This window comes from Cyphellophora europaea, assembly GCF_000365145.1.
Source record: "Cyphellophora europaea CBS 101466 unplaced genomic scaffold supercont1.4, whole genome shotgun sequence".
Taxonomy (NCBI): Eukaryota; Fungi; Ascomycota; class Eurotiomycetes; order Chaetothyriales; family Cyphellophoraceae; genus Cyphellophora; species Cyphellophora europaea.
Genome location: NW_008481810.1, coordinates 1,496,940 through 1,761,532, shown reverse-complemented (window position 1 = coordinate 1,761,532; position 264,593 = coordinate 1,496,940). Strand labels below are relative to the sequence as shown.

At 54.3% G+C, this 264,593-nt stretch overlaps 98 protein-coding genes across 98 annotated transcripts; 48 read left to right on the top strand and 50 right to left on the bottom strand.

Annotated features, from left to right (window-relative positions):
* Positions 1 to 298: 298 nt before the first annotated feature.
* On the top strand, positions 299 to 2,032 carry HMPREF1541_04895 (serine-tRNA ligase; the record flags this gene model as incomplete). The annotated part of the gene is made up of 6 exons (XM_008719239.1): positions 299 to 330; positions 381 to 407; positions 457 to 530; positions 584 to 654; positions 701 to 1,378; positions 1,427 to 2,032. The coding sequence occupies 6 exons, from the start codon at positions 299 to 301 to the stop codon at positions 2,030 to 2,032; spliced, it is 1,488 nt and encodes a 495-aa protein (XP_008717461.1).
* An 822-nt stretch (positions 2,033 to 2,854) lies between these two features.
* On the top strand, positions 2,855 to 3,934 carry HMPREF1541_04894 (uncharacterized protein; the record flags this gene model as incomplete). The annotated part of the gene is made up of 1 exon (XM_008719238.1): positions 2,855 to 3,934. One exon carries the CDS (start codon positions 2,855 to 2,857, stop codon positions 3,932 to 3,934), a length of 1,080 nt encoding a protein of 359 aa, XP_008717460.1.
* Positions 3,935 to 5,706: 1,772 nt separating this feature from the next.
* Positions 5,707 to 6,283, top strand: HMPREF1541_04893 (eukaryotic translation initiation factor 1A, Y-chromosomal; the record flags this gene model as incomplete). The annotated part of the gene is made up of 2 exons (XM_008719237.1): positions 5,707 to 5,714; positions 5,839 to 6,283. 2 exons carry the CDS (start codon positions 5,707 to 5,709, stop codon positions 6,281 to 6,283), a joined length of 453 nt encoding a protein of 150 aa, XP_008717459.1.
* A 588-nt stretch (positions 6,284 to 6,871) lies between these two features.
* On the bottom strand, positions 6,872 to 8,080 carry HMPREF1541_04892 (tryptophan-tRNA ligase; the record flags this gene model as incomplete). The annotated part of the gene is made up of 1 exon (XM_008719236.1): positions 6,872 to 8,080. The coding sequence occupies one exon, from the start codon at positions 8,078 to 8,080 to the stop codon at positions 6,872 to 6,874; it is 1,209 nt and encodes a 402-aa protein (XP_008717458.1).
* A 218-nt stretch (positions 8,081 to 8,298) lies between these two features.
* On the top strand, positions 8,299 to 9,292 carry HMPREF1541_04891 (uncharacterized protein; the record flags this gene model as incomplete). Its single annotated transcript, XM_008719235.1, has 2 exons — positions 8,299 to 8,498; positions 8,548 to 9,292. The coding sequence occupies 2 exons, from the start codon at positions 8,299 to 8,301 to the stop codon at positions 9,290 to 9,292; spliced, it is 945 nt and encodes a 314-aa protein (XP_008717457.1).
* A 714-nt stretch (positions 9,293 to 10,006) lies between these two features.
* Positions 10,007 to 10,888, bottom strand: HMPREF1541_04890 (40S ribosomal protein S1; the record flags this gene model as incomplete). Its single annotated transcript, XM_008719234.1, has 3 exons — positions 10,007 to 10,655; positions 10,712 to 10,822; positions 10,875 to 10,888. 3 exons carry the CDS (start codon positions 10,886 to 10,888, stop codon positions 10,007 to 10,009), a joined length of 774 nt encoding a protein of 257 aa, XP_008717456.1.
* A 417-nt stretch (positions 10,889 to 11,305) lies between these two features.
* On the top strand, positions 11,306 to 11,767 carry HMPREF1541_04889 (uncharacterized protein; the record flags this gene model as incomplete). The annotated part of the gene is made up of 2 exons (XM_008719233.1): positions 11,306 to 11,367; positions 11,416 to 11,767. 2 exons carry the CDS (start codon positions 11,306 to 11,308, stop codon positions 11,765 to 11,767), a joined length of 414 nt encoding a protein of 137 aa, XP_008717455.1.
* A 282-nt stretch (positions 11,768 to 12,049) lies between these two features.
* HMPREF1541_04888 (uncharacterized protein) lies at positions 12,050 to 13,295 on the top strand (the record flags this gene model as incomplete). The annotated part of the gene is made up of 2 exons (XM_008719232.1): positions 12,050 to 12,121; positions 12,168 to 13,295. 2 exons carry the CDS (start codon positions 12,050 to 12,052, stop codon positions 13,293 to 13,295), a joined length of 1,200 nt encoding a protein of 399 aa, XP_008717454.1.
* A 4,003-nt stretch (positions 13,296 to 17,298) lies between these two features.
* On the bottom strand, positions 17,299 to 19,854 carry HMPREF1541_04887 (uncharacterized protein; the record flags this gene model as incomplete). Its single annotated transcript, XM_008719231.1, has 2 exons — positions 17,299 to 18,278; positions 18,360 to 19,854. 2 exons carry the CDS (start codon positions 19,852 to 19,854, stop codon positions 17,299 to 17,301), a joined length of 2,475 nt encoding a protein of 824 aa, XP_008717453.1.
* A 361-nt stretch (positions 19,855 to 20,215) lies between these two features.
* HMPREF1541_04886 (uncharacterized protein) lies at positions 20,216 to 21,815 on the bottom strand (the record flags this gene model as incomplete). Its single annotated transcript, XM_008719230.1, has 3 exons — positions 20,216 to 21,450; positions 21,495 to 21,552; positions 21,606 to 21,815. 3 exons carry the CDS (start codon positions 21,813 to 21,815, stop codon positions 20,216 to 20,218), a joined length of 1,503 nt encoding a protein of 500 aa, XP_008717452.1.
* Positions 21,816 to 22,419: 604 nt separating this feature from the next.
* Positions 22,420 to 23,053, top strand: HMPREF1541_04885 (uncharacterized protein; the record flags this gene model as incomplete). Its single annotated transcript, XM_008719229.1, has 3 exons — positions 22,420 to 22,515; positions 22,572 to 22,850; positions 22,901 to 23,053. 3 exons carry the CDS (start codon positions 22,420 to 22,422, stop codon positions 23,051 to 23,053), a joined length of 528 nt encoding a protein of 175 aa, XP_008717451.1.
* Positions 23,054 to 24,933: 1,880 nt separating this feature from the next.
* Positions 24,934 to 28,068, top strand: HMPREF1541_04884 (uncharacterized protein; the record flags this gene model as incomplete). The annotated part of the gene is made up of 1 exon (XM_008719228.1): positions 24,934 to 28,068. The coding sequence occupies one exon, from the start codon at positions 24,934 to 24,936 to the stop codon at positions 28,066 to 28,068; it is 3,135 nt and encodes a 1,044-aa protein (XP_008717450.1).
* Positions 28,069 to 29,666: 1,598 nt separating this feature from the next.
* On the bottom strand, positions 29,667 to 30,578 carry HMPREF1541_04883 (uncharacterized protein; the record flags this gene model as incomplete). The annotated part of the gene is made up of 2 exons (XM_008719227.1): positions 29,667 to 30,041; positions 30,246 to 30,578. The coding sequence occupies 2 exons, from the start codon at positions 30,576 to 30,578 to the stop codon at positions 29,667 to 29,669; spliced, it is 708 nt and encodes a 235-aa protein (XP_008717449.1).
* Positions 30,579 to 32,246: 1,668 nt separating this feature from the next.
* On the top strand, positions 32,247 to 33,271 carry HMPREF1541_04882 (uncharacterized protein; the record flags this gene model as incomplete). The annotated part of the gene is made up of 2 exons (XM_008719226.1): positions 32,247 to 32,567; positions 32,612 to 33,271. The coding sequence occupies 2 exons, from the start codon at positions 32,247 to 32,249 to the stop codon at positions 33,269 to 33,271; spliced, it is 981 nt and encodes a 326-aa protein (XP_008717448.1).
* A 970-nt stretch (positions 33,272 to 34,241) lies between these two features.
* HMPREF1541_04881 (pyrroline-5-carboxylate reductase) lies at positions 34,242 to 35,243 on the top strand (the record flags this gene model as incomplete). Its single annotated transcript, XM_008719225.1, has 2 exons — positions 34,242 to 34,287; positions 34,372 to 35,243. The coding sequence occupies 2 exons, from the start codon at positions 34,242 to 34,244 to the stop codon at positions 35,241 to 35,243; spliced, it is 918 nt and encodes a 305-aa protein (XP_008717447.1).
* Positions 35,244 to 37,551: 2,308 nt separating this feature from the next.
* Positions 37,552 to 39,387, bottom strand: HMPREF1541_04880 (uncharacterized protein; the record flags this gene model as incomplete). The annotated part of the gene is made up of 1 exon (XM_008719224.1): positions 37,552 to 39,387. The coding sequence occupies one exon, from the start codon at positions 39,385 to 39,387 to the stop codon at positions 37,552 to 37,554; it is 1,836 nt and encodes a 611-aa protein (XP_008717446.1).
* Positions 39,388 to 40,184: 797 nt separating this feature from the next.
* On the top strand, positions 40,185 to 41,528 carry HMPREF1541_04879 (uncharacterized protein; the record flags this gene model as incomplete). The annotated part of the gene is made up of 1 exon (XM_008719223.1): positions 40,185 to 41,528. One exon carries the CDS (start codon positions 40,185 to 40,187, stop codon positions 41,526 to 41,528), a length of 1,344 nt encoding a protein of 447 aa, XP_008717445.1.
* A 736-nt stretch (positions 41,529 to 42,264) lies between these two features.
* On the bottom strand, positions 42,265 to 48,047 carry HMPREF1541_04878 (uncharacterized protein; the record flags this gene model as incomplete). Its single annotated transcript, XM_008719222.1, has 2 exons — positions 42,265 to 42,646; positions 42,703 to 48,047. 2 exons carry the CDS (start codon positions 48,045 to 48,047, stop codon positions 42,265 to 42,267), a joined length of 5,727 nt encoding a protein of 1,908 aa, XP_008717444.1.
* Positions 48,048 to 49,335: 1,288 nt separating this feature from the next.
* Positions 49,336 to 50,589, bottom strand: HMPREF1541_04877 (uncharacterized protein; the record flags this gene model as incomplete). Its single annotated transcript, XM_008719221.1, has 5 exons — positions 49,336 to 50,085; positions 50,135 to 50,165; positions 50,225 to 50,340; positions 50,441 to 50,479; positions 50,587 to 50,589. 5 exons carry the CDS (start codon positions 50,587 to 50,589, stop codon positions 49,336 to 49,338), a joined length of 939 nt encoding a protein of 312 aa, XP_008717443.1.
* A 565-nt stretch (positions 50,590 to 51,154) lies between these two features.
* Positions 51,155 to 53,034, bottom strand: HMPREF1541_04876 (uncharacterized protein; the record flags this gene model as incomplete). Its single annotated transcript, XM_008719220.1, has 2 exons — positions 51,155 to 51,244; positions 51,295 to 53,034. The coding sequence occupies 2 exons, from the start codon at positions 53,032 to 53,034 to the stop codon at positions 51,155 to 51,157; spliced, it is 1,830 nt and encodes a 609-aa protein (XP_008717442.1).
* A 447-nt stretch (positions 53,035 to 53,481) lies between these two features.
* Positions 53,482 to 54,651, bottom strand: HMPREF1541_04875 (uncharacterized protein; the record flags this gene model as incomplete). The annotated part of the gene is made up of 6 exons (XM_008719219.1): positions 53,482 to 53,502; positions 53,551 to 53,815; positions 53,863 to 54,218; positions 54,300 to 54,438; positions 54,482 to 54,524; positions 54,573 to 54,651. The coding sequence occupies 6 exons, from the start codon at positions 54,649 to 54,651 to the stop codon at positions 53,482 to 53,484; spliced, it is 903 nt and encodes a 300-aa protein (XP_008717441.1).
* A 3,358-nt stretch (positions 54,652 to 58,009) lies between these two features.
* Positions 58,010 to 58,720, top strand: HMPREF1541_04874 (uncharacterized protein; the record flags this gene model as incomplete). Its single annotated transcript, XM_008719218.1, has 1 exon — positions 58,010 to 58,720. One exon carries the CDS (start codon positions 58,010 to 58,012, stop codon positions 58,718 to 58,720), a length of 711 nt encoding a protein of 236 aa, XP_008717440.1.
* A 398-nt stretch (positions 58,721 to 59,118) lies between these two features.
* On the bottom strand, positions 59,119 to 60,624 carry HMPREF1541_04873 (uncharacterized protein; the record flags this gene model as incomplete). The annotated part of the gene is made up of 1 exon (XM_008719217.1): positions 59,119 to 60,624. The coding sequence occupies one exon, from the start codon at positions 60,622 to 60,624 to the stop codon at positions 59,119 to 59,121; it is 1,506 nt and encodes a 501-aa protein (XP_008717439.1).
* A 3,553-nt stretch (positions 60,625 to 64,177) lies between these two features.
* HMPREF1541_04872 (uncharacterized protein) lies at positions 64,178 to 65,386 on the bottom strand (the record flags this gene model as incomplete). The annotated part of the gene is made up of 1 exon (XM_008719216.1): positions 64,178 to 65,386. The coding sequence occupies one exon, from the start codon at positions 65,384 to 65,386 to the stop codon at positions 64,178 to 64,180; it is 1,209 nt and encodes a 402-aa protein (XP_008717438.1).
* A 691-nt stretch (positions 65,387 to 66,077) lies between these two features.
* HMPREF1541_04871 (uncharacterized protein) lies at positions 66,078 to 69,161 on the top strand (the record flags this gene model as incomplete). The annotated part of the gene is made up of 1 exon (XM_008719215.1): positions 66,078 to 69,161. One exon carries the CDS (start codon positions 66,078 to 66,080, stop codon positions 69,159 to 69,161), a length of 3,084 nt encoding a protein of 1,027 aa, XP_008717437.1.
* A 1,330-nt stretch (positions 69,162 to 70,491) lies between these two features.
* Positions 70,492 to 71,978, bottom strand: HMPREF1541_04870 (uncharacterized protein; the record flags this gene model as incomplete). The annotated part of the gene is made up of 2 exons (XM_008719214.1): positions 70,492 to 71,820; positions 71,868 to 71,978. The coding sequence occupies 2 exons, from the start codon at positions 71,976 to 71,978 to the stop codon at positions 70,492 to 70,494; spliced, it is 1,440 nt and encodes a 479-aa protein (XP_008717436.1).
* A 521-nt stretch (positions 71,979 to 72,499) lies between these two features.
* Positions 72,500 to 74,902, top strand: HMPREF1541_04869 (uncharacterized protein; the record flags this gene model as incomplete). Its single annotated transcript, XM_008719213.1, has 1 exon — positions 72,500 to 74,902. The coding sequence occupies one exon, from the start codon at positions 72,500 to 72,502 to the stop codon at positions 74,900 to 74,902; it is 2,403 nt and encodes an 800-aa protein (XP_008717435.1).
* Positions 74,903 to 75,566: 664 nt separating this feature from the next.
* On the bottom strand, positions 75,567 to 76,422 carry HMPREF1541_04868 (superoxide dismutase [Cu-Zn]; the record flags this gene model as incomplete). Its single annotated transcript, XM_008719212.1, has 4 exons — positions 75,567 to 75,686; positions 75,805 to 75,956; positions 76,044 to 76,223; positions 76,410 to 76,422. The coding sequence occupies 4 exons, from the start codon at positions 76,420 to 76,422 to the stop codon at positions 75,567 to 75,569; spliced, it is 465 nt and encodes a 154-aa protein (XP_008717434.1).
* Positions 76,423 to 77,073: 651 nt separating this feature from the next.
* Positions 77,074 to 78,239, bottom strand: HMPREF1541_04867 (transaldolase; the record flags this gene model as incomplete). Its single annotated transcript, XM_008719211.1, has 5 exons — positions 77,074 to 77,694; positions 77,742 to 77,906; positions 77,957 to 78,075; positions 78,122 to 78,152; positions 78,201 to 78,239. The coding sequence occupies 5 exons, from the start codon at positions 78,237 to 78,239 to the stop codon at positions 77,074 to 77,076; spliced, it is 975 nt and encodes a 324-aa protein (XP_008717433.1).
* A 926-nt stretch (positions 78,240 to 79,165) lies between these two features.
* HMPREF1541_04866 (uncharacterized protein) lies at positions 79,166 to 83,545 on the bottom strand (the record flags this gene model as incomplete). The annotated part of the gene is made up of 1 exon (XM_008719210.1): positions 79,166 to 83,545. The coding sequence occupies one exon, from the start codon at positions 83,543 to 83,545 to the stop codon at positions 79,166 to 79,168; it is 4,380 nt and encodes a 1,459-aa protein (XP_008717432.1).
* Positions 83,546 to 84,728: 1,183 nt separating this feature from the next.
* On the top strand, positions 84,729 to 85,982 carry HMPREF1541_04865 (uncharacterized protein; the record flags this gene model as incomplete). The annotated part of the gene is made up of 1 exon (XM_008719209.1): positions 84,729 to 85,982. The coding sequence occupies one exon, from the start codon at positions 84,729 to 84,731 to the stop codon at positions 85,980 to 85,982; it is 1,254 nt and encodes a 417-aa protein (XP_008717431.1).
* Positions 85,983 to 86,420: 438 nt separating this feature from the next.
* Positions 86,421 to 87,316, bottom strand: HMPREF1541_04864 (uncharacterized protein; the record flags this gene model as incomplete). The annotated part of the gene is made up of 3 exons (XM_008719208.1): positions 86,421 to 87,016; positions 87,067 to 87,193; positions 87,251 to 87,316. 3 exons carry the CDS (start codon positions 87,314 to 87,316, stop codon positions 86,421 to 86,423), a joined length of 789 nt encoding a protein of 262 aa, XP_008717430.1.
* An 883-nt stretch (positions 87,317 to 88,199) lies between these two features.
* Positions 88,200 to 93,314, top strand: HMPREF1541_04863 (uncharacterized protein; the record flags this gene model as incomplete). Its single annotated transcript, XM_008719207.1, has 2 exons — positions 88,200 to 88,264; positions 88,322 to 93,314. The coding sequence occupies 2 exons, from the start codon at positions 88,200 to 88,202 to the stop codon at positions 93,312 to 93,314; spliced, it is 5,058 nt and encodes a 1,685-aa protein (XP_008717429.1).
* Positions 93,315 to 93,962: 648 nt separating this feature from the next.
* Positions 93,963 to 95,412, top strand: HMPREF1541_04862 (uncharacterized protein; the record flags this gene model as incomplete). Its single annotated transcript, XM_008719206.1, has 3 exons — positions 93,963 to 94,292; positions 94,360 to 94,917; positions 94,972 to 95,412. The coding sequence occupies 3 exons, from the start codon at positions 93,963 to 93,965 to the stop codon at positions 95,410 to 95,412; spliced, it is 1,329 nt and encodes a 442-aa protein (XP_008717428.1).
* Positions 95,413 to 95,980: 568 nt separating this feature from the next.
* HMPREF1541_04861 (uncharacterized protein) lies at positions 95,981 to 98,332 on the bottom strand (the record flags this gene model as incomplete). The annotated part of the gene is made up of 6 exons (XM_008719205.1): positions 95,981 to 96,484; positions 96,637 to 97,266; positions 97,337 to 97,488; positions 97,543 to 97,780; positions 97,839 to 97,939; positions 97,990 to 98,332. 6 exons carry the CDS (start codon positions 98,330 to 98,332, stop codon positions 95,981 to 95,983), a joined length of 1,968 nt encoding a protein of 655 aa, XP_008717427.1.
* A 456-nt stretch (positions 98,333 to 98,788) lies between these two features.
* HMPREF1541_04860 (uncharacterized protein) lies at positions 98,789 to 101,632 on the bottom strand (the record flags this gene model as incomplete). The annotated part of the gene is made up of 1 exon (XM_008719204.1): positions 98,789 to 101,632. The coding sequence occupies one exon, from the start codon at positions 101,630 to 101,632 to the stop codon at positions 98,789 to 98,791; it is 2,844 nt and encodes a 947-aa protein (XP_008717426.1).
* A 3,603-nt stretch (positions 101,633 to 105,235) lies between these two features.
* Positions 105,236 to 106,284, bottom strand: HMPREF1541_04859 (uncharacterized protein; the record flags this gene model as incomplete). The annotated part of the gene is made up of 3 exons (XM_008719203.1): positions 105,236 to 105,976; positions 106,029 to 106,118; positions 106,168 to 106,284. 3 exons carry the CDS (start codon positions 106,282 to 106,284, stop codon positions 105,236 to 105,238), a joined length of 948 nt encoding a protein of 315 aa, XP_008717425.1.
* An 861-nt stretch (positions 106,285 to 107,145) lies between these two features.
* Positions 107,146 to 108,198, bottom strand: HMPREF1541_04858 (uncharacterized protein; the record flags this gene model as incomplete). The annotated part of the gene is made up of 1 exon (XM_008719202.1): positions 107,146 to 108,198. The coding sequence occupies one exon, from the start codon at positions 108,196 to 108,198 to the stop codon at positions 107,146 to 107,148; it is 1,053 nt and encodes a 350-aa protein (XP_008717424.1).
* Positions 108,199 to 109,013: 815 nt separating this feature from the next.
* On the top strand, positions 109,014 to 111,077 carry HMPREF1541_04857 (uncharacterized protein; the record flags this gene model as incomplete). The annotated part of the gene is made up of 2 exons (XM_008719201.1): positions 109,014 to 109,069; positions 109,118 to 111,077. The coding sequence occupies 2 exons, from the start codon at positions 109,014 to 109,016 to the stop codon at positions 111,075 to 111,077; spliced, it is 2,016 nt and encodes a 671-aa protein (XP_008717423.1).
* Positions 111,078 to 111,508: 431 nt separating this feature from the next.
* Positions 111,509 to 113,923, top strand: HMPREF1541_04856 (cysteine-tRNA ligase; the record flags this gene model as incomplete). Its single annotated transcript, XM_008719200.1, has 1 exon — positions 111,509 to 113,923. The coding sequence occupies one exon, from the start codon at positions 111,509 to 111,511 to the stop codon at positions 113,921 to 113,923; it is 2,415 nt and encodes an 804-aa protein (XP_008717422.1).
* Positions 113,924 to 115,593: 1,670 nt separating this feature from the next.
* HMPREF1541_04855 (uncharacterized protein) lies at positions 115,594 to 116,400 on the top strand (the record flags this gene model as incomplete). The annotated part of the gene is made up of 1 exon (XM_008719199.1): positions 115,594 to 116,400. The coding sequence occupies one exon, from the start codon at positions 115,594 to 115,596 to the stop codon at positions 116,398 to 116,400; it is 807 nt and encodes a 268-aa protein (XP_008717421.1).
* A 350-nt stretch (positions 116,401 to 116,750) lies between these two features.
* HMPREF1541_04854 (uncharacterized protein) lies at positions 116,751 to 117,559 on the bottom strand (the record flags this gene model as incomplete). The annotated part of the gene is made up of 2 exons (XM_008719198.1): positions 116,751 to 116,903; positions 117,089 to 117,559. The coding sequence occupies 2 exons, from the start codon at positions 117,557 to 117,559 to the stop codon at positions 116,751 to 116,753; spliced, it is 624 nt and encodes a 207-aa protein (XP_008717420.1).
* Positions 117,560 to 118,442: 883 nt separating this feature from the next.
* HMPREF1541_04853 (uncharacterized protein) lies at positions 118,443 to 120,254 on the top strand (the record flags this gene model as incomplete). Its single annotated transcript, XM_008719197.1, has 1 exon — positions 118,443 to 120,254. The coding sequence occupies one exon, from the start codon at positions 118,443 to 118,445 to the stop codon at positions 120,252 to 120,254; it is 1,812 nt and encodes a 603-aa protein (XP_008717419.1).
* A 2,461-nt stretch (positions 120,255 to 122,715) lies between these two features.
* Positions 122,716 to 123,393, bottom strand: HMPREF1541_04852 (uncharacterized protein; the record flags this gene model as incomplete). Its single annotated transcript, XM_008719196.1, has 1 exon — positions 122,716 to 123,393. The coding sequence occupies one exon, from the start codon at positions 123,391 to 123,393 to the stop codon at positions 122,716 to 122,718; it is 678 nt and encodes a 225-aa protein (XP_008717418.1).
* A 1,402-nt stretch (positions 123,394 to 124,795) lies between these two features.
* HMPREF1541_04851 (uncharacterized protein) lies at positions 124,796 to 126,076 on the top strand (the record flags this gene model as incomplete). Its single annotated transcript, XM_008719195.1, has 4 exons — positions 124,796 to 125,056; positions 125,105 to 125,232; positions 125,284 to 125,836; positions 125,900 to 126,076. 4 exons carry the CDS (start codon positions 124,796 to 124,798, stop codon positions 126,074 to 126,076), a joined length of 1,119 nt encoding a protein of 372 aa, XP_008717417.1.
* A 607-nt stretch (positions 126,077 to 126,683) lies between these two features.
* On the bottom strand, positions 126,684 to 128,387 carry HMPREF1541_04850 (uncharacterized protein; the record flags this gene model as incomplete). The annotated part of the gene is made up of 1 exon (XM_008719194.1): positions 126,684 to 128,387. One exon carries the CDS (start codon positions 128,385 to 128,387, stop codon positions 126,684 to 126,686), a length of 1,704 nt encoding a protein of 567 aa, XP_008717416.1.
* A 288-nt stretch (positions 128,388 to 128,675) lies between these two features.
* HMPREF1541_04849 (uncharacterized protein) lies at positions 128,676 to 129,974 on the bottom strand (the record flags this gene model as incomplete). Its single annotated transcript, XM_008719193.1, has 1 exon — positions 128,676 to 129,974. The coding sequence occupies one exon, from the start codon at positions 129,972 to 129,974 to the stop codon at positions 128,676 to 128,678; it is 1,299 nt and encodes a 432-aa protein (XP_008717415.1).
* A 288-nt stretch (positions 129,975 to 130,262) lies between these two features.
* On the top strand, positions 130,263 to 132,353 carry HMPREF1541_04848 (glycine-tRNA ligase; the record flags this gene model as incomplete). The annotated part of the gene is made up of 1 exon (XM_008719192.1): positions 130,263 to 132,353. One exon carries the CDS (start codon positions 130,263 to 130,265, stop codon positions 132,351 to 132,353), a length of 2,091 nt encoding a protein of 696 aa, XP_008717414.1.
* A 443-nt stretch (positions 132,354 to 132,796) lies between these two features.
* Positions 132,797 to 133,362, top strand: HMPREF1541_04847 (uncharacterized protein; the record flags this gene model as incomplete). Its single annotated transcript, XM_008719191.1, has 3 exons — positions 132,797 to 132,876; positions 132,963 to 133,127; positions 133,245 to 133,362. The coding sequence occupies 3 exons, from the start codon at positions 132,797 to 132,799 to the stop codon at positions 133,360 to 133,362; spliced, it is 363 nt and encodes a 120-aa protein (XP_008717413.1).
* A 159-nt stretch (positions 133,363 to 133,521) lies between these two features.
* On the bottom strand, positions 133,522 to 135,191 carry HMPREF1541_04846 (uncharacterized protein; the record flags this gene model as incomplete). Its single annotated transcript, XM_008719190.1, has 2 exons — positions 133,522 to 133,779; positions 133,824 to 135,191. 2 exons carry the CDS (start codon positions 135,189 to 135,191, stop codon positions 133,522 to 133,524), a joined length of 1,626 nt encoding a protein of 541 aa, XP_008717412.1.
* Positions 135,192 to 135,758: 567 nt separating this feature from the next.
* Positions 135,759 to 136,951, top strand: HMPREF1541_04845 (uncharacterized protein; the record flags this gene model as incomplete). The annotated part of the gene is made up of 3 exons (XM_008719189.1): positions 135,759 to 136,097; positions 136,150 to 136,797; positions 136,853 to 136,951. 3 exons carry the CDS (start codon positions 135,759 to 135,761, stop codon positions 136,949 to 136,951), a joined length of 1,086 nt encoding a protein of 361 aa, XP_008717411.1.
* Positions 136,952 to 140,892: 3,941 nt separating this feature from the next.
* On the top strand, positions 140,893 to 142,342 carry HMPREF1541_04844 (uncharacterized protein; the record flags this gene model as incomplete). The annotated part of the gene is made up of 6 exons (XM_008719188.1): positions 140,893 to 140,941; positions 140,999 to 141,171; positions 141,225 to 141,308; positions 141,363 to 141,711; positions 141,762 to 142,160; positions 142,209 to 142,342. The coding sequence occupies 6 exons, from the start codon at positions 140,893 to 140,895 to the stop codon at positions 142,340 to 142,342; spliced, it is 1,188 nt and encodes a 395-aa protein (XP_008717410.1).
* Positions 142,343 to 143,193: 851 nt separating this feature from the next.
* Positions 143,194 to 145,835, top strand: HMPREF1541_04843 (uncharacterized protein; the record flags this gene model as incomplete). Its single annotated transcript, XM_008719187.1, has 3 exons — positions 143,194 to 143,272; positions 143,323 to 143,530; positions 143,576 to 145,835. The coding sequence occupies 3 exons, from the start codon at positions 143,194 to 143,196 to the stop codon at positions 145,833 to 145,835; spliced, it is 2,547 nt and encodes an 848-aa protein (XP_008717409.1).
* A 760-nt stretch (positions 145,836 to 146,595) lies between these two features.
* On the bottom strand, positions 146,596 to 147,737 carry HMPREF1541_04842 (uncharacterized protein; the record flags this gene model as incomplete). The annotated part of the gene is made up of 2 exons (XM_008719186.1): positions 146,596 to 147,279; positions 147,342 to 147,737. 2 exons carry the CDS (start codon positions 147,735 to 147,737, stop codon positions 146,596 to 146,598), a joined length of 1,080 nt encoding a protein of 359 aa, XP_008717408.1.
* Positions 147,738 to 148,035: 298 nt separating this feature from the next.
* On the top strand, positions 148,036 to 148,358 carry HMPREF1541_04841 (uncharacterized protein; the record flags this gene model as incomplete). The annotated part of the gene is made up of 4 exons (XM_008719185.1): positions 148,036 to 148,071; positions 148,126 to 148,201; positions 148,249 to 148,285; positions 148,334 to 148,358. 4 exons carry the CDS (start codon positions 148,036 to 148,038, stop codon positions 148,356 to 148,358), a joined length of 174 nt encoding a protein of 57 aa, XP_008717407.1.
* Positions 148,359 to 149,782: 1,424 nt separating this feature from the next.
* Positions 149,783 to 151,685, top strand: HMPREF1541_04840 (uncharacterized protein; the record flags this gene model as incomplete). Its single annotated transcript, XM_008719184.1, has 2 exons — positions 149,783 to 151,393; positions 151,452 to 151,685. The coding sequence occupies 2 exons, from the start codon at positions 149,783 to 149,785 to the stop codon at positions 151,683 to 151,685; spliced, it is 1,845 nt and encodes a 614-aa protein (XP_008717406.1).
* Positions 151,686 to 155,991: 4,306 nt separating this feature from the next.
* Positions 155,992 to 157,185, top strand: HMPREF1541_04839 (uncharacterized protein; the record flags this gene model as incomplete). Its single annotated transcript, XM_008719183.1, has 1 exon — positions 155,992 to 157,185. The coding sequence occupies one exon, from the start codon at positions 155,992 to 155,994 to the stop codon at positions 157,183 to 157,185; it is 1,194 nt and encodes a 397-aa protein (XP_008717405.1).
* A 2,084-nt stretch (positions 157,186 to 159,269) lies between these two features.
* On the bottom strand, positions 159,270 to 160,311 carry HMPREF1541_04838 (uncharacterized protein; the record flags this gene model as incomplete). The annotated part of the gene is made up of 2 exons (XM_008719182.1): positions 159,270 to 160,120; positions 160,167 to 160,311. 2 exons carry the CDS (start codon positions 160,309 to 160,311, stop codon positions 159,270 to 159,272), a joined length of 996 nt encoding a protein of 331 aa, XP_008717404.1.
* A 669-nt stretch (positions 160,312 to 160,980) lies between these two features.
* HMPREF1541_04837 (uncharacterized protein) lies at positions 160,981 to 162,217 on the top strand (the record flags this gene model as incomplete). The annotated part of the gene is made up of 4 exons (XM_008719181.1): positions 160,981 to 161,270; positions 161,321 to 161,897; positions 161,951 to 161,960; positions 162,015 to 162,217. 4 exons carry the CDS (start codon positions 160,981 to 160,983, stop codon positions 162,215 to 162,217), a joined length of 1,080 nt encoding a protein of 359 aa, XP_008717403.1.
* Positions 162,218 to 162,785: 568 nt separating this feature from the next.
* On the bottom strand, positions 162,786 to 163,208 carry HMPREF1541_04836 (uncharacterized protein; the record flags this gene model as incomplete). Its single annotated transcript, XM_008719180.1, has 2 exons — positions 162,786 to 163,111; positions 163,157 to 163,208. 2 exons carry the CDS (start codon positions 163,206 to 163,208, stop codon positions 162,786 to 162,788), a joined length of 378 nt encoding a protein of 125 aa, XP_008717402.1.
* Positions 163,209 to 163,593: 385 nt separating this feature from the next.
* Positions 163,594 to 164,163, top strand: HMPREF1541_04835 (uncharacterized protein; the record flags this gene model as incomplete). Its single annotated transcript, XM_008719179.1, has 3 exons — positions 163,594 to 163,633; positions 163,695 to 163,938; positions 163,992 to 164,163. 3 exons carry the CDS (start codon positions 163,594 to 163,596, stop codon positions 164,161 to 164,163), a joined length of 456 nt encoding a protein of 151 aa, XP_008717401.1.
* An 851-nt stretch (positions 164,164 to 165,014) lies between these two features.
* HMPREF1541_04834 (malate dehydrogenase, NAD-dependent) lies at positions 165,015 to 166,233 on the top strand (the record flags this gene model as incomplete). The annotated part of the gene is made up of 5 exons (XM_008719178.1): positions 165,015 to 165,059; positions 165,103 to 165,216; positions 165,269 to 165,389; positions 165,439 to 166,046; positions 166,096 to 166,233. 5 exons carry the CDS (start codon positions 165,015 to 165,017, stop codon positions 166,231 to 166,233), a joined length of 1,026 nt encoding a protein of 341 aa, XP_008717400.1.
* Positions 166,234 to 166,518: 285 nt separating this feature from the next.
* Positions 166,519 to 167,217, bottom strand: HMPREF1541_04833 (uncharacterized protein; the record flags this gene model as incomplete). Its single annotated transcript, XM_008719177.1, has 2 exons — positions 166,519 to 166,740; positions 166,792 to 167,217. The coding sequence occupies 2 exons, from the start codon at positions 167,215 to 167,217 to the stop codon at positions 166,519 to 166,521; spliced, it is 648 nt and encodes a 215-aa protein (XP_008717399.1).
* A 315-nt stretch (positions 167,218 to 167,532) lies between these two features.
* On the top strand, positions 167,533 to 168,919 carry HMPREF1541_04832 (uncharacterized protein; the record flags this gene model as incomplete). The annotated part of the gene is made up of 2 exons (XM_008719176.1): positions 167,533 to 167,869; positions 167,916 to 168,919. 2 exons carry the CDS (start codon positions 167,533 to 167,535, stop codon positions 168,917 to 168,919), a joined length of 1,341 nt encoding a protein of 446 aa, XP_008717398.1.
* Positions 168,920 to 169,299: 380 nt separating this feature from the next.
* Positions 169,300 to 171,834, bottom strand: HMPREF1541_04831 (uncharacterized protein; the record flags this gene model as incomplete). The annotated part of the gene is made up of 1 exon (XM_008719175.1): positions 169,300 to 171,834. One exon carries the CDS (start codon positions 171,832 to 171,834, stop codon positions 169,300 to 169,302), a length of 2,535 nt encoding a protein of 844 aa, XP_008717397.1.
* Positions 171,835 to 172,506: 672 nt separating this feature from the next.
* HMPREF1541_04830 (uncharacterized protein) lies at positions 172,507 to 177,569 on the bottom strand (the record flags this gene model as incomplete). The annotated part of the gene is made up of 3 exons (XM_008719174.1): positions 172,507 to 172,703; positions 172,751 to 177,026; positions 177,078 to 177,569. The coding sequence occupies 3 exons, from the start codon at positions 177,567 to 177,569 to the stop codon at positions 172,507 to 172,509; spliced, it is 4,965 nt and encodes a 1,654-aa protein (XP_008717396.1).
* Positions 177,570 to 178,637: 1,068 nt separating this feature from the next.
* HMPREF1541_04829 (uncharacterized protein) lies at positions 178,638 to 179,270 on the top strand (the record flags this gene model as incomplete). Its single annotated transcript, XM_008719173.1, has 4 exons — positions 178,638 to 178,754; positions 178,807 to 178,873; positions 179,024 to 179,071; positions 179,140 to 179,270. The coding sequence occupies 4 exons, from the start codon at positions 178,638 to 178,640 to the stop codon at positions 179,268 to 179,270; spliced, it is 363 nt and encodes a 120-aa protein (XP_008717395.1).
* Positions 179,271 to 179,521: 251 nt separating this feature from the next.
* On the bottom strand, positions 179,522 to 180,682 carry HMPREF1541_04828 (uncharacterized protein; the record flags this gene model as incomplete). Its single annotated transcript, XM_008719172.1, has 2 exons — positions 179,522 to 180,402; positions 180,583 to 180,682. 2 exons carry the CDS (start codon positions 180,680 to 180,682, stop codon positions 179,522 to 179,524), a joined length of 981 nt encoding a protein of 326 aa, XP_008717394.1.
* Positions 180,683 to 184,235: 3,553 nt separating this feature from the next.
* Positions 184,236 to 185,297, bottom strand: HMPREF1541_04827 (uncharacterized protein; the record flags this gene model as incomplete). Its single annotated transcript, XM_008719171.1, has 1 exon — positions 184,236 to 185,297. The coding sequence occupies one exon, from the start codon at positions 185,295 to 185,297 to the stop codon at positions 184,236 to 184,238; it is 1,062 nt and encodes a 353-aa protein (XP_008717393.1).
* Positions 185,298 to 186,378: 1,081 nt separating this feature from the next.
* HMPREF1541_04826 (homoaconitase, mitochondrial) lies at positions 186,379 to 188,778 on the bottom strand (the record flags this gene model as incomplete). The annotated part of the gene is made up of 1 exon (XM_008719170.1): positions 186,379 to 188,778. One exon carries the CDS (start codon positions 188,776 to 188,778, stop codon positions 186,379 to 186,381), a length of 2,400 nt encoding a protein of 799 aa, XP_008717392.1.
* A 410-nt stretch (positions 188,779 to 189,188) lies between these two features.
* HMPREF1541_04825 (uncharacterized protein) lies at positions 189,189 to 190,218 on the bottom strand (the record flags this gene model as incomplete). Its single annotated transcript, XM_008719169.1, has 2 exons — positions 189,189 to 189,998; positions 190,099 to 190,218. The coding sequence occupies 2 exons, from the start codon at positions 190,216 to 190,218 to the stop codon at positions 189,189 to 189,191; spliced, it is 930 nt and encodes a 309-aa protein (XP_008717391.1).
* Positions 190,219 to 190,700: 482 nt separating this feature from the next.
* Positions 190,701 to 191,631, bottom strand: HMPREF1541_04824 (L-xylulose reductase; the record flags this gene model as incomplete). Its single annotated transcript, XM_008719168.1, has 3 exons — positions 190,701 to 190,988; positions 191,037 to 191,544; positions 191,603 to 191,631. 3 exons carry the CDS (start codon positions 191,629 to 191,631, stop codon positions 190,701 to 190,703), a joined length of 825 nt encoding a protein of 274 aa, XP_008717390.1.
* Positions 191,632 to 192,411: 780 nt separating this feature from the next.
* HMPREF1541_04823 (uncharacterized protein) lies at positions 192,412 to 195,518 on the bottom strand (the record flags this gene model as incomplete). The annotated part of the gene is made up of 2 exons (XM_008719167.1): positions 192,412 to 195,316; positions 195,364 to 195,518. The coding sequence occupies 2 exons, from the start codon at positions 195,516 to 195,518 to the stop codon at positions 192,412 to 192,414; spliced, it is 3,060 nt and encodes a 1,019-aa protein (XP_008717389.1).
* A 335-nt stretch (positions 195,519 to 195,853) lies between these two features.
* HMPREF1541_04822 (uncharacterized protein) lies at positions 195,854 to 196,798 on the top strand (the record flags this gene model as incomplete). The annotated part of the gene is made up of 1 exon (XM_008719166.1): positions 195,854 to 196,798. One exon carries the CDS (start codon positions 195,854 to 195,856, stop codon positions 196,796 to 196,798), a length of 945 nt encoding a protein of 314 aa, XP_008717388.1.
* A 1,648-nt stretch (positions 196,799 to 198,446) lies between these two features.
* Positions 198,447 to 200,283, bottom strand: HMPREF1541_04821 (uncharacterized protein; the record flags this gene model as incomplete). Its single annotated transcript, XM_008719165.1, has 3 exons — positions 198,447 to 198,890; positions 198,947 to 199,617; positions 199,671 to 200,283. 3 exons carry the CDS (start codon positions 200,281 to 200,283, stop codon positions 198,447 to 198,449), a joined length of 1,728 nt encoding a protein of 575 aa, XP_008717387.1.
* Positions 200,284 to 201,654: 1,371 nt separating this feature from the next.
* HMPREF1541_04820 (uncharacterized protein) lies at positions 201,655 to 203,118 on the bottom strand (the record flags this gene model as incomplete). Its single annotated transcript, XM_008719164.1, has 1 exon — positions 201,655 to 203,118. The coding sequence occupies one exon, from the start codon at positions 203,116 to 203,118 to the stop codon at positions 201,655 to 201,657; it is 1,464 nt and encodes a 487-aa protein (XP_008717386.1).
* Positions 203,119 to 205,722: 2,604 nt separating this feature from the next.
* Positions 205,723 to 208,140, bottom strand: HMPREF1541_04819 (uncharacterized protein; the record flags this gene model as incomplete). Its single annotated transcript, XM_008719163.1, has 1 exon — positions 205,723 to 208,140. The coding sequence occupies one exon, from the start codon at positions 208,138 to 208,140 to the stop codon at positions 205,723 to 205,725; it is 2,418 nt and encodes an 805-aa protein (XP_008717385.1).
* Positions 208,141 to 208,584: 444 nt separating this feature from the next.
* Positions 208,585 to 209,364, top strand: HMPREF1541_04818 (uncharacterized protein; the record flags this gene model as incomplete). Its single annotated transcript, XM_008719162.1, has 1 exon — positions 208,585 to 209,364. The coding sequence occupies one exon, from the start codon at positions 208,585 to 208,587 to the stop codon at positions 209,362 to 209,364; it is 780 nt and encodes a 259-aa protein (XP_008717384.1).
* Positions 209,365 to 209,485: 121 nt separating this feature from the next.
* Positions 209,486 to 210,259, bottom strand: HMPREF1541_04817 (uncharacterized protein; the record flags this gene model as incomplete). The annotated part of the gene is made up of 1 exon (XM_008719161.1): positions 209,486 to 210,259. One exon carries the CDS (start codon positions 210,257 to 210,259, stop codon positions 209,486 to 209,488), a length of 774 nt encoding a protein of 257 aa, XP_008717383.1.
* A 582-nt stretch (positions 210,260 to 210,841) lies between these two features.
* Positions 210,842 to 214,090, bottom strand: HMPREF1541_04816 (uncharacterized protein; the record flags this gene model as incomplete). The annotated part of the gene is made up of 1 exon (XM_008719160.1): positions 210,842 to 214,090. One exon carries the CDS (start codon positions 214,088 to 214,090, stop codon positions 210,842 to 210,844), a length of 3,249 nt encoding a protein of 1,082 aa, XP_008717382.1.
* Positions 214,091 to 214,612: 522 nt separating this feature from the next.
* On the bottom strand, positions 214,613 to 216,396 carry HMPREF1541_04815 (uncharacterized protein; the record flags this gene model as incomplete). Its single annotated transcript, XM_008719159.1, has 2 exons — positions 214,613 to 216,064; positions 216,112 to 216,396. 2 exons carry the CDS (start codon positions 216,394 to 216,396, stop codon positions 214,613 to 214,615), a joined length of 1,737 nt encoding a protein of 578 aa, XP_008717381.1.
* A 441-nt stretch (positions 216,397 to 216,837) lies between these two features.
* HMPREF1541_04814 (ferrochelatase) lies at positions 216,838 to 218,115 on the bottom strand (the record flags this gene model as incomplete). The annotated part of the gene is made up of 1 exon (XM_008719158.1): positions 216,838 to 218,115. One exon carries the CDS (start codon positions 218,113 to 218,115, stop codon positions 216,838 to 216,840), a length of 1,278 nt encoding a protein of 425 aa, XP_008717380.1.
* A 342-nt stretch (positions 218,116 to 218,457) lies between these two features.
* Positions 218,458 to 220,553, top strand: HMPREF1541_04813 (uncharacterized protein; the record flags this gene model as incomplete). The annotated part of the gene is made up of 2 exons (XM_008719157.1): positions 218,458 to 220,009; positions 220,060 to 220,553. 2 exons carry the CDS (start codon positions 218,458 to 218,460, stop codon positions 220,551 to 220,553), a joined length of 2,046 nt encoding a protein of 681 aa, XP_008717379.1.
* Positions 220,554 to 221,070: 517 nt separating this feature from the next.
* HMPREF1541_04812 (uncharacterized protein) lies at positions 221,071 to 223,026 on the top strand (the record flags this gene model as incomplete). Its single annotated transcript, XM_008719156.1, has 1 exon — positions 221,071 to 223,026. One exon carries the CDS (start codon positions 221,071 to 221,073, stop codon positions 223,024 to 223,026), a length of 1,956 nt encoding a protein of 651 aa, XP_008717378.1.
* Positions 223,027 to 223,893: 867 nt separating this feature from the next.
* On the bottom strand, positions 223,894 to 225,700 carry HMPREF1541_04811 (uncharacterized protein; the record flags this gene model as incomplete). The annotated part of the gene is made up of 2 exons (XM_008719155.1): positions 223,894 to 224,229; positions 224,294 to 225,700. 2 exons carry the CDS (start codon positions 225,698 to 225,700, stop codon positions 223,894 to 223,896), a joined length of 1,743 nt encoding a protein of 580 aa, XP_008717377.1.
* Positions 225,701 to 229,061: 3,361 nt separating this feature from the next.
* Positions 229,062 to 229,381, bottom strand: HMPREF1541_04810 (uncharacterized protein; the record flags this gene model as incomplete). The annotated part of the gene is made up of 2 exons (XM_008719154.1): positions 229,062 to 229,091; positions 229,145 to 229,381. The coding sequence occupies 2 exons, from the start codon at positions 229,379 to 229,381 to the stop codon at positions 229,062 to 229,064; spliced, it is 267 nt and encodes an 88-aa protein (XP_008717376.1).
* A 27-nt stretch (positions 229,382 to 229,408) lies between these two features.
* On the top strand, positions 229,409 to 230,099 carry HMPREF1541_04809 (uncharacterized protein; the record flags this gene model as incomplete). The annotated part of the gene is made up of 2 exons (XM_008719153.1): positions 229,409 to 229,444; positions 229,485 to 230,099. The coding sequence occupies 2 exons, from the start codon at positions 229,409 to 229,411 to the stop codon at positions 230,097 to 230,099; spliced, it is 651 nt and encodes a 216-aa protein (XP_008717375.1).
* A 1,173-nt stretch (positions 230,100 to 231,272) lies between these two features.
* On the top strand, positions 231,273 to 233,124 carry HMPREF1541_04808 (uncharacterized protein; the record flags this gene model as incomplete). Its single annotated transcript, XM_008719152.1, has 2 exons — positions 231,273 to 232,835; positions 232,882 to 233,124. The coding sequence occupies 2 exons, from the start codon at positions 231,273 to 231,275 to the stop codon at positions 233,122 to 233,124; spliced, it is 1,806 nt and encodes a 601-aa protein (XP_008717374.1).
* Positions 233,125 to 233,964: 840 nt separating this feature from the next.
* On the top strand, positions 233,965 to 235,538 carry HMPREF1541_04807 (uncharacterized protein; the record flags this gene model as incomplete). Its single annotated transcript, XM_008719151.1, has 3 exons — positions 233,965 to 234,286; positions 234,442 to 235,397; positions 235,461 to 235,538. The coding sequence occupies 3 exons, from the start codon at positions 233,965 to 233,967 to the stop codon at positions 235,536 to 235,538; spliced, it is 1,356 nt and encodes a 451-aa protein (XP_008717373.1).
* A 749-nt stretch (positions 235,539 to 236,287) lies between these two features.
* Positions 236,288 to 237,143, bottom strand: HMPREF1541_04806 (uncharacterized protein; the record flags this gene model as incomplete). Its single annotated transcript, XM_008719150.1, has 2 exons — positions 236,288 to 236,472; positions 236,531 to 237,143. The coding sequence occupies 2 exons, from the start codon at positions 237,141 to 237,143 to the stop codon at positions 236,288 to 236,290; spliced, it is 798 nt and encodes a 265-aa protein (XP_008717372.1).
* A 1,387-nt stretch (positions 237,144 to 238,530) lies between these two features.
* Positions 238,531 to 239,288, top strand: HMPREF1541_04805 (uncharacterized protein; the record flags this gene model as incomplete). The annotated part of the gene is made up of 2 exons (XM_008719149.1): positions 238,531 to 238,723; positions 238,774 to 239,288. The coding sequence occupies 2 exons, from the start codon at positions 238,531 to 238,533 to the stop codon at positions 239,286 to 239,288; spliced, it is 708 nt and encodes a 235-aa protein (XP_008717371.1).
* Positions 239,289 to 239,875: 587 nt separating this feature from the next.
* HMPREF1541_04804 (uncharacterized protein) lies at positions 239,876 to 240,958 on the top strand (the record flags this gene model as incomplete). Its single annotated transcript, XM_008719148.1, has 1 exon — positions 239,876 to 240,958. The coding sequence occupies one exon, from the start codon at positions 239,876 to 239,878 to the stop codon at positions 240,956 to 240,958; it is 1,083 nt and encodes a 360-aa protein (XP_008717370.1).
* A 190-nt stretch (positions 240,959 to 241,148) lies between these two features.
* On the bottom strand, positions 241,149 to 242,032 carry HMPREF1541_04803 (uncharacterized protein; the record flags this gene model as incomplete). Its single annotated transcript, XM_008719147.1, has 2 exons — positions 241,149 to 241,650; positions 241,962 to 242,032. 2 exons carry the CDS (start codon positions 242,030 to 242,032, stop codon positions 241,149 to 241,151), a joined length of 573 nt encoding a protein of 190 aa, XP_008717369.1.
* Positions 242,033 to 242,800: 768 nt separating this feature from the next.
* HMPREF1541_04802 (uncharacterized protein) lies at positions 242,801 to 246,867 on the bottom strand (the record flags this gene model as incomplete). The annotated part of the gene is made up of 3 exons (XM_008719146.1): positions 242,801 to 246,465; positions 246,630 to 246,686; positions 246,771 to 246,867. 3 exons carry the CDS (start codon positions 246,865 to 246,867, stop codon positions 242,801 to 242,803), a joined length of 3,819 nt encoding a protein of 1,272 aa, XP_008717368.1.
* Positions 246,868 to 247,504: 637 nt separating this feature from the next.
* HMPREF1541_04801 (uncharacterized protein) lies at positions 247,505 to 249,487 on the top strand (the record flags this gene model as incomplete). The annotated part of the gene is made up of 1 exon (XM_008719145.1): positions 247,505 to 249,487. The coding sequence occupies one exon, from the start codon at positions 247,505 to 247,507 to the stop codon at positions 249,485 to 249,487; it is 1,983 nt and encodes a 660-aa protein (XP_008717367.1).
* An 817-nt stretch (positions 249,488 to 250,304) lies between these two features.
* On the top strand, positions 250,305 to 251,597 carry HMPREF1541_04800 (uncharacterized protein; the record flags this gene model as incomplete). Its single annotated transcript, XM_008719144.1, has 1 exon — positions 250,305 to 251,597. One exon carries the CDS (start codon positions 250,305 to 250,307, stop codon positions 251,595 to 251,597), a length of 1,293 nt encoding a protein of 430 aa, XP_008717366.1.
* A 710-nt stretch (positions 251,598 to 252,307) lies between these two features.
* Positions 252,308 to 254,566, top strand: HMPREF1541_04799 (uncharacterized protein; the record flags this gene model as incomplete). Its single annotated transcript, XM_008719143.1, has 2 exons — positions 252,308 to 254,337; positions 254,392 to 254,566. The coding sequence occupies 2 exons, from the start codon at positions 252,308 to 252,310 to the stop codon at positions 254,564 to 254,566; spliced, it is 2,205 nt and encodes a 734-aa protein (XP_008717365.1).
* A 4,293-nt stretch (positions 254,567 to 258,859) lies between these two features.
* HMPREF1541_04798 (uncharacterized protein) lies at positions 258,860 to 261,301 on the top strand (the record flags this gene model as incomplete). The annotated part of the gene is made up of 2 exons (XM_008719142.1): positions 258,860 to 260,996; positions 261,048 to 261,301. 2 exons carry the CDS (start codon positions 258,860 to 258,862, stop codon positions 261,299 to 261,301), a joined length of 2,391 nt encoding a protein of 796 aa, XP_008717364.1.
* Positions 261,302 to 264,593: the final 3,292 nt, after the last annotated feature.

The following is a 264,593-nucleotide window of genomic DNA, read 5'->3' as shown; positions in this document are numbered from 1 at the left end:
TGCCAGCTGCATGATGCCCCTCACTTGCTGCTTTCGGGCGCTGATCAGGAACGCCGCAGCGCCGCAACAGCTATCGATAAGCTTCATAGGCGCCTCGCGTTCAGCAGTGCCCCTGTTTTCCAGGCGTGCCCCTCTCCTTGCCTAACGAGGCTGCGCTAGCCAGGCAAAAGGCAACTTTGCATGTATGGGGAAATTATGACTGCACTTTGCGCAACATCGTGACTCTGCTCTGAACATTTGCACTTCTCTCATAGCTCCTTGATCACTGCAACCTCTCTTCCGACAGCGCCTACTCATCATGTTAGACGTTCTAGACTTCATTGCCGAGCGGTAGGCGCATCCCGCAAAATATCGTCCCGCATTTGTTGACTCCAATGCAGCGGCGGTGACCCCAAGAAAGTTATAGAGTACGTCTTGACCGGCCCACGAGCGGAGCAGAATTCCTGACGCAAATAGATCCCAGCGCCGAAGATATGCTAGCGCGGACATCGTCGAAGAGGTCACCAACCTATGGCAAGATGCTCACAAGAGTTCGTGCCCCGCGCGCACAGCCATCGCCTCACACCTACTGACTCACGTGCAGCAAGATACAAGGTCACCCAAGTCGGAGCCGAGATCAACAAGATCCAGAAAGAAATTGGTCAGCTGAAGAAGGTCTGTGGTCCACGATTTTTCCTGACATGCCGCTCATTCCTCTCAGAACAAGCAAGATGCTACCGAGCTACTCCAAAAGAAGGTCGATCTTGAGAAGGAGAAGAAGACAATTGAAGACGAGGCGACCGAGAAGGAAAAACTGCGCGACCGTCGGTGCAAAACTATTGGCAACTACGTCCATGATTCCGTCCCCGTCAACGACAACGAAGACTTCAACGAAGTGGTTAAGAAATGGGCTCCAGAAGGCATGACTGTGGAGAAGAAGGACTGTCTTTCCCACCACGAGGTCATGACCCGTGCCGAAGTGTATGACCCTGATCGCGGCACCAAGCTCGTCGGCCACCGCGGGTACTTCCTACGCAAATGGGGTGTTCTTCTCAACCAAGCCATCATCAACTACGGCCTACACTTCCTGACCGAACGCGAGTACGAGCCCATCCAGCCACCCTTCTTCATGAAGGCTGACTACATGGGTAAGACTGCGCAGCTCGAACAGTTTGACGAGGAGCTCTATAAGGTTGTCGAAGGCAAGGATGCAGAGGACAAGTACCTGATCGCTACCTCGGAACAACCACTCTCCGCCATGTTTGCCGATGAGTGGATGACGGAGAAGGACCTGGAGAAGCCACTGAAGTTCGCCGGTTACTCAACGTGCTTCCGGAAAGAGGCTGGTGCCCACGGCCGCGATGCTTGGGGTCTGTACCGTGTGCATCAGTTTGAGAAGGTAAGCATTCTCATCTTGGCCCTCCGCAACCACTAACTCTGCGCACAGATCGAGCAATTCCTCTTCACCAAACCTTCCGACTCTTGGGCTGCTCTAGAACACATGCTGGAGACTGCTGAAGCGTTCTACCAGTCACTCGGCCTTGCCTACCGGGTGGTGGTCATCGTCTCGGGAGCCCTCAACAACGCGGCCGCGAAGAAATACGACCTCGAAGCGTGGTTCCCTCATCAGGGCGAGTATAAAGAGCTTGTCTCCTGCTCCAACTGTACTGACTATCAGACTCGCGAGCTCGAGGTCCGCTATGGCCAGAAGAAGGGTGCCATCGACAGCCGCAAGACCTATGCGCACGCGCTCAATGGAACCTTGTGCGCTACGTCGCGAACACTGTGCTGCTTGCTCGAAAACTATCAGACCGACGAGGGCTTCAGAGTGCCGGAGGCGCTCAAGTCGTACATGCCCAAGGGCACGCCGGACGTGATTCCTTACACGAAGGAACTGCCGAAGGATACGGTGAGCAGCAAGACCAAGGGCGGCAAGGGCGAGCCAAAGAAGGAGAACAAGAAGCCCGAGGCTCCCGAAGGTGGGGCGAAGAGAGATATGCCGAGTGCGGATGCGGTGGCGGACAAGCTGAAGGATGCCGATATTAAGTCGTGAGCGGGGTTGAACAGGCAATTCTTCCAACGTGGAGGGCTAGTTGCGAGACGCACTTTGAGATGCAGGTCCTCTGCCATATGTGACGACGAGATCAAGAGACGATCACGATAGACAAGATGTGATGACCAGAAAAATAAGCGTGCGGATGTGCAGATTAGAAAAGTTGAAATCTCCAGGGAACCTGAGCAAGTTCAACTTGCCATGGACCTACGACGAGAGACTTTAAGTTGTCTACTCCCAGGGTGGTTGTTCAATCGAGTTACTCGACTTCAGTCTCCGGTCTATAGCTAAACAGAGGAGTGAATCTCTCAATCCGCCCTTTCCTCGACTCCTTCCATCATTCAGGCAATCCGCTGCATCTCTTCGGAAGTAGCCCGAGGGAGTCATGCCGTGGAAACTCGTTGAGCTAGCATATTAGCAACACGATCCCCAAGTAAGAGTCTGCTAAGCTTGTATCGGTGAAAGGTCTGAGGACCGAGAATGCGCGATTTCAGGCCTCGCGGTACCATAACAACTCCGCGGGCTCGTCAATTGGGCTCTATCAGGCCTCTCATCACGCAAAACGACACACCCGTAGTTTCGGTACCGAACAAAATGATTACATATCCCCCAGCGCGGGATGTTGCTGCTGACCCGAAGATTAATGTAGGCCAAAAGCTTATGACAACGACCTCAGTCTTCTCCTCGGGATCCTGCGGGGTTCTTCCCGCATCGTCACAGCGTATAGGTATTTCTTGTTGACGACTGTTCCCAGTGCTGTTGTACACATTGTCCAAAACATGTTCTCTCACATCCACAGCTGGGAATCGTGCAGCAGCTATTATGGCCTTCCTCTCACGTCTACCGTGGATCACGAAACCACTGGTCGTTGGTGCGCCGATGCGCGTCTTCGCAAGCCCTGAACTGGCCGTCGCCGTCTCCGCCGCTGGCGGCCTCGGCTTCATCGGTCCGGGGGCGAAGACGGAGCATATGCAACCTGACCTGGAAAGAGCGCGCGAGCTGATACGCACCAAGTATCAGAGTCTTGACTCGGTCAGCTCGACCAAAGCCTCGGGTGCAACGTCGTCGGTGCTGCCGGTCGGTGTCGGCTTTCAGCTCTGGTCGGATCACCTCGAGACGGCGACGCGACTCATTGAGCAGTACCGTCCGTGTGCGGTCTGGCTTTTTGCGCCGCGGGACGAACGCAAGGACATCGACTTGTGGTCTCGAAGCGTCCGCGAAGCTTACTCTGATGCGCAGGTCTGGGTCCAGATTGGCACAGTCGCCGAGGTAGAACGCCTCTTGGAGCTCTCGCGGCCTCCAGATGTTATTGTCGCCCAGGGCGCCGAGGCTGGTGGGCATGGCCGAGCCGAGGACGGAACAGGCATCATCACCTTGGTGCCCGAGATCGCAGACCTCCTCAGCCAGCGTGGCAGCAACATACCCATCATCGCCGCCGGTGGGATCGCCGACGGTCGAGGGGCTGCTGCAGCACATTGCTTGGGTGCAAAGGGTGTCGCCTTAGGCTCACGTTTCCTTGCAGCCAGCGAAGCACGCATCAGCAAAGGCTATCAGCAGGAGGTTGTGCGAGCCAGCGACGGCGGGCCCAGCACCACGCGGACGCTGTTGTATAACCATCTGCGAGGCACCTTCGGATGGCCGAAAGAGTACGCACCCCGTACAATCATCAATCGATCGTTCATCGATCACAGAGCCGGTGCGAGTTTCGAGAGCCTGCAAGTGCTCCATGACGAGGCCACTGCGAAAGGAGACGATGGCTGGGGCCCCGAGGGACGGTTGGCTACGTACGCTGGCGCCTCGGTGGGCCTGATCAGGGACGTCAAACCTGCGGGCCAAATTGTGCAAGATCTTCAACGCGAGATGCAATCGATTCTGTCACGCGGTTTGGATGCGAAGATCTGAATGCAGTTCGGATCTTTGGGATTAATCATTCCGGCGTCTGCTATGTATAGCCTTCCTACGTACTGCTTGAGGGACTTGGATGGAGTTCAGAGTAACTCCTGCAGTCCCCTTTCGATATCGTTGTACCTCCCGCAGTCAATGCCTTTTTGGTCAACCAGGCCGTCTATTTCGAGCTTACTCTAGCTTTGCACAGCTCAATACAATTCGGGCGTATGCTACTGCAGGGGTGCATCGCCAATCCCTTGCGGTGTAGAGGCGAACACAGACGGATCCCAGTGCACGTTCGGACTCGTAAGGATCAATCATACATAACGCTTGTAGCACTTGGACCTTCAACTCAAGGCTGATCCGTCCAACGGCGAGGACCCAATATACACCATCCACCCCAGATCAGATCCCTCCAGTGCATGATCTTCGAACGCAAGAGACACAAGACACGCTGGGGGGCGGGTAACAAGGAGCCGCTGACTCGAGGCACATCACCGCCCAGACCGCTGATGCCCAGGATTGTTACTCCTGGCTCTTCGAGCATCTCGTATACCCTACTTACTTGGGCATACGCTCTGATCCAAAGTCAGCAAGGCGATGGTGGAGAATAAAGCTGACCTGACGTATGAGTGTGTTGCTACCAGTCCATGAATGCTTTTCAGAAACCTTTGACCGCTGGAAAGTCTCAGTAATGGCTACACGATACGAACACTTGTTGGGTGTTGTTTGGGAGTCATTTGTGCAAGGAAAAGCTAGGCGTATGACAGGCTGCAAGCATGCTGGCATGTTTGATCTAATCCATTGCATGCCATAATATGAATATTTTTCGCGGTTCGAGACAATCTTCGAGCAATTCCGCGTCCGTCCTAACTTGCTACTCGAAACGGTAAGGTAACATTTTCTGACGACGAGTGTGATGATCCCACCAGGCTTGATACACACTCTCTCTCCCACAAAATGTGTTCCCCGTGTCGAGGCTTCGCTTCAAGGACAGATGCAGTGAGTAGTGTGCATTCAGAGTCTGACCAATTTGGGGCACTATCATCGTCACCTTGGGACTAGTTTGTTGCCTTGTCACTTGCCTTGTCAGGGATAGAGCGAAGCCGCTGGCAGCGGTCGTTGGAGACTCCTGGTCCACCGTTCAAGCGATACTTTCTCGAGCTCGCAACGAGGCTGGACCCCGGACACCATGAAGGCCCTGGATTTGGCATTTGGCAATATGAGATAAGTTTACCTTGGAAAGACATGGGTGGTCCACGCGGAATCCGAACCAATCCTAGGTGATTGCTTTGGCAACAGATCAGCTCTGGAAAGTCGTGTCTGCCTTCATGGTCACGCGGAGAGCCCAGCTCTCGGCCAGCGGATTCTGACAACTTCATTGACAGCCAGCGTCGCATTTCAGGTCAGACCAATGACCAACGTGCTGCAATCAACGGAGGGCGAAGGTGGAACATTTTGGACAGTCAGTTTGTTCGTGGAGCAGGTAGAGAGCTGACTCATCCGGATCACAATGATAGCCAGCGAAATTTTGACGCAGCGCTCCGTTGGTAGCATGGTGAGTCACGACAACAAAGGAACCCGTTGGGAAGAAGGTACTCAAGTCGCTGTCACGTGATGGGAGGCAGTGGCGGGGTCACCGGAGATAAAAAGACTGCGCCTGCCTTAGTTCAAGTCTTCTGACTCTTCCAACGCACCAAATTATCCCCCACTAACGCCACCAACAAAGACATCCACAACACAACACTTCATCCACCACCACTACAGACCCTCAGAAGACTCTCAATATGCCCAAGTAAGTTCCCTGGAACAGTCGCGATGGATTTGACTTGCATTTTGTTGTTTCATCATGAACGTCGCCCGTTTTCGCCCCGCCTTCCCGGCGACCGGTCGGTGCAAGTTCACTAACCTTTCAACAGGAACAAGGGAAAGGGAGGCAAGAATAGGCGTCGTGGCAAGAACGAGAACGACAACGAGAAGCGCGAACTCACCTTCAAAGAAGAGGGTCAAGAATATGCCCAAGTCATCAAGATGCTCGGCAACGGCCGCCTAGAAGCCTCGTGCTTTGATGGCGAGAAACGGCTTGCTCACATCCGCGGTAAATTGCGCAAGAAGGTCTGGATCAACCAAGGAGACATCATCTTACTCTCACTTCGCGATTATCAAGACGCCAAGGGCGATGTTATCCTCAAGTACAACGCCGATGAAGCTCGCTCCCTAAAAGCCTACGGCGAACTACCCGAAAGTGCGAAGATCAACGAGACAGATACATACGGCCACGAGGAGGGCAATGTCGACAACGTTGAGTTCGACGAAGATCGTGACAGTGATTCCGACAAGGAGGTCGACATTGACGACATCTGAACGTTCGTTGTGGGAGCATCTTGGTCAAACTTTCTGGACGACCTCTACCGAATCATGACCCAACCAACAAACAAATTTGCACTGCAGGGAGTCTCACAGACCATGACGCAACGATGCGGACACGAATCGTGTCCACATTACACAACGACGGCATGGGCTGGACACGACCTACGAACAATGACATGACCATTCTCGAGCCCCGACAAAGGCTTCAAACCACCGGTTCTAACGATGACGACGCATCAGTGGGCAGCGAGGAGCATGCACAGGGCTTCTCTCCCGCTTAGCGAGGATGCGGCCGACGCATCCGTGGTTGGTGAAAAGGGAACTTGCAAGACCACGTACTGGTTAGGCTTTTTTGGTAGACCAAGTCGAACACTTTCGCCCTATTATTCTGCAAGGCCTTCTCTTCGAGCGCTAGTTGAACTATTCTTCCTTCTGCCGCTTAAACGAGCCCAAAGTGTCGAAGTGATTATTAGCTCAAGGCCGTTATGTAGATCTTCTTTGACTACCTTCCCTACTGTTTGTACAGTCTTTTACTATTTTACAGTCTATGGACTTTTATGACACGCTTACAGCTCTTCGTGCTCATCTCCATTCAACCAGGCCCAGCCTCTCCTTGACCAATTTCATTGTCTCCTCCGCCTTCCTCGTGGCTCGCTCCAAGCCCCCTTCATATGCCTCCTTCACCTCCGCGTTCCCCTCAGCCATTAGTTGTAGATACCGGTCCCGCACGGGCGCCAACTCCTCTACCACCGCATCCGCCACCAACACCTTGAAATCCTTCTTCGACAAACACTGCACCTCGCCCGCCAACATCTCTGGCGCCCGCTCATCCCGCTTCACGAACCGCAATATATCCAGCAGATTCGCCACGCCGGGCCTCCGTGCAGGCTCATAGCTGATGCCCTCCTCGCTATCCGTCACCGCGCCCTTTACCTTGGCGTGGATCTCCTCCGCGCTGTCCGTGATGAGGATCCTCGACTTCGGATCCACATCACTCTTGCTCATCTTCTGCGCGGGGCGCCTCAGGCTCATGATGCGGCGCGCCTCGCTGATTTGCACTTCGGGTGGCGTGAACAGCGGCTCGCCATCCTCACAGTACGCGGAGTTGAAGCTGCGCGCGAGTGTGCGTGCAAATTCGATGTGCTGCGCCTGATCTTCGCCGACGGGCACCACGGCCGGGCGGTAGAGGAGGATGTCGGCCGCCTGCAGGACCGGGTAGGAGAAGAGGCCCAGGCGCAGCTTCTCGATGGCGGTGCTGTCGGTCAGGGTCGCGGTGTCGGGGAGTGAGAGTTTGGATTTCCACTGCGTCATGCGGTTGAGGTAGCCGGTTGAGGCGACGGTGCTGAGGATCCAGTGCAGAGAGGCGTGGTGTGGGACATCGGATTGTAGGAAGAGGGTGCTGTGTTGAGGGGTGAGGCCGATGGCGAGCAGGGAGACGAAGGATTCCTTGCGGTGTTGTGCGAGGAGGGCGGAAGACCGGTGACCGGTCAGGGCGTGGAGGTCGACGATGCTGAAGATGAGGGAAGAGGGGTCATGAGTTGGGTTGGTTAGGGCCTGGGATTGCAGGTCGACCCATTGACGGAGGGCACCGAGATAGTTGCCCAGGTGAGGTACGCCAGTCGGTTGGATGCCGGAAAAGACGCTGGGGTAGGTGGTGGAAGGGATGCCTGAGGAGGTGCTATATGTCTTGGCTGGTGGTGCAAGATGGCACCTCTTAGAAGTGATCTCGAGTCTAGTCGGAAGCTGCCATCGTGATGACCGAAGTAGCACCCGCTGGATACAGCGGCTCATCTCCCGAATAGAACGAGCGGACGAGTACGAGGAGACTCAAAATGTTTAAATTATAAGTGATGAAGAAGAACATCGCCATTGCTCGTCGTGCTCGACGAGGCTACGCAAGGCTGAGAGCTGCATATGACGTGCCGAACTTCGAGAAAGCTTTCTAGACGGTCCCAAATGCACTGCTTCATGCTGACTGTAGCTATCGCTTAAGCACCGCCCTGCCAGTCATGCCACCTCGAATACCAACCCGTGCGGCCCTGCGCTGTCCTTCTGGTCGTCTCTTCTCGACTTCGTACTCCCGTCTCAGCAAGGTTGAGCTGGCATACACCCGCCATGACCCTCACCACCCCACGACCGAGCCACACTCGCCCATCCTTCTTATGCACGGTCTCTTCGGCTCCCAGCGGAATAATCGCACGATGAGTAAGTATGCTGAGCTCTAGCCCTTTACTCTAGCAACTTCTGACCCCAAGCAGGGTCTTAGCTCGAGACCTTTCTCGCCCAGTCTACACACTCGACCTGCGCAACCATGGTGATAGCCCCCATGCTGCGACCCATACCTACACCTCCATGGCTGAGGACGTCGAGGCGTTCATCAGCACGCACTCGATCCCCACGCCTATCCTCATCGGGCACAGTATGGGCGCAAAAGTCGCCATGACAATGGCCCTCCGCCACCCAACCGCCTACTCAGCCCTCATTCCCGTGGACAACGCACCCATCGACGCGGCCCTCAAGTCCGACTTCGGCGCCTACGTCACGGCCATGAAGAAGATCGAAGACGCCCGCCCGCCGATCACAAAACAGTCGGAAGCCGACGCCATCCTCGCCGAGTACGAGAAGGAAGTCTCGATCCGCCAGTTCCTGCTCACGAACCTGGTCAAAGGCCCTGTGGCGACAGCCGAGGGCAACGGGCAGACCAAGCCGCAGACGGCGCTGCGGTGGCGCATCCCGCTGCAGACGCTGGCAAAGAGCCTGCCGGACATGGCGGACTTTCCGTTTCGGCAGACAGGGGAAGCGAGGTATGAGGGTCCCACCCTGATAGTGAGGGGCACGAAGAGCCACTATGTGAGTGATGAGAGTTTGCCGGTTATTGGGTCCTTCTTCCCCCGCTTTGAGCTGCTGGATATTGAGGCCGGCCACTGGGTGATGAGTGAGAAGTTTGAGGAATTCAGGGCCGGGGCGGTGGAGTGGATTAAGAGAGTGGTCGATCGGGAGTAAAAGCATTCGGAGGTATTGACAGGTCCGAGAACACCTCTGAAGGTATCACACCTGGGTCGTTCGCGAGGGTTGCTCGTCCTGAGTATGCCCTTTGCTCGCTATTCGGATCGGCCCTCACGTCTATTCACTCTCGAGTGGTGTCGTAGTGCGACATTCTTGGCCCTTGCCAGAAAGATGATGGAAAGGTGCTAGAAACGGGGACGTCCAGCAAATAGAGTTGAAGATTGTCAGTACTCGTGGTGTGGGCTGCAGCCGTGCTGCTTGTTGCGGAAGGGGCAACGGCGCAAACCTTTCGCCTGATGGGGTAGGAGATCAGTCGAGTGGCCCAGATGCTAGACGGTGATGTACTATTGGAATCAGTTTAGGAAGGACTGCCTAGCATCATTGTAGTACTAGCACGCAGGTGTTTGTAAAATCAGAGAACAAGACGATTGAATTTCTGAAGATCTCGATTTTTTGATGCTACCGGCTATCAAGTAAGCATCCCATTGCCATGGCTTTAGAAGCGGAGCAGATCCTTTGGGATATCAAAAGCTGACAACGCCCTGAATGAGTTTCATTGCCTCGTCAATGCTTCATCTCGAGGCTCGTGCTGCTCGTGCTGCATTTGCGCAACATCTTCGAGGCGAGTACGATCGTCCCCTAGCATGACCTATGCTTCCGGCCATGCATCATCAACAACAACAACTGCCACCACGCTCGTCCATCACGATTTTACACGCTTTCCAGAGGAGCAGGCTCCTTGAACTCCCGGTCGACCTTCGCACCACTGTCATCCTGAGCACTCTCACCGTGCAGACCCAACAGCGCTCCCAGGTCGAACTTGGGTGCCTTGAGTAGCTTGACTTTCCGGATGTGGACGTTCTGCAGCGGGTAGATACCCTGTGTAGCCTTCTCGATCTCACGGCCAATGGCCTCAGGGATGAGCTTACCAGTCAGGCCGGCGAGGGTCTGGCTGGTGGCTTCCCGCTGGATGATCTCGGTCATCTTCTTGCGGATGGCGCGGATCTGGGAGCTGGCAGCGTAGGTAGTCTTCTTGATCTGATTGGGCCGGCGCTTAGTGAAGGCGATGGCAAAGAGGCGTAGTAGATAGTCATCGGTAGTCTTAACGGTAACGTTGGCCTCGATCAAGGTCTGCCACTTGCGGACGAGGGATCGGAGTTTGTCGGAGGTGAAGTCGAGACCGTGGAAGTTGGTGAGGCAGTTCTTGCCCTGAACTTCGTCGACGCGCAGCTTGACCTTGCGGAAAGCGTGGTCCTCATCGTTCTGGAGATCGGCGAGGGAGACCTCGAAGATACGGCCCTTGAGAGCATCGTTGGCGTTCTTCAGACCGGTCGTGCGGTTGACCAGAGTCTTGCCGACACTGATGATTTGTTAGATTTCTTGATCCCTTTCAGGCTTTCGTGGGTGGCCACATACTCTCGGACTTGGAAGGTGGAAGGTGCCTTGACTGAGTACCAGTCCTTGCGGGTGAAGGGATCCTGGGTTCTCTTCTTGAGACCCTTCTTGCCCTTAGACAATCTCTTGTTCCTACATTCGTGTGAGCACAGGCTTGGTCGCATTGTGGCAGGATCGCACGTACTTGCCAACAGCCATGATTACGACCTTCTATCTGTGGATGATAGGCAGTCGAATCGAAGATTGTAAGCGGGGAGAGAACAGGTGAGGTCGTTAAAGTGGGAGGCTGCGCAGGACGAATTGCCGACTACCTCGAAATATTCCAAGTGCGCTCGATCCAAAATCTTGGCGAGCAGACGCGGGCGCTATACCAAGCTGGGATATGCCAAGACCCTTTTCTGGTACCCCGTCGTATGGCTCTCGCAACCATCTGAATTCGAAACTTCATCCCATCCAAAGACTCATCACAATGCCGTACGACCGAGATTGCAACTAGCCGCTGGCCAATCCAGGCACTCGTCGCTCTTTCGAAGTAGCCTCCTCCGATAATGTTGGACACCGGACACACGAGCTGACTACTGTCTCGGAGGACTGCTAGGCGTCACTTCTACCGCAATGAATGCTCGATTCAATGCGCGCTACTTACGCCACTCGGGTGGACTGAATGTCCAGGTGCGGTACGAGAAGGGAATTGTTCATTATCTTTACGACCAAAATTTGCTTAGGGACAATCCTTACTATCCTGGTCGTGCAAAGATGGACTCCTGGCTCGAAGTTGTCCCCAAAGATACTCTTCGCTGGCACGTAACAACACGCCCATCCGCGTCCGTTCTCAAGAAGACGGTGCAACGAAACGCGCTGCAAAGCAAATGGTATAAGTTGTTCTGCCAGGCTCTGTGGGATCATGGATATACGAGGGAAGGCCGGAAACAGAACACATGGGAAAAGGGTCTTGCGGGAACCCTGGAGCTCATCGTCATAAAGGGTGCTGGATGGGATGAGTCTGAAGAGGTCGTGCTAGGCCAGTGCTCCAAGATCGTGGCGGCCGTTGAGGCAGAACAGCGGAAGACTGGCTAGGACGGGCTCTCGCCAAAGCGATTGTGAGTCCGTGTCAGGCTGCTATCTGAGGGCTGTATGTTGTGTTCTTCCTAATACCCATGTACGAATAAAATCAATTGCTCTCTGAGTTAGTATAGACCTGATGACCCAGATGTCATGCGTGCCAAGCCGCGCTCCTGTCGCGAGGCCGACTCGACCTCGACTCCGGGCGCAACTCTCGTCTAGCCAGATCGCGCAGTTGACCACACCGTTCGCTACACCACCCTCGACAACCTCCAGTGCACGTCTCTGTCATCAAACATGCTGGTCTCTTTGACGGTCGGCAAAGTTGACGCTGGCGTCGCAGTCCTTCTGACTGAGGACAAACGCCTGGTACTCCTCCTTGATTCTGGCCGTAACTTGTCTAACCACCCCACAGATAGAGTTCCCTTCCATCTTACTCCCACCCTCAATCACTTCCGGCTCTATTGTCGACATTACAGTGTCCCAGAACTTTGACGCAGAACAGAAGTCGCAAGCTGCCTTTGAATCCCTCCAGTCACAGATCCTCAACACATATGGCCTTCAGACACCTGCGACGCCGGAGCTCAGACTACGCAATGCTACCCAAAGTACTATCGTTCTCGAATGGGATCCCATACAGCTTGCGACTACAACCCTGCGATCGTTGGCTTTGTACAGAAATGGACAGAAAGCAGGCAATATCCCAAGACCGATGGATATGCTGAGCACAAAGATCAGTGGCCTTCAGATGGATGCGGAATACTCCTTTTACTTGGTGCTGCGCACAAGTGGAGGTACATACACCAGCAATGTCCTCAACGTCAAGACACACGACATGAAGAACTTGACTGGCATTCGTGTCACACCTGGTGTCCTGCCGCCGCAGCTACGCGAGGCTCTCGAAACGGCAGTCGAGAGAATAGGCGCTAAGATTATCGATACGCCGCGGATAGACACGACGCACTTTGTTTGCACTGAAGGTCGTGGCAAAGATTGGGAAAGAGCAAATGAGATGAATATCCCGGTGGTACGGCCGGAATGGATCGAAGGGTGCGAACGAGAAGGGCACATAGTCCCTGTGAAGGGTTATTACCTGGACGCAAACCCCAAACACCGCAACATCGGCTCTAACCCATCCTTATCTGGCCCTCCGGCCATGTCTTCTCCAGCCAGCCAACAAGCTATGGCAGCAAGCCAGCAAGAGCTACCTCTGCGCGCCCAGGGGCCGAAGTCGCCAGATCGGGAGAGCACAGTCAGTGGAGAACCAGGTCCAGAGGTCAACGAGCCTCCGACGCCGCCGCCAAAGGATGAGCGAAACCGCCCAGAAACGATCGCTGAAGATACACATGATGAAAGTGAGGACGAAGGCGACGATCCGGAGAAGCCGCGTGTACCTGAGGAGAGGACAACGGCTGCTTCTGCCCAAGAAGTTGACGAGGATTCGGATGCGGACGAGGAAGCAGCATCAGCGAGCGCTTCGGAGGCAAAAGATCCAGACAATAAGAAGGACAAAGGCGGCGAGATGGAGGACGTTGCATTGTGAGGTACCACGACTAATGAAGACTAATATCAACTGTGCACCTCAACCTACTCCCACTCCGCTCATGCGATAGTCGTTACAGGCAAATTGGGCCTGGTTCCTACCACCCTCACTCGACCAACTGCGAGTCGATGACGGGTATCCTTAACTCCATGTTTCAGGCGCGTCTCGATGGCCACGAAAAGTCGAGTACAGGACGCACTGGCGTGCAGCTTTGTGCTTCCTGGCTCGAATGGCGTCACGGAGAGTGATCTGCGTGCGCGTCAATCTGAAGAGCACAACGACTAATATGCAGGCTAAACGGACAATTCAAGAAGGATACGGCAATTCTCAAGGCGCAGAAAGCATTGTTACTCGCACCATGGCTTCAACTCGGCCTTCCTTCGAGTACGTATTGAGTCAAGGATGGACATTATGTCCCACTGCTTCGTCACGAGGTAGGCGCCCAGACTGATTCTTGTGGCTTCTGAAGCCGCTTACAGAGTAGTGACAGACTACCACCCTGCTTCTTCCTCCAGGAGTGGTCTACCTTCATCCTCAGCATCAAGTTTTTTCCAGCTCGACCGCTGCCTGGAGTCTCTCCACTTCTGGACCTTTTCACAGAGCCTTCTGAGCATCGCAGGCCCAGACTTGTCCTGCTTCTGCTGCCACGGCCGATCAAGCAACACCGCCGTCACAGGTGTCAGGCTGTCGCCGTAGTAGTGCACAACATTGCTGGCCTCGATCTCGGCGAGGAAGTTCCTACAGGAGTCGTCAGCCAGGCGCAAACCCATCGCCGTTCGAAGACTCACCACCGTCTATTTGATCGCAGCGGAGACAGGCAGTAGTCTCTCATATGGGTCTCAACGAAGCGATCGTACTCCTTGGCTCGGTATCTATCAAGACGGAAGCCCTGCGGCAGGTCATGCTTAGAAATGGGCAGATATCCGGTGATGTTGGCCTGTCCGACAAGCACAATCCGTAGTCCATTAGTCGACTGTGCAACTGGCCGGAGGAAAAGCAGTCGGTATTGCCGGACCGAGCCCGTGGTCGCGGGCAGTTCAGGGATATAGCCTGCCATTTTTCGGGCGGTTTATGCGGCGACAGTTGAGGACGTAGTAAGTCAATACTATAGATCGTCACCAAAAGGTCGGAGTTGATTAAACAGATTACAATATATATGCTTCGTCGGTGGTGTCGCTGCCTAGTTGCCATAGTTTTGCTGTTGTTTGGTCCGCGTCGAGTACCTCAGCTCGTCCCAGACCATCGGGATCCAACCTCGTCTTTCGCAACCATCTTCCCTGAACTAAAGATTTCATGTTGTCACTGCATAAACAGAGTCTGCAAAGGTTGGCGGGGGGCGCGCCATCCATGCCCCAGGTGCATCGGAGGGTACTGGACTCACGGATACTCACACAGACGCAGCCTCTAGCCCATTTCGCAGCCACGGCTAATTGCGAGGACCTCAACTGCAGCCCCCTATACCGACCTGATAGATGCGATGCGGTATTCATCCAGCAAGAAAGGATGGTCTGCTCAACACCCTATCTTCGTGAGAATCGGTTGAAGGGCGTCTTGTCTTTTGAGTCGCATCTCGATCTTGCTGGTCAGTTCGCTGATTTTTTGCAAGGTGATATACTATGGAATGCCACACAGGCAGCCTTCTGCAAGGCCTTCTTGCAAGCGGACGCCCTACTTCACTCTAGTGGTTCGTCTCCGTTCTATTTGCAAGTCCGCCACCATTGGCGGTGGCATCAAAGCAGCGAGCTCTATCAGCGCACTCGCGCGCGGCGGGCAAGTGCACAGGGAGGTGCCTTTATATTCTCTTTTAGGCCCCTACCCTGCTGAGATACGATTGATCTATCTCCAGTTACTGGTGTCTGCGATTGCGTCGGCATGGGGCTCACCCTCGACTCCAGGGAGGGTTTCCTACAAGGCCAAGATGGCTTGATCGGGGACCAAGTCGTCTCATACACGCTTATCTTCGCCAACGGCACCCTCACAATCGTCTCTGCTGAGTCAAACCCCGACCTCTTGAGCCGTCAATGGGATGTTGGTGACCTCTGGCAGCATCACCGGAAAAGTTTGAATCAAGGACGATGAGCCACACGTTGGATTTTTTACCTGCCAAATACACATACTCCTGAAGCCACGTTCGTTGACCTGCAACCCGTGCTGTTGCACCATTCGACTGCAACGTCTTCGACTTGCTGCTTCTCGTCAGCTCAAAGGGCAATGTGGGCGGCAATACTCACCGACACCGTATGCTCATTGCGAAGAAGCCATCTCATGGCCAGGATCACCACCACTTGCTGTGCCGCAAAGAAAAGGACGTTTCGCTAGAGCGTAGGAGGGAGGCAACATACCTAATATTCGTATCATGCTTGCGCTAACGAAGCACCGGTGAAAGGGCTTCGAAGCTGCAATGCCGTGACTGCGCTTCAGACTTATGACGGTCTTCAGCATCCGAGAATGAGAGGGTTTGCGTGTCCATCGGACACACAGCTCCAGTAGCTACCAGCTGGAAGCTGGCAGATAAGAGGTAGGTGTGAGAGTCTTGCCGTTCCAAGACTATACCCCTAGATCTCTCGGCTTGGGTCTGACGTGACTGAACGACTGTTTCTACGCTCAAGCTGAAGTAGCAGGAGAACGCAGGACAGTGAGGCTTGACTCCTCAAGGTAGGCAGAGTTGGTCTACCGTGTCGACTGTGCCGTAACTGAACGATATGTAGCCTTGGGACGGAGGCTCGCATTCGAAGGCAACTAGACTAGCCTGTGACGGCTGTCTGTAACAAAGGATCTCTCGGTCTGCAACGTGGGTGAGGTAGACAAGCTAGTTGTCTGCTCAGGTTCGTTTTTGTGACTATTAAGAGTATCAGCATCTTTTGGAATGTTGCAGACTGGCGACAGGTTTACCTCGAATCAATCGTTGATCGAAGTCAGCAGAGCGTTTCCGTATCATGTTGAGACTCAGAAGCTTTAGGATTGTGTCCAGGGCCTCTGATGTCCCAATCAATCTTGGAGTAGACTCTTCTAGGCTCGCGGGCCGAGTGTCTGCTCGCGTCAATCGTCTCAATAAGTCGGCTCGGTGGCGTACAGGCTTGCTGCCAATGCCACCAGCTTCGCACTTGACCTGTCTTAAGCCAGGCTCAAGGCCCTTCATCTGGAGAATTTTGCGATCACTACGTGGTGTCAGCGTTGGAATAAAAGTTGTTGTGGGCACTTACAAGTCGCCTATCTCCAGATTTTCGTGAATATCTCGGTCAACAACTGTCCACTCCGGTAGACAGTCTGAGACCGTTCGTATTCGTATTGCAAGAGGCACATGGACATGTGCTCTCATCGTTGGCAGGTTACATCATTTGTCCACTCTGTCATTGCGTCGCACATAAGATGTGGCTCGTTCGTATCTGTAGTGATGTAAGTGTTTTGTGGTAGAAGCATCGCTCGAAGACAGACTCACCTGTGCATCTGCAAGCGTGCAGGTTTCGGCGACAGATGGACGCTTCGAGCGTTTAGTAGATCTTGAGCTAGCTCCTGCGGCTTAGAACTCCAGCAGAATTAGTCTCCTGACTTCTAAAGTGTTAGCAACCATCTCATATGAACCTGAAAACCAAAACAACCAAGCAGCAAGCGACACAGCAAGTCAGTCGTTAGCCCCACAAATAACGTTCAAAAGGCACAAGATGTCCAAACTCGATAGACTAGAATCGTAAAGAAGATTGCAAAGTTGCAAAGGTGCAAGTTGCGCAAGGTGCGGTCGCGGTCGAAATAGTTCTGGCGAACGCGCTAGCAGAAATTAGCGGGGCTTGGCGCAGGCAACGAGGCTTCCAGAAGGCAAACAAACGAAGCAAAGCCGGAGTGACAGATAAGGACAAACCGTTCTATATCAGAGTGACAGGAAGAAATACTGAACTGGAATTAAGTGGTGTATAAAAATTTTGGTTGCGTTCCAGTAGCAAAGCGCCAGACCATGCCGTCATGTCGTATTTCATACAATTCTAACAATAATAATGGGCCCGCTTGATCATTCCGGTGGGAACCAGAAGACTTTCCGCTCCATGAGCTGACGTAGCTGTTCGGTGATGACCTTTTGCTCTGCTTCGGTGGCTGGTTCTTTGCTGGCACGAGCTTTGGCTTTGCGTTCCTCCTCATTGCGGTCGATCAGTCGGCCCATCTCGCTCGTAGTTGCCTCGTCTTCCATGAGGCCCTTGCCTTTCCGGTTACGAAGGCCTTCGTTCGGCGCAGGGAGCGCAGTCTGTCTGTCCACCACGCCAACTGTCCTCTCAAAACGCTTGTACAGACCCTCTGCGCGTACGAGTGTCTCCCGAAGCTCAATGGTCCCAGAGAGCTCATTGATATACTTCAGCACCTCGTCAAATTGCTTTAGGTGCTCCATGATGACTTCCCGATGCTTCTCCAAGATAGCAACCGCGATGAAGAGGTGAAATTGAGAAGACAAGTAGTCGGTCCACAGCGTCTCCCATAATCGAAGAACGTCCGGCCAATCGAACTCTCTCTTGTACCATACCAATAACATCCGGAAAAAGAAGAAGAAATTCGTTGAATCAGCAGATTGTAGGTGAAGATACAATTTAGGGTCGAGCAACTGCACCAGCTGATCAAGAGTCGAGAGTTGTGACCTCATACCGCTCTGTGAGCGCACAAAGTTTCGGGACATACGCTGCATGAAGTTGACGAACGCCCAGAAAGCGACTGCATCGTCTTGAAAGACGGCGTAGAGAGGAGAGAGGAGATCAGACATGCCTTGGACATAGCCAAGGTTCTGAGGGTGAGGATTCGAAGTTTTGTACACATGCGCTGGATGTGATTCTGAGGGTGGAGTATCGTATTCAAGATAGGTGAGCAACATGTCTTTCAGCTGCTCCATGTGAACGTTCGTGCCTGGTCCGTCGGTGTTGTAGAAAGGGGAAGAAGGGTCGGGGTGAGGAATATCTTCTCCAGCGAACAACGGAATATGCCGATCGGTGCGGTGTACGTCCTTCTCTATATGGGCGGCAGCCAGGTCAGCGAATGGTTAGACGTCGAACGCAGATCTCGCGTCGAGGGAGAAGAGATAACACTTACCGATTCGGTTCTTCTGCTCCTTCCACCACTCTTCTTGCTCGGGGGTGGGGTGACCCTCGACCATGCGATCCCACCAAGCACCCTTGAGCTGAATATACTCATCTCGCTTGCGATTCATGAAGGAATGTCGTTCTTCCTTGGTGCTGTTCCAATCGTATACTCCAAGGAGGAAGAGCCATGCTTCCTTGCGTACCCCATCGTCCGGATCAAGTCCGCCATGGAAGATGCGTTCCTTGACTTCATCAGGTGTGACGAACAGTCTACCAGTGGAATCAAAGAAGGACTCCCACTCCTTCATATCAACGATCTTTCGCTTGCTCGCACCCAGAGACATCCGCCCTGCCTCCATGTCCAGAATTTCGAAGTCGCCCACGCCAGTTTCTTCCAATTCAAGCACATCCTTGGCCGTCCATATTCTCTGGTTCTTCTCTTTCTCACTCTGCTCTGCAATACCCATTGCCCATCTTGCAAGATAGAGCCGAGCACTGTCAAATTCATCCTGAATTGTCTGCACTTCCGGATTCTGAATGAGCCGTCGGACTTGAGGAGGAACATTCTTGTTGTTAACAATGTCCTCAGCAGTCCGTCTCGTAAAGGTGGTAACTTTCGACAGCTGCTCCAGTATTTTCCACCGTGTCTCCTTCAGCGTCTTTGTCAGTGGATCCATTTGCATCCCTTGTTGCTTCTGCTGGGGCTTCTTTTGGTTTGTGTTGGTAGGGCTGGTGGGCTCTTCAAGAGACTTTCGTCCTTGACCAAAGCCAAGTTTGTCCTCTTCAGAGGGGTCAATCAAGTACACGGAAGGCTCAGCGGTGCTCCGTTCAACGTCGACGTATCGTTTCAGCCACCTGACAACCTCATCGCCACCCCAGAACAGGCCGCCATGCTCTCCAAACGGATCAAATGATTCCTTCGCTAGCTTCTTCTTTTGTAAGATTGTACTTTCGCACTCCGAGTCATGAAAGAACAGCGCCGGGAGACTGGAACCGGAGCGTGTATTGATGACGATACTCCCAAACCACCAACCTAAGCTTGGGGGGCGGACTAGGATCGAGTATATGCTCGATAGAGGCAGAGAAAAGGCGTATGGTCCAACAGTGGCACCATCGAATGTAGCAAGAGGTATAGGAGGTACTAAGCTGGCCCGCTTCGGAGGAGATTCAGCGTCTGGCAAGTCAATCTTCTCATATGTACTCAGGTCATCTTGTCCAAGGGTTGACTCTGGCACCCAGGCTAGAAAGTAGCTAGAGGAGTTCTGTGACTTTTTGCTGCTATGAGAAGAGCTCGGACGAGCTTCGGTTGGAGAGGGCTTCTGCTGGACGAGGGCAATGAAACCAGCGATATTCCCTTTGGCTGACGAGGTGGGGTGAACATAGACCTTGCTTTTTGAGAAGAGGAGCTTTACGCCCTTCCCCGAGGTGGCTTCAGTAATGGTGTTGTAGTCGGCCTCCTCATCGTCTGAGAGGTCGTAGAAGCTTGCAGAGGGTGAGGGAGCCATCGTTTTGGACGCGTTAAAGGAGGAGTAGACGCGGTGGTGGTGCGCGTGGTTGTGCCACTCAGTTAAGTCGTGGCGGGCGCCTGGGGCAGGTGACGTAGGCGGGGTGGCGCACCCACTGCACTGCTGACATGAGGGCTCGCCGCATTTGGTCTGGCACAAGCTTTAGGCAGCGGCTTTGTCCTTGCCTTAAGACGCGTCCTCTTCTTCATCGACTGTTCCAACACGATCTTCTGTCTACGGAGTCAGGTATAGAGTTACTGGGTCCCACCAAGCGGTATAGTATCCAGACGGTGCAGAAGTGCGATGTATTTAGTGAATTGCGGTTATGCCCACAGATATGTCTTTCAGCTGTACGCGAACATCAAGACAAGCCTATTGCCTGTTTGATCAACATGACCTTCCGCTCTTCCAACATTTTGCCCAGTCCAGCTTCGTCGGGAACGTACAGCTGTCCCTGATAGGTGTCGTGTTTCTGAAAGGGACACTTGCCCTTTACCGAAGGACAGATGTGCGCTGAAATGTGGCTTGCCACCTTCAGATGTCCTGATTCTGCGAGCCGCCGAGTCCCTTGATCCGCAGTACTATCGCGTGTGAAGTCGGCCTCCGCCAGCCAACCGTCAGTGTCGATCCATGTTGTAGCCAGATCTCCTTGGTCTCTCAGCGTGCGGACAACATCCGATATGGCGCGGCCCAGCAAGCGCTGAAGGCGCCCTGTCGGTGTGAATGGCGTGAGAAGGAAGATCGGAAGCAGGATGGGCGCCGAGTTGTAGGCATAGCTAGCGTCTAGATCGACTCCATTCTGAGTATGCTCGGCGAAGACAGATTGATATTCATGTGTAGCGGAGCGGATAGTTCTTACCACTTTCACGTATGACTTCACAAAGCCGTCCACGAATTGGTCGATTCCATCCTCGGCGGAGTTGGCCTGCAGGAAATGATGGAAATCAATCGCTCCGATATCCATGAGGAGCGCCGCAGGCTCTGTGTGCCTGTGTGGAAGGCGGTAACGTGAGAGTCCCGGTTGTCCAGTGCGGAAATAGACGTCTTGGACCGATGGAGTGCCCAAGGAGCAGATATCGGTCAAACACGCATCGGCTACCGGAACAATTGAGTAAGACGTGTTGAGTTCCAACGCAAGCAGTGTAGGAAAGGAGGAAATCGTGTCTTTTGGGCTCGCGTAGGAAAGGGCACTGATGAATTCAATCACCGGTCGTTGTTGGGACGGCTCAGCAGGTAGCAGATACCCTCCTTTGCTCAACCAAATACCCTCGAGCTCAAGTGTGCTTGCTGTCATGCCCGCACCGGAGCCTAATATGGTGATGCGGGCTGCGTAGGTTGCTGTCTTGTTGAGATCCGACGCGATCCTCAGTGTACCACGACCTGTGTGGCTGAAATACAATGCGTGTTGGCCCTCAAGGACGACGAGTAAACTGATGTTGGGTGCGAGTAGCAGGTCTGGGCGACGAGAAGCGATAGTAGTGTGCTGGACATGCTCTGAGCGCTGTATCTCGTGGGCACTGTCTTTCGTGAGACGACCATTTCTCAAAGAGAGTAACAGAGATGTCGAGTTTGTGAAGGTAAAGTCGACGGTGGCGCCTTCAGTAATGAGCCCATGTTCCACGAGGTTGATGATGACCTACCCGGAACACTGGTGTCTCTTCTTGACTGATCTGCCGAGACCAACCAGCGACCTGCATACTGTAATGTCTTAGTACATACTCCCCCGTCTCAAGAACAATCTCTGGTCGTACCAAGAAGCCTTCGTCACTGGCGCAGATGAAGGTATGTTCTCGGCCTAACATGCGTTGAGCTAGGATGTGCCGTGCGGAATGACCGTGGATCAAGCCCTCGTTGTACAAGCTCGTGATGTTCAGAACAAGAAACAGCGAAAGCAATAAAATTGATAGGAGGACAAGGACAAGAATGCCCAAGAGGCGTTGGTGGGATGCCAGCACCATCATGATGGTTGCGGCGAATGGATGACCTGCAGTTCTCTGCAGTCCAGCAACGAGATCCGAGGCACAACCGACGCGAATAAATGAAATGTTATTGGAGAGGCTCGGCGTGGGAGCTTCGACTCACGGAGTAACCAGCATTGCCAGCTGGGAGAGGAACGCGTTTGTGTAACAAATATCAAGTTGTGCCATTTACTACCTTCGCGCCTGTTACCAGTATGTGCAGATACGGCGGGACCCCGCCCACTAGTACGCAGCAATCAAAGCTAAACACAACGATCTCCCTGATACATTTCCTTTGGACTCGTTCGTGCGAACAGTGCAGTGTTCTAGCGATGTGTCGATGTCGGGCAGGATGCTAAGAGGGAAAACCGACGGGACTGGGGAGAGGGGCAACAATGTCGGTAGTATTTTAGCCGGAACGTGCCAGGTAATAAATCTGGCCGCTTGCGCACCCTCGACTTCACCGCTGACACGGACGACTGATAACACTTATAGACTGCTTTCTGTGCTTGATTCGCTCGGCGGCGTTATTGTTATTAGGATATGATAATCCCTTTGCACCACATTTCAGACTGTACATCACGGCCAGAAGCCCGTCACCGCCGCTATGCCGTCGCCCTTGGTTAACGCGACCCTCCAAGCCGCTGTCCTGTCTGCGCTATCGAATCTCCTCGCGCAAGGCATAAAAGCATACCAGAAGGACGTGAGTGCTGCCGCCGCAATTTGACAAAGAAAGCGCTTCCACTCATCCACTGATAGGAACCACTTTCCCTCAACCTCGTCGCTCTCGGTCAATTTGTCTTCTTCACCCTCCTCACCTGTCCTCCGAACTTCCTCTGGCAGCAATACCTTGAAGAGACATTTCCAGGATATGTGACTGGCCTAGATGGATCTCAGTCTCTCCATAAGATCAATACTGCAAAGAAATTTGCTCTCGACCAGACAATCGGGGCTGTCGTCAACACTGTTGCATTTGTTGCATTCTTTGCTGCCCTAAGCGGCAAGGACAGCAACGCCATTCAACGGACTGTGCGAAGAGTAGGGCGCAAATCTGAGCTCATGTCGTGCTGACACTTACATTGTTTTAGGAGACTCTCCCGCTCATGATGGCGGGCTGGAAGTTGTGGCCAGCCGTGTCATTTCTCAACTTTACTGTTGTGCCTATGCACCGTAGAATCCTCGTAGGTTCTATCGTTGGACTCTTCTGGGGAATCTATCTCTCGCTGTTCGCAGTAAGCTGAGGCAGGGAAAGGCCGGTCTCAAGGCAAGACGCGCTCAAGATGGTACTGTAGTCAAACAGTCCGTCGCGTTAGACCATAGCAAGGATGTTGTGTGCGCCGGCAGAATGCTGCTCGTAAAAGCACAGCGGCAAGATTTCGAAGCAGCCATGATGGAGCTTCAGCCGTATGACAGCCTGTTTCGCCGTCCTGGATGCAGCAACTTGAATCAGGTGGACTTCGTACCCGGCTATTCATCCAGTCGACGGCAAAAAGGAAGACATCGCGCGTACAATAGCCGATGCGAGATTGTATAGACCAATGTAGGGGTATAGGGGCGCTCTCAGTCATAGCCGCTCAGACACGCATCGCTTCATCCCCTTTTCTCGTCGGCTCTTTGCACCCTTTCTCTCTTTTGCTTCGATTACGCCGGAGCCACGGTCGGCGATCTCCATTGTCACTTTCGTCATACTTGACGTCGACTTGGCGACATGTTTGTTGTACAGTCGGCACATGAAACACGACAACGGGAGGAATGTTGATCGGTAATCTTAGAGAATCACGAAGCAATCGCGATGGGCGGTGGTATTGGCCATTGTCACGTGCACGGCGCGTCCTTTAGCCGGGCCACACCACACAACCCTAGCCGCACCATGCACCTCTCCAACAGGTTTGATCAGCTTGGACAGCAGATCGTCGTCTCGTGTCTGAGACCAGCTCATTTTCGGCGAATCATCTTCGCAGGCACCTCGCTCCCGCCGTTGTCGCCTCAATCAGATCATGCGCGTGGTCACGGCTTCTCAGGCATGCAATGCACTGCTGCCCTGGTCGACCCAGCTCTGAGAGACCTGGGCGGCAACTTTCTGGCATGAAGTCCAGGTAGCGCGCCTGGATAAACCTGCCAGGGATGGAGAGTCGGCATTTTCCTGTTCGCATCGTTTGCAGACCGGTGCATTACTGATACGCTTCAGGATTACGGTCCTCGGAAGATCGGGTGCAGCAATAATCCCTACCTCGAAAGGACTGCATGGTCCATGAACAGCCACCCCAGCCCACGACCCATCACATTGCCCTGAAGCGAGCCACTCGCTGGACGGGTTGCCTGGACTAGCCGACTAGGGACGCTTGCCTCAAACGCACCACAGTCCACAGCCCCCAGGACGCCGACTCCGCCCCCAAGGATCGAGCTTCGAGGGTTAAACTTAGCCTCTAGGCAAGGCAGAGCCACCCCTCCGCCCATTTGCCTCCCGGGGCTGGCTCACCCAACCAGACCCTTGTTCCTGATCGTCCAGAGCCTCTCCACGTTCACCATTCCTGTTCTGGCTCCCTGCCCATTCAATTCACGTTTCCGCTATATCCTTGGAAGGTCTCCCCCAACCTCGTCGGCGACTTGATTTCGAACCCTCTTACAACCTCAAAGCTTCACGGCCTCACATCTCGCAGCAACCTACGACGATCTTCACTACTGCCCAACATCACGCAACGTTGGCATCTTCCCTCGCCGACAAACCTCGCATAATCCGTCTGGTTGTGTTACAACGAGCCATGCGACCCCTCCAATAGCCACCCAGGAACCCTGGATATCAGTACACCGTCCACGACAGTCACGGCTAACAGTCATCATGAGGTCAAGGATAAGATCAGCTTCCCGGGACTATATCCCAGTGACGCTGCGAAAGGCCGACAATCTCCCTGACGCTACCAACCATCAACTTCCTCAAATCTCGCACGTTGACACAAGCTCATTAACGAATCTCTTCGACCGCTTTGCCAGCCTCGATGCCGGAAACCGCGCCTCGAGCGACACAGCCTCGAGTACTTTCGTGAACGTATCATCGGTAGGCGCAAAGGACTTTGCCTGGCCCGCCTTGGCACCTACAAGGCAACAACACAAAGTCCCAACGATGCCTGCAGATAGCCATCCTGTCCCGGTGCGAAATGACTCGACTGGGTCGTCATCGATCACATCGTCTGGTCAGAGCTCTGTGACGCCTACCATCACAAGGAACTCGTCTTATTCGAGCGTAGATGATGCTTCACCTACTCCGCCGCCAAAGGACGACTCGCCTGAAGCAGGACCAACTGCTCTCCCAAAAGTTGCGAACGAAGCCGTCCTGGTTGAGTCTCCCGTTCATATCAATAAGCCTTCCAGATCCAGTACCTGGGGCTCCACCAATTCAAACACCTCTCAAAACCTCGACCTAGACAAGCCTCTACCCATTCGACCACGACGAGCAGGAGATGTCTCTAAAGTCGTCAACTTCTCACGACCCAACCCTTCACCCGTCAGAACAAGCCAGCGGTCGCCAAGTACTCAGGCACACATTGCCTCCATGCGGCAGCCATCTCGGTCGCATCATCGATCCGCCAGCATCAATGTACTCATGCCGCATTCACCGGCAACTTCGACACCTATGTCCCCTCCAAGCCATGGTCTCCGTATCCGCAGCAACTTCAACTCCTTCAAACCTCTTGGCTCCCATCCTAATGCCCGCTCCCGATCAAACACCGTCCCCGTCCCTGCTATGCTTCCCGAACTTCCAGGCTCATTGGTACCCGGTGTCCGTCCCCTAGCTGTTCGAAAGCCTGTTTCCCGAGCCCGCACTGTATCCAACCCGGCCAATAGACCTTGTACTATCACCACTTCGACCGCCGAATCAGTCATCTATCGCATCATGTCCCAAATACACAGTGTACAGGACCTCGAAACGGCAGCTTTGGTAAGCAAAGGATTTTACAACACCTTCGCCCGCAACGAGTCTCGCCTCGTTTCCCAACTCCTGTTCCGCACCTCGCCCGCAGCATGGGAGACGAGACGCTCGGTTTTGGCAGTGGAAGGCAGCCAGCAGTTCCGATTGCGCGAGTACTCGCGTGATGTGCGCACATTGGCAGCACTGAAGCGAGCTGTGTTGAGGAGCGAAAGGTGCGCCAGTGTGTGCCGCTTGCGCACGATCGCCGCGCTGAGAGGTGCCGATGAGGTGGCCGGGAGAGACATCGACGAGGCATTGTGGCGGGTCTGGACCTTCTGTGCCTGGTTCGGCGACAGCGCAGTCCAGCGAGCTGGCGAGGTTACCGCTGCGGAACTGGACTGGTTGAATGCCACCCGAAGCCCGGGCAGAGCCGAGGGCTTTGCGACCGGAAACAGCTCGGGACTGTCGGCAGGGCAGCTGGAGGATATGAACGAAATGTGGCAGTGTATGCAGCTTTTACTGGACGTTTACCAGGGAACAACGGACGAGGCGTTGCGCGCTGGGTGGTTAGATTTCTGGAACCCAAGCGATGGCGTATCCGAGGCGGCGTTTCTTCAAGAATGGACGTCGTACTTGCTTACGCTAGGTCCGCAGGTCGTCCTCACATTGGCCGGTGCCCCGAACGATACTGCGAAGAAGGTTGGCCTCACACGCTGGCCATTACCGCCTGCAGGTTACACAAGAGCTACATTTCTAACGGCGGCTCTCGGGCGTGTGTATCAGGAGCGACTGGTGGCCGAGGCTACAGCTAAAGCAGCCACAGTACCTCTGCCTAGACAGGCCTCAGCACGGCACCGCCATGCGAAATCCGTGGACAGTAGCTTCTCCAGCACCGTCCTGCGCGATCCGCAAGCAGCGGCTCAGACGCTCCGACTCGACACCAGCACACCCACGATCCGCCGCAGGCCCGTCTCCGTATCCGTCCACCGCCCCCCTCCCCTCGAGATCCGCCCGGACTGTGACCCAGCCTCTGCACACAGCCAGCAGCCATCGAAAGGCTCAGTCGCCATCACGGCGTTCCCGGCCTCTCCAACCACCGACCCCTCCTTCTTCCATACCCTGACCATGAATCGCACAGCCAGCACGCGCTTGGGACCCAATCTATTCCCCGTCAGCTACGTGACATCAACGCCGCGCGTCCCATTTCCGTCGCACACGTACAAGTCGCGGGCCCCACCACCAGTCGCTGCAGTCGTTGACCCCACGGATCGTGCGCTAAACTACCTGGTCTGCGACCTAGGATTCGCAGAGCAGAACGCGAAGCGCGCTCTGGCCATGACGGATACAGGCAGTGGCATCGATTTGCCGAGGGCGGAGGAGCTGCTGCGAATGGAGACTCGAATGCGCGAAGTGCGCGCGCCAGTAGAGCTTCCGACGCCAGACGACATCGTATCTCCGCTCCCCAAGCTGTCAAAACGCACCAGCGTGCGAGCCGAAGACCGCTGCAACGGCCACTGTCCGCGACCGGTGACCAGGTCGAGGGATAGCCTGACACCAACGCTAGCCACGATCCAGAAGCGGGCCTCGGTGATGAGCAAAGCGAGCAAGCAGCACGGGCGCAGCAAGTCTCTCGGCAACGCCACGGACTCGAGCGACGTGCCCATCAGCCCCATCACGGACATTTACGGTGGGCACTCGGACTCGGACTCCCCAGTGGGCCGCGACGATATGTCTCTTGAGTGGCGCCGCGAGGCCGGCGGTGGCGACACCATTGCGCCCCTCGTCACCATGACCGTGTCTACGCCCAACAAGTCTGCGTCGTCCCTCGGCCGTGTCATGAGCGGTCGCAGCGCGAAGGCGTGGCGCGTCCTTGGCGTGGAACAGGAACTGCAGCAGCGGCAGGGCGAGCAGCGCAAGCTTGCGGGCCTCGGCATCGGGCGCAGCAGCAGCAAGAGCAATGTCGTCGGCATGAATGAGTATCTGGAGAGGGTGGAGCGGAAGAAGAGCATGCGCACCATGGCCGAGCAGTGGAAGGCGCAGCAAGGCACGGGTGAGGTATTTGGCGTGCCTAAGAATCACAACGCGAGCGACGAGGCTGGTGCTGGTAGTGCCGGTGCTGCCGGTGCTTCTGGCACGTCGTCGCCAGCGACGCAGGGGTTTCCGTGCGGCAACAGCGGCGGTCTAGGCGGCTTGAGACCCGTGGTGGCAGCGGAGCGGGATGGCAGAGATGAGAGTGGCAGGGGCTGGCGTCGGAGTGTGCTGGGTGGGGCGGCGCAGGGGCTCAAGCGGGAGAAGACGGCGAGGGAGAAGGCCAGGTGCTTGCCCGGAGGGGAGCGGCTGGCTGCATGATTTTGGACTTGATGAACAACACATGAACGAGCGAACACAAAGGTATGGCTGGCTCAGCGGAAAGCAACGAATGAATGGTGCACCATTTTGTGATGGGAGGCGGAGCTTTTGGTCTTTTTTCTTCTGGGAAAGGCGAACAATAGCATGCGCATGACACGATATACCCCATGAGTTTGACGGGAGAGAAGCAGGAGGCGGGGGCAAGCAAGCGAGCAAGCATTGGGTCCCGAGAACGGTCAGAGACACAGACACGAGAGGTGGACAACATACGCGCTGCATCATGAAATTTCCACACAGCACTACGAACGACTTCTTTTTAGAGATACGTACACATCACATGAGGCATATGATTTGCGCTGCTTTTTCTTGGGGACGCGGGTGCTTGATGGGAGACATTGGAGAGAAAGAGAGGCGTTTCGTTTTTTCCTCTCGTGTTTTGAGGTTTGGCAACATATGATGGCATCAAGGGAGGGGAAAGGGGGGCCAATGTTCGATTACTACCACGTTTTTGCAAAGACAAGATGAGATACCACGAAAGAAACTTTTGGCGTGGATACGGAGGGGACATATCGGATCAGTTTGCTCATTTTGCGGGGGACGTTCATGCTCGGGGGACACTCAGGGCAGGTCCGAAGACATAGCAGATGAAGCAAGCAATGAATCTTTGTTCCGAAAGCTAGCTAGCGTGAAAGCGCGGAGCTTCCTGTAAGTGATTTTGAGGTATGCGCCATTGGCATACACGAGAGCTCGTCTGCGGACATCTCGTGTTTGGAGTTGCCTGCATTGCTCAGGCCGTAGTCGAAGTGAGGTGGCACACCAGACTCTCGACTGAGAGAACCACCCCGTACAGCTTTTTGGTCATCGGGCCCCCAAACCCAACGATGTTGCATGACCGATTTCACCATGTGGAACCGGCGGCAGAACGCAGATAAGATGGTGGCATGGGTCCAGAGTGCAGTATGCATTCGCGAGGCAATAGCGAGCTGTCCAGGCGTGCCAGGGCTGAGCGGCCCGACAAACTCGCGATACGGGTTGAAGCATTGCCTCCGACGATGCGAATGGACCGCTTTGGAACCCAGATGGACTGATTGAGTCTTACTTGAGAAGCTTTTGGGGGCGACAGTGTCCGAATCTAGTACTGCTCTGACCGGGCGGCTCAGCATCGGGAAGAATGGCATCCGCTTTGGGAGGCAACGCGGTCCAGAACGAGCCTTGGGCTGACATGCAGAACCAAATTCCCAGCTGAGGTTTGGGGGCCAACATCCCAGAAGATCCGTGGAACCCAAGTGTGGTTTTATGCCACTGATCGCCTCGCGGGATTGATGACCTTCCGGCAATGATCGAACGGGCCGTTCGTGCCTAGTCTCAGGCGCCCACTAGGTGGCGAGATGGCGTATAGTTGGAAGGAGGGGCCAGGCCATGAAGCATGGTTAATTCGTTTAGAGGCACGCAATTCGTGGTCGTGGATATCTGTCTCTCATCCCGAACGGGACGGTCTAGAACGACGGATCACGAGTGCTTCTTCGCCCCAGGAATCCCGACATGGATGGCTCGTAGTGAGGCCTGTAAGGTAAGTCATTGTACCACAGTGAATGCTTTCAGCTCTTCTTCCGTTTTGCCATCAGCTTCTTGTAGTGAGCTTTCTTCCCACTTGTCTTGACCGCTTGGATCTCCGCATACTTCCTCTTGAAACGACCAGAGTCCCGCTCTGTGGCCATAGCCTCCTCGACAAAGTTCTTTGCGCGGTCCTTCTTGTTGATGCGGGAGGAGTAGAACTCGGTAGGGCCTTCAACAATGGTACCGGTCTGCGAGAACTGTGGAATCTTGGGCTTCTTTGAGTTCATTTTCTTGTAGTGTCGGTGGGGATCAAGCACAGAGCGCATTTGAATGAGCTGGAGGTCGCGTTTGAGAGCTGGCGTCACAGTGGTTAGAGGCATATTGAACCACTCTTTGCCAGCATCGACGGGGCCATCCTGGAGAAGCTGGGTCAGCTGCGATGCGCGTATAGCGTTGAAGAACGGGTGAGAAATGGCGGTGCAAGTCAGAGTAACTATGAATTTCAAGATTGAAAGGCTCTCATGGGGGCAGGGCATGTCAGAATGAGATGCTGATCTGCGTCGAGAAAGATTGGGATAGATTTCCTCATGCAAACAGATGCGGTTTTGCGACAGACTCACCTCTTTCTTGGACTTGCCCTTGATATCGACGGGCCGCAGCTGATCTGCCAATTTCTGTTGATCTGTCGAAGCTAAGAGCTCGGGCCTAATCTGAGCAACACCTCCGTGGTCCTGGATGTAGGAGGTCTTGTCAAGCCCATGTTGTAGGCTTGGGATGGGCTGGCGCTTCGCGAACTCGGGCTTGTCTTCGTTGAGGGAGAGAGTGAGCTCGTCTTGAGAGTGAGTTGCCACACTCGTTCCGGTCTTCGATCGAAGTCTGGCTTCTGCTTCCTGCAACAACTGATCAATCTGATCTTCGGAAAGCGTGCTGCTCTCCATGACGTCCAGCGACATTCCGAGAGACAGACACCGCGGTTTTGTGGTAAAACGGAACCTCGAACTTTTTTCTCTGGATGACCGGGGCATCTTCGCTGATCGGATCTTGGCATCGTGTCACGTGTTATACGGAGCAGTCCCACTCGCTACGGTGGTTCTGGAAGACCTACCATGTCATCAACGATGGCGGCGCTTGCCAGCGCATCTCACACACATTGCAGCACATATGCAATGATGCCCAACCGATGAAGCAAAAGTCTCGTGTTGTTGCAGCTGTTCATGCAGGCATACTTCCGCGACCTCACGCTTCGACCTTGATGGTCCTGAAAATGAGGCTGCGGCGACGGCAGTCGAGATCGCAAATGCTGCTTGCGATCCATCAACGGCAGGTTCGGAAAGACTGGTAGCGGTGAGCTGACCGATGAAAGGTCCTTGAAGCCTCCTGAAGACAAAGCCGGTTTTACAAGTATAAGTCCAGTCACCTCGTCACGATCAGCAGGGGCAATATGATTTGAGTCCCGACAGCGTGGTCATTTGATGCGTGCTGCATGCAACACGAAGAGTCTGTTGTCGTGCCAGCGAGTTGGAGCACTTTGGTACCTGGCGAGCAGTCGATGCGGTCATGGGCCCGGTCTGTATATGGGCCTATCACTCGAATGAGGCGAAGAAGGCTCTTTTCTCGCGGAGCCAGTGGGATGAGCTCGTCGCCCGTGGACCTTGGGCGCCAACCAGAGACGACACTGCGGCCCTGGAGCCCCTCTGGGTCGTGCCTTATTGGAGCGTCTACAACGCCATTGTTTACATCCATGGCCGGGCTAGAAATACTTCAGTAGCATGAATGCAGTGCCTCCGTAATCCTTCAGCCTATATGACCCAGAGGCATTTCTGTCCTGGTTTTTGATGTGCAGAAGGTCAATCATTCCGAGCGTCACAGCCGCAAATCCAGGTGCCAGCCCCCCCATCTCCAGCGCAAAGAGGATACGCAGACCCCGCCTGGCTTGCTTCTTCCGCTAGAACGTATCCAAACTACGCCTCTCCCACGCCTGTCTTCCTTCTTCCCCTCCCACACCGCCAGTATCTCGTTCCCACATTGTATTACTCTAGTATCGCTGCTCTCCTGCTCGTCTTCGCCAGCTTCTGCGCCCCATTCTGGCCTGTCCAGCGCTCCGTACCACGCGACCGCGTTTCCTCGTCGAGCGCATCACGAACACGACCACCTATACCAGCCTCCCGCGCCTCGGGACGGCCACCGTGCCCCTCCACATAGTTCGCACACTGGTCGCAAATAATGGACCAACAGCAACAGCAGGCCGGCCAGCAGCCGCCGCGCCAACAGCCACTTTATGATATTAGTCAAGGCGGCCATTATGGTAAGTCGTCCTGCGAGCGTCTGGTGTGGGCGCATCTGCCCGAGACACACGTCGCAAACCGTGAATCTATCGCAAGAGAGAACGCAGCACTGACTTGGATCTATCGCAGGCGCCAGCGCAGCGGTACGTAGCTCTATCATCCGCGACTCACTTGGATGTCATCCACACCTCAGCTGCCCTTTCCCTCGCGTGCCCACTGAGCCACTGCTTGTTTTCTCTCTACACCAATCTTGATCTTCGCTCTGCATCGCGACACCGCAACGGAGCTCCACTGTGAGAACGACCACGTCCTATCGCAGCCAGTCGACGTCTAGCTATGCCGTCCCGCAAATCAGCCACTCCGCCTGTTCCAACTCTGCCGCAACGCTTATGGAAAAACTTTCTCCTGGGCAGCAATAGCGATCGCGTCAAGATAGAAACTCTCTCCGACTGCGCGACCAGGGCTGAAGACAAGCCCGAGGCTGAGGACGAATCGACAGTACCTGTGATCAACTCCCACGCGGCCGCAGAATGCATCCCCTCCGCTTCTCTTGCTGTCTACCTCCACAAGGGCTCTACTAATCACGATATTGATCCACAGCTGTCTGCGCAAGGCTACATTCCCCATACTGAGCTCTATTCAGGTCTCTGGTCAAATGTAAGCATGCTACTGTTCGCGCTGACTCAGACTAACTCGTCCAGATCAATCAAGGCCTGACTGGAGCCTCTCGAGATATCCTTGCTACCTACTGGCAACAAACCATCAACCACCTGGAGACAGATCAGCATGACTTCAAGATTCATCAGCTGCCCCTAGCTCGCATCAAGAAGGTTATGAAGGCTGATCCCGAAGTCAAGATGATTTCCGCCGAAGCTCCCATCCTGTTCGCCAAAGGCTGCGATATTTTCATCACCGAACTTACGATGCGAGCATGGATCCATGCTGAAGACAACAAACGCCGAACCCTTCAACGCTCCGACATCGCTGCAGCACTTGCCAAGTCTGACATGTTCGATTTCCTGATCGACATTGTGCCAAGGGAAGAGTCCAGTGGTCAGGCTAAGCGGCCCAACACGTCTGGCGGCCAGCAACCAGGCCAACAGACTGCCCAGGCTCAGCAGCCCAATCAGCCCCAACAGCAATTGGGCGCACCCGACTACGCTCAGTTGCAGCACGGCGGCATGGCTCCTCCTGATCAGCAGTACGGCCGCGGCCCGGCGCCAATGTATCCTGGTCCTCATATGGGTGGAGACGGTCAGCAGGATCCCACCCAGTACGGCCAGCCCGCGCAGATGTTTGCAGGTCAAGATATGTACAACCCTTATGCCCAAGGCGGCTTCGCCGGTGGCCAGCAGGTATGAGCGAACAAGTCTCTCACAGGCACACAAATACTGATATGACTAGTAGATGTACATGGCAGGTCAAAGACCCCAATCCCAAGGCTATGCAGGCCGCCCTGGTACAGCAGGGAACGAGTAGAACTCTATTCCTCTCATGATAGATCCCGAGACCGGTCTGGCAGGCAACCCTCATCCACTGCACCCAGATCTTGTTGAAGGCATTGTGAAAAGTCTCAAGGGGTCAAAGTCTCCAGCGCGGTCTGGAAGGGCGGCCATGAATCTGGACTAGATGAAGCAGCACAGACCAGTGTCAAGGTAGTCTGTGATCAGCGAGCAATCGACTTAGGTCAATGATCAACAAGTGAGGACGAGTCTTGAGGTTTCAGTTGTTGGGAATAGTAGGAAGGACCTGGCGTCAGTCCTGAGCGGGTTTAGAAGGTATTGCAACGCTGCACGGGTTACGAAATGGGTACGTAAAGTGAATGGGCTTATCATTGTTGTGCTATATTGATTCTTGCTCTTGCGATCTCACCGTGAAGACTCGGTGATTCGGCAAAAGGTGTACGAAGTAGAACGAAGTGAGGTTTCACTATCCAATATCCGTCAGTAAATGTGCTTCTCTCTGAGAGACTGCCTAATCCCAAGATCGCAGAGAAGTAGGGCCACAAAATGCTCGCCACTCTAGTACATCGTCTGGACTCCTTTCACGCTATGCCGCCACTGGTCGTCTATTTCTACTAAATGACCCTGGCCCAGACAACCGATGGGTAGGTATGGGGTGCGATTGGTCGACCGGAGAATATTGTAGATATATCACGCCAAGCTCTATTAGCGGCGGCCCACGACGTCTTGTGCTCAAAGGGCGCTGTTGGTTAGTAGAGAGGCACGATGATGGTCCAATCCAGACCAATGTCAGATCATATACTTGTCGACCCGGTACTTTCTTGAGTGCTATCCTCAATAGCAGGTCACTGCTACGGCCACCGACGCCATGGGATCTCTCAGCTCAGGCAAAAAGCTGGCGTTCATAGGATGTGGTGAGTCAAGATCTGGGGCCTCACGGTGAAAGATACGAAGGCCCTTTCTTCCTGCCTCTATACACATGCTGACCCAACAATCAGGCTCCATGGGCAGTGCAATCCTCAGCGGCCTGCTCGAAGCCTCCGCTGACGGCCACGCACCCATCTCATCCTTCTCGGCCTGCGTGCGCTCAGACCAGTCCGTCAAGAAGCTCCAGTCCATGTTCTCGTCATACCAGGACAGACTGAGCATCAGGAAAGGCGACTTGGTCGCCACGGCGCAGGACGCCGACGTCATCATCCTCGCCGTCAAGCCGTACATGCTCCGGGAGGTCCTCGGCGCGGCCGGCATGGGCGACGCCGTGCGCGGCAAGCTCGTCCTCAGCGTCCTCGCGGGCATCCCGCCGTCCCAGATCCTCGACGCGCTCTACAAGTCGACGTCGACCGACCCAGCCGAGCCCGAGCCCGAGCCCGAGCCCGAAGCCCCGCCCCCGTGCCACGTCGTGCAAGCGACGCTGAACCTCGCGGCCCGCATCCGGCAGTGCACGACGGTCCTCAACGACGCCACCCTGCTCCTCCCCCACGAGGAGCTGTCCATCACGCAATGGGTCTTCTCGCAGATCGGCTCGGTGCGTTATCTACCCGCAGCCATGATGCCCGTAGCGGCCACGCTGGCCGCGACGCCGGCGATCCTCTCGCTCGCGCTCGACGGCATGCTGGACGGCGCGGTGGCTCAGGGTGTCGTGCGCGCGCAAGCGCGGGAGATCGCGGCGCTGAATCTGCTGGGGTTGGCGAAGTTGCTGCTTGATGGGGGTGTGGGGACCGAGGAGTTGCGGGAGGCGACGAGCTCGCCTAGGGGGGTGACGATTCAGGCGTTGTTGGAGCTGGAGAGGAGGGGCGCGAGGGCCGCGTTTGCGGATGCGTTTATCAAGGCGTCGGAGCATGCGAGGGGGATGGCGGCCGTGCAGGATTAGGAAGGATAGTGCGTAGAAAGCTTCAATTGGATCGGACGAGACGATAGATTAGAACGCTTCGGGATGAAGTGGCTTTTGGCAACAAATTCTTTTTGGATTCCTTCTGCCTTACGTCAAGCCAGGTCAGAGTATTGGCAAGTCACCAGCTGTGAGCTCGCGCCCTCGGAGCCCATCTCGAGCAAACGTCAGATACGGGTTGTCGGTGTCCCATCGTGGTCCATAGAGTATCCCTCCATGCACCCTTTTGTGGCTCCTAGGTGTTTGATGCTGCGCGCGTCTCGTAGGAGCACACTCTCCGTGTCGAAGATCTCTTATCCTATCTTCATCCCCTCAGATTCCCCTGGCCACCTCCGCTTTGGACGTCGGCTTTTTTGTTTTTGTTATGATGGGTAGACTCTGATTGTCCCTGAAACCATGGATAATATCGACATGCACGTCTCACGACGCTCAGTCGACGTAAAGCATGGGCCAACTCCCCTCCACGATATCTAGTGTGGCCCAGTCGATCACTAGTCCAAGCCGCATGCCAAGGTACTTGCCATCGGATCGCCTTATACAGAAGCAGCACGGTTCCAACAGCACTCGAAAGGGTAGTTTGTACGACTAGGCTTCCATTCTCTTGCACAGCTGCTTGTAGTGGTTTGTCGAAGCAAGCTCAAGAGCATCGAGGACCATCAGTACTGCGGATGTTTCGAGACCTGCTTCGCTAGCGCCAGTCGCGGCTTGAAATTTCATCGGTACTGCGATGAGCAGCTCTTTCAGATTTGGTACAAGGCGGTCATCAATCCAAGGCCCCCCATCGAACTTTAAGGGACACCTTGGTGACGCTGGCAAAGTAGATTGACGGTATCTGCAAGGGGATGTTGGTATCAACTTGGATATGATCAATTGCCTGGGCATAAATCGGAGTCAACTCTTCGCGAATGAGTCTGCAAGTACGCATGATAGGTGGACCTAGGGGTCCCCGGTAGTCGTTGCCCTTTTTGTAGCAAAAGCTGATATGGAGAGTTGGGTCGAAGGTGCAGTGGCTGTAGACGAGAAGTCGAGCTTCGGTAGGAAGCTTGAGAAATGAGAACGCGGCGCCGAGGGATGGTGTCATGGTTGGGAGAGACATGGCAACTGTATTTTCTGGTCAGGTCGGTCCGCAGGTGCTGGTTGGAAATCGTCGAGTTGTGGTTCGTTGTCGTGGTGCTTCCGGCTCGCTAAGGTTCAGAGCATGGCGGGGATCTCGGCTCATAAGATGAAGGATTGTAATGAAAGCGAGGCGGTCGATCGCAGGAGACGGACGGATGAGGAAGTGCAAGTGTTGACAGAGAGAAGGCAGGCCTATTGAACGGGTTGTGGAATAGTCGTGCATGCCAAGCATGCAGCAGTCACGGCTGCCTCGTGCTGTTGCCTAGCAAAGTGGTTCGAAACGATATCATTATTTCCAAAATAAGCTTATGCCATGATGCAGGACTTGTCGTGTCTGCTGGCGATCCGTATCACTCCTTCAAGTTACAAGTTACAGACTAAGATGAGCGAAGCCCTCCACAACTGGCCACGGCTCATCACCTGCCTCCTAATGGACATGTAGAGCACAGATGAAACCTCCAACAAGTCTTGAGTGTATGCATAGACTAGATCTACTATCTGTCCTGCCTCGTCCGCAGCTTCGAGTGCTTCACCTCCCCGAGCAACCAAGATCTCAGATCAAGGAGCCTCGAATTAAGCTCACATTCACTGCCTCTTGGCGCAAGCCCAGCTACGGCAGACCTGTATCGACAGAACCACTCGAGACCGAGGCAGTGAGCATGAGACTCAGACAGAGCAACAAGCATGTTGTGACACTCTTGATCTAACTGCTTACCATAGCCGATGCCGGTAAAGGACTACCACGGTAGCTACAATGCAGGTACAATCCCGCATGTGGCAGTATATCGACGGTGAAACGACAGGCAGGTCCGCCGCCCTTTGGTGCATACAATGATCCCATGATTAGTGGCCATGGGAACGGTCTTCCGGGCGGCGGTACTAGTGCTTGTCTTTACACGGTCTCTGAATGGTAAGCCTAAGGGTGAACACAAAACTGTGACGGCGTAGAGGCATTTTCTCTCGCTTACCTGGCGGAATGGCTGTCGGTCAACGCTGAGATGGCTAGGCCGATTACTTTAGTGCGCGGTAGAGTAGGATGCGCCGCAAAATGAACGATGACGACAGGGAAGGCCAAGGGAAGTTTGGAATCATTTACATTAATATTTCAATCAACATTAGCTTCAGTTTGTGCCTGACATGCGCAAATATACAATCGTCCACTTGTTGTCTCTCGTCAGCTCCGGCCCCATCGCCGCCAGAACCTCCTCTCCCCGTCTCTTTGGCCCTTTGGACCATCCCGTCCTCGCACACGCCAATAGTATGCAGGGATGCCGCTCGCCACAAAGGCTATGACCACCAAGGTCTGCAGCGGCTGGTTGATAACCGCCCGCGTGACCAGAAACAAGCTGACGCAGCAGAAGATTATGGGTGTGGTAATCCACGTCCTGTACGGCCGTTCGAGGTTTGGCTCGCGGATGCGTAGCACGATTAATCCAAGCACGGTCAGGAAATAGAATGTGTAGCCGGCAACGCCGTAGAAGGTGATGAGGGTCTGAAATTCACCAACGGCAACGTAGACCGCGGTGAGCAGCGAGTTGAGGATCATAGCGTTAATGGGCGTATATCCAAATCCGGCGTCATCCCCAAAGATCTTGCTTATCTTCTTGGTAAACCAGGACCGCTTGCGAAACTTGTTCGGTGCACTTAGGTCGGTGGAGGTGCCGAAGCCAACTTTGCCGAAAAGTGCGGGCACGTAGCCTTCACGACCTGCTGCGTATACCAGGCGGCCAGAGGTGAAGGTTGTGGCATTGAGGGCGCCGAAGCAGGATCCAGAGACAATGAGGGCGAGGACCAAGGCACCGATGCCACCAAAGACTTGATTGCCGAATTGTACAGCCACCGTGTTTGATTTGTTGATGGTAGCCAGAGGGAGGACGAATACATAGGCGATGTTGGCAAGGATATAGCAGAAGATGACGAGAGGCATGCCCGTGTGGATCACACGCGGCAGATCCTTGGCTGCGTTCTTGAATTCGCCAGTCACGTAGTTGGTGTTGTCCCAGCCGTCGAAGGCCCACAGGCCAGCGTAGATAGCAACGGCCCAGTTAGAGATGTCGGTCGACGTGCCCTCAAACCAGCCCTTGGTCTTCCAGTCGGTATTGGCTGGGCCATTAAAGGACAGACCGGTAACAGCAACGATAATGCCAACCACAGTGATAGCAATCAGCGCAATGAACTTGAAGAACATGAAAAGATCACCGATGCGGGCGGCGAAACGGGTGGAGATGCAATTGAAGAAAGTGACAACCGCGAGCGCCAGGAAGGCTGGGGCTTTGTTGATCCAGGGGTTGACATCCTCTACATCGGCGCCGATGGCTGCTCTGATGACATACTCGCCGAAGATGATGGCGATAATGGCAGCGGAGCCGGGCTTGAGTACAAGGATGGCGGTCCAGGTGAAGAGGAAACCTGTTAGCTCTCCGAAGATTTTGGCCAGGTAGACTTGGGCGCCGCCGTTCAAGGGAATGGCTCCTCCCAGCTCAGCGTATGACGACGCACCCGTCCAGGTGAGAACGCCCGATATAGCCCATACTATTAGTGCCGCGCCGGGCGAGCCAGTGTGAGAGTTGACCTGGGCGGGCGAGGAGAAGATGCCAGACCCAATGACTAGTCCAACCACCAGCGACAGGCCGTTCAAGTATGTCAATGTCTTGTTCTTCTCTAGGTTTTCGATGGCGCCGGCACGTTCAAGAGTCAGCGAGACTTGACTTGGCGCGCCGAGCGCAGTGTATCCGCCGCTGGTGGAAGAAAGTGGGAAGAGGGCGGGAGTGAAGTCGAACGCAGATGAGACGGAATAGGAACGGCCACGCAAACGGCCACGACCGGCCGGATTTGCGCTGTCGAGTGGATCTTCATCCTCTAGGGAGAGGCGACGCGACGAGGAGATACCTGATGGAGAGGATGTTTCTGAGGGTAGATCGTCGTGTTCATCGGAATCGGCAAGCGAGGCAAGTTCGAGGGAGTCGCGTGCAGGTCCTCGCTGGGATTCGGTGAAGGCCAGTCGCGACATTGGGGAGAGGAGGGAGCTGCTATCGTAGTGTCATGCTGGAACTGCGGTCGAGCAGAGATATGACCCGGGGTGCCAGCTGTACGTGTCTGTCGCAAACTCCTATTCTCGAACCCTGGGGAAGACTAGGCTTGATGCTGAAATCTGAGGTGGAGCAGCGCTGCGGCGGGCGTCATTGCCGTTTTGCTGCGTTCAGCCTTGCCCCTAAAACGAGGCTTGGCGGATAAGATCGGAACTGATTATCTCCGCCGCCGGATCGAGCATTGCTTGCGGTGCTCTTCAGCAGAATGAGCCCATCACATTGATCGAATGTAATGAGCTGGTAGCCTGTTCAAACATCCCCTGCAGCAAGATAGCTCAATCTTCTCCACCATTGCTACTTGGATTAAAACGCCTATGACGTGGCATTTGAGTCTGCGGCAACGGTTACTCGACGATTCAATTCTCAGGCAGTGAATGAGGCCCGGAGTTCTCCCGACAGCCAAGCCCAGACGCGTGCCGCAGTTCGTCTTTCTTTTTGTCCAGGTTCCTTGACGTCTTGCATTTCTTCCTGCAGCTACGAGGCCTGGCATCCTCTCCTCCCTTCAAGGGCTCATCTACTCGCAGCCCTTATGCAGTCGATATGTGCCCGCTGCGCGTTTCGCTTAATCTCCAAGCCTCGGACATCGACGCTTCAGACTGCACGGCTCACTACACGATGGGCCTCGACATCCCCGTTTCCAAAGTCCGCTCAGGAAAACCCCCAAGCGAAGTTACGGTTCGAAGAGCGCCTCAGACAACTCGCAAAGGAGCGAGATGACATGCTCACCGAGGCGCGTCAAACGCACGATCATGCCTGGATGAAGAGCATTGAGCACGATTATGCGGGCGAGTTTGAAAACGCAAGGGCTCAGTTGGATTTCGACCTAGGAAAGACGAAAATACCACCGGGCCTGCGTGAGGACTTTATGCAGCGTAAGCGTGCGTCTCGGCAGCAACGGCAACACCACGAATACTTTGGGGACGCTGCTGCGACAGTCTCGAAACCACGTAGGTCAAGGTGGCGTGTCATCGGACTTTGGTTCCTCTTTGGAGGCGGAGCCCTGATGGGCCTTTACGGCATGATTGTTGTTGGACGTAGAAAGGTGTTGAATTCGGAGATTGACAGCCCGACGACGTTCCGTGGCTATAAGCTGATGAAGAAGGAAAGGGTATCCTCGACAGCATCCATCTTTCACCTCAACCCTATGTTTGGAAAAGACACCCAAAGCGCCATCAATAATCTGGCAGCTCGGGGGTTATCTAGCTTCGAGCTAAAGCAGCCACAAATTCAAGTGGTCAGAGCATATACGCCTTTACCAGAGAACCAGCCCTCAGATGAGACGGGTCTACGCTTCTTAGTACGGCACGAGCCCAATGGTGAAGTCTCTAGCTGGTTGCACCGTTTGCCACTGAATTCTCAGATCGAAATGAGAGGCCCGCAAGTCGAAGTCTCCATATCCGAAGGAACCCAGAGGATGATCTTCTTGGCTGGCGGCACTGGCATCGCGCCAGCGTTGCAGGCCGCTTCCCTGCTTTTGCGCCCGCCAGGATCTCCTGCCGCCCCGGAGGAGGGTCTCGCCAACGCCAAGACCATTCACATTCTGTGGGCGTGTCGCCGACGCGAGGACTGCGAGGGCGGCGTCAGCGACTTGAAGCCAGCATCATTGGCCGGCAGGCTGGGCTGGTTTGGCCCCAGCCGCACGCCCGGCAAGGTCAATCAAGGCCTGATAGTGCAGGAACTCGAGGCGTTCAAAACTCGCTTCCCGGGACAAGTCTCGGTCTCATACTTTGTGGACGAAGAGTCCACCTTCATCACTGAGGACAGCATCCGAGAGACATTTAAGCGCATCACTCCTGCGCCCCTCTCAACTTCGGCCGCGTCAACGCCACAAACACCATCCTCAACACCAGTATCGTGGCCTCAAGATCGCAACTCCTCAGCTCCACCGACCCAGGTCTTCGTTTCCGGTCCCGACGGCTTCGTCGGCGCGCTCGCCGGTCCCAAAGTATGGGCAGGTGGAAGAGAAGAGCAGGGCCCGCTGCGAGGTATTCTGGGCAAGCTTCTACTCCATGACAAGAGCTTCAAAGAGCAAGTCGGTCAAGTGGGCGTGTACAAAATATGAAATAAGCAAAAGCACCTCGTGTACGAATTATGAACTTTCTTGAGATCCGAATACCATTCAAGTGTAGAACATGGAATCGAGGAGAGCTGACAGCAACGGCGTCTGGTCATCTGGCAGACCAGCGCAGAAAATAGCAGTCCCTCATAGTCCGCAGAAACTTGATTGAACTGAGCTGCTAGTCATCTTTGATACAACACAAAGGCCCAAAGCAACATAACAAGTTCACCTCTGTCTGAACTTCAGCTTTCCTCCTTGCTGTCTCAGTATCAAGATCAGTCTATCCTGATCCAAAAGTTCATGTCGAGTTACAGACCCAAAGGTGCTAGTGCTCTCTCTCTCTCTCTCTCTCTCTCTTTTGTCTCATCGTTCCATCTTTCCATCTTTCCATCGTTCAGAACATTCTTCCCTTGGTCCCCTTCCCCCCTCAATCGAGTCTCACACCACACAGAGGCGCTAGAGTAGCGTCCCCGATCTCGCCACCATCAAAGCACCTCCTCCCAAAAAGATATACAGACCTTTACTGCTAGTGCTCTCAAATCTCCCCTACCTTCCTTCCTTCCCATCCAATCCAACTCAATGCCCCTGAATCCAACTCAATATCGCTTCCTCTTCCGCACAGGATCATCCTTATCCCTCCAATCCTCGTCATCCTCGATGTCAAACTGGTTCTCCAGCGTAAAGGGCGTGGAGCTGAATACTCCAACCTTGTTGGGCACGCTTCGCGGCCTCATCTGAGCTATTTCCTCCCATTCTCGATCGTGGAATTAGGAGCATTTGTGCCGTTGGTGTCATCAGCAGCAGTGGCTTCGCTCGACACGGGAGTGACTGTGTCTTTGCCCTCCAGCGCAGCCGTCTCAGTCTGCTCCGTAACGGCTTGCTCGTTCGTCCCCGAAGCAGTCGTTTCCTCAGACTGAGGGACCTCTGTCCCATTGCCCTCGACAACAGTCGACCGCGTCAGATCTAAAGTGCTCGTGTCAACGACCTTGACCGCGGACGGCGCATTGGCGTAGTCCGTCGGCGGTGATGGAGACCGGCGCTTCTGTGGCAAGCTGAAGGTGGCGGTAGGAGGAGGTGTAGGCAGTTGCTCGGCATTTGGAGGCGTTGAAGCAGTATCTGAGCTGTAAGAGATATGGTCAGCAGCGTTCACTGGTCGTCGGAGTAGAGGGTTTCGAACAATTGTGACATCTCCTTGTTATCATCGCCCTTGACTCGCGGTTTTCGAAGCTTGGGCACGCGGTACTTCCTCGGCGACTTCGGAGCGATTGGCTCAGGCGGTGGCTGCTCATCAGAGGTAGTAGCGTGCGGCTTCTCCTGTTGAGGCTGATTAGTCTGTGCCCAGCAGGAAGCATACATCAGGTTGAAGACGAGGTAGCGGGGGTCAGTTACATCGAAAGCTTCGCCCTTAGGCTCTTCCTTCTCGCTCGGACGATCAACCCGCTGCGGAACGTCAGACTTGCTGACCTTCTGGTCCTTCTGCGGAATCTGGCCACCTTCTTGCTCATCCGAGGCGCGTCGCTTCTTTGCCTGGCGAGCTTGCTGTTCAGCAATCTGCTCCTGAGATAGCTGCTGAACATCATCCAACGGAGCTGATGGTGGCACGGCGTCTTTAGCTTCCTCATCAGCGTTCTCACGCAACATGTCAGCGAAGATGGTGTAGTTGATTTCTGCACCGCCCGTCTTTTGCTGTCCAGCGCTTCCCTGTGGTCCATAGGCAGGTCCAATGCTGCTAGTCTGAGGCGCAGCATATGCAGCGTGATACACTTCGCCTTGCTGCTTAGCAGGGACTCGTCGACCCTGTTGATCGTAGACAAATCCGGGCGGCAAGGACCGAGGCAGGGGAGCGGCGGACTGTTGTTGCTTGACCGGGATCCGCGGTGCGCCAGTGTTCCGAGGGCTCGAATCAGACTCGTGGACATTGGCGAGAGCTCCGCGCAGGCCGCTTGGACTCGGCTTAGTGGCAAATAATGAATTCGGATCATTCGCCAGCTTCGCGGCCATAGCACCAGCAGACACAATGTTCTTGGACGGAGTCGCGGAATAGGCTAGCCCTGACAAAGACGACGAACCCTTGGTGAAAGCTTCCCAGCCATCAGTAGCCGCTAGAGGAGCTCGAGAGGAAAAAACAGAAGGTGTGACGGTAGAAGTGCCATTCTCTTGAGCTCTCAGTCGGTCGTCTTGCGCACGTCTCTGCTCTACTTCGGCCAGAAGCTGTTTTCTACTCTTGGCCGGCGGCTTTGAATTCGGGACTGGCTTCGATTGTGGCTTCGCGATGCTCTCTGGCTTCTTCTCGGGGCTCTTGTCCGAGATAGGAGGACCGTAGCTGGCGTCAGTAAGAACCGTCGACGGATCCATTGCGACCTTAGGCAATTTGCGCTCGGCCTCAGCTTCAGCCTTACTCTTGGCCACCGACACAACATTGGCATCAGCCTTTGCCTTAAGCTGTTCTCTCGTGACCAATTTTGGTCCCGGAAGCGCTCTCTTCACAGAGACTGGAATCCTCGGAGATCGAGCATCGTTCTTGGGCTGCGCATGAGCCGACAGAAGAGGTGTCCTTGATGGCTGTGCCTGCTGCAATGGTAGGACGGTGCCGAAAAGATGGCCGTCGCCCAATGGCTGAGGGTTGCTCATGTCAACATCATGAGCGTCGGTGGGAGGAGCAGGATCTCTAGGTGGCTTTGGAGTGCTTACGCCGGTGAAGCCACTGCCGCCAAACAGTGGGTGCACATTGCTGGGAACTTGACGAGCTGATGTTGGCTCGACCTCCATAGCAGCGTTTTGGTTCTCATCAAAGGGAGCCATTGGAGGCATTGTAGAACCAAGAGACGACAGATCGAAGCTGGTCATGGGCGCATTCGCCGACTCAGCAGGCGTCTCGGTAATGGGCTGAGAGGTTGATGTCATGTCATTGTTCGCCATGTTCGTGTCCACATTTGGCTGCGAGTCAGTGCCAAATCCGAAGACATTTGGTTCTGAAACAATGGCCATGGTCACAGAAGTGCCCGTATCAGGCATGTTCACATCAGTGTCTGCATCTTCCTCTTTGGGTTGAGGCTGAAGTCCAAGATTGAGACCGCTGAAGTTCCCATATAATGCTTCACCAGTAGTACTTGGCGCAGCCGCTTGATGCGACTGTGTCGGACTATTCTGTAAACTGGAATTGATCGGCGCAATCGCGCCTTTGGGACGAGCCGGAGCTTGCTGTGACTGTGAAGAAGCGTTGTGCAAGTTGAAATCGATTGGCGCGTTCGCGCCTGCAGGACGAGCCAGGACACTAGGGCTGAACGGTCTTGTAGGAGGTGATTGATTTACACCGTTCATCATGTCAGCATCATCATTTGGCTGCTCGCGCGTGAATGGTTCCGATGAGTCGTTGTCGTCAGTCCCGCCCAGTTTCACTTCCTGGGGGTCCTCAGAGTCTGACTCGAATAGGTAGCCTAGGCCATCATCCTGGTTAGGAGTCTGCGTGTAGCCAACCGGAGACTTCGTGAGCGGCGTAGGGCCGAAAGATGTGGACGACCCAGGCGAAGAAGGCAAAACCGAGGCAGTCGCAGGAGCTTCGGATGGAGCAGCTGAGGCAGACATGGGCAGAATGACCGGAGGAGGCGTGGCGGAATCCAGCTGCGGAGACTTGGGTAAGCTCGGCCGAGAGTAAGGAGAGTATCTCTGAGCAGGCTTGCTCGCGGCACTGCGTCTCTTGTTTCCGCCGCTATGAACGCCTCCGCGCATCTGCGCAGGTTCCCATCCAAGGTTGGCGGGATCAACGAGTTCGGATGGGCTAGAGACCGCCGCGGTGTGGATCTGTGCCACATCTGGAACTTCTTGAGCCATGCTGAGCGAGGCTGTCGTAGTGTTTGGCACATCGTTGACTGCTATCGAGGTAGTTTCGGTCACGGCTTCAGCCAGAGGCTCGACGTGTGATTCAATCAACGTAGCTTTGATAGCTGGCTCTGGCAGCAGCATCTCTTGCTTTGGTACATCGTCGTTGGTCGAAACAGGCGCGACAAGAGGATCTGATTCCAAGGTCCCTGAAACCGGAGCTGGAATGTTGGCTGGAACAGATGGAAGGACAACAGTTTCCTGATGTCTTTCGCTGTTTACAGTCTCGGTGGCCTCGGTCATGGGAGAAGCATCCTTAAGTACAGGCTCCGGTTTTGGAGCATCCGCAATCGGAGTTTGAGTCTGCTTACTAGAATCCTGCGAGGGTTCGGCCTTGCTCGAAACAACCTTGACAACAGGCTCTGCCTTTGGAGGTTCTGAAACCAGAGTCGCGCGGTCGGCTGAACGAGGCGGGAGTCCGACAGGCTCTTGAGATGCAAGTGCGAATTGCACATGCGTCTGGGTGTGCTTACTAGTATCCTCAGAGGTCGGCCCAGTGGCGGGCGTCTTCTTAATGCTTGGCTCGGGCTTTGGAACCTCTTCTAGCGGAGCCGCAAGCTTTGTCGGAAGGAGTGGGAGTGCGGTAGGCTTTTGTACGGCAGGAGGAACTTGCATAGGCTTCTGAGGGACCATAGCAGATCGCCGAGTCTTCTGAGTCCGGTTGAGACCGTCTTCCGCGGGATCAAGGAGGCTAGTCCGCTGAGTCGACTGTCTGGTGCACAGTCTCGAAGCAGTCCGGTCGATCTGACGCTCCATGGCCGATGGCTGTTCCACACGATGCGCAGCTTGCTGAGGAGGGAGGGCCACAACGGTGCGTTCGTGTTGCTGGGAAGGGAGAGTCTGAACGGGGTGTTCAGGCTGCTTGGAAGGAACTTGGTCGTTAGCAGGTTCCGTCGACGCGCCTTGCATGTCCGAGCTACGGCTCTCTCGTCGGCTAAGGACTTGAGCCAGAGCTAGCTGCATCGTATTCATTTCTTTGCGCATCTGCGCATTGTCCTCGGTGAGCTGATTTACTCTGAAATTCTGAGCTCGAGTGCTTTCCATAGTCCTCAGTGAGGCATTGATGGTCATAATTTCTTTGCTCATCTTCCTAATCTGCGTCCGAACTTGAATGGCACCGTCGTACTTAGGCCTAAATGAGTCGAAGCTGCGCTTGGTTTGGTCGCAGACTAGTTGCTCGAAGTTGGTGGTGAGTTTCTCGAAGGCGTCGGCAGACATGGCACCCAGCTGAGCATCGTCAACAACTTCGCGAGTGATGGCGCGCATCATGACAGGGCTGGGCCGGTACTCTTCAAAACGTGCATCGATGTATTCCTTGTGCGCAATCCGGTCTTTATTGGCATTCACCGCAATGAACCGCAGCATGAGGTCTTCGATGTTGTCGCCGTCCAGCAGATCCTCAGCCACGCCCGGAGCAGCTTGGCGCACAGCTTCTCGATTCTTGCGCCACGTCTTGTGCAGAGCATTGCGGGCTTCAGGAGCAATCGTACCTTCGCCAAACAGTTTCGCTTGCGCAAGATCCTCACGGAACGCACGACGAGCCACTTCGGCACCATTAGCCAGCAAGACTTGTTGGAATTCCTGCATCATGGATTTCTTTAGCTCATTGATCTGCTCCTGGGTCGGCGCTCTGCCACGGAAACGAGCCCAGGTGATGGTGGCTCGATCGATGTTCCACCAGAAGAGCTCCCATCCGGGGCGGAGAAGAGCTTGACACCAAAAGGTCAAGACCATATAGACACTGCCTACCACTCCGATGATGACGAATCCCGAAGCTAGAATAATGCCAATGACTCCGAGGAGGAGGATCATGAGGCAGTTCTGGATGTCTGGCATCACACGACTGTAGCATGAGGCCACCAGTGTGCTAATGACTTGAGCAAAGTAGGTGAGAGAGACCATGAGTGCATTGCTCGCGCCCGCCATCATGGGAATGGCCCAAGCTGGGAGCTGTAGCATACTGAGATAGAACGGACGAAGGCCTCGTGTAATGGTGCGGGCGTAGTTGAGGGTGACCTGTGTCACACAGAAGAGCACAAGGCCGAAGTCGTTCAACTGTAGTCCACATTTGAGCAGAGAACGTTGCAGTCCGGCGAGAAAGGCGACAAGAAAGATGACCGAGGCTACCGATTTGAGCCCATGCTTGATTATGGTGGCTAGAGTCCTATCGATGCAGGCTCGTAGCGTATGAAGAGAGAGGACTAGAATGGTGGAGAGGTGACTGAATGCAGTGTTCTTGTTGTTGGTAGACTCTTCATCCTCATCGACTAGGAGGAGCTCTTCGTCTGGGATATACACGCGTGGCCGGCAGACAGGATACTCGATTGAGGAGACAGGAGTAAAAGGTTGAAGCTGAGAGTAATCGATGACTGAAGCATCGTTCATCGGAGAATTGACGGCTGGGTAATTGGCGGAAGAGGGGGAGTTGAGGTCGAGGTCATTAGCCCAATAAGAGGCAACCGGAGCGCGAAGGTCTTCATTGGAGGTCGCAGGCTGGTTTCGGCGACTGATGAAGCTGGTCTTCATAATAAAGATACCGCCGCTGACAACCAAAGCAGCCCCCAGCTGAGGCTTCCAAGCGCAAGTCGAGGGCATGAGCGCCATAAAGGTGAGGAGGAGGAACAGCATCATCTTTGGCTCCATCTTGCTGTATGTGCAAGGGAGTTGAGGAGAGCTAGTGATGTGTAGTGCGGGTAGAGGAAAAGTTGGATTATGAGAAGAAGTGTCTTGCAACAGATATGTCCAGGAAGCGCAGCACCACAGGACCCGTCGTCGAACTTGTCTGTTGTCGAAAGCGGACAAGTAACGAGTAAAAGCACTGTCTGCAAATAACAGGAGGATGATTCGACAGGAACGAGGTAATCACAAAGGTGTGGTAGAAGGGATGAGATGCAAAGATCAGAGCACGCACTCGGAGGCCGCAGAGGAAGACAAACGCGAGGCTGTGCCTCCTTTCGCGACAGTGCCAAGAGCCGTTGTCTGCCGGGCAGGAAGATCTTTGTTTCGGTGTCATGTCACGCTAGCAACAAAGAAGGCAACAAGGCGGCATTGGTCGGGCCGTGGTAAACAAGGCTGGAGGTGACATATGGTGGAAGCTTTGAGGTGAGGCGCTTGTCACAGGCAGACGGAGACAATGACGAGAGAAAGGCTGGAATGAGAGAGAGACGTCAGGCGCCGAAGACTCGCTGGTAAGCTGCCTTCCCGGGGCCATACCACCTGTGAATGAGAAGGCAGTCAACCAAGTATCAGCTGCAGGTAATTTCCTCGAGGTCGAGAGTCATCTAACTTAGGCAGGTGAGTAAAAGTAGACATCGCTATAGAACTATACCGAACCATAATCGAAGACCGCTGCCGGTGGGGCACCGAGTCGAACGTTATCCTGCGTGCAAGGAAGCAGTCAGACCAGGTTGCAGGAGGCTATAGAAGTCTGACAGAAACGTAAACGTCGAGCCAAACAATGTACGCCAGTCAATCAGTTTAGAACCATACCATAAACATAGGAGAGAATGACATTCTGGGATGAACTCACCAGAGACTGATGGCATAGTAAATCTTGAAGGTAGGACCGCCCTGAGTAGTGGTTCTGAGCCGATCAGGTAATATTTCTTCCCAACATGGTCAGTTTGATGCTAAGCCGGTAAAACAAGTCTGGGACGGTAGGAGCAAGCCAAGTGTGTATAGGTGCAGCGAGTTAGTCTAGTCCAACAAAGACCAACAAAAGAATGGTTGTCCTGTACCCGAGTCAGCAAAGGGACATAGGATGCTCCAATAGCATTGCCAGGTTCAATCGCTCATTGTTGTTGTATTGCATGCTGAAAAACCTTCTCAACTTTTCGACTGACGTCTGAAAAAAGGGGCGAGTTGCCTTGCCAAGCAGCGCGAGGTTCTCGTCACGTGATCCTCTTCGTCTCGGCTTCATCCCTGGCCCCATTTATTCTGTGATTTCCTTGACCTGCGCCCATTCGCCCTTCAGGTCTTCTTTCCATAATGTCACCTTGTTGTCGCCACCAGACACCGCCAGGATATTTCCACTCAAACTCCAGCTAACCCTCCAGAGCACCGCATCGAACTGAAGAGTTTTGCCAAGAGTCCAAGTCGAAGGCTCAGCAGGGTTGACGCTTGTCCATATTCGTACCGTCTTATCCTGGCTGGCACTGGCGATGTAGCTCTTGGTGAGGAGAGTAGGACTCCATGCAACGTCTCTCACCCAATCCGAGTGGCCGTTTGGTAATGTGCCAACGTTCTCGTAGTTCTGAGTCTGGCTGCTGTACTCCCAGAGCTTGACTTGATTGTCGCTACCTCCTGTCGTAAACCGTCTGACGGGGCCTTGTTGTGCAGCAGCTCCACCGTCTTTCCTCATTGTCGCTCCAGGAACGCCGCTTGGTGCCCACGAGACTGCATTGACGCCAACGCCGTGCGCTTGGAATATGGTGTGACCCCATTGATTGTCACGGAACTCGAGTACTGAAACATTACCATCTGAGCTGGCACAGGCGAGGACACAACCAGCCTCCGGTGGCGCCCATGCCACCATATTGACCGAGGCGGTATGGATGGTAGAGGTGAAGACGAGCGACCATGTCGGTGCTTGCGAAGGTGTCTGACCTGGGGATTCTCGCCAAATATGTACTCGGCCGTCATAGGATGAGGATGCGAGCAGAGTGCCGAACTTGGGATGTGCCTTCGAACCCGTCAGATACGCCCACAGTAGTTGGAACGGACACACATACCCAGCTTACGCACCACACTGCTCCGTCGTGGCTGTGAGGCAATAGGTTCAGTATAACACTCTTCCCATCTCATGATGGCTCCAAACGCACCCTTTCAATGTTTCTGTTAGCCGATGCTGGTCACCGTCCACCTCGAAGATCTTGATTGTCTTGTCGCTAGAACAGGTCGCCAGCCGCCGGCCGTAGTAGTCGAGGACTGCATCGTGCTAGGAAGTAGTGTTAGCAAAGTAGCCCACATCGCGATCGGCGGTCCTGTGTCGACGAGCTGGGCTAGTCCAGAAGGGTTATGCTCGGAGCCACACTTACAATCATGTCATCATGACCGGAGTCTTTGATAGTTTGCGCCTGCAGACCTGTGTCAGTCGCTCTCTGCCCATCTCCTGTACACGGCTTCGTGGCCGTAGGTTCGCGACTCTGGAGGGTGGGGGGTTGACTGCCCGGCGAAGACTCACCATGGTAATCGCCGAAACGCGAAGCCGGGTACGGAGTGATAGACGCAATGAATTGAAGCCTGTACTCAGTCTGTGTTCACAACCACTGAGACGGGAGCAAGGTGGCTGTAACGGAGTATATCTGGCTTGATCCCATGCGCACCGAAAGTCGCGGTTGCCCTCGCCGCAGCCGCCAAGACGCTAGGGTTAGGGCAATCTGCGCATGTGAGAAGAAGGCTTCTTGAGGAAGAGGCAGTGGCACAAGAGCAAATTGAGAAATCCATAGTTGTTGATGGCTTGAGCCTCGCTCAATGTCTGCACGTCGCCTCACCCAGGTGTTGTACATCCCCCGACAGGCATCCCTACGTTTTCAATGTCCGGCACATCTCAGCCCAGATGTCATCTCGGAACGCCGTGCTACCTAAGATTCGAGAACATCGGGGCTTCAGGGATCACTGCAGATCTCTTGCAAAATCCTCTCAATAACAGCTCTTCAGAGCTCTCGGCCCATAAGTTCTATCACACCAAAATGCAATGCCCAAAGGATACCACTGACAGGCAAGAACTACTAACGGGGTGCCAACGAATGCTACCTGCCGAGGCCCTTGTGTAGATCTCTGGACCAAATCGGCAGCTTTTTGTCGCGCTCATAGAGCAAGCCACAGTTGTTACAGAGGGTCTGTCGCAGGTTAGCTTGGAGGAGAAGGCATTGTGGAAGAGGAAACTCACCCTAGGCCCAAGCGGGCCGTCTCTGACGGCCCATACAGCACCAGCAGGGATCCAGCAGTGTCGACAACGCCAGGTGCGCTTCTCGTCCTCAGTCAACTTGCTGTTCTCGCCGCCCCAGGCCGCCCCAGCTGAATTAGATACGTCGGGGGTACCGGCTTTAGCCAGCGGACTCAGCGACCGGAATCTCCTCTTCTTCTTGGCTCGTTCGCCCCTACCGAAGAGAGGTGTCTCGTCGCCGCCTATGTTGCCCAGGCCAGGCATATCGAAATAGCTGCCTCGAAGCTGCGCTTCTTGCTCTCGTGCTGTAGGCAACATGCCAGCGTTGGATGTGAGCTTGGCTGCGTCTCTTCGTAGCCTGCGCAACTGACGCTCTCTATCGCCTTCCTTCTTCTCAATCTCTTCTTTGGTGAGCTCTTCAAACTTTGGTTCCCATTCCGCCCCAAAGTCATCAATATCGTACCGCCAGCCGGCGCCCTCCTCCATTCGAACGGCCTGGTTGTCAATCTCGCCTGCCAAAATCATAGCACCTTCGCACGCTTCTTTCTTGAGTCTGAGCACAGCCTCGTAAATGGCGTGCGTAATGGCGAGCACCCACTCACCACCCAACCCCATATCAGCGCACGTTAATCTGGCGAAAGTTTCGGCGGCTCCCGGGGGATGGAGCAATGACCATTCGAACTTGTCCTGGTAAAGCTTCGAAGCAAGATAGATGGACAGAGTGACAATGCACCGATATGTGTCGTCAGGGTTTAACGAGGGGTCAGTCTCCACTGGTATATTCTGTTGCTCGGCCGGAACCAGTGATGCAGATGCTTCTACCAGCGCACCAGCAGGGAGCGCAGCAGGTTGAGGAGTTGATGGAGCAGGTGTATTGGTGGCGGGTGTTGCTGAAGCTGGCCTTGAGATCGACGCTCCAATCTGAGCTCTTGGTGTACCAACCTGCGAATCGCCGTTGAGCATCCGCCCATCCTGTAAGCTAGGCGCTCCATTCGCGCCATTGAGAAGACCCTGCTGAATCAGGGGCTGGGTGAAGAAGAGCGGATGCAGCGCGATACCGGCGTAGTCTTCCAACTGTCCCCGGATCTGTTTCGCCACCTCATCGATGTACTTCTTCTGCTCCGGAACATTCAAGTCGAGCTCTTTGACAAACGTAATAGCAAACTCTTCGGGCGTGATGAGGTTCTCATGCAGATTCCAGAGGAAGATATCACGGATCTTGTAACTGGGCACTTGCTCGGGTCTCTTGTACATGGGCAGCGCGAAATTGTAGTTGTTGGGATACTGTGTTTGAGGGAGCGTATATGGTGCATCTGGTACCCATGACTGGATGTCAAGATCGATGCGTATGGGGATCAAGGTAGTCGGCAGCTGGGCCTGAATATGCGCCTCTCTGTCGGTTGCAGGCTTAACCACTCGTCTGGTCATCCAGTCGCGTTGTATAGGCTGCAAATCGACAGGCGCAGAGATCTCTTTGCCGAATTTCTCGGCCTGCGGTTCTTTCTTCTCAAGATCCTCCCTTCGTATGGATCGCAGGCCCGTTGGCCGCCGTGGACCCTCACTATCATCGAAATCATCGTCATCATAGGCATCATCGGCGTAATTGATTATGGTCGTGCCACGCTTGGTTGTTCTACCGCCCTGTGCTAAACTTTGTGTCTGCGCGACAGGCTGTATCAGAGTATTGGCATACTGCCGCAGTCGAGGGGCATACGACGACACAAATGACTGCGCAGGCGCCATGATGGATCGCGAAACTTATCTCATCGCAAGGAGTGTGCTGTCCTGGAATTGCGATGCGATGCGATGAAATTGTTTGACGTAGAATGCGAAACGGGTTTGTCTGCACCAAAAGTCGCGTTGAAAGTCGCAGGAGCGCGACTGACTTCGACGTTCTCCTCCGCAGAATGCCAAGCCTTTTCGACGAGCCCGGCTGCATGGTGCATTCCAAGCTGCTCTACAGCTACCAGCAGCATGATCACAGGAAAACGGTATCATATTCAGGCATCCCGTGTCCACTCCTATTTTCAGTACACATATCTGACAAGTCTGTTTGGTACAGCTTAGGCCCCTAGCCTGTGTGATGGACAGCTCTCTCTCCCATTTGCCAGAAGAGCCACCGTTGGTCAACGCCCAGACACGTAGAACTCGCTCAAATGTAGACGCGGAAGCATGAAGAGAACACAAACACTACCGCAAGCCAATAACGCTCTGGGACGGGTTAGTACAGTGACCACAAGGGGCAAGAGCCGAACTCACCATTTCAAGCGTCCATACTCTCCGGATCCAGACCTTGACCTTACCCTCGACACCTTCTACATCCGTCAATTCGATACCCTCCCACCAACACCTACGAGCAGGCTTGCGCCAGAAAAGTAGCAGCTTCTGAGCCATGCCAACAACGTTGTTGTTAGCCATATCGCCCTTGATGTCTGTGCGTAGTCGAGCCAGGGCCAAGCTGCAGATGACAGCCTTGTTAGGCTCGCCAGCTCGATGGCCCCAGCGATCGTCGTGATCGAAACCGCTATATGTAGATTAGTGTTGGATTCTTCGCACGAACTGGAGACATACCCTGCTGTAAGCATTTCGATCAGATGCTGCTCTGTGGTGCCGTTTTCTTCGCTTCGCTTCAAGCCAGAAAAGATGCCATCCTGTCTAAGCAGAGAGTTCGCGGCAGCCCTCTTCACTTCAATCATTTCGGTTTGGTCGATGTCTTGCTTGGGAGGAATCACGTAGAAGTCCAGGTCTTCCCGCAGCACGATTATACCGGCACGGTCCTGGAGCATGTCGCGAGCTGAGCCTTGTAGAGGTTCGATGGATATGGGGTCGGTCTCGGGCGGAGCTGTTGGCGAAGGTGACGAAGAGGGAATAGATTGAGCCACTCCACGAAAGAACTCTAGCATATACTGAAGCGATGCCGGATCATACTGCGAGCAAAGTGTGAGATCTCCGAAATAGACATTGGGATTGCCAAGAGCAGAAAGCATATTGGGGTGGCTAAGACATACATCGACAGGGTAAACGTCGCCCTCATGGAAGGTATTCATGTGACCGTCAGGCAAAAGACCGTTGGGGAAAAGCGACAGTAGCACAAACTCGGGTAGAGTAAGTAGCTCATCTCGCGATAGTGTGAAGCGGGTGCCTCTGCTTTGTGTCAGTATCGTCCTCGGCTCCGGATAGACTGACGCACCTGAGGTCCAATGTAATCTGCTCGTCCGCACCAACATCGCCGGCTACGTCGTAGTGAGCTATCGACTCGTGGTCGAGCTATGTGGACTTACCTCCTAACGAGTTTATTGGGGCTCCAGGACTCTGCTGAACTTGTGTGATGATACTTGCGGGACCACCTGCGGAAGCCATGATGTAGGTGAATGAGTCAAGCGGGCTTGTTCCTTCGGTGTAGGGAGGAGGAGGTTCGCCGTCGTCGACGCCTTTGCCAGAAGACTCGCCCCTGGCGTCCTTGTCCTTGTCTTTGGCGGTCTGGTCAGCCTCGTCTTCGGCAAGAGCCTCCGCGAAGGAGGGTGCCGGAGCTGTGGCGAGAAAGGACCCAGCTGGTGCCTCAGAGACAACTGTTTTGAATCGATCAAGTTCGGCGTCGGTAGGAAAGTAGAGGGAAGAGAAGGGGGGTGGTCGCGGTGAAGGAGGGCTCGAGGAGGATGCTTCTGATAGAGGGAACTGAGGGGGCGCGAAGCAGATCTGGTCGTCTTGTTCGGGGAGATCGGACTGGCTTGGAAACGCCGTGATGGGCAACACGAGAGGGGGCAGTTGCAAGTTATCGAGTCGTTGGTAGTGCTGGTACAGAACAGCGCAACCGGGCGCTGCTTTGCACTACCGTGGTATGAGGCGCCGTAAAGCTCGAGGCCGCGTCGCCGGAATCAGTGGAACACAGACAAGCTCCAGATATTCAACTAGCGATGGTGCAATTATTTGCAAGATCAGATTGGATTTGTACGCGTAGAATTGTGATTTACCGGGAGATGTGTTGATGGCGTTGCAAGTGTAATCAAAGTTGGCGCCGACGATCGACCTGCATCCGCCCGCCGCGACCTCGGAAGGTCCTCCCCCGGCCTTGTCAACCCCAAGCACCCACCAGCATCTAGACTTCAAACAAACTTGCTTCTTGGATTGACAGTGTTCGTTGCTGGGTAGTATCATGCAGCGAGATGGCCTATAAGACCTAAAGACGTGCTGGCCGCCGCCTACGTGTGACAGCTGTTGGTTAAGTCACATCCTTGGCCAGCGCGTACGACCACACGCCGCTCTCGCGTAGCTCGTAACAAGCATTACATGGGACATATCACACATCTCTGGTCGGGAGTTTTCGTTCATTTATTCTCCAAGCCAGGATAGCCAGCGAGAAAAGCTATCTATTTGGTGGGATTGAGAATGTCCGCCGTAGAGTGTTGTTCGGGAGCGACTTCGCCAGATCCTTGGTTTGGCATCAGAGAACTACCAGCTCCGGGAACCGTGTTGTCCCCCGTTCCCTGCTTCATGCCCCCAACTGTACCCTCTTCTCCAGCTCGACCGGGATTATTCTCGTCAGCAACATTGTAGTTTTCGCCGCTTGAAGCATCGCCGGTTGGGTGTTTGGCACCTCCAAGTGTTCCAGCTCCTTCCCTGGCTCCGGTGACTTCCTTCGGAAACCCCGGCTCCTTCTGACCTTTAAGCCCAAATAGTTCAGAATGAGATGACATCTTCGATAGGCTGTCGTGTGGTGAGTTCACTTTCGTTTAGAATACAAGCTTGGGCGCGATATGCAAATCACTGCGTCTCAGCATTTCCATGTCGCTCTCCTTGGCCATATATGGGACCCCTCAAACTTACCAACAGCATGCTTGTCAGCATTTCTCCCTCAACCGCACGATGACTTCACGATCTTCTGCTGCCCCCTTCTCTCTGGCAAGTCATTCCCCGAGTATCCCGCGGTGACGCAACCCTCGATCACCATTCGCTCGTGATGCCCGTCCCCGCTACGGTTCGTTACACCCTTCGCTTCTTTATCCAGTAGATATGGATTATGCCCGCTATCCGGCTACAAACCCCACGACTGCTTGACAGTGGTCGCAGGGTGATAGGATCTGGCTTCTCAGTTGCATCGATCGCTCTCAGCGGCATGGAATGGCACCTCCGAGCCAATCAGCTCAGACTAAGCTTCACCATACCAAGTCCAAGGCTACAACCCCTAGCATGGCACCTAGATTGGAGGACCTCTAGCTACGGCTGCTTACCCGGCACGTCGTCGCAAGCAGAGCTCCGTGATCCTCTCCAGTGGTGTCTGTCGGCAGAACAGTTTCCAGTTGGATATCTATTGCGCAACCTTCCTGGCATTCGTGCTCACAAGCTATCTCAAGCGCGTTGTCCGGTGCGTTGCTCTTGCAGCTTTCTGGCAACGTGAGTTGCAGCTTCTCGCGCTCGGCAGTCACAAAACTTCGTGCTCGACTATGATCGTAGGAACCGACACGTCCATGAACCGTTGAGCCTCTGTCCTCCGCAGCATGATATGAGGTTTCCTGATGCTTGAGATCAGCTGGATGTTGTCTGTGCGCGATTCGATTTATATGGGTGGGAAGGAAACCTTCTTGATGGTGACTTGCGCTGGCGATCGGAGAGCCACATTGCTCGAGCTTCGGAATAGGGCTGGTTTCATTGCAAAGGAATCACTCCTTACTAAGCCATGGTAGCAATAGCAGGGAGCGCACAGGCAAGCCTCTTGGTATTCTAGCACGCTTCAGATCAGTTGGAGAGCATCAATCGAACCGGTTCGATTCAGCCTGGCTCCGGCACTTGCATCTGTATACAGTATAGATTGGATACCTAGAGGAAGCAGTAAAGTCTTGGCATTGACGCCTGCTATCCCCGGCAGCGGCACACCTGTCTCATTGGACAAGAAGCTGTTGGGAGATGTCTGTTCGAGGATCGTGGGATTGAACCTGTGTAATGCATGGTGTATAACGCATACAGATGTAGCTAGGGTGTAGGCTTCAATGCCAACACCCATAATTGGCGGCCCCCGGAATCGCCAAGTTTTGCGGGGCCATTAGGCGATGACTAGCCCACCACACGTTTTGTAAGCCGCACAGTGGCCTTCCAAAGCAAAAATAGAACGTTCTCGCTCCAGGACAGGATCGCTCTTGTGGCTTACAGAGAGCAAAACGACAAAAAGGAAAGTGTTTGCATCAGCCGTGAATCTTTGATCTGTTAGTACGGATCATCCCAGGAGGTGATCAGATAGACTTACCGAACACGGGGCCCGTCGATGGCAACGACGGATTTTACCACTAAACCACTGATGCATGAGATCGCTTGCTGTGGTTGCTTGTTGCGATTGTTGAAGAGCTTTTTCAAAAATACAATGTATATCCCACAGAAAATTCTAGCAGTGGAACCCTTCTGTACGGCACATGACGGCCAATTGGCCCCGAAGCTTTGAGTGGCTCGGTTGTAAGAAACTTCGCCTCCGAGTCCTGCAGTAGCGCTCGCGACTTTCGCGGAACTCACGCTGGATATACACGGTACCTACCGCAATGATACGGCACTAAGAACGATGTTGCAACCATTTTTGCAAATCGAGCGGCGACACATATTACGAGCCATCAAGTTGACCTTCGACATATGCCTGAATACGTGCTGCTCAAAGCCAATTCACAGCATCTAACAACTTCCTCCTTTCTATCTAAGTGTTCACCCTCAGATCCATCCTAAGTACCCCTTCCCGACCATGAACTCACAGACTCTCTCCGCTTCCGCATCTACCATCACCACCACCTCCACCTCCACCTCCTCCCCTTCCCCCTCCTCCTCCTCGAACGACATCCAAATAACGATCCACACCTCCGCCTCCCTCGACAGCAACCCCAAACTCCTCCACTCCCTCGTCTCCGCCATCAACACCGCCTTCGCGCGCCACTCCGCCTGGAACGGCACACCACGCTTCCACACCCCCTCGGAACTCCCCACGGAGCTAGGCCCCGACTCCGGCCTCTGCGCCATCGCCCACTCAGGCCCCACCATCCTCGGCAGCGCCAGCCTCCGGCAATGGCGCCCCCAAGCCAACGGCGCCGTCGACGCCGCTCTACGCTCCATGCCTCAAGACCTCAAACTCGCCGACGCCGGGCAGAGCTACGAAGTCAAAGCCGTCATCACGGTCGACACGCCGCGGGCGCGCGGCAAGGGACTCGCGGGCCTGATGATACAGGCGCTGCTGGAGAAGGTGCAGCGGGAGCGGCACGGGGGTAAGGAAGTGTTGCTGTGGATCCAGCTGGCCGAGGAGCAGAACGGCGAGTATTGGCGGCGGCGAGGCGGGTTTGAGCGCGTGGGACCCGTGGAGATGATGCCCAAGGGGACGTGGGGCTGTACGCATGAGTTTGAGTTTTTGACCATGGTTAGGAGGGTGCCTGCTATCGAGGCCGAGGCCGAGGCGGGTGGGTGAGTGAGTGTCGCTGTGGGTGGCTGGGTTGCGGCTCGTTCCTGCGTTTTTCATGCGCAAAGGCGGCATCAGTGCGAGCTTTGTCTACGCGTCAGCGTCTGGATACGAAAGATGAACCTGGGTGAGGACTTGGCAAGGCAGCACAGAGTCGTCTGCCGTAGGTCTGTCGTGGGACGGACCAGTACAGGGGTTCTAGATTCACTGGCAAGGCAACAAGTACGGTATATTGGCTAGAATAGATCAGGAAATGCCGAGACTTTCACTGCCTGTTTGACAACCACTCACGGGCGCCTTCAGGCTCAACCACCTCAGGCGCGACGTTCTGCTCGAGCTCATATTTCCAAGGCATCTCTCGCCCGGCTCGCAAGCCTCACTGATCATTCGCTAGCTACACGCTCTCCTCAAGCATTCTGATCCCTTCCTGACTCCGCGCGCCCGGTCGTCTCACCCTCAGCCTCAGCCTCTGTCTCAAGCGGAGCTTCCGCCTGGCCCACCAAACTCTGCTCCGCCCTCTCCTCCACGGTACGGTGCCCCAAGAACATGACCAGCATAAACACATCATACGTCACCTTCAACCCGCCAGCAACAACGAACGCGACCCAAAACAGCTTCTTCTCCGCCAGCGTGCCCGTGATCGACGGGCCGACGCTCTGACTCAGCGTCTTGCCCACGTTCAGCACGCCCATGACGGCGGTGCGCTCTTCGGGCAGCACGGCGGCAGAGATGAAAGCCTGCCGGGGCGCTTGATCCATGCTGTTGGTGCTGTAGCGCAAAGCAAGCAGAGCCATGGCGGCCAAGGCGTTGCTGGGCAGCGGCGTCAGGGCGAGGGCGATGGAGGCGGGGATGTGCGTGAAGACCATGGTCTTGATGAGGCCGATGCGGCGAGCCAAGGGTGTGGCGGCGAAGTTGGACATGGTGGAGAGCACGTTGCACACGAAGAACAGGGTCCCCAGCGTGCCTTGGCTCAGGTGGAATTTGAGGGCGAAGAAATAGGTCATCCAGCTGGAGCTGACGAGGCTGCTAGCCATCGAGTCCATGCAGAAGAGCAGGCAGAGCTTCCAGAGAATCCAGATGGATTCGTCGGAGATTTTGGGACGCAGTTTCTGGAGTGGTGATTCTTTCGAGGGAGGTGCTGGTTTTGCGGCATTGTTCTCCGAGTGTAGCGTACTCTCGTCATCTGCACTGGCCAGTAGGGGTTGGGTTTCGTCGCCGCTGGCGGGTATCGAGGTTACCTCGGCCTTCTCCTTGTTGCTTTCGCACCGCTCCGTCAAGAACAAGCACATGGAGAACTTCGCCGCCCCTAGAATCGCGTACACCCAGAAGACGAGGCGATAGCTCTCCAAAACCTCCCAGCCATGACTCTGCACCCCGGCCACCGCCCATCCACACACCAACACGCCAAGGCTAGCGCCCGTGTACCCAAAAATGGTATACCAAACCAGCAAGCCCGTTCGCTCCTCTCTCGCAGTCAAGCCCGCAATCACACTCTCTTCTATCGCCCTGAACGGTCCAATCTCATTCCCACTCGGGCTGATGACCCCAAATACTGCCGCGACCAACAACACCCAGAAATTGCTGCTCAACGCGAATGCGATGCCAGACACCACCATGCATAACGCGCCAAAGGCGAGCGTTACCCGCCGCCCAATTCCGTCGGCGAAGACGGTGAGTACCAGACTGATGACGACGTCGCCGAGCAGGGTGAGGGTCATGAACAGCCCAATGCGGGCCTCGGGAATGTCGAGAGCGCGCAGGAACAGAACGAGGACGAGAGTTGCAGAGCCAAAGGCCAAAAAGCGGACCAGCCGCTGCAGCAAGAGGAGTTTGGTGTCGCGTGGAGAGTGGAGGAGGGTCAGGAAGCCAATCTCGTCTGCGAAGACGCGCAGAGCGGTGGTGGCGCGGGTCATGCTGGCGGGAGAATGTTGTAAGAGGACTCTTTTCGTGCCGAGAGATGCGCTCAATTGTGCTCCCGGTGGAGTGTTGAGCTCTGTGCAGCGAGCAAGGCGTCGAAAAGCCGAGGCCCCTCGTACTCCGTAAGGCAACGCGTGGAGCGTGTGGGTTCGCGTTTGCTAAGTGCTTATCCTGTGCAGCTTGTCGAGTAGAAATTCGCTCGAGATTAAAAGCCTCAACGTACACGCACAACCTATGCAGAGGACCGCAGGGTATAGGGCATACGCGCGACTCGGTCTCGCTCTTACGTTCAAGCCTCACGGTAGCATTGCGTGAACGTTGTCGGTAGGGGTAGATGAGTCACCTACCGTCTCTGGCGGAAAACCCATATTGGCTGGTGCCTGGCAGACCCTTGGGGCCACGGGCAAACTGTGACTGGAAAAGTGGAACACAAACTGTAGACACGTCCAGGTGAGTGACGAGTTGTCGCTGTCGGCCGGACCGTTGAAGTCCATGGAGCAGCAAGCCCCGAGCCCTCGAGCAAGAATCAGTAACTCACCTCTGGAGGCAATGTCGTGTGTATCCTCGTCGAAAGGCACACAACGTTGATGAACAAGTATCACGCATAGTGGCGCGTCCCGAAGTACGGCCTAAAAAATGCGCCGACAGCAACACCGTAGTTGCCCAACTATATTTAAAACACAACAGCTCAAGCGTCCTTAAAGATGGCCTGTTCGGGCTGTTTGGCCCCAAGGCTAGCAGCGAGGGCAGTTTCAGGCGCCGGCAGCCGGCAGGGAAAGCATCGATAGGGCAGTATAACCCCGGAGGCCCCTTGGGCTGGTGCATTGTGGACAGGCAGGGTGCGCCCCGCCTGGGAAGTATGGCAAGTGGGCTTTCTTTTGGTGTTTCCACCCTTTTAGAACAGTGTTCGAATGTGTCGCTTACAGTACCATTTCATTCAGGCGCAATGATGAGCATGCAGGACGATGGTAGTAGTGCATGGTGATGGCCGGATGTGTTGTCAAGGTGGATGTACACCTACGGAGACGAGAGACAAGTGACAAGCGGTGAATGCGCTTGTTGAGGCATTGGAGAGACGAATTGGGCATTTTGCAGCGTCAGGGTCGTGTGCATTGGTTGGGTGGGTGGTTAAGACGCAGGGCAGCAGTACCCGTCGACTCCTGTGGAACAGGAACGAATACGGGTGACTCGCTTCGTGCAGCTTGTCATCGATCTGAAGCGCATCAACGAAATGGCTGCGAAGAATCGTGGTGTATTAATGGGTTACACTGGTAATACAGTAAAAGTTGTGGTTGCAATGCTCTATAGTCCGATATGCTGGATACGCGACTTCCTTGTATCGATCCCGTTGATCATGAACACATCCCTAATAGGTGTTGGGTGAAGCGAAGAAAAAGTTCGATGCAATGCGATGGTGCAGAACCCACGCAGCCATCTTCCTCCTCAATACTCGTATTCCATCTCACCATTCCGTCCTTGATGCATTGCATCAGTGGTGTGAAAGCCCCTGCTCTGGCATCCTCATGTCCGATGCATGCGCCCTGGTGCAGCCAAGAGCCTTTCCGTTCATCGCCCCGTTTGCTGCTCGATCTCCGGAAAGTTCTGAAGATAGGAAAGATGGAGATTCCGTAAAAAGGCCGTGTGAGGGGTGGGGTGCTTTGTCGACTTGGATAGCATGGCTAAACACAGGCCAAACTCCTTTGCGGCGAGATTGTTTCCCGAAGTGTCGCTTTCGATGTTTACGCATGAAACCGCTTGGATGTTGCTGTGTAAGTGCCGACACTCGTAGCCATTGGCTGGTGATTGTCTGCTGACTTGGCGTAATGTTCCGGGTTCGCTGAGCGTGGCTGCATCAGACTTTTGACGCAATGATGTAGCATCTATTACCCCCAGAGGATGGTCAGGGCGGAGCCCAAGAGTGAGAAACTGGGCATGTCGGGCAGCCTAAGCCAAGGCAGGCCGTAGACGCACCCTGCATGCAAGTCTCATCCATTCTCATCTCTCGTCCATGGCGCCCCGTCTCAGCACAATGACATCAGTGGCATCACGTTCGTGGTCCAGTGACGTGCCAAAGGGTCTCCGATAATTTTGAGGCTGAGAGAAGACTGATTTGTACGATGCTGGTTTGCGGAAGTTGTACATCTAGATAGAAGGGTCAATGTCAGCGGCTCAGGAGAAGATGGCAGTGAACATACTCGGCATTCACCACATTTGCCCCCTGCAATGTCGCAGCGCCCACGGCAGCCACGCGGCTGGTTGGAGCAGGAGAACATGTCGATTGACCGGTGGAGTAGTGTAGATCGTTGGAAGATCGTAAATGTTATCAGCCCAGATGTACTTGCTAGACACGTTGTATGTTGAATAGTCCAGTGGTAGTCGTGAAGTGGATGGTCGAGTTGGTACTAGTATATAAGGGGTCTGGAGTGCTGAAGGGCAAGAGGCTGAGACGCAAAGGAGGATGAGAAGCGGACTTGGAAGTATAAATGAACGACAGGTGAGGCAGCAACGCTGTTATGTTTAGCAATAGGACAAACAATCGTGCAGGGTCGCTGGTGCGGGTCAGCCAGGATCCTGCTCGCGCTCGCTGACTCTGCCTGCCAGGCGGTGCAAACCCCCGGCCCCCCAGGGAAAAAGTTCTCTAGGCTCCCGGCCCACCCGCAACGTCAAGGCTAAAGCCGGTCAGGCAAACTCTCCCGGCACGGGACTTTCCCAACCAGCACGATGCCTTCACATCCGACTGATCCCAGGCGCACATGAGCTACGCGTCGTGCCCAGAGGCCGCCTATGGTTTGCGTGAGAGTGTCTGTCGTGTCGTTCGTCGAGGTGCGGCACTGCACCGCTTCCACATGCTGTTCAAACATCGAGACCGGCCTCTCCATAACCCTGGTTTGATCCACGGTGTGGCGTCCGTCAATCGTTTCGGCTGCTGAAACGATGCCCATCACTCCGACTTGTGGGTGATAAATTGTGCAGTCCAGTTAGAAACGAGACTAGCTCTGATGACTGTGATTAAGGAGTATTCATCTTGGCAGGTCTGGAATGCAGCTAGAACATTTGCTGTCATTGGGCGCTTCCAACAGCATTGTCATCAAGACGCTCTTATTACCTCTCGATGACGGCGTAACAGTGGTCAGAGCGTGTGGCCAGCTCCTTCATCCATAACGACAAACGAGCGAGGAGAGTCTTGCGACGATTTCTAAGAGTTGGAGTGCGCTCATCACATTGCGCAATCATAGCTGATTCTTCGCTGCCATGTTTCAAGACAAGCTTACTAGACAGGGGTGTTCCCGATCGTGGCCTGATACCCAACTACAACGCCGGCATTGTTGCTTGTCTTCCCTTTCGACCCCGGCTCCCCTGAGCATGGTCGTAGCGTTGATGCCGCGATCGCAAAATAGTGAATGATCCGGCTGTGCTCGCCTGATCATCGTTCCGACAGACCATCCATGTAGATAGCACCACACGCGCCGCGCTCGGCAATCTGACTGTGCTACAATACAGAGGTGATATCGGCCGAACCTGCTTTGACCGACCTCTGCTTGCACATGTTCACGCCGTTATGGATCGAAGGATGTATCCTAGGCCACACGCAGCAATTGCGGTCGCCAGCAGCACACATTGACCTTCCGTCGTCCACGTCAAGTATGCCACAATGCCAACGGCGAGTTCTTTCCTTCTCGCCGCACTCCGCTTGGCTTTCCATTCTGGGTCAATCTTGAACGGCGCCTCTTGCCACGATGAACTGGAAACACTCTGGAGTGGGATCGACACAGACAAAGCTACCGGACGGTGGTCTGACGTGTCAAACAGCGGCAGAGCCTGGTATGTGTGAGGTTTGAGGTTGGTTGGCGAGTAAAAGATGCGATCGCACCAGCTCGGCCATCGATGAGTAGCCCATTGCCATGGTCGCTCCCCATCTTGGGTGACGTCCTCCTTGTTGCGGTACTTGTAGGTAGGCGGAAACTCTATGGGCGATTCGTGTAGACCATGAAGGGTCCTGCCTGCTTCGACTTCTTTGTGAAGTTGGTCCTGTTTCAGGAGATGCGACCAGTGATAAGGGTCTTTCGGGTCCGCTGTTGGCTGTGGAAACGACAAAGCATCCTCGGGTGTTGGCGGGCGCGATGAGGTGCGATAGTTGAGATCACCGGCAACAAAAAGATGCGTCGTTGGGTCATAAATGCCTTTGGCCCCTGTACCACGGGCGGGGCTTTGCAGCAGCGGTGTATCCTCGTCCCTTTCATCGCGGACCGAGTGTTTTTGTTCAGCAACGAATACGAGTCTCTCGGCAACGGCCTTGAAGTCTTGGTTTCTTCGCTGCGTGGCATCTTCCGCTGGGGCGAGATGGGCCGAAACAAAAGTGAGTACCGTCTCCCCGTAGCCTATTCGTACGCCGACCGCGCCCTTATGCCCTGTCTCCTGAACGCCGACCCCGGTGCTTCCAGTGTCCATCCAAGTGATGTTTGATGCAACGTCGACCTTGGCAAAAATCATAATGGATGTCAGACCAACATTCCGCGAAATAACGTTGACATAGCCTGCGTCTGTAATATTGACGGCCGTGGCGAACGCATTGTAGTAGGGGGTCAAGAATGAGCCACCGAGAAAAGCATAAGCAAGAGGAGCAATTTCTTGTAGGCAGAGGACGAGTAGGTCCGGTGTACTTGAGGTGACCGAGAGGAGGTGTGGAGCGAAGACATCCGGTCTGATCTGATTGCGTGCACAGTTGAAGGTGACAATACATGCGTCAAGTGTAGCCATGACATATACTAATTGTGATCCAACTGCACCTGTCCTTTGGAGATGTTCTTGGGCCAGCGAGCAAACCAAAGTAGTGTTGATCTTGAGCAAATATCCGTTGACGTCATCGCAATCTGGCGGATGTGCAGTTGTAGAAAACGCACAAGTTCCTATTCAGGGATACCTTTCATCCTTGCCAGATTCAATTGGGCTCTTGGAATCATGATGTGTGAGCATTTCATTCATTTCATCATCATCATCCGACCGAGCCAAATTATAGTCGGTCTATCATACTCAACCAGGCCCTGGCGAAGGGTCGTTTGAGATGATAGTCCAGAAAGTTGACTATTGGAAATGAAGAGCTTGCGACGAAAGCGAGTCGATAGGTACAGTGGCAGCGAGGAGACGTCTCCAAATCCTGCAACAGCCAGCCGACTATAGCTCCAATGCCGTGACCCGAGACTTCGAGAAGCGTATTGAAGGATATACCGTTGCGTCCGTCGCTCTTACCCTCACCCAACCTGCCATTTATTCCTCTCGAATCTTAGCTGCTTCGTTCTGACTGGCAAGCACGATGTTATCAGGCAAGTACAACTCTCGTTGGATTGACATCTCAACGGGCCAGACCCGTGATCCAACTAACGAGGGCCTCATACTTCCTTATCTCGTGGCCTGGAGCCATAGGTAGGGCTGCATTTTGGATACTGACAATATGCCATCCCAACTTGAGATCACTTCCAGCAGACTGCATCGATCCAAATCAGCTGCGTCTGTGAAAGAGCGACGCAAGCATCCCATCACATCCGAGCCACAAAACCCTGAGGCATCCCGCGTTCATGCCCTCATTGCCGCTCATCGAGCCATGGATCGATCCCAGTCTCATTCCTCGACCGACCTCTACCGTGCTCACAGCAACGCAAGCGGTCGAAGTAAGGCCACTGTCCAACATCACGTGCAGTTCTCCCCTGCTACACAGCTGCGGAATCAGAGATCGGTCCTTCAGGGCGGAGCCCCTCGCCTAAGTGCCGCATTACAAGTGCCTAACGAGCCAAGAAAGATACATGCCTACGCTGAGATCGAGCCATCGGAGTTCGGGCCTGTGAGCGAGACCTTTGGTGCAGAGCCGTCGTCTTATCGAAAAATTCGACGCTCTAAATCACTCCTAACGCCTCGACGTCGTTCGTTTACTCCCCGCAGCCCTCATACGCCACTCAGTCAGGCTCCAACATTGCGCCATGCAGTCAGCAACGCGAACATCAACATTGACGGCGCATCTGAGCCGACTCTGGGTCTTCGAATCAGGAAGTCATTCAATCTCCTCCGTCCTGCAAGCCGAGTTCCCATTGACAGAAGGGCCGAGACGAGCACAGGCTACCACGATGAAGCAGTCTCCTTAGCTCGCAACCAGTTCCTCGATGCTCCTGGGCCGCCACAGGCTGAGAGAAAGCCATCATTCATCCTTCAGAAAATCCGACGTCCAAATAAGGCTTTTCGAAAGAGCGTACGTTCTCAAGCCTTCACGGACGCCGTGAACACCACCAGCTCAGACCCGGCGGTTGTTGGCAACATGCTACCTGTGTCCGCCAAGCGTTCCTTCTCGGCGACGGTGAGGCACCGATTTATGAAAGCCTTTGGCAAGTCTGTTTCCAACAAGGCAACATTGCCACCTCAGCAGCTTGAAGCAACCCGCCGTCATTTCAGCACGGAACTTGAAGAGCCAGACCATTCCACAAGTTTCGACGATTATCACGTTGACGAAGACGATGAACGTCGCCAGAGTTTCTACGTCCCATCTCAGCCTAGTGCCGATATGGAGGAAGAGCTTGATCGTCTCTCGCCAACATTCAACCCATCGACGAGCCGGGAGAGTTTACACTCGGCAACCTCTCGCTCCCGTGTTACAAGCTGGACCAATTCATCGACCACCTCCAGTGCACTTCGTGCTGGTGGCCTCGAGCGCAACCGGCTGTCAATCATCAAGGAAGATGGCGGACCACATCAGCCCTCTTCGTCGGCAGGACGCCATATTGGTGGCATCGGCGTTTTTCAAGACCCACTTCCGAATGAGGATGAAAATGGACAGCCTATGCCTCCCGTGGACAGTCAGCGAATCTACTCGGCCTTGATGAGACGTATCGGCGGGGAGGAGGCCGAGATCGAGCACACTCGGACCGCTCTTGAAGAAATTCATAACAATCAAGAACTCAATCACGACAACAAAGCTCTTGACGCCGGAAAATCTACAATCAGAGCTGTGTCGATGACCACTCAAGCATCTTCGATGAGCGATGGTGGAGAGGGAAACTGCATTAATCCCGTCACTGGCGCGAGTGTAGACCCTGCACAGCACCAGGCTAACGTTGAGCGCCGGAGAGAAGAATTAGTCTCACAGGCAAAGCAGCAGAGCTTCTTTCCCTTTTCCGAGCAGCGTAAACGAGCGACGCCAAGTTCATTTCGCAAACTTCTCAATGAGAGAAAATCCGAAGACTTACTACGATCCAGTGGAGGTAGTCCGACGTCGAATACCATACTTGCCCACAAACACAAAAGTGATGCGCTGCAACGAAGTCACATCTGCCTAAGCAGTGAGAGTATCTACTCTCGCACCACAAATGGAGGTCCAAACGAAAGTTATGTGCCAGCTAACGTCGGCTCTGACGAGCTGGACTGCCCTCTTCAAGAGGTTGACGACGACATCGGAATGGCTACGATAATTCCGAACAGATATCAACCACGACTTCAAGTAGAGAATGAGGCCAAGCCATCCACTGCCAATAGCAGCGAGCGTGAATGGAAAGGCTGGATTCAGGGTCAGGTCGACACACTTACCCGGTTTGATTCTAAGACTGCCAGCCACTACCGCGAACATGCCCAGATCGACCCAGAGGACGTCGGTGTTGGCGGTGGCGGCTTTGGACGACCAACTTCTCGGGCTAGTACTGTCAAAAACTTTCCTCTTCTTGATCTGAAACAAGTTTCGAGCCACGTTACGCCGGTGCCGAAGCGGAATTCAAGCTTGACAAAGAGCCACAGCGGACTTCTGAAACAAGCAAGTGCTATCGATCTCAAAGCAGACTCTGACAAGAACGATGACACGCAGAAGTCGAGCGGAACACTTCGGAAGATCAGTCCTGGCAATATTGCTCGAATGCTGAAGGAACGCAAAAGTCAAATTCTACGCAGCAAGCACGAGGACGTAAGGAAGGAGAATAGACCGTCCCCAAGAAGCGAGTCTCCGCCCATGAGTACGCCTGGACGACTTGGACTTCAAATGCGCAGCGGCAATGGCAGGCTTCGCAAACGAGCCAGTGAGTCGGTGTTCAGCTCCAAAGACGACGACTACCCCACAATCAAGAAGTCTAGCACGCCCGGTCGTCTGAGAGCGCTAGAGAACGACGAGAGCCCTACAGACAGAGTCAAACAATCACTCTCGGCCAGACTCAGCCGACCTTTCAACATGGATGTGCCGGAGCCAAACCGCCCGTTCGACAGCATGTATCTTGGCAAGACTGCCGCGGATGATATGGCTTCTGGTAGGTTGAGTGTTGCGCCTCGCCCTTCCCAGCGCGGGCCTGGGGGATATGGTGGGCTTGGGGCGAACCCGTTTGACGGTGAATTGGATACCGCTCTTCCTGATATTGAGCTCAAACAGAAGTTGCCGAGTGGTGACAGCGGGAAGGGAGGTTTTGCTGGTTTGTGGAGTAGCAAGCGGATGGTAAGCGACTTCCTCAAGAAGAGACGGATGAACGGATCAGACGAGGAGCGGAATAGGGAGCTAAGTCCGGCATTTGTTTGATATGTGGTATATCAATAATGCTGTGTATTGGCTACTTGGGTCTGAATGGGTTCACCACTGCACGCACGGGTATAACAATAGGAGAGCACGGGCCTGTTATCCATAATATCGCACGTGTAGCAAGAGTGGTACAGGCGTATGTATCAACAGGGCAATTTATGTGGAGCGAGAGCTGAAACGAGGGTTAGTGTTACAGCGTCTCCGACGTATCCACCGCAAGGCAAACGAGGCGACCACATTTATATTCAAGCCTTGTCGAGTTTACGTCCACACGATCTCGTATCAATCAGCCGAATGCCTAAGTAGAGCGCCAATTCTTTGCCGCACGTCTGTCCCGGTCGCGTCACAAGGTCTTGCCCCTCTCTTCCAGTCAATGTCTGAGGACAGCACGCCTGTTGCCTGCCAGCTAATCATCAATGTTGAACAACATCTGTCTACCAATGCCCAGCACGAATCTCGCAATACGCTATTTTGGCATGAACCCCGACTGTTACCAGCATGAAGGAACGGAGATAGGTCTAGAAATGAAGGGCAGCGGGCACTCGGTGTCTTGCAACCGCTTTCGCTTTGATGGTTCTCTTTTGAGTCTTTCAACTCAAATTTTCGTTTCCCTTTCTCTCGCTAGTTCCCTGTGCTCGCCACGCGCGCGCGCGACCTATCAGAGGCAGTCACTCACTCTCACTGTATCACCCGCCAAGTATATGATATATCGCTGGAGGAAATCGCTACGCGATGCCATATATCACATGCCATACACGCACCAAATAAAGGGGGTGCGTTCGAGTTCCCCACACACAGAGACCCAGGACCCGCCAAAACGCCCGGCTTTGCTGGTGTCCCGTCCTCACGACTGGGTCTCTTTTTCGTCATTGTTGCACATCGAGAGCCGTAAGCGCGGTCCATGTATGCAGATTCGATGCGGCCTGTTTCCAGCCCGACCATTGTGGCGTGTCTGCTTGACCTGCTCGGCTATGCCTGCCGTTGCATCTACCATAATTATGCGTATCGTGTCCATGGTGCAAACCATGGATTGCAAGTCGTAATACTTTGCTTGATCCTCATTTGGCGTGTCCACCTTCTGCTTGGACCTTGGCCGGTCTGATCGACCCTTTTGCAGTAGACGAACATCGATTGGCTCTTGTTGATTGAAGCCAATTCGGGTCGTCGTCCGAATGAAATAGGTCGTCCCATGAGGAGACCGTCACAAGTAAATTTGCGAACTCGTCGTCGCTACCCTCGCTCAGTCAGCTCCGGCCATCGTCCATATATCCAGTAACCTTTTGGCACCAACTGCAGAACTCGTTCCGAATATCACTGAGAATCCTCAGCACTACTCACAGTAATTGGCTGGAAATGCCCCCTTTACCCCCCGCAACTCGCCTTGCCACCAATCGTCCTTGCTCTCTGTTTGCTTGATGACCCTTATTCGGTCTCCTTCGCGGAACACTAGATCGCCTTCTCCTTGCCCACCAAAATCGTACAATGCTGTCACGAACACCCAATTCTGTGAGTTCTGCCGTGGTGGTGGAGGTGGGGGAGGGGGCTTCTTTTTGCCAATCGCCAAGGTAGAGGTGGCTGAAGCCAGAGACGACATGGATGATGGAGTTGCGAGGGTTTGTGTGGCAGATGAGGGCTGTCGATCTCGACTAAAGTAATCGGTATTGGGACCTGCCGGTGAGAAGCTTGCGACGCCGGGGGTCTGATAGACGGAAGAACTGGCGGGCGAGGCACTGAGAGGGGTTTGCTCGGTTGGTGAGAGAAGGAAATTGGCAGAGGGCGAGGGTGTCGGCGACACTTTTGATTTGGTTTCGTATTCAGGCGACGGAGGAAGTTTGCGAGCTGGTGAAGGCGAATGACCCCGGTTCGAGAGGGTGGAGTGTGCAGAGGGCCGCCGTTGGCCGTTAGTCGGGTAGCCATTAGGCCTTTCGCTTTGGGACATTGGGAGGCGGACGGCTTTGCCAGAGGCGATAAGACAGAGCGACTCGACTTCCTTCTGCACAGGAAGAAAAGCGTCAGACCATGAGCGGATGACTTCGTCCATGGGAGGTGCAGGGTTGGGAAAGCCTTCTTGCGAGCAATAGGTATGCACAGAGGTGTAGTAGTGACCAAGGAGGCTGTTCTGAATCTCGATCTGAGCCGCAAGGATGTGTGGTAGGAGGGAGAAAACGGCGGCTAGTACAGGAGGAAGTACTTGTCGTAAGTGCTCGTCGGCATTGTTGTAGGCATCGGTGGCTTGGAGTAACTCTGTTTCCGCCTTGGTCAGGGTTGCCCTGTCTCGATCGGAGAGCTTTGTTTTGCTTTTGGTGTTGTCGACGCGACCCTGGTATCGCTCGAAATCGAGTTTCCGATCTTCTCGCTTTTTGATCGTCTTCCTTAAGAAACGCAGGCTCTCTCTGGCGGATTGGGCGACATGTATCATGCGGGTGTCGACCTGGCCCACGTCTTCCGATAGATCTCGTTTCAATTCCTCGCTCTCGGACATGTACCTCGAGGTGCGGGCTAGGGTCTCCGGGTCCGTCTCAACTGCGGTATGGCCATGATAATCGGCGCCAGCACCAAGTATTGGCTGGTACAAGGACTCGAGTTCGGTGAAGATGCGTGTTTGGTGAGTGAGGATAGCAATCCAGGCCTCTTTCCATGCCTTGGAAGAGTCAATAATCTGACAGGTGTTAGATGGCGGTTGTGCTACATGGTTAAGAGGCGCACCCTCGTGAGCAAGTGATCTGCTTCCTCAAAGTCCTTGAGCAGCACCGAGATGGTCTTCTCGTCTGCACTTCTCTTCATGTACTTGCCAAACTGCCGCTGGACGCTCTGCATGGTGACCAGACTGCTGGAGACAATATTATTAGGCTTAGTCTAGTGTGGTACGTTGACTTCTAATGGGTCAGGGTATAGCTTGAACGACGGGGGGCCGCTGAAGTGGATCGCGTAGGGGGGGCAGCTAAGGAGCGACAAGAACGGAATAAAGGGCTTGAATGGAAGGGACCCAAGCCCAAAGCAGACGCTGCAGCATTAAGCAAGAACAAGAGATGAGCAGCATGGATAGGGAGGGCAAGGTGTGTAGGAAGTAATGGAGATGAGGGTAAGGAACAGCAGTCGTGGCCTGTTGAGTGGTGGACGTTGTTCTGGATTCATCGCCTTCGTTGACGCGCGTTGGGTGCAGGTTTCAAACTTTGGCATATCCGGCCGCATTTCTGCCGATCAACGGTGCCCTTTTATTTACCCCGGACTGATCTGCTGTCAACTGATTCACATGTCTCAGGCGTCTTGATGTCGCCGTGAGGAAACCATGCTGACGCGAGCCCACGCCGCCGCCGCAGCCATCAATGTCCGCAGTCATGGCCCCCGCGACTGCGCAAGGCACGCGAGGCGCGCAAGTTACGCCCTCAAATCTTCCCGGCCCCCTCTCCCAGGCCACCGCCCCAGTTCTGGAGTTTCGCTGTCTCTACACGCGCGATGTCCGCAAGAAAGCAAAAAAGTGGCACGATGGCTCCCTCCGCTACCACACGTTCAACAAACGCGTCATGGTCTACGATGACAACAAATTCTACATCGGTGACGCTCACTATCGACAAGACGGCGAGGTGGGCGAAGGCACAGAGTTGTTGCTGGACAGCCATGTCATGGTTGAGGTTGGTGAGCCTATTGGCCAGACCGAGACCGATTTGAATCAGGTTGTGCATCAACGCCCGAGTCCACAGAGACCAGCAGTTCAGCGTCCTCCGGGTATACCTAGAATTGCTGCCTCTCAGAACAAGCTCAAATCAATAAAAGACGTCCTCGGTGCCAGTCAATGCTCTGTCGGGCGCGTCCGTACGCCCTATCAGTCGCCATACGACAGGCGTCAGGTCGAACAGGCTGTCCACTCGGCAGAGCCGCCCGCGAAGCGTCAAAAAACTGCCCTGGGAAAGGAGAATGTTCCACAGAGTGAGCTGGCGAAGCCACGTTCGCCGAAGGCTTCTGTCCCAGAACAACAACGAAGGCTGGTCTCGCCGAAGCCGTCGCGCCAGTTGCAACCACTCAAATCTACCCAGAACCTAGTTGGACGTGTGGAAGAGGTTTGCGATCTATCATCGGACGGTGAGCCAGTACAGCCCACCAGACCCAAGCCTGTTCTCCAGCGGTCACCGCAAGTACAGCAAGAAGCCAAGAAGCGCTTACGCAGTCCCGGTGCAGGACCAGACACGCGTCTTTCATCCCCCAAGCCCATGTCAGCTGTGCAGAAGCCGGCTGGAGGGTCTGGGAAGCCCAAAAAGCTGCTGAGCGATCGACTCCACAGTTTGTCTGCGCCGCGCTCTCATTCGGCTGCGTCCAACCATTCTCTGCCAGCGTTGAACGTTTATACAGCTCGGCTGGGGACGACCCAGCTCCAGTTTTCGAGGGAGAAGCCTCGACGTAAGCTGATGTCGCGAGCCTTACTGCCGGGTTCGGCCGTGCAAGATTCGGGAATACGTAGACACCCCCCGCCAGAATCCACGCGGCCGCCACGATTAAGCTCACGCACAGAATCCGGTCAGAATCCTGACGATGGGAATTCCGGTGAAGGAGAGTCCTTTGAATCCAGCATCCAGCCCCAGCGACCTCCCGGCCCCACCAACACACATAGGCAGCTCGAGGAGTCGCAAGCAGATGTGAATACTTGGTATAGAAATACGCGGGTGGAAAACCCGAACTCACCTATACAGCGGAGGACCTCAATCGATGAGGCGGACATCGCATCAAGAAGTAGGCGAGGCTCTGGCAATCAAATAATCGATCTGACGTCCTCCCCTTTGTTTGTCCCACAGGATGTCGACGCGCCAATGCCGCCGCCTTCAGCAGAGCAGCGCATAGAATCAAGTCAGGAGTTCGAAGTTCGCATGCTCGAAGGCACCAAGCCCCCGGGGGATACCGCCGATGAGCCCATCGACCTGAGTCCCAAGCCACAGTCTCCGTCACTGGTGGGGTTTAGCACCATCAACATCTCGCCCATCAAACACCAGCGTTCGCCATCGCCATACAGCAGTCGGTCGTCCTCGCCCGCATTTACCGACGGACCTTCACGGAAGACAATCCAAGAACGCATGCCTCCGCCTCCGTTGCCGACATTGCGCCCAACACCAGCACCAGCCCCCACGGAACTTGCACTTTATCCCTCCCCATCGCGATCGCGCCCCTTCCGCCGGACTCTCTCCGCTAACGATGCTCTGCAGGAGGACCTTGAGACCACCGTCTCTGCATCGTCATCGGACGATGAATTCGGTGGCCCCTCTGCGCTCCTCTCCGACTTCCCGCCCACCGCCGCCTTACTTCAACGTGACAGTCCAAGCGTCCGGCGCACGTCGCCCAGCAAGGCTCGTGTCCCCGCAAATATCCGCCGCACGCTGTCCGAACCCGTTCAGGTAGACTCCGCGGCCGCCACCACGCGGACCGTATCGATCAAGGATGTGCGGGGCGTGAATGTCGAGCCCATAGCCGAGGAGCCGGGCGAGGAAACAACCGGCCCCTGGACAGTCGACGAAGCCTGGCTACTCTTCGACGTCGATGCCTGGCCCGCTGCGAAGAAGTCGCTGCTGCCTGTCTGGGCAACGGCTGGAAATGGCCACAATGCTACTGCCCAGATGCGGATGGGATTAAGCACGGGCGCGGGCGTCAGTGCGGCGGGCCTCGGCGGCTTTGGCAGTGCGAGGGGGGTGCTGGAGAGAGAGCGGACGGCGCAGGGCATTGGCAGATTGAGGGACGAGGTTGCGGGCGTGTACTGATCAGATATTCAGGATCCCCGAGGCAGGAGCAGGGTGGCGGGAATGTCGTTTGTGTGTGTGTGTGTGGGTGTATGGCTACATTCATGTGTTATGATCAGGATTTGTGATACCCCAGCATGGCGAGGCACCATATGATTTGAACGCTTCTGCAGAGGAAGCCGTCTAGAACTTTCCAATGCTACATTGTACGTGCGTGTGATAAGATTCGTAAGAGACGTAACATTTTCGGGCCAGAGAGAAGTACCCAAGTACTAGGTGAGGCGGCGAGGACTTGTGGTACAGTGCAGTGGCAGTACATCAGGCAAGTGAATGGGCACCAGCGCGCGAAAAACAAAAAAAAACATCCTCCATGGTCAACGATGCGTCTGTTGGGAGAACGTGTGTAGATACACAGCTTTTGGGATTCATGAATTTCTTGCTATCATGTCGCAGCCTATCGATCAATCTCGAAATCTGGAATTTTAGAGGCTTCTCAAGCCATATCTGGCATGCATGCATGCTTGCTGCCAACGGTAGTGTGCTCGCAGGGTGCAGGGTCGCAACGGGTCATCAGAGACTGGCCAGTAGAGGATAGATAGCGGGGATTGACGCCCCCATTGCACCGGCAGCCTGCTCTGAAAGAGTCGCGGCGCTCTACAATCCAGTGACACATCGCATTGCGTTTTTACTGGGCAATGCCAATGACGCCGCAAGCGGGACGGGGACCGGCGTTGCCCGTCTTCTTGGACTCCTCGTTGCCGCCCTTGCCCAGGTCGTCGGTGCCGGCGTGGGTGACGACGGTGCGCTACATGAGAGGGAAATGCCATCGTCAGCTTCTTTGTACCTGTGGCGCGTGATGGTGATGGTGGCTCAGGAAGAGGTCATCAGGGTAGGTGGTAGTTGTAGGGAAAGGGGGGACCTACGCCCAGAACAGAGTGCTCGCCGATCAGCTTGATCTGCGAGTCGGTGATGGTGCCCTTAGCATTGCCTTGGCCGTCGGTCTTGATGTTGCCTAGGTCGCCGACGTGGCGGTCGTCGTCGCTGGGGCTACCGTGGCCTTTGCCGAAGGGGTTGACTGTATCTCATTGTCAGTTGTTTGCTATTTAGTTCAAAGCCCCGGCCGGTATGGCTTCCGGGGGCTCCGCGGTTCAGGAAAGCATACAGTGAGGGCCAGCGCTGGTGCAGCCATTGGTGTTGTCGCCAAACTGGTGGATGTGGAAGCCACGCTCGGCGTTAGGGTCGTGACCCTGGAGGTCGTAGGTGACGGTGGTGGGGCCGGATTCGGAGGTTTGCTCAAAGGTCACTGAGCCGGTGACCTTGGAATCACCACGGAGGACAGCCACTGCGTCACAAAACCAATGTCAGCATTGTGTAAGAGCTCATGCGTGTACTCTTGATGAGAGCGGGGATGAACCGTCCGTAGAAACGGCCGATGAAACGGCAAAGCAGGCTGTGGGATGATGACCAATGTCGTCCACCAAACTTCTCCCGCAGTACTTGGGCAGTCGGAGAGGGGCAGCAAACGTACCGGCCTTAACCATATTGACGGTGTTATTCACGTGAAAGAGTTATACGAGTTGATGGGGTTCTTGGACTACAGGATTTGAAATGTGAAGTAGGAGCAAGAGTAAGACTGCGGTGCCTCGGAAGTGGACGCTGCTCTTGTACTTGTAACTCGTTGCACCGATGTTGTCATGGCACAGCGCGCGATCATCATTGAGGGGCAGCCATTCACAGCGCTGCCCCGCATCAAAGACAAATTTTCAATGTCCGCTTATCAGCGAATGTTAGTCGGGTACTTTAAGCAAGGTACCTAAGTACCCTTCGAGCGTCAGACGGTCCGAGCCCATACTAGCCAGACCCGGAACTCCAACGATACCTAGAGATGTCTAGAAGAGCATTGCTACTCGGCATGTGGAAAGTATGAGGCCGAGCGAGGCTGCGATATCGGGGGGTGAGCCCTCAAGGCTCGGCCAAGCAGTAGTAGGTGCGGTATTTTCTGGTAGCTTAGCATGAATGTCATTCATTGGAGCGGCAGACTGTGGTCCGCGTTGAAACCGGGTTCAATTCTATGTTCATTTTGGGTCGTACTCATAGCATCGAGCCAGTCCGAGCGCCCACAGGCGATGTCAGGGTCTGGCTCGTCTGGACTCGCCGACATTCAGTAAAGAAGGCACATATTATCAATTTGCTTAAGCCTTCTCGAGCTTCTCCTTGAGGATGCCCTTGAGCGTGACGGCGTCGGCGGCGAATTTGCTGATGCCCTCCCGCAGCTTCTCAACAGCCATCTGCTCCTCGTTGAAGTCAAAGCGGAAGTCGGCCTCGTTCGTGATGTAGGACTTCTTGGCGATATCAAGCTGGGCCGCAGCTCCAGAGTCGAGCTTCTTGGGAACATCGTCCTTGGAGTTGTAGAGGTCCTCAAGCAGGTTGGGAGAGATGGTAAGGTAATCGCAGCCAGCAAGCTCGGTGATCTCGCCGACGTTGCGGAACGATGCACCCATAACAATGGTCTTGTAGCCATACTTCTTGTAGTAGTTGAAGATGGAACCCACGCTCTTGACACCTGGGTCTTCGTTGGCGGGGAAGTCCTTCTTCATTGCGGCCTTATACCAGTCGAGGATGCGGCCGACGAAGGGAGAGATGAGGAAGGCGCCGGCCTCGGCACAAGCGATGGCCTGGACAAGCGAGAACATCAGAGTCAGGTTGCAGTTGATACCCTCTTTCTGGAGGACCTCGGCCGCCTTAATACCCTCCCAGGTAGAAGCAAGCTTGATCAGAACGCGTTCTTTGCCGATACCTTCAGCCTTGTAGAGCTTTACGATGTTAGAAGATTTTACTCCACGATTCTTGTAGAGCTTACCTCGATAATGTGACGAGCCTTCTCAATGGAGCGCTCGGTATCGAAGGAGAGTCTGGCGTCAACCTCTGTTGAGACCTTGCCAGGGACGATCTTGAGGATTTCCTTGCCGAACTCAACCAGCAGGCGGTCTAGAGTGGCATCGACCTGGGCGTCAATATCTTTGGACTGGTTTAGTGTAAGCGCACGTCTCCTTGATGGTGGATTGCTGTCCGTACATGCTTCTTGCCGTACTCAACAGCAACATCCATGAGCTTGGCATATTCGGGCTTCTTGGAGGCGGCGAGGATGAGGGAGGGGTTGGTAGTGGCATCCTGAGGCTTGTACTTCTCAATGGCTGGACAAAATTAGCTCAAATCAGTTGTAAAAGCCGTCAAACTCACTGTTGAAGTCGCCGGAGTCGCAGACAACGACCTGTTCAACAATTTAGTAGGGGCATTGATGTCGGAGGGTTCAACATACCGTGCCGGTAGCCTTCAGCTGATCGAGGGACGACGACATATTTGCGAACTGGGTGGTTTTAACAAGAGTGAAATTGAGAATTGATTCGAGATGTGCAGTGGTCAAAGGTAGTATACTGAAGCAAGATTTAATCACAACAGGGCCTCGAACAACTTTTGTTCAGTTGGGGTGGCGCCGCGCGCGGATGGAGTGCCCCGCCATGACATCTGAAGCACCCTCATGCACTCTCAGTTTTACCCCCACCACCAACCATTCTCCTCACACATCTCCGTACTCTGCCGCTGCCCACCTGCTTCCTCATCGTCTCTGTAAGGGCGCAGGGGTAGCTTGCGGTGGCTAAATTATCCGTCCTTATCCCATTGCTCGATGGTTTCGCTTCCTCAACCGCCCACTCACGCTCCACGGAGAAGCAGTATGGTCTCAGAGGGCACATAATTGACGCATGGATGTGCTATCGGCTTACCTCAACAGTACATCCTGACTCAGCCACGCAAGCGCAGCCGTTTAGGAAAACATGCAGTTTTCCCCGAGAGGCACTTGCTCCTCTTGCCCAACGCCACTATGGTCGCCGTCAAATCTCGTTAGATGCCGGCAACTGGCTGCTTCGGCTGAAGTCTCTGCATTGTCCCAGGATCTAGTGCGGTACATTTGCCGTTTCTCAAAGTCGGACACTGCAACAGCCATGAAACTTGTCTCATCGTTTAGAATGAACGATATGATTAAGTATTAGTAGGAGACTATATCTGCTGTGCGCAGGACAACCGTGTATATGTGCTAATGCTAGCCGGGGGTATAACAAACATCAAATTACAATGCCTCCTTTGCCTTCTCTCATCTCCAGTCATATTTGAAGCACTTTTCGGAGATTTCGCTTGCTTCGAAAAATTCACAGGCCTTGCCAAACCTAGCACAAAATCACATATCACGAATGAGCAAATGACGCCGAGTAGCAATAGAAAGATGCCCTAGCTCTTTAGCCCAAAGGCCTTGCGCAACATAGGGAAGCGCTTCTTCTTGCTCTTACTACCTGTCAATGGGCTACCACCGTCGGTGCTGAGTGTTTCGTTGGTTGGCTTCCTTTCGTGGAGTGCCGGCCGCAAGCTCGACATGCCGTTCGTCTTGTAAGAGCCTGGACCGGCACTGGTAGATGGCCGATCTTCGCTTTCTTTTGCTTGGACATCAGGCAGTGGCCACGAGTCGCTCATTACACGTTCGGGCCGACGTCGTTGCAACTTGCCTGCAACTGGGGACGTAGGCCTTGGGACCTTGGACGATGCAGGAGAACCAACAGCCGAAGACGCCGGGCCAGGGTCAGCAGAGACAACATCAGGTGGGTTGCCATCCTGATCTTGTTTGGCAGCCTCCAATTTGGCCATTGTCTGACGAATCATGGCGTCTCTTTCAGCGCTTGAGCCGAAGCCCATGTTACCATCGAACGGTGTATCATCATCCTTCGTGCCTGGCCGGCTGTCAGGGATTGGATCGGCCGCAGTATTGACCTTCCGAGGTTTCGGGCTGCTGCCCTTGTCCTCTTTCTTGCTGCGAAAGCGGGAGAAGAGGCCCCTCTTCTTCATCGTAGTAGGAGATAGAGGAGCATCTGCTGCGGGTCCGGCTTGTTGAGCTGCAGTGGTATCAATCTTGATAGCAGGCTGCAACTGGCGTCGCGATTTTTTCTTCTCCTCGTCGGAGCTGTCATCCAGGTCGGTCGAGTCGCCCTCGTCATGCCTTCTTGGAATGCCTCGGACGGGCCGCAAAGGCTGAGGATCGCCCTCTTCATCGCTCGAGTCTTCGAATCTGGATCTGAAGGAAGTCGGTCTTGGACCGTCCTCGTCGTCTGAGTCACCGATTCTCGAACGTAGGCCCGCTGTCAGTGGCATGGGGCCGGCACGCATAGGGCTCTTAGCCTTTCGCTTTCCGAACAAAGACGAAGACCGCTTTTGCTCCTTGGGGCCTCTTAGCGTAGGTGCGGCTGCCTCAATTGACCCACGCATGCTGGTCCGCATCGGGCGCTGGTCCCCAGCCGGGGAAAACGGTCGTCGCACAGGTGGTGACAGAGATCGAACTGCCCCACGTCCGCCGGGTTGTGTGGGAGGAACCTGCGCAGCGCTGCGCATGCTGCGTCGCATGTTGTAGCTACCATCTGCGGACTTCTTTGACCTGCGAGCCTTCTTGAAGGAGCTGTCGGAGTCGCTGTTGTTAATTGTTGGCGGAGGGGGCGGCTTGTAGGCTGGCTTGGCCGTTGGAGCAGTGTTGGCCGGAGGAATGTACTTCTTCTGCAGAGCAGCCCGGCCGGGAGAAGCTGGTGCTGCAACGGGCTGGGGCGGTGGTTTTGGTCTCGTCGGTTCGGTAGCCCATTTAGAAGCTTGCAAGCCGCGAGGATTTGGAGCATTGCCAGTTTGTCGCATGGAAGTCCGCATTGCGCCAGCTTCGTTATTGCTAGCTTGAGGTGCAGCTGGCTGTCTCATCGAACTCCTCATGGATGTCGGTTGTGTCCTGTCGACTGGTGGCGGCCGGGCGACAGGCACGGCTGCAGCCAAAGCACCGGCTGTAGCGGTAGTGCTGCTCTTCTTTTTCTTCTTAGGTTTTGCAGGAGCAGTGACAGTCTGTAACCGCTGTGTGGCCTGCTGCGATGCCCGTTGCGGTGCTGGCTGTGGTAGCTGCTCTGTTGCCGGCTGGGGCGTCTTTTGAAGTGGAGCCGCTTTCACTTGCCGACTTTGCTGTGCAATACCGCTCCAGTGCTGCTGAGTATCATCCCACGATGCCGTGCGCTCAGCAGCCTGTGGTCGATCGGTCCTCTCGGCGAGCGGACTCTGCGGAGGCGTCTGAATTTTCTGCAGTCGGGGCGATTCGATAATCGGGCTCTCTACAATGGCATCAATCGAACCATAGCCTTCTCTGTCTGAAAGATCTTCTTCCGCATCGCTGTAAATGCTATCGCCATCAGATGCCGACTCTTCTTCCTCAGGTGCGGCTTGTGCTTTGCGGAGTTCTGCCTCAGAAGGGCCGAATTTTCGAGCTTCAGAACTAGGGTTGCTGGAGGCGTTGGTTGAAGGCGTGGTGGCCTGAGGCACAGCTTGGACCATCTCTTCTGGAGCAGAGGGGAAACCGCCAGGCACCTCTACCAACCATTGATCGGAAGGTTTCTCATCTTCAATGCCCGGGGTCGGAGGCTGCACAGACAATGCTGGAACATCTGTAGGGATGTTCGAAGTAGACAAATCTTTCTCTTCCGCAGCCTTGGTGTCACTGGGTTGATGCATCGTTTGAGGTGGCTGGGTGGTAGTCGATTGTACTTGCCCATTCGGCATCTCGGCGGAAACTGATGATTGCACCTGCGGCTGGATTTCTTCCACTGTAATGTCACTCTCGGTATCAGACATGTAACCACCGCCTTCTACAGAAGTGACTACCGGCGGCAGAGGCAAAAGTGGGTCTTGGGGCATGGACTTCTGAGCAGCGTTTCGGGACAGGATAGCACCAATCGCATGATCACTCGACGATCCTTGATCTTGTGCCGGAATATCTGGGCTCGATGAGCCATCCGACGAAGTCGAGGAGATCTGGCTGGGAGAGGAGAGCAGCTTGTCCGCCGTAGGGGCAACCTCAACAGAGTCCGAGGAATCGACCCGTCGTTGCCTATTTCTTATGCTGCCGAAGGAGGGCAGCTGCGGCCTTGGCTGCATGTGTTCATCCAAATTGTCTTCGGATGGTATCGTCGTAAGTGCCGGTTTACTGCTTCCTAAACCAAAGAAGCCTCGCTTCTTCGTTTCTTTGGCCTGAGGACTCTGAATCACCGGACTGTCGGTACTTTGTGGTTCAGCAGCAACGCCAACGACCTCTGGCTCCGGTTCAAAACTGACCCTCACGCTCTTTTGCCGCCGGACTGAACCATCGGCTGACCTGTTTGAGTCAGACGCATCGCTCGGAGTCGCACTCGATCCACGAGGCTTGCTGAGGCGGTCATCCACCGTCGAGGGGTGATGATGCTTCAGAGCCGATTTTACAGGCGACACCGACCGAGGCAGTGGTTCGTGCTTCCTCCCGGCCGCAAGATCCGATGGCTCTTCCGAGAACCGAGTCGATCTCGAAGGGCTGATGGAGCTGTTTCGGCTGACTTGTGGCTGTTGTACGGTCAGGTGGCTGGTGCCTGCCTCTGCAGGAGCTTCTGTCACATCCTGGTAGGCCTCCAGCGGTGATGGCTGGGATTTTGGTGTAGGCGTGATCGGCTCTTCAATTTTTCTGGACATATTCGCGGCCGTCAGCTTCTTACTTTGTACAGTAGCTGCTGGACTAGCCACAGGACTGAGCCCTTGTTGCTCCCTTTCCTGAGCTTCGGATAGCTGCTGCTCTTGCTCACCCTCCCAGTCCTCCCTCACAATCGACGGTTGTTTGGCAAGGTGTCCCGCCGCTCGCTGCGCACGGCGTGTATGCTCAGGGGACGAATCTGAATCCTGATTCGACGACGCTGCATCTGAAGACTGCGGGAAATGCGAATTCTGACCGGTCAACGCAACTTTCTTTTTCTTCTCCTTCGGCTCGACCGCAGCGGCTACGGGAGGCATTTCTGGATCGGGGGCGAGAGGTGTCGATACGGGCCTACTAGCCATACTGCCGCTTTGGAGATGACTCCCCTCAGAAGACCGGGGTGCGACCTTCTTTTTCTTTTTCTTCACGGGCTGCTGCGCTGCGGCCGTGACGCTGTACTGCACATTCTCTGCCTCCGGCCCAGAAATTCCGTTGCGGTTGGACCGTTGACCACCTACAGGACTGGCCGGTGATTGCGGCGAGGGCGAGAGAGGCCGTGAAAAGTTGACAGAGTTTCTGCTGTCGGCACGTTGAGCCACATTTCCATTTCCGACCTGTGCATGTTGTCCGACACTGATCGCTGCCGCGGCTTTTGATATGCTTTGAGGGTCGTTTGCAGGTGTATGCTGTGGGGTAGGATTCTGCTTTTTCGAGGCGTAGGTATCCAGGCTCAGAGAGCGTTTCGAAGACCTGTCCGGCAGTTTGGGAACAGGTGGGATGTCTGCCGGCAGTTGGGGAACAGGCGGAGCTACACCAGGACCAGAGGGCGTAGTGGGACGACCTGGTGATGGACTTCGAAAGGTCCTCTCTGTCATAGAGCCTGAACTTGATGTTCTATCTAGCCCACCTCTTGAACGACCTCTAGAGGCATTTGCCGGGGACCCGGAAGCACTCGATGACCGCCTCTGCATTCGCTTGGTCTGGACATCGGCGACAGGTGTTGGAGGCGGGGACATTGCTCGGAGGGCGGCGGCGGCGGCGGAGGCGGATAGGTTTCCTTGAGACACTCGATTGGCCAAAAAGGCCTGAGTAGCAGCCATGTGTGCTGAGTTACTGGTGGCCTGCTGCGGGCGCTGGGTAGTCACAGTCAGCAGGCTATCTAAGCAATCGGAAGGACATCATTACTTGAGCACTCGCGGACCGCGTCCGTCGATGAAAGAGGCTCGGCATCTTGGTGGCGTTGAGCGTTCACGCAAGGGAAAGAAACCACGGACGAGTCCCTTTATAGCGGGTTTTCAAAACCTAGGAGCTAGAATGTAATTCTAGTGCGACTGAAATGAGATGGCCAACGACTTTTATGGCGCGTTGGAGCTGGACTCGTGGGATGAATAGCTGTGAGATATCTCCATGATGCGCAGGCTCAGCCCGCACAGTGCAAAAGGGAAAGGTACATTCGAAGGCAGCGCGAAGGAGGCGCAAGGGGACGACGGGTAAGGAAAAGAGGCAGCAATGAACGTAATTATGAGGCAAGCAAGGAAGTGCCGGAGCGACAACAAGGACGATTCGATTAAGTTGCTGGAGTGGTGCCCTCCAGCTGAGATGATACGGTCACGGCAGAGGAGCCAGTTGCCCCCAGATCGACCAAGCACTCGCCTCTTTCTCGCCTTGCCCAATCTGCCAGAGGACCACCCGGCCAATAGCGGTGGCCTAGACCGAGCACTAGCCACCATTGCGTACAGCCACAACGTCACCAAAGATGACAGCATTCCACTGTCTCACCGTCTTCCGTTTCGTCCACATGTTCGCAACTCTGACACCATCCACTCTTGACTGTGCGACGAATAATGTTCTGTTCTGCAGCTGTCCATGTCTACCCGCAGATTCAGACGAATAAAATCATCCTTCAGGAGACAATTGTGGCCGACAGTATCCGTAGACCGAGGTCTGTTGTGCCAGGCCGTGCCCCGGACGACCATCAACACCTCAGCAAGCCCATCCTGTACAGACATCCATTGTACACGCCAGCGAGGTTCGTTCCACGCATACTTGCATCAGTAGACTTCCACACGTAACTTCTGATTCGAGTGATGCCGCCCGTCTGTGGGCTTCGCATCATCCTTTACCCGAGGTTGCGCGCGGTGACTCCCATCACATAGGTAACGGATGCCCCCCGCACGACCAAGCAATTTGCGCGGACGGCGATGAGTTGACTGGTATATAGTCGGGCTGTGCGCCCCCTCGATTCGCTTCGTCGTGAGACTCACCACGGCCACCTCGTTCAACATGGTCTACACCCACCAGGATTCCCCGGCCAATGCCGTCGACCCCAAGACCCTCCCGCCAGTCCCTCTTCCTCCGGGCCTCCAGTCTCGATACGTTGATTGCACTCCCACCTCTCTGATCTTCCACATCATTGAGTCCCTTCCCACCAACCCAAATCCCAATACCCCCCTCATCCTTGTCATCCACGGCTTTCCCGAACTTGCCTATTCTTGGCGCAAGATTCTCCCCCTTCTGTCCGCTGCCGGCTATCACGCCGTGGCTTTTGACCAGCGGGGCTATGGTCGGACCCATTCCCCCAACCCTCTGCCTCGAGACTCGTTCCGGCCGCTCAACCTCATCAAAGACGCCGTTTCCCTCGTCTCCGCCTTGGGCTACACCTCGGCCTCTGCAGTCGTGGGCCATGACTTCGGTGCCATGACCGCGTATCTCTGCGCACTATCGCGCCCGGACCTCTTCAAGTCCCTAGTCCTCATGTCGCACCCCAGCAAAGGCCCACCCACACTTCCGTTCTCCACTTCTCCCTCGCTCTCCACCGTCCAAACCACACAGCCGCGGCCTCCCAAGCCAATCGACATTCAGGCCGAGCTAGGCAAGCTGGCGCGCCCACGCCAGCACTACAAGTGGTACTACTGCACGCCGCCAGCGAACCAGGAGATGACGTACCCAACAGGGCAGCCGCTACACGACTTCCTGCGCGGATACTTCCACCTGAAGAGCGCGGATTGGCCGCAGCAACCACACCAGCTGAAGGCCTGGGCCGCCGAGGAGCTGCAGGTCATGCCGCGCTACTACATCATGGACCAAGACGCCGACATGCGTGAGAACGTGAACCGCGACATGCGCGTCCTCGACCCTACGGACGTCAAGCGGTTGAGCGCCCGCTGGCTGCCTGACGAGGAGCTGGCCGTGTACGTGGGCGAGTACGGCCGGACCGAGTTCCGTGGCGGATTGAATTGGTACGGTCTGCAGACCAGCCCGGAGATTGCGGCGGATGTGGCTGTGTGGGGGAACGGAGGCAAAGTCAGGGTGCCGACTGTCTTTGTGGCGGGCAAGAGTGATTGGGGAACGTATCAGGAGCCCGGGGCCGTGCAGGCGATGGAGAGTGGGAAGAGTGTGGCGGAGGAGTGCTATAGAGGAACGGTTTTGGTGGATGGGGCTGGGCACTGGGTGAATCAGGAGCAGCCGGAGAGGTGTGTTGAAGAGATCTTGAAGCTCGTTAGGGAAGTTGAGGGTGGCAGCGCTGTGAAGTCGTGAGCACCCAGCTTGCGTGGAGGATTCTCTGGTGTTGCGCTTGAGGGAGCTAGATTCAGGAGGGTGTAATGTCATGTGGAATGCTGGAAGGGAAACGACAAAGACGACCTTCATCAAATCTGGGTTGAATAGAGGTACAATGTGCAGCTTAACAGGACCTGCTCGGCTATGCCGTATGCGTGACCAAATATCTGGCTTCGGCTACCTAGCAGAACCTTTCCGATCCCAAGTAGCCTGGCGTAGACCGAGAATCCCTCGAAAAATGTCAAAGCCGTTAGCCTCTATCGTTGACTAAGAAATTACTCCACGCCAGACGCCGGTGCTAAAAAAGGACCACCCAGATGCTGGTGCTCTGCCAATGCTATGCATGAAGAAAAAACGCCGCTGCTGCGAGGTCTCCTATGAGGGCATCACGGTCATGAGTACGCTCATATCCCGAAATCACTCGACGTCGGTCATCTCGGCATCGTCTTCTTCTCTAGATTTGCCTTTGCTCTTAGCGGACGCGTTTCCAGCATTCGTATCAATGGTGTCTGTGTTGTTGTCATCGTCGAAATCATCATCATCCTCGGAATCGTTGTTGAGAGCCTCGTCCGATTCGCTGCCGTTGGCGGCATCATCGTCGAAGTCGAAGTCGTCGTCGAGATCCAACTCTTCGGCATCAGAATCAACCCAAAAGTCATCGTCGACTTTCTCTTCGATGGGAGGCTTGGTGGATTCATGGGTGGGCATCTCGAACGCCTCGGGAACATCCTTTTTCGAGGCCTCAACATCCTTTCTCACACGGTCTTTGAAGTCGTCCTTGTGGTCTCTGAACTGCACGCTAGCATCAACGTTGGCTGGAGAGGATACCTCTGCATCATCGAGCAGGGAGAGGATAGAGAGCAGTACGGTCTCAGCGCGTTGAGCGGGGGACCAACGTTCGCCAGCCTCCTCGCCGGACATGATGTCCTCGCCGGGAGCGTGCAGGATGGAGATGCAAAGACGACCATCCGGGTAGATGTTGGGGTGCCACAGGGGTCGTGTAAAGCGGAAATCTGTAGGAGTATTAGCCTGTGTGTGACTCTCGGACAGGAGATGTACGTACCCGGCGGCTTGTAAGGGTAATCTTTGGGAAACGTCATTTGGGCTTTGAAGTACCCTCCGTAGTAGTACGAGTCAGGGTTGGTAACCATGAGGGCGAGATCCCACAAGTAGACGTTGTCTTCGTGCAGCTATGTACCTTGTTAGCCTATATTTCACGTGCTAGAGACAGGTTCACCAGAACGTACCTCGACCGAGACCCATTTCTGTTTCGAGAGCTCTTTGTACTCTCTCATCAGCACCGCTTGAGACATGATGGGCAAGCCGATGGCCAGATGTGGTTTGTGACTGGGGAGGAACGGTGGATGAATTCGGGGGAGAAGGTCAAGTAAGTACTTGTCGGCAGCTGAGAATCTTCTTCAAGGTGCAATCCTGCAAGGTTCGTCGAGTGAATTGTCCAAGTGCTTATTCGGCGCTGTCACCCTCTGGCGATTGTTCGGCCTGAATGTATGAGTATCAAGTGACCAGGCGCGGTCCGGACAACAGCGCGAGCTGAAGATGAGATGATAACCCGCGTCGGTCGAGGCACAAAGCGGACTTGGACTTGTCTCTTGTCAGCAACAAAGGCCCGTGACTTGAGGCATGGTGGGTGACTGGAGCTGATGACAGATACCAGTAGTCAAGTCAGGGCAGGGTTGGGTGGCGGCTGTCAGAGTCCAGGCGTTTATCAATCACACACCCAGGCGAGACAGGCTGGACCTTCCAGCCGCGGGCGACGTAGTCGGAGCATCACGGGCATCATTTCCGCTGTCTGCACCACCGTTTGTTGGTCAGTGCCACCCCTCGAAGAGAAGCTTAATTGACACCCCTAGGCGAGTCGACAGGCTTGAAGCACGTCATGGCGGGCAAAAGAGTGGCACTCTGGTGACTCCAACTTTGCGGCACGAAGGTATGGAGTAAATTTGATCGGACTCCATTCATTCCTCGAACAACGTGTCGAGGTTTGTTTTCCAGCAATTCTCCTGCACCATTGTCCATCTGCCGCCTTCATAGCTCTGTGAATATCTATATGGCATGATCGTTGCTACCATCATTCTATCTGTAGCTCCGACATTGTGCCGCTACAGGTACAGCGATGCTCAAGTCTGCCAATCCAACCAGTGTTGAAGTGGGTTATTGGCCATAAATTCGAGGGCAATGTTGGGCACATGCAAGGGCCCGATATGGCGCAAAGATGATTTCAGCTATTGCTTCCAAGTCGAGTGAGTACCGACAACGAGAAGAAGCTCCGTCGGGCCAGAATACTGACCTTTCTACAGCTATCTTCAGATCCTCCTTCCTCTCTTGACATGCGCCCTGTCGCTTGTCGTGATCACGGCGAAAGGGACCCTGCGCACATGGCGGCAACGCAAGCAGAAACAAGCAGGTCCTTCGGCGAGGCAACAGCTAGTCGAAGTTGATGAAGACGAAGACAGTGCAGAAGATAGCATTTCCGATCTCACTCTCCAGAAGACTATCAGCCATGCTAGCCATGCTCGCCATTCTATTGTTGATGTCGACCGACCCAAAGGCGAGACTTATCTAGTCGCAGTCGAATTGATTGCGCTGTTGGCGCAGGTCGGCCTGTCAATTGCGGAACTGTCATCTGCACGAACATGGGACTCGAAGCATTGGGCGCACGCAGCGACTGCGAACTTGGCTGTCTGGATCTACATCACAGCCCTTGCCTGCCTGAGGTTCTTGCATTCCACAACCACATGGAAGTTATCGTTTTCGCGCTTGTGGAACCATACTGCTCTTCTATATGGAGCACAGTGGCTCCTGCACGTCTGGATCTTCCGCTCAACACTGATCCACCCTGGCGGCCGTCTCTATCGATCTGTTACCATCTCACATTTCGCACTAACTTCTCTCTTGATGATGATCGCCTTGTGCTCGCGAAAGGGCAATCAAAGCGTCTTCCAGGAATACGACGGCGACATCGAACCTTCAAAAGAGCCCCTCGCAAGTCCATTGTCCCTTGTGACCTTCAGCTGGGTTGATTCGATTGTCTGGAAAGGCTATAAGAGACCATTGGAACTCGCCGATGTCTGGAATGTCACAATCAAGGACAAGGCCGAGCCTGTACTTGCCAGCTTCCGACAGGTCAAGAAGACTCATAGCTTGGCTGTTCGATTGCTTTTGCACTTCAAGCGGAAGATTCTTATTCAGGGTGCATGGTCTATGATGGCAAGTTTCTTCCTTTTCATGCCCACCCTGTTGCTCAGAGCGATCTTGCAATACCTCGAGGACTCCAAATCTACGCCCGTCACAGCGGCGTGGCTATATGTTGTCCTACTCTTCGTGACTGGGCTTATTCCCGCTATCGGTGACGGTCAGTCGCTATGGATTGGGCGGAAGATTACTATTCAGCTTCGCGCCATCATCGTTGGCGAAATCTACTCCAAGACGCTTCGGAGACAAGCTGCGTCGACGGCAGATGCAGAGTCGAGCGCAGAGAACCCAACACCTAAGCTGGGTCTATGGAAACGCTTGACTTCCAAATGGCATACGCCCCAAACCAAGACACACGATCATGTCATCACACCAGAAGACTCGAAAGTGAAAACTCCTGATGCGATGGCCAGCAATGGCACCATCATCAATCTGATGTCCATTGACTCGTTCAAAGTGGCCGAGATCTGCGCTTATCTCCATTTTCTGTGGGCTGCCGTACCTGTTCAGCTTGTCATGGCTGTCTTACTTCTTTATACCGTGCTTGGACTCAGCTCCCTGGCAGGCATCGCACTGATGGGTCTAGTGCTTCCGCTTAATCTTTACATCGCAAAGTCATTCCAGGCAGCGCAGAAGCGGATCATGGCAGCCACTGATAAGCGCATTCACTCAACGAACGAGGTCCTCCAAAACATCAGAATTATCAAATACTTTGCCTGGGAGCAACGATTCAAGGCCAATGTTGATAAAAAAAGAGCAGTCGAACTCTCGGCCTTGTGGAGGAAATATGTCCTGTGGTCACTCGCAGCTACCATCTGGAGTGGAGTTCCTGTCCTGATCACCTTCGTGTCGTTCTTGATATTTACGTTGGTGGAGAAGAGGCCCCTTGTTCCCTCGGTTGCTTTTCCGGCTCTGTCCATGTTCTCTCTTCTCCGCATTCCACTTGATCAGCTGGCGGATATGGTGGCTCACGTGCAAGAATCGAAGGTTTCCATTGACCGCGTTGAAGAATTCTTGAACGAAGAAGAGACAGAAAAATACGTTCAGCTCCGTTCATCAAGGCATGATCACCTTGCGGACACACGAATTGCTTTGAAAGATGCAACCCTGACTTGGGGTTCCAAAGGGTCCGAGACAAATAAGGCTTCGAGTGACGGCTTCCGACTGATCAACATGAACGTGGACTTTGAAGTTGGCAAGCTTAATGTCATCGCGGGACCAACTGGCAGCGGAAAAACCTCCCTCCTTATGGCTCTTTTGGGAGAGATGAAGCTTCTGAACGGGACAGTCTATATACCTGGGGGTTACGTGAGGCAAGATCTCAGGCCCGACCCCGAGACTGGCCTAACTGAGAGTGTGGCATACTGCGCACAGCAGGCTTGGCTCGTCAACGCTACTATCAAGGAGAACATTCTTTTCGCCAGCGACTTTGATGCGCAGAGGTACAATGCGGTTCTCTCGGCATGCGCGCTCGAGCGTGATCTCGAGATCCTCGATGCAGGGGATCAGACTCTTGTTGGTGAGAAAGGCATCACACTCTCCGGAGGCCAGAAGCAGAGAATCTCACTGGCAAGAGCGATATACAGTAACTCGAAGCACTTACTTCTGGATGATTGTTTAAGCGCCGTCGATTCGCATACCGCGAAGCACATTTTCGAGCAAGCTCTGACCGGCATTCTAATGATTAACCGAACTTGTATTCTAGTTTCACACAACATCGCCCTGACGGTTCCAGAAGCATCGTTCGTTGTGGTTCTCAACAATGGCAAAATCGTCAGCAAGGGCTCTGCGGAAGATGTGGTGGCTAGCGGTGCTTTTGGCGACGACCTCAGGTCGCGACCTGGCTCGCAAGCTACCTCTGCTGTTCCTTCGAGAGTCCAGTCATCGGTCGGGCTTTCGCAGCGAGCAAATGCTCAGGCGAAAGAAAATGGCAATGCGGTTCCTGGTGGGATTCCTGGAGATGACTCGCAAGGTCCAAAATCCGATGCACAGTTCGTGGACCATCGAATCGAGACAAAAGCAACTGGCAGCGTCAAATCCACAACAATCAAGATGTATCTTCAGGCGATGGGCCCTTGGTACTACTGGATCGTCGCAGTCATGGCTTTCATTGCAACCCAACTTGGCTCTGTGGCGACGAACGTATGGATCCGTCAATGGGCCAACGCATACCACACCTCTAGCACAGGGAATTACTACGCCCATGCTTTCTCAAAGTTCAGCACATATTCGACCACAGATGCTCTTGGTCTGCAGGCCGTACATGTTCCTCAACCAAGCACGAGCTTCCAGCCGTCGAGTTCTTCCCCATTCGGCGTCGATGTTGCCTACTACCTCGGCATCTATGCTTTACTTGGGATCTTATATGTTGGTATTTGTATATCGAGGGAGTTGGTCTTGTTCTGGGGCTCGCTTGCTGCATCACGAAAGATACACGATCGGCTTCTGTCCAGTATACTTCGAGCCAAGTTCCGATTCTTCGACTCGACGCCGCTCGGGCAGATGACGAACCGCTTCTCCAAAGATGTGCAGTCCGTTGATCAAGAAGTTGCGCCTGTGGCTATAGGGATGATCCACAGCGCAGCTTCAGTGGTTACAATCGTGGTACTGATTTCTACCATTACGCCTGGCTTTTTGGTCCCGGGCGTTTTCATCGGCTTGATGTATGTTGCCACCGGTATGTTGTACATTAGGTCTTCTCGGGACCTTAAGCGAATCGAGGCAGTCCAGCGAAGCCCGCTGTTCCAGCACTTTGGTGAAACTCTCAGCGGAGTCGTTACCATCCGTGCCTATGGCGACGAAGCGCGCTTCATGCAGGACAGCCAGCATCGAGTCAACACCCACAACCGGCCTTTCATCTATCTTTGGGCTACCAACAGATGGCTGGCCTTCCGAATGGATACCGCAGGCGCTTTCGTCTCGTTCTTTGCCGGAGTATTCGTCGTCGTTAATGCCAACACGATTGATGCTGGTGCTGCTGGGTTGGCCTTGTCTTATGGAATCACTTTCAGTCAGAATGTTTTGTGGCTCATCCGTCTTTACGCGGCTAACGAACAAAATATGAACTCTGTCGAGCGCATCCAAGAATACATCGACGTAGAACAAGAGGCGGACGCGAGAGTCCCTGAGAACGCGCCAGCAGCAAATTGGCCGGCTCGAGGATCTGTCGAATTCATCGGCTACGGCACTCGCTACAGGAGTGATCTGGATCAAGTACTCAAGAATGTGACTTTCAAGATCGCCCCCGGTGAGAAAGTGGGCGTGGTTGGTCGTACCGGCGCCGGTAAGAGCTCGCTTGCTCTAGCATTATTCCGCGGCCTCGAAGCAGAAAACGGCAGCATCCTCATCGACGAGGTGAATATTGGTCTCATCGGCCTCCAGGACCTTCGTGAGGCAATTACCATTGTTCCCCAAGATCCGACGTTGTTCTCGGGGACGCTCAGAAACAATCTCGACCCGTTTGAATTATTCACAGATGAAGAGATTTTCACCGCGTTGAGGAAGGTTCAGCTCATATCGGATGCCGACGAGCTATCACGATCTGCCACTCCCAACCCCTCTAGCCAGGCCTCGACTATGGTTGGGGATCCAAGCCAACGAGACTCGTCTCAACAGAGCAGTGGCACCATCTCATCCGACTTGACACTTGCTCGGGCCATGACGAACTCCAAGGAGAACAGAAATATCTTCCTGGATCTGTCGACGCCCGTAGCCGAGTCAGGCTCTAATCTGTCCCAAGGTCAGAGACAATTGCTCTGTCTTGCCCGAGCACTGCTCAAATCGCCCAAGGTATTGGTCATGGATGAAGCCACCGCTTCCATCGACTATGCCACGGACACACGTATTCAGAACACGCTACGGGAGCTCAAGAACCACACTCTGATCACCATTGCGCACCGGCTGCAGACTATCATTGACTACGATAAGATCTTGGTGCTAGACAAGGGTGAAGTGGTAGAATATGCTGACCCATGGGAGCTCCTCCAGCAAGAGGGCGGGTCATTCAGAAGCATGTGCGAAACGAGCGGTCACTTTGAATCGCTCATGGAGTTGGCGCAGAAGTCATGGCAGGAGCGGCGGCTAATTGATGATTCATAGGTCGGTTGTGCACTGGACTGACCGTGTATAGAATAGCGCCAGCATTTGCACAATGGCGCAAGGCGGTTTTCATGTATTCCATAACACGGACCATTGGTCCTTCAAACAAGAACTGCTGTAAAGCCGAAGCACTCTTACCAAACCAACACGATGTTGATCTGCTCGCTGTCCCACGAACCCTTGTCCCGATTTGCATCCATCTCCAACTCTCGTTGCCCGCACATCTCTCTCCATTTGTTCAGCCATCCTGACTCTCGACGTCGAAGTCAATCATGCATCTGTCAGCGCAATGACGAAAATCACGGTGTTCCCAAGAGGGGACACGACCCCTTGAAGCTCTGCGTTTGCGGGGTCAGTCCTCCGTCATTGGAGGTTTGCCTTACAAGCCATCCGAGGTCCTCTTTCGAGACGCACACATCAGCATCCGGCACCGATGACTGGTTCTCGGGACTGAGGGAGCGACGTAAGACGACACGAAAAGCAGAAATGCGGAGAGAGCGTACATCGATGGCTCTAGGCAGGGGTGTCGCGAGCTATAAGTATTGGACTGCCGGTCAGCTCGCGAATGCCGTGTCCTAGATCGCATATCGCCCATGAGGTAAAAGTGAGAAATAACAAGAAACAACACTTTAAAAGCATTGAATAAACATGCCTTCTGCCAACGGAACAGCCCACACCTGGGACAGCCTCCCACAGGCCATGTCCAAGTCCGTATCATCCCTGCAAAAGATCCTTGACAACGACAAGCAATGGCAGGCCTTTATCGACACTAATGCCATCGTCGAGCCCGTTACCATGGGTGTTGCCTCCAAAGGTGGCGAGGCCATTCTCGTCAACGTCGACTCTGGCTCTCGCACCAAGGTCTCAACGGGTGATGCCTCGAAAGCGGACTTCACCCTGTCAGCGCACGGCGAGCAATGGGAGAAGTTCTTTGACGCCGACCCCAAAGCACCCTATACGTCGTTTGTTGGCCTCCAGGTGAGTTCGCCTCCCAGATTTGATCTTTCCCTCGCTCTACGGCCTCACTTTATCTGACTAGCGTAAGGGCATGAACATTAAACAAGAGGGCGTCGGCATTCAAGGCGATGCCACACGTTTCGCACAATACGGCCATCTGGCCACACGTCTCCTCGAGCTTTTGCGTGAAGGGCTACACGGACCTCTCCGCGAAGATCCACAAGAAGAAGCTACCGAAGATCATATCACCGGCCGCTACAAATACGTCGACTGCCCTGTCTGGGGCCGCACCAAGATCTTCTACGAGACTGCTGGTGAGGGTCCGGTACCGATCGTCTTCCTTCACACGGCAGGCAGCGACAGCAGACAGTATCACGGCGTCATGAACGATGCCAGAATGAGACGGAAGTGCACGATGATTGCCTTTGATCTGCCGGCCCATGGACGCAGCTTCCCCGGCAGTAACTACATTCCCGGAAACCACACGAACAACGAGGAGGCATATGTGGGCACGATCAGAGAAGTTGTCAAGGCGTTGGGCCTCAAGAAGCCAATCATCTGTGGTGCCAGTATGGCCGGGCAGGTTTGCGTGGCGGTCGCGATCAGAGCGGATGAGGTTGGCGCTGGCGGCACCATCCCACTGCAAGTACGTATAGCTGGCATACAGAAAGAAATCAGAGGATACTGACCAAGACGGCAGGGATGTGACTATCTGACCATGGAGCGCCAATTCAACGACAAGAGCCCCGTCGTCAACCAGAGCCTGTTCAACCCGGACTGGATCTACGGCATGATGAATCCCAAAGCCCCCTGGGTGAACCGCAACCTGATTTGGCACATGTACTCGGGCCAGGCCTACGGCATCTTCCACGGCGACCTCGACTTCTACTTTGGCGGCTTCGACGCGCGCGACCGCGTGCACCAGATCGACACCGCCAAGTGCCCCATCCATTTCCTGACGGGCGTCTACGACTGGTCGACCACGCCGGACATGTCAAAGACCACCGCCGACAAGATCAAGGGCGCCCAGTTCACCGCCATGGAGGGCCTCGGCCACTTCCCCGCCACGGAGAACCCGGGCCGCTTCGTCGAGTATCTGGAAAAGGCGATTGACGGGATTCTGGAGATGAGGCAGGGGTGAGTGTGTTTAAAACGTGTTGAAGATGTACTGCCCCCTCCCCTTGTAAAACTTGAGATATGGAACGAGTGGTGGTGGTGGTGGTGGTGGAGGTGAGTGAGGGTTCAACCAACTCAACAAAGATCACGCTTTTGATGCTACTACGGGTTTAAAGGACTTGTTGTTTCTTGTTCGAAGTTTCTTGTACTGCCCTACATACTATGCAAACCCACCTGAAAGATTGGACGAATCAAGGCTTACGAATGGTTATTTGACAGGTCTGCTGCTGGTGGCGCTGCTGCTAACGGCACCGCGGCTGCTGAGCCTGCCACGGCGAAGAGGCGAAAGACCCGGCATTCGTAAGCCTGGATGAATGGCAGCACCAACATGTTTCTTTGTCCTGCTGTATACGAGATATGCTTCTATTCTACATACACAACCAAAAGTTCCGTGTACGCTCGTCAGTCCACCTTTCTCATACCCTAATATCAGGGTCTCGCTTGAAGCCGTTACATCAACACAGGGCAACCTGTCGCAGTCCCCCCTACCCTCTCCTCCTCCCTGCCCGTCTCGACGTCTTTTCCTCCCGCAATCACAGCTCCGTCCTCTCCGCCCACCCCTCCCACCCCTCGCCCTCTGCCTCATTCCCCACACCCTCCTCCCTACCCGCCACCGCAGACGCAGCCCCAACATCAACCTCCAACTCCATTCCCCCACCCATACCCCAGGGCCTCACCCCCAACAGCGGCCTCTCGCTCTCACGAATATACCCCCTCTCACAGCGCGTGAACTCCATGGGGTCCTGCCTCTCATAGAACTCGTCGAATCCGCGTGCCAGCGCGCCGGACAGGTCCTGCACGGAGCCGTCTGGGTGCAGCTCGCGCCAGGGGTCGGTGCATTGGGTGGCGACGCAGGTTTTGAGGACGGTGAGGAGGGCGTTGAGGCGGGGGAGAAGGCGGGAGATGGTGATTGGTGTGGTAGAGAGGGAGGAGGAGGAGGAGGAGGTGGGCGAAGGGAGTGGGAAGTGGAGGATGTGGTCGGCGGAGGAGGAGGCGTTGCTGGTGGGGTGGAGGTTGGTGAGTTGGTAGGGGTCAGCCTTGATGGGATTAGAGTCGTCGTTAGCTGGGAATAGGGAGAGATGGGGTGCGAGAGGTGGAAATGAGAGCGACCCGTGGTCTGGCTGGTTTGGATGGAGGGAGGGGGTGAGGGGGGGGAAGGGATCCCGGACGCCAGGGGCGAACTACTCACCTCAACATCGTACAGCTCCTTCTCGCCCGAACACCACACCGTGTACAACAGACTGTACCCCTCGCCCACGACTCTCAAGGCCTTGTATGTGTGGTTCGGGTACAACACCGCGCCATACTTGCCCTCGCTCATGATGATCCCCCAGCTCTCAACATTGACATGCTCTTTCCACCCCTTACCCTTCTTCCCCATACCGCTCTCAGCCGCCTCGAGATCGCTCTCTGTCAGCGGAATAGCACGTCCATCCAGCTTCCACTCCTCCCGCGCCTCTACACCCGCCAAGTCCAAGATCGTCGGCGCAAAATCGACATGGCTGCTCACCACGCCGGAGCGTAGCCCCTTCGGCACTCTCGGGCCCCGAACAACGAACGGAATGTTGATGTCCTCCTCAAACGCACACTGCTTGCCGGGCTGGAGGCGATGCTGCCCGATGTGGTAGCCATTGTCGGTACTGTAGATGATGTAGGTGTTGTCGAGAACGCCGGCGGAGGAGAGGCGGTCGAGCAGTGAGGGGATGAATTCGTCTATGGGCTGGAGTGTGCGTAGGCGCGATCGGTACCAGTGGTCGTTGGCGGCGAGGACGGTGTCGTTTTGGTGTGGCAGGCGCGAGATCCAGGATACGGAGTTGGGCTGCAGTTTCGTGCATGGTCAGTATTCCGGAAGGGCTGTGGGTGAAGGGCGGGAGGAAATGGATACAGACCGTGGAGGGGTTGAAGTGTGGGGTGCGAGGCACGATGGTGTCGGCGAAGAGGTGCTTGTGGCGCTTGGCGGGGATAGGAGGCGACTGCGTGACCGAGTGCTCGGTAAAGTTGTCAATGATGTTGTCTCGGATGTTGACGTTGCTGTGAGGAGCTGGTGACGGTGATGGTCAGCTGGATATAAGGGTAGGGAGTGTCTCGCCCATACCTGTTGGCGCGATGGTCAGGAAGAACGGCTTGTCCTCGGCGAGGGCATCGTCGAGGAATCCCATGGCCTTCCCAAGGAGAACATCTGTTGAGTAATTGCCCTCGTAGCTCACGGGTGGGTCTTGGTTTCTTTGGAAAGTAGCGTTGAGGTATTCATAGGTGAAGGGGTCGAGGAGGTAGTCTGATCCGGTCCATCCTCTGGGATACGGTCGATCGTAGTTGATGACCGAATGAGCATTCTGTTGGATGGTCAGGCAGAGTCACACATGCGGCTAATGGCAACAGGGCTGGACGAACAAAGAGTTTCCCAGTATAGTATGTGTTGTAGCCGGCATTCTGCAACCATAGCGGAAGGTATGCATCGTTGAACCCTTGGCTCACAAATTTGGGATAGCCACCTTCCTGGGCGTGAGTAAGACGGCTTCAATTTATCAACAACATCACAAACCGTAAGGTGGATTGACGTCTGTAACATTCGTGTTGTGTGCCTCTCTGCCAGTCCACAGGGTGGCTCGGGAAGGGCAGCAGAGCGCGACGGTACAAAAGTGCCGCCTGAAGAAGGTCCCCTCGTCGATCAAGTGCTTTTGCAAATGTGGCATATAGGATAGTGAGTCCATGTGCAAATCCTGATCGTCACTGAGGATGAAGACAATGTTCGGACGGTCGACCCCCTCGCTCGAGCTTGGGGTCTGGAGTGGCTCTTGTTTGTCCTCATTCCCGCCGAGACACAGTCCAATGCATAGGGCGATCACGACGAGAGCCGAAAGACGACACGACCTGGAGGAAGCCATAGCTATGGCTGGCAATCTGGTCTGGTACTCTATACCCACCGGTGTTCAAGGTCCGAGGTCTTATAAAAGATGCCGCCAAGCCTTATGGCGCCATCAGTCGTACATAGCATGGGGAGGCTCGGCAACAAGGACTGGACTTAGCAAAGCCTGGATGGGCATGTGTCGTCGCTCATGCAAACACGAAGCAGCAGAGAGTCGAGGACGGCGGCCCCCCTGGAGTCGGAGGAAATACATAGGGCTACTGGTCACGCGAGCAAGCTAGAAAGTGGCTCGATTGACAGGAAAGCCGAGATGAGTGAGAATATCTATCAACCCGTCTCTCACCGTCCCCGGTCTTCAAAACTCACATGCACTGTTCACATGTTGTAGATATCATGCTCGACTACGCGTCAGACCGATCGGCCGGTTCTCTGGGCCGTCGCCAAACACCGTTGTCTCCGGCAAGGACAGTTCTGATTACTTTATTCTCCACTGACGCTCGCAACGCCGCTCCGACGGTCGCGATGCTTTCAGACGCCGAATCACCCGCTCAGAAAATACGTATTTGCGGACTCGCCCCTGAGGTGGACCTTGCACGTCATGAGGAGGCGCATGGTCCATGGGAGACTCAGTCGCGGTGTCGGTCAGAGCGTCGTGCTCGTTTGGATCATCGGAAACTGCTGGAAGGGAGCCAGCGGGTGCAGTCTTAGACCGCGTTGACCACGGTCTTCGGCGTAGCGTCACCGTAGGGCGTCCTTCCTGCGCGAGCGGCGGCTCCGACTCCTTTACAGCCACAAACATTGCACGGTGGTAGTCATTGAGTGGGAGTCTCGCGACTTCCGCCACTTGCAAGATTGTCCTTGCGGGCGATCGTAGTCCCAACAATTCTCCAACGACCCTCGGGTCATTCTCTGTAAATGTCGTTGCAAGATGATAAGCTTGCAAATGCTCAAGGGCTATCTGTGTCCCAGGCCCGTTGTCATTGCGGCTCTTTATGCGAGCAAGCGCATGTCGGGCCATCCGATACGTTTCGGCCAACAGCACATCCGTCCGGAATTTGGCGCCGGCTATCTTCTTCCCAGAGCCACCAGACGAGGATAACCTTTGCAAAGCGCCGCGCACTTCCAATTGAAAGTAATCAGGGCCTGTGATTACAGACGCATCATCAAGATGAAGTGGGCCAAAAGCGGGTGCGGATCTGGCATCCGTCGCGAGGGTAGACTTCGGCGGAGACTCAAATCCGTACCGATCGCGATATATCTTCAAGGCTGCGTATGCGCGTGTTGCGAGGTGTCTGACGACGCAGAAAAATCCGGCTCCTACGCCGGGCCGCCCGTACAGCCGGATTGAATCGTGTTGGCGTGCCAATGTTTCTAAATATGGCCAGTTCCGATCTTCATCCAGCATTGACAGAGCCCCGCTGGCACTGTGGGCGCCCAGTTCCACACAGCCCTGCATGTCGATGGCGAAAGAGTGATAGAGAGCTTCCCTGGTCCAGGTCATGTTAGGACCGACTTTCAATATCTGCGGATCGCTGAGGAGATCTCTAAGATCCAAGAGGCCATGCTCATACAAAGAATATCCATTTTCGCGCAGAATCGTCGACGAGATAATGAGTATACAATCTTCCGAAGCCAGCATCAGTGCGGTGGCCTGAGACGTCTTGTATGTCGAGTAGACGGTCTGCTGGCGGATGACCGTATCCAGACCTAAAACCTTGGCGCCCTTGAGAGTCTTCAAAGCACTATGCAGATACTTCGGCGAGCAAATGTAGTAGACGGGAATGGCCTGCTGCTGGGGGTAGAGATAGTCGTCTATCGGCCATGACAGCTTTTCGCGATAAAGTCCGTTTACGGCCTCGACGATGGGCTTGTATTCAAGGACTTCGACTTGCCGCCTGACCAAAGGCCCGACTTTCTGGCCATACGAGGTGTCTCGAACGAGATTGGGCTGGAGCAATTTGAAGATGCCAAACCAGGTCGAGCATTCGTTATGGCAGTACAGGAGATCTCGACGGTCGGCAAGCCAGTTGCTGTACGCTTCTAAGAAGCCATCCAGATTGAGGTGGAGATGCTCAGGCTCGCTGCAGTCATTCGGATCATCAGTCCGAGGTTGTAAGCGTGAAGCAGCCTTGGTCGTGAAGGACACGAGCTCCTCCACGGCGTCTTGGAGAATGCGTTGTTGGCGCAAATAGAGCCACACAGGGCCCAATGTGGAAGCGATGTGGTGCTGAGCCGCTGTCTGAGGCCATCGCAGTCCATCCAGATGTAAATCAAGGAACGTCTGGTACATCTCACCCGTAGACTGTGCTACCATCGTGGCGGGTCGGTTAGCACGTAACACAGCGTTAGTCATATATCTGCTTAGGTGGGTATTGTCTCGCTTGTGCGCTCTGAATAGGTTAAAGATCTCCCTGTCCATCTCTTTACAAACGTCGCTCATATCGGAGAGACAACTTTGTATTCTCAACGCCCGATGTTGGTGCCCGTGGAGAGATGAGCTGAAAGTATGTCGAAGCCTCGTGAAAACATTGCTCCTCAGTCCATGTAACAGCTTTGAAGTGACTTCAATGTCGGCTGCCAAAAGGTCCCATAGCAGCCAGGTCTTCATTCTCATCTTATGACCAAGCTCAGCATCGTATAGCGAATATACACCCTGCGGTTCCTCCAGGATCAAAAGAAGGGACTTCATTTCTTCGTGGACTCTTTGCGACTTTTGTCGCTTTTTCTTTTGCTCCAACGTGTCCATCTGCTTGAAATAATGCAGCTCCTGCAGATGGCTTTCTGCTGCGGTACGCAAAGTTCTGCGCCTCTGCCATATGTTGTGCTCGAGTTGCTCGAGTGCTGGGTGCGCCCGATCCAGTAGCTCGTGAAGCAGATCCGCAAGATTTTCCTCCGTTCTCTGCAAGTCTCGAAATGCTTCAAGCCGAAAGAATGCTCGAAATTCGGCCCGCATATCTTTGCGCCCAAGCTCAAACAAATTCTCGGGGAGGTCTAGATTTCTGAGATCCAAGTCGTTCATCCTTTGCGTGTGTTTCTCCAACGGGAAAACAACCGCGATAGAGTATTTTTGGTCCTCCAGCTGTCCAAGTCTCTCGTTGAACTCCTTCGTTGCCCGGGCACGTATAATGGCCTGGTTGGTCGGAGAGGTGGCCTCCAATTTCAACTCGCTGATGCGCAACGCTAGAAAGCTGGTATCCCTCTCAAGTCTTTTTACCTCTGTCAAGAGTTCGCTGTCCGGCAGCTCTTGCGGAGCATCATCTGCGGGATCCTCATTTTCGAGCGGAGGTTCGCCGTCTTCATCAGACAATGATTGCTCCATCTCACGCCGAGCCTTCACCGTAGGTCGCAAAGACGGTCGATTGGGGCGGACTGGTGGGACAGCCGCTGGCCTCGGAGCCTTAGGGAGACCTGGCGGTGCAAGTCCTTGAGCAGAAGCAGAAGACTGCTTAGTTGAATTAGTGAGGGGCCTTGGGGGTCTGGCAGTCGGCTTGGGCTGGTGAGCTCGCATCATCTCAAGTGAGATGTACCGAATCTCTTGGGATCCACCTAGCGTGGTGACGGACTGTTTCTGGAACTTGGAGGTATCCTGAAGGATTCGCCTCACAGTTGTATGCCAACTAAGGGTTTTGTCTTCCATCCATGGGAAGCGATCGAAGTTTCCACCAACCATCCATCTGCATACGTCAGTTTCTTTGAGCTGCGTCCGCCCTGACACCTTGTGACATAACCAAAAAGCCCTCTGAACTAGCACCTCCCACTCTTCTGGCTTTATATTATCGAGGAACTGTTGTACTTTAGCTGATTTCGCCTCAGCAAGGGCATCGTCATAGTCTTGTTTCAATTGGTCAACCGCACTCCCAAGTGTCTGGCGCGCTCGTGCCCCCAGATCCTCCCACCACGACTCCAAAGGAGTTGAACGGTGAAGCGCTCGCGGCGACTCTGCATGGCGCGATCCGAGGGCGTTCACGTTCTGTCGCGGGCTCTGGGAGCGCCAGTGGAGGTTACACGGCGGTAGGCTCAATTGGAGGTCTCGTGATGACGCGCTTCTGAAGGCACTGCTCGCCCTCCTACATTGTTGTCCGAACTTCGAAGCGAAGCCGCGATATCGTTCGTAGCGGAGGAGCTGGCTGAGGGGAAAGGCTACAAAGCCATGGTGTAGAGATTGTTCGATCGCGGGACAATGAGCAGCAATCATCAGTCGCGGAAGTGCACAACTGCGCACACAATGAACGCGGGAACCACAGCTGCGATGCCACTGACGGGTCGTTAAACGTCTGTACTACGAGTCCCCCGCGATAATTTAGACTTCGCCCCAGATCGGCGAATCCTAGCACCGAAGAAGGGTTCACGTGACCTTGTGAAACCCCCTTAATGTCGGAAGCCTCGTGTGCTCTTCAGGCAGAATCGGATGGTATACAGCTACTTAACGGCACGGCTCTACCATTGAATGAAGCTTTTTGACATAGTGTCTAGACCAATCTAAATCATTCTAGTAATCACAACTCGACTACCAATACCTTCGACCCACACCTTCATGCCCATCTCCAACTCTCCGTTGCGGATGTATTTTGAGCCTCTGGTTTGGCCGCAAGCTTCGGGTGGAAGATGATAGGTGCCGCTTCCTTCTTCTCTCGCTCCCGCTCCGGCCAGTTCCAGAAGTTCTTCAGTCACCCGTCTCGTTGTCCCTGGGTTTCCAGCCCTCGATGTGGCATATCCCAGTCCTCAACATAGTCGAGCCAACCAGTATCAATGTTCCCGCGTCTGGGCAACTCCTTGCACGCCTTACATTCTTGGTAGTCGTTTTTCGAATGCTTCTGCTCCTCATGGACCATCTGCTTGAGTCCGACCCAAGCCTCCGAGTAGCGGGCGTTGAGGTCGATCGAACATGTAAGCGGCGTCGAAGCCCGGCTTATTGTCTCAACCAACACTTTCAACGTGGGATATAATGCTCCGTAGAGCTCCGAGCGATCTCTTGGAGAGTTTGCTTGGATGTAGTCCCCACCAACAGGTGAATTTCTCATGTGACTGGGCCGCGGTCGATCTCTAGCCTTGATACTGCCATACCGATGTTCAGGGTGTTCGAACCTATGCAGTATTTCATGGGTGGGAACCGCAGCAGAAGCGGCAGACGACAGTAATCGTCCCCACGAAAAGTGTCCATTGCCTCCAGGCATTGCCACCATCTGAGGTGGTTGCTGACTCGTTTGCTGGAATGGGTACTGCCCTGCAGATCTCCGGCCAACCTGATAGACGTGGTGGCCATGGTGAATAACTGGGCGCTGCTGAGCCAAGCCAGAGATACCCTGATATATTCCATAGCCCTGGCTGTGGCTCGCCACCGGTCTCAGGCCAAATCGGTGGTCTTCCTTTCCATTTCCACCCGCTGGATCCCTTGACCGAGCTGCGGACATCCTGGCGCACTGCCGTATAGTCCAGCCGGTACCACGGCATCATGCTCTGTATTGAGAAGCCTTGCCTGATCCGTCTGGCTGTTATTGACATCACACCCTAACATTTCCTCAGCGCCACGCTTCCGGCCCGTGGTAAGCACCGAAGGCTACAGACCAAACTGTGCCCGGACAGATTCGACTCCAGCATACCAGTCATTGATGCCCCAGTCGTCGAAAACAGCACATACTTGTGCATGAGTCATGGGACGGCGCAAGTGTGTTGGCGTGAGGGGTCGTGGTTGGGAGCTCGCAGGTCGACCGTTGGTGTTTGGATGATCAGTGATGGCATCGACGTCGAGCGAGCTTTGGAAGATATCAGAGCCCCTCATGTTCTCGTTGTCGGCTCAGTCGGGTCCTGACTGCTCCTATGGGGCCGAGAAGGCTCGCTTGCCCCCACGCTCGTGTTATATATCTATCTGTTGAAGATTTGGCAAAGATAGTAGAGCAGGATACTGGAGGTCCTGTAGCTTTTACGGAATGACCCTTGCGTTTGCAGTATTGATGTACAATCCCCTTTGGATTACACTTTGTCGTTGCTGTTGCCTTTGGGGTTGTTGTGGATACCCTTGAAAGGCGCCCCCTTTTATTGATGGCGTCGCGGATGTCATTGATGTTGCTGTATTCGTGGTTTAATATGTCTAAACGCACTTGGCTTTTCTCCTGAATGGGAGTGTTGGATTCAGTTTTCGATGCAGTAAGAGCGCGCTGCTGAGGAGACCTGTACAAGAAATTGTATAGAATAACAATGGCAGTGCTAAAGAGTCGCGCTCATGTAGAAAAACGTAGAGTCGCATAACAGCCTTGCTGCCATAAGGGAAAACAGTGACGAGGAAGTGTCACGCCGGCGTTTACACACTCTACAGGCAGTTTATCTTTTCGCTTCACCCTGCGCCTTAAGGGCCTATTTAACAAGTAACGGAGCTAAAAGGCGGAGTAAGGTAGTAGCAGTAATCCTCTGTGAAACTACAAGCATTTCGTATAGCTACTCCATCAAGGCATATAGCAAGCATTAGGTGGGGTGAACCTAGCCTTCCAGCTGAGAACCTTCAGCGTTAGATGAACAAACAACTACTAGGGGTATGAAGGAGTGTGTTCATAAGGTATAGCAAAAGCGGGCGGTCAGAGTGGCAATGCAAGACAATATGACTGACTAGTCGTGTCTTTTAGAACAAAAGTCTGCATATTGCGATCACACGGGTTGGTCACACATACTTCTAGCCACATATAGTTGGGTGACCGACAGTGGAATCCGGTCACGCCAAATCCTTTCCACAGCAGTAGCAGGATTGGATTACTACGACATGGGACTAGTATACAAAACAGGGGAGATCTTATATCATTTCTTGATGAATGTCTATTTTCATCTGGCCATGTCACTGGCACTGCCAGTGACTCGCGGCAACAACTTCACCTAGCCTCTTCCTTCTCCTGGCTGCCTTGCGCAGCAGTGAGTTTCATTAATTGAATTCCACTCACTCCTCGCCGGCCTCGATCTTGGCGAGAATCTCAAAGAATTGACCCCAATGGGTCATTGTGGCCTTGGCTCCCTTCTCAGGGAAGTCGTATTCGAGCTGCATCTGGAACATTGGCATGTTCATGCAGCCGACATAGCCGATGGTGTCAATACCGGCGCCGACCGAAGCCGTGGCGCCTCCCAGCGAGTCTTCAACCGCGACAGCCTGATCAGCGGCTGCACCAACAGTCTTGAGGGCGAACTCGTAGACGTCTGGGGCCGGCTTGGCGGACGGAACAGGCAGGCTAGTGCTGGCCGAGAAGATGTGGGCATCTTCGAAGTACTTGCGAAGGCCAACACCGTCGAGGCAAGCCAGCATGCGGGGCAGGCTGGAGGAGGAGACGATGGCGAGACGGTACTTCTTCTCCTCGGTGAGCTTGTCAAGCACCTCGACAACGCCCTTGGTGGGCTTGCCATGCTTCTGAACAGCGGCAATGACCGCCTCTTCCTCCCACTGACGCCAGGCCTTGCGCTCTTGGTCAGTGATTTCGAAGCCATGTTTCTCGGCCAGCTTGTTGAGCATAGTTTTCCATGCCTGGCCAAAGAAGTCTGGCTCACCGATGAGCTTGTCGGAAGTGTATTTCTCCGTGATTCCCTTGGACTCGAGAACACGGTTGGCCACTGCGGCTACGCAATTGAAGGCGAGGTATTCTGTATCAATGAGAGTGTTGTCCAAATCGAACATGATCCAAACCTTGAGCTAGAGGACTGTCAGCTGGTTGAGAAGCTATAGATGGGGTAAAATAACTTACAGGCATGGCGAACAGAGTCAGTGACTGGAATCTTAACCCACAGAAAGTTCTACTGGAAGATAGTCTGGAATTGCTAGACAATAGCAGAAGCTAGCGATGGCAGTTAGCAATGAATGGCATGGTAGCTGGATGGGCTGACCTTGCTAGAGAGGCCTGGTGACTTGACCAGAGCAGCAGGAATGTTCTTGGGACGGGTAGTGGTGATGAGTGTTGAAAGGTGTGCAGCTAGTTGGTCGTGATTAGCAGGGAACAGCATAGTAGTATGATGGACTCACCTTGCTAGAGATCCGTTGAATTGGTCAAAGCAGCAATGCTGTCTTGGGAGGGGTAATGGTGATGATGAGTGATGAAGCTGTGCAGGCAGAACCGTTCACGATCTGGTTGGAACGTCCTGAAAGAGTGTCAGTTGAGTCCGCGTTGCTACCAAAAGATGGAAGGTACTGTACCTTACAGCTGGACCTCACCAGGAGATGGATAGACAAAGGATTGTGATGAAAGGAAAGTTGTTGAAGGTTGGTAGAGAAGATGTTTCCGGAGAAGAGTTGGAACAAAGAGGAAGTGGTACTTTTGCAGGCGGCAGAGAAGGCACCCAGTGTAACCACTAGCGCCGGAGTCGGTGTAAGGTAGTCCCGGTGTGTGAAGGAGAGGCAACAAGGCACCATAGGGCCCAGCACAGACAAACAGGACATTGTCCCAGCGTGCTCATATGCTGCAGTGCCCCAAGCTGACATAGGTTGCTCAGCTGATGTGACAAGTGCTTGTCAAGTCCGATCCTGCAGCTCTCGTGGAGGCAGAACCAGGACAACAGAAGTTTGGCACACAGCCGCATCCAGACGGTTGGTTGTTAGCTGGCAATCTTGGAGCAGACACCGGATTGGCGAAGATACGAGACTCCAGTCCCCTTAAGAAGGTAGTAGTGCTAACGTTGATACATGATTAGGGGCAGAACCATAGAAGTGATCGAGCCAGATTACCAGACGCCGAGCAGGAGGTGTCCTCCCCTCTGATTCTGGCAGAGATTCAAAAGTTGTGCTGCACGAGAGGTAGCGATTGAAGAGATAAATCGCATGAACGATGCTGGCAATGATACCTTTCGATACAGGCTCGCCGCTAACGTTCAGGCATAAGGGACAACGTCTTCAGGCACCCCAGGCTTTTGTGGAAGGGGAACGACCTCGGTGAAGGGCTCTTCTTTGCCCACCAGATTGTCCATCAACGCAAGAACAAGCCGGTTGCCCTCAGTGCCCTCTCTGCAGATACGCCATTCGGTGTAAGCTTCCCACCACCATTCGTGTGTGATGCCGTCACGGCCAAGATGGCCAGCCACACCAGCGTTGCTGACCGGGCGTTCCCACGGCTTGTCGACAATGTAATGGAGAACTACCAACTCCTTGTCAGACCACATGTGAGGATGCCAATAACGCATGGTTTTCAACGCGTTATAGGCCCATGACATAGGTAGCCACTTGTCCCGAAAGAAGTCGGCCAGGAAGTCTTGATCAGGAAATTGGTACGTCTTGACCCGATCGGAGGTATTGAAGACTTCGAGCATGCCTAGCCAAAGCTCTTCGCTGGGATAGAACAACAACATGCCTCCATTCAGCAATCGGTAGGTTGGGCGGCATCCACCTCCCATATAAGGTGCAACATCCTTGGGATGGTCCAAGGGCGTATACGCACAGTTGCCTTTGTGCCACTCCGGTGGGGCCCAGTCGTCGTGGTCGAGATTGCAAACACATGCATGGTTAGCACCCAGCCAGTCTCTGCCAGGCAGCTGAGTGTCGAAGATAGAATCCGGATGCTTGAAGATTGCGGTATCGGCATCCAGAAAGACTGCGCGGGTAAAACCCTGGCGATACACCTCAAAAGCACGAAGCTTGGTGAAGGTGTCTTTGAAGCGCTCGGCAACACTAGCAGTATTCTCATTACCTTTGGGGGGCAGCAAAAGCTCGACCTTCTGAGGCACAATGCGTCGAGAAGCCAGACCTTCAGCCTCAAGCGCAGCGATAGCTTCATCACCAAGTGACGAGGTGTACTGCACGATCAGAGGGTGGCTGGATTCGTATTTGTTCAGTGTATGAGCAAGGATGATGACTCCAGGGAGGTATGAAGGTCTAGTGAGCAGTGTTACCCAACAGGAGCACTCGCTACGGCCATTGATCGAGCCCATGTTCAACAAAAGAATCAGCAACCGGGGGCAAACCGTGTCGAGGACCTGCTAGCTAGGAAGGTACACTGGAAGAAGCAGGTGGTGATGTGGGAAGAACATGCTGCAAGGAAAGGTTGGCTCGGAGACTGAACACAACCCAATAGGTTCGCGGATAAGTGATGGAATTGTACCGTGAAGACATGGGTCAGTGAAGGGGGCGGCCAGCCAGAGTGGCTTGTGGTCAACGACATCGAGTGCGTCACTATCCGCTACCCGCAGTGACACATGGTGAGGACCGAATCAAGTCAGAACTTATCTCAGCCGGAACACACCTGGACGGACGCCTTATCCACAGCCTTTCTGACGGGTGGCTTTTCTCATGCCTATGGTACCTTGGACAGGTCTACGCCAGGAGCATACTATTACTAGTGATATTACAAGCAGTTACCATGAACACGATGTGTAATTGCTTGTTGGACGTGCAATAGGGCATTTTCACATCTATGCATTAGCCCACTTATGCTTCTCAGGGGTACCTAGACCACCGCCCGTTCGGGGCTTGCCTAAAAAGTTGGCCGGTTCCTCCGCCGACCGGCACCCAACTTTCCTTGTTGACACGACCGGGGTCGCAGATCGCCGGTAGTGCACTAACCACTACTCTTACTTGTGATACCGCTTGATCCAGATATTCCATACTCCAACACATCACCGCCTTCGACCGTAAAATCGTGGTTGTGATTGCTATTATCGTCACCTGCATGCTACATCCCGGCTGCCTCTGCCTGTCGCTACCGCAAATCGCCTATAGACTATTCGTTTCCAAATGATATGCGCCCATGGCGCCTCTTGAAAAGAAGTGGGTCAATGTTCAGGAGAAGACATTCACCAAATGGTATGCATTATGCTGAGGGCCTTTTGAACACCGACTGACCCCCAACAGGTTGAACAGCAAGGTCAAAAGCCGCGATGTCGCCGTTACGTCGCTCGCTACTGATCTTTCCGACGGCATCATCCTCATTCACTTGCTCGAAGTCCTCAGCAATGAGTCTCTCGGGCGATATGCCTCCAATCCCAAATTGCGCGTCCAGAAGTTCGAGAATATCAATAAGTCCCTCGATTACATCAGACTGCGCGGCATTCAGATGACCAACATCGGCGCTGAAGATGTAGTTGACGGCAACCACAAGATCATCCTCGGTCTCATATGGACTCTCATTCTGCGTTTCACCATCTCCGACATCAATGAGGCGGGTATGACGGCGAAAGAAGGACTGCTTCTGTGGTGTCAACGTAAGACTGCCTGCTACGAGGGTGTTGAGGTCCGCGACTTTTCCGCTTCGTGGAACGATGGCCTCGCCTTCTGCGCCCTCCTGGATATCCACAGACCAGATCTTATAGACTTCGATACGCTTGACAAGTCAGACCACAAGGGTAACATGCAGTTGGCATTCGACATCGCCTCAAAAGAGATTGGTATACCAGACCTGCTTGACGTGGAAGACGTGGCGGATGTGCCCAGGCCCGATGAGCGATCTTTGATGACTTACATCGCATACTGGTTCCATGCCTTTAGTCAGATGGAAAGAGTCGAGAATGCGGGCAGAAGAGTCGAGAAGTTCGTGAGCAACATGCAAGGCGCTTGGGAGATGGAGCACGCCTATGAGAAACGTATGCGAGCCCTGCTTCAACAAATCAGACAGCAGCGCCAGACATGGCATACAGCTACCTTTGCCGGCACGTATGCAGACGCGAAGCAGCAGGCAAAAGATCTGTCCACCTACAAGCGGAATCAGAAGAGAAATTGGGTAGCCGAGAAGTCTGAGCTGTCGGCACTTTTGGGTAACCTCAAGACAAAACTTACCACATACAGGCTTCGACCGTATGAGCCCCCGAAGGAGCTACGCATCGAAGTCTGCGACCACGAATGGAACTCCTTGACCACAGATGAGCAGGCTCGAAGCAAACTCATCAACGAGACTATTCGAGACATCAAAAATGCCTTACGAAGAAGCTTCGCGGATAAAGCCAACGATTTTGCTCTGACACTCAATACCCTCTCACTGGCCATCTCTGGCCTGGAAGGGGATGTGGAGGACCAACTCGAGCATGCCCAACGACTTTCCGCCAATCTGGCTCCACTGGAGCAGTATCTGGACGGCATAGCGCTGCTGGACGAGCAGTGTCAGGAGGCGAATATCGACGAGAACGACTACACGACCTACACATATGACGAACTTGTATATGAACTGGGCCTTGTAAGGCAAAGTGTACAGAAGAAGCTCACCTTTCTGGAGAATCAGATGGTGGCTAGGAACATGACTAATCTGACGCCGATTCAACTGGAAGAATTCGAATCCGTCTTCCGACATTTCGACCGAGACGGCACCAACACATTACAGGAGTTGGAGTTTAGTGCAGCTCTGGCGAGTTTGGGCTTGGTTTACGATGAGGAGGAGATGCACGAAAAGTATCTCGAGATCTGTCACTCTGGCATTGATCCGTCTTCGTCGCCAGTCTCACGCAGACAGCGCGAGTCAAGAGGAGTTGGCTTTGAGCAATTCATTCGCTTCATGGTATCGGTGACAGAGGATCAGAACACAGCTGAACAGGTCTTCCAGTCGTTCCAAGAAGTGGCCGACGGCAAACCCTACGTGACCGAGATGGATCTGCGTCATTCTCTGATCCCGGACGAGCTCATCGATGACCTCCTGCACAGCATGCCTGAGCACAAGGGGCCCGACATGGAGAGCGACCGAAACGTCCCAAAATATGACTACATTAGCTTCATGGAGAAAATGATTGGAGGACAGGAGAATGGCGCTCATACCGAGAGCCCTAGGCCTCGTTCAGCACAAATGAATGGAGGCAGCCCCAGGACGCCGCCGCCGACTCATAGATGAGTTTAAGGAAAGCCAGTCTAGTTGTGTTATCACCATAGCAAAGACTTTGGACACGAACGGAATGAAGATGGTCTAATCGGCGCAGGAGTTGGGCAACGAAGTAGCGACACCACTGGAAACCAAGACATAATGTACATTGAGCCCTTTATCCTCCCATCTGTCCTAAGGTCTCCATTTTCTACAAGGCTCTGGCTCTACTGACGCCAACCCCGCAGAGCGGTTCGAGTGGAGCATTCCTCGCTTGTTGCCGAAGCTAGCGGCTGCCCTGCCAAGCCTAAATTGATGGACAATCGTGTCATTCTGGCCTGGCCCTGCGTGCCTTGCGTGCCGCAGTGAGTCAAATTTACCAGGCCAGGCGCTACATGCACTCTTTGAGGCGTTCATTCTGCGCTCCGTCCTTTCGTTCCTTCTCCTACCTCTCCTGCGTCAGAATGGCGCAACCAAAATGGGTTCAGCCCGCTGGACAGACCCACGAGCCTGGCCTGAAAGTCTACAACTCACTCACCCGCTCCGAAGTCGAATTCGTCCCCCTTGAAAAGGGCCACGTTACCTGGTACTCCTGCGGTCCCACCGTCTACGACGATGCCCATCTCGGCCACGCTAGAAATTATGTGACCATAGACATCATACGAAGGATCTTGTCCGATTATTTCGGCTTCAAGGTGCATTTCGTGATGAACATCACAGATGTGGATGACAAGATTATTCTGAGAGGACGACAACGGCATTTGTACGACGCATACAAAGAGTCGCATTACTTCATAGACGATGCGGTCAGGAAAGATGCGCACGATGCGTGGTTATTCTACATCAAGAAGAATCTCAAGAGAATATCTACAACCCCGCCCCCGCCTCCAGCGCACTTTGACTCGGTCATTCAGCAGACCTATGGCGACATACTGGATGGTGGTAGCCTTGAGCCTGGTCAGAAACCTGGTGATGCCGAAGCCAAGGTCAAGATGCATATCAACACCTCTCGATCAGCTGCCAAAGCCCTGTCGGAGGACCCCAAGATGCTAACGCCTCTGGACTTCTATCGGCTAATGAACGACCCAATGTGCTTAGTACTTGATGAGAAGGGCAAGGCCAGCATACGAGGTGACGACCACGCCGTGTTCACGAAACTCACTAAAGAATACGAGGAGCGGTTCTTCAGAGACATGGACGACCTAAATGTGTTAAGGCCTGATGAGTTGGTGCGGGTGACTGAGTACGGCGATGAGATTGCAAACTACGTCAAGCAGATTGTTGACAACAAATTCGCCTACAAAGCCGATGATGGCTCGGTATATTTCGACATCAAGAACTTTGAGACCGCTGGCTATTCCTATGCGAGACTCAAACCGGAGTCGAGAGGCGACAAGGAGCTCCAAGATGACGGAGAAGGAGCCTTGTCGAAGAGTAGCGGCGGGAAAAAGGCCGATGCAGATTTCGCGTTGTGGAAAGCCTCGAAAGCTGGGGAGCCGAGTTGGTCTAGTGAATGGGGTCCTGGGCGACCTGGATGGCACATTGAGTGCTCAGCCATGGCATCGGCAAAGCTGGGTAGACAGATGGACATACACTCTGGTGGCATCGATCTCGCTTTCCCACATCACGACAACGAGCTCGCACAGAGCGAAGCCTATTTCCATGCCGGCGTCGAAAACCAATGGGTCAACTACTTCCTGCATATGGGCCATTTGTCGATCCAGGGATCAAAGATGTCCAAGTCACTAAAGAACTTTACCACAATACACGAAGCGTTACGAGAGAAAAAGGAGTGGACGTCAAGAAGTCTTCGAATTGTATTCTTGTTGGGCGAATGGCGGAAAGGGATCGAAATCACAGACGATATGGTATTGGAAGGCAGAGGGTGGGAAGATCGGGTCGATAACTTCTTCCTGAATGCCCTTGACAGTCTCGAAAAGACCTCCAGCACATCTTCGGAGCCGTCAGTCATGGCAAGTCCTCTAAAGACCGCCGAAACCAAGACACGGGATGCACTTCTCCGCTCATTCGCCACGAAGGATGTGATGTACGCCATTTCCGAGCTCATCACCATCTACAACTCTGCCGACAAGTCAACCTTCACCCGCGGTGACCACCACGCCCCGGCTGCCTTCATCACTCGAATGGTCAATACGTTCGGGCTCAATGGATCCGCTACCGCCTCATCTAGCGCGCTCGGATGGGAGGGCCTGTCGCTTCCCGAAGAAGTGCAGCTATTTGTGCGACCACTATCGAGTGTGCGGGACCAGTTGCGGCAAGCCGCCATCGCCAAGACCATCACGCCTGCCAGGGTCAAGGAGATAGTATCCAGTATCGCGATACCAGAATCCACATTCAGCAATCGTCCTCAACGACCTTCACCAGCTCGTGCTCTGAGCGACTTCCGAGGCAGTGCTCTTGCCGCTTCAGACAAGGCAGCGACAGGTGATGCTGACCTGAATAAGGACATCCTTGCCCTTTGCGACCGCATTCGCGACTTTGACCTGTGGCACCTCAACATCTATCTTGAGGATCAAGATTCTGGCGTTGCCCGTGTGCGACCCGTCACAGAGGGTCTGCGTGCCGCGCGCCGTGAAAAAGAGGATAAGGTACGCGTAAAGGAGGAGGCCAAGAAGAAGCGCGATCAGGAAGCGATGGACAAGCTCATGAAGGGCAAGGTCCCGCCGCAAGAAATGTTCCGGAGTCCGAACTCAGAGGACTTCACCGAGTGGGATGGAGATGGCGTGCCTACCAAGGGAAAGGACGGCGAAGCCCTGCCTCCGAGCAGAGTCAAGAAGCTGCGGAAGGAATGGGCCGCGCAGGGTAAAGCACACGAGAAATGGCTGCAGGCGCTCAACGAGGGTATTGTGAAGCTGTGACTGTGACATCTATTGGGTTGGGCAGATACAAAAGATTCGAGCGCCCAAGCTAGGCGTAAGAGAAAACGAGTAGGAGCGATGATAGCGCAACGAAAGATCACTGCGCAGTGAGAAGCGATGCTGGAGCAGCTGGCAAGCTCGCCGCAGCCAGCAAGACCATTTTAACTGAACCGAGGAAGCGGTTCATACGATTACCTATTCCAGTACATGCTTTGTTGTTCTTCCTGGAGATTGTGTGCCCCTCGTTGCATGGTGCAATCTTCGCACGGCGAAACATGGCCCGCTCCTCTGATCGCGCTCTCCGAGGTCGCCAGCATTCCCCCGTGCTCTTGTACACGGACGTTCTGCGATTGACTCTTCTACCATGAGAAAGCTCTCTGTGCACTACCTTGAACAGCCCTCTGCACAACCCCCAATCTCAGCCCATGGGTGTCTCTTTCTTCGTTGTCCACCGCCTGCCATGTCCACCGTTCGGCGTCTTCGGGGGCTCTGTGACCAATTGGCGTCCCAGATGACTGAACTGAAGAAGCTAAGCCTTCTGCCGAATCTTCCGCGGGAACCCCTGATAGCACCCAGCCTTATCTAAAGCCGGGCCGTCTCTCTTCGTGCGTACATGGCCCGATCGGTGGAGGGTGGTCACCCTGCTCAGGTGAGCTATTTCTCACGCGCCTTATTCTATTGCTTGGGCGCGCGGTGGGTATGGAGCAGGTCCACTGCATGCTGCATAAACCTAGGTGGCCGATGGGTCTCAATCATGGTATATAAGAGTGCTCGGTGTCAAGCGAATCTGAGCAGGCTCTGACACGTCTAATTCTACAAGCAAGCAAGCAAACACCACTCACAACTCAAGCAACCCATTTGCTTCCCAGATCTGACCTTGAGCTTCTGTCATCGCCCTTTAGGTGCTGGCTACATTGACCTCACCACCACACCATAGCAACCACACCATCCAAATTCACCTACGACCTCAGCTTCACGTACCTTCACTTTCCCAGTCCTCCGCCACCAGTGATCTATCATCGCCACCACAAGCGGCACCAAAACCCACAATGTCCGCCGTCTCTGGCTACTCAGTAGCCCACGACCCGGAAGTCCAACAATACCGCCGCATGCGCGCCGCTGTGTTGGCGCGCGAGCAGCAGCGCAAGCAGGAGCAGCGGGAGCGCAGACGCATGCTTGGCTTGCCGGAGATCAAGGATGAGAGGGGGTTGATTAGTCGGGTGCTGGGGTTGGGGAAGGGGAAGAAGGAGAGGAAGGAGGAGGGAAAGGACATGCTGGAGGTGAAGGAGAGGGAGGTGGAAGGGTGGAGCGATGCTGAGACGGAGGTGGAAGTGGTTGTGGGAGGAAATGAGAAGGAGCATGCTCGAAAAGAACGCTGAGAGGAGTGAAGGGCCGGAGGTGAGGTGGCTTGATGGTAGATAGCGAAGTGCAAGGCTTCCGCGCCGGCACACAGATCCTCCGCCATTTATTATGTTCTTTCTTTTCCGCCTCGCTATGCCCACTGGCCTCACACAACAACCCCTCACTCCTCGCTCCAAGGAAGAGGCTCTCAGGTTCTGTACGATCCCTGTCGCTTGCTTCAGACACTCTCCTCACCATCCTCCGCATAGTAAGGTTGTCTTCTAAGCCGTATTTGCTCACAGAATACCAACTGACCAAGCCTTGACAAGATGGCTCCCGACGGCCGCCATACCAGGGGTCCCGCGCACTTGAAGAGGCAGTACCCCAAACAAATCGTCCCCGCCCCCGTTGCCGGCTTTCGCTACATTGACTCGAAAGCGCCCACGAAGACGTCCATCTGCAAGGGTCTTGGCCTGGATATAGACGCCCCTTACACCACACACCGTCTCACCGCCGAAATTTGCGAGAAATGGGTCCACCGATTTACTCGCGGCATCGCAGCAGTCCTTCCGGAACGCCAGGACAGATGGGAGGCAGTCCGACAGCTGTGTGAGGAGTTTGTAGATGATTACCATTGGAGCTACCTGCTCCAACCGGTGTGGGCAGAGTCTGAGAATCACAAGCAGTGGCTCATGGCTTCTTTCGCGAAATTGGCGTTGTCGAGAGACCAGCAATTGGCTCAGGCGACCACGGCTCTAGGTGAAGTCGACCGCGCCTTGAGTGCTGACCCCGGCCAAGCGACTGCCACATCGATCAGAGAAACGGTACTGCTGGCCGAGGTCGAATCCCTGAAAGCCGAGCTCCGTGTTGCTGCCAAAGCTGCCAAAGCGATCAATGATGAATTGGAAGTCGTTTCCCACCAGTATGCAAATCTGCAACGCGAGCTAATGGCGGGAGGTAGTGGGAGCCGGGAGGACCTGGTGAGGATGAATGAGTTGCTGCAGCAGGGGCGTGCTGAAATGAGAAAAGAGGTCGATTCACTGAGGGAGTTTGTCGATCGTCTGCAGCAGGAGAATGAGGAGCTGAACAGAACGTTGCAGCAGGTGTCTGAGTGGGAGAAGGAATTGGCCGCGTGAGGCACTTCCTGATATTATCTGAATCGGAGCTTGTGTCGTGCAAAGAGCTGTGCTGCTGTATGAGTTATGATTGGCACCCGTGCCCTGCCGGTTGATTCGACTGCACATTCACCAGAAACGCCGAACAAGGAGGGAACTCCTTTGTGGCGTGTGAAGCCAGCAAGTCTGAAAGAAGCTTTGCAATTGGTCAAACAAGTCTTTTTGAATCTGTACAGTCAAAAACCCCTTAGCCTGAATGCACAAAGACGCCAACACATTGGTTTGGCCTCCCTCTCGTAACTTAGAGTAGCTCTCGCTCACGAGCCGTGCTGCCACCATTGTTGTATATCATGATACCCCATAGCAGAGTGCTAGAATTCTCCGAACGCCGTTAATGCGAAGACGAGTCCAAAGCTGATCTTGAACGCGACGTTCTGCTGGATGGCACTCCGAACATTCACGCCTTTCGCGTACCGCTGCAGCCTCTCGACTGGGATGATGTTGTAGCCTTTCCGTGCCGCGTACTGTGAACACGGACTGTTAGTGGTTGTTCAGTCAAGCGGGGGGGTCAACAGTCATAGCGAGACGGCTTAGTGAGATCTTATAAAGCATCGATCTTCGATGGCTCATCACCAAATAGCTCCAACCATCTATTCGCTCAATCTTGAACCCATCTCCACGCCTGAAAGAATGATCAAGTGTCACGTACCTGCCAGACCACGATTCCGACACCCAGCACCAGTACCAGCATGCGACTGAACATACTTAGCAACACGCCGGCCCCCAATCCCAGCATGCCCCCTAGACTAATCTGCTTGACGGCCGCGGGGTTCAACGACCCGTCCTTGAACACCGGCACATCTTTCTTTCCTCCTGTTGCTGCATCCGGCGCAGAGCTCGAGAACGGAGACGAGGATTCGCCCTGGCCGCTCAATGACGGCAACTGGGCCGGGCCGAGTGAAGAGTCGTTGAGGGTCGGGCGAGAGGGTGCGAGGAAAGGGAGGGAGAGGCCAAAGGCGACAGCGAGGGGACGCGCGGGATGGCGGAAGAGGGACGGGACGCGGAGAGTGCGGGTGGTGCTCTTGCTGACGGGGGAGGAGAGCTGGCGGGTGAGCAGGACGGTCGGACTTGTGCTGGCGAGAGAGGGCCGAAAGGAGGAGGTTGCCCGGAGGAAGAGCATGGTTGTAGTGATTCAGGCGATGCCTGCGGTGGACAGGGACGTGTGAAGGAAACGGATGCTGCTGGTGCCACTAGCTGCTACGGTCACGTCGAGAGCTGCTTGGAGCGGTGGGTATTCGCCTCGTGCTTTCGTTCGCCGTTGTCAGCTTCTGCGACGCAGGTGAGGTATATTCGTTCTGTGACATGGGTGAGCTCGCGACTCAGTCCTCGTTGCAGCACTTGTTCCGATCTACAGTACGTCATTGAAATCATCACGAAAACGGCTAGCGTTGCGTTTTCGTGCTGTGGTGGTAAGCCAATCGTCAGCATTCAAAATCACAAAATCAGCGGGGACCGGTTCCCCCAGAACAGGCCGTGAGTGTGGGGATGAATCAGGTACAGTAGTATGCGGTAGTAAGAACCTGCATCAGCAATCAACTAATCCATCACAACATAGCACTCTGACCCTCGCGCTCGCACCCGAATAGCGCTCGCTGGAGACTCACGTTCCGACGCGGTGTATCGGTGGATTTCCAATTCTTAGGTAAACAGCAGAATTTGGCCGTCTCCCAGCGATATTGCTCCGCTCGCCCCACACCCGAAGTGCGGTACACATCCGGTGACCACAGTCGACTTTGTTGCTGGGCTGATTGGGTCCGGAGCCCAGTCTTAGTCCTGCTTGGGGCAAGCCAGTACCGCAGTCTGGGCCCAGAGCCGGGGTGGACGCCGCACGGGACGCTAAACCATGGATATCTCCCACTTTCCTTCGCTGCTTGTCTGGCTATTTTAGATGTTGACACACCCAGCGCGCTCTCAAGGGCGGACAAGAGATCTTTCGTCTGCTCGTGACAGACTCACTTCACAGGAAACCAAACCCAACGGACAGCGGTGAACACGCGGCCAAAATGGGGTCGACGGCGTTGGTCAACGGCGAGGGCCACCCCGCCAAAACCATCGACACACCACTGCTGATAGTAGGAGCCGGCCCAGCAGGCGCGTCTCTAGCATGCTTCCTCTCTCACCCACCCTACAGCATGACAGGTCTACTCATCTCCAATGCCCCAACCACATCCCAGACACCTCGCGCCCACATCACCAACCCTGCCTGCTTCGAGTGCCTGCGTGACATTGGCCTAGAGGAAAGGGCTGTGGGACTCGCCACCGCCGGCGACAACATGATCCACACGCGCTGGTGTCACGACATGACCGGCGAAGAGTACGCCCGCATCTACTCCTGGGGCAACGACCCCCAACGCCACGGCGAGTACGAGAGCCACACGCCTTGCCGGCACGTGGACCTGCCACAGACCGAATTCGAGCCCATCATGATCCAGCGTGCGACTGCCGAAGGCTGGGATGTGCGTTTCCGCACCAGATTCCTCGACTTCAAGCGTCAGGACGACGGCTTGATCGTCAGCCGTCTCGCGGATGATCTAACCGGGAGCGAGTATCTGGTTCGATCCAAGTACCTCTTTGGCGCCGATGGCGGCCGCAGCCAGGTCATTCGCCAGCTGGAAATCCCGCTCATCAAGAAACCAGGTCAAGGGCTGGCCTTGAACGTGCTGGTCCAAGTGGACCTGTCAGACTATGTCGATGCCAGAAAAGGCAACCTTCATTGGGTCTTCCAACCAGAAGACGACTATGACGACTTTGCGTGGAGCGGCCTGATCCGCATGGTCAAGCCGTGGCACGAGTGGATGTTCATTCTCTTTCCCAAACCAGAAGTCGAGTATAAGGAACCCACAATGGCACAATGGGAGGCCAAGTGCAGAAAGATCGTGGGCAACGACAAGCTTCCACTGAAGATTCTCGACGTATCCAAGTGGCTGATCAACGAAACCGTGGCAGAGCGCTACTCCGACCCCACCAACACCATCCACTGCCTCGGCGACGCCGTCCACCGGCACCCGCCCTTCAACGGCCTCGGCTCCAACACTTGCGTCCAAGACGCCTACAATCTGGCCTGGAAGATCAAATACGTCGAGAACGGCCTCGCCTCCCACTCCCTGCTCTCAACCTTCAGCCCGGAACGTCAGCCCGTCGGCCTCGGCGTCGTCACGCGCGCGAACCAAGGCCTACGCGACCACACGCCCGTCTGGGACGCCATGGGTCTGACGCTCCCCACACCGAAAGAACGCATGGCGGTGATGGAAGAGCTCAAATCGGCCACGAAAGCCGGGCGCGCCCGCAGGAAACTGCTCAACGACGCCATCGACGGCACGTCCCATGAGTTTCACGGCATCGGCGTCGAGATGAACCACCGCTACGTCAGCGACGGCGTCGTCGTGGACGATGAGAAGGACGCGCCCCCGCAATGGCCGGAGGACCCCGTCTTGTACCACCGCGCCAGCACCTACCCCGGCAGCAGACTGCCGCACGCGTGGCTGAACAAGCGGATGCCCCAGAAGAACCACGTCTCGACGCACGACTTGGCCGGGCACGGCGTCTTCTGCCTGCTGACGGGCATTGGCGGCCAAGGGTGGAAAGCCGCCGCTCAAACGGCGTCGAAGGAGCTGGGCATCGACATCCGCGCTTACAGCATCGGGTGGGGGCAGGACTGGGAGGATGTCTATCGGGACTGGTCGCGCAAGATGGAGGTCGACGAAGATGGCTGCGTGCTCGTGAGGCCGGATCGCTTCGTTTGCTGGAGAGCCATGGCGGCGGGTGACGAGGAGCGGAGGCTCGGCGTCGCGCTGAAGAAGGTTCTGGGGAGATGATGATGATAATGCGCTTCTCACGCGTTTGAAGCGCTCGAATCTTGGGGTTGATATCTAAGAGTAGTTTTGGCCTGCTGGTCCTCTCCGAGAGCAGATCTTTGGGCGACAGAAGCTGATTGTTAGTCGGCGCGAACTTCAGAGAAGACAGGGCTGCTAAGATCCCATTGGGGAGATGCGACGAGATTCAGGTAGATGATATTGTCAAATCATACTGGATACGATCAAGCAGAATTAGGACTGAAATCTTCATAGTGTCCACTCATATCTGATACATTTCATGTGATGATACAAGTATCGTCGCTAACCCTCTCGCACATTACACCTTCTCCAGTCGCTGCCCAATCACCACTGTGCTCTGCGAGTACCCATACGCCAAATCACTGAGAGACAGGGCATGCATTGCGAAAGTCTTGCTCCGGAAGGGCGCCCACCCTAGTATCCTTGAACCTCCAGACAGCGACCCTGTTCTTAAACCGCAAGTTGAGCTCGGCATAGATGCGGTCCCTGGAACTTCAGAAGACGAAATGTGTCTAACCAAATAATGCCGTAGAATGAGCCAGAGTCGCTGCCGTCTTCGCACCCCAACCTCAAGCGAGCGGGTTGAGCAGCTGCCTGCACGAGTAACCCCAGCAGCTGTTGAGCAGGGGGCCAGAGGTTGTAGCTTTGTGCGAGAAAGGAACGACGGCCTGCTGGCGAAGACGTGCCGAAGAGACTTTGGAGACGATGGCGTAGTAGGACAGGGCCGACTGTGCATGTATGGCAAAGTGAAGTGAGACCAGGAGCAGAGAATCGAATGCGCCCCCCCCCCCGCCGTGAGCTGCATTTTTTCATGTCCATCAGGTCGCAATTGCCAGTGCTGGCATCCCATCGATCACGCTTGCGAGCCGCGAACTGGGCCGAGCGGCGTCGTCCTATTTTTTGTAGACACTCTCCTATCAGTCCTTAAGGCTAGATGATGGGATGGCCGTCATGGCAATATTCGTCAACCATAAAATTCCCACCGCTAACACCGCATCGCTGATTGGGTGGGGAGGGGGGTAGCATCCCTTTTAATTATGAACTATATGAATTCTTGTCGAAGCCTTGTCTGCTCCATCGCTTCTGCCCGGTGAGGTGAGCCGGCACTCCGACATACATGGGCTCATCCTCCTTGTCCTCAAAGACAATGCCCGTCAAGTTCATATGGTCGCTGAGGCGGTTCGCGGCATATGCCGGGTGAGTCATGTCCTCCGGCCGCTCCGTCTCGGGCTTGTCAAAATCTCTCTCTGATGCCGCCACTGGTGTCGACGACGCATTATTGCTATCCTCAGATCTGGTGGTGATGTCTCCGCCAACAGTCGTGGATCGTGGCCGAGCTGTAGCGTTGGAACGGCGGCGGAAGAAGAGATAGCCAAGTGCAATGAGTAGCAAAGCGCCCAGAGTAGCGCCTACCGCAACGCCTGCTATTGCGCCTGCTGAGAGACTGTCTTGCCCAGAAATTCCGTCCTCCTGCTGCGCCGCTGAGGTCGTCATCGGCGGTGTTATTGTTTGTGTATCGTTGACACTGGGTGGAAGATTCGCTGAGGCAGCCAGCGCACCTGTGTTGGTGGTGACTGTTGTGATTTAGACCGTATTTGGACCGACTCTCGTCACTCAACCCGGCTGCACCGAATCTCTGATTGCAGAGTGGTCGGTATTGGTTGATACAGTGATTGTTACCTATTATAGTGGTCGAATCCACAGTTTTCTTCCCCTGGACGACTTTTGTGAACACCGAGACCCCACCCCAGGCTACAGTTCTCGTAACGATGGCCTCGATGAGGGCAAGGGACTCGGAAACAGAAGGGATCGTGGTGGTAGATGCGGGCTGCGAAGCTGCAAGCTGGAAACGAGCAGTCAAGAGACCAAGTACGCTGGGCGGGACATTCTATCCGCGAAGCATGTCGCCCGCGTTGAAGATCAAAGGAATGCACCCAAAGGAAATAAATCGTCGAACAGGAAGATCATAATGCTGAGGATTAGATTCTGCCTACCTGTCAAGCCGGATTCAACTCCAGGGGAGTCCCGGGTTCCTGATACCCCTGCGTCGATATGACAGCCATCGCCAAAAATCACATGTCCACAATGAGTGCTGTCCAAATCGCCGGGTCCAGTGAGATCAGCAGCTAGTCATTACCGTCTTTCGAGTGGTGTTAAGCGAAGTTGGATCGTGAGATATTTGGGCTGCTAGAGAGTCGCGGGAGATGATCCCGCCGCGGTTCGTGAAGCTTGGCAACGGCATTGGAGATTCGAGGCTGGAACTGGCATCACTGTCGATTTGGAAACACGATTGCGAACACCGACTCCTCCCAGAGCCGAGTCCTTGTGTAGAGAACGATGCGAGACTCCGTACACAGCACCAGCCTCTTTGTGAAGGCACAATGTTGGAGATACAACTGGTGCACTGCTGCCAGCCTGGACGAAGGGAGGTCGCTGAGCAATATTAATTCAGCTTCAAGACATCCTCGTTCCCAACTGCCGGCGCCATGCCCTCGCCTTGTCCGTTTCCATCCTCATGAGCTTGAGAATCGCTTCGAGCGTCGGGAACAGGCTTTCCGATATGGCCAAGCTTGACCTCAACATCGACTCCCTTCTTCAGTGTCTGCAGCACGACGCAATACCGTTCGCTCAACTCGATCAGTTTCTGGACTTTGTCTTTGTCCTCGGACCCAACTTCGAGTCGGACTTTGAGGCGGATGGCCTGGAACCCAACTGGTACTTGAGCCCCATCTTCACCTTTAATGCCCATCGTACCACGAAAGTCAAGGTCGCCCTCAACAATGACCGTGCCGCCCTGGATTGCGATGCCCATGGCCGTAGCTACGGCTCTGACAGTTACACCGTAGCATGCCACAAGACTTTCTAACAGCATGTCTCCAGAACACAGTTCCCCACTTGCGTCAAAGCCTTCACCTCCCGCTAATTTGTGGAGTCCGGCCACCTTCTTCTGGGCAGCGCCGGCGGAGGCCAGGTTGCAGGTAAGTGAAGTCGATGTTGGATCAAGGTCGCCCGAGGAATTCAATGTGATGAACGCCGAAGATGGGTCAGAACGGTATTGGTCCTTGAGGGGCTTCTGTTTCGAGCGCAGCGACTCTGCTGCAATTTCGGCTGGTGTAGACATGTTGTTAGACCGAGAGGGAAAAGGTGGCTCGGGACGTGGTATAGAAACTGCAGAAGACTTTTGTGAAACCGATGGATACTCTGCTTTCAATAGCAGGATCCAAGAGCGGCCGGTCTTACTATATATCGTCATGTCAAAACCTACCTGATCGAACCCGATAAAACAGGTGCAATAGGCCGCTCCTATTCGCGTGGTCGAACGGAGATTCTGTGCTTGGAAGTCTCCTTCCACGATTAACGGGCTTTACCCCTCACCAAAGAGCCTCCTCCGAATGACCACCAGCAGTGTATCCCCACGGCCTATATACAGGCCAAAACCACTCCGCACCATCGATCGAGTCAGTAGCGAGGCTTCAGGTCGGCTCCAGCCCTCATATATTCGTTTCGTGGCACTGGCTGTGGCTCGGAGAATCCAGGAGTCATCAATGCGGGTGGGGAGCAGTGCCAAGAGCGTGCGACCTGGATGCAGCCCGTCCTCGACGCCTTTCCAAGGCTACCATCAGATGCAGCTGCCTTGTCCGCAGGCTACCGATATGCCCATCATCTCTTCCGTGCTGACCTGGTAAGAATAGCCAAATTCCTCCCGAGCACTCTCAGCCGGACAGCTTGATAAGCAACATCCACGTGCCAAGTGAGATGACGATCCCGCTTAAGCGTGCCACCTCCTCGGCCTGCCGACTTTGCGACTCCTCGACTTCTCGGTCTCCAGAGACCGAACTCGAGCTGTTATACCTAACAGATCCAGGCCGGGGTCGATCAGACCCCGCTGATCGCCTGTTTGGCGCCAAAAACTGCGCATTTGCCGCTCCTCTGGTCTTGGCCGCTCGAATGCGACAGCGAGCACTAACGACGTCACTTTGCGCGGTTGACACACCACCCTAGGCTCGCCTGTCCACCCAGCCCCAACCTCGCCTCAGCCCGTCCACTCAGGTCGTCTCAGCTCTCGGCCACACCCCGATGCGCACATCAACGGCAGATGTGCGGACGCCTCGCGCGCGGAATGGTCTGCCCTCGTCTGAGGTCTGATTCTCCTCCTAGCTAACTTCCCCGCGTTCCTGCAGCCATTTCATACAGCGCTAGCAACGTCGTGACTCGATGAACCTGTCCACTCGTGCTGTCTGCTCGCTGTTATGCAGATGGTGGCGCCGCAACAGCACACAACTTTTCCGGCCCGGTCGGCTTGCACTGTGGAGTGCATGGTGGAAACTGCGAATCCCGTCAGCCGCTCTCCGTTATCATGTGCCATGATGATAATGGCGCGAGACGAGACTTCGGGGTGGGTATCCCGACTACTACATTGCCATATACTAACATTTCCGCCTTTTTTCTGTCCCCATTGCGTTTGTCAGTACCTCCTCTAAGCACTGCCATTGTTTTACATTATTTGCGCTCGTCTGTGCACCATGGAGGCTGTGGCGAAACAGAAACAGGTCGATGCCGGTCTCCGACCACCTGCCCTGTCGGCTGATCACGGTGAATCATCCTCATCCACCGCAAATGCCAGCGATGAAGTGACCTTTGCGCATACCGACTACCCATATCACGCCGAACATGGCCCACCTATCGATAATGCCGATCGTTATGACCAGATGGAGGAAGACTACCAACACCACAACAATCTACTCTGGTCCCGCATACGGCACCACCTCCGTGAGCCTTTCATGGTAAGTACTGGTATACAATTTACGAAGCAGCACTGACTCTACTCAAAGGAATTTCTTGGGACCTTCATAATGATCATCTTCGGCGACGGCTCGGTTGCACAGGTGATGCTTTCGGCGAATCCCAATCTTCCAGAGTCCAGCCAAAACAAGGGCGACTATCAGTCCATATCTTGGGGGTAAGTTCTGTTCGCAGCGAGCTAGGAGGGCATCACTAAAATGTTCCGTAGATGGGGTATCGGGGTTATGCTCGGCGTCTACGTAGCTGGCGGCGCTGGCGGACATCTCAATCCAGCCGTGACAATGTGCATGTGCCTCTACCGCAAGTTCCCATGGAAGAAATGGCTGCCCTACGCCTGCGCACAAGTTCTTGGCTGCTTTTGCGGCGCCGCTGTCATCTACGGGAACTACAAGTCAGCCATTGACGAATTTGAAGGCGGCGCCGGCATCCGCACCGTCCCCGGCTATTCAGACACCGCGACAGCCGGAGTCTTCAACACATACCCGCAACCGTTCCTGACCAAGACCGGCCAGGTATTCAGCGAGATCATCGCCTCTGCCATACTGATATTCGTCATCTTTGCCCTCAAAGACGACGGTAACCTTGGCGCAGGCGACAAGACACCGTTGATGCTCTTCTTCCTCATCTTTGGAATCGGCGCGACTCTCGGCTGGGAAACGGGCTATGCCATCAACCTGGCGCGTGACTTCGGTCCACGCTTGTTTACGTATATGGTGGGATACGGACCTGAAGTGTGGCGGGCCGGAGACTATTATTTCTGGGTATGTCTCATTTTTCCCAAACATGTTTTTGAGGATCGTTTAGACAGAGACTGACCAACACAGGTTCCAATGGTCTGCCCCTTCATTGGCACTGCTCTAGGCGGCTTCCTCTATGACCTGCTGATATTCACGGGCGAGTCGCCTATCAACACGCCATGGATAGGAATGAAGCGGCTGGTACGTCCATCCAGAAAGGACATTAAGGAGGCGTGGACGGGTAAGGTGGAGAAGCAGGTCTGAACTCAGGTCAGAGAAGGAGTCCCACCGGGGATGATCAGGGCACAATAATGGCCTGCGCAGCGACCTCGGATTTCAGGCGGTCAGCGCGAGCCTGAAAGGGGCTCATATGGAGGGGAGCGGCTCTCATTGGCATTCCCTGTGTAAGGCTCATGTCCAAACGACCGGTACGATCTGGGAACTGGTCCACGAGCAAAGCAACACGACGCCAGGAAGGCCAGCGCGGAGCTAGCTACATGGTCAAGAATTAAACATGGAAAACAGATTTACGATGAGGACACCAGGACATTAGCAAGACCCGCAAACATGCGTTGGGGATCCATTTCCGAAATCCCGGCACCAGAGTCATGAGGAGGGCCACCAGGGCATCAGTGAGGCTTTGCGTACCAAAACTGGGTCCGGGTCCAGGTCCAAGCACGGCAAAGCTAGGGGCATCGTGGTGTACAACAGTTGTGCGGGAATTATGAGTTTAAAAAGGCGTTGTTTGGGTATCAAAGTCTGATTTACTATCATGGCACCGGTCACTCGAAACGGCCGAAACAACCATTCGAACTCTGCAGGAACAACAACTGGGCTTTTCCCATGATGTCTTAGAATTACTGGTAGTTTGTCACCGCTTCTGCTTCTTCTGCGCCGGCTCGATCTCCTCGTCATCCCCCTCCACGTCGGCGTAAATGGTCTTGGGCTGCGTCTTGCTCCACGCGCCCGTGAACATGCGGTCCTTGTCCGCCTTGTCCGCGTATTTGAGCAGGGCCTCGCGCGGGTCCTCCTCGCGCATGCTGCTCAGCGGGATGCTCTCCTTGATGTGCCTCTCGTCCGGCTGCGACTTGGCGAAGGGCGTCGTCTGCGGCAGGTGCGGGCGGCGCGGGTCCCGGGATTTGCCGCTGGCGGTCAGGCCGATGGTGGGGTGGCGCGATGAGTACGTGGAGCCCTGGATGGCCTCGCCGGCCGTGCCTGGGTTGACGATCGAGTCCGAGGAGATGGCTTCGGTGGCGGTGGTGAAGGAGGGGTCGTCGTCGATGTGTTGCCGTTTGGGCGGCTTGGAGAGGATGGTCAGCGCGGCTTTGTTGGAGGTGCTGGGCGAGAAGAGGACGTGTGTGTGGCCGTTGGCGCTGCCGGTGAAGATCTGGTTGAGGGTGCTGTGCCAGCCGAGGGTTATGAGTGGGGAGTTGGGGGTGACGGGGGTGACGAGCTCCGGGCGCAGAGTGGCAGGGTTGAGTATGTGTAGGTCACCCGATGGGGAGCCGGTCAGAACAGCGGAGGCGTTCGGGGCGAAGATGATATTGGATGTTGGGTATTGAGAGGAGGTGGAGGGATGTGTGGTGGTTGAGACTGGGGCTTTGAATTTGCGAGTGTCGAAGAGTTTGATCGTGTCGTCGCCACCGCGTGTGATGACGAGCCGGCCGTCAGAACTGACGTCGATGCCACTAGTCCATGTATCTGGCGTATGAGCATCGCGGATTTCGGCGCTGGGCCGCGTGAAGGGTCCATCGCCTCCCCATATGAGGATAGAGCCGTCCAGGGCAGCAGAGACGAGAATGTTGTTGCCACCCTCAACTTGACTACCCCATGCCACCGCTGTCATACGGCTCCGGCCTGCGGAGCCGGCAGTCTTTGACTTGTGAACGATGACATCTTTCTGCTTGCTTCCAATGTTCACGTCCCATATGCGTAGAGTGCTGTCAGTGCCAGCGGTGACACAGAGTTCTGGCTTGGAAGGATGCCACGTGCCAGAGGTGATCTCACTGATATGACCCTTGGTCATGTTCATATCACGGAGGTACATGTCTCCCTTGTTGAATTCCATGATCTGTTCGCCATCTCGGGACAATATCCTTGCTTGAGGCGTAGCAGACACTACCAGGACGCGGCTTGGCGAGTTTGGATTGAATCTTGCAACGTGAACTGGGTGTGTTTCAGACATTGCAGCATCCTTCGTCGAAGTGGGATCGACTGACTTGAAAGCTCGTAATGTGTTGGGTGCCAGTGTAGCAAAGTCGTGCAACTTGATTGTGCAGTCTGTAGAACCAGTAATCATGCGAGAACCCGAGGCGTCTACCGTGATGGTGGTGAGTGGCCGCTCATGCGTTTTGAAGACGATCTCGTGGGAAGTAGGATACTCGTCCTCATCATCCGAGTCGTCGTCATCGCCACTGTCGTCTTCTGACCCCGAAGCTGCTTTTGCTTTTTCTTGTGCCTGCTGAGTCTCAGGCAGTTTCCGCCTGGCGTTTTCAATCTGTGCATCAGGATCAAAGCCACCACCTACACCACCAAAGGACGTGGGCATGTACTGCCTTAGGGCGTCCTCTTCCATCGCGGCGGGTTTGGGCAATTCAGCAGGTTGTAAGACCACCAAAGGGTCAGTCTTCCGATCTACTTCAGAATTGAGGTACTCGGGTGCCAAGCCTGTGTCCCGATTGGGGTTAGCCGCGTCGCCTACCTCGCCGACGACTCATGCAGCGTTCACGCCAGACAAATTAGCGGCACGAGAGAGAGAGATATGGCAGCGTCGGATATTCTGTGCTAGAACAAGCAAGACGGATTGGCTGAAAGCAACGAGAGACCATTGTGTAGTGGGCCAAATCTCAATCTTTCTGGGTAACTATAGCTGAAACTTCGTCCTGACGCGGTCCGTCTTTCCCTTCCATTCCCATTCCTGGCCCGACTTGCGTTGGATGCCTTTGTCGACTCTTCGCAATTTCAGCGTCAGGCGTGGGCCTAGCTCCTGCAACCCTGCTCGTACCTCTTCGGCGCCAACTATTGGCTTACCATCGCTGCCGACGACCACTTTCTCGGATTCTCGCTTCTCTCGGAGTACATAGCGGAAGCGACGCATGAAGATGAAATCTCTCTGGTTGTGAAATGTGACCACTTGCCGCCCCTGGAGGTCTGGTTTAGGTGGGAAAAGCGACCGGAACAAGTGTGCTGTTAGAAGACCCAGTGGTGTGGTAAAGTTGTTGAGTATCAGCTCTGGAGCATGTGGTGTAGCCTTCCCGTGGCCTGGCAGCGATTTCGATTCATACCAATTCGATATTGAGAAGTGAAAAGTAGGACCAGAGGGCAGATGCACCATGGTCATACCACTTGGCCGCTTCTGGTCCTCTTCCAGTACGACAACTGCCGTATAACCCTGGTTGTGGGCGAACGAGGAGATCTCACGAACCGAGAATTTGTAGCCATGCCGATGTGATGAGCGGCGAATATACTTGGAGTTCGGAAACAGACCGACCAGCGTCTTGGCTTGCGAGTGAAGTGTGGAGTTGATAGAGGTTGTGATCAGAACTTGTGGCGTGGGTGGAAGTTCGTCTCCATTCTGGAAGAGCGAGGGAAACTTAGCAGCCAGCGCGGCAGGGGCAAGAGACAGAGCGGTGGATGTCGTCGAACGTGTCGGCGAGGCTGCCCGAGGTCTTGAAGAGCTCGAGGTCCGGATCTCTGCCTTTGAGGGCAGGGGATCGACTTCTGCTTCCTCAACATTCACATCATCTCCGTCCTCCTTCTCAGAGTCCGTGTCTAACATACTGTCTCTGTCGTCCTCATCCTCGTCCTCCTGTCCTTCTGTCGCCGCAGGCGCATCTTCCGGGAGCTCCTGATCTTCGAAGAGCTTCCTCCTCTTCACACCTTCGACGTGATATGCAACTCCTAAACCGCCGTCCTCCGGCTCATCCGCTACTTCGTCATAGGCCCGCTTGCTGTCGATTGTATGCGGCACATTTCGCCGCAGTCGCTCCTCACGAAGTCTAGGGTTCCGGTCTTCCTCCTTCTTGCGTGCAAACCTCTCTGCTCGCGTTATGGCGCCTCGAGCCTTCTTCTGCTTAATGTAGAGATCTTCCCGCTTCTGCTTGTTGGAGGTCTTGAAAGGCAGCGACGCCTTGTCGGATAGTTGAAGTCGTCTTGCAGGCATCTGGGGCTATCGTTCGATGGAATAAGATAATGCGACTGTATCAAGGCTACGTTGATACTGCAAACACCTCTCAGGGTGTATAAATGAGCACTGCAAAAAGTTCGTTGTCTGGTCGCAAAATTATTGGAATCTCGGAGCCTTGTCGAGGGGCGCAAGGCTGTATGGATTCTCCTTGAGTCAATAATTGTCCAGATGTATTCTGACTCCTACATACCAGCCACCACAGTCATTGAAATTATCTAGAGCGTGTGCCGTCCTCAACAGCTGCAATCCTCACCATCACTGTTTATGCGACTCATCCTGCGCCTCCCGCGCTGCTTCAATACAAGCTTTCAACCTTGCACAAGACATTTTTCAATCACTGCCGCAGCTAGCAGAGCAAAGGTCGATCGTAAGGCACCTGTCAACATGTCGACAAGCACGACTAAGACCGGCCAACCTCTTGACCGTGGTGTTCTCGACGGTCTTCTGCGACGACGACTATTCTACACTCCTGCGTTCGAGATTTACGGGGGAGAAAAGGGCCTCTACGACTATGGGCCCCCAGGGTGCTCTTTGCAGGCGAACATTGTGGACCTGTGGAGGAAACACTTTGTTCTCGAGGAGGACATGCTGGAAGTCGACTGCACCATGTTAACACCAGAAGCTATTCTTAAGACCTCCGGGCACGTTGACAAATTTGCCGATTGGATGTGCAAAGATCCCAAGACTGGCGAGATCTTCCGCGCAGACCACCTTGTCGAGCAAGTGCTCGAGGCTCGGTTGACAGCCGACAAGGAAGCTCGTGGGCAGAAGATCGAAGTTGAGGAGGCGAAAGACGCGAAAAAGAAGAAAGTCAAAGCTGTGGCTGCCCAGAAGCTGGATGACGCTGTAGTCAAGGAGTACGAAGAGACCCTTGCGAAGATCGACAACTACGGCGGCGTGGAGCTCGGAGAGCTTATCAAGAAGTTCAACATCAAGGGTCCCACCAGCGGAGTTGAGCTTGAACCTCCCAAGGCTTTCAACCTCATGTTTCAGACCCAGATTGGTCCGGCTGCAGACAGACCAAATGGCTACCTACGCCCTGAAACTGCCCAGGGGCAGTTTCTGAACTTCCAGAAGTTGCTCGAGTTCAACCAGCAGGCGATGCCTTTCGCCTCCGCTTCGATCGGAAAGTCTTTCCGGAATGAGATCGCTCCGCGATCTGGATTACTGAGAGTGCGCGAGTTCCTGATGGCTGAGATTGAACACTTCGTGGACCCGGAATCTGGGAAGAGACACCCGCGCTTCGAGGACGTCCAGAACACGAAGCTCAGACTACTGAACCGAGATGTCCAGCTCTCTGGGAGCACCAAGCTCGAGGAGGTGACCATTGGCGATGCTGTCAGATCCAAACTTGTAGACAACGAGACGCTCGGCTACTTTCTTGTTCGCATCCAGGAGTTCTTACTCAAGATTGGTGTGGATCCTAGCAAGCTTCGTTTCCGTCAGCATATGGCAAACGAGATGGCTCACTATGCTGCTGACTGCTGGGATGCTGAGCTCTTCACCAGTTACGGGTGGATCGAGTGTGTCGGTTGTGCTGACAGATCAGCCTACGACTTGACAGTGCACAAGGAAAAGACTGGTGCTCCTTTGGTCGTCCGCCAAACTCGGGCCGAACCTCTAGTGCTTGAAGAATGGGAGGCCGAGCTCAATAAGAAGAAACTTGGCCCTAAATTCCGAAAGGACGCAAAAGCTGTTGAAAACGCTGTGGACGCTCTCTCACAGGAACTCCGCGAGAAGCTCTCTCTTGAACTGCAGAAAGACGGAAAAATCACGATCGATACCCCCAATATTGGCTCCGGCAAAACCGAGCTCGAGAAGGATCTCATCACCATCGAGAAGCGCAAGCGTACTGAGCACACTCGTGAATACACTCCCAATGTCATCGAGCCTTCATTTGGTATCGGCCGCATACTCTACAGTCTCATGGAGCACGTCTTCTGGACGCGTGAGGGTGATGAGGCTCGTGGTGTGCTCTCATTCCCTCCCATAGTGGCGCCCACGAAAGTCCTACTTGTCCCGCTGTCCAACCATCCTGACCTGCGCAAGTTTCTCAACGGACTGTCCTCCAAGCTTCGCAAGGCTGGAGTCGCAAACAAGACCGACGATTCCTCCGCCAGCATTGGCAAGCGGTACTCCCGTAATGACGAGCTTGGGACTCCCCTCGGCATTACCATCGATTTCCAGACTGTCAAGGACAGCACTGTCACACTGCGTGACCGAGACTCCACCAAGCAAGTCCGCGCGTCTCAAGACGACATCGTTGCTGCGGTGAAGGCGCTCTGTGATGGTGAGAAGTCTTGGGATGATATTGCGAAGGAGCTGCCAGCCTTTGAGGGCCAGGAGGCTGACTGAGTGAGGCCAGATCAGTGGACGGAGCAGGAGCGTGAGATCTTTGCCATGATTTTGTACGAGATACCCCCTTATGTGGCGAGCAATGCTAGAACAGCGGATGCTTGCCTTCTGTAGCTATCGGAGCCCGGTGGCGCGAAATGCTAGGTAGCAACAAAACAAAAAGTTCAGAGATGGAAATAAGCCTCCTTCCACAATGTGACTATCATCCTGCTTGAATCTTTATTGTGCAGTCCGTGGTCGCCTTGATGTTGGGTGCCCAGGAAAGGCTCAGTATTCATTCTGTGTACGCTTCAAGGCTTTGGCTTGGCAAAGACACTGCCTGAGGCGCAGAACGTATATGTCTGATCGAGCTCTGCCAAAACCTCCATATCTCGTCCCACATACCCATACACGACACAGGATTCCGGTCTCCAGGCGCAGGTTTTACGACCGCCGCCAACGCCATGGTAACCACCGTCGATCATCACAGCGCCGCGGCTGTTGCTGCCCCAGCCTCAAATATCAAAATCAAAGTCGAGTTCACGTATGCCTGTCTCTCTCACCAAAACCCTCCCTTTTCTTCTACTCTTTTGCCCACTATCAGCCATACCATCCACTGACCCACTGCAGCGGTGGTCTCGAGATACTATTTGACAACGTGCCCAAACACACCGTCAATCTTCCGGACAAGAGTTCCAATGGTAAGCCCGCCACGGCTGGCGACCTCATCAGCTGGCTCGTCGAGAACCTGATCAAGGATCCGAGGAAGGAGTTGTTCGTCCTGGATGGCGGGATGTAAGTCTGCCTTTTACTATGCTTTTGACATGCGTTTTCTCGATACCGGTTATGTCGCAACGGTTGTGCTACTCTCGCGCCAAGAGGAGCGGCTTTCACTGACACGTTCTACAATAGACGTCCGGGAATCCTGGTCCTCATTAACGATGCAGACTGGGAACTGGAGAATGAGGATAAATACGAGCTTAAGGATGGGGATAACATCTTATTCGTATCGACATTGCACGGTGGCTGAATGCCCTACTCGAGGCCGGCAGAGCTACATATGGGGAAAGGCTTTGATGGACGGGATATGCCCAAACGTTCCAGCTTCCCATTGTGCCGATCTGTCCAAAGCGAGCCAACTGCCCGACACCTGCCGCTGGGGCTCCTATGGAGCGACGGTCTGCCAGGACTAGACGACATCATGCATCCGCAAGCTCAGATTTTCCGCGTCCTCCGGCGTTTTGTAGCCATCCCTTGGTTGCGGCTCCGGGGTGCCAGGGACACGCTCGGGACTACCGAGTCCGCTGCCTAGCCCGGGCAGCGGTGTCGCAAAGCCTGAAGGAGGCGCCGGCGCTTTGGGACCCTCGGGGCTTGCAGGAATGATCTCGGGTGGTAGACCAGGGATTTTGATACGTTTCGCTTCGTTGTTGTAAGATGCGGGTATAATCTACAATTGTCAGGAGGGGCAAACAAGAACGAGAGACTGCGTACCTCGATGATTTCATCCCGCGGAAAGGCGAGGAGTGGGATGTCAGCCGCGCTAACCGCCATCAAGTATCCATATAGGACACGTAAAACTGACTCATGCGCAATGATGAGCAAGTCGTTCGACTCGCGTTCCAATTCGAGAATAATTGGCTCAAGCCTCACGGCAACATCATGGTAAGACTCTGCTCTGGGATAGCGGTGATGATAGGGGTCTAGTTCATGCTTCTCCACCTCGTGGGGATACTCTTGTCGGATTCGTCGCTCGGATTTCTTCTCGCAGACTCCGGAGTTCAGCTGGCTCATCTGCGATCGTTGCCGAACGCGGTACCCGCGTGCGGCGAAGAAAGCAGCAGTCTCGATCGTCCGTCTGCGAGTGGAGGTCCATACAGTGAGAGGCTTAAGAGGGGTATCGGGCCCACCTTTATCTTTAATGGCTTGACGTTCTTCTTCGCGGTGCTTGAGTAGAACTTCTGTCATTTTCTTCGCGTATTCTTTGCCCTGCTGAGAAAGGCTGGCATCGGCCTTGTATGACTCTTCGTCGAGCGTGGTGCCAGCGCGGGCGAAGTAAGTGTGACGGGACTTGATGTGTAGATTGAGAAGATAAAAGACGATGCGGTGGGAGAGATACGAGAAGTTGTTGTTGCTGACGATAAGACGCTCACCGGCGTTAATCATTTTGATCCAGTCCAGATCGGTCTCTTCCATGGTTTCGAAGTGCGGAATCTTGGCCGACATGCGGTTGAGGTAGTGCTTGACCGCGTCGGCTTCGGACCAGCCACGATAGTCCGGTGAGGATATCTTGACGCTCCGAACATTCTCTTCAATAATACGCTGGTCGTCACAGCTGGATTCGATAAAGAGGCATTTGATGTCATGCTTGGCGAACTCTTTGGCTAATGAACGTCGTCCAGCAGCCAACGGGTTCACAGCGTCGTAGATCGCGACTTGCCCGTTCTCGTGGTTAAGAAAGTGATAGATGTCTTCTCGGCATTTCTTGAGGATTTTCTGCCGCAGCAAGACTGAGGAAGCCGAAGCGTTGACGAAGAAGTAGTCATCAGGAACGTCTCCTCCTTGGCCGATAATCGCGCGGCGATAGTCACCGAGATGGAAGATCCTGGTCTTGACACCCAGCCAGCGCAGGTACCGAGCCAGAGCGACCGAGATATGGGTTTTGCCACGAGCGGGCAAGCCAACGGTCGCAATAGCTATGCGCCCAGAATGGAACAAACGACCAGACTCGGTGCTGTAAAGCTGGGCAGGTGCCATGAGCTCAGTCTCGGGCAAATCGTGAATGGCATCCACGAAAGTGCTGGATTTCCGACGGAAGCGTGGCGAGTTGATAGCCATCTCGGCGGTTAAGAGGGTGTCCATGTTTGCTGTCAAGTCCAGTAGCTCGCCTGCGCGAGTGGTGAACACCTGACTGTGACGCCAGCAGCCAGCTGTCAGGGTATGGCGGAGAGAAGATCGTTGAGAATGGCGGAAAGAAGTTTATACGCTCACCATGCAGGTGCTAGCAGATAGGAAAGATGTCTGCCAGAGACGTCATTGTAGTTGTCTGAAAGTCCGCATGTTGACCAGTCCCGGTCTGATTTACAGGTGTGCAGCTCAATAACGATATAGCTGCTGGTGGCTCCGAGGCTGATAAGTGAACGAGCCATGACACATGCGATAGCCTCGAGCCTTCGCCTCCCCATCCTCCGGATCGGAGAAGCGTCGGCACCGGGATATGGGCCTTGGCGCGCTAGAGGAAAGATTTCCCTGCGCGGCCTACTCTGCTTGAGGAGCGAAGCTTCGTAGCAGCGTACTATTCCATCCTTCCATCCATCTCCTTTGACCTTCGTTCCTTCAGTCCTGTCCTTATCAGTCCTGCAGTTATAAGCTGCGCTCTCCCTTCCCTCGCCATCCTCCTGCCCACCCTTCGCCCAGCTGCCCGGCGTCATGGCTGAAGTGCCTGCGCCTCTGCTTGAGGAAAAAGCTCCCTCGAGTTCCATTTCCTTTCTCACAGACAATGTCATCACATCCGTCATATCAGATACTTATGCCTCCCTGGCGGCGAAGCGGCAAGCGATGGGCTTGACGAACCCGGGCACCGTCGAAGGCATCGACCGCGAAGTAAAACGGGATGTCCTCCTGAGTGCTCATATGTTCTCCGGGCTCCGATGCGATCTGACCAAGATCTTCTCCGTCAATCCTCTGTTTCGGTTGCAGCATGGCTTCGCAATGGGCTCTCAGGCTCTGCCCCCTTGGCAGCTGATGTGTATCTATGGTACAAACAGAGTATGATTTCTCGTCTGCGCCTACAATCATCAGGGACTAACGCTTCATCTAGGTCTTCATGCAAGGCGCTTATGCCTCTGATGGATCCGTCACTGCATGGGGCAACCTGCGCTGGAATGACCGCTTTGTCACCAAAACGCAAACCCAGATTGATCCCCGGCAAGACCAGTCTGTTGTGCAGTTCGATAACGAATACACTGGCGACGACTTCTCCCTTTCCGTCAAAGCCCTTACACCGTCCATCATGGAAGGCGGTCTCACTGGTATTTACATTGGTAGCTACCTACAATCCATCACCCCCCGATTGGCATTAGGTATTGAAGGTGTCTACCAACGCGCCAGCATGGGGACCAAACCGGAGACTGCGGCCAGCTACTGCGCCAGATACAAGGGTGATGACTGGGTAGCAGCGGGACAAGTGCTGGCCGCAGGTCAGATGAGCGCAAGCTACTGGAGGAGGCTAACAGAAAAGGTCGAGGCGGGTGTGGACTGCAGCCTGCAATTCTCGCCAGGCATGGGAGGCGGCATGATGGGAATGCCTCGGAAAGAAGGCACCACTACCCTAGGTGTCAAGTACAACTTCCAGGCCAGCGTGTACCGCGCACAGGTGGACAGTGCCGGGAAGCTGGGTGTCGTCCTCGAGCGGAGAGTAGCTCCGCCCGTCACCCTGACTTTCGCTGCGGAGATTGACCAGGTCAAGGTACGTCGCCTCCTGTTCCGCTCTTCAACCTGGACATATGCTAATATCATGGCAGAGCACTCACAAGCTTGGCGTGGCCGTGTCGATAGATGGTGCACCCGAGGAACTGGAAGAAGTTGCGCAGAGAACCGAGCAGGTCTCGCCACCGTACTAACCGACTCCTTATCTTACCATAACCGTCAACCGGCTCTCTCGAAGCGTCCGCGAAACTGCTGCTAGATGTGTCCACCACTTCGGGATTCATCACTTGTTTTACTACCTCCTCTCCAAGGACACGCTGTCGACTGAAACGCAATCTAGCGAAATCTGTCGATTGGGTCACGTGTCCACTTCCGGCGGGTGTTTGCGCAGCATCCTTGTGCACCAACGTCTGTACTTTGTATGTTGTTTAGCCTGTACATGACGATGGGCGGATGTGCATCGATGTTGTCCACGCCTGGCAGCCATGAGCGTCACAGGTACCAAAAGCGAGTTACGTGCGCAGCTAGGCAAGACCCACGAGTAGTTGCATAATAGAAAGAAACGGACGGACAGGGTCTTGCGCACGCACGCTTGTTTTGACGTGGAAGTGGCGAAAAGAGATGTACCAACATAACAACAAACATGATCTTGCACAGCTTCCGATGCCTCTTGGATAGTTCACGTGAGAATTCGATATCTTATCAGTACAGTAACTAGTCTTCTGTATTTCACCTCAGGCTTACCACCCGGCCTAATGCCAGCTATGTGTCCGCCTCGATCCTTACCAGGAGAGAGTTGTCCCATCATTCCGGGCTCCCCTCTTAGTTGATCGTGTGTCCCTCCTTCGCCGATTGCGGGAGGCCGGGTGGGGCTGTGACGAGGAGGCAAGGGCATATGCTATGAAAGCAATCGTTCGCGTCAACAGGACGACTTATGCGATCGAGGGTGGTCTCATGCAGGAATACACCCCAAGTAGAAAGTATTGGTAGGTGCTTACCTTCGCAATCCACCGGTTCCATGAATCAGGGACCTCTGCAGCTCCAGTGTCGCTGACCTAGGAGGGAGGTGCAACAAGGCTGCTAGGCAGATCACTCGTCACGCATTGGCACCCGATCTTTAGTGACTGCCTTTGCTATCATTGGCAATAGCAGGTGGCCCTTTTGGGATTATGTACGTGGCAGATCGAAATCGGACTGTGACAAGCTTCACATCGCTGAGGAAACTGACAGTAGTGTTATGAACTCTGTACGAGAGTAGTGTCGAGCAGCAATGGTCCAGGAACATCGACCCTTGTTTGGGCTGGACCAAATTCGACGGAAGCTCGTTTATGGTTAGTGACTGCGACTTCAGTTTCCGCGCAGAACGGCGGGAATCGGATTCCGATGTCCAATGTCACTGACAAGCCCGCCGCCAGGCGGAGCGGAGGCTACCGTCTAGAAAAACAGTAGCGACTCGGAGGTTAGTACGCTAAAAGTCGAGCGGTCGTGGTTCGCATTACAATGTCACCCGCCCGAGCTACCCTACTAAAAAGGTGCTTATGCATAGGCGGACTTACTAGAGATGCTGTGTGACCCGAGAATCTGCATCAGGTGAAGCCGGGCAGGCGAGTGGAACGTATGGATTTGGTGCACATGCGAATTGTTTTTCTTCTACTGGCATCAACGCTCGTATGTCGAGAGCATAATTTGTTGAGGTGCATCGGCGGATTTCAGCCTCGTTCGTGTCCTGTAATACGAGCTCACGCCACGTTGCACATTTGGTCTGGATCACTATCGTCGCGACTGGCTCGGGATACGTCATATGTCATCTTACGATTGTGAGTCGCTGAGCCAAACGACTCACGTGCCGAACCATAGATCCGTGAAACCCTACAGTAAGCAACGGGATTTGCTAGATGACGCAGGGATTTAGTGAGGAGAGCTGGAGGCTGGGGTAAGGAGTCGATGACGGTGAGCTGTGTTGATGATGTCGCTGCAAGCATTAGCGAGACCATGCAGGTGGAAGCAAGCACCGCAAGCATGGGCTGAAGCTAGCGGCGCATGGATGACTGGGTCAGATAGACGGCAGAGGTCGCTGACTGCAGGCAAGTGCATTTCTCGGGGCGTTTATTGGGTCTGACAACCATGCAGCTTATAGTAGAGTGTTTGAGCATTTGGACATCTCTGCTACTCTCAGCGAAGTGTTGCAGAAGTAATTCGAACCTCCTCAGCAAGGGTTGAACCTGGTGATGCTGGCTTTGCACAGCACCTGACATTACTATTTTCGACTGTTCACTGACATGTGACATTGATGATTGTGGATGAAACGGATGCCATCGCAACGGAGCTTGTCATGTCATTAATTTGGATGCTGTTGACAGGAGGAACAGGCGATCATCCGGTTGGCGAAAGGAGGTTACCAATAACCGCCTCTAGGCCCGGGGCAGTGACATACGGATAGCGAGGAACAAGGCTTGGAACGTGCTTGATACCCACCTGGAGTGGTGAGGCAAGATTAGCACTGATCAGTTAGAGTCTTAACTAGAGTCTTAACGAGGGGGCGCTTAGCTGGGTAGGGTCAAGTCTGCTGGGGATATGCGAAGCATGCGCCGGTTGGGTATGGGTCAATGCGTCAGTGACCTCATTTTGATGCCTGAAGAAATGGAGCAAGATGGAGCTCTCAAAGGACGGTGGTCCGTGAACAAGATGAGTGCACCTGAGGTCGGGACAAGGCTAAATGAAACAGTCGCTGAAGCTGTCTCCAGCTGCCTGGCATGCATGCGTATCATCAGTCAGAATCGGCAACGGTCAATAAAACACGAGGCGGCCAAGTACAGGGGAGGGCTGGCAGTCGCAAGCACGAGTTCCCACACAGCGGCTCTGCCTTTCCATAGTTTAGGCATCGCCCGCCCCCAAAGTCCGAACGCTCCGGGATTACTGCTCGTGTGAGTCGTGGATCTGGCAGATGGCCATCTCTGCCTAAGCAGTTGAGGCCCGGTGTTCGGACTGGCTGGACACTGGGTACCTGCGCATGAGCTTTCACGAGGCGGTGCCTGGAATCTGGCGAATCTGTGACACCAGCAGCCTTGCCATCAGGTTGGCACGTCTTGGGCCGCTTAGAACATAAGCAAGAATAGGCATGGCGGCAGACAATGAACACCAGGTGGAGGCGACGAAAAGGTCACTTGATCATCTGATACCAGGTTGTGTAGACCAGCTCAAAGCAACGCTAAACTTAACTCTGCCGGCGCCCCCTCCAGGGATGCCAAAGCCAATGTCAAGGGCTTCTCGAACGCCTGCTGGTCTTGCTTCATTCCCCCCTTCTCTTTGACAGCTCTGCTAGTATCGATTCTTATTTGGTCCCAACAGTCAGTATCAGAGCCTCGAGCCGTTCCTGGCTCTGGAGAGGGTGCACAAGCAGACAAGTCGACTCGTATAGCAGAGAGGAGCCCACCTCCTAACGCTTGCGGTTGACCTGCGGCTACCCCGTTCGTCATTCGCCAGAATTTAGGCCGGTGCAGCAGCAAAGGAAAAGCGTGCAGTGCGGTCCTTGTGAAAGCAGCAAGTGCACTCCTCAACTCTCACCATCGCCTGCGCCGCGCCCTCGCCCTCGCCCTCGCCCTCCGCCAATTCCATTTCATCCATCACCTGCCAACCTCACCATACCATCTGGCCCCCTCCAACCACTCATCTTGCATCCTCGAATCCTGCAACATCATCTCTGCCTCTTCATTATTATTTGCAAAACCTCTTCTGAACATTCTTTGCCCGACCGCGACCTGGGAATTAACCTCAATCACCTGTCACGGCGCAGTTCCCACCTGACCTCGAAAGCCATCCTCCTTCACCCAGACCTGCACAAAGTGGGGAAATTAGCGCTGCGTCCGCCAAATATACCCTCCACCTACCCTACTGCCTCCAAACCCTCGCACTTCGACACCGTTTCCTGCAACCCACTACTCCTCATTTCGACGTGCACTCCTGCATCTACCTCTCGTCAACTCTCGATTGCACTTGCTGCACCGTTGGTTCGAGCGAGCACTACTCTGTCCAGCACCTCCCCGCTTCGCTGTCTCCCATCCTCTAAGGCTGGACCCAGCATTCAGTAGTCCTCCAGTCGCCAAAGTGGAGCCAGAAACACCCCAGAAAGAGGACAATGTCACAAAATAGACCCGGAGGTGTGTTCTCAGGCCTGCGCATGGGTGGTACGTCGTTGCCCGCCCAGCGACCTCCTATACCCCTCGCTGACAAAATCTTTGCAGAAGTCGTTAGAGAGAAAGTCCAGGATGGACTGACCGGTGAGACGCGAGAGATCCAGTACACCCAGTGCAAAATCGTCGGCAATGGTTCTTTTGGTGTCGTCTTTCAGACAAAGCTCTCGCCTTCTGGTGAGGACGCTGCCATCAAACGGGTTCTACAAGACAAACGCTTCAAGGTAGAATTATTCTGCACCGAATCCTCAAGTTGTGCATACTCATATATGAACAGAACCGCGAATTGCAGATCATGCGCATTGTTCGACACCCCAACATTGTGGAACTCAAGGCTTTCTACTATTCAAACGGCGAGCGGGTGAGTTCTTAACGCCGTGTGGTCGATCTTTGCTAACCAATCCTCCTGGCCCAGAAAGACGAGGTCTACCTCAACCTCGTGCTCGAGTACGTGCCAGAGACCGTATACCGCGCCTCCCGCTACTTCAATAAAATGAAGACCAGCATGCCAATTCTCGAGGTCAAGCTCTACATCTACCAACTCTTCCGATCGCTCGCATACATCCACTCACAAGGCATCTGTCATCGAGACATCAAGCCACAGAACCTGCTGCTCGATCCTGCTACTGGTGTGCTTAAGCTGTGCGATTTTGGAAGTGCCAAGATCCTGGTCGAGAATGAGCCCAACGTCTCGTACATCTGTTCGAGATACTATCGCGCTCCCGAGTTGATATTCGGTGCCACCAACTACACCACCAAGATTGGTATGATGGGTCTTGGCAGCTGTTTCTGATTTCTGCTAACAATTTGATAGACGTCTGGTCGACCGGATGTGTCATGGCGGAGCTGATGCTTGGTCAGCCTCTGTTCCCCGGAGAGTCTGGCATTGACCAATTGGTGGAAATCATCAAAGTCCTCGGAACGCCGACTCGCGACCAAATTCGCACCATGAACCCTAACTACATGGAGCACAAATTCCCTCAGATCAAGCCTCATCCTTTCAACAAGGTCTTCCGAAAGGCATCGCAGGAAGCTATCGAACTGATCGGAGCGCTGTTGGAATACACGCCAACCCAGCGACTGTCAGCCATCGACGCCATGTGCCAGCCATTTTTCGACGAGTTGCGAGAGCCTGGAACGCGATTGCCTGATTCACGTCATGTTGGAAACTCGTTGAGGGATCTTCCAGCTCTTTTCGACTTCTCACGACATGGTAAGTGGCCCCTTGTCTATACTCATGTGTGATACTAAGAAGCTACAGAATTGTCAATCGCCCCGCATCTCAATCATAAGCTGGTTCCACAGCATATCCAGCCTCGACTGGCCGCGCAAGGACTTGATATTGATAATTTCACTCCTATGAATAAGGACGAAATGATGGCACGGCTTGATTGAGCAAAGCGACATTCCAGGTTACGAAGACATGGTTTTGATGTTGGAATTTGTCCCCTCCGAATGATCCTGCATGCATACACCCTCGAGGCGTCACGCACAAGCGAGAAACACATTGTCTGTGTGCATGGCCACTTGGCTGGACTAACGAGGTGCTTACCGCCGGTATTCTGCAAAGACCAGATTATTGGCCCACAAAAGTGGCCCTTTCATGAATCAGGTCGGTCGCAAAAAGAGGCATAGCTCAGACAGAGCATTGAACGGGGGAGAAGGCAAATGTTCTGGAAGCTTTCAATGGCATATCATAGGCGGTCAGGGGGAGTTCTGTACTTAAGACCCATTGCGGCCTGTCTGCGGAAGGAGTGTCCATTCAAGAGCGTTTTCTTGACGAAGGCCGGACGCGCTGCTCTCGCTACGATATTGAATCAAATAGCGTCGGCTGATGATGTTTGATGGAATGATACCATACCCAATCGTCGCGCTCGCTACAGTCACCAGAGAGATGGGTCGGAGCGCTGCAAAGAATGTCATACACGATTTCAATTATTGGCCAGTCCCAAGAACAAATGAAGTATTAATGAGATGCGTATAAGTGTCTCTCAATCAGAGACCGCGAGTCGATTTGCGTTAGTGCCAAGCTTCGTGTAAAGTGAGCAGCGAGGTACCTTGGTTGCAAAGCGCGTCGTGTTCGAAAGTTGCGTTTTCCGAATCCCAGCCGTTATTATCCCAACCTCACTCCCAATCGCAAACCGCCCTGCTATCGGCGCAGTCCTGTCATTTCTTTCTGGACAGCGTTGGAATTCCCTCGTCCACTCTAATTTTCTATTCCGAACGTTTTCGCATCGCCTAGGCCCATGGCAGACTACGATCGGCGCGGGCCCCCTCGGGGTGGAAGAGGAGGTCAATTCAACAATCGCAAGCGCAGATACAGAGGTAAGCACTCTTTCCGAATGTCGCGCTGTTCTTGCTGACTGTCTAATGAGATGACGACCGAGACTACGACGACCGACGAAACCAACGCCGCCGTTATGAAGAACCCCTTGCAAGCAAAATTGGCAAGAAGTTTCAGAGTCTGTGCGAATGGACTCAATACACCGTGGAAGAGGATGTCAGATGGCTTGCGAAGACCATTGCCGACAACTACTTTGACTCCGACCTCACCTCGAGGGTCTTGGATCTCTGCATTGCAATGTACGCGTTCCAGCCTTTCCCCAACGATGAGACTAACATGAGCAGGACTGTCGAACAACCTTTCAAGATCACCTGGATCGCCTCAGTGGTGCTTTTGGCGAATGCGCGTAAACCGGAGTTTGGAGCTGATGTTCTCACGAAGCTGGGTAACGTTTTGCAGAAGCACATCCTTGAGGGCAACTGGAGAGAGGCAAAACTGTATATCCGCTTCTTGAGCTGCCTTCAAGGTTTATTTGAGGGCGAGGGCGTCTTCCCCTTGCTTGAAGAGCTGTTTGTACGAGCAGCTGATCTTCAGACCAAGTCATCCGACGATGCGCTTGGTCTTGAGCTGGTCAAGATCATCCTGCTCACAATCCCCTATGCCATGGTCTCATCCGCGAATGACATCGAGGCACAGGCGGGCGCATTACTCGATAAGACCGACATCATTGCCTCGACGCCTCATACACTCGAAACTCTGGTCGATCCGTACCCGTCCCTGCAGGCTCAAGGTCCCACCAGCTCGGAGAGCTTGCTTGCCATCCTTCAAAAACACATGACAGAAGAAGCAAAGAACTCGTGGCCTCTGTCGTGCCTGCCTCGACCGTGGCGGCCAACTGAGAAGGCTCCCGCAGATGAAGAGTATCCTCTATCGGACGCACAGAAGCAGCCTTTCCCTACCATCACTCTGCCTGAGAACATGCCACTTGGGCCTCGGCCGATCTTCCCCGAGATCTACTTTTCTGTCTATTCGGACCAAGAAATTGCCACTGTCCCACCTCCGTCTGACACCTCATCGGTCTTGATCCGTGACGCAATCAACGACACGATCAACGCTCTCGATACAAACAGGTACACCGCGGCGAAGATTCTGATCGATGTTGACTTGTACTTTGCTCCCAGGACCTTTGTACACCGTGGGACCGCCTTCGACAAGGTCCGCGATGTTGTTCCCGAGGGTCAGGTCCAATGGAAGTCCGAAGATGTGGCTGTTGATGCCTGCTTTGCTAATCTTTTCCAGCTTCCTGCTCCGGAGCACAAGCTTGTCTACTATCACAGCGTCTTGACCGAGGCTTGCAGACTGCAGCCGCAAGCGGTTGCGCCCAGTCTTGGTCGCGCTATCCGATACTTGTATCGCAATGTGGACAGAATGGATGTTGAGCTGAGCAGTCGTTTCCTTGAATGGTTCGCCCATCACTTGAGCAACTTCGGCTTCACCTGGAAATGGACTGAATGGACGGAGGACCTTGAACTCAGTGATCTCACCCCCAAGAAAGCCTTCATTCTGGACTCTTTGGATAAGGAAATCCGCTTGAGTTTTGCTGCTCGGATTCGTGGTACGCTTCCTCCGGAGTATGGCCCCCTCATTGCCAAGGAGAAAGAGATAGATGCGCCTATGCCCAAATTCGAGAAAGAAGGTGTTCCGTTTGGCGACAAAGCTAAGGAGATCGTCCAGCTTATTCGCAAACGCGCTTCAGTCGACGAGATGGAGCCAATCCTGGAGCAGGTTGAGGCCGAAGCCAAAGCCGGTGGCTCTAATGATCTTCAGGCAAGGGCTATTGCCATCGACGTTCTGGCAACCAGCATAACCTGGGTGGGATCCAAATCTCTGTCCCACGTACTAGCAATCGTCGACCGATCTAAGAGCGTCCTCGCAAAGCTCATGGCCATTGATAACGTTGCGATGCAGTCTCAGATCATCTCCAGCATCTTTGAGTACTGGCAGTTCCAGCCTGGCACCGCGTCAATCATCACACTCAAGCTTGTCAACTATCAGGTTCTCACACCCGAAGGCGTCATTGCATGGACTTTCGGCACCGGTATCGATGGCGGCCGCTGCCTCAGCAGGGTTCACAGCTGGGAAATCGTCACGGGAGTGCTTGGTAAAGTCGCTATGAAGGTCAAGGAAGTGGTGCATTTAGCGCGTACGCCGGGCCTCGATGAAGAGAAGCGCACAGAACTTAGTGGTGTACTAGAGACTGAAATGACGGGACACCGTGCGCTCTTTGCGCAGATGAAGCGAGGACTACAAACCGTACAGACGGGGCAGATGGCCGCGAACGGGGACAGGATGTTAACGGAGGAAGAAGAAGCACTGGTCAAGGTGTGGGTGGCGAAATGGAGCTGGTGCATGGATCGCAAGGAGAAGGTTATGGAAATGTGGGTGAGAGATGAGATGGCGAAGCCGGTGCCTGAGCGGGAAATCGTGGACGAGAAGATGGAGGAGATCACGATGCAGGATACACGTGCAACGAACGGACACGGTGACGCCAATGGCGCCACGGGCTCCGGCGAGCCAGAATCGCAGATGGATGCGGAGGTGTAAGACCTGCATAGGTTTGGGTGGCATCTTATCACAGGCCACCGTCACGTCGAGGTGCTAGGCGACTTGTACCATACAGCATGGGAAAGAGGGGATCCAAAATGGCCGGAAGCGTTGTTGTTAGCTAAGGGTATCTGTCAAAACTTTGGCAAGCGCTTCCACGATATGCCGCTTGTCTAATTCTAGACTTCCTCCCAAGTCTCTTCTTCCACGTCCTCGTACTACATGCTCTCTCCGAGATGCGCTGCTGAGGAGAGCCGCATTCTCTCCGTCTGTACCTGCTGCAAATACCCTGTTTCCTCCACGGACATTCAGCTAGGGGTCGCGTACCAGGACATGTCCCCATGTCTGGCGCCTTCCCTGTAACGCTTCCATGGTTCTTCCTTGTCGATAGACAGCGTGGGAAGCAAGGTCGGTGTCGGCATTCACTTCTCAAGCCTAGTAAAGCATAGAGGCACAAGACACGCTGAGTACAGCGCCATCTCCGCACTGTATCGCACGTCAGGGTCTTCCGTCCCTCGCAACTCTTCTGCGGGCCATGTGCGCCTCCCACCGGACGCGGGTGCTGCTCCAGTAGCATATAGCTACCAGACTGACAATGGCTGCAATCTTGTCCATAGTGCGTGTTCTGTCGATAGCTATGCGGACGAATCGATGCTCGATCGCATTGCACGCATCACGCCTGTGACCAGGATTTTGCCGCTGCTTCTAGAGCCCTGCTAGCAGATTCTCGATAAAACCATGTGAAGAGCCAGTCTCTTCCTTATTTCCTCAGCCCAAAGCCCTGAAAGCCAGGTGGTAGTCCTGGGGGCGGCGCTCCTGGACCTCCTCGCCCCGGTCCCGGCATCGCTCCAGTTGCTGGCCCTCCAAATCCTGGGGGCGGGGCAAACGGGGTGGGCATGTTTGGCGCTGGAGGGCCTCCTTGCGGTGCACCTCCAAAACCAGCAGGTGCGGGTGGCATGCCGAAGCCTGGGACGAACCCCTGCGGCCCTCCGTAGCCGACCTGCGACGGGGGTGGCCTCGCTGGCAGCCCAGACGGCGGCGCTGCCAGTGGTGTGCTCGGGGTCGGTGGGGGACGATTCTGCGTTGGTGGTGGTACATTCTGGTAGCTTCCATTCATACCACCTGGCGCGCCAAAGCCTGCTGGGACTGCGGGAGGAGCGCCGCCAGGGAACATTCCAGGAGGGCCGCCCACGGGACCGCCCATGGGGATGGTGGCAGGTATGGGTTGCACGCCGTGCGCTTTTGCTTGGGCGGCGAGCATACGCTCGGCTTGATCTCCGTGCCTCTCGCCTTTGCCGTCTTTCTTGTAGGCATATTGCACGCTGATTTCTTTGTTCATGAGGTATTGCCCGTGCATGTTCGCGATAGCATCGTCGGAGGACTCGAAGTTGGCGTAGGAGATAAAACCATAGCCTTTGCTGAGAGCAGACTCGTCGCGTGCGATCTATATTTATTTTATCAGCGTTCTGTTCCCGAGGAAAAGTGCAAAGGATGGGGGGTGCGTACCTTGGGTTGCGCAACAAGCGTGCCAAAGCGGCCAAAGGTGTCGTATAGAATGCGCTCGTCCACCATAGGGTCTAGGTTCCCGACGAAAAGCTCGGCACCCACTTCGACACTCTTCTGCTTGTCGGCTGAAGCCTTGTTAACTCGGATTGGCTTGCCGTACAGGCGCACTTGGTTCATGACGCGGGCGGCATAGTCGGCGTCTTCCTCGGAGGTGAACTCAACGAAGCCATATCCTTGGTGGGATTGAGTGACGCGATCTTTTGGGAGATGGACATTGGCGATGCGGCCAGCTTGTAGAAATAGCTCCCAGACCAAGGCGTCAGCGACACGCTCATCAAGATTGCCAATGTAGATAGTGCTGTCTTTGTCCTGCTCCCAATGGCGGGCGCCTGACATGGCGGCGCTGAAGGCGCAGGAGGGGATCAACTTCCGGGAATGTCGACAGCGAAGTCACAGTGTTTGGGTGTGTCGTCTCACGTCTCTGTAGACGACTTGCCTGTGGCGGGGAACTGCAATACAACAGTCAGTTGCAAAAGTTCTAACGTCGGAGTTAGTGCCAAGGCTGCGAAGCTGCTGCGGCGGAAAGTTCAAAGTTCTCCGACAGCACTCCATCGATCTTTACGTTCATCGCAACACTGTCGCCTCGCTTTCATAACCTCACCTTCAGCATACAATCCTCGATCAGCTCCTCAACATGGCCGGCATGATTCAGTTCTCCGAAGAGTCCAAGGTGCGTAGTCGTACAGACGTTGTATGCCGCGCAAAGATTGACTGAGATGAACAGGAGCGCATCTCTAAAATCCTAGATATCACCCGAGAAGTCGTCCATTATGGCTATCTACCTCTGATTCTATATCTTGGTAAGTTGATGGACGCGGTATGGAAGACCGTCTCTAATCTTTCCAAGGCTTTACGAGAAGCGATCCGAAGCCATCATTGATCAAGTATGATACCGTCAATTCCTGCCGCTAGCATTTACTGACCGCTTGCAGCTTGATTTCGCCTTTCGCCAACTAGAAGACGACTTGATGATGAATGTACAATAGATTTATGGCACAGGTTGGCAAAAAGAGCTGGGATCGATGCATATGCCGTATAGGGTGTACTATCAGCAGCTCCGCTATTCTGGGTGCGCGGCGTTGAGCGCTGCCGGAGAAGGCATAATAGGATCAACTCTTGTCCTTCTCAGATCTCTGCTTCCAAGCTATTGGCCCTCATCCGAAGACTAAGATGAGCGTCTGCGATCCGATGGGAAGCGGACGACATGAGCACGGGCTGGATACGCTGTCCCCTCTTGTAACTGTTGGAAAATGGTAGATGGTACACTTCACACAACACCCTGTAAGAGGTGCTCTATATCCATACGCTGCTCATCGTCGCGACGGTCTGAGCACTTCACCTAGCAGTTCATCTCGACTTCTATTGACACGTACACGTCGATTTGCACGTGATCAGGTCACAGCGGCATGCTATACCTGTGTATACGTCCAGTAAGTCCATGACTTTGCGGCGAAGCGTAGTCGCAAGCTGTCGTCCATAGAACGATGTCGCCCTTTATACGGGCATCAACCAAAGCAGCCCGTGCCACAGCCGGATGTTCTTGGTGAGGCTTGAGTCCCGCCCCCTCGTCACGCAATGATTGCGTGCAAGTCACGTGTTCGAACTTCGGAAGAACAAAGACTGAATATCTGATCCCGATTCTGATCTGGGCGGTCACAGTGCAGACGCGACCGTCTCGAATTGTCCACTGAGCATTAAAAGGGAAGGGTCTGTGTAACAGTGCCAGGGGCAAAGCTTGCGCCTCCAGCCTGCATGTCAATGCCTTGCAGGCGAGACCCATGCAAAGTGCCCAGTGGCCCCAGTGCCCGACCACAGGCCCGGAGCACTGGAAGGCTGCAGGTGAGCTTGAGCTCCACTGACCCACTCTGGGGGCTGATGGGCCCGCTGTTCAGCGTTCGGCGCCAACTGGCCCCCAGCCTGACAAGCTCATGCGCTGCATCGCGTGCAACTCGGCTGTCCATCTTTTCCCTAAACTCTGCTGAGAGGCTTGTAACATTGCACCTGTTCGCTGTCCGCCGTTCGCTGTTTGATGCCACCTTGCCCCCCCCCTCCCTTGAATATACCCTTTCCCGTAGCCGGAGCTACCACACCCCCTGGCCACGCCTAAGGCCTGTCAGCCAAGCTAATCTCTACAGCCCTTCGGCTGCCGCGTTCCACGTCTGTGCCGGTCCTCACGGCCTAAAACAGTATAGCGTATTAGGGTTTCTCTTGCTGGGAAACTGCGCCGCGTCTAGGTACGGCAGGCTCCCACAGCCTCCTCAAGATCTTCTTTTCTCCTCCGACTTTCCATGGTGATCGCCCCATCTCACCCGCCTGCCTTCTCTATCCATCCTTTTTCATGGTAGCCTAACGAACCTGTCTCTTCATTCCTTAACCTCAATATGTTCAACGCTACACAACATCGTGGGCAGCCCAACTTGGGACCTGCGCCACCAGGTCATCAGCAGAACTCACGCCTCAATGAGATCTTTGACTCATTGCGCGCCGAATTCGACAACCAGAACCGTAGCTCTGAGCAGTTCGAGAGCCAGGTCGCCCAACAGATTCAAGAGATGGAGCTGATCAGGAACAAGGTCTATCAGCTTGAGCAGAACCAGCTTAAGATTAAGCAAGACTATGAGAACGAGATTCGCAGCCTCCGACACGAGCTCGACCTGCGCGGCGGCGCCCCTCCTGTCGCTCAGTCACATATTGGTGGCCCGCTGCAACATGGAGGGCCTTCGCAACCGCCCCCGTCCCTCGGTCACGGTGGAGGAGGTCTATTCAGCGGTATCATGGCTAACCAAGGCCCTGGCGGTCCTGGTCTTGCACCCCCGCCAGAGCAGCCTCCTCCGCAGCAGCATCCTTTGCAGCCTCCCCCACCTGGCGGTCAGCTCCAAGGACCTCCTCAACCTCCCAGTTCATTCCCCGGCTACCAACCTGGCCCGACTCTGAACGGCTACGCTCAGCAACCCCCCACAAACTCCCCTGGCTTGGGCAAAAATCGCAACATTCCCAACCGGGGACCAGGCCCTGCTACTCCGCAGCAACATCCCGGCCAACCTCAACCCGCGCCGTACCAGACTGATCCTCGTGCCTCTCCCCAGATGCCTCGTCCAACCCCTCCAGCTCACGATATGGCCCTCAGCCGGCATCATCAGATGTCTGGTCATGGTCAGATTCCACAAGTTGGCAATGCCCTTGCTGAACTTGAGCCGGACAACCTCCCACCTCACATGAAGCACATGGGTGATGATTGGTTTGCCGTCTTCAATCCAAATGTTCCTCGCTTGTTGGACGTCAAGCTTGAACACAATCTACTCCACGAGTCCGTTGTGTGCTGTGTACGCTTTTCCGCAGATGGAAAATTCGTTGCTACCGGCTGCAACCGCAGTGCTCAGATCTTCGACGCCTACGATGGCCGCAAGATCTGCGAGCTTCAGGACACCGCCGTCGCCGATAAGGAGGGAGATCTTTACATTCGATCTGTATGCTTCTCCCCTGATGGCAAGCTCCTGGCTACCGGTGCCGAAGACAAGCGCATCCGTGTCTGGGACATCGAAAGCCGCCGCATTCGCAACACGTTCGATGGCCACGAGCAAGACATTTATTCTCTGGATTTCTCGAAGAACGGCCATGTCATCGCCTCAGGCTCCGGTGACAAGACCGTTCGTCTGTGGGATATTCAAAACAATAGCCAGATGATGGTGCTTAGCATTGAAGACGGCGTCACTACCGTTGCTATGTCTCCTGATGGTCGTTACGTTGCTGCCGGTTCGCTGGACAAGAGCGTGCGCGTCTGGGAATGCGCGTCTGGATACCTGGCTGAACGTTTGGAGGGGCCACAAGGCCACAAGGATAGCGTTTACAGCGTGGCGTTTTCGCCGACGGGCCGTGAGCTGGTCTCTGGCTCTCTCGATAAAACCATCAAGATGTGGGAGCTAGGCGGCGGTCGCGGTGTTGGTCCCGCTACCAACTCTGGCAAATGCATCAGGACCTTTGAAGGTCACAAGGTATGCCTCAGTCTTCTCGGACCTCGGTGCAAAGATTCCAATTGCTAACGGTGACTAGGACTATGTGCTCTCGGTCTGCCTCACTCCCCATGGCGACTGGGTCATGTCCGGTAGCAAGGATCGTGGTGTCCAGTTCTGGGATCCTTCCACGGGTAATGCGCAGATGATGCTGCAGGGGCACAAGAACAGCGTCATTTCCGTTGCGCCTTGCCCAACTGGCCACCTATTTGCGACCGGATCCGGTGATATGAAAGCTCGTATCTGGAGCTACTCATCTTATCACCAGCGCTAGAAGTCGTACGTACGTGAGAGCAGTGAACACGGAGAGAATTTGGCTTCCCAATATTTTTCAAACAGAAAAGGTCAATAGCGGCTTGGCAGGGGTGGCACAGCCGGGTCAGCAGCCGCTTGAGGTGCAACTTTGGCAATTCGAGCAGCATGGCAACTGCGATTTGAGCAAGAGGCGGGTTTGTGATTCGCATACGCTTTCCGTCAGCCGATGGAGCTTTGCTCGAGGTAACGCTCAGAACAAAGCTAGAGCGTTACTGCAGATGTCGGCAAATGGTTGAGACCAGTGGCAATTCATGCGTATCGACGCCGTCGTGGCCACACCGGTGAGTAGAAAACGGACGCCGGTCCGACAGGAAAATCATGTCTGTTTCTGGCTGCTATATTGCATGCCACGAGATACATAGCGTCTACGATGGGTACCGGCGACGGCGTCACTAGCACGCAAGGTTCTCGATGGATGGACGGCCAGCGCTGTCTTGTTGCTCTCTTCGATGATACTTGAGTTTAGATTTTCCAAATACAATCGATTCCAAAAGATCCGTTTCTATCAATTCACTCCGCGATAGACTTATAACCTACCGAGCCAGATGGCTTAGTAGCTAAGCAGCAATTGCCAGCCGCTTCAGGACTTGCCGCCATAAATGTCTAGATCTCGACTGAAGCCCTGGCTAAGGAGAGACAATCGCCCTCCACGCAGCCTTCTGCATCGCTGACCACACCGGTTGCCTGAATTTGAGGATGATTTCTTCCTGACTTGGGCTAGCACAATACCGTCGTTTTCTGTGTGGGCGTGAGCATCTAAAGCACGGTGTATGCAGTTAGGCGTGTGGCTGGGGTCATTCGTCAACTGACTTTTATATTCGCGGTTTTCGGAAACATGAGTTAATGGGTGAAGTTGGCACGCATGTGAACGCATGGAATGCATCTTAAGAGAAGGAACGATCCTATGACAGGACTGATCCAGCTTGCCATATGGGAATAAAAGGTACGTCGACTGAGTTGTAGAGGCGAAGTAGCATGCAATGGCCCAGAAGCAACCGGTGAATCAAGCAGCTGCTGTAGATTCCTCCGACACTGACAAGTTTTTCGTCGGGATGCTGGAGTCAATACATTGCAAGAGAATCTTAATGGTGCAGACCGATACACAAAGTAAGCAGAGGATGGATCGACCGATTGGTACGAGCAGAGATATCGAGGACTGGTGTATCAGTTTTTGGAGACAAGTTCTTTTGCAAATCAGGGCTCCTCGGAGGCTGCGCCACATCATCCGAAAGCTTCTTATCAGAGTAGAAGACGCCCAATTGCGTTCATTGAAGTAGTCAGCGATCAAGCATTACCTCAGGCAGACATGGTGTTGACCACTGTAGACGGAACGAGCGAGTGGCAGCGCCAAGACTGTTGTCGGATAGCATTGGCTTCACCTTGACGCCCGTGACATGCTCGCAGGTTTTCGAGACTCGACTTGATAGGCCCTCAACTTTTCCCGATTCCCCGGAGCTGCACGCCGACCGTCCGCATCTCGTACTCGTCAACATCATCATCCCACGTTATCGCTTCCTCCTCGCAAGAACTCGGTGCCGCAGTCATGGCACCATCATGGCTTTCTGGACTCAGCCCTTCGCTAGCCAGCAAGAGCTCGATAGCGGTCCTAGCTCGGATATAGTCCGGCGATCATGAGACCTGATGCAGCCCTGCAGGATCCGATCAGATTGGCATGGGGTATGGACCACAAGTCGACTGATCTCAGCAACATTGAGTGGTCCTCCAGACGACCGCGAACGACATGGCATACATGCAGTCACCGCTTGACTCGTGCTACAGCGCTTCGAAGATGGCGAACAAAGCGTCACAGGCGCCGTCTTTTATGCCCCGGTCATCCCCACGGTACCATGCACCTTGATGCTGCAGGACTGGACAAGCTCGATATGCAAGGTACCTCTCTTTCACAGAGCTGGCACACCGCCCCCACGCTCGATCGGTCTTCTACCACTAACAGATTTCGATATGAGTAACAGATATCAGTTGCGATATTATGTAGGCCCTATCCGCAACTCCCCAATAGATGACGTTTTACATGTTCATGACGCTTGCTGAAGTGCTTTGTCCTATGATGGCAGATGTTTGGTTTCAAACACTAGGATCGGCTCTTCCGCCTCGCCTGCCTCCGCACGCACACCCGCGCCGCTAGTTTCTCCCGGGCTTGGAAAACCCCTCGTACCATGAAATAAACCTGATGACAGTGGGTGGGATGGCACTGTATATCCCGCGTCTTATGTGTAAAAAACCGTCTGTCATTCGAGCAAGAATGCAAGCCACCTTCGAATTCGGCTGGGCGGTTGGTCAGCGAGCCCAGTCTGTGCGCAACCAGGCACTCTACTCGTAACCCACTCCTCCTATTGAGGTGCCCTCCTTGTCGATATCACGTCATTAGGCTTGTGCCAACAGATAAAAGCCTGCGACGCAAGCATGCCATAGAATTATTTGTCTCTAGCGGGACCTAGCAGTTGAGCAATGATAAGGACACCGAGGGCGCCAGAGTGGAACTGTTCACCCAGATCAGTGGCTCATTGCTGCGGGACGGATCTAGACAACAAGAGGTCCAGTGCCTGCAGCTAAGTCAAGTACCGAGCTCCAGTATCCATCCTGAAGAAAGTTTATGATACGGGGGCTAGAAGAGAGGGGCTACCGTTGATCGTGTCTATTGGTACCGGTGCAGTCTTAGATGGGCGCTTGAGATCGAGCTGCCCGTTTCAAATTGCAGGTGGCACTATTTTCTCATTTCTTTTGGGGCCGCTCGCCCTAGCGGTAGCAATTCTGGTCCCCCACGAACAATTACGCCCCTGCTAGCTACCATGGGCGAGTCGGCAGTCGGGTATACATGGAAAAGGCTCGACAACATGGACAATAAAACTCTGGCTTGCAGTCCTGTACGGCGAACAACTTTTTCCGCACGCTTTGTCGGGCAGCTGCCTTTATCATGCGATCCGAACAGCGGTCATCGATAGCGTTGCTCTACGGACGGAAAGGAGATAGTATCAAGGTACGTCTCTGCAAGGTTCAGTCCATGCGACGCTGCCGGCCGCAATTTTCAGATCGTTCGTCACTGAACAGAAGAAGCGACGCTTCCGAGAACTCAAAGAGGAAGCCGCCCTCCACTCAGAACTGGGGCCGAAAGGTGTTTACCCAATAGCAGCACCATTCAGGGCCACTGTGGCCACCGTAGAAGGCGGCTAGAAAGAACATAGCGGCTGACTAGAAGCTCGCTAGAATACCGCCAGAAGGAAGTGGATGGATGAGACAGGTCCATCAGGGTGTACTATCCTATTGAGGCAAGGCTCATAAGCAGGAAGGAGGCCAAGCGGCGCGAGTTGCAAGAACGTGATGCTCATGGCCGCCTTTTTGCTCTTGTCCTCTTGAGTCCATCCCACTCCACCACGTCCAGCCTCCCACTCACCTACAAGGATGCTGGTGATGTGAGCTGCTGGGCCGTCTGACCACTGGTTGCTGGCCGCTGTCTCGACAACCTTCAGCCGGCCTTCGTCTCGGGTGCTCCTTCACTTCGATATTCGAGCATACATGAAAATTTTTTAATTGCATCAGCTTTTGGACCCTGCACCCCTCCAATACGAAGTGTTACGATTGAGGCATTTCCTCGCGATAAGCGATACCTTGTGAAGACTTTCTGATGGCCCGCCTCGAGGCGGATACGGCACCCTGGAGTGCCGTCGGGGGTACACTGAAGACGACCTCACGGAGCGGGAGGCCCCGACGGAAGTTTCGGGCATTGGTTCGCGCTCATTGATCCACGATGACTCTCGTCACTAGTGTCTTCGACCCCTGCTCACGACAACTGGGCAGGCTAGTCCAAAGCTCCCCACGCAGCGCCCACGCTAGCGTCACCAATCTGGGTTGCATGTACCCTGGTCCGGCCTGGGATACATATCCCCTCTACTCCCACGTCCGCATGCCTAGGAAGGTATCCGATCACTACAAGCTGAACGGATCACACTCTTGCTGTATACTCTACCACTTCCTGTTCTATCTTTCTCAGGCGTTCCTTCTTGCAACCCATTGCTGCTTCCGAGACTTCTAAATCCTTTGTCCCTCGCCCACAAGGAGCTCAGCCACGCACATGCTGCCTCTGGATACCCCGTAGCGCCATCTGTCTGACACAGTTCGCGCTAGTCGCCGACTGCAGCGCGTCTCGAGCCACATCCCGGGCCTGATCTTCCGGTGATGAGCTATTCGGACCATCCGCCTTTTACCCCTACACACCAATATCATCGACCCAGGCACGCTCCGACAGGATGTCGTACCGCCCCTCAAACAACCAGATTGTTGAGTGGCATATGCAACAGCTGCGGAATTGGATGATACCAACCTCGATGCCAATGTCCGGCCCACCTACTTCGCAGCCTGCCTTGACGTCCGCCGACCAGCCTGTTCAACCACTGTCCTATGTTGCTAGCAATCCACAGTTCGACTACTACAACTACGAGGCCACCAGATTCAACTCGGTAGTTCACCCGCCCATGAACCTGACTCGGGCTCATACCTTCGCTGACTATAGCGACTTCGACTACACTCCCATGACCCCGGCATCGGCCACGGGTGTCGAAGACATGTCCGTCTTCGACGAATACGAGGTTGCCTCCTGCTATTCGGAAACGCCCTCTTCCTTCGTCTCCAGTGATATCACCGACCGTTCGGGCTACGACAGTGTTTTCTCTGCAAGCACCACTCGGCATACACCGTCAGTTACCTCGCAGCCGGCCCCCCAGTTGATGCAACAGCAGCCTTCCTCCGAGGTCGACGCCCTTATGCGAGCCATCCAACCTACCTCAACCTCTCCTCCAGCCTCCGCCCCGATGGATACCCTCTCGCCACCTTCCGCCCCAACTCCAGCGCTTGCTACTCCTCTTACGCCTACATCTATCGCCAATGCGAGCGGCGGTAAGCCTAAAAAGCACATCTGTCCCTATACATCCTGCCTGAAATCCTTCTCCCAGCCAACTCACCTCAAGATACACCTCCGTTCACATACTGGCGAGAAGCCTTACACCTGCTCCATTTCGAGCTGTCGGCAGACTTTCAGTCAGCTCGGCAACCTTCGCACCCATGAGCGGCGCCACATTGGACAGCGCCCGAACCGCAAGCGCTCCTCCTCAGATCCTGGCTCGCGGGGCAAACGGTACGAGTGCATTCTTGATAACTGCCGTGTGCGGAGCCACGACGCCGCTAGCGGACGAGAGATGATTCAGGGCAAGGTATTTACGCAGCTGGGCAATTTGAAGGCGCACATGAACAAGTTCCACAAAGAGACGCTGGCACGGCTGAGCGACCAGTTTGCCGAACACGAGGAAGGGGACACGGAGTTGAAGGCATACTTCTCCGGCCTGTTCAAGAACAGCAACAAAGGCATTAAAGGCCGTGGCAAAGGCCGAAAGGTCGAGGTTGTTGTAGGAAGGCCAGCATTCGACACAGGCAGCGGCATATCTTGAATGGCAGCGAGGGGGGCGGAAGCCGCTAGTTGCGAAAGCGATGCATTCGCATGAGAGCAAGAAGTCGAAGGGACTGAACCCCCTGATTCAGTCACGAAAATCTACACACCGCCTGGCATGACCAGCATCTGCCGCACGAGCGGACGGAGCGACCAAGTGGCTCGAGTTGAAGGCTCTACCTACTTCTACCGTGGGCAACAGAGAGCAGGAGGATATCGAGTCGATGCACGCCAGCAAGGATGTGCAGGAGCAATGGCCTTACCCAGCAGAAAACGTCTGAGGCAAGGCACGGAGCCCGCAAAGAAGCGTGGCTACCAGAACAGCTCCAGGAGGAAAGGAAACATTTTGCTCGCAAACAAGCTGAAGCAGTACCCGCTGCGGTGCAGGAGCGCACCAGTGGGACGAGCGAGTGAGAACGACGACACGAGACGACTTTCTTATGTTTCTGCACCCATGTCGATTCCGGAACTGGATGGAGCGTTTCTCAAAGACGGGAGTTTCGAAGCACCAAGATTGACTACAACAATACTACCTAAACTAACAACATCGTAACACATACCTTGGGAGGTTATCTGTACATTAGCTGTTTATTGTTGAATATTTTTATACGGATCTACCATATAGCGTCTGTCGTTACCGAAAGCAAGCGATATATACCATTTTACAGCGGTCAGCCACAAGGGTTGCGGCACCACGAGATTGTACTCTATATCGGAGTAACAAATAACGATATCAGGAAAACGATGAGATTATGTTAGATAAGAGGCAATGTTTGTTTTTTCTGGTCTACTGCAGCATTGTCCTGGGTTGCTCTGCTCTCTCCTCCCGGTCGGCACCGGCCAGACTGGTGTTGGTGCAAGTGACCCACATCACGCGGTATCTTGGTATATACTCGTTTGGGGGTAGATACTGAAAGCACTGCTAGACTGACTTATGGAGGCTCAGCCCTTGACTCGTCAGCCCTTGCTTAGCCATCAAGCAGTCTGGCATTTGTCCACCCTATCAAGGATATTTTCTTTTGAGCTGTAGAGCTGCAGGAGCCCGAAGTCGCTGGAGGCGCTATGTAGGGGCCGGATTCAATGGAGCCTGGGCCAGCGCGCGGCCCCCTCCTCTCGCTTCCTTCTGCCGAATTACGAAAGTATTGGTTGGCCGGCGTCCAGTTATCTGCAGAGCCGCGCTCACGCGTCCGCTTTTGACAGCTCCACACACAAACTTGGGCGACGTTTCTAGACAAGGTCTTGTGGTGTCCTGTTCTCGCGTGCACACGAGGCATCGCTAGATCGGCACAGGGTACTCCGTAAGTACCTTGGTTCGTGGAATTGGAACTAACGAGACGGATGCGAATTCTACAGACTACGGAGACTCGCTCGGATATTTTATCTGCCATGTGTCAAGAGTGACAGTCTGTATAATAGTGTGGTTTGGCCACGGAGATCACAGCACGACCAGGACTATATTCTGCTAGGCCCCGAACCCAGCCCTGCCGCCAGGAGCGGTGGCGGGTACCAAAAGAAAGATTGGGAAAATCTCGAGAAGTGGAGAGGAGGTTGCATTTGATTCTGTGATGGCTACTGCAGCAGTAGCCGAGATACTGCAACCTTGTTGACAGAGCGGATCGTCCTGGCATTGATCACCACTGCACATGTGAACTTTCACCGTCTTTGCGAAGATCGCCTTGTCACACCTTCCGGAATGCCTCGACAGATTTGCTATGCCTGTACGCGAAATTTGGCTGCCGGCCATAGTCTCAAAGTCTGTTCTTGAATTGTGGAGGTGGCGACGAGGTCGAGCCGTTGCCTTCGGGCCTCACACCGCAAGCATGCATAGTCTGACTTGTGGTGAGTAGAAGGTTTCGTAGGGCGGATCAAGGCCGCGGATAGGGGCGGATATGGCCAGTTGGAGTGGCGAGGCTGGGGTTCGGGCGATTCCGACCGGGGGAGTTTCTTGGAACAAGGGCTGGCAGCCTCGGCATCGCGACAGCGACAACCGATGTTCATCTTTCATGTTTCACATGTCGGGTAGTTTAGGGGCGTCACCGATGATGATCGTGCACATGAGTACCCTCCAGGGTTCGGGCTGACACGCTATTGTCTCAAGGCCTGTTCGCCGGGACTGCTGTCTCTGTTCCATAGCAGGGGCAGTCCCCACTTCACGTTTTCATAGACCAGGAAGGTAATGCAGGTACTGGGGACCACACGAAGCAAGTTCGGAAACATACCCTTGTAGAAGCCTAATGCGCCTTCGTTTCGCCAAACGGTTCGGATCAGTGCTCTGACGCTCAAGTTTGGCTGAGCTGGTGATTCTGCGCCGCGCAAGTTCTGAGTCTGCATACGCGCTCGCAAGACCTGATGCGGGTAGGTGATGGTGCCAGCCCAGAGCTTGGACAGAGTTGAATTCATGATGGTATCCATGTTCGAAAGTTGCCCAGATCCACCCTGGGCCTCTCGGCGGTCGCGACGCCACTTGTTGAGCTTTTCGTAGGCCATGAAATACAGTGAGCCGTGAGAGACTCCGGCTAGTGTGGGTGTTAGTCCGTGAAAGTAGCCTCTCGGTCCCTCCTTTCGCAAAATGGAACGCAGGCCAGCAATGAGGCCAGGGTATGCTCCTGCTTCAGTGGCCGAAGTCGAGAGCATTCGCGTCTTGACAACCCAAATGGGATTCGTGATGACCGCAGCCAGTGCCCCAGAGCCCGTCGATGCGACGAGATAGTCCACAGACGTAAGGTCCTGGCTTGAAGTGTAACCGCGATAGGTTCTGACCATATCTTTGGCTTGCCCGTACCACAAGAAATACAAAGCCCAGCCGGCAGAATTGCCAATAAGGTTGACGCTCAGTCCTCGGTATAGAGCAGCAAGTCTAGTGGGGCCTTCGTTCCGCCAAACATCTCGAAGAACCGTTCTGGAGGAGTTGAGTAGTGGGTGGGCAGAAGTATCGACTATTAAAGAGTCAGGATTGGTTAATACCTGCAACAGGAAACGTACCTTGGAGTCGAGTCTTGATGATATCCAGAGGGTGCAACAAGAGCGTCGCGACGCATCCAGCAGACAGACCGGCGGTTGTCTCCACGATAGAAGGGTTCAAGCGGTGCCGCCGGTTGCCAGAGGAGGCGGAGATGGGTACAGACATCGAGACTTGCTGGGGACCGCTTAACGAACACAATAACGACTGTACGTGCAGATGCCCAAATCCAATAACATGTTGCAGAGCAGTCTACGCGGCAAGTATCCTGCAGAACATCGAAGGGCAGGTCTGGACACCCTCGACTTTTCGATAACGTCTTCGAACCTCAAGTTTAGATGACGACTGCGAACAATTAACAATTCGTCGGGAACTTTTCCCCGACTTCCGATTACCCTAACCCTAATCAGATGGCGGCCAGGGCGCATCGCAATCAAAATGAGCCCACGCCGCAGGGTGCCTTTCCGGGCGCGTGGTCTGCGCCGTAGAAATTGTCCCTGCAGCAGGGCGCGAATGTGATAGGCGAGCACCAATGCTTAGCTGGCCAAGTATCGGCTGTTGAGCCAATCGCTGGGCATTACTGGAACAGCTCATTCCGTGGAGTGCTCTGTTCTCCACCTCGAACTACCTTTTTTCGTCGGGGATGCGCTCTACCGATTTCACGCCACCGAGTCTGTTCCCTCACAAAATCGCATGCGCCCCGTCCTTGCTTTCTGGACGCTCAACTGCCACTGATCCCTGACCGGCTCCTGTCATACCACAGTCGGAGAACGGACACAGAAGCGCGTACAGTGTTCAGCCTCCGCTCCGGCACAGTGTGCCTCCTATTTGCCTGCCATGGATATCGTTCTGGAGCTATTCGATACTTTCCTCTTCGATCCTGTCTATGCCACCGTCCTGCCCGCGAACTCCACGTCACCTGTCGCTCAGTATGTCAAGTCCGTTGCGACCGCAACTTTCTCCAGCGTGCGTGAGGGCAGCACAGGCGCACCCCAACAACCACAGCAGTGGGTGTACGAGCCCTCGACCCGCTTCTTCAGTGTCCAGCCATACCATTGGGCTTATGAGAGCAGTTTGCCCAGAGACAACATCTACAGACAATTTCTGACGCTGTTTCTGATCACCTGGTACGGCTTCTGACTTCCACGCAAACTAGAGTTCCTGCTAACACATCTAGGATCTTCGGCAATGTGCTCTATTTTGTGTGCTCCGGCTTGTCATACTGGCTGGTGTTCGACAAGAGCGCTTTCCAGCACCCCAAATTCCTCAAAGATCAAGTGAAGCTGGAGATCCGTCAAGCTCTGTGGGGCATGTCTGGTATGGCCTTTCTCACGGCCCCGTGCTTTCTGCTGGACGTCCGAGGCTACGCGAAGTTGTACGACCATCCTGACGAGGCGCCCTTCTGGCTCTACAACTTCCTGCAGTTCCCCTTTTTCCTCCTCTTCACCGACATGTGTATCTACTTCCTCCACCGCGGTCTTCATCACCCAGCAGTCTACAAATGGCTGCATAAACCTCATCATAAGTGGATTATGCCTACGCCTTTCGCCTCCCACGCGTTCCACCCGCTGGATGGCTTCATTCAGTCAATCCCCTACCATCTGTACCCATTCCTCTTTCCCCTCCAGAAATTTGCCTACGTTGGACTCTTCGTGGTCGTCAATATCTGGACAGTCATGATCCACGATGGCGAATACCTAGCCGACTCTCCAGTCCTGAACGGTGCAGCTTGTCATACCATGCATCATCTCTATGTAAGTGCGCCCTCTATTTGTCAGAGGGAGTGGCCGGCTAATTCGTTCTCTAGTTCAACTACAGTTCGTGCTCTGATACCTGCCTGCACTTGTCTCTTGTTACTAACCAGGGAACAGATTACGGTCAGTATACTACTTTGTGGGACAGACTGGGCGGCAGCTACCGTCGACCCAACGAGGAGCTCTTCCGCCGCGAGACCAAGATGGGGCAGAAGGAGTGGCAGCGCCAGGCTAAGGAGATGGAGAACGTCCTCAAGGAGGTCGAGGGCGACGATGACCGGTCATATGAAGCACAGAAGATCGCCAAGAAGGTGACTTAAGCTGGGCTTTTGTGGTATTCACTCAGTCCACAGCGTGAAATCTGTTCGGTTTGGCGAGCGTTCAACGCTCCATCGCTAGGCCATGAGCAGCCTCGCATGCGCTATGACGACGGATATGTGAGATATCCTATCACTTTTGATTTCCCTGGGGCGTTCAGCGGCATTATCTGGGCGTTGATGGTTCGATATGTGAATAGATACGAGGAAGCAACTCCGCGTTGGATCGGTTGCACATTGGTCCACCATCATGCATTGAGGGAACGATTAGCTCCACGGAGCATCCAGATTGTAACCTAGTCAAGCTCTCAATGAGATTCATGATGAACACTTCCGGTATCAATCTCCCTCCAAGATGGCCTTGTGAGATCTACAGGTCCGATTTAAGCATTCAATCAGGCACATTGCCCTTTCACCGTATACATGGCGATTCTCAGAACATTAGGCGACGAAGGAAGTTCTCACGCCCCCTGCCCTTGACCGCTCGCAGATCCAAAACCTCACAGGAAACGCCTCGCTCTTTTCAATCAAGAAACCTTCACCCTCTCATCGTAACTTTCACACGCGTAGCCTATGAAAAACTAACAAACTTCGGATCTCTTGGAACTCCATCACTGCCAATTCCCGCTTTCTTGAACGACTGCTCCATGTAAACCCTGCGGGCTTCATCAAAGCCAATACCGCGGATCTTCATAAGACGCTGCACTTCACGTTTGCTCTTGGGATCCAAACCTTGCCGGCTATCGCCCTCGGTAATATTTGAGCTGAGATCGAAGTCAGCTGAGGTAAAGCCGCCCTCGACATCGCCCATGAATGTTGTCGGAAGGCGGCTATACATGGCATCTTGCATCCGCGAAGGAAGGTAGGCGGTCCAGCGTTCCCGTGTCAGGTAGAGTACTGAGGATGTTAGTCGAGTCAACACCATAAAGCCGGTGCCTTTACCTGTCCCGAGGATGAGCGAGAGGAGAATGAAACTGAATAGGATGTATGCCATGGTGAGAGTGGCAGCTGCGGGAACGGTCGGATGTGATGGCAGAGAGCGAGCGTTCAATCAATGATCTTCAGAGATCCCGCTCGGATGGGCTGTGGAATTGCTGCGTTGCATGAAGCAACCTCCTGCCGATATCAGAGGCTCAAGTGAACGAAGAGTGACGCCTAGCGGCGGTGCTCGGTCAGACAAGGTGAGGCACGCTCGGCGTTCGAACACAAGCGGGAGGCATTGCGCATCTCGGCACCCGGACCCGTCTAACACCCGCTGGGCAAAGGCTTGGCAATATTTGTGGGTCCCGCACCGTAGTCTCGCTGCCTCGCAGTCGCAAGTCCTAGAAATTCGCTACAGCATCGAGGTCCTTTTCCACCCGCGAGCACAGCCAGCCAAAATGTCTAACGTCTCTGCTGATCTCCTCTGGGAGGTTGTCCGTAAGCCCCCACCAAAACCCGACCGCTACGAAAGTGACTCGTACTAAAAGAGGAATAACAGGAAGCAACAATGCCTTCCTAGTCAAGCGCAAGAACGCTGGTGGCGTGCAGTTCTCGCGCGATCCCTTCAACCTGACCAACAAGCATTCAAAGAAGTACGCCGGTTTTGTCAGCGACAAGGCTGTTTCGGTGCAGCCCAACGAGAAGGGCGGCGTCACTCTCCAGACCAAGAAGAGCAGCGGTACCAACAAGCCGGCTTCAAGCTTCAACACTCACGCTTATGGCAAAGGCACGACCAACCGCAAGTAAGGAAAATTTCCCGGACTGAGTAAGTTTGAGGTGCTGACGAGTTGCACAGGACCTACTCGAACATCTCCAACAGTGTTGGCAAGAACTCTTACCGCTCTGATCTGAACCTCCATGCCGTTCAGCGTTCCTCCGCCCTAAAAGACAGCCAGCGGCCGAAGAAGGATGCCCCCGCGAAGAAGCCCCGTGGCTATAAGGCTCTCAAGGCCGAGACTGCGGCTTGATTGAGCGGTTGTGGAAGGGAGGATGGGCGTCCACCATGGTCAGAGTCCAATAGAGACTTCATGATCGGTAGCATCTGAGGCGTTAATGCTATCACGACAAATACCACTGGTTCAATGAAAAGACTCGTTGATACTCATGCTGACCTTGTCCTCCGTACAAAAGTCTGAGGATCAGTGTCAACCACGTTTCCAGGGAGCCGTTGCAGTGGAAGTGATAGCTGACAGCTGCGGCTCGACATGGTTTCTGTAGCTGTTCCAATGCTGAAACTGACTACGTTCGATCGTCTCACAGTCGTGTTTCTGGTGACCTCTGAGTTGTGAGTTCCTGAACATGATCCCAGGCAGCTCAACGATGGCAACATAGCAGACAGCCCGCCCTCCGTATTGCGCCGAAAGAGCTCTATCTAACTAGGTAACGTCAGCATGGAAAAAGAGAGCTTGACCCGGGAAATACTCTATGTCTACCACAGGGAATGGATCACTCTACGGGTGTTGCCGGCGGACCAGAGGCGAAACTGCACCAGAAGGTCAGGGCTCCGGATCTGCGACGCGGGGCACGGTGCCTTGCCAAGGGCCGTCGATTCACTGCTGGCTCCCCCACTACGCCCATCGGCCCGCCTTCATCTGGACACCGCAGTCTTGAAAAGTTGTAGACACTCTTTCATTTCGCGTAACTTCTGTGCAATTCATCCACGTTCACAAGTTTCCTTCCACATTGGTTTTAATCATCACCCAGGCAACACAACAATTTCAGAACTTCACAGTGAGTCGTCTCCGAACGTTGTGAAGACTATATCAAGACGGTTGTGAAGCTAACAGAAGCTGCGTAGCAACAACCCTACACCGTCAAGATGGTCAAGGCTGCGGTTCTCGGCGCTTCTGGTGGCATTGGCCAGGTAAAGATCAATCCTGACCTTGTTGGGATTCGGCTAACTTCAGCAGCCTCTCTCCCTCCTCTGCAAGATCTCCCCCCTCATTGATGAGCTCACCCTCTTCGATGTTGTCAACACTCCTGGCGTTGCCGCCGATCTCTCCCACATTTCATCCGTTGCCGTAAGGTCATAGCAAGAGACTGGGCCGGTCAAGAACGCTGACAACCGCATAGAAGATCACTGGTCATGTTGCTGCCAAGGGTGACTTCGCTGGCAAGACCCAGGAGACTGAGGATGCTAAGAAGGCTGCTCTCACCGGTGTTGACATTGCCATCATCCCCGCTGGCGTTCCCCGTAAGACATACCCTCAGATTTCCGCCTCAGAGAGCTAAACAGATCCCAGGCAAGCCCGGCATGACCCGTGATGACCTCTTCAAGACCAACGCCGGCATCGTTCAAGGTCTAATCGAGGCCATCGCCAAGTATTCTCCCGATGCGTACATCTTGGTCATCTCCAACCCCGTCAACTCGACCGTCCCCATTGCCGCCGAGGTTCTGACCAAGGCTGGTGTCTTCAACCCCAAGAAGCTCTTCGGTGTCACCACCCTCGATGTGGTCCGGGCTGAGACCTTCGTTGGTGAGATCTCTGGTGCAAAGGAACCTGCGAAGACCACGATCCCCGTCGTTGGTGGCCACTCTGGCAGCACCATTGTGCCCCTCTTCAGCCAGGCCAAGCCTGCTGTCGATATCCCTGCTGACAAGCTCGACGCTCTCGTCAACCGTGTCCAGTTCGGTGGCGATGAGGTCGTGAAGGCCAAGGACGGCGCCGGCTCCGCGACTCTTTCTATGGCATACGCTGGCTTCCGCTTCGCCGAAGCTCTTCTCAAGGCCAAGAAGGGCGAGAAGAACGTTGTCGAGCCTGCTTTCGTCTACCTCCCCGGTGTTCCTGGTGGCGAGGAGATTCAGAAGGCCACCGGTGTCGACTACTTCTCCGTCCCCATTGAGCTCGGCGTAAGTCTCTCTTAATCCGTTCAACAAACCTCCACTAACCACCCTTTAGCCCAACGGTGTCGAGAAGGCCATCAACATCCTTCCTAAAGCCAACGACTATGAGAAGAAGCTGCTCGACGAGGCCATCAAGGGGCTCAAGGGCAACATCGAGTCTGGCGTCAACTTCGTCAAGAGCCCTCCCAGCTAGATATGAAGCGATTTCTCACAAGATAGGCCTGCCCAGCAGTGTCATATCGTAGCTTGATGGAGCACAGTCAGTCGGAGTGGGAACAAGTCGTCCACGCCCAGAATTCAGAACGACCATGACAAGTATGAGTGATGAGGCATCTTATGCATCCATGAGCATGGTTCGTAGATCTCTAGATCACCCATCGGAGGCGTTAAATGTCATGAAAACATTGACCTCCAGCGCTGTTGACGCGACGATCGTAATTTTTGGCCGTTTGTTCAATGAAATCTGAATAGCATAACGTCAAGGTTTGGCCTGTGCCGTTTTGATTTGAAAGGTTGCAGCCGGCAGGTCCTGGGTTTCCGCTTGTACTGTCGCTGTTACGCCCAAGCTGGCTAACGCCCCACGAATAATGCCACAAGGAAAGATCAGATGTGGCTGCGCACGATGAACGGCTTCCGCCGCGCTGACCATGCTCATCCTGGAAAATGGCCTGAATTTGCTGTCCGTCAGAACAAACACTCCCTGTCCCCGATTAGCAACCATAGATTTCCCGTGGTACTGCGATTAACTCACCCTGTGATTCGTCTTGAGGTTGTCAATCTGCTTCTTGAACACCACCATCCATAAGTCTTTGCAAAGAAATTTGATAACATCCAGCTGATCTGTAATCCGGGGTCTATCCCTCGAGAAGCGCTCGCTCAATCCCAGCCCGACTCGGTAGCCCAAGCTCTCCAGCCTGTAATACATTGTCTCCTTGAACAGCTCTGTCTCTGGTTGCCCGTCGCCTGCAATGACCGTTCCTGCCCCGCCAGTCGTTGAGGCAGCATTTGTATTCTTGGTTGATCTGTTCGCGAAACTTGGTCGATCGAGGGAGGCTTCATACTCGCGTGCCATGCGCTCGGCCAGCGGAACCAATTCGATGAGGAGCAAATCGAAGCAGGATATGTTCACATAGGATCCTGCAGGATCAAGGCCGACATCGCCAGTCGTTTGCGCCATGTCTTTCGTCCCCCCAGGACTCACAGGTCCCGCTGTGGAAATTCAACGCGATCCTGTGGTGTGTCGAGATGTTCGTCGCATGTTCAGCATGCAGAGTATGACCGCAAGGTTTTCTTCTAACGCTATCGCTTCAATGCGATTGACGGCAGCATGTTGACCTCGTTAACGAAGGCAGCATCAAATGAAGAGTGGAAAGCCGCAGTTGAAGCCACGTCCATCGCCAAGTCTCTCTGATCCACTCCGAGCCTTATCCCGACTCCGCGTCCCCCGTCTTTCTTCCTCGATAGCCATATAGAACCATGAGCGTTGTTCAAAATGCTTAGCGGGATCTTGCTCTTCAATCAGAAGGGCGAGAACCTCATTTTCCGGGCCTTTCGACCCGATTGTCGGCCGCGGCTGGCAGACATCTTCCGAATACAAGTCATCTCTAATGCCCAAGTCCGCTCTCCCATACTCACTCTTGGCTCGACGACGTTCAGTCATGTCAAGCACGAGAATATCTATGTCACCGCCGTGACCAAGAGCAACGCCAACGCCGCCATTGTTTTCGAGTTCCTTTACCGCTTCATCGCCTTAGGAAAGGGCTACTTCAATAAATTCGACGAGGATGCTGTCAAGAACAACTTCGTGCTCATTTACGAGTTACTAGATGGTGATTGCAGAAGTCGGAATGAATCCCCCACAGCTAACCTGTGCAGAAATTCTCGACTTCGGCTACCCCCAGAACACCGATGTCGATGTTCTCAAAATGTACATCACTCCCGACAACCTCTCCTCCGCCATCCGCTCGGTCTCGGCGCCTGCAACCGACACCTCTCGCATCACCATGCAAGCGACCGGCGCACAGTCCTGGCGGCGCGGTGACATCAAGTACCGTAAAAACGAGGCTTTCGTCGACGTGATCGAGGACGTCAACCTTCTCATGTCCGCCACGGGCACCGTGCTCCGCGCGGACGTGACGGGCCAGATCGTCATGCGTGCCTACCTCACCGGCACGCCCGAGTGCAAATTCGGCCTCAACGACCAATTGCTCGTCGGCTCCGTAACGCAAGACGGCGTCGACGTCGGGCCCGTTGGCAACGCCGACGGCAGACGCAAAGCAACCCGGGCAGCCGCCGGCTCCGTCACCCTCGAGGACTGCCAGTTCCACCAGTGCGTGCAACTGACCAAGTTCGACACGGACCGCACCATCTCCTTTGTGCCACCCGACGGCGAGTTCGAACTGATGCGCTACCGGGCCACGGAGAACGTCAACCTGCCCTTCAAAGTGCACGCGATCGTGCGCGAAGTCGGTACCACCAAAGTCGAGTACTCGATCGCCGTCAAGGCCAACTACGGCTCCAAGCTCTTCGCCACCAACGTCGTGGTGCGCATCCCCACGCCCCTCAACACCGCCAAGATCACCGAGCGCACCACCCAAGGCAAAGCCAAGTACGAGCCGGAAAGCAACTGCATCGTGTGGAAGATTGCCCGCTTTGTGGGCGGCAGCGAATTCGTGCTCAGCGCCGAGGCGCAGCTGACCACCATGACCCACCAGAAGGCCTGGAGTCGGCCGCCGCTGAGCATGACGTTTAGCCTGCTCATGTTCACGAGCAGCGGCCTGTTGGTGCGGTACTTGAAAGTGTTTGAAAAGGGCAACTATAGCAGTGTCAAGTGGGTGCGGTACATGACAAGGGCAGGCAGTTATGAGATCCGGTTCTAAAAAGAAAACTACACGAGTCCGCAATGGGAGGAGGTTACGCGATCAAAGCAGCTGCCCAGGTGGTCGCCATCTTTCTAGAAATCAATGAGAGCGGTCAGCCAAAATTCGTGACTTCTGCTGTTGGGTTTAGGAGGTGACTGTCGTGTCGTCAATACCACACGTCAAGTCAAGTAACCAAGTCAATAGTCACTGCAATGAGGCGTCCATGTCTTTGAAAGTTCTTATTTACACAAAACAAGCCACAGTGGGCGGGGTATCTCAACATTGATCAAAAATCAGAAGAACAAAAACCAAAGGCTCGACGCCTTGGGCGTCGGTGGCGGCGGCATCGTCGTCGTCGTCTCGTAAACATTCCCCTTCTTCTCCTCTTTCCTCCCCTCTCACGAACCCATCGGCAACAGCGCCCCATTCACCAACTCTGCCACGATCCTCTCCCGCTGCACGCTCGCCAATGCTGGGCCAAAGGCCTTCTTGGGCTCGTGGCCCAGCATCAGCGAGCGCGCGTTGGTGACCGTAAACACCCCGCAGTCGTCCATGTTGGCCTGTTGGCCACTCTCCCCCTTGACCATCCTCCACTCGCTTTCCACAAAGTCTTCTCCTAGCTCCATCTTCACCCATTTCATCACCTCCGCCATCTTGGCGGTGCCACTCCCATTCAAGGAGTCGTAGTATGTGATTGTTCTGTCGACCCCGGAGACAACGCACAACGTCCAGTGGGAGCTCGAGTTGATTGGGATGTAAACGTTGTGCATGTTCAGGAGGTTCTTGCCGCCAATTCTGGCGCGCTTTGCCCAGCGCTGTAGAAACTGGGGGCCTTTGCCCGGTGTGACGAGATTGGTGTAGAAGAAGGAATTAAATGCGTGGTGGGTGATTGTTCCAAACTTCCCACCTCCGAGATGATTCTGGCCATGAGCTGCGACGATGCTGAGATATGAATTGATGGTCTCGTCGTTCAGCCAAGCACTCTGGCCACCAGTTGGGAGAACTCGTGCAAAATCACCGGCCTTCAAAGTGCTGGTGCCGTGCTCGAGTGCGTGTTGCGCCTTATCTTGCCATTCGGCAGACAGGGCGGAGATTTTGAACTGTTCAGCGGCTCTGCGAACACGCTCCTGCTTCTCTTGAATTGTTTCGATGATCTTGCCCTTGGTCTTGCTGTGTCTGGGCGTCTTGACAGGTGTGCCGCTCTTCTTTGATACGGGGGATCTGACTTCTTCGGTCTTGGTTTCCTCGTCCTTTGACTGCTTCCTATGCCTGAGAGAGCGCCGTGCTGCATGGCTAGCATCATATCTAGCCTTCTCTTCATCGTAGTCATCAACAGTGGTTTCATCATCGTCCCATCCTCCTGGAATCTTAGCCACTCCGCTTGATGAAATGCGGGATGGAGGCGCTTTCTGTGCTACCTTAGGGGTGATAGATGATGAACCAACGGCGTCGTCTGCTGATGCGATGTGGAATAATCGTAAAGTCGTAGTGAATTCGGTGGTGGAAGAAGAAGAAGTTTCTGATCCAGCGGTGCTAGGGCGTCGAGGAAGCTCTGGCTCGGTGGGAGAGACAATCTGCTGGTCCGCATTCTGGGATCCGGAAGGGTCCGAGGAACTGGGCAAGTTTTCAAGACTGCTGGTGGATGTGGGATAGCTTGATATCTGTTTGTGAGCGTCTCTCTTGAATGCGAGAGGGGTTTCGAGGGGACTGAAGTCGCAAGTAGACGAGATGTCGGTGGTGTCGGTAACAGACTTTCTCTTGGTCTGCGAATGGTCGGGAGTTCTAGGGCTATCATAAGAGATATCCATGAGGTCATCGTCCGAGCGTGCTGTGCCGGTGGGCGGTGTCTCCTCGGTTTGGGCAGTGGAGGGTGGAACCGATGCCTTCGAATTGTTCAATTCACCGTTTATGGCGAGACTGTTCTGCGATTGTTCTTTTGCGTGCGTCTTTGCTGCAGCTCTCTCGGAGCGGATTCTCTTTTCGGCTTCCCATCTCGCAACCGCTCTGGAGGCAACGCCTGAGCCACTGAACATTCGTTCTTTTGTATAGCGAACCTTGCGGGCCTGCTCGAGTGCTAGAGACATCGGGCTGGCAGGGCTATCATGGCTGTGAGCCTGTATGGGCTTTGGTGGGGATTTGGGAACTGCCTTTGCAAGCTCTCTCTGTAGTTGATCACCATGCTCGGTGTGATCTTCTTCCCATGGGCTGTCGAAGGGCACATCCATGAAAGGATTGTTCTCGTACTTTGCTCGCCATAATTTGGCTTCAATGGAACGTTCTCTGTACATTTCGGCCTGTCTCGCTAACTCGGCGTCTTTCATGAGTTTAGTCTTGAAAGTGTGTGGGTAGCGTCCGGTGTCAACCATCTCGTAGACAGCGGAGCTGCCTTCGTACGTCTGTACCCAATCCTGGCGGGCGAGTGGAATCGGATTATTTTCTGTGCGAAGCTTGCTAAATCGTGGAGAGTCGTAGCCGTCAACGCGATGGTACGGGACGCCGGATGCGGTCCAAGCACGAGGTTGCCGTGGGTTGCGGCGGTTGTAGGCTCGGATGACAGAAACCGAGCTATGGGCTGCAAAATTGGCGGTGAGTTTCACTGAGTAGATCGTGCTTCTGGCTGCAAGGCGAGCTGCAGTCTTGGTCGTGTGTGATACTGCGCGCGCTCCCAGTCGAGCAGCGCCAGATCCGATGGAGGTTGCGACTTTTGCGGATTTTGCGCCTGCACGGCCAATTCCGCGACAAACTCGCTTTGCTTTCGGAAGGAAGGCGTCCGGTTCGGCAGGTCGGCGAAAGACGGGCGGCGGAAATTCGAGAGGCCAACCGCCCGGAAGGTAGTTGAGAGGGTAGGGACTGGGCGACTGAGGAGGAGTGGTAGGAAGCCAGTCCATAGGATCCGGAGGAGGACCATGATGATTCTTGAAGGGCCACCACATGGCGGCGGCGGCAAAGTGGGGGCTGGGGAATGTCAATGAGTCGTTGGAGATGCGCAAGGCAAGGCCAGGCCGGGTTCGGATAGGTGTGCAGAGTGGAGAGGAAAGTGCCAGGGTTGAAGCTGACAGGGGTGGTCGAGCCAATTGTTGTTGTGACCGAAAACAAAACTTCCGAGGCTTGGCACTGGCCGCGTCTGTTATCACTTCAGTCGCCACCACGTCAACTAGCATAGGCCATCTGCACGACCACTGCACGCACTCGATCAGACTCCTCCAGAGACCAATATACATCTTTTTAGGCGCCGCTGGGAACGCTAGGATGTTTCAGAAGAACTTGTGTGACTCTAAGGAGCTACTGGGATCGAACGAGTGGGTACCGTTCGTGTTCACCACTCTCGGTACCACGACCATGAGCCAGGGCAAGGTCGAACGTAGACACGGATACGAAGGCCACTGCAGGTTGAAGTGCTGTCCGCAGAGTTATCTCTACCTACTACGTATGTCTCGATGCACAGTAATGGCCTCCATCGCCCTCATTTTGGCGCTCCGAGTCAGATTTGACCTGCAGCTCCCTGTCTATCCCCATCTTACAACGATGTGTTGCAGGCGTACAAGCCAGAATAATTGTACAAAGCCGCCTTCCGATTACGACCAACACCTTCCAATGACCACTGATTAGTCTGCCCCACCGCCCATGCCCAGGTCACCTTCAGCATCGATAATTGCGAGACGCTGCTTCGCTGTCTTCGCCTTCTTGCTCTTACCAGCGCCTCCCCGTGGGCCTCTCTTCGTCGTAGTAGGAGGCTCAGCCGTGCTAACTGGCGTAGCTGCGCCCGAAGCCTTCGCAGATGCATCTTCGAAATGTCCTTCGCCTATGCCATTGTTAGTATCAGGCAAACAATGTGTGGTGAAGCCTTACCCTCATGGTACATGTCATCCAAACTCATCTCCCCCTTTCGCTTCTTTCTTGCTTCAGCCGCCGCTGCCTTCTTGCTCTTCTTCTTGCCCTCCTCCTCGGGCTTTTCTGCCGCTTCTTTGGCCTTCTGTTCGAGCATCGCCGCCTGGTCATCATCGGCAAGCCACATAGCGATGTCTTTGGTGCGGTTCTCGCGTCGGTCGCGGGTGTTGAAGTCGACGCCACCACCATCACCGCCCGTAATGACGACGCGCTGGACTTCTTCCTTTTGCATGGCACGCTTGCGGATACGCTCTTCAATCGTGCCGCGGGTGATTAGGCGATAGACTGTAACTTGCTTGGTTTGGCCAAGACGATGAGCACGATCCATGGCTTGTGAATCGATCGTCGGGTTCCAGTCCGAGTCATAGAAAATGACAGTATCCGCGGACGTCAAATTGATACCAAGACCACCGGCTCTAGTGGAAAGTAGGAAGATGAAGATCTCAGGGCGCGTCTGGAAGTCGTGCACAGTATCCCGACGGTCCTCTAGCTTGGTGCTGCCGTCAAGTCTGCAGTACTTGTAGTTGCGGTAGGTCAGGTATTCCTCCATCAGATCGATCATGCGCGTCATTTGGAAGTAGAGCAATACACGATGACCGCCGTTCTTGAGTTCGTGGAGGAGCTGGTCGAGTTTGGCCAGCTTACCGCAATCAGTGACGAAGCGGCGCATGGAGGGCACACTGATGTTGGTCCAGCGAGCCTTGTTGGAGGCTGGTGCCGGGAGCAAGCCAGCGACGGGCGCTGACGCAGGATCAACATCCTTCTCCAGCAGGCGTTGCTCGTCTCCATCCTCCAGAGGAAAGAGAGTGTTGCGGACAGGAGTATTGAACATCGTTAGCGAACGCTCATTCGCCGAGTTCTGATCAAAGCAGCTGATCTCGATCGGTGGGGCCGTGACCTTGACCCGCGCAGCCGGCTCCAGGACGTTAAGCCCATCGTTTTCCATGGCTTGCTTGGACACGTTACAGAGGCGACTAAGGGGAGAGTTTGGGTCCAGCTCAGTCAAAATCTTACGCCTTTCGTTGCCTGTGATATTGAACATGGCGTGAGCAGGCACAGGGTTGTCTTCGCTGTCCTCATGAACCAGTAGATTGCGCCGAGCTCCCGATCGCTGCTTCACGGCGCGCTCGAACAAGCCATTGGTTCCAGCCACGGCAGCCTCGGAGTAAGAGGTGTCGGCGAAGCGGAGGAAGGCAAAGGCCCCATTGCTATCATTTGATGCTTTAATGTAATCCGGTGACCAGATCCGCATCATGTGCCCAAGAGCATCATTCCTGAATCCGGCACGTTCGAAACCAGCGCGGGGATTGTTGGGACCAGCCATGTCTAAGCGGCCGATATCGTTGCAGAGGATCCGGGGAAGGTCAAGCTGGACGGGATTGCGTACCGAATAAGCAAATTGTATATAGTAGCCTTCTCGCAGAAACGAGGCTGTTTCGGCGTAGTTCGACCAGGAGTGAGGCGAACTGACATCGGCTCTCTCGAACAGGTCGGGATGATTGCACACCTTGCGAAACTGCATGACCAGGTTCATCAACGTAGCAGTGTCTTGATCGTCGCCCATTGTGGCCTTTTCAATCAGATCCATGATGCTGATTTTGCTGCGTAAGTTGGCATACATTGCTCGCTGACGATAGGTGAGATCACAGAAAACATCCTTCTCAACCTTGTCTCCGAGTTCTTTTTGGACGTGGGCCTTGACACGGCGCAGCATGAAGGGCTTGAGAATCATGTGCAGACGCTTGAGTTGATCCTGATTGAGCTTGGTGTTGCTTTGAGCATGGCTTTCAATATCCTTAGAGAACCAGTCGCTGAACTCATCGTGCGAGTCGAAGAGCGTTGGCATGATGAAATGCAACAGCGCCCACAATTCTTGCATGTTGTTCTGAATGGGCGTACCAGTGAGGAGCAGTCGGTTACGGCAATGGAAGCCCAGCAGAGTCTTCCAACGTGAGCTGCTTGATGATTTGATGGCTTGAGCTTCGTCAAGGACCATGTATTGCCAACGAATCTTTTGGAAATATTGAGCGTCCTGCACCACCAACTGGTACGAAGTGACCAGGACATGAAATTCAGAATCCTTGTTGTAGGTGATATGTTTCCTATCCCAGAACTTGCGCAGGATCTTACGATCCTTTGCGTTGCCCCAGTATGGTAAGACTTTGATTGACGGCACGAATCTGGTGATCTCTTGCTGCCAATTGTGCAATGTTGATGCTGGCGCAATCACAAGGAAAGGCCCCCAGACATTGTGCTGTTCAGCAAGGTACCCCATGACAGATATTGATTGCACTGTCTTGCCGAGACCCATCTCGTCAGCTAAGATGCCGTTGATGCCCTGTTCGTACAAATTGACAAGCCAGTTGAGACCCTTGAGCTGGTATTCCTTCAATTGAGCCTGCAGCATCTTTGGTTGGGCGACTTGCACATCGCCGGCCATGGTTGGGTTCTGAAAGTTCAGGTCGCTGTTGTCGAAAGCGGCCATCTGGTTCTCGCCATCGAAGGCCTTCGCTCTGTCCTGAGCATCTTGAACAGCGCTCTGTGCGTTGGCCATGGCAGCTTGACGGAGAGCACTGTCGTCCTCTGCATCGAAGTCGAGGTCTTCAAAGTTGGTGACTCGAGTCTTCCCAGTCAGATCGGCAACAGAGTCGGGAAGATTGACGGTATGGGCGTTCGCGGCTCCAGACTCGATCTTCTTCGTAGAAGCAGCAACATCTGGATCATTGGTCGAGTTCTCGATTTCGTCTGTTTTGATCTTTCTCCCAATGAAATGGGAGTACAACTCAGTCTGTGAGATTAAGAAGTTCAGCTTCCTCTTCTGACGGTTGGCTTCCCGGTCAGCTTCAGCCTTCTTAGCATCTTCAATTTCCTTCCGCTCGGCCATGCGACGGAGATCACGTTCTTCTCGCTCGTTGCGTTTCCAGAAGGACATCATCTCTCTCATGACACGTTTGGCTCGCGCTTGAGTATCCTTCATGCTTTTGTTGGTACGCTCTTGCCATTTGCGAGCTTGTTTACTTGCCAGAATGGCGGTCTTCCGCATGTTTTCCTGGCGTGTCTGCAGCGAAGTCTGCTTGATACGATAGACCTTTGGCATGTCTTTGCGTGCCATATCGCGAATGATCTGCTCGTATATTTGGTTGTAGCCCTTGGATTCATAGTTGACAGATGCGACGAGCCCAGCTTGGTCCTTTGAACGCTTTGACTTCAACTCCTTTCGATCTTCATCTCTGGGAGCAATTGAGAGCATTGAGTCCCTCTCCATCGCAGCGTAGGCTGCTTCGGCAGCGTCTTTCTCCGCCTGCTTCTTTTCCTTGGATTTCTTTAGTCGTACACTAGGCCCAGTGCCTTGCTTAGCACGTTTCTTGGGAGGCTCTTCTGGCTCAGGAGTGCCAATTGCGAAAGTCGATGTCATGCCGCCCTCGTAGTTGTGTGCCATATGAGGAATATCGAGACCTTCCGGCAGGCCATTGTTGGCTTCGGCAACTTTGCGCAATTTCTGGCTCGAAGCATCAATCTGCTCCATGATTTTAGCGACCTCTTCAGGGTTTCCTTCAGTGTCGAGGGAGCTCTTGAGTTCAGCCATACGGTCGGCTTCATTTCGCATTTGTTGCTCTCTGCGGCGCTTTCGTTGCATATCCTTCTTCCTTTCTTTCTCGCTCTGGTGATCACGCTCAGCGATCTCAGCACGCGCATCGTCCAGGTAGCGAACACGGAACCGAGCGCCTGCAGCATCATTGATACCGTTGAAGTTCTTGTTCAAGTTATCGAGCGCTTGCACACGGCGACGTTTGCGCTGATTGCCGTCAACCTCCGCCAGTTGTTGCTTACGCTTTTCATCTTTCTTTCGGTAGAGAGTGCGCTGTTCCACGAAGTCACCTCCCTCCAGATTGCTCGCTTCATCGATGTTCTCGTAGGCTTTAGTGATCCTTGCGCTCTCGTGTGAGGTGGGTAATCGGCGAGGTTTCGGTACAATGATAGGGGCTACCGGAGACGTAGATGCCTCCTCGACAGAAGGCACCTTGCCAAAGCCATTGGTGGCGGGTATCATTGTGGTATGCTGAGCGGGAGGTTGCACCTGAAAAGAATCTTGCTTTTCGGTCATAGGCGCTTCGAGTTTCGAAGGTGTCAGCGGTTTCGGTGGTATTTTGGCTTCGATGGGTTTGGGCGGAGAGGTGTCGTTGCTAGAAGGGCCCAAGATGCTAGCGAACGACATTGGATTGCTCGCTCTTGTTGTCTGGGAAGTAGTCAGTCTATCGTGCACATTGAAGAAATGTCAAACTGCGACACTTACGTCCTTTGATTGTGGCCTCGACTCAGGTTGATGATAATCTTGGGTTACACCATTCTGTATAGGCTGCTGTTCCCTAGCTGGCGACTGCAGCACAGAGCCAGATCGACTTGATGGATGGGCATGAGTAGGAGGAGCGCCATCGTACTGCGCCATCGGCTGGCCTGAGTACTGTCCAGAATAAGATCTTTGCAGAGGATAAGGAGGACTCGAGACGATGGAGTAGTTCGAGCCGTTGGGTGGCGGTGGAGGGCCCGTAGGTGAGGGTAGACCTGATGCGAGTGATGTTGGTCTTACCAAGTGTGGACTTTGCACCAGGGTTGCCGGCGTGAACGGGGGTGGCGTCTGCAGAAGGTGCTGCGATGGCGGCACTGATTGATGGTAATCGTGATTGGGATAGGGCGGACGATTCGGGTGAGTTGGTGAGTAAGGAGGGTAGGGGCGGGTTGCCTGCGTAGGCGACGCCGCAGGTGGGTATGATCCAGACATTTCTTAGGCCTGCGACGTGTCGCGACGGCAACTTTCAATTGAGTCTGGCAGACCGCGTTTGTCGATGGCAGCGCGACTATCCCTATCTACCTTGTGCGCTTATTTCTCACTCACTCTTCCATTCTTTTGCGTTGATCGCGCCGCTAGTACTCGGTCAAGTGCAGCCAGTGTGTCGAATAGGCCGGCGATGATCCGAGTAGTTCAGGCAGTCGAAGCGGCGCGGGCACTGATCCTGCGGGAAAGGTGGTGAGGCTCTGCCCTTGTCTGCAGGCAAGCAATTGGACTCGAGTCGGTTTACAGGTGCTTGTGGATCAAGGGGCAGGCATCGTTTCTTTGAGTGCTGCGAATAGTACAATTAAACGCGTAGTCCGACGAAGTAGCGAAGTGACTTATGACGATGAGAGGGATAGGTGGATGAAGGAATTATGGGAACGGGTCTGATTGATGATGGGACAGAGACTTCAGTGATCACAACTTGGATGCAAGGCCTTGCCCAGCTGGAGGTCCTTCAGATCATTGCGATTTCCCCGTTCCATCCGCGGCGCAGATGAAGCATATTAGGGGGGTTCTGCATTCTATGTATACTATGGAGGCAGATCTGCTGCTGCCATTAGAGGAAACCCTGGTTCTCATCAAGGAACTAGCTAATGTGATATACATTTCTTCACAGCTGAATTGATGCTCTACATTTGATGGTGACTTTGGTGTTGGAGGTCTGTTGGGAAATTGGTAATGGGCCCGGCAAAGCAAGGAGCAAGTGCCACCGAGCAGCGGCTTTGTCTGGGTGCCCTCAGCGTACCCAAAACTCTGGCCGCATATCGATGCTAGAATTGCGGATCCAGCCCTCGCCAACCTGAATGAGGGGCCAAGTCCACTACCGATCGTTCCAACCAGCCGAGCCAGCCTCCATAATGGCTCACAGCACCATCAGTGCCAGACACCACCTCAACTTAGGCGCTTCATCAGCGTTGCTGGTGGGCGGATCCTGACTCTGTATCATCGCTCTCTGAAATTTGACGATCTCTCACACGTGTCTATCTGCTGCTGCCGTCGTTGACTGTCAACATCATGCCTCCGAAGAAAGATTCTAGCAAAGGCAAGTCCAAAGGCAAGAATGAAAGTGACACGAATGGCAGTGGCAGTAAGCTAAAAGCCGCCCAATCTATCAATGCCAGGCATATTCTGGTAAGCATGTGCTTGTGTCAGCAGTTCCGTCTGCTAACACGCTGGTCTTCAGTGTGAGAAGCATTCCAAGAAAGAAGAGGCTCTCGCCAAACTACGAGATGGTGTCAAGTTCGATGAAGGTAAGTCTTGAATTTAAGTCGGGCCAGCGAAGTTGAGCAGCTCTCTGTGATCTCTGGAACCTGTCCCCTGGAACATCAGAAAAAAGTTTGTACCTGGCTCTCCCGCTGCTTCACACGATCTTCCATCTGTCCCGATTCGAGTCTGACCAGAAAACTACGAAGTTGCACGCGAGTTCAGCGAAGACAAAGCCAGGCAAGGTAAGTTTTAAGGCAATTGTAACGCCGGCCATCTATCCAAATAAATCGCTTCTAACGCTATCATACAGGAGGTGCTTTAGGCTGGAAGACACGAGGGAGCCTCCATGGGGAATTTGAAAAGGTTGCATATGAGCTGCAACCGAGCACCACCAACAGTCCTCAATGGGCCGAGGTAAAAACTAGCCATGGATACCAGTGAGTTCTCCGCAAAAATGGAAATCAGACCAGAGACAAGACTGTAGCTGCGCCGCCATACTCGCCTCTGGTTTATACCCCGATGTAAATTTACTGACCTCCCGAATAGCATCATCATGGTTGAGGGGCGGAAATGAATGCAAGTCGACCTAAGAACACGGCAAGCAGTGAGTGGATGTTCTTAAGTGTCGTGTACGGGCACAAGCGACTGTGGTGCGGCCAGTGAGGTGGCATCGCGTATTGAAGACGTCCCACTTATCCATGAATCAACGGCGACGCCATACTGACGTCGGCGAGGACGTCCAATGCCATGTGTTCGGTCAAATGTTTTCTCTTTCTTGGTGATAGATCGCCGGGGGACTGTCCAGGAGGTGCAAAGCTTGGGCTCCGTCGTGTAGTTGTTGCATCCGGATCAGACTGAGCGTATCCTGGCGGGCTATATCGGTCTTTGAATGACATATAGGGTGGCGGGGGTGGTCCAGTTGATGGAGCGGCCGGTGCAACGCCTGTGCCATGATTCTTGCCAAGCCGTTCCGCCAAATCAAGGGCAAGAAAGCCGCTGGAGCGGGCTTCTTCTGGACGATGTTGTACGGCGCGGACAGGTGGGGTTGGATGAAGGCGTGAGCGTGCCGTCATCTCGACCAAGTTCAAGATACCACTTGATCGAGCCTCTTCGCGTTCTGGGGCCAACGGCATGAGATTGCTGCTAGGAGATAAGGCGTAGGACGAGTTCGAGTTCACAGACCGTTCATCCGAGATTCGGCGTTCGTCACTGCTGTTTGGGTACATTGGCACATCCTCCTGGACCGGTTGCCGGCTGACGCGGCGTCGCTTGGATCTGGATTGTTCAATCTCATCAACCCGCTTCTCCAAAGTCATGTTGGCGTCATCCACCGCAACCACGCGATCTTTCAACCGAATTTGCTCATCATAGTTGCCTTCAACCCGGTCTTCAACCTCGATCAATTTTCGGCGCATATCTTGTTCGCTGGTATAGAACGGCGCCAGTGCCTCGCGAAGAATTCTAACTTCTCGTTCCCAAAGCGAGCGCTCCCGTTGCAGGGCCGTCTCCCGGATCTCGCGTTCATGGTGTATGGTCTCTTCTAGCCGTTTGATCCTCTCTAGCAATGCATCCCCTGTAGCGACTGTTATACTTTCCCGGGACTTTTCCTGAGGTGTTGGCTGGGCAACATGATAGCAAGCCTGATGGCCACATTCACAGATGTTGCCGGGAGCAGCTCGGTTGTGGTGAAAGTACTGACAAGAACATCGTTGGTTTTGTACAGAGGGGTGTAAGAGAACAAAGTGACACGGACCCGCGGGAGATGCGCGGGAATCGCTAGTCAACCGGAGGGGGCGATGGTGGTCTTGAGCCGCGAAGTTGGAGGGGAGCGGGAGCGCACTGCTGCCGAACATCAGGAATACAATGATGGAGCCGAATTCCTGGTCAACAACTCCTTCGCTAGAGGAGGACTATATTGATGCATGGAAGGCTTCGAGCAGTATCGTAGGCAGACGCCCGACTGTGGCCAGGGGACCAGGTAGGAGCGAGCAAGAATTGGGACAGCAAAATGCGGTGTATGCAGCGATAGGTCAGATATCTGATATCTACATCCGTGTGTTAGCATCCTTATCTCGGGCGGGTGTTGACATGTCGCGGATGACGCACCCTGAGCTGGAAGACGGACAGGTAGCAATGAGCGTGGGAAGCTATCGCATCGCGCTCTTCACCATAGAATTGTCGCAGAAGTGGTACCAAAGGTAGACGTTCATATTGCGGAGAAGGTAGAGAAAGGACGGAGACCTTGAGGGCCACTTTCAAAGTATAGCCAGGACTAAAGGTGGGAGGGATGGAGCCAGATCATAGACGTGATTGAGTGGAAGGAAGGCTGATGGGCGACGAAAAGCGAAAAGTCGTTATCGGGGCGGGACCTAGATGACAGGGATCGGGGGTGGCCAGCGCGTGGGCAATGGCCCGCCCCCGGCAAGTGGATTTACCCGTGGAAGAACAGAAGCATGTGCCCTGACCCCTGGATTGGGGGTAGACTTGGTCGACGGCTGTTGAGCACGGGGGTCGACGGACTAATGGTTTGCTGTGGTATGGACGCACATGTATCGAACCGAAGCCACAACTCAGCTAGTGGCCCTGCAGGTCGAAAATTTTGGTTCTCAGCACCGTCAGCACGATTCAACGGTATGAACCGCGAGCATGTCACGCCAGACGATCGGCCGGAAACGACAAAGGGCCGGCGGTGTTGATATGGCTGAGGCAAGCTCAGAGCATGTTGTGCGACGTGATACGGAGGAGATAGGGACAAAGCAGCCCTGACCAACAGCTGTTGACTTGCTGCATGGTAACGGGCCAATCCCCTGGCATGAATTGCTACCAACACTCGGTTCCCAGCAGTTGGACCTCAATCGCCAACCATCAGCGACTCGAGATATTAAAAAGGGGTCGGTGAGCAAACGAGGCGATATCTACTATCATCCACAGAGCAGGGACTGGCCTGGAATTCTTTTATTTGCGCATGTGCCGACAGAAGCTTGTTCTCACCCGCAGGCTGCTGAATCTATCTACATAGGCCTTGTGCAGGCTACGAACTTACTGCATCTCGCTTGGCAAGACGCGAACAGCTTGAAGTACTGGTGGGTCAAGTCCTTGCGAACATCGGAGACAAGGGTCCTGATGATGGTACAGAAGTACACCATTTGTCCAAAGATCATCGCCGATGCATTTTGGTGCATGGGATTCATGTGCAGTTTCGCAGGCACCAACTGTTTAAGTGCTCGTGCCTGTGTCTGGAATGTTCCGGCAATTGAAGCTGGAACTTGCCTCTTGCACGGAGCAGCGATACCGGCCGCGGCGAGGCCGTGATACTCGGGTAATAAGGGTAGTACACAGTAGAGATGGGGATTTGGCAGGCCCATGTCTTCGAGATTACATAGCTACAAGTGCTGTGCAATACTTCGGTGCATCTCAGCCTCTGTAGCCGTAGCAATGACTGGCTATCACACACCGTCCGTAGAACAAACGCGAAGGAGAAGACTGGCTGCGACGCGGGCTTCTCTTCTGCGTTCGGGATTCTCGGCTCAACTTCTGCTGCGCCTACGACTCCACGATTCTACTGCCTCATGACTTCCTCTGCGATATTCCTGAAACCTCTCTCAAACATCTGGCAATTCTCTCAGCCGCAAACTTTCTATGACCACGACTCTCCAGGTGTCACTCCAGATGCAAATCTGCGCCCCTGTACCCGTCACACAGCCGCACACCCATTGAACTCGTGTCCAGACTCGGCGGTTCTAGGCGGACTTGGAAGGCCACGCGGGGGCGTCGTGGCGCAGCACTTGTTGTCTGCCATTCTTCACTTTAACTGCACATCTGCCATTTCTTTCCTTCTTCGCTTCATCGTCGTCGCATACCATCGCTCTGTTGTCGCGCGCGCCAGCCTTTGCTCTGCGAACACTCTAAGATCCTCTCACTGCACCTTAACAACTCCCGCGCTCATCCATTTGGAAACTCCGACTTGCAAATGGCTGACCAGTACAATGCCCCAAGCGGGCCTCCACCTGGGAAAGACGCTCCCCCGCCGAGCTACCCTCAACCGCCCCCCGAGGTTCACCACGATGCTGGCCCCTACTATCCACCAAACTCAAGTGCCTCGCCCGGTCCTGGCCCTGTACAACAAGTTGGTGCCTACCCACCTGCGCAAAACCCATACGGGCAGTACCCCAACCAGCCTACAGAATATTACGGACAGCCTCAAGGATCCTACGACCAAAGTCGCGGATGGGGTGGACAGCCCAATTACGGCCCTCCGCAAGGGCCTGGCTATGGACCGCCCCAAGGCGGCATGTACTACGGTCCTCCTCAAGGAGGATATCCTCAAGGCTACTATCCTCCGGACGACCGACGTGGTGGCAGTGGAGCAGGAGCAGGTATCTGCGCGGGTATAATGGGTGCACTAGCCTGCTGCTGCTGTTTGGACATTCTGTTCTAGTGAACTATTTGAGACACCAGGGAAGGGCTCATTGACGGATTGAGGCCAGATATTGTGATATTACCGCGGCGTCCATGCATGAGGCATATTGCGATTATGGGTTTGCGAAATCGTTTGGACCGAGTCTTGGAGCCAGGCCCTATTCTCGACATGTGGCGATTCGGCCAGCACGTGTTGTCAGTGCTGAGTGGGCGGAGATTGTTTGGTGAAGTTATGAAAATCCTAGTAATTGCAACCACCGTCTACTCGTTCGTTGCTCAAGTTGCCATGAAGACCTCCCACCATGTGATGCCACGGAATGTATGAGTCCCACTTAGCATCCATAAATATAGCCGAGTCAACGGCCGCCTTGCATTCGGGGGCCAATACTCCGTACGCTTAGCGGTCAATACGCCTGTCATACTAAGTGGCCGAACACATGCTTACGACGTTTGCGCCCAGAGGAGTCACAGAGCAAGACAGGCTCACGACTTCGGCGAGTCATCTCACCTCACTTCACGGTTCTAGCGCAGGGAAGTCGTCGACACGCCAAGACCAAATCCAACGTCCATCGGACGGACAGTCTTGGTCCTAGATCGATTGCGGAGGACAAGCCGGAGATCTCCTGGAGAGAGATAGGCCAGGAACGACCGCTGGCTGTGAAATACATGCAAGGGATATACCCAAGGAGGGAGGTGGTTGTAGAGGTGCTTGTCACCATTGCTTCTATGTTTCTATAGTCATCATCGCTGCGTTTCGTTCGTGTGTTTCTTTCCAAAGACAGGGTATCAATACCAAAAGAAGAATCGTAACAATGAAAGGAACCAAGCAGACACCTTCCCCCTCGTCAACACCGTCCACCACCCATAGAATCCCCACAAGCCCTAGCATGTCGACGCAGACAATGGTGCTAGGTTGTTGCAACAAAAGTCGCTCAGAAACCTTCCAGAAATCGCGAAAGAAAGTACGTCTTGGCCAGCCATCCAGCCTTACGATGAGACCTGGAAGCTCACCTCCCGTCCACCAAACGTCATCTGCCCCGTATACATCCCCCTGACCAAAGGACCCTGGGTACCGCCAACGTCCGCCCTCGCAGGCGACGCACTCTGGCCCAAGATGCCGTGAAAGCTGACCAAGTTGCCGCCGGCCATGATGTCGAGGCCACCGGGGCCGTAGACGTCAGGCCCATCGCCCGTCACCAGCAACGGACGCGCAGCCTTGGTGTAGGGTCCACCGACGGACGTGGCGGTGGCGTACGAGGTAGCATACTGCGGCGAAGAAAAGCAGTTGCTAGCGAAGAAAAGAAAGTAAATACCCTCGTCAGATCGGTGCAGCGAGGGCGCCTCGACGAGCGGGCCGTCTGCCTCGTCACGATCCAGAATCTGTGTAGGACCGCCGATGAGCGTCACGCCGTCTTGATCGACTTCCTGCAACATGATGGGCGTGTTTTGGAAAGGGGCGATGCCGTTGTTGCAGTTGCCGCCGTTGCCATTTGCGTTGCCATCGAGCTTGTAGGCAATGTAGCGTTTGCCGTCGCTGTCCTGGAACCCATCCGGATCGATAGCGCCCCCTGTGGAAGGGCCATCGGGGCAGATGAGTGGCTGATCTTGAGGGGCGAAGGGGCCCGTAGGGTCCTCGCTCGTGGCAACGCCGATGCAGTGGTATTGGCCGTTGCTGGCCTTTGTGGCGGCGGCGTAGTACAGCACAAATCCAGAGTCAGTACGGATAACATCAGGGGCCCAGATTTGGCCGTCGGTTTCCCATGGTCCGAGGCTCGGTAGGGCATCATGACCAGTCATGACGGACCAGGAAGCGTTGTCTTGAGAAGACGCCATGGGAATGTGCACACCCGCAGAGTTCGTCGAGTAAGCGTATGAAGTACCAGCATCGTAGATGACTGCGGGATCAGGGAAGTTGCCGCCGACTACAGGACCTATCACTGAGCCATAGAACCCTGCCGAGTCTTGTGATTCGACAGCCGGCTCTGGTGATCTCGACTTGATCTGTGAGGCCGCCGAAGCGGCCAAAAGATAGGTGGGTATCGCAACCATGATTGGTAAGTAAAGAACTATAAGGCAAGGAAGCTGTATATAGTGACAGTAACTATAATCAGAAACCGAAAGGAATTGAAACGTCCGACAAAGAGTGTATGAAGAATGCGTGCGCCTGCTAGGCGAGTGAACGGAAGGCTTCTGAATCTACCCATAGTAGCAGCCATTCGTGTTGGAATATATACCTTGGGGAACTGCTTAGGGGCTCTAAGGATACACTGCCGCTGAGCCGTACGACCCCATAATAGGTGTCAGGTCGTCTTCATGCAGCCAGCGAAGGCAGTGAGAAGCCAAAGGGAGTCGTGAACAGGTGGGTTTGGGCGCGCCTCGACCCAGCCCCTGCCAGAAAAGGATCCATATGTTGCCTGACAAGACTGAGGCAAAAAGAGTCAGCCCTGAATTGACATGAAACGGTCTAACGTTGTCAGAGGAGTATACCTGCCCGTGGGCTTATCAGTGTACGTGGTGCCAATAGCGACAAGAAAAGGGTCCTTTTAATAGATAATTTCGCCAAGATCTGAGTCCTATTGGCCAATGTACTGGTCGCCCAAACACCTCAGCCACAGGTCGAGGCCCCCAAAATTCTTCCAGGCAGTGTTTCAGTCGTACCTGGCATGCCTCATGCAGGAGACGAGGCACAGTCTGCATATTCGGCAATTATCGCTTTCACCTGATCTGAGTGAAGCGGCTTCTCGGAAAGAGCCTCCGCCAGCTATGTCCCCACCAAATCCCACCCTCTACCACTCACAACAGGATCCTCCTTCTTCCACCGCCCCTGGTGCATTCTGTTCCAGGCTCTGCCGAGTATTGCCAATGAATTGTTCGCCTCTCAATGTATAGAGCTTGTGCAAGTAGCATCCGACTCATTAGCTGCAAAGCGCCCACGTGTCGGACCAGGTTCTGCTGTGATGGTTGAATTGGCACTAGAACACCTGATCCACGACCTCGGCTTCCATATTTATTCTTGCACCAACCAAGCAGCCCTGCTGTGGATGGTCAGGCCCTGCTCGTGGTCCAGAGTCCAGCGGCACTTAGAAGTCGGCTTGTGCCTGCATCTGCGCAGAGCCCATAGGCCTCAGGCTCACTTCCCAGAAATCTCGTTTTGCACCCACTTTTCAAGTCCTCCCTTGGCAATGATCTCTTGAACGTTGGGAGGCAGCTCGCCCACTGTCTCGGTCCAGGTATTTCCATCACCTTCTGTGACTTGAATTTGGCTCTTCTTCACATCCCAAACTAGCTTCCAGCCGGTCCGTCTAGTCAAGAGTTTCTCTCTGACATCCGTAGCACCGGTAGGAGGCGAATCTAGACTTTCTCTGTTCTCGGCAGGCTCTGTAACCGCCTCTTCCTGCGACTGTGCAGCCTTCTCAGAAAATGTCGTTCTCAGCCGTTGGATGAGCTTCGGAACTTCCAAGCCCATCAACGCGTTGTTGATGCTGTTTCGTGAGAAAATATTGCCAAAGCTGCCCGCCACAACAAGAGGGATCTTCTTCGCCAGGATGGCAGTGGCAGCCTGCTCTCGCGAACTACCACAGCCGAAGTTGAAGCCAGATACCAAAATGTCACCTGGCTTCGCGAGGCTGGAAAACCCAGGATCGTAGTTCTCCATGCATACCTTAGCCATTTTCTCGGAGGTTACACCGTCTTGGTAGGTGTACTTGCCAGGATATATGCCATCCGTGTTGATGTTGTCAGCGTCGCAGAACACAATCTCGCCTTCTACGCGTTCAGGAAAGCCAGGGTAGACTTCCGTAGCGCCGGTAGGTGCATCGGCAGAGGACTGCTCAGTAGGTTGGGCGCCGCTGAACTTTTGTTCAGCTGTCTCAATCATATCATCGAGCTGACCGATGATCTTGTCCAACGCTTCGGAAGCGGTAATCAAGCGTTCTTCCTCGGGAATTCCATCACCCTCTCCCCGAACAACGCCAGACCAGCCCTCGGGCTTGTCATACCAGCCAGGACCGCTGATCTTGCCGCTCAATGCAGAAGCCGCAACGACTTCAGGGCTGGCAAGATATGCCTTAGCATCGGTGCTACCCATACGACCTTTAAAGTTTCGGTTGGTGGCACTGATACCGACTTCGCCAGGCTCAAGGAGGCCGGTACCGAGACCGATGCAAGGTCCGCAACCTGCCGGCAGCGGCTCTGCGCCGGCTTCGATAAGGGCTTGCCAGTCGCCTGCCTCTTCAGCAATTTGCTGCTCCGGTACCGAGGCAGCAGCAATGTAGAATTTGACGCCATCTGCGATCCTGGGAATTTGGCCGCCATTCTTCTCTGCTGCTTCCTTGAAGACTTGTGCAGCAGCGTTAAGATCAGATGCTCTGGAGTTCGTGCAGGAGACCAAGTAAGCCTTGTTGACGGGGATGTCCTGGGCTTCAAGTTCATTCAGAGGTGTTGCAACCTTGACAGAATTTGGACCAGAAACATAAGGGGACAGCGTGCTGAGATCAAGGTGTAGAGTCTTAGCATATGCAGCACCAGGGTCCGCGCGGAGAGGTTGTGAGAATAGCTCATCTAGCCGCTGATGCATAAACCTTGTGCTTCCAGTGGTCCCAGTTGCTTCGTCGACAGCCGCCATGGTAGCTTTCGATCGTAACCATCCCTGCAGCATCGAATCCACCGGAAACAGCCCCGACAAGGCTCCCCACTCCGTCGTCATATTCGCAATAGTCAAACGCGCATCGATCGGCAGACTTCTCATGGTTTCTTCGGACCCCACGAATTCGATAGCATGATTCAGCACGTCGTCCTTGTCGAACAGCCCGCAAAGCGCCACGATCACATCTTTGCCCGTCACGCCTTTGGGTAGCACTCCCGTGAACGACACTTTCGCCATTGGAGGTATCTGCCACCAAGTCCTCCCCGTTGCCCAAATGCTCGCCGCATCTGTCCGCACCACTGGCGTTCCCAAGCACCCGATGCCACCATACATGTTCGTATGACTGTCACTGGCAACCACCAACGTCCCAGGCCACGCATAGCCCTCTTCCACCATGATCTGGTGTCCAATTCCCCGGCCAGCTGGATAGAAATCTGACCCCTGCTTTTTTGCAAACTCCTCGATTTGCCTGTATTTGGTCAAGTTTTTCTCAGTCTTGTTCTGCACATCGTGATCCAGTGTCATAACAACCTGCTTAGGATCATTGAGCTTCGTTGCGCCGATGGACATGAACTTGAGCGCAACAGGCCACGAATTGTCGTGTGTCATGCAATGGTGCGGCGAGATGGTCACATAGTCGCCCGCTTTGACCAGCTTGCCTTCCGACAGACCGACTGCGTACTTTTGCACGATCTTCTCGGTGAGAGTCTGCGGTATTCGAGGGGAGGTCTTGAGGGAGGAAAGTATAGCGGATGTCGAGGGATCCTGGAGCTGGGAGTGAAAAGCTTGCTGCCAGCGCCATGACGTGGTTGCAAACGTTCGCGCTCGGGGGTTGAGAACATTCTGCTGTGCGCTGGCGGACCAGAGGCGCGCTCGAGGAAGCATTGCGATTGATGTGTTCAGGACGGGCCGCTGTGCAGCCTGCATAAGATACTCGAGGAAGATAGTGGAGCTTGAATGACTTGATCACATAGCAAACACCAGTATGTCTCTCCGACCAGCTCACTTCTAGAACTACGACCCTCTCGGAGTGTTTTAGGAAGCATTCACCTCCAGAACGGACGCTTGCGACACTTTTTTGGTTGCGGCATCGGCCGGAGAAACCACGGCGGATTCAAATTACGTGCAGTATGATTGGCTCAATGCTCATCTCAGGAGAGCGGGCGCCGTCGAGCTCACAGCTCACTGCAAACGACTGTTCTGAACTCCGCTGTAGGTCAGTCAACGAGCACCGGCAAAGGCATCGAGGGTGCATCAATACTAGTACGAATAGTATTCATTGCCATGGGCTGTTATCAATACGTCTTGACTGGTTCTTTCTTGCGATAGGCATCCTCAAGCGTTTCCCCCAAACAGTCGGCTACTGTAACAGCTCTCAAGTTCTTGTCTTTGATCCGAGCCAGAATGTGCCTGGTGAGTGGGATGGCAGACATTGGGACCGTATCATGCTGAATCAAGAGTGCACGGCCGTCAGAGCCTGCTGCTTCAAGACCCGAGTCCACAGCTTCCTTCATGGCATCGAGATCTTTCGGCTTCTCGGTGTCCGTACTGTCCACACTCCACTGAATCACCTTGTAGCCAAGCTCTTTCATGTCACGTAGGCAGTCCTTGCCGCACTTGATATAGGGGGCTCTCATGTAAGTGGGGTATTTCCCGATGATATTGGCAAGAGCACGCTCATTCTTGTGCATCTCGACGTGACGTTGTTCCGCTGTCATCTTGTCGAGATCTGGATGAGACCAGGTATGAGATGCGATTTGGTGACCCTCCGCCTCCATGCGCTTGATGTCTTCCTTCCATTGGTCTTTCACGTCGATCTCTCCTTTTCCGTTGTTGATACCGGTAACGAAAAAGGTCGCGTTCGCCCCCGCCTCTTTGAGGATGTTCAGGATATGGTGGGTATTCGCTGAGGGACCGTCATCGTATGTGATGGCCACGGTACCGGGCGTTCTGCACCGTACGACCGGAATGCCGTAGTATACCTTTCCAACCATGGGTCGTTTGTCGTCGGCAGTGGATGGCCCCTTTGGCACCGCGTCAGAATCACAGCGGCCAAACTTTCGAAGACAATTCTGAGGGACCATGCAAAAGTCTTTAGTGGTACCCTACCCAGGATCAGCGACCATACTGCGAGACTTCGAGGGAAACGCCAGCCCCGGGGAACTCGCTGTCCGATTGCGTGTGGAGTAAGGCTGTTGTGCTTACACAGTAGCCGGCAGGCGAGCAGCACTTGTTGCCAGAGCATTTGTGGTCTTCGTGGTCCGGACCGCATCTCTCTTCGGTCGGAGCGGTCAAAGAGAGCTCCACAAAGGCCAGGACGGTCATGATAACGAGAGAAATCTTCATATCCAAGCTGAAGTAAGGAATGGTGGGCCAGAAGAAGACCTGACAATGATTTGGTATCGATGTTGGCGCATGTAATTGAAAGAATGCTGACGAGACCAAGCGGCGAAATCAACAGAGAGTTTTTGAGTGGCAGGAGACGCGACAGCAGAGCAATGAGAGTGCCGCCCTGTCAATTGTGAAGGTTGCGCCTGCTCCAGCATTATGTGTCAATTGGACTATCCACGAGCAACTCCTACGGAAGGTACAAGGCCTCGTACAGTACTAGTTGCTGGTGAGCGCGTTGTTCTCTGTTGAGACGATATGGGTTATCTAACTTAAGGCGCAAAGTCTTTGGAAGACACAGAAGAGCTGATTTAATGACTTTTGTTTTCATCAAGTTCGGCTATCTATGCCTCATGTCGTAACTGCATACGGCGCTGTACAATATTGTGCCTTTTAAGAGACACGCGCGCCCACTTGATCTAACGAGCCGTGTAGCCACCATCGATGACAATATCGGCACCAGTGGTATACGAGCTAGCATCGGACGCAAGATAGACGTAGGCACCCTTGAGCTCGGTAGCCTTAGCATCACGGCCGAGAGGAATCATGCTGTGCCAGAGATCTTGAGTCTTCTTGTCGATGAAGTCAGACAGGCCAGTGTCGATATAGCCAGGGGAAACTGAGTTGACGCGGGCGAAGTCCCGCCATTCGTTGGCAAGAGAGCGAGCCAGGTGGATACAGCCAGCCTTAGCAACGTTGTAAGAAGTCTACGTGTGTCAGCTTGGATACCGAGGGGTTCATTCCTGTGCGCTTACCTGTTCCTGAGGGAAGTTGGCAATGTGACCTGACATGGAGGCAGTGATGACGAGCGAGCCAGTTTGTCTCTCCTTGAAATGATGGCCGACGGCCTTGGCGCAGTGGAATACGCCAGTCAGATCGGTGTCGATGACCTCCTTCCAGTCATCAACACTGGCATCCAGGACACCGGCGTTGGCAGTGCGGCCAGCGTTTGCGATCAGGACATCGATCTTGCCGAAGTCCTTGATGACGTTCTCGACCAACTTCTGCACGTCGGCATAGTCGCCGACGTTGCACTTGTATGGGATACACTTGACGCCGTATTTCTCAGAGATTTCCTTTGCATTCTTCTCACCTCCTTGTGGGCGGGAGCTGTAAGTGATGGCGACGTCGGCACCAAATTCGGCGCAGCCACGGGCGGCCTCGGTGCCAATGCCAGTGGCACCGGATGCACCAGTGACAATGACGACCTTGCCCTTCAGGCTGAACAGGTCATGGAGGCTGTGGTAGAAAGTCAATAAATGCCTGCGGGGTCATGGTGTAGGGTTTTGTTAAGAAATCAGAACAAGCTGCGGCGACATACCTAGTAGATTTGGGAACAGAGACAGGCATGATGGCGGTTGGTAGGAACAATGTCTGATCAACGAATTTGAAACGCTATGGCGAGCAGAGGGGAGTGAAGGAGAAACGCAGACAAGTGGTGGGAGCAGTCTCAGTTCTTATACAAGCTTGCGGCTGGAAACATTTCCTTTGCTCCTCTGATGCATCGGAGCGACCAGGAAACACGAGGATGCCCACCCCACCACTCGACTTACGTCACCGATTGGCTCAGCGTGTCTTGCCCCTCATAGCTCGTGAGCACAAGATTTAGAGCCACCAACACCGAGAACTGTCAACGACTCAGCATGCGCAGGCCGTGCAGCTCCGTCATGTTCCTACATGGGCCGGCTTGTCCGCCGTGAACCTACCATCACTCCCTGTTGCTGGCGTTTTGGTTTTCCCAATCCAGGAAAGATTCCTAGCGCCTGCATTGGTGACTAAGAGTCGGATGAATATGCAACTACTCCCTTAGTCACACTCCTGTCTTTATGGTTGATTCAGCAACGGGCTGCCTTTGAATGGAAAAGAGCATGAAACCTTTCCCCTCAAAAGCAATCCTGTTGGCATGCTCTTGAAGCTGGCACAACCTTGACTTTCTGTGGCACAGGGTCCCCGTCAAGACTCAAGCGAGGCTGATCAGCATGATTGAGGTGGCCGTTGAGATCCCGTAGCGCCCGAGGCACTGGACGTCGCAACTAGAAGTCTTGATCAACAGGGGTATTCCAGGGCCAAGCCGGGGCAACGATCAGGCACAGCTCCTCCGAAGTCTGCCTCCTCTTCAGGCCGACAGCTTCAGTAACCGAAGACTTCGCCCACACTGAGACCTGTAACACGTGCCCCAGGCAGAGCCACGAAGATCAGAGTAAAGTCAACGACTAGTAACACCCCACTAGCCATAAGAAACCTGGGCATGAATACTCTGTATAGCATCAGATGTCGCCGAAGGTGACCTGCCCACAGGGTCGTCGCAAGTTGAATGGTTGCGTAATATAACATATGGGATAGTGCTGCATTGGCCACATCGCTCCAAATTCCACGAAGCCCATCTCTGGAGATTGGGCGCTTCCAGAGCACAACGAGTGGTACCGCAGCTGCGCACAGAATCTGAGCTCCGAATGTGTTCAGCATAACCAGTAAAGGCGTCCATGGGTACTGCACTGTGCGTAGTGCAACGAACGCTGAGTTCCACTGCACAGCAGCCATTGCTGCCTGATGCCCGGTTTTGAAGAAGTGATAAGACCCAAGCATTGCAAGCATAACCGGTCCAACGGACGAGTTGGACACTTCCGTTATCGTGAGCGAGTTGGTGTCGAGAATCTCGAGCAGGCACAATATTTGCCAGGTGCAAATGGCGAGTGAGAATTGACCCATTGGCGGCAGGAGCAGACAGGTTGCCACAACTAGGATCGGTATAAGGAAGAAAAATCGACTTCCAAACGCGTTGGCGTACCCGAGAATCACGATCTGCGGGCGCGAGTCACCCTTTGCAGTGGGCATCCTGGCCCCCTGATTGAGCGTGATGTCGATGCACGGTTTTGCCCATACGAAAATGGCGATGCCCACAGGCAGTGCCACTGCAAGAGCCAACCGCGCAATGGTGATATTGATCGTCATCAGAGCCGACGGAGAAAGTAGATTTGCGAGCCATTCACCATTGTTTGCTGCATCGAGCACCCAATAAGTGGCCACAAGCGCCAGACCCATCCGGAAGCCGAATGCGATCCAGAGTCCGGAAGATCCAGCCCAAGAAGCAGTCCCTTGGTAGAAAGCCTTGACGATTTCTGGAAGGAACAGCGCAATGATTAAAGGGATTAGCAGCTGCCATGGTGCCGAAGTTGATGAGGTTGACGAAGCATAAAAAGTTGATCGACACCCTGGCATTTGCTCTTCTCGGCAAAGGCGAGAGTAAGATGCAAGACGTGTCAGAATGGTGAAGACAACTGACTGATATGTCCCGAGGATTCTGTCGGAATTTGATGCTTGCCGCAAAGACGACATGATAGCGACTACGCCGAAGCTGGACAAGAAGAATAGCAAGATTGTATCTTCGTGGATCGTGTACGAATTCGCCGCGAATCCTGCAGCCTGGCTGATGCAGAAGAAGAACATCATTGCACCCCACAGGGACGGCTTGAGGTGCTGCGAAAGTCCTGTTCGCTGTTGCCAGAGGCTAGCGAAAAAAGACATAGGGCCCCCGGCCGCGGCGCCGAAAACGCACCCCCGAATGGCTGTGAAGTATTCCGGAAAGGCAACACCCAGCACTGGTCCAGTAATGACACCGGCTCCCACTCCGAGACCAATTGATCTCAGCAGCTGAGGCAGAACGTTCGCCTTGTCACCAGTCGAAAGTCGGGAGAAAATAGCCAAGGCAACCAAAGCCATTGCTGAGATGATCACACCGCAGACCATGTCTGTCAGATCGAAGTTCGCCCAAAGTCGTCTATACATGCCAATCGTTTCTGCATGCCACTGTTGATAATGCTGATGAACCTTCTGCCACTTATCCTTCCCAGATGCCCGTACAGATTCCAAAAGGCGCCGGTGGCTTTCTTGCTGTGCTTCATTGGTCCCGAGATCGCGTGCTTTGCTGTACTGAGTCTGATAGTTCTGGACTTGGCCGAGCGCGAGAAGCTCCGCCGCAGCTAGATTCTCCCAGCCGTTGTTGTTTGGTCCAATAAATGCCTCCGGTATTGGCGTACCCAGATTATTATAGGGAATTGGTAGTCCGAGGAGAAGGGACAGTGTTGAGACAAGATCAATCTGGCCAACCGTACGCTCCTTAGCTGTAGAGGGAGGATAAACATGAGCAGGGTCAGTGCGTCCAAATCGAGGTGCTTTTGAATACATCCATAGGGCAGCTTCAACCTCGTCATCCGACTCGCCGCCATGATCGCCTTTCGTGTCCATACCGTGATCGCCCATGACTACCAGCAAAGTCTCGGAGTCAATTCCGTTTGCAATATCGGAAATTACACCGTTCATTTGACGCAGCTTGTCAGCCATAGCAGGGTGATTCGGCCCATAGCGATGCCCCGCATGATCGACTCCTAGGAAATGGCCGAAGATCACATCCCATGAGGATTGCCGACTGTGTTCCAAGAGAGGCATGATGTGCTGAATCACCCCATTGTCAACGGTATGCAGATCCCAGACGTTAAAAGAATCATATGCGTGGGTAAGGTTTGCATCGAAGTATCCGGGAAATAATGCGTGCCATGTATCGTCTCCAAGATGTACCACTGTTTTGCCAGCGGCCCTCAGTTGTGCCACGAGATTGTCCTCTTCAATATCAGTCCCTGCAAAATTTGAGCCCGCATCTATGAATACAGGCAGCGTGCCAGTAGTCAATCCCTTTAGTCTCTGTAGAGTCGTGGTCGGAGGATCGGCTATGAATGGCGTTAGGATTGCGTTTGCGGGAGATTTAGAAGCTGTATCATATAAAAAGGGTAAATTGTCGAGGTAGTATCCCGGAGCACGGTCGCTGGGAGCAGCGTGTGAAGGGACGGTGAAATCATAGCGCAGCGCATCTATTATGATTACAATTGCTTTTTCAAAACTTTTAGGATGCCAGCATCCATTCTCAGTGGTAATGGTTGTGCCATCTGGCAGAAGTCGACAGTCTGACTTGCTGTCGAGAACGAGTCGCGTCAAAAGGAAACCTTTCGCGAAAAAGAGTAATCCGAGCATCTGAACGGTCCTGATCTGGTCAGTAAAGTATTGCCATTAGTGGCGACAGGCGCGTACATAAACCACAATAGTAGCAGAGATACGAGAATATGCGAGACATTGAATGCTAAAGTTTTCCGCTTGTTCTCTGCTTCAACACGCTGGTCTGCAGCGGCAGACAGGACATCTTGCTCGGGGGGGTCGGTCTCGGCGCCAGCTTCATGGTCAGGCATGGTGAGTACAGCGACAAAGGAGAGAATTTGATATCAACAAAACATTGAGAAAGGAAAGGTATCTATCGAGCGCTGAAAAGCGATGGAAATGCGTAGTGGTTCAAGTTGGGGAGACGCAGCTTCTTTGGGGTGCAGTCTGACTGTGGAGATCCTTCGCGAACAGGAACGAGCAGTTTTAGAGTTTCGGGAGATCGACACTAGCGGCAAGATATCCTTGGCTTATGCAAGCAAGCGGTCGCAGGCAGAACGCCATCGAAATTGTATCGACATCGTGCTATTTCGCCCTTTTTAATCATATCGCTTCTTCTCGCAGCTCTGATCAACATCCATTCGATATGGCGGACACCGAAGCGCCTGTCGTGTCTTTCAAGAAGCGCGGGAACAAAGCCAAGGCCAACATTCGCAAACGAGAAGCCACGCCGCCACCATCAGATTCAGACTCGGGCTTCACCTCCTCAGAAGATGAGGGCGGCCGAAAGATAAAGCGCAGACGAAAAAATGCTACTGTTGCCGCATCTTCGGCTGCCAATCGCTCACAGCGTGCTGAGATTGTGCCAGCAACAACAAGCTCTGTCAAGGTCCTGAGCACACAAGATGACGCTACCAAAACAGAAGACTGGTACGAGAATAGCGAGGTTCGTCCAACTACGCGGCACCCGGCACCGAATCAAAGCAGTGGATCCGCACCGGACGGTACCTATAAAGGCGTTGCCAATTATACCTCCTTCCTCCAAAGGAATCCAGATCGAGAGCCGAAGTCGGTTGGGCCACAAAAGGGCTCCTCAAACGTCCGCACCATCACAGTCACCGATTTTGCGCCTGATGTGTGCAAAGACTACAAAAAGACCGGCTTCTGCGGGTTTGGAGATTCGTGCAAGTTCTTGCACGCTCGCGAAGATTATGCGCAGGGCTGGCAATTAGACCGAGAGTGGGACATTCAGACACAGGGCAAAAAGCAGCAGGGAAAGACTGTTGCTTCAGCAAACAGAAACGGCCAATCGGGTACGGATGACCAGGATGACGATGCCTTACTAGAGAGCATTCCTTTTGCATGTGTCATCTGCACCGAGCAGTACAAGAACCCCATCATCACGAAATGTGGGCATTATTTCTGTGAATCGTGTGCCTTGAAGCGGTACAGGAAAGATCCGTCATGCGCCATCTGCGGAACCGGCACAGGAGGCGTGTTCAACGTCGCGAAGAAACTGAACAAGCTCCTGGAGAGAAAGCGAAATAGGGCACTGGAGAAAGACGACGCTGGAGTTCGTGCTGAAGCTTGAAACCTCCGCGGTTTGGCACACCCGCAACAAACTTCTTTTCCCGTAGAAACAAATTACTTCTTCTTCTCCTCTTCCGTCTCCAACTGCCCCGTACAAGCCCGATGCTCCACGATGCGCCCCTCAGCATCCATCCTCACAAAGTCCGTGATGCGCAGGCTCACGCGCCGCCCCGAAGTGGGAATCCCCATGTACTCGCCCACGTGCACAGCCCTCAAGACCTTGGTCGTCGCAACCACGTCGCCCTGGCAGATACTCTGCGTGATCCCCATGCGGATGTCGCCGAACGTGGCGTGCAGCTACTGCAGCGTGGGCCCGACCCCCGCGCGGTCGTGCGGCGGGCCACTGTGGTTGACGAAATCGGGGGACCAGAGTGTCTCGATCACGGATAGGTCGAGCTTTTGTTGCACGTTGAAGATGACGGAGCGTACGGTGGCGAGGTTCTGCTCGGGAGTCGGCTGAATGGTTGCTGGTTAGTGGTGTGCTGGTGGGGAAAGTGTGGTGAGCAAGGATGATGGGAGAGGTATACACGCTTTCTGAGAGCTGCGCTGAGCTCCAGTATGGGTGTGCGCGGGCTTGTCTAATGACTGATTCAGTCTGTCAAGTTAGCAGGTAAAGCGTGCCATTTTGGGGTCTACAAGTGGTTGCCTTATTTGCTTAGATGGAGCTGACACTCGTACACCAATAAGACACATTCGTACCGGGCACAGTTCTCTCATTCCCGAGTCGTACTATTACGCCAACCGATCACTGCAATCACCAACAGAACGAGTTGATGTCCGACAGTCAACGCCTATGTCGCCAAGTCAGTAGTTGGGATAGGTGATAATTAGAAAGCGGATCCTCGCCGTTGGTTACTTCTGCATTGCCGGGAAGCTCAGGCACATTGGTTTGAGGACTGATAGACAGGCGCTTCATTGCGATCCTCCGATAAGCAACGAGTCCGTGTACATACTGCTTCATCCGGAGCAGATCTTGCACTGCCTGGAAGTGAGGTATGGTATGCCAAGCCTTTCACTGCCTGCTCTCGAGCCTCCCTCCCCTGAGTCTGGTCCAGACCTCCTACTTTCAGGGTATTCACTTGACCATCGTGTGCCTCACCTTGCTGATTGCCCCATAGACGGTCACTCTCCGACATCCTCATCCGCGTGCCTCTTCTCGCGCTGAGTCAAGCGGCTCCTGCTCACGGCCTTCCTGCAGAGGCAAGTTTATCTTGGATTCGATCTATTCACTGGCATCTTCCTTTCTGCTCACCTCGGTGATAAGTAAGTTATTGTCTGCTACAGCTGTCGTTGAGAACAGAAAGAGGTACTGCAGAGAGGCAGAGAGATGGTCCTTGTCACTCTACCACAGTCCGGTCTCACATGACACACAGCAACGGTTTGGGCAATACCAACTCCTTCTTGAACACGGAGCATTGCGAGCCCCCATATCCACAAAGACATAGAGATCCAAATCCAAATAGCATTACACTAATATGTACTCGCTCGAACGCTCGACCTAAGAAAGGTTGCCCCCTAATTTCACAGCCGCGGGCTCTAGCAGCCCACGATCTGGGGTGGCACACCTGGTTGGCATGACCACAAGTGAACCCCGGCTTCGTCCACACACTGCGGATCACGGTCAACAAAGAACAGCCTGCTATCTGCAGTCACCTCTCGTCTTCCTCCCCAACGACGTCCAGGGCTTCGCTGGCCCCAGGTTTACTCGCCAGGCTCCCGGTGCTGCCCCTCTTCCCTTGCCTTTTCTTGCCCACACTCCCGGCCGCACTCCCGCCATCTTTCCCGCCAGTGCCGCCCTCCTTCTTCGGCGTTTGTGGGCCGGCATGAATGCCGTTAGGCGGAGGGTTGATTTCCTCCTTCTTTTCGTCCTTCTTGGCCCCTAGGCCTGGCGGCCCTTTCGAAAACATCGCTTTGAGCGCCTCCTTCTGCTTGCGCTTCTCCTCCTTCTCTCTCTTCTCCCGCTCAGCGGGGCTTTCGGCGGCCTCTTTTGCAGAAGCGTACTCTTTCCATTTTCGCCAGCCGTCGAAGTCAATGAGCGCCTGCATACAGCCCCATTCGGTGACTTTGCGCTCCATCCACACAAAATTGACAGGCTATCAAACAATGTCAGTACGGTCCAAGAGCCCAGGACCAGGGTCAATCGACTTACCTTTGTCAAGAAATCGTTACAACCTGCCGCCAAGGCCTCATGACGGTCACTCTGTAGCGAGCTGGCCGTCAACGCAACAATAATGACAGGACTTTTGAAACCCGCTTTGTCACCAAGATTATCCTCTGCCTTAAGTTCCCGGACTTCGTGGCCGGCTTCGCCTGGGCTGCCGCCACCACTCCCGTTCTTTCCGCCGAAAACACCAATTCCGTTCACCAACTCTAATCGTCGAATCTCTTTTGTGGCCGCGAGTCCGTTCATGACGGGCAGCTGAATGTCCATAAGCACCAGATGGAACCCACCCTCTCGCCACTTCTCGACGGCTTCCTTGCCATCCTGAGCACTCTTCCAGCGCACTTTCAGGCGCTTCATAAAAGCTTCGAGTAGCTTCAAATTGATGACATTGTCTTCGACGATCAGTACGTTGATGGGAGGCACAGTGCCGTCGAGCAGCGAAGCCGAGGCGGGCTTCGGATTGGCGCCGTCGCCATTAGCTGTTGCCGAAGCTCCTGGGCGGGAGCTGGAGGTCTTCTTCTTTTTTGGCCTTTGGCCGGGGTGTGGTGAGGAAACGCGGTTGGGAGGCGTGATGGAAGGCTTATCTCGGTCGACGGATGGAGCTGGTGGCGTGGGAATCGGTGCGGAAGGTTGGCTATTCAGTTGTGCTTTAGGCTCTGATTTGGCTGCGTTAGTGAGGAAGCCACAGGGCGCGAGTTGAAAGACATACCTATTAGGGCACCGTTCGGTTGTGTTGTGTGAAGGACTGTAGGGGAAGAAGTATGCTGCCGTCCGTATTTTGGACGACCGGCGTGCCGGCGTGAGTGTCCACCGCCAGGGCTGGGCAGAGGAGGAAGCTGGCCCGTAGAAAGCACGGCCATCGAGTGTACCGGACCGTGATTTGTCTGCACGATATGCGGTGATTGCACCGGCATAGGTCCAAAGTAGTCTCGCGCAGCATCGTCGGGTCGATAGTGTTCGGAGGGAAGATAGTATGTCATTTGATGATTGCCTGGGCGGGGCGATGGTCGAGGTGTTCGCCCTTTCGCAAGCTCAATTATGAGAGCATCTTCAATTGTTTGCCCCCCGGGGAAGTGGTCGTCCAGGGTGCGCCCGATGGGCTCTTCAGGTCCAAGTGTCCGTTCGTGGCCAGCAGATCCAGCATTGAGTTGGTCACGAGCCACGATCTTGAGCGTAATGTCAGGTGAATCGATAGTCCTGCCTAGCGAGTTGGCGTATTTGAACAGGATAACATCGCGAAGACTGTCAACCAGATCATCCCCATTGACCTCGACGCGCGTGGCCGAAGCGTTTGGGCGCTTCACCCATACTTTGCGCAGCATGACTCCGGCTACCGGTTCGGGCACATGTCGGTTTCGAGGGCGACGAGCTCCAGACGGCGGCGGCGGGGGGGATGCGGGCGGATCAGGATCGCAATCGACGACAATCGAGGGATGATTCGACGTGGCAGGAGTCGAAGGTTCGACGACGACTTTGGAATCTTTGGACGGCGGACGTTGAGGTAATGGAGGAATGTCTTTCTCTGACTGCGGCTGGCGATCGCCCTCAGCCTGCGATTTGGACCTGGACGATCTGCCAATCACGGTACCGGACAAGCTCCTTAGTAAAGGTATCCGACTTCGAGCACTCTCACGGATCCTCATTCTATCAAACATAACAGCCGCGGTGGCGTAGAGTAAATCATAATTAACCACAGAGATATTGGAACGTGAAGGTCTTGCCGTTGGAAGATCCGCTGGGATGAGTAAGGCAAGGCCCCAGATGGCGCTTGGTCTGTCACTGTGAAATTGGAGTCTTGAAATTCTTAACCGGAATATCTTCGATTCAGGTTGGCCTCACCGATGCACGAAGCAGCGCCGCACCTTTCCGGCTGCCAACAAAGCCACTGGTCAGACGTTCCTGCCGGCCCGCGTTTATCTACGTGTTTACCAACTAAACAGGCGACGACAGCCACTGACTGGATGCTCGCCAGGTTTCTGTCCGGGTCTGCCCTGTGCCAGTTGGTTTGAAATGTCCGCCTTGTCCCACTAGTTTCCTGCTTTTAGAATCGGCGTCGCGAGACAACAAGAATGGGCTACGAAAAGCTTACGATGCCAGAATTGCGCGTGAAGCCGCGGAGCGCTTCATATTGCTGCCCTAGAGCGAAGAAGGGATGTTTCTCCCATCCGAAAGTATCCCGAGGGTAGGTATTCAAGAAGTGCTCCAAAAAGAGTCAAAACCTCATTAGATCACAGCACATGCTAGAAGCTACTATATAACCGTGCGGTAGCCCGATCCTTCCCATCCTAGGCTTGCTGGAATCGAGATACACAAACGCCGCTTCCCAAGTGCTCGCCCTCCGCTGACACCACATTGCTCGTGCTATGCTGTATCATGAAGCCTGTCACTCTTTGCTAAAGGGGAATTCCAGGCCAGTGAAAACACAGAAAACAGAAACGAGGAACCCATTCCAGCGCATAGCAAACCCTCTGCCGACGCTCCTGCTGCCAATGATCCCGAGGCTGTTGGTATGTGTTGTGTCCATGCTTAATGCCCCGTCCCCGACCCTCCCCTCGAGGGAACCACAGATGCCGCTCGCTGAACATGACAAAAACGACGCTATGTAAAAACGAAGTGCTCGCGAAGACCGATGACGCCGTCTCAGAGCACTTCATGTCTCATTACCACTGCGCAATCGCCAGGGCCGCACACTCTCAACGGCCCATCATATAGTCGGGGTACATCGGACCCGTATTTGGCGCAGATGTTGATGGAGGCGTCTGCACTTGCCTTGGCATAGGCAGCACACCGCCTCCGAGTCCGGGGCCTTGGTGCATAAAGGCGACGGCACCCATACCTGGCCCACCGACTGGAGGTAATGGGGCATTTCCAGACGTTGCCATCATAGACGGCATACTCAAGCCCGGTGGCGGCCCATTGGCCGTCGAAAAGCCTGCAGGAGCTATCCCACCCGGAGAGTTGGTAGCCATCGGCCCTACGTGTGTTGAATGATTGTTGCCGCCAGGCTGACCCGCCCGTATACCCAAAGGATTTTTTGAAAAGCTCAGGCGAATGCCACCCTTGACGCTGTTGTGTAGCTGCACACCATACAGCTCATTGAGTGCTTTAGTTGCAAAAGAAATATCCTCAAACTCTACAAAGCACATTGGTCCATTCTGCTTAGTGCGGAAGCAAAGTCTCCTATAACCTCTCTGCTTGGAGAACAATGCTTTCAGCTCGTCTTCTGAGGTGTCGATAGGGAGATTGCCGACGTAGAGAGTGTTGCAGGGCGGATTCTGATCAGCCGGGTTCACAGGAGGATAATTATGTCGCAGAAATTGTTGGTTCGGATATGCTGATCGGGGTCCTGTGGTTGGAGTGAAGTTACTGTGTGGGCTGTAAGGGTGCATTGCCGACTGGGGAGAAGTGATTCGTCCTCCAGGTACAGCCTTTTGGACATCGGTATTGAGCGTTAGGCCTGCAAATGCGGACGTGGGAGGCTGACTGCCCTGTCGCGATGGCGGTTGATTCTTGATGTACGAGAGGGGGTCGTTGATAAGATCGCCAGTCTCGTCGTCACCTCCTTCCTCGCCGATGATTAGCTTGCCGGTCATCCTGCGATCTTTCATCGTCGCGTTCGGCGAGTGGGGTGAGAAGATGGTCTGCATATGTGAACTGGCATCTGAGGACTGATCTGGAGGCGACCCGATCACAGGAGGCGAGACCTTGTCCATGGCTTGGAAAGTGCCGTTGAACCGAGATGATTTTGCATTGGGCGGAGGTGACACAGAATGGGCGACCTTGCGAGCCGCCAGTGGATCAATGGTGTTCCTCCTTCCTAGAGCGCCCAGGGCCGGCCCAGATATAACGTTGACAATCATGTTGGCCTGTCCGGCAGTATTTGGCTTTCCGTCGAGCATCGCACGTGCTTCAGACGCACTGTTGACCGACGTAAAGCGGGCAATGGCGGTAGCAAAGCCGGCATCCTCCTCGTATTCGTTTGGAACGACCTCGGTGTCCTTCAAGTCCTTCGCAAACAGCAGCATAGTGCGCAAGGCTTCAGCAGAAGTGTTTTTCGGGAGTTTGCGAAGTAAAATAGTGGTGGGGAAGGCGTTGCTCTCCAGGTTAGCGGTGGACATCCTGCGATCGGTCATCATGGCGGCTTGCTTTGCGCTCATGGTGAACGGGTACTCTGGTCGGACCTCGTGTCGGATGGCGGCTATCGCAGTCATGCTTTAGTCGGCGATTGCGCGTTCCGAAGAATGAATGCCGATGGTTGCACTCCAGAGGACAAGCTGGGCTGGGGTCGAGACAGTCCCCGGAATGGCTGCTGAGTGAAACGAACTGTGCGCATCTGCTGCTCAAGATGTAGCGCGCAAGTCACGCAAAGGTGTTGTGTCGCGTTCGCACCGCACGCTCAGGCTAATCAATGAGATGAGGGCGCTAAGGGGAGATCGCCGGTCGGCCAGCCTTGCGAGGGGTGCTGACGAGGTCGTTGAGATATGTCGTAGATGACAATCGTGCTGTCAAGAGCAAAGATGCCAGATACAGTGCGCGATTGTAACACAGAATGTTGACAGAGTTGAGCAGCGAAGTGACACAGGAATTTCCGGAACGCGTATAGAGCGCGAGTTAGGGCGAAATGCTGGACTCGAAAGTACACGGTAGTGAACAGGCTTTGCCCCCCTTCGCTTGCCAATTTGGTAGATCAAACAAGATGCGTCTGATATGGCGCACGCGGGAGGGCGGCACACTGTCGGATCGAAACGAGATGATGGTTGCGATAGCAGAGCAGGAGGCGAAAGATAGAAGAGGACTCGTTGGAGGACTCGTAGGAGGACTCGAAAAAGAGCCACTCGAGGAAAGCGACACGGCCACATGAAGTGGGCTAAGAATCTGGCGTTGGAAGTTTGGACGCGGAACAATTTGGCGGCGTCTGTCTGCCAGTAGACGGCGGGCGACATTTGGACTACCGGCAGCTAGCTCTCGAGCTAGACATGGCTTCGAAGTCGTCTGGGGCAGGAGATCCGGGAACAGATTCGAAGGCTGCTGTGGTTGGGGCGAATGCGCTACTGTGGCTTGCAGCGGAGACCCGCCTTCAAGCCGCGGTCTGTGCTGAAGATGCTCAAGCCTGTAGGGATGCGAGAAGCACGTCCGAGCTTGTGCTGCTTTGCCAATTAAGCTTCCACTCGACACCCAGCGCTGCCTGACCGCCTCTACCCTGCGAGTAGGCCTTGTTCAGCCTGCACCCAGGCGGTCCTGATCGCGATCCTTATAGGGGACAGCATCGTTGCACAAAGCGTGTTGGACCCTGCCAGTCTACCGTCTTTTGCGCCTACTTAGCGGCGGGTAGATTCGACAACGGAACAAAGGTCTGCACGGTGAGATGAGGGCACTCGACCTCAGAGGTCATCCGAATGTCTGCTCGATTCGAGATGGGGATCGTCGTTGAATGCTCTTTCTAGCTGCCCGTTTGGCCTGCAGTCCACTGTTTGGGATGTGTCTCGACTCTCTGGCGTCCCGCAGACCCTGGTCCTGCCCTATCCACCCTCCAGAGAGTGTGGACTGCCTGGTCGCCGGGTAGACATCCCCAGGCTTAAAGTTGCAGTAGCCCCAAAGCCAGAGCGTGGAATCCCGGTGCATCGTGCACACACAGCGGCTACGGACTAGCAGAGCAAACCAGAGGGGCCTTGTTGCCGTCGGCGCCATCGGCCCTGATCCCACCGCAGCCGTTCAAGGGCTCCATCCTTCATCAAAGATCGCCAGATCAGCGTGTGCCGCCATGATGGCATGGTCTGTCAGTGGACAGCCTTGGGCCGGGCCTTCGATTTGCTGCGCACCATTTGCCGACTTGGTTCCAAGTTCCGACTACCGCTATCCCGCGGTGGCGAGTGTCGACAAAGCGTGGTGGACTACGGAGTACGGTATACAATTCAATACGTGATGACCTGCCTCAGCGACCATCACTGTCGCACCAATGCATCACCCTCCGAGCTCTGGTGAAGACTGTCATGAGCGAAAGTACCATCGCCGCCGCCTTCTCGTATGCTAAATCCCCGACAATGCTCGCCTGTGGTTGCGACAGGTGCTGCTGAGAGCCGTCCCTCGCCCGGCTGTGTAACCACACCTGATGCTGCCCAGCCCACAGCCCGCTATTCCGCCGAATGGCATGCCGCTAGTCCGTATCGACGCCAGATTGCCAGTACTCAGTCGCTCCCACATACAGTACAAATCGCAGCTGCATTCGCGCCCATGCGAATCAAACTCCTCAGCAACCTCGCGTCGCAAGATCTCCCTGCTCCCTTTTGGACAAGCGGTGGCCTGGCATATGTATGCAAACCGCATCCGAATATGGAGGTACTGGCCCTTCGGAGACCGTCCACGTGTTCATTACACTTTATTAACATCTCTTTGACTCGGCTGATTGACCAGGTGAGATACTTTCTTGGAAATGCAGACCCTGCCTCAGGCTCCAAGCCTTCGCTCGCGCTATCTCTCTCAAGCGTCACCGCCTCCGGCATCTGCCATCCCTGCACGAGCATGATACGGAGTAGCCTGCACTGCACTTCGGTGCCGGCGCCTATCACTCTGCAAGTGAGCTTCGGAATTGGCTAACCGCCTGAGAGCCCTGCCTCTTGTGGAAAAGTCCTGGTCCACTTGTGCTGCAATGTACCTGTACTGGCTGACTCCTGATAATACATGGCTTGGTAGAGCCTGGCTGGCTTGGTCCCAAAAAGTATCTGCATGATCATGTAAGCCCAACTCTCGTCTGTACTGATCGTCTATCGAGGTAGATCCGCTGCTCGCTCAACATGCACAGCCTCACCGATTTCCTGATCGTTTGTCGCTGTGCCATCTTCGTTGCCGTACTTCTCTAACATGGCTTCCGCGTACAGACCAATCTTGTTACTCCTTTCCTGCATCTCGGGCACTGGACTCCCAACCGCCTCGTCATAAGATGGAAGACCCTCTTCTTGTGGTTTCCAACCGTCATCCGAGCTTCTGGGCCGCTTCGGCGATGGTTGGCCATCCTCCCCGCGATGCGTGCTAGTTGACATCGGAGTCATTTCTCGGTCTGCCCGAACAGCCCCCCCAGCAGCCAGCGGCACGGTCTCCCAGGTCATACTTGAGTCATCCTGCTCGTCCGCCTCTTCTCGCAACTCCTTAGCAAAGTTGACATTGTCTTGCTCCACAAATTGCCGTAGGGGAGGCGACATGGGTTTGCCTTGGAAACTCATTGCGTTCTGGTTGGCGTACACTAGCACGACCGAGTGATGCTCTGTTCTCGCTGCTTCGATGACATCGTCTTCTGCAACCGGTACAACTGAGTAAGGCGCATCGCCTATGTCTGTGGCCGCAGTACCATCACTCGCTTCTGCCTCGGTCTTAGGCATGGGACCTATCGTCGGTGGTTTTATCTCTGCCTGGTCGTATTGTCGAGACTGCGGCCATTCGATGCGCCACCACTGGTAGTCCTGATGCTTGACGTCTTCTTCATCATCTAGGCCGAGGAGATCTTGGTTGCGCTCTCTAACATACATAATCTCTGGTTTGGTTGCAACACCCTGCAGCACATATTTCATATGCGGTGGCTCATCAGGATTGTCGCCAGGCGCGGTGTACTGCATTCGGATCTGCTGAATCCGCGCACGCAGAGGCTCTTTTCTGTCTTCCAGCAATTGAATCTTGTCGTCAATCCGCTGCAGGGCGGCTCGAATATGTTCTTCTACCGAGCTGACATTCAACACCTCTAGGTCTGCACTCGGCTGGTGCTCCCCATACCGATCCTTTAAGGCAGTCTTGGAAAGTCTGGCTGCCGCTTCAAGAACATCACGGGCTCTGATGGGCCGCCGGTCGTGGCCCATGAATGATGTCAGCCGCCTTTGTTGAGCGATACAATGATTGAATTGCCGCTGGACTTCCTGGACTTCTTCTCGCATGCGCAGCGCTTGCATTCTCAGAGATTCCATGTACCGGTCAGGGTACCAGATCGGCGGAACAGTCAGATCCAGGCCTCCAAGCTGCTGACCTGGGTCAAATAGACGAATCGTGAAGATTTCTGCGGCCTGCGAAATCCAAACATCCTCCAGCTCGTCAACAGTATCATTCCAGACAGTGTTATCCAGTAGACTGACCAGCAGCTGACCGGGTATATGGTTGACTATGGGCTCGACACATACCATTTCCTTGTCTTGAATAGAGCCGGCGTCATTTCTAACGGCCGTTGAGTTGAAAATCTGGGTGACCTGCTCTTGTGGGTGCTGAGCTACGGCGGCATACTTCCAGGCTTCAAGGAAATGGGAGAACGATGTACTCGCCTCATGACGGAAATTTCTGAACGCATTCAGATCGGTCAGTGCATCAACGCTACCATAAGCGCGGGTGGTGCCGTCGAGAAAGGCCATCAGACATTGCAACTCGGCAAGGAGATTAATTCTGTCCTTGTCGGCATTCTGATCTAATTCCATAGAAAGCGACTTGGAGTTTTCGTCTGAACTACCTGACCACCAGGCAGAATTGTATCCATATGACAGAACTTTCATCGGTGGCATAAGCAACGCCTCACGTGCCAGCGGGATGGAGTGGTAAATGGTCAAAAGAGCCGCGAGATAGCCAGACTCTTTAGAGGGGCGTAAAAATGCTGGCTGGCCTTCCTTTCGCCGTCTTTTCGATGGGGAGGGGTGATCGATCAGCTCTCTTGATGTCGCCACAGGAACCATGGACCACTGTGCAGGATCATAGCTCGGTCGATTGGCTGGCCCAAACTGTTGACCAGCACCTGTAATACCGCTTTCCTGCTCCGGCATCTCGGGCTTCCCCAACGACAGGTTGATGGCACGCTGCATCTCGGGATCGTTCATCTCGTCGTCCTGCATTTGTTTGTCTGCAGCTGCCGTGGCTTCGGCGTGCGTATGCGAGAGATCCACGACTTTGTTGCTGTTGTCTGCTCTTGATGGTGGGCGGGTAGCAGGCATTGCCCCAGTGCTTGCACCGTCGTCGAACGGAACATTGTCCTGGTACTCCCATGTTCGCGCATTAGGGTCTTCTCTGAGCGAGCCTACGGGGTCTTGCCAGTAGACATCTGCGCTGCGCGCAACATCGTTGTTGTTCTTCTTTAGCAAAATGATGGCGGCCTCATGGCTGACGCCTGTGAAGTCGGAGAGGGTTTTGATCGTATCTGGGGAAGGTTCGGAAGCCATGTGAGCAATTGTGCTCTGCGTGATGTCGTAGTAAGGTTGCATCAAAACATGTGGATGAGAAATATGAGTGTTTTTAAGGGCAGAATACCCGGAAGCAAACAGAATGGCACTCTATGTGACGGTTGCGCCTGGACAAACATAGAGCATTGAAGCTGTTGAGTGTCTCACAAGGCTGGCACGCGTCCTCGCTCACGGGCGGCAGGTACCGGTAGGCGCGTGGGTCCTGTTGGCGTAAAGGAAAAGAGGCGCGTGCTGCCTAAATTGAACGAAATGCAGGCTCAGCTACATAGGCTATCCCTAAATGGCCCAGCCTTGCGGGACCAGGTATGCCCCAAAGCTTCGTCCTGACTCTGAATCTGTGCAACCTTCTGTTATCTGGTGCTTTCAAAGTACCACCCGTGGGAGCTGCAGCGTACTAGACAGGGTCCTCTGGATCTTGCGTTCATGGCGCTACAAGCACAAGAAGGTCTCGACGAGCCGGACTCGCGACCCATTATTCTCTGCTTACATGGCGGAGGCTCAACCTCGACCGTCTTCAAGATTCAATGTCGGCGACTGATATGGACTTTGGGAGGCCAATTCAAGTTCCTTTTCGCACAAGCGCCCCACGAAGGCGATCCAGGTCATGGGATGCTACCAGTTTTTGAGTCTTGTGCGCCATTCTATCGATGGGTGACGCGGAGATGGAGGTTAGGTGACGGATCTGTGGAGCCTACGCCAGTTGAAGAAATCCGCTTAGTCGACCAAGCCTTGGACAACGCCGTCGAGCGAGAAGCGGGCAGTGAGGGATGGAAGCGAGTGGTGGGCCTCATCGGCTTCAGCCAGGGTGCAAGGCTCGTAGGCGGTCTTCTACTCAGACAGAAGCTATGGGAGAAGACACACCCTGGCGAGGAAGAGAACTGCAAGTGGCAAATCAAATTCGGCGTCGTGGTTGGAGGGCCTTTTCCCCCGATTGCAATGAGCGACCAGGCTGAAGAGGAGCAGTACGAGCTGCTCAGGCAGGTGCCAACCGTTCATGCATGGGGACATGACGATCATGTCAGGACTGGGTGTGTGGAGATGCTCAAAGTCTGTGAAAGCGATGTATGCTTCGAGATGCAATTCGAAGGCGGTCATCATATGCCACTAAAAGATGTGGAGGCGAAGGATCTCTGCGACTTAATCATGGCTGCGTGGTATGCTAGCGGAGGAAGCTATGGGGTAGCGCAAGGCCAAAAGTACTGAGATGCTAGCCAGGGCAAAAGACTCGATTGAGACACATGAGAAGCCATGACCTACCCTATACCAATGTCTTTGGCCATCACGAGCGTCACCTCAGCGTGAGACCAGTCAGAGTAGACGCAGCTCAGATCATCGAAAACCCACCGCTGCAATTGATGGTCTGCCCAGTGACCCAGCTCGCGTCCTCGCTCGCCAACCAACATACCACGCGACTGACCTCTTCCGGTGTACCCAACCGCTTCTCTACGGGCGTGTCCTCCTTCTGCCTCGCCACGAGCTCCTTTGGGATACTCTCCAACATCTCACTCTGCACCGGGCCCGGCGCCACTGCATTGACCGTCGTACCATCTTCACCGAGCTCGCCCGCCCAACTTCTGGTCAACCCTTCTAAGCCCGCCTTGCTACTGCAATACAGACTCAACTCCGCAAAGCCTAACCGAGCACCCACGCTAGAGATGTTCACGATACGCCCCGGGGCCCTGAAATGCCGCAGGACAACCTGCGTCAAGAAGATCACTCCTCGAATATTGGCTGCGTAGACGCTCTCGTAGTCCGCCGTTGATATATCTTTGAGACTCCGCGTAACCTGGATAGCAGCGTTATTGACGAGGATGTCGATGTGGCCGAACGCTTCCACTGTAGCTTTAACGATGGTATCTGGAGCCGAAGGGTCTGACATGTTGGCGCGAACAGCTATGGCGCTTGAAGAGTTCGCCAGCGACGAAATCCGTGACGCGAGGTCGGAGGCGATGCTATCGGAGGAGGCGGACGTGTAGGTGATCACAACACTGGCCCCTCGTGAAGCAAGGTCGAGAGCCATACTGGCGCCGAGACCTCGAGCAGAACCCGTAACAATGGCGACTTTGCCTGTGAGAGTTTGCGGGGGGAGGTCTGCCATACTGGTTGTATTAATGCTGTGCTCAAGCAAGAGATCGCACTGATGGAGGAACCAGAATCGAGACTTGAATGGAAGTGCCACTCTTTGAGTCAAATGAAAGTTCGTATATTATAGTCAACTTAGCACAGGTACCGGTCGCCAATAAAAATCCACCCGGTAACATAGAGCGGAATTCTCAAGACACCGCCAACAGCCATGGCCCCTCCCTTGCTGTCATGCGGCCGCATCTCCGCCTCCGCGTGCGGAAAGTCATTGGCCGCGGGCAGGTGAAGAACGTACCGTGGAGGAGCATTCGCCGATGTGCTCTGATCGGCAGAAATTTGCCATGGAGCGTTGTGCATTATCCTGCAAACTTCATGTCTAGGTGCATGGGATGGACCGGTCATACATGGAATATATCTACCAATAGTCTCTATAATTGCAGGTAGCTAAGAGCCATCAGATAGGGCTTCAACGGTGGTGGCCTGACCCAATGAGTTGTGCTTCAGCGTTGTCTTTTGGATCCGATAAGGTCAAAGAAGACATGCATGCTGGTGGGACGGGAGCAGCTTCGCCATCAGTAGCTTAGAAAGTAGGAGGTGCTCATGCCACATGCTCTTCCTCCTCCTGCATTCGCTCCCCCCACGTGCGCCATCGCGGCAACGATGGAGTGAGGTTGGGCATGCCCATTTGAACCCAGCGGATCCTTTCCAGTCGCTTGTAAAGATACTGTATCTCTTTCTGACGTCGAACAGGACGATGTGCATAGCCTGTCGGGAGGAACATGGCATTGCAGTCCGCCGCTTGCATCAGCATTTTCGGGCTCAAGACTACATGTCGACATGCGTCAAGGAGAGCCCACATGGCTTTACCAGCATGTCTGGTCGACATCAGTTGGGTCGCTATATCAAGCCAGTCACTGTAGAGTCGTGGACTCAGAGACTTGCCACCCTTGCCCGTCACGAAGGGACTTCGTGTGATCAAGTCCATGAGACTAGCAGCCTCGTCAAGGCGGCGAACATACTTGAGTTTTGAGATGATGTATTCAAGTAAATCATGCGACAGCGGCTTCCTCGATTGCTGCTGCTGTAGGTAATGCTCTGCAAGTATCGGCAATATCAGCTTTATATGTGGAAGATGTGGAGACTGTAGCGATGTCGGTATCGAAGGAGTTAAATCATCTTTCGGAACGACACTGTCCACTGTCTCTGGTGCGATTGGGACGGATTCATGCCAGATAGCGTCGTTGAATGGCGTTTCGGGAAGGCAACCGGCCATAACTTTGTTCAGTCGGGCAACGGCCAGGAGCTGCCGTGAAAGGCTCTCATAGGCTGCGCTCTGGTGTGGTTCAGAGCTTTCATCCAACTGCGTCAGAAGTTGGTCTCCAATCCGTAGAAGAGTGGGCAGCGTATAACTGGTTTTGATCATGATATGCGCTTTCTCAGATAGCATGGCACAATTGCTGATTTGTCTTCGCAAGTCGGACTCGATTGCGTGCTGTATGATAGCTCGGACGTCTTGAGAGAAAGGATCATCCTCACAGTCAAACGCCATAGCAAGGCATGCTTTCTCAATGTCTTCACATGTGGCTTGTTGTTCTGCCCAGATTGTGTCAAGTTGCAGAGCGTTGGCTCGTAAACCTGTGCCAATGTCCAGTCGAGGCCACATCACCCGGATCGTCTCGCTCCATTGTCGCAAACGGCCATAATCGCCTGCTCTGATGCACGCGCCAATGAGCGTGCAAGAGATTGCACTGGTTGGTGCCAATCTCCAAGAGCTCATCGCGTTCACCAGATAGTCGTACGAAGGTTCGAGTGCATGATCTTGCAAATACCGCTCGAAGACATCGCGGAACAGAGACGAATACCAGTGAGGGCGTTCTCTCGGTACCAGACGGTCTTGAAGAGACTGCATGATACGATTGGCTGGGCTCCAGTCGTGTTCTGTAGCGTACGCAAGCACCAGGACTCGGTCTAGGTCGATGTGCCACTCTAAGCCGTATTCGTCTGACAACGAATTGGCCAGCTTTTCGGCCTTGGCCACTTGTCCGGTCCCACAAACATACTGAATGACGCACAGTAAGATGCTCGCGTTAAGCTCGACAGCCTCGGCTTGCGCCATGTCCAGCACTTTTCTCAGTTCAACCACCCATTCGTCGCAATTTGGGGTTGTCGCACAAATCACCCGCAAATACTGATAAACACGGGCGAAATGGCCCTGGACCGTAGAGCGTGTTCTCTGTCGTCGTGGTTCGGGAAACAAGATCTTTGCAGCCCGGTGTCTCCTGGACGGATCAGCCAGTAGTTTGCGAATCAAGGGTATCGCTATGACAGGCGTGGAGCCTTGGAGTTTTCGATTGTAGTTCTCGCTGAAAGTGCGTTCAGCTTCATCGAGATCTCCCGCCACGAGAGCGGCGGCTATCTTGTGGCGGAACACAAAAGGGGATTCAACAGAGCTAAAACTCTTAAGAGGTCTATAGACGGCTGATAAGCCGCCCTCGCGCACGTGCGCGGAGTATGCCCCCATCTCAAGCTCGTGGAGGTCAGGTGTATTGATGCCAACGGCACGTACCCAACGAAGCTCTTCCTCGGTGACACCAGTGGACGACTCAGCAGCTGATGCGGATAAATCCACAAAATCCGAGACGGGGCTCTGCCACTCGAAGGGACGCTGTTGTGAGTACTCGGTGCCACTGCTTGGGGATGAAACATTGTCCCGGGATGCGTGCATGTGTGGGTCCGATTGAGCTCTTCTGAAGGAGGCCGTAGAAGCCTGAAATTCGCCAACATCATCAAATCCTGGGTTGAGCAAATCCTTTTCACCTCCATTGGCGCCTCGTCTGGCTTCTGTGGAAGACAACCTTGTGGGATCCGCCATCGCTTCCCAACCATCGTCTGGCCTAGCACAGTCTCGCGGATTATCATTGGCGGTCGAGATGCTATAAATATGCTCCCCGCCCAACGCCGAAGGTTGCGAGGCCTCTGTTGAAGTGAGCTCACTTGGCAGAGAGGCATCCAAAGGAGGTTGGCGTCGACGCGCACCATAAACAACATAATCCCGAGTTTTGTGTGACCGCATCGACGCAGCCCTCACCTTTTCACCAGATGCGCTGTTGCGTTGTCTTTGCGAATCCATAGCCCACGCATAGCTTGCAGCAGCTTGCCCATGTGAGCTGTAGCCGTGTGGTTTGTAGGCCACGTCCGCTGATAGCTTATGCGTCGCAAGGAAAGAGTTGGCGGTGTTTGTATCTCCTTTGACTGGGCTCCTATTGTTCGGAACAGAATTATTGGCCTGACTATGCCGTCTGGCTAGACTCGGTGTCTTCGCTGACAATGTATGCCGGGTGTCGTTGCCTGCGGGCTGCGCTGACGATGATACCGGCGCCTCTGTAGCATAGTTCTTATCCTTTCTAGTCGAGGTCAATCTTCTACGAGTTCGGCTCTGTGCTCTCTCAGGTATCTGGGCAAGAGATTGCCGTATGTTCTCGATCTCGATGGAAGCTTCCTCGTTGTCGACATCATCTTGTTGAGCGATTGCAGTCGAGTGAGTCCGAACTCGCTGTCTTCGTCCAGCGGATCTGGGATCGAGGAGAAAATTCTCCCCTTTTTCCGCCGCCTCAAACATTCTCCTTGCGCGGGCGTTGCCTTTGCCATCAGATATAGACCGCAATGTTCTTTTTGTTGCTATAATTTGTTCGGCCAGCCGTACTCGCCGCTGAGCTTCGTAGCTTACGGCGGCTGCACAACATGCGCTACCAACTGCCCCAAAGATGATTGTGGGATTGGCAAAGGCTAGGTTCCGAAGGGCTCGCAAGGCATTCTTCGAAGGGACCGGGGGCGCATTCGAGGCCATGGCGTCCTCGGTCCATATGGATAGCGGTGACGCGGGAACGCGGTGAAATTAGATGACTGGGGGATACGAAATGAATAGCTATAAGACTGCTGCCATTTCTGGAATCGTGCGGATGGTCGGTCTACAAGCGACACGCGGAAGGTGTAGAACGTAGCTTGCGCTACTCATCCAAAGAGGAGTAATGGAACCTGAAGTGGAAACGTTATGGTGGAGAGCAGAGAACGCTCGAGTCTCGTATCGCTGCATCACACCACGCACCACCTTGTACCGACCAGTTCAAAGACGGCACCGCGGTGAAAACATGTTTGTCTAAATTGATTTGTTTCGTGTGTGCATGATGAATTCAGATTGCAATTAAAGCGCTATGCATCGCTCTCATGCCGCTACGTGTAACACCCAAGCCACGAACGCCACATGGACAAATTCCACAAATGCATTTACAGTGTATCAACTCATATGATGCTCTTGCTCCTCGTTTTCGTCACTGTGTTCGGAAACTTCCTTCAAGTACACTGGAGGATGTCAGTCGAATGCAATGAACAGATTTGTATACATACCACCAGGTTTGAGAAACCAACTCATGCCAAAAGCAATGATAAAAATGAACGCTAGACAAGCAAACACGATGCCAGCATAGATCTTAACCGTCTTGCTGTAGATCAGGTTGAAAACCGTAGGAGCAACAACACGGGCAAGCGCATGCAATAGTGCCGATGCGCCCAAGACTTGTCCCGTAAGGTCAGCCGGAACATGTTTGGTAAGTGACGATTGAAGAGTCGGCGATCCAATGCCACCAATAGATGCAACAAGTCCCGCCATAACCATGATTGCACCGTTCGGCGTGAGCGCATACCCAAGATACCCAATCAAGTCGAAAATGAGTGAGGTGCGGATGATGCTGATGTCCAAACGATCTGAACCTCGGTGGCCAGGTTGTTGATCTCCATGATGTCGGTAAAGCCGAATGAGCAGAGGGAGTAGACCGACCAAGGCGAGGACTCTGCAAATATTGACCGAGGAAACGTACAAACTCGCAGCAACCTCGTCCCATCCAAACCTATACTGCGCATAGATTAGGACAATGTTGATAGTTCCCATAGCTACACCAAACATAAGGGTGTCGATGCCTGCAATAAGGAAGAGATTCCGACGGAGAGCAGGACTTGTACCAGGACCTGTTGGTCTTAGAACCCACAATGGCTCGAACATGTTCCATGCACGGAAGGCTTTCCACCATCCCCTCTTTGGCTGTTCCTTACGGCTCAGGTTGTGCTTCTCCCGCGCAAGTGTTTGTCTTTCTTTTGATAGCGACTCTGGCACGAAAAGCATAAGAAAGACGATGAAGTACAAATGACAGCCCAACGCAAGCCAGAATGCAATCATGACAGTTCCGGAGAGCTTCATTAGAAATCCAGACAACAAAGGCCCGAATGCTACACCCGTAAACAGGGTGCCATGGAAATAGCCGAAGGCTTTGTTGCGATGCTCGGGCGCGGTACAGTCGGATGCGTATGCGAAGGAAAGCGCCATGCCTGTGGTGAAAGACCCACAGAGTCCGTCAAGCAGGGCTCCCAGGAGTATCCAATATACCGAGACAGTGTCCGGATTTGAGCCAACAATAATGGTAACAACTTCCATGACAAACCCGCCCAGTGAGGCAAACAGCATAATTGGTTTTCGACCATATCTATCGGACAGAGCACCCAGATGAGGAGCCACGATAGCTGCGAAGAGTCCAGACAGGAGATTTGAATAGAGGTTGAACTTTGCGACCAAGGATTGCACCTCCGGATCGCGACACTGGGGGTTGTCGCCGCCGAGGACGACGGGCATGAACTTGAATGTAGGGTCTTTCCTGGCCCGGTCGGACAGGTAGTCTCTGCATATCAAATCGAGGACGAGGTATTGCTTTGGCACAATGAGGCCTCCGAATGCGAGACAGAAAGGTAAAAACCCCGGCAACAGCCAGTATATCTAGGAACAATCAGTACACATTCGTAGATAGCAGTGGCGCGAGGTACCGAGGGCCGTTTCCACCATGGCAATGAGCCAGCACCATGAGACCCGTTCCAAGGCTCGTTGATGGCCCTCGTATAGCTCTCTCCAGCTCTTGCTACACCTGCGCCAGGGCGCCGCGAAGCTCGAGATCGATCGGAGATAAGAGGACTGCTCTCATCATTGAAGTCACCCTCGTCCGTGATGCTGGTGCGCAGCTGCGGCTTGGAAGTGTCTTCTGACTCCGACGACGTCCTCCTGGCCAGGACTTCTTCTTGCGCCTCCTGCGCGAATGCGTCCTCTTGATCCATGATGGTACAGCAGCAGTGGTTGGGGCCGAGTTCGAGAGTTAGGGGCTACGCAAAGATGCGCTACGGAGGCTTCGGTGGACGAAGATTGGTTCACATGTCCTGAGTACTTGTACACCCCTCCAAAAATGCTTGGAAATAAGACTAACAATAACTAACCATTAGTTGAAAGATGCACCATATCTATCTATGCTATATCTTGACGTAATGGACAGTTGGAAGGTCCGGGAATTTGTTTCTAGATTTCGGAAATCCCCAATCGCGGATCCTGCGCAGTGATGCAGAACAGGGTTATTCGGCGGAAACATCGACCGACAAGTGCACGGATTCAAGCCACCCGTTTGTTGGCTTGGTAAGCCAAATTGACAGCTCCTAGGCAACAGAATTTCTTGCAATCGAAGGTGTTTGTTCAGAATAGTGCTCTTATGTATTGTACAACAGATGCTATTTAATGGCCGGTAGTAGGTTCGACTGGCCAGCGAAGAACTTTTTCTGCTCCAAGCACCGCTCACTCTTACATCCCTGACATCGTAGGCCCATCTGCCGTGAGCAGCTCTCTCCGCTCCGTAGATGGTCTCTCGCAATGTCTGCGAGGGCCTGGATGAAGACCGGGCTACCATTCAGGCTTTCCGCTCGTTTGACGCCGGGATGACCCCCAGCGTCTTCATGCATAACTTCCATGTCTAGCTCGTATAGTGTTTCAATGTGGTCGCTGGTAAAAGCAATTGGAACAAGAACCAGATTAGTCTGACCCCTAGCCACGTACTCTTTGACCGAGTCGCTGGTTTGGGCACCCAGCCACGCCGAAGGACCAACCTGAGACTGCCAGCAAAGCCGATAAGGGTTCGAAAACTTGAGTCGATTCATGACGGCGTAGACAGTTGCCGCAACTTCCGCTGGGTACGGGTCGCCTCTGTTGACTACGCTCATAGGCAGGCTGTGAGCCGAGAACAGCAGGACGACATCCTTCCGTTCGTGTTCAGGGTATTCTGCGAGTTTGGCCTCAATATTCTGGGCGAAGGCTTCTACCAAGCCAGCGTGAGCAGGCCAGCGGTCAATGACACTCCATTTGATGGCACCCTCGGGCTGCTCTTCACCTGTCCCGCGCTTGCCCTCCAACCTGTTTCGCCACTTCCATAGCTCGTTCAACGAGCTGCCGGTTGTGGAGCACGAATACTGCGGGTACTGTGTAAAAGCGACAGCCCTGCCTCCGTTCCCTCGACCAAACCCATCATCCATCATCTTTGCGTAAGTGTCTTCGGTCAGGGGATTGGCGTATCGGAACGCAACGTATGGTTTGTGTGGCGCCGTCTCGGGAGACGTATTATCCAGGATCTTGCACATCTCCGCACACTGGTACTCAGACCATTTTCGAATTGGAGAGCCACCGCCGATGTCTGAGTATTGCTTCTGGATCTTGGGCGTACGCCTGCTTGCGATGAGCGGCCCGATGTATGCTTGTAGTCTTCCCAGAGGTATTAGGTCGCCATCGGCAAATAGTCTGCTTAGAAAATCGTGAACTTCGCCGGTCGTAGATGGTCCTCCCATGTTCAGGAATAGCATCGCTGTCGGCCCCAGGGACCCAGCGGCATTTTGAGTGACTGGCGGTGCGACAGTCGCCATCGAGTTTCGTTGCCAGCCATTTTGTATACCACCTCTGACGGCACGAGTAGCTAGGCGCAGTGCTCGCATAACCGAATGCACCTGCGAAGAGTTCGTCATTTTAGGGCGTATCTAGTGTTATCGGTGCATCGTCGTGAGGGTCTGCAACAAAGAGAGGGGATATAGTAGTAAGCTGTGATGACGAACAAATGTCTTGATCATTTTGTGGATCGATCGCCGCAGCTCTCACATAGTCATGGGAAGCTTTTGGGTACCCAAGTAGCCAATCAAATGTCTGCAACATAAGCGGCGTGACTGCGCGTCGGTAGTGACGCGCCGCGTTTGTTGGAGTTGGAGAAAGCGCGCAACGGGCGACATGGTAGCCTTGCGCCTACTCGTTGCCTAGACCCCGACCGTCTTTGCAGAATCACCTGTCGTTCCAGCTTTCTTTACGCCAGCAGAATGGGCGACAGTCTAGCATACCGGCCTAAAGATGGCGACGATGGCGGCCGCAACGAGCAGAATGAAGATGAAGATGAGGAGATCGATGAGACTGGGTACAAAGCCGTCAAAGATGCAGTCTTGTTCGCCATTGAGGTGAGCGAATCAATGCTTCGAAAGCCACCAAAGTCATCTTCCAAGAATGCCGACACTAATTCGCCACTACTCGCGGCGCTCAAGTCTGCTTACCATTTGATGCAGCAGCGCATCATTGCTTCGCCCAAAGACTTTATGGGTGTCCTGCTTTATGGAACAGAAGCCTCGAAGTTCTATGATGAGGACGAACATTCTCGGGGCGGCTGGTCATTCCCTCACTGCTACCTCCTAATTGATCTCGATATCCCAGAAGCCGATGACGTGAAGGCATTGAAGCGACTGGCGCAAGATGATGCTGCCGAGTCTGCGAGGCTCTTCACTCCAGCAAAGGAGACCGTTGGGATGCATACCGTTCTCTTCTGTGCCAACCAGATCTTTCAGCAGAAAGCTTCCAACTTTACCTCTAGGCGGCTCTTCCTGGTGACTGACAATGACAACCCCCATATGGACAACAAAGCATTCCGCTCCCAAGCTACAGTGCGTGCCAAAGATCTATATGACCTGGGAGTCACAATCGAGTTGTTCCCCATCTCCTCACCTCAACACGAATTCGATTCCAAGATCTTCTACGACGATATTGTGTACAAGACCACACCCAGTGATCCCGATGCTGTCATTTACAACCCCTCTGCTGTCATTGATGTCGGCACCTCGAAGCTGAAGACAGGCTCAACAGATGGCATAAACTTGTTGCAAAGTCTTCTGTCCAATATCGCGTCTAAGATCACCCCAAAGAGAGCATTGTTCTCTGCTGTACCTCTCGAGATCGCGCCCAACCTCAAAATCTCCGTCAAAGGCTACCTACTCTATAAACACCAGCAACCGGCACGAAGCTGCTACATCTATCTGGGTGGCGAGAAGCCGCAGATTGCAACTGGCAGCCGCTCTTTGGTAGTTCCAGATGAGCGCCGGGAGGTCCAGAAAGAAGACATGCGCAAAGCGTTCATCTTTGGAGGAGAGAAGATATCTTTTTCGATGGACGAAGTTAAGAAGCTGCGTGATTTCGGAGATCCTGTCATTCGCATCATTGGGTTCAAGCCTCAAGCAAAGCTGCCGCTGTGGGCAAACGTCAAGAATTCCACCTTTTTGTATCCATCAGAGGAAGACTACGTCGGCAGCACCCGCGTCTACAGCGCTTTGTACCAGAAACTACGTAAGGCCCAGCTCTTCGGCCTATGCTGGTTCATTCCGCGTCGAAACGCCACTCCCGTTATGGCTGCCTTGATTCCTACGCTGTCTGCAGATAATTCTGATGAGGACACCGACCCTATTGCAATGTCAATAACGGAAGCTCCACAAGGCCTACATCTGATACCATTGCCGTTCGTGGATGACATCCGACAGAACCCACCCAGTACACATGATGCTCCGCTTCGCGCGCCGGACAAGCTTGTTGATGCTATGAGACCCATGATTCGTAAGTCGTCAGTTCTTGATGTGCCTCCGCAGGACTAATGAAATTATCAGAGCAGCTCCATTTACCAAAAGGAATCTATAACCCCTCCAGGTATCCGAACCCAAGCTTGCAGTGGCACTATCGGATTTTACAAGCGCTTGCACTGGACGAAGACCTGCCGGCAAAGCCTGAGGATAAGACGATCCCAAAGCACAGACAAATCGACAAACGCGTTGGGAACGAAGCCATTGAATGGGGGAAAACTCTCGAGGCAACATACAAAGAATACCTGTCCGAGAATCCAGATGCTGCGACTATTGGGTCAAAGCGGACCACGAATGGTGCATCCACTGCCGGTCGTGGCGCTGCCGAGAGCAAGAAAGTCAAGACCGAGCCCGGTGAAATCATCAGCGAGGCTCAAATGAGAGGACTGTATCAGAGTCAGAAGATCAATTCGCTCACAGTCCCGCAGCTGAAGGACTTCTGTACCATCAAGAAGATACCAGTTGGCGGCAAGAAGGCCGACATAGTCGAGAGGATCGAAAGCTGGTTCGAGCGAGGATGATATGGGACGTTTACGATACCCCTGACGAAACACACGTAGTGCAAATGATGCAGAGTAATCTGATGATTTTCCGTGCGAAGAAGTCCTCTTTTGGGGGGATGTGCGGTCAATCATTGCAGTCCCAGCCACGAGCTTTGCAACTATGGCTGGCACTGCACCCAAGATCGGCCATAATGGTTGATCTCCATTCCAATAGACGATTTCCGTACATCATGGATCACTGGATGGCGACCTCGTAGGAACGCTTTTGCAGGAAGGTTGAAATTTGCGTTGTTCATATGAAGAACAGAAAACAACCTTCGCGTGAGAATCGAAATTTATTCTCGACCAAATTGCACACGTGACCCTCGGTTATATTGCTATTCTGGAACCTGACCCACGTCATAGGCCCAACCGAGATTCGAGCGCTTCACATGTCGGAGTGCTCATGATTCAATATTGGCGACTTCGTGCCCTACCTGGTAGACGCCTTTTCCCCCTTCGCACTGCCATCGGCCAGCCTCCAACTCCCATACGAATGGCTGCGGCCGCATCAATAGCATCATCACGAACTCAAACGACACAGGATTATGGCTCGAGTGCCCTTCATTGGGAGGCTCTTCTGGCAGGTACTCCCGAACTACTGACCCTGCATGAATCTAACAGCTATAGGCGTGAGTACCTGGCATTACTAGGATCTCTCGTTCTTGTCGCCTTTGAAGCATTCATTCGCATCATTACTCTTGGCCTGCCGCAACCGATCATTCGTTTCTGCTATAATACTTCAAAGAAGCTATTCAATCGGCTCTCCTCCCCAAAATCGAAGCAGGCGCGGCAAAAGAACAAAGCAATCTCTCATTCAATCGCAACTTGCGCGGATTTCACGGAACTGTGTGCGCTCTTTGGATACTATGCCGAAGAACATGTCGTTCAGACTGGAGACGGATACTTGCTTGGAGTGCACCGACTTCCTCTCGCAAAGGGAGAAGAGGCTGACCATGTGCGGGTCAACGCCGGTCCAGAGTCCACCAGCAAACCTGTTGTCTATCTTCACCATGGATTACTCATGAACAGTGAGGTGTGGGTGTGCTTAACGGAAGAGGAGCGGTGTTTGCCATTCGCCTTGGTCAACCAGGGCTACGATGTATGGCTTGGGAACAACAGAGGCAACAAATACAGCAAAAAATCCACGCAATTCTCTCCGACATCCCCAAGGTTCTGGAACTTCTCTATGGATGAATTCGCGTTCCACGACATTCCTGACACCATCGACTACATCCTAAACACCACTTCGCAACCTACTTTGTCCTACATCGGGTTCAGTCAGGGCACTGCACAGGCCTTTGCTACACTTTCCATCCACCCAGGCTTAAATGAAAAAGTCAACGTCTTCATTGCTCTAGCACCAGCCATGTCACCCGCAGGCCTGAACAATGGCATTGTTGATTCGCTGATCAAAGCCAGCCCAGATGTCCTCTTCCTCGCCTTTGGCAGAAAATCGATCCTGTCCTCGGCCACCATGTGGCAGTCCATACTGTATCCGCCAATATTTGTCAGGCTCATCGATATGTCACTCGGCTTCTTATTTGCCTGGTATGGTAGAAATATGTCGGCGCACCAGAAACTAGCCGCCTATCCACATCTGTACAGCTTCACCAGTACGAAGTCTGTTGTTCATTGGTTTCAAATTATCCGGAACAAGTCTTTTCAGATGTATGACGATGATACTTCCAATGCTCTGAGCATCGGAGCAAGCAACAGGTATTACAAAGTTGCGAAATTCCCAACCCGTAACATCAAAACCCCGATCCTACTTGTATATGGCGGAAGCGATTCTCTGGTCGACATTAGAGTCATGCTCAAAGAACTGCCGAGACACACCATGGCCGTCGAAGTTCCGCACTTCGAGCATCTGGACTTCCTTTGGGCGCAAGAGGTCGACAAGCTCGTCTTTCCCCACGTTTTCGAATCACTCAAGCATTATGCGGTCGACGGTCGATCTGATCGAGCGCTTGCGCTCACCTTGAAGGATGTAGCGCAATTCCACCGACGTCAGAACAGCGGCAGCATAGGCTGGTCGGAGGATGAAGCGTCATATTCAGACCTGGATCCGCACAGTCCCGAAATAAAGAGCTACGCGCAGCGTCAGCGTGAGAGCCAGTATGGCGTCAGACCTTCACAAGCAATGGCATCCCCAACTCCGCCTTGGACAGATGATTACAGGCGTTCGACTCTTGAGCTTGCCGATATCCAACCTCCGCGAACGCCTGTCGCGCAGCTTAATGGAGCATCTCAGACAGGCGATGCTTCCGACGGAGGGTCAGATATCGAATCCTCGGGCAAGGCTGGCAAAGTTCAGGGCCACCACCCGCCTGAAAAGCGGCCTGGATCAAGCTCTGGACGCGACTCACCTGCTACGCAGCCGACCTTCGGATTGAGAGGTATCAGTGTCGGCACATCGAGGCCTAGTACCATTACAACAACACCTGAATAACGATTATCTTGTCGCCTAGAACGGTTTTTAGATGTACTCGGGGGATGTGTGGTGCGACGTCTAGGCCACGGACACCACTTCAAGATGCTCCGAGGCTATTTCTACAGCGTTCCTTCGTCTCGGTCTGCAAAATAGTTGTGAAACTCAGCGCTGCTTTCATGCGCTCGTTCGCATATAGACCGAATCGCTTCGGGATTCTGACTAAGACTGTCACCTTTCTGCCACGGTCAAGAGTATGTCCCTACGACATTAGACTAAAGTGGCCGCCGAGAGATAGAGCGGCTCAACAGTAATGAGAGCTTGGATAGACCGCGAGGTCGAGCCCAGAACAGAATACTACGTAGATCACGTACATGTATATATAGTCTCCTACCTTGGCATCGTTCTCGACTTAGACTGCTTGCGTGTTCGACTAGGCGCTGAGACTTATTCAATTCGTGGTCCTGCTTGTAGCCACGAAGAGTAACTCTTGTGAGCACTGTGCTGGTAGGGCCTTGTAAGTTCGTCGTTTGCATGGCTTGCGGTATATGATTGCTTTAAAACATCTCATAGTCCTGAAGCTCACATGCATGATGACTGCAACTTTGGCAACAACATTTCGAATTCAGCGTTATTCGAGGATACGCAATTGCAACACGAAGCGGTAGCTAGCACTGGGGGACCACCAGCAGCAGCCTTCCTCTCGACACCAAATCTCGATCCCCATCCACGGCTCGCAGAAGCTCAGAACAAGCCCTCTCCTTCTTTTCTTCCCGCTTCCGCTTTCTGACTTGCCTACCGGTCTCGCCGCATCTCTTACCATTCCCTTGATCAACAGATTCTTCCATACCCAGAAAGCTCTTCCCCCCACCCCAAAAAACTTTCCATCTACAGCTTCGCGCCCCCTTTCTTGCGCGCCTCACGCTCCTTGTCCCTCAGCATCCGACGCAGGATCTTGCCGCTGGGACTCTTGGGGATGACGTCGATAAACTCCACGCCGCCGGCGAGCCATTTGTGGCGAGCCTTCTCCTTCTCGACGAATTTGCTGATGTTGCGGCGCAGCATGGCGTCGGACTCCTCGAGCCCGACTTCGGAGGACTTGACGACAAAGGCCTTGGGGACCTCGCCGGCGCGGTCGTCGGCAACGGGGATCACGGCACAGTCTGCCACGGCCGGGTGGTTGAGGAGGCAGGCTTCGAGCTCGGCGGGAGCGACTTGGAGGCCCTGATGGGGGTGGTTAGGAAAGATTTGTGGTTGGGGTTGGGGGAAAGGGCAGTCTAATAAGTACCTTGACTTTGATAAGTTCCTTGATGCGATCTACCACCCAGATATGCTCATTCCCGTTTGGAGACTTTCGGAACACGACCTCGTCGCCCGTGCGCATGAAGCGGCCTTCGGGCTCGTCCACGAACGTCTCCTTGGTAGCCTTGTCGTTCTTCAAGTAGCCCAAGACAACCGAGGGCGACTGGACAAGCAGCTCACCGGGCTGGTCGTAGCCCGTGATCTCGTTACCCTCAATACTCATCACCTTGGCTTTGTAGCCGGGTAGCAGGATGCCTGAAGAGCCAAACCAGATATCGAAAGGCGACGAGGAGCACACAACGGTGCAGGTCTCCGTGAGCCCGTAGCCTTGACGGACTAGCCAGCTCGGATACTGCTGGTTCAGCTCCTCCGCTGTTTCCTTTCCAAGAGGCGCGGCGCCGGTGAAGATCTGCTTGACGGAGGAGAGATCGTAGTTAGACAGCGTTTTCTGGTTCTTGACCATGTTGATGATAATCGGTGGAACGATGTACAGGGTATTGATCTTGTACTTCACGATTGCATTGAGATATTGCTGCATTTCGAATTTGGGCAATACGACGACCCTATCGCCGCGATATGTACTGGCGTGACAAATAACTATCAAGCCATAAATATGTGACTGAGGAAGTAGCCCGAGTGCCACGTCCTTGTAATCTTTGCCACCAACGTGCTCGCGGCCGGGCTTGTCGTAAGCGGTGATTTGCATCGTGTTCGCAATGACATTGCGGTGCGAGATCATGACACCCTTGGGCAGGCCAGAGGTGCCGCTGGAGTAGCAGAGGAAGGCAGTCTGGCGCTCACCCTGGCCTTTGGACCATTTGACAGGCTCAATTTCAGGAAGGGACTCGCCCTCTTTCGTGAGCTGTGAGAGGCGCTTGAGGTCCTCAGGGTAGTCCTTGTCACCAGGCATTTCGCAAATGTAGATGCGATTCCGGGGTATTTTGGCTTTTTTGGCAGCTTTGAGGGCTGTATCGAGGAGGGGCATGACTGTGAAGAGGCATGTTGAGCCACTGTTGGTGAGTTGGTGGTTGAGCTCTTCTGTGGAATAAGCAGCGTTTGCGGGCGACGAAACGCCGTTCAGCCGATGGATGGCCCAGCTGAGAGTCATGATGTCGATGGTATTGAGGGCGAAGACGCCGGCGACCTTGTCGTATTCGGTACCCTGATTGACTTTCCATCCTAGCTCTTTAGACAGCGCGCGAGCGAGGTGTGTGACGCGGTCTTTCTGCTCTTGCATCGTGAAGGTCTCACCTGAAAGACCGCACACGTAGGGGTTCCATGACTGCGCGATAGGCGTGCGACCGTGCTTTTCGTCGAGCATGAACTCGGGTATAGAGAGAGTATCAGGAATCTCGGGGACCGTCCCTGCGAGAGAGGGAGGGTAGAACACCATCGTGTGGACGCTGGAGGTACCACCCCGAGCCTTTGGGCTGAGAAAAATATAGATGTATTAGTGGAGGGGTAGCTGCACTTGCGAGCTGGATCGGAACGAGAACGAGCAACCGATCCTCCTCGCAGCAACGAAGCGTAGGTTACAGACAAGACGTCTTCGAGAGAGATGAAAGGCGAGCAACAAAGATAAAAGGCCGTGATGTGTTTGACCGGTTCGGACTATCTCGCACGCAGCGAGTAGCGCGGAAGCTGTTCATCGTCCAGACCCCAGTCGAGCCAGCGTCGAACGTCGAAGCCGAGGTCAACGCATCGCTGCATGCGATTGGTCGGAGCAGGTCTCCTTGGCATTCTGGGGTGGTAAATCGGAACCGTGGGGAAGCATAACCTGAGATTCGGAAGCGTAAATTCCCAAGAAGCCGGTGGTGGTCAAGCGGGAGTGCGTAACAGCTTGCACTCCGAGCGTGAGCGCTGTTTCCGACTGTTTCCGAGACCGCGAAAGCTCACTGCAGCAAAAGATGACAGCGGGATTTTCAGAGGGCCCGAACGAATCAGCGCTAAAGGTCAAAAGGGTTCGTCGCTGCCTTTGAAACCATGAGGCAAGACAGGTTATGGGGTAAAGTGAGAGGCTCGGTGTGGTCAGACCCGGCGAGCTATCTGACCTGGGTACACGACAACACTTTAATGTACATCTCAGGTAGCCTGGCAGTGTATGTAAGCCTGAAAATCGCTCCGGCAGCTCACGGTCACAGGGCATACATAGTGCATAACAGGATTAAACACAAAACTCGACAGCGAGGAGCACTTGTTGGTTGGCCATGAAACGCATTTCGAGGACCTACTATTGGGCAGGGCCTCGCGGTAATCGGCATTCACTGTGCTAAAAGGTTGATCACGATTCACGAAACACGCGCATCAACCCGCGAAATTTGAGACTGCCAGTTTAGGTCAGGTGGAGGGAAGATCAGGCGGTCGTTATTGGGGGCCTTGTAGCCGGCATTAAACTATACCTATTTTTGTTGTTGTCGATAAATATTAGCCATGGTTGACGACAGCCAATTTCCTTGACCCCATGCGTGCGTCACAGCGCCATCAAGATACACTGGTGGGCGGCAGGGATCAACAATACATAACTTATGCAACGATTGGGTATCTGCGACTACACAGTACACGCCAGCAGTAAACATGGTCGGCGGTCCGGAGTACGTTTGCTCACATGTTTTCGAAAGTATTCGAAACCATGTTTGCGAACCATTGATCCAGGCCGTCAGCAGAGTGGTATCTTAGCTTTGCTCCCGTCTGCTTCCTAGGTTCTATAGTCAGCCAGCTTTAAGGCATACGTATTCCCGGCCCAAATGGTATGCTATAGAAGAACAGTCGATGAGGAAGTGGGAAGCTCAGCACGCGGGGTGCCTTGCATGCGATGGAAGGTCTGGCCAGGAGCTCCCGGCGCGGGCGAACAAGAGTGACAATTAGTGACTGGGATGCTGGATAGAAATCCATGCTGTTTGTTGATACAATAACCTCGAGGTCAGCACACTGCAGGAACTCAACAAGTTCTCGGAGATTCGCCGCATCTTTGCAACGCACCGAAAAGGCGAGGAGGATAGTAATGTATACATGTACCTCGGGTAGAAAATCATCTGCATCATATCTTCCGAGTGTGGAGTTTTAGCTTGAAGTTGACTTTCTGCCAGCTTGCAGCCTCCAAGCTGAATTTCGCCACAGCGTCCGGGCTATCCGCCTAGGCACTTGTATCGCGACGCGGAGCTTGCAATTAAAGCAGTTTCTGCTCGCTTGTGGTACATTAATGCAAGGAAGATGCAGCAAGGAGCGAGGATATCGCTAAGGCGTGGCAGATCGAGGCTAGCTAGCTGACGAGCTCATCGTTGTTGACTTAGTTCGAGATCCCAGTTCTCGTCTCGCATCATGCTCCTCGTTATTATTATGTAGTGGTACAAGCCAAAGCAGCTGGAAAACTCTGAGCGTAGCACAAAAGCGATTTGAGGACCCAACAGAGGAGCCGCCGATGCAAGCTCGAGCAAGGAGTGGTCCGTGGGTTACATGCTGAGTCTTTGCCAATAGCAATGACCCCGTTTATGCCAGTGATCAGCGGGAGGCGTGACCTGCGCGGCCGGATTATGCGCCGCTGCCGTTGGCTGCAGCTGCAGGCTGCAACAGGCGCTGTGGAAAGACAGGCCTTCTCGAAACGGCGAGCATGGGGGTGCTGTTTGTATTATTATTGGTACCAATCGGCGGAATGCTGAAGTAGTGAAAGTCATTGCCGGGTTCATGGAGGAGTGCAGGAGCGACCTGCAAATTAGTGTGTACACCACTTCACCCAGCATCCATGACCCGTCGACTTTACTGCTCATCACTGCACGCCTCATGCAACACTTTTCCTTTCTTTCAGTTCCCCTTGCGATGCGCAATCGGCCATTTACTGTCTGCGACGGTCTGTTATTCTGACAAGCAAGCAGATTGAAGCTGAAGGTACATGTACGCAGGGTACAACCAGGTTTTTTAGCTTGTCTTGGAAACCTTGTTCGCCGCTAGGACGAATCTTTCATATCTGCGATCGCTTAAGCAGCTTGGCCTCTTGTCACCATTTGTCTAACCGTCTCTTCCCCCAATCTTCTCTACCACGCCGCCGACCTCGTCCTCTCACCAACCCACTTCACGAGTCCCTCCTGCTATTGCCCTCGCTGGCAGGACCAGTCTGCGGTTGATTCTCCTGCTCTGCATTCACTTGCAGGGTGTCCGGAGCTGGTGGACCATTCTACTGCGAGCTCGACCGACCGCTGTCTTTACCGACCGCGCGACGCATTGGCAACATTCAGCGTGCCGTCGACGACGCGCCACATGACCTCTCCGATAGACTGCAAGCTCAGCCTTCTGTCGTTATCACCCTCTGTCCTGCTCTGCTTGCAGGCTACTGTCCAAGCAGTACCTCGAACAGAACCGCGTCTTCAATAAAATATTCAAGCACTGGATACACAGGAACACCACGGTAGCCATGCGGCGAACTGCCATGGCCACACAAAGGCTGCATGCCTTCGTGCTACTTGTTTCGTGTCTCGTGGCGTCTACGAGAGCCCAGAAACCGACATTAAGCTATTGCTCACCAGAAAATAATGCTGGCCTCTTTTCACCTAGTACGACCCGCGTTTTCCAAACCTATCAGCGTAATCAACTGACGAGATGTAGTGTCCTCCGAGTACCAATCAACCGGCCTATGTAGTGACCATTGCAAAGGGTCCTTCGCCTTTGCCGTGATCCAGGATTCCCAATGCTGGTGCTCCAACTACGTTCCCGCGGATCAGGTCGACACATCGGACTGCAACTCAGGTTGTCCAGGAATCAGCTCAGAATGGTGCGGCAACGTGGACGATGGCCTGTACGGGTACTATCAGATCCCACTAGGAGTACCCCTGGGCACTTCTGGTACTGGCAATTCGGCACCCCGAACGACTTCTTCCTCTTCTTCATCCTCATCCTCGGTTAGTACAGACTGGAGAACCTCTAGCTCCTTCCCCTCTTCCTCTTCGTCCAGGTCCCTGTCCACTCCAATGGTAACCATGGTCTCTTCGCAGAGCGTTGAACCGACGAGTTCCTCTTCCTCGAGGACCACAAGCTCCCGGTTCTCAAGCTCTTCTCTGACGGAACAATCTGTATGACCGACCATCTCTTTTCTGTACACAGCATGTCAAATATGCTTATCTATGATCGTGGACGGGGCTTCGATGATGTTGGTTTTACAGCTGTGCCTGGTGCTAACTCCTCAATAGTCTTCGGAGTCCACATCCACATCAACTCCCACACGAACAACAGCGCCTCCTCAGATTGATACACTGATCACCACCGTTACGGGCCAGGCGACAACTATTGTCGTGACACAACCCGCCGCCACCAGTGACAATTCGGTCTTAGGCCAGTCCGCTTCTGGGGACGGAGGCGGCGTAAGTGGCGGTACTATCGCCGGAATCGTCATTGGTGTGGTTGGTGGTCTCGCCCTGATTATCGGTGCACTAGTCTGGTTCTTCTACCGACGGCGCCGTCGTAGTCGTGAGAACAGCCTGCCGAACAGCTTCATTGCGGAAAGAACTGGCGGCAGCAGTAGCGGCCAACAGAGCAACAGCATTCCGTCGAGACAGGTCAGCCAAATGTCTCAAGCAGGTCTTCTTGGTGCCAAAGCACCACGGATTCAAACTAGTGGGTTTGGAGGTGGTTTTGGCTACGACCCCCGAAGTCCTGACCCAGCTTCATCGACCGTCGATCGTCGAAGTTTAGGGACAGATCAACGGCTCAATCCTAGTGCTCTCTACCATCCAGACGATGAACTGGATAGCGTTTCTCTCCACGACAACCGAGACTACTCACGAACATTGCGGGTACGTTCCTGAGGCTAATGTTTGCTGTGAAGTATGTGACTGACAATTTCAGATTGCTAATCCCGACACTTGACGTTGCCAATGAGCGCAAGACTTGGTACTCAACATTTTTCACATCCCGGGCACAAAGCCCAGCCTGGAAGCCATCAAGCGTTGAGCCTGTTCCACAACAGTCTCCTTGTCACCTTCAACCCGTTGATGGGCAACCAGGCACAATTTCTCGAATTGGGCGTTTCAAAACATCCAAAAACCGGAGAAATGTTCGAATACGATATTACGATGAGCCGGAACTTTCCAGCATACGAAGAAAGCCTTTCGTTTCAAAGCATTGCATAGGGCGGGAAATGGGACAATGTACAGCAACGCCTCTCACGGCTAGGGCGTTTTCTTGGGGGTTCAATTAGGCCCTTTGTCAAATATAATGAGGTGCAGCCAAAGACCTTCGAGGTCGGGCTTCAAGAGGAACCGGTGTACAGAGTGCAGCCCAACAGTGACGTTGGTCAGCATGGGTTCCGCGAGGCATGCATATAAATGAATGAAGACAAAAGCTTGCTTGTGATCCCTCCATTACTTGCTGCACGGCGTGATAAACAAATGTCGATGGCTCGCTCCACCTCAAAAGTGCGACCTTTGAACAGATGGGACTGTAGCGTATGGGCTGAAGGAGGGGGACCGCCGAGCCACGTTCTTAGGCCCAGGATACCAACTTAAGACATTCCAGCAGGGCGCCTTCTAAATCTCGACATATTGTTTCTGCTGCAACCTGCTAATTGACTCAACGCACGCGCACTTTCGTCATTCAATACTAAGCACGAGGGCCGACTTGGCTGAGCTTTGGCTTGGACTGGGCTCCCATGCATCAGTCAACGTCACAGTCTGCTCTCGTTGGGCTCCGGTTGGGTTGGACGAAATGATGGCGGACTACTGCCCACTAAAATCCTCAGCCCTGCTTCGCCTGCATGACCGCCTCCCCCACTTGGCCCTCAGGTTGGATGTCTTCAACTCATTCTGCACTCTTTCACCTTCTGTTGTTCGCTTCTTCGTTGCTCACCTGGCTGCGCGCCTCGTCTCTCTCTCTCGCGATTCTGCCTACAAACTCACTCGGCGCCCGAATTCCAGCGGCTGACAACGGTTCCAGCTGACTGAGCACCCGTGTGACTCGTCAGATGAGCACGTGAAAGAGACATGTCAAGACGAGGCTACGGCAGCGAGGCAGCCTTCGACGACAGGCGCGACTACGGCTCTCGGGTCAGCCGCGTCAGGTACGATGACCGAGATTATGACGACTATCGCCGGGCCCCTCCACCCCGTGAGCGGGAGAGAGACGTCTTGGTCCGGGAGGAGGTGAGGGAGCGCGAGAGGCCGCGGGAGCCTCCGGCTTTTCTACGAGAAGACTATGGCCGCACAGAGGCTGGACCCGTCGTTCTGAGAGCCCGAGAAACCGAAGACTATGAATTTGTGCAGCGTCCTCCTCGACCAGCTTCTCCAGAGCCAGAGAAGAAGCATGAGCGGGAAGAGATCATAATTCGCCGGGATGAGTCAGAACCCCGAGGACCGCCTGGCCCTCGCCCAAGAGAGTCTAGAGAAAGAGAAGAGATCATAATACGCCGACGTGAGGACGACGATGTCAGAAGCGTGGCGCCCTCTCAGCGGGGCGGTGACCGGGAGAGAGAGGAGATAATTATCCGCCGTCGAGATGACGACGACGACCGAATGTCGAGACGAGGCCCACGCAGTGAGATAGGCTCTGATGACCGCTATACTCGCCGCATGGACCCTCGTCCCATCTCCCATGAGCGTGAGCGTTCAAGGGTGAGGGGCCGTGCTGGGAGCGAGTCCCAAGAGGAGATCATCATCCGAGAAGAGGATCGCGGTCGTGGTGAAAAGCAGCAAGAGATCATTATCCGCAGGACTTCGCGTTCCAACTCTCCGTCGTCTATTTCAACCAGAGGGCCCGGCCCAGCTCCTGATCCTCCGGTCATTCACGCTCCTCCTATCCATCAGGAGGTCATTACCCACCATCGTCATATCGATCACGGCTTTGAGGTGGCTCTTGCTCCCAGGCGCCCTGCAACGCGACCACCTTCTCCACCCTCCCCACCACGAGCTCGTTCGCGGTCCGAAGAACGCATCGAGATCCGCCGTACTGGTGAGCGTAATGGGGAGCCTTACAACGAAGAATTGATCATTGATCGACAAGACGGCCCTGCCCGAGGCCGCTCTCCTCGGCCGCCTCCACCGCGCGATTATTACGACGACTACCCTCCACCACGTCCAGCTCCGCCGCCAGGGCCACCTGCTCCTTATCGCCCCGGTTACGATCGTGACATGCAGGAGGAAGCAGAATACTACAATAATGTTGCCCTGCGGCGAGGCTTCCCTGGTGAAGCATATAACGGTGCGACACGAGACTGGGGAATCGTCGATGTCCCGCCCGGTACCGAACGTGTCCGCATGGATGGCCAAGGCGGCGGGGCACAAGAGATTACTTGGCAGCGCTACAACGGCGTCCGTCGGAGCAAGTTCTTTCCTGACGGGAGGAACGATGGTCATTATTCTGGTGAATTAGACCGTCCTCCAGCATCGGGAGGCCAGATTGGAGGGCGGTACGGCAGACAGCGTGATCCTACTGACGGACTTTGGACCGAAATTACGAAAGATCTGGTGGTAAAGGAGGCCATCGAAGAGATGGGCTACGAATATGAGGAGACGGATGACTTCTATTACATCATTTCCTACCTGAAATATGTAAGTTGGTCACATAAAACTTTTCGCAGCACTAACAGTCTCGCAGGAAGATGTAGCTCGCCTCGTGGGCCTCTCGGAGGACATTCGTAAAGACCGCCGCAAACGAGCACGCGAAATGGGTTGGGAGTCGAGAGTCGCCCCGCCTCCGGCTCTTGAGCCGGCTCGTCCAAGACCAGCAATCGAAGCTCCTCCTCGACCTCACTGGGATCACGAAGACGAGCGATATATCGAGCGTGAGGTTGTGTACCGGGGTGGTCGCCCGCCTCCACCACCTGGCTGGAGACGATGAGCGATGAGTAGGCAGTGTTTAGAACCACGAATCCCAGACGGAAAGGTCGATCTCAAAATACAACTCTCGCAATTCAGCAAGCGAAGCATGGAAAGGTATAGGTCAGTTCTTCAGTTGGAAAGAAGCGAGGGCGCATGATCTGATTTTGACACTTATGAACAAGAAACCTGACGACCCATCACGAAGTAGATCTTTCGACGAATGAATAGATATGAATGACATATGGATTTGAGCGGCACTTGTTGGCTCGCTCGCTTATCGCATTTGGCGACAACACTGGCCGGACGAGACAGCGAGGACGGATCCGTGGGCACCATGGGTGAACGGTTCCGCAGCTTTGTTTGTGCTCTCGTCTTCTCCCGCAGTCTTGGTCTCTACAGTCACTGCTGCCTGCCGCAGTGAAGAGTCCTATGTACTCGTTCAGCAGACCAAGCCACACGTCGGCTTCTGTCAAATGAGACCACATCGCGGTACCGAGCTGAGTGCTCTGCCCAGTATCCTCGGGCAAATTTGCTACCCCTCTCCCATGGCCCTACTCTTCTCCGCACCTCTTGTATTTCTCGTTGAAGCACCGGGGCTGCGGATAGCTTGCGAAGTTTGGTAATGAGGAGACGTGCTACACGTCAGGGCTGGTATCGCTGTGAGTTGACGTGAAGCTTATAAATACCGGTCAAGGTCGTTGGAATGTCATGGGGTCTCTGCAGCTAGAATCTACAATCCTGAGTTCTGATATCTAGTTCTGAACAGACATTGCAGTGAAGGCTTTCCCCAGGTGCATATCGTTTGGATTACCAATAGAAACAGGTAGGGGTTTTCTATCACATCAAGCGACAAGCTGCCATGGGCTCCGAGCACTACCCGCTCCGCCAAAGCGGCATCTACCACAACCTGCCTCAGTTCGACGACTCAATCAAGGACCTCACGGCCATCGTCACCGGCGCCAATGGAATCTCTGGGTTTCACACCTGTCGCGCGCTGTTGGAGTCTCCGCAGCGCTGGAGCAAGATTTACGCCATGTCTCGACGTCCACCGCCAGAGAGTATGATGGCCCTGCTCACACCAGAGCAGCGGAGCAAGATCCAGCACGTGGCAAGTGATTTCCTCAAGAGTCCAGAGGAGTTGGCCCAGGCCATGAAGAAGGCTGGAGTTGAGAGGGTGGATTGTAAGTCCCTGCTGCTACGCGTTGCCATTGATTTACTGCTTGTCAGTGTGAAGCTTGACACCTCTTCTCCTTCATGCAAGGCAAACATGAACGCAGACCACCGTGCGGATCTACAAAACCTCCACTAACCACTGATCATGCCCCCTCACACACAGACGTCTTCTTCTACTCTTACCTCCAACCCAAACCACCCCCGAACTCACCTCCATGGTCCAACGCCCAAGAGCTCGCCGACGTTAACAGCGCGCTCCTGCGCAACTTCCTCTCCAGCCTTCCCCTCCTCGACCTGCACCCCAAGCGCATCCTCCTGCAGACCGGCGCCAAAAACTACGGCGTGCACCTCGGCCGCGCACGAGTGCCCAGCCTGGAATCCGACCCGCAACCTAAGCACCTCGAGCCCAACTTCTACTACCCCCAGGAAGACCTCCTGTTCGCGTACTGCGCCGAGCACCCGGAGACCGGCTGGAACGTCATCATGCCGGCCTGGATCATCGGCGCCACCGCCAACGCGCAGATGAACGCCCTGCATCCTTTCGCCGTGTACGCCGCCGTGTGCGCCAAGCGAGGGCAGCCCCTGCTCTTCCCCGGCGACTGGAGCGGCTGGCAGGGCTACGCGTTCCACTCGAGCGCGCGCCTGACGGGCTACCTGAGCGAGTGGGCCGTGCTGGAGGAGAAGTGCCGCAACCAGCGTTTCAACAGCCAGGACACCAGCCCCGTGACGTGGGACCGCTGGTTCGAGAGGTTGGTCGACTGGTTCGGCGTCGAGAAGGGCGTGGGTCCGCCTCCGGATGTGCTGGAGCAGCCGGTGGTCATCAAGGGCAAGGCCGGGAAGGATACGCCCATGGGGTATGGCCCGCCGACCGAGGTGAGGCTGCAGTTCACGTTGGGGAAGTGGGCGGAGGACGAGGAGAATCATCAGGCGTGGAAGGAGCTGATGAAGGAGAGTGACGGAAAGCTCACGCATGATCCGTTTGAGGACATCGAGGCGCATTTCACGTTCGGTGACGGCGCCATCATGGGCGTCGGCGGGTGTATGAACATGAACAAGGCGAGGCGGCTGGGCTGGACGGGCTTTGTCGATACTGTCGAGAGTGTATTTGAGATGTACTGGGTGAGTCGTCATTCTCGATCTGGCACGCTATTCGAATTGCCGAATTTGCTGACAACCATACAGGAGATGGGAGGCGACGGCAAGGCAGGCATTGGTATGGTGCCTGCCATGAAGGTCAAGGAGCCGCAGCCGTTGGTGTGAGTCGAGCAATTGGGCGACTAGGCCAGCGGCGTTTTACAGATCAATAATCTCGTCCCACATGAAAACAAGCCTGCAATACCTGGCGATGAAGCCAAACCCAGCTTCAAAGCTCCCATAGCGCTCATCTCATGGCGCTCATCCTCCTAGCTCCCCTCGCTCCCTCGCTCCGCCCGTGCGCCAAGACTTCCGCCAGGCTGTGCAAAGCTCCTATCACGGCCACATACGTAGTCCGAGCATCTTGATACAGGCAAAAATTTTACCTCTGTAGCCATGTTCCAACACATATCTCCCAACTTTCAGCACCAAAGGCCCCAAAACGGCGACCTAGCACGGCCTGGCACAGATTGACGTGTCCAGGGGTTGCGCTATTAGTCGCTGGGGCACGCCGTATCGCTGCCTGGTTACTTCTGTAGGTACTTCAACCAGGTACATGCCGGCATGTGAGACTGGGCAGAGGATCCTGAGGGGACGAATGTTGCAATGGGGCGGTGCAGCTTGATAGGGTACCTGATCTTGAGATGGTGCGAGCAGGAGTTTCTTTGTGCTAGAACTTTGACATTTCGACCGCGGCCTTTTTAGCCTGTGCGGGAAGAACATGGGGCATTTCGGGGCGGGGGGAGTCAATGGAAGTAGACAGATGAGCAATGGGTCAGAGGTATGTTGTGTTTATATTGAAGATGCTATTCTAAGATGTACGCCTTTGCCCTAGGCCCACATCCGGCCGCTAACGGCGCCATTTTGGACGGCTTTCAGGCGGTGTTGAGCCAGGCCTGGTGCTTACCCAGGTGGCTGTAGAACTGTCCTCCATCCTGCGCTGCGGTGGAAGCATCGACGACTTTCAGCATGTAATTGACCGACTGGGCCGGGGTGATTGGTGCGACCATGTTGGGAGTGTAGGCAAAGAATTTCCGGGGCAACTCGCTATCCTCGGGAACTGTTGACCATGTTAGTGAGATGCTCGCGTTACATGTCGAGGTGATCATGGGACTTACTTTTGCCGCCAGTGTCGACCATACCGGGGCTCAGGCTCAAGAACAGAACACCCTCCGGACGGAATTTGGCGTCGTATTTGCAGATGATGTTGTTGAGGGCGGCCTTGCTGCTGGAGTAGGAGGCCGACTCCCAGATACCGTACTTGCTGACCAAGTCGTTGTCGGCCATGCCAGTGCTGATAGTGATGACCTTCTTGATGGAAGACTTCTTGACAAGGGGCAAGAAAGCGTTGATGGCGTTAATGACGCCGACGACATTTGTTGTGAAAGAATGTTGCATGTCTTCGACCATTTTGTCGTGCTCACTCAGGTCGAAATCAGTCAGGAATTTGGTAACCATCAATTCGGAGAGGTAGGCGCCGTTGTTCCACAAGAAGTCGACCGATTCGGAGATGGAGGACACCTTTTTCGCGGCCTCCAGTAGGGAGGTATATTTTGTCAGGTCGGCGTGCAGAATCGTGACGTTCTTCAGACCGTCGGCATCGACCTTCTTCTGGGTAGGCTCCACGGTGCGCACAAGGCCAATGACTTTGTTGTTGGGGTCCTTGGATAGGGTTTCGAGGAAGGCATAGCCAATGCCTCGGGAGGCGCCAACAACGACGTGAGTAGGCATGCTGTGAGAAATATGAAGGATGCGAAAGTGTCTAGCGAATATCAAGGTTCTTGTTGCTGTTCAGATAGTTTGGTGGCCGTTGTAGAAGTCATGGCGGCGGTGCTGTACTTCTTTATAGGATATGGCATCGTCAATGGTCCGAGTCCACGCCCGCTGTGCGGTCCCGCAGGTACTGATCGATTTCAAAGCAAACTGTATCAAACCGGGTCGAAACCCGGCGCAGATAAATTAGTGAGGGCTGTCAACGTTAGCAGTGTCGTTCTCCAAGCCATCTAATAGTAAGCCAAAACAGCGTCCAGCTAATATTGACCGAGCAAACGGCTTCGCGATGCGGGTACCTGTCGGATCGGAGAGGTGTCATTGGCCGGTATATTATATAATTATTCGCCGCCTGCAAAGAAGTCATTTCCTGTTCGGGCATGGGTGGGTGTGGTGCTTGGTGGTTGCATGAGGCCACATCGGCCGATTTGTTCGGACGGAGCGCAATCGCACGGAGTAATCTAGGTACACACTTCACCAGCCTCATTCTGATGAAAAGGCAAAGACCTGCGTCATGATCGGAACAAAATTACTGACTGTATATATCGACTCGTCGCGGTTGATGATTCGTAATTCTATCTTTCCCCAAAGGAGGCCTGGAAGAGGGCTAAACTGTTCTGTGATTGCCGAACAGTCAGTGGGTCGGACCTGCTCTGTACCGTGTTCGACACTTCCATAAAGTGTTGGCATGTTTCGAGCATGATGGCGACAATCTACTGTCTCAAGTATGGCATTCCACGCAATGAGCGCGCTCCTCAAGAGAGTGCAAAAGGGAACGGGCACTCTTCGTCGTTGACCTAGGCGCCGTGCTGACCTGGGCGGCCAATCACCGCCCCGGGCGACGGTTTTGCAGCCGCCCGGGTGGTGATCCCTTGTTCTACCGCAGGCCATGGCCGTCTGGACGCCTAAGATGCTCGTTCAGTGGCTGTCTGCATGCTTATCCCTCCACTTTCACACGGCGGCTCCCTGATGGCCTGCTGTTGCATCAACCAACCACAGCGGTGTGTGCTTGCAACTGGTAAGAAATGGCACCTCGTCTAGCTCTGTCACCCCAATCCTGCCTTGTGGCTGGCTTTATCGGCCACGAGGAGGACCCTGCGCTGTACTGCTCTTTTCTCAAAAGCGCTGGCTCCTCCTCTGGTCGCTCCTGTTCCTCCGCAGCCAAGCTTCAGCAATGAGTTGAGACCGCAGCGACGACCTCACCGTCGAAGACTGCTGTAGCACGTTGCATTTCTCGACAAGGCAAACGAGATCTTCCTCCATCGTTCCTGGCCGCATCTGCCAGGTATCTCGGACCGGCCTCCCTCCGCCTCCGCGATCCGTACCTTTCCGCCCCGGTTATCTCAAGATGCCCGCATTATACACATACGTTGCGCTACTGTCGTTGATACAGTATACCGTCGCACATACCGTCATCGTGTACCCTGGATGGAGAGGTGACAACCTACATGCGAATGGTACGGTAGAAGATACCCAAGGGCTGATGCCCGGTGGTGAGGACGGTAACCTGTGGCCGTTTGGCATGCAATGGAACTACCCATGTAAGTTTCTCGCATCTTGTCTACGATCTGGGATGCTGAAGGAGTCTCAGGTGGTGGCATGCCCGTCTCGACAAATCGTACCAAGTGGCCGACTCGGGGCGGCGCGGTCTCGTTTCAACCGGGTTGGTTTCAAGGCCATGTCAGCGCCCAAGTCTTCATTAATATGGGCTTCGGCACCAACCCACCCAACATGTCTTTCCCAATGTTGAATGGCGTCGAGCTTGTCGGCCCGACCAACGAGCCATATCCCGGCAGCTGGTGCTGGCCACACGTGCCACTCCCTGCAAATGTTACTGTCAATCCCGGCGATAATGCCACTATTCAGGTCATCGAGATTGCCCGACACGGCGCTGCCCTTTACAACTGTGCCGATATCACCTTTGCAGACCCGGATGAGGACGACGACATTCCTGAGGTCACGCCGGAAAACTGCTTCAACGCCAGTCAGATCAACTACAACCTGGTCTTCACCACCGAGAGCTTATCGCTCGCGGCACCTTCGATTCGAAGTTACCCGGTGTTGGTAACGCTTGTAGCGGCGGCAGTGGCTTTGACGTTTGCCTGAATCTGAGATTGGCGCAAGTCAAAAAGTCGAAACCAACATGATGCTTGATGATACCAGCGGCATGGCATAGCCCAGCACGGCGTATGGGGAAAGATGGGGCAAATACTTCAGCTTTGAATGTGGAACGGCCACTTGTGATCTCTGCTGACTTGCGAGGTTTTACCGCAATCGTGAGCGTAATTTTGAGCATATATATATATAAAATCCTCGCACCTGACCATGCCTGTTCTTCGTACCTGGATACTGCAGACGTACTCCTCTTGTTCTCGTGCCCTTTGATACTGCCGAGACTGCTAGCCCGCGAGCTTCGGCAGTGCCCTGTCGGCTAAACTCCGGCTAGGCCCATGACTTTTCTGAGTCGGAATCGTGACATCGCTGTTTATCAATTCGAGTGATTGCAAACCAAAATACACCTGGGCAAAGGCTTAATGGGAGTCACGGTCAGCCTCTCATGCTTGACCTGGTCTTTGGACTCGTTGACATTGCTCTGTAACATACTGTGGGCTCCGAGAACCGCTCAGGTCGCTACACAGCGCAAGAGTCCAATTTTGATTCTCTACGTCCAAACATTGTGAGTACACACCATAATGCCTCACACGAGCAGGAGGAAAAAACAAAATGATCGCGTTAAACGTACCGAAGTTGTCGGGAACGATGGATGGACTAGGATCACAACCACAGCACAATTGAAGGCACAGCAGGGCCCTCCCCACACCACGGTTCAGACTCACAGCGCTGCTGAAGGAACCTTGAACGAGCCATTCAAGGACATTGATTTCGACCTTCAATCTGAACGGACATACCCATCTGCTGACGTCAGCATCGACACCATAATGAAGAAATTTGATAAGGCTAAGAATCAATGGCTAGCCTCACCATCTTGTGCAGCGCTTCAAACAGCAATAGGGGAACATCTAGACAGAAGTCGGACGGTGGACAACTGCACAATCTTCGGATCCGGTTCCTACTGCGGGCTTCGACAAGGCTGGATTGAAAGGTTCGAGGTTGCCCTTGTCCAGACCGCGATATTCTTATCCGTTGTCGATACTATTGGTAAGGCCCGCTCCTCAAGCAACTCAATCAAAAAGGCTGATAGCATCACAGAACGTCTGCAAGAATCTCGGCCACGCTGCTTCGCTCAAGAGCCAACATACAATTCTTTAGACCACGACTTCCTGTCCAGGTTGGGCATAAGTGCCGTTCAACACCCAATAGCTTTCGAGCAACTCCCATCGCGCAGCTTCGCGTACACACCCGGCGCGGAGCAAGATGTGGAGCTGCGAGTCTTGTACCGCAATCCGGATCTCTTACTCACCAACGAAATTGATCTCTACTACCGCAACGCTGGCGGCGTCGCATTCCCGAAGCACACGGTGGTTCAGATCGATGGCTCCATGTACTCTTACGAGGAGTTGCATAACATGCGTCAGCCTGCAGAGGACTCTCACACCACCGAGCACGCCGCGTCTCGTCGCAAAGAGCACGAGAATAATGCACGGGTGTGTGAGCGCTTCTCCAATGAACATCACACGGTAAGACTACCGGATTTGGACATGGCAAACTATCCCTTCCACCAGCAATTCCTACACTACCGCCCTGCTGACCGAGTGGAAAAGTCGCCACCTCGGTCATCAGCAGACCTCTGTCCGGGATATGTCAACGACGTGTGAGCTCCGGACCACCCAGCATCCGACAGCCATGATTCAATGCAAGGAACAGAGTCGTACTATCCACGCAGATTCTGTTACGCTACCCTACTGGTTATCTATCGCGGCAAGGCTTGTGGATCGAGTCCCACCAAGACTTGATCTCCCAAACCGTTAAGACAGGACAGCAGTGTCTGCGCAAGATTCCTCCTGCTTAGCTCACCTCTTTCCCCTGTACCACGGTGCCGAACGCATCCCCCAGCTCGCGCAACACGACTTCGGTCAACTGCTGCCCGCCCAGTCCGCCAGGAATGTCGCGATCCCCAATAGCATCCGCCGCCAACACGACATCCAGCCCCCTCTCCGCCGCCGCCCTCGCCGTCGTGCTCACACACACATGCGCCATGTAGCCCACCAGCACAACCTTCTTCCCCACATCCCCCAGCCCACCCAAGTACTCGTGCAGATCCGTGCCCGCGAAGCAGCTTGGCTGGCCCTTGTGGACCACCTTCTCGCCCTCGCGCGGCTGCAGCTCGGCGAATTCGTCTGCCAGGGGCGTGCCGGGGCTGAAGACGGGAGCGCCCTGTGGCGTGTCGTGCACGACGTGCACAATGTTCTTGCCCGAGTGGGGCGAGGCGCGGTATTTCTCGAGCAGCGCCGCGATGGCTCCGCGTGTGGAGCTGACGTTTTGGGTCTTGAGCAAACCGTCTGCATATCTTGAGGAGTTGTCAGTGAATGGAGAGGGCGGTGGGTTTGTGACGACAGTGCTTCGGGTCAAGGGACCGGATGCAGCCCCCTTCCCCCCCGGCCCGCGAGGCCCATGACCGATCCCCCCATGTAGCGAACAAATAAAATACACGTCATCTTAATCAGCAGTCCAAACAGGGCTCAATGCCCCCCGTGATTGCCAGTACGGCAGCTGCCTGCCAATCACACACACCCAGCCTCACGATCCAACGCAGCAGTGGAAAGAAAGCTGCCGAGGGACCCTCTCCTCAGCACAACGAACAGGGGGTAAGGTACTCACTCGTTCTGCGCATCGATAATCACCAACGTCGAGTCCTTGGCGCTTGCCGTCGAGGGCACCACTCCTATCATCTCCCTAAAACTTTTGACTTGCGTAGCGCTCGCCATCTTTTTCTTGAACTGGATTCCTTTTTCTCGTCTTCCTCACTTTGATCTCGTCGTGCTTGTTTGCGTTTGTGAAGTATCTCGCGAAAAAAGCGAAAGCGAAAGCGAAAGCGAAAGCGAAAGCGAAAGCGAAAGAAGGGCCCCCTTACTGTGTGGTGGTGGTGACACCCCCACGCAATATACACACGTGGACGTATATACGATCAGTCCAACAGAGCTCGTCACGCAATCTATTTCCAAGAAAAAAGAGCTCTTCTCCGTATAAGATAGCCACGAAGCGAGTAGAAATATCAGAACCCCAAAGCTGGGGAAAGCCACAAGCAACTCCGTTTGCCTCTTCCCGAGGGGTAAAAAGCTCTATGGGGTAATGCTTCAGCGCGGCTGATTGGTGCAAAGTCCCGATGCCGATGCCAAACGTCATGCCAGATCGCGCGGATGATGATACAAGTACGGGAGGGGTCATCGCTCGAGCGGCTGTCATGCAGTGTGGTGGAGGAACATAGGTTTGGAAGCCTTACAAGGCCTATCCGTACATGGGTAGAATCGTTGTACAGTATTTATGGAGTGCTTCTCAGCTTTTCCACGGCCTGTGGTATGGCCCTGGCCCTTTGCGTTTCGATCCTGACCGACATCCCTCCTTGGAGCCGAAGGCCTGGCTTAGGTAGTGTCTATGTAGTGAGGTGAGAGGTCTTCCGGTTTCTCTGCTGCACTGATGAATCGTCTGCTCTGGGACCCTCAGATATCGATGAGCTTACCGAACTTCGTGGCGGAGCTAGGTTTCTTTGCCGTCTCATCGTCAAACACGCCATCGCCAGCGGTGCTGGGAGTGGTAACTCGCTGATACACTTGAGTAAACTTCATGCGGCCGTTTCCCATGCACTTGGTCTTCTCACCGCGGCCGTCTCGGGCGTTTGCTGAGTTCAATTGCTTCAGTGAACTCGATTTCGCAAAACCCTTGGGTGGTGAGCTTTCCGTTGAAGAGGCCCTCTGTGCATCATCGCCCTTGACGCCCCCTGAAGAGTATCCGTCCCACAAAGCTCGACCTATAGCCTGCTCCTGTTCCGAAAACCGGCTGGTCGCAAATGGCGAAGAGTCGCTTCTACCATTGTACTCCCGAGTGTTGTGGATCCACCCATCCGTCACCTGCATCCCACAACTGCGCGTGGCCATTTGACCATTCACCCCATCTGCTGTCCGATACTCTAGTAGGCTCGAGCCCTGGTTAGGTAAGTAAATGATGCCTTCAGAGAGATCAGAGTTATGCCCACCACTCAGATATTTCCCACCCCTCCACACATCAAGCTCGCTGGTGTTGAGGGACCGCGGCTCGCGTGAGGATTCGTCCTCTCCGCGAGCATCCGAAGAAGAGAACGTAACACGCGACTGTTCCTCGAGTTCGGTCCGCTGAAAAGTCCCGCAGTCGCACGAGCACTCTTCGAAACAGGCCGTCTTGCACCGATGGCCGCACCTAAGGCTCTTCTCACACCTCACCGCACAAGAGACGGCCTCATGACTGAAAGGATGACACTTGAACCCGCACACATGTCCGCACGGCAGCACCTCCAGGCATCTTTCTTTGCAGCCACCCATGCTCACCTTCTCTGCCCAGTGCTCGGGCATTTCAATTCTTGATTGCGTGCGATGACGTTGACAAATGACAGGCATGTGCGAACCAAAGCTGTTAGTAGACTTCATGCGCTGAACAACAGAGACCCACATTGGGTCTTTCGAGATCGTTTCCGCACTTCCAAACAGATAAAACCCCATCTTAGCGCGGGACAACGCGACACAGACTCTGTTACGGCTTTCTAGAAACCCAATCTTCCCGGTCATATTGCAACGGGCTAGTGACAAAATCACAATTGTGTTCTCTTCGCCTTGGTATGAATCAACAGTCTTCACGTTGTGGTAACGCTCCTTGAGCTCAGGATAAGAGCGAATGCCCTTCAGAAGTCGCTTTCGCTGGCCGTTGTAGAATGTGAGAATGGTGATATTGTCGGGCACGACGCCGTTGAGGACCAGGTAGCGGTAGAAGCCAGTGATAAACCTGGCCTCATCTTCGTTGTAGGTCGACATTTGAGCGTCGCGTGACTCCAGCCAGGAATGGTCGAAGAACCATGCTCTTACATCACCCATACCCCAGTCCATTCTGTACCGTTGGAGGACCGACCGGTGATCATGGAGCGCAGGGTAAATTGGACCCAGGAGCTTGCGGAACTGAGGGTCCATGCGGCGCTGGCGAAGAAGAGCCGCGTATGGCATGTTGTTGCGGACGAGTCTCTCAAATAGCGAGACGTTGAGATAATATGGCTCGCCTTCTAATTCATGCACGCTGCAATGAGCCTGCAACTGTTGGTGGTCTCCAACTAGAATGAGATGTTCCACACTCGGCATACAAGCGACCGTAACTGGGGCCTCGAAGACCTCTGCAGCTTCTTCGATCAATACAATCTTCGGCTTCAAGCTCGCGATCAGATGTCGGTATTTGGACAGACCCGTGGTCGTCATGCCGATGATATGGGCGCGCTGCAGGTAATAGTTATCCCGCTCCGCTTTTCCAGTCTTGAGGTCGAGTCGTATCTTCTCATACGACTCCGCACCTGCACGGAATCGCGCCAGAAGCTTAGCCTTGAAACGCTGTGTGATGACATGGTACAAGGGGCCGCGCATGGCTTGGGGTACCTTCCACAGGTCTTGAGTAGTATCAAGCAGTCGAGCAGCTTCTCTCAGAGCGGTTTCAGAAGGAGGTTCAACCGCAAAGTGGTCCTGGACGCTGCACCATGTGCCTTGAAGCATGTCTTGTGCATCTTCTTCGTCATTCACCCCGTTCTCAGCCTCGTGCTCCTTGAGCTGCTCAACTTCGAGGTCTTCGTCTTCTTCATCAAAGCCGAAGCTCTCGCTTTCGTACTCAACAGCATACTTGACCAAGGCATGGCCCATCCACAGCTGGATAGGGTCATTCTCGGCGCCATCGGCAGACACCCAGCGCGACGCACCGGCTTCTAGAGACTCACCTTGCTGCTTGCTGAGAACTTCATGATGGAGGAACACTTCGACCGAGTGAGGTTTGCCTGGGTCTTGGTGCATGGGCTCCAAGATCTTACGAAGCTCTGCAGACTGGGTGCGATAGCTCGAAGAAGCTTTGCCGAGAAGACTGCCGGGAATCAAGTTGATTCTCTCATTCTTCCGTATCTGCCAAAGAGCACGCTTCTTCACTTCAATGCTGGTGCTTCGGCCTCCAAGGCGGATGAAGTTCGGTTCGAATTTGGATACATGCTCAAGCAATTGATCAAGTGCGTGGTTCGTCTGCGCGGCAATGATGATCGGGGAGTCACTTCCTTTGACGTACTTGTTGAGAATCTCGAGAGCGACAGTGCTCACATAAGTTTTACCAGTTCCTGGAGGACCCTGGATCACAGCCAGGCTCTTTGTCAGAATTTGGTTCAAAGCCTCCCACTGGGTCTCGTCAAGGCCACTCTTCTCTGGACCGGGCCAATCGGTGAGAACATCTACCTCTGCGTAACCTTCCTCGGCTTCAGTACCGGCAGCCGCAGAGAGATCCATCACCGGATTCTCGGTAACGTACGCCGGGGGCTGAATGTCTGTCGACATGCTGCAGATGTGTTGTGAAAGGGGAAACGTCTCTTTGCTCATTTTTTGCAATGCACGAAGAGTATGACGGTATGCTTCGTAGTATCCTGTCTTGGCCTCTATCATGATCCACTCTTGCTGCGGATCGATCTCAATATCCTCGGGGCGGATGAAGAAGAGATCGATTTCTGGTGGATTCTGTTGTAGACCCTCGAGGGGACGCGCAGCCACAACAGCGACGGTGCATTTGGTTGCAAACTTATCATCCCTCGGGGTTAGGGCCACGAGTCCGCCCGAGACCAGGCGCTTGCTCCCTTGCCAGAGGATGCGTCGTTGAGCACGGTATGTCGAGAACTGGATGCGGGCTGCGATGCCAGCATGGGAAAAGGTGAACCCCACGATGTGGACCTTCTCGTAGATTGACATTGTGTGATCATCCATCATATCGGGATTTTTCCTGATTTGGTCAACAGCGTCGCGGAGGGGACTCATGGCATCTTCTCGAAGAAGCTCGAAGTGTGCCTTCAAGTATCTGTCCACTGACTTCCATTTTCCACGGATCTTGTTGGGAGCCAACTCGACTTCCTCTTCAGGGAGTAAAGCGACCTCCTCGTTAGTTGGGACTTCGGGCAACTTCAGCCAGTCACCTTCTTCAGCATTAGCAGTGATGTTTTCTTGTTGGTGGAGATATTTGCGGATGTCGGGGTTTAGCTTGAATTCGATATTGCCTGTCGTGGGCTCAGCAGCATCGACCTGTCGCCGATACGACCCTCTGATCCGCTCAGGGAGATCTGCGTTGATCTCGCCGGCTGCACACTTGTTAGTTTTAATCTAGAAGACATCGAACTCGGACACAGATAGATGGGCAATGGAATGTGTGAGGAAGAAATTCACGACGGAGATCAGCACCTTGCCAATGCAGCAGTAGCATGACGATCTCATGTTGAGGACATGAACAATGGGAGTCACTTACGAGTGGTAGCTGTAGTGTCCCAATTTGGAGTCTGGTTGCGAGGTTGTGAGTAGCTTCCTAATGGACGAGGGTCAGTAGCAGCATCGTACAAACAACCGTTATGTTGGCGATCGATTCACAGATCCAGTGTTGTTCACTTACCACGTCCTTTACCTCTGCTCGGTAGGTCTCGTCCCCGGCCCCAGCTAACGCCACGACCAACGCCACGAGCCTGTCCTCGATCCGCACCCCTGGCCATGTTTCTGTCCGTGACGAAGGTTCGGAGGGACCACTGCGCCTCTCGGAATCACCGACAATGCGTTGTTGAATCGAAAGCCGCCGTCACAAGCATGGGGAAGATGGTTGATAAAGTATAAGGTTTCGAAAAGGGTGTCGGCAGACGACGGCGGCGGCGATGGACGATCGATCGCAATTGAATTCGGATGATGGAAGAAGGTTCTTCCGGTTGCAAGAAGTTGAGCTCAGGTGGAAGCTAGCATAACAACAATGGCTCACCAAGCTAGAATAATTCGTGAAGGCCTGTTACGTATTTAGGGAATGAGTGATCCACGGCATCTGCTACCCGCGCGCGGCAAAAGAAGATTGGCAAACCTAGGCATGGAAATGCTGGGTATCTTCACTTACATATCACGCACATATTATTACGGCCACCAGAAGAGAAACACAATATCAAGAACGCGAATGAGTCTGACTCTGAAGTTGATGGGACAAGTACAAGTTGTTGCAATTGGGCAGTGCTATCTAGGCAAACAGGCTAAACCTTTCCGAGCGTAGCGGCTTTTCCACGAATCTGGCACGAATCCGAGTCCCGGACGCCTTCTCTCCTCCTTCGGTCGCCTTTCAAACTATTGCTATCCCTATAAGCCCTTCGCAAAATGCCTGAATTTGACGATGACGAAGATCGCGATCTTGCTGGCTCTCAAGATGGCAATTCTGACGACGACAACGACGAGACGATGCGCGATGTTGACGACGCTGACATGGATGGAGACGGCGACGGGGACGGGGATCTAGATCAGGACCAGGATGACGATGTCGACGGTGATGGCGAAGCCGAAGGCGATGATGATGGTGACGGTGATGGAGGCGGGGACGACGACGAAGATCCTGACAGCCAACAGTCCGACAATGAAGACCAGACCGGTGAACCCGACTCTAACCTTGCAGACAACACGCAGCAGTCTCTCGCCGAGCAGCTTGATGCCTCTCGTGATGCAGAAGCCCGGCGTATAGTTCTCCCAGAGATGCTGAATGCTTCATCGTATGACATTATTCCTACCATGGCGGCTCCGATGAGCACATCTGTCAACACAATATGTGCAACTTTCGACACAAGATGGGTTTTCACCGGCGGGACCGATGGATATATTCGCAAGTACAATTGGGTTGATACCGTCAACAACAAGCTCGCTCTAACCGTCGCACAAAGGCACCCCTTTGTGGATAGTGTCGTGAAGGCAGGGGTGCTGATGACGCACTGGGAGAATTGGGACGTCAAAAATCGGCCGGCAGGTGCTTTGGAAGCACAGACATCGCAAACTATCTCCCCAGTATACTCCTTGGCCTGTCACAGCCAGGCGCTCTGGCTACTCGCCGGTACCGCATCTGGAGCCATCCGCCTCCAATCTGTTCGGCACGACGAAGGAAAGGAGATTGCGCTCCTACAAAAGCACACTTCAGCAGTTTCGGTGCTTGCTCTATCTTCAGATGAGAAGAGCCTGCTGTCTGGCAGCTGGGATAAGTCTGTTCTTGACTGGGATCTAGAAGTTGGCAAGGTCCGAACCTCATTCGCCTCGAGTGCTAGTCAGATCTCGTGTATCGAGTCACGGCCAATATCGAGTCTTCCTGTCCCTGTGGAGTTGGGCGAGAGTGTGACCGTCAATGGCTTTTCCAGTTCCAAGAGAGATGAGAGCCTTCCAAACGGCGTCCACAGCCGTGCTGGGAGCCAGCCTCCTACAGCAGGAGAGGGCAAAGAAAGTCCAGACTCTTTGTTCGGTGGTGATGAAGGCGATGATGACCTTTTTGGCGACTCTGCTGGTGCGGTCATCGGTAATGGGGGAGAGCTAGATGCATTTGGAGAGGACGACGACATGCAGCGTGCCATGGCAAATGGCCCCCCAGTGGTTGATGCGGGCGATCACACCACGGCCGAGAATAGCGACCAACTTCAGCCTGTACGACCACACGTTCCAGACCAAATCCCCGACGACACTCAGTCCGACCAACATCAAACAAATGGTATCTCCGGCACAGGCGAACACCCCATGACCAACGGCATGCCACACATTGATCCTATGGAAGACATCTCACAGTCGGAGCAAGGTCAAGACTCGAGTTCTTCAGTGACCTCGGATTCCACATTTCTCGCTACATCGATAGACGGTGCCATTCGTGTATGGGATCGCCGACAACCAAACCCTGTGGCACGAATCGTGCCACGAAACACCCCTCCTTGGTGCTTGAGTGCATGCTGGTCTCCGGATGGCAACTACATCTACGCTGGGCGCCGGAATAACACTGTCGAGGAATACGACCTTCGGAAAGGGCTCAAGGGACCAGAACGAGTCTTGAGGTTTCCACATGGAAGTGGTGCAGTCACTGCGGTGCGAGCCATGCCAAACGGGCGACACTTAATCTGTGCCTCATTCGATATCTTACGACTATATGACCTCAAAGAGTCTAATGCGGCCCGCTCAACGGTCCCCTTCTTGATCGTTCCAGGTCATCGGACTGGCGTCATCTCACAGCTGTACATTGATCCTGCTTGTCGATTCATGATGTCGACAGGAGGCAATAGGGGCTGGGAGGGTGCATCGACCGAAGTTCTGCTGGGCTATGAGATTGCAGCTTCTGCGTAGAGGCTGCGGCAGTACACTGCATGCTTTCTGGCTCTTTGTCTGCAACGGGCCGCCAAAGCGGCCGCCGTCAGATCGTTTGCGACCACTTGGAGATTATACAGAGTTGCAAGTGACGTGGCTCTTTGCTCGCAACAGGGCAACAAAGCAGCCGATGCTAATGCTTGTCATCGTTGGGCCAATTCTACAAGTTAAATCGATTTCGGCAAGCTATTCTCACATTCTCATATGAGGAACCTATCTGTTCAGATACATTCGATGGTTTATACCCGTTCTAGAAGAATCAGCTTCGTCTTCGGTCAACAACAAGCGGTGGGGACCGACTCCAAAGTACGACTGGCGAAGGCAGTTCCCTGCCTGTACTCGTGATAGTCCACTGTCACCCCGTTCTTTGTAGGGCCCCTTATCCGGAAGCGATGGTGCCCTCCCGGCACGATGTGGCTACCCATGCCGAAAGTGCCTTATAAAGGTGCCTGACGCTGCACGCTGCGGGTTTAACGTCACCCCAGGTCAGCGTCAACAACAATATCACCAGCTCGTCTGCCAGTTTCATGCAAAGGGCTTGGACTCACTGCTAGGCAGGGACGTAGGGCTCTTGCTTTGTTGCAGACACGACTGCCCTTCGCTCCAATGTTGAGCCTACGACCCATCATCTTAGATGTATACCTCTGGCTTACAGACTCAGCTACTTGCTCATACATTTAGGAACTCAAAAGACGTCGAGCACCTAGCGCCCCAAACACCAGCCAGAGACAAGCGCTACGTGAGTCTCTCTTGCGAAACTACCAACAAGAACCTCAGACAACGACTTCAGCACAAGATGCCAGCTGGATACGGCTTTGACGTCACTGTTGAGACTCTCAATGGTGCCACTCTTCCCGAATATGGGACTTCAAATCTACGCACGCGCTCGAGCTACGCTCAGCGAACCGTCAGCACTAAAGTCGAATCGAAGACCGACCAGCAATTCCGCATCCGCATTCGAGCCCCAGGGCCGTTCTTAGACTTCAACGAGAAGGACCTCTCAACTGGCAACAGCATCGACACTTCCGGCATGCGCTTGAAGACGATCTCGGACGGAGGGAAACCTCCTTACGATGTAGTTGTGCGGATCTTCATCGATGGTACAGAGCGCCGCAAGTGGCCTACTCTGATCCGCCTGTCGCGTGGGCAAGCGATCAAGGAAGGTATAACCCTGGAAGGCTCCATGGTTCCCAACGGCACCGATCGTCGGGGTGAGACGCTGTTCAAAGAGTTGAATTGGGTGTTCAGCGAGATTGACCTCGATATACGCCTGGCCCAGCTGGGCCTGTCTCCACTTGGGAACAGTAGCGATCCACCGCCAGTAATGCGCAACGACGATGGATCCGGCCCACATGCAGGCGGAAAATCAGGCAAAAAAGGTACGATTGATATACGCCTCTACCGCTACATCGAGGAGAAGGTGTGCGAGCCCGAGCTCACAGAATGGGATGATGGGATGTCCGATGTCGAGGGTGCACCGCCTACCATGTTCAGACCTAGCCGGACCAAGCCTCAGAAGCCCTCCCGCAAGGATAGCTTCGACCAGCCGTCGGTCTCAACCAATGACGATGAAAGTATCGGACCTGAGATCACACATCTAGTTGACCATGTCGACCGGCAGAAGAAGGCTCGTCTCAAGGAGCCCGTCCGTGGAACCTATCCTGACGGAAACCAGCCGTACGCCATTTTCCGATTCCAGTACATGGCGCTCTCCAGACTTGTCAGCCTCGGAGTCGCCAACGAGGATGGATCGCAGGTCGTGCAGAAGGGACGTCGCTATCAGATTCGGAATATTCCAACTGTCAGTGTGTCACCTTCTAGCCAGGGATCCAAGAGAAGGGCTGCTGACGGCGACGAAGATGCTGTTGCTGTTCTTGCGACTACCGATGCAAAGCGCAAGAAGGTCGAAGCGCAGAGCACTAAACCTACTGCCGGCCCACAAATGACCTTGCCGGTTAGGCTTAGAGGTGGCCCGCAGACTCGCTGGATGAGCGCCCAGCAGCAACAAGCTAAGCGCAGCACTCGCAGCACGAGTTCTGGGACTCAAAGCACATGGTTGACCATCGCCAAAAGCCTCGAGCTCAATTAATGCTCGAGCGTCCTTGCGTGAAAAACCAACGCAAGGAGCGCTCGACGTGAGGTTAGGAGAGCGCAGCCAATGACAGTCTGTGAGCCAGGGATATCGCAGGAGTTCGTTACAAAGGCCATTATTGGCGGCCAGGATTAGCAGTGGAGACAACCGGGGGGCCCACTAAGGATGCTGGGGGGCCAACGCACTGCTCGGAAGGGGTAAGACTAGTGAGGGGGCGACAGGTTTGCTGCGGCAACCAAAGACTCCAGCCTGGCCAGCCTCCTCTGGGAAGAATACTACCAACTTTGGAACTGCTCCTTTTCGATTGCTGAAGAGTGAAGACACAGTGCATTCTCTCCTATTGCGGACTATGACTGTATAGACCGAATCAAGTACAAGGAGGACCTTTGAACCATCTGTTTTCTATCGCCGCTCTTGCGTAGACTCGGGCGGGCGACTGCGCCCCCACCGTATCAGAGACATCCCAGCTAGACTTTGTCTCAGATCCTGCTTCCATCGCCCGTCATCTAGCCAGCATCCCACCAAACTGCGCAGCGCTTCAGAGCGGCTACATCTTCTCTTCTTTTTCACTCACTCAGACCAGCGACCATCCGCACCTTTTCGCCCATCCAGCACTCGCTCACCTTGAGTGTAACCAAGGTCGCCGCTGCCTCTCAGCGCCCTCCACCGATACATTTCCGAGCCTGCTGACGACTGGAATCGCAGCCATGTCTGGAGGCAGGACCTATTCCTTTGACAATGACGATAACTACCACCAATCCCAACATCCTGCGTATCGCGACTCTCCATTAAGGGATCCTATCTCACCTCCTCCTCAATATCGCAGTCCCTCGCCTCAACCGCCCCAGCAATTGAGTCCCACACACTCGCGGGGCTGGAGTCAAGAACGTGAACTGCAGAGACGTCCTATACCATCACAGTACACCGATGATTCACCGCCATTGCCCCCGGCGCACCACGGAAGTCCCTCCTTGAGCAGAATTGACACCAGTCAGGCATATAGGCCAACCTCTTTGGTGACACCGGGGATGGATAATTTCTCGAACCGTGCATACGGGGGTGGGTTGACGTCCGTCGCTCAAGGCGTCGCGGACGGCAATGAACGGGAAAGCGGGTTAGAAGCGCTGCGAGCAATGCCCGGCAATGCGCCTGCTTCGTACGACCGCGATTACCTATCAAACGATCCCTACAACCGCCCTTCGCCTGTCTTTAACAGTGATCGAGCATCCTACAGTTCTGTACCCTTGGCTGGCAATGCAGCAACGCCCGGCTCAATCACCCCAGATCCTTACTCCTCACGTTACTCTGGATACGACATGCACCTCGATAATTATCCTCCTCACCCCACGATGTCGCATCCCAGCTACCACGACTCACCCTATCACCATTCAAGCCTAAATCATAATCCCGCCGTAAGCCAAGCGAGTGTGAACCCGCACGATATCGCAGACGATGGTGACGATGGTTTCATGCCCGAACCTCAACGACGGAGCTTCATGCCAATGGGCAGACAGAGGAGCAGCGAGCGAATGGGTTCCACCGCGGCTGCAGCAGGTGCCGGGGCCGGTGCTGGAATCTTAGGAGGCATGTTTGCAAAGAAAGCAAAGTCAAACTCGGACATCTCATACGATGCTATGCCTGGCGGCCATAATGGCTCGGGTCCTGAGAAGTCGGAGTGGCTTTCGCGCCAGAAGAAAGGCAGCAACAAGATGAGGTGGATTATTGGCATCAGCATCGCGGCTGTTGTCATTCTGGCCATTGTTGGCGGTGTCGTTGGCGGCGTTCTCGGGTCCAAGAACAGCGGCTCTGGAGGCTCCGGTGGTGGTTCGGACGGCAGTGGTTCTGCTGCTAGTTCGACCTGGAATACCGCTTCGGGCGATCTGGCTGCTAACGGCGACCTTGACAAGAACTCCGCCGAGATCAAAGCCCTACTGAACAACAAAAATCTCCGCAAAGTTTTCCCTGCAATGGACTATACGCCGTGGGGCACACAATATCCGACCTGTGAGAAATGGCCACCCTCACCAAACAATGTCACTCGCGATATGGCCGTCCTTTCTCAGCTGACCAATACGGTCCGTCTATACGGTATCGACTGCAACCAAACTGAGATGGTACTACATTCGATCAAGCAATTGGACCTTACGGACATGAAAGTGTGGTTGGGTGTGTGGATCGACACCAACCAGACCACCAACGACCGCCAGATGAAGCATATGTACCAGCTCTTGACTGACTACACGGATCACTCAATCTTCAAGGGCGTCATCATTGGCAACGAGGCCTTGTTCAGGGCCGGCGAGTCCAAATCCGAGTCTCAGCAAGAGCTTGCTGACTTTCTCGATGATGCTCGAGCGGAGTTCAAGAAGAACGGCTGGGATCTGCCCATCGCCACTTCCGATCTCGGCGACAACTGGAATAGTGTCCTTGTAAGCCATGTTGATTACGTTATGGCCAACATTCATCCTTTCTTCGCGGGTGTTGAAGTACAAGAAGCAGCCGGCTGGACTTGGAGCTTTTGGCAAAATCATAACGTGCCTCTGACGGCCAGCAACCCCAACGTTGGGCAGATCATCTCCGAGACAGGTTGGCCGAGCGGTGGGGGCACAGACTGTGGTGGAGAAACGGGAGACTGTAGCCCTGGCCAGTCCGGTGCTGTCGCTAGCGTGGACGATATGAATATCTTCATGCAGGACTGGGTTTGTCAAGCACTGGAGAATGGCACCGACTATTTCTGGTAAGTCACGAAACCTCATTACGTTTCCTGCTTCGAGAGCTAACATACAGACAGGTTTTCAGCTTTCGACGAGCCATGGAAGGTTGCCTACAATGAGCCTGGTAAGGAATGGGAAGACAAATGGGGCCTCATGGACCCGGCAAGGAATCTGAAGAAAGGCCTTGAGATTCCTGATTGTGGCGGCAAAACTGTTGTTGGCGTCGATTTTTCGAAAAGTGGACAGACATAAGATACAGTCAAGTCAACAGGCCCACGACGATACGTCTGTTGACTCTTTTCACTTTGACAATCCTTCCGTATTGAGAAGGTCAATCCAAGGCCCTCGAAGGGAAATAGAGGCGGAGGAACGCAAGCGGTCTCCAGTGCAAGTGACGTCTACTCGAGAGCCACGGGTGTTCATCCGGACGCCGAGCCTCGCTTTATGCAGGCAAGATATGAGACATGGAATCAAGGATATAGCCTACGGATATGGCATAACGGACACGACGACAGAACGCAAGCATTACAGCATCATCATCGGACGGAACAGTGTACTTGGTCAGAGGAGCGTTCGGCGGTCAAAACATTTGGTTATTGGTTAGAGGCACCGGGCGGACGCCCTGCGCCGCCTTTTCGGATGGGATGTGTGTTGATAGCCGGATCACAAAAGGATCGCAGGGACAGGGGATTATTTGTGTATATATAGAATAGTTTAGTAGTGCTGAGGTTTCAACGGAGACATTGTTGTAATCTTTTTCCCTTGTGTGTTGTTTATTTGGTCTCGTCAGTGCCGCAAAGCTCGCCTGCTTATATGTAGGTGTGTTTGCAACGATCATGTGCTTCTGACGCGCTGTAGTACGCGCGCGGTCGAACATGTTCATGAAATTGTACGTGCAAGAATCGATGGACTGGAAAGCGACGTCTACGTTTCGATCTCTACAGTTGTCGTGTAGAATGAGGCTGGGTGCTACACAGCAGAGTGGAATATAAATGCGGGGACCAAGATCATACATTCGAGTCCGCTTATATAACGAGTGTGCTTTGGTCATCGGCTCTGCTCTGGTCTGGCTTGTATGTATATATATGTGTGTGTGTGTGGTGACTTGCGTCTCTATCCCCTATATCTGCCGCGTATCTCTGCTCATTGCCGCCTCCACATAGGGGTTCCGGAGAGCGTTTCTGTGTGTGTGAGAGAGAGAGAGAGAGAGAGAGAGAGAGAGGAAGGAACTGTGGGGGGAAAGAGCGCTGGTCCGGTGGGGAAGTGAAATGAACGTGGATCGTGCTGTGCTGTGCTGGATCAGATGGTAGTACGTGTTGAATGGGTCAACGGAAAAGAGGTAAAATGAATGGATTGAATGGGTTGGGCGCAGAAAGTGTGCTGGCGTGCCAGCATAGTTAACGAAAGGAGTCCCCGCGCACTGGGTAGAAGTGAGAACGTCGTAAGCTTGCTGTAATGACGGTGGTGGTGCTGGCAGGGACGGCTGGGGGAGGCAGGAAACGAATGGAAGGATAATAATGCTCTTCAGGCATCCGGCCATCGATTATGGTGAGACTGCAGACGAAAAGCGGCTGGAATCTCACCGTTCTTTCTCGAAATTCGTGAGCCGGGTGAGCCTGCAGGCACTAGAGAGCGTTTACCTGGTGCGTCGGGGAGGCGGAGGTGGAGGCGAGCAATAGTTGCAGCGAACGTGGTCGCAGATGGTGCACTGTGTCTTGGAATACACGGGATTGACGGGGTTGCGGCACTCGGAGCATCTCCACCATCCATCTGTGTTGGGACGGCGAGGGCGTGAGGCGGAGGAGAAGCGCTCGGGCCTGTTGCTGTGGCGACCCGGAGGAAGTAGAGCTCGGGGGTTGAGATAAGGTCGCTGGGTTGCTGAGGCTTCGGAGGAGCGTGGAGACTTGGCAGAGTCGGGAGAGGAGGCGTTGTGGGCATTGTGGGCAGATTGGGCAGAGAGGATGGCGTGGCCTTCCTCGCCGCGGGAGGGTGCGGTTTGGAGAATAGGCTTAGAGTAAATAGAAGGGATGTGGCCGTTCTTGGGACAGTCTTTGCACATTTCGTGCTGACATGGGTTCGTTCCGTTTGTGGTGTTGGGGCACCTGATGGTGTGTGCAATGACATAGGGTCCGGACTTGCAGATATGGCAGCCCCAAAGGGTTGGGTTATTAACCGCGGCCATCTCCAAAGCTTGCTCGCGATCTCACGATGGGTATGGAGATACAAAAAGTAGAAGGAAGCAGAGGTCCTGTTGACGAAGGTTGAATGCAATCGGTAAAGTCCTGGTCGGTCCACTTGGGACAAAGCACCTAACGAGCTGTTGTGCAGAAGGATATCTTCAAGGAAGTGTTTCGAAAGGAAGTGGTAAGGAGTGTTCGAGTGAGTTGTTGCTCGAGAGAGGACTGCTCGCTCTGCTTCTTACCTATATACTTTGATATTGGACACCGCGTCAGCCATCCTCCTGCGAATGCACGCCCTGCGAGCTCCTACAGGAGTAAATAGTGCTCCAGAACGTCCGCGTGCTGCTTGCGTGTCTATGGTGAAGCAGTGAATGACGGGAGAGTAAAACGTACTTTGAGTAGTGGCAGAAGCAGTTGACGCCGGTATAAGTCCCAGCCAAATACATTCTTGGCGCTGTACCGGGCGGCTTCATGCTCGTAACGCTTCACTCCCATGTATTTTGCCATATACAAGGGGATATAACGGGCTAAAAGGTCATAAAGCAGAGTCTCGTGATGCCTCAAGTCCTAAAATGCTGAAGCAAAATATCGGCATTGCCGCATCGGGCGCGGCATACTTTCTGTTCACAACTGCTGTATAGGACTTTGGAAGGTTGCCTCCAAGCCCTTGCGGATCAGCGCGCATGGCTGCGGTATAGGAATCTGGAGGGTTGCATCATCGTCATTGCGAACAGGAGCACGTGGTGGGTTTCAGATCGATATGAAGTACCGAGGAATCTTGCAAGGCTGTGCTGCAGCACCAAGCAAGGTAGAACGCGTCTGGAAGGTCGTGGACCGGTCGCAAAGAGGGCGAGGATGCCTTTTGTGGCTGTCGCGTCCTGTTGCCGATGCTGGAAACGAGACTCGTGACATGCCTACCTGTGGGACTTCAAGCAAGCCCGATGCGAAGAACACCGAGATAAGTGCTGACGGTATAGTACTTGAGGCGTTGACATCATTCCCATCTTCTGCATTGGGGGTATGTTTCCGGCTTCTGTCTCCGTTTAGTCAGTTACAGCCACAGTGTGACCAGATAGCGAAGCAAGAGTTGCCTTCGGGCGTATGGCCTGCTACACAGCCTTCAATTCGTGATAGTCCATCACCCCGTGACCCCTCGGCTTGGTTAACACAAGTGACGCCCGACAGACGTTGGGCTAGGGTGGTGGGATTTTCGCCGGCGGTAACTAGGCTAGTTGTCATCTGATGAATACATGACGACGGTCCCGGATTGCACTCGTCAAGACGTTCGAGTAACAGCCCTGATTGATACTGCTTTCCACTGTTGGTGTTGCCCTGGATAGCGATATCAAGTCTTCGTGTCTGGTAACCGGTGAAAGGGTTTAACCGCACATCCCGCTCAACGCCGAACGAGCCAGGCGTCGCGAGTGAGCGCCCGGAGGTGGTGGGAGTTGCACAAACTTTGGTGAAACAAGCCCGGCAAGAGTGCGGTAGTCGTTACCGCTGACCGGATGAGATCACCTCATGGTAGCGACGGGACCAAAGGGAAGTGGGGTTTTGCACAGCGCCCGACTACCATGTGTTCTCTGGGCAAGCTGGTTGCCCTTAACACTTGTCGTAAGCACGCTTGGAGTTTCGATAGTCAACGAGTCCGGAGACCACATTGTCGCAACGCGTGCTGTCAATCATCGATAGTCAACGGACGATCCCTGATGGCGTGAAATGCGTTGGGCAGCATTCGTCGGGCAGCAGATGTTTTTCCAGCACTTCGACTTGAACGAGTCCCCACGTCCGCAGGAGACTACGCGCCACTGCCGAGCAGAAAACAATTCAACTGTGGCCTCTCTCCTCAAGCTTCAGACAATACCTTTCTCTTGTTCTTCCAGGGAGGACGGAGAGCGCTCAGGTTGTGGCAAAGACTCATATCCCTGCAGGATCTCAAGACCGGTGACGTCGACGGCCACGACAATCTCAAGTTAGGTCTGCTCCATCTCCTTTCAACAACGACTGCAAGCGAGGACGACCACGACAGTCCGAAGTCGCGGAGTCTGCTTCAATTATCGGAGCCTTGTGTAAAGTGCACCATCGAGCAAGAACACGAGCAGCATTCTTACCGTTGGGGGCGAAACGGCCCCTCGCTCCCCCGCTATCGTCAGAATCCTGCGCCGAGACCACGGCCACTTCTCACCCGTCTCATCATCGCCCCCTTCCTGCGTCAGAGCTGCTACTCTCTTTGCCAGGATTGCGTCCGATATATTGATCGCTGCGACGATCAAGTGTTGTCGGACTTCTATACCAGTCCCCTGAGTGAGAGGATATATCCCTGCTACTATAATACCACGGGTGCTGTCCCGGGCCTCTCCAACCCATGGACAACCGCTACCGGCCACGATCACCCCCTGGTCGACGCTACCACGATCCGCGAGCCTCGACTGGCTTCATCTCCACCCAATTCGAACCCTCGTACCATCCGTATCCCAGGACCGCCGTTGAGCCCTATCCTCCCCGTCACAACAGTCTTTACGACCCAGGCCCAGTCAAAAGATACTCGTACCGTGATGATTCATATGGTGGAAATGTGTCTCGAACCGAGTATCCCATCAACTTATATGGAAGACCGAGGAATAATTCAACCATATCCGCCGAAGGCCGAAGGCCTCTGAGCATGATCGCAAAGAACCAATCTCCGCCGCGATATAGTAAGCCCGTCGTCAGCAATGTATCTCGAGACATCCCTAGAAGTCCCCCACTAGCGCCTTCAGCGCCTCGAGATGAGCCCAACAGGTACCTCCTCCCTGCTCGATCTGGGGGCTCAGACCACCATCAGCGTCACTACAGCGCAAATCGCGCGGATGCTGATAGACTCATACCGGCGGCTCCACGGACTAGACGTGGAGAGTATCATCAGGCTGGCGGTTACAGCAACCCAAAAGGCTATGCGGGCGGAAGGGGTGTGAAGGAAGACGACTTCTCTTACACCGGCCCTAGGGAGCAATTCGCCAGGGACTTCCCTGTCCGGTCATCGCAACCAAGAGAGCCGTACCCTCCACGACGCGAGCGTCCAGTGAGTGCCATGGAGATACCTGAGCATAAACCGCCATCCGGCAGACGTGAGATGGGTCCGCCACCAATTCCTCGCCAGCCGGATCGTCTGGAACCTGTTCGCCGTTCAGGCTTCGATAACGAGCCCGACAAATCCAGCGACATACCGCAACGACGGCACTCAATGCGTACACCAGTTGTTCATCAGCACCGCGACGAGGGCTACGGCTCGGCTCGCGATGAATATGATCGCCCGATGCCCAAAACCAGGCGCGAGCGCTTAGATGATGATGACGGTGCTGCTGCTGTCAAGCCAAGACAGCGAGAATTGGACGCTCAGTACGATCGCGAGAAGGACTACCGTCGGGATCGGGAACGGGAACGAGAGCTTGAGCGGGACCGGGAGAGAGATTACCACAAGGAGCGCGAACGGGAATTACGTGACCGAGACAAGGAACGGGAGAAAGACCGACCGCGCGATCGGGACCGTGAACGTGAACGTGATCGCGACAAGGATCGTGAACGCCCTCGCCCCTCGGACAAGGGCAAGAGACCAGACGACGACCGGGAACCGCGCGGAAAAGAAGGCAGCCCTGAGCGGTCAGGTGCGGCGAAGGCCGCCGCCGCCGGCCTTGCAGGCGTTGGAGCTACAGCTATTGCTAATGCTGTTCTAAAATCTAAGAAGCCCGAGGAAGCCTCGGATAGCGATGAGCGCAAGGAGCGTCGACGTCGCCACAAACACCGAGAGAAGGAGGATGCTGAAGTCGACCCACGAGAGGCTGAGATGCCTCGCGAGCGAAGGAGTAAAGACCATGTTCCGCCGCCGGAAGACCGTGGGCGAGAGGACATTGGCCATGGTGGCTCGAAGCGCGGTGACGAGTCTAGCGAATCGCATGAAGACGACGGTGGTCGCCGGCGTCGCCATCGCCATCGCCATCGTGATCGCGACGAGGTGGATGCCCCATCCAGCGAGGCGAGACTTGCGCCCCCAGACAGCAAGGACGACAGGGAGCCTAGTCCTGGGGAAGATGGCACAGGTCGTCGACGTCGACGCGACAAATCCCGCAACCGCGAGCCCGAGACTTCCGAGTACCCTCCAGAGCATCGTACCCTTTCACCCGGCGAGAACGAAGATGACCGACCACGACGGGTGCAGCTCGTTGAACCGATCGAGAAACGAGATGATGTCAAACCCCGAGGTATCCTCAAGCCTCAGCGTACAACTCCTTTCCCAGAAGATCCCAACCCCACTCGCGAAGGCGTTGCGCCGTTGAAGGACGCCGGCAAGCAAGGCATCCCACCGGGGGCGCGCTGGACTAAAATTAGCCGAATGCTTGTGAATCCCGAGGCGCTTGAGCGGTCACAGGAGCGCTTCGAGGAAAGGGACGACTACGTAATTGTGCTCCGCGTCGTCACGAGAGAGGAGATTGCGAAGTTTGCAGAGAAGACCCAAGAGATCAGAGGTGAGTACACGCGCATTCCTCGCATGCAATGAAGGAGCTAATCCGGCGCAGCTGAACGTGAGAATCAGTGGAAGGAGGAGGTGGATAGGCGCCGTGCCCAGGGGGGGCAGCAGCGGCCTGACGAAGATGCCATCAGCGACAACGAGCTTGATGAGCCACAACGAGCCCTCGACTCCAAACCCGCTGTGCCGGGGGTAGATCCTCAGACATACCTCAATGAAGGTCAGTCAGCGCAAGAATATACGGCTGTGCCTATACCAGAGGTCAAGCTTGATGAGAGCACAAACTACTCGACCAACGTATAACGGGGTTGCCAACCCGATGACGGGTGCTGACAGCCTGTCAAGCTGGTGTTGGTCTGAAGCCTAGCAAATCGCAGACCTGTTTGGCCGAATCGTAACCCGAGCCAGGGGAGCCAGGCCTTGCAGCACGGCATAAATGTAGCTTGGGATCGTGGAGCATCCAGCAGAGCGGAAGTTGACACGTTACACGGAAGGGACGGAGGGACTGCTGTTTTCGGGAGATTGAAGCCTTGCACAATGGGCGACATGAAGATGTTTGTGCCACGAAATGGTGTTGGGCAGACTGGAACTTGGATCGCTGCTTGGTCAGCTCGCATATCGAAGGGTAGGTGCAGAACAATAGCCGCCGTTTCGTCTAAGCGAATTTCGAGGAGAGGCACTATCTATAGCGATCTAGCATTCTGCATCATGCTGGCAGGCTCTTTGTCCTACACGAATCATATCTGAAGAGATTACCGCATTCGGATGTCTATGTCCAACGAGGTCGCTCAACAATGGGTATACGGTGTGTGCGCTACACGACTTTGACTGCGTCTCTCTAGGTGTACTGTGCCCTGCCCTACTAGATGTTCATGCACCAAGCAATGCTCAGATACCTTTCCCGTCGCAGGGCCGCTGAGCGGCGAGGCTGCTGCGATGCAAATCACGTCATGTCGAGGGAGAGGACTTGGTCAATGAAGCACATCGGTTCTCCGCCCGTGGAGCCCGACCCAAGACCCTCCATAACGGTGAAGGTCTCGTGCGAAAGTTCAGCTGTGGCTTGACTGCATGTACCAATGTACGCGGACTGGCGGGCAGTGGGTTGTTTGAACAAAGTTTTTGTTGGTTAACCGGTTGGCGGACCCCCTTCAGCTCGGATGGGAGACTGTGAACCCTGATTGACGGGGCTCCTTGTGTCGCGTGGGATCAGGGTACGTAACGTGGCCACCTGGTTAGCGAAAAACTCACTTGGGCTCGTGGGAAAATAAAATAGGCCCAGAATCATTACCGTGTATCGTAATGAGCTACAGCGGATTCGTGGGTGGTGTACGGATCTGAGGTTGAAAATACCTATCTGGGGGTCGTGGCGTGGGCACTCGGGTGCCCTTTGCTCCATCTTGGCCCGGCCGGACCACCTTCCCTAATAGATCTGCCGCTCGTCATTGAGGAAAGATACGGAGCAATTGCAAGACAGCTAGACTAGTAGTCATCACCTATTGGGGTATTGATCGCAAGACGTTGCATTCACAGAACTGGAGTGTCCGTCGCCCGGTGATTCACCGTCTACGAGTGAAAGTTGGGAGAGAAGCGCTTGAAGATCTGGTGAGCAAGCCACCGAAAAGCACGGACGTAAAGCGCAATTGTTGGATAGGAGGTTGTGATAGGCTTCGGCGCACCGCCACTGACGATGACTGGGACCGACTGGGACCGACTGGGACCGACTGGGACCGACTGGGACCCATGTGTTCGTTGTCATGACCTCACTCACCGCCCGGCAAAGCCACGCTTGGGCAAGGGTCTCGAGAGTTTTCCCAGCAACCGCTGCTTGGTCCAGCCAACCAGCTTCACGCCCACGCCCTCCCTCTAGTGGGCTAACAGTGAGCTACGGTGACTGACCGCCCTCAGAAGCCTTCTCCGGACGGTGGTCAAGGAGCAATCCACGCGGCCTCGTCACTTGGGCGGATAAGTGCCTGACGATCTTGCGTACCTTCGGCAGGTCGGATCCCAGTCTCTCCACGCGATGATAGTGCTAGGAAAAACCGGCGACGCACGCTCATCGAAAGTACCACCACGTGTTATTTCGGCGGAACTCGTTCAAGCCACATTCCGATGTTCGTCCTGGCCCCCTCCCCGCCACTTTTGCAGCAGCAAGGGAGCAGACTTTCTGATGGGCTGGCGCATGATCAATGATCTACAGATGTAACTCCGGACTTCACCCGGCAGATGATTATTGAGCTGGGAGAGGGGAGATGTCGGCATGCAATAGTCAATGCAACCTCCCTCCTGACCGGCGCCCAGAACCGGTCGCGGGGCGTTCCTGGGCGCTCGCGCCTGCAGTCAGCCGAGTCTTGGTTCTGGCGGGCTGCGTGAGACTGATCGGCGCCCGAGAGCGTAGCCCACGGCGCAGAATGCAACTCGATGTTTCTGCCAATGTTGTTTACAGTAGAAAGTGCCGCAGACACGAGGGTAGAGCACACCGCTCCCCTATCACTTGGGCCTCCGCGAGACGACTGGGACGAGGCCATATGGTCAGAGCGCAAAGTAGAGTCATGATTGGCCCAATCTATTGGGCAGATCGGAGTGCAAGGGAAGGAAGAAGGATCGCTGCAAGGTTATGCGGTTAACCCTCGTCCGAGGACGCCGGGAAGCAGGGAAGCTGATCTGCATCGGCCATCCCAAGCCGCGTCCGAGCGTCTCGATTCGAAGCCCTAACAATGGTCAGTGCCACACTCCCGCTTGTACCCGGGGCGTTGGCTTTGCTCGGTTGTCTAGACCTGGCAAATCTTGTTCTCGGGGAGCCTCGCGGGGCGTGGGAGGGGCACGACTTGCGACCGACGACACATTCCTCGCAGAATGATGGATGGTCTGCCCGTCGCGCGGGCGATGATCGATGATGTCCGGCAAGATGCTTTCTCACATGGGTCGTATGATCGCAAGTTCGAGTCTGAGAAAGCGCGGCACAATGTGAAATTGTGCTTGTCGCTGAAGTGCTCCCCAAAGGCTATAAGCGAGGTTTAAGGACCTGTTTCCACTGTGCGCGCGCGAGATGGGCATCGATCTCGCTCAACAAGCGGGAAATCGTGTGGGGGGGGGGGGGGGTCTTAGCATGTGACGCTTCTACAGGGAATGTATCCGGATGTCCATAATACACGAGCATACCGCGATCGATGCTGCTGTGTGTGCGCGGCAGGTCATTTCGCGAAGTGATGTGATTCAGGATCTGAAACAGCTGGGCACAGGACGCAAGATTTGGTGGCTGCCCGAGCTAAGGGCTTGTGGGTGCTCCCCACCCATGCTCCTGAGATATCTCTCCATGTATCGCTCAGACCCTGGTATTTCGCTTCTTCGGACACGCCAGCTAGTCCATCAAGCCACGATCGAAACAAGTGCTTGCTTTTTGCTGGATCTTGTGCGGGTGGCTGATGCAACATGCAGGAGGGGGAGTGGAGGAGAAGCGCCCCAAACCAGTGTTGATGAATTGTTTACGTGCCATTGCGCGCCGGTTGTGATGATACGAAATCACCCAGCGTAACAGCCGCAGCGGCCATGCAGTATTGTATACTGTAGCACGCAAGTATCCGTACGGCGTTATGCT